Source organism: Puma concolor, chromosome C1 (assembly GCF_028749965.1).
Source record: "Puma concolor isolate L17-30 chromosome C1, mPumCon1.1.hap2, whole genome shotgun sequence".
NCBI classification, from domain to species: domain Eukaryota; kingdom Metazoa; phylum Chordata; class Mammalia; order Carnivora; family Felidae; genus Puma; species Puma concolor.
Genome location: NC_141674.1, coordinates 88,936,745 through 89,225,102, shown reverse-complemented (window position 1 = coordinate 89,225,102; position 288,358 = coordinate 88,936,745). Strand labels below are relative to the sequence as shown.

Here is a 288,358-nt window from a genome sequence, read left to right as displayed (position 1 = left end):
TTTCATGTGCTTAACGTATTCATTTTATATTACCTTTTATGTTAACTGGCAGATGTCACAATAGAGTGTCACCTGAATCTTCTAATTATGCATGCAAATGAAGGGAATATAGCAAGAATATTTTTCATAATATGAGTACTTGATGTCACTTTTTGATTTTTATTAGGCTAATTAATATAATTGCATACAATACCATTTGTGACATAAATTCCAAATACCAAGCTGTCAATCATTTAAATATAATGTGATCATATGTTTTGGTTGATCTTTTCCAAAACCACCATCTTAGGTTTAAGAGCTCCATTTGCCTTTTTTTGAAAACAACAGATTGGTGTTCTTTCAAAGGTAATCATGAACGTCTTCCATGTGAAATATAGCATGATTAAAACAAGTGGGGTAAAAACTGACGGTGATAAATAGTACTTCAACATAAAGAAAGCTGTTCTGAAATCAAATCTTCAACTGCACTTTTCAGGTTAGGTTTTGAAAATTCTGATTTGCTTTCTTTATGCAAACAGAATAAGGGGCAAATTAAACCTAGTCTGTCCTTCTTAGCTGAATGTAGTGAATTAAAAACACAAAACAAAAAAACTGTGTCACAAGCACTTCACAACTTTTCTTTAATACTCATAGTCTAATTTATCTTGGAGTAATTACAGCTCAATGATTAGCTAATTAGGAATAGTCATTATCATTTTCATAGGTTATTTGTAGGGTATTATGTCTGATGATTTAATATACATTGTGTTATGAGCACTCCCCTGCAAGTTATATGCAGATAGAGCCATAGGAAGATGAAAGCAAATATCATTTCATGACCATGAAAATAACTTGATTTTTGACCAGAGTTATGAGTCTAAGTAAACTCACAAGTGGTAGAGTCAAAAGAATAAAAAGCAGCTTTAGACTTCAAAAACATATGAGCTGTATTAATGTAAAATTTTCTGGTTTCCTACATTGTTCTCACTAAATGTGCTTTTGTTTTTTATGAATTTTAGAAACTTTTTACTTGTATTTTAATGCTAACTCAATGAAGAGTAATTACGTGATGAAAGAAAGAATTCTGAGTGTTAGGAAAAAATTGTTTTGAGATTTGGCTTCACTATGTGGCTAGTAGGCAACTTCTGGTAAAATGCTTAACAACTGCACTCATTAACCTCATCTCAAAATGTGCCAAATAGCTTTTCCTCTCTGTCTCAGCATGGGTCATTTTAAAGTTCAAAGAGAAAATATGGATCGATTATGTAAATGTGTCTGTGCACATTATATCATTTGGCCCACAATCTAAAATTCAAGATAGTATCATTATATATAAAAGAATCAATACAGCATTTATCTATCACTATGCTTGGTGTTGTCTTAGATTCCTGAAGAGTACATTTAAAATAGACTCTAGGAGCACCTAGGTGGCTCAGTCAGTTAAGCCTTCAACTCTTGATTTCAGCTCAGGTCATGATCTCATAGTTTGTGAGGTCAAGCCCTACATGAGGGCTGCACTGTCAGTGCAGAGCCTGCTTGGGAGTCTCTTTCTCTCTCTCTCTCTCTCTCTTTCTCTGCCCTCTCCTGCTCATGCTCTCTCTCTCAAAATAAATAAAACTTTAAAACAAAGTAGACTTGGGGCGCCTGGGTGGCTCAGTCGGTTGGGCAACTGACTTCAGCTCAGGTCATGATCTCGCAGTCTGTGAGTTTGAGCCCCGCATCGGGCTCTGTGCTGACAGCTCAGAGCCTGGAGCCTGTTTCAGATTCTGAGTCTCCCTCTCTCTCTGACCCTCCCCCATTCATGCTCTCTCTCTGTCTCAAAAATAAATATTAAAAAAAAAAAGTAGACTTGAAAGTAAATATTACAATGAAAGATTTAGTAAGAATTGGGTGATAGAGAATTAAAATCACATTTGCTTTAATTTTGATCTGAGATTTCAGGGGTGCCTGGGTGGCTCAGTAGTGGTTCAGGTCGTGATCTCATGGTTTGTGAGTTCCAGCCTTGCGTGGGGCTCTGTGCTGACAGCTCAGAGCCTGGAGCCTGCTTCAGATTCTGTGTCTCCCTCTCTCTCTCTGCCCCTCCCCTGCTCATGCTCTGTCTCTCTTTCTCTCAAAAAAAAAAAAAAAAAAAAAATTAAAAAACATTAAAAAAATTTTTGATCTGAGATTTCAAATCTATTTTTTCCAGTGGGTCATGTATTTTTAAAAATAAACATGGACATAAAAAGTCAGACACTGTGACATTTTTCTAACCTGTTTATTTTTGTGACTCAAATAAGAGTAGGTCTCCACAGTCAGTATCTATTTTTAACAGGAGATGAATCTCAGCTTTATCATCAAAATAAAAGATACACATATACACATGTGCATATGGCATTTTAAAAGATTGATGTAAAGTATAGATATTACTGAGGGTTTTGTGATAAATGAGAGAGAAAATTATCAAACGCCAAATATTCAAACATACCGAAATGTTTTTAAAGATACGTAATCAGTCTCCTTACGACTCTCCCCTCCTGCCTACACCACCAATGAAAATTATTATTGAAAATTTCCCTTACCTATGATTTCCCCTTATATGGTGATGTCATCCTCCTCTCCTCCAGTTTAGCTTACTTTCAGCTATGCCAATAGGTGTCTTTCTTCTCAGAATAAAACCATCAAACAAAAGATCTTCTTCGGAAGTACGCACATTGAAAGTCTGAGAGGGGCGCCTGGGTGGTGCAGTCGGTTAAGCGTCCGACTTCAGCCAGGTCACGATCTCGCGCTCCGTGAGTTCGAGCCCCGCGTCAGGCTCTGGGCTGATGGCTCGGAGCCTGGAGCCTGTTTCCGATTCTGTGTCTCCCTCTCTCTCTGCCCCTCCCCCATTCATGCTCTGTCTCTCTCTGTCCCAAAAATAAATAAACGTTGAAAAAAAAATTAAAAAAAAAGAAAGTCTGAGAGAATTATAAATAAAACTTACTAAAGATTTTGAATAGAGATGGAAGACAGAGCATATACAATTTTCTCCTTGCCTAGCACTAATTCACAGAAATGACATTAAGTAAAAGTAGCCAAAACAATATTATTGCCAGACAAAATAAAATTGAAGGTGGAAAGCATAACCAGGAGGGGAAGAACAAATTCCACAAAGAAGTAATCTCTAAGGTAGCATAGTCATGAATCTTTAAGTAGCTAGCAACATAACTTTGAAATATACCAAAAACTTTTAAAAATGAAAGAACAAATTGATAAAGCTACAAACATATTGGAATTTTTTTTTAATTGTTTAATGTTTATTTATTTTTGAGAGAGAGACAGAGTGTGAGCTGGGGAGGGGCAGAGAGAGAAGGAAACAGAATCCGAAGCAGGCTCCAGGCTCTGAGCTGTCAACGGGGTCAAACCCACAAACCATGAGATCATGACCTGAGCTGAAGTCAGACGCTTAACCGACTGAGCCACCCAGGCGCCTCCATAGTGGAATATTTTAACATAACTGTCTCATAAAACCAATAGGTTAAGTAGATAAATAATAAGCACAGTTAAGATTTAATTAAATAATTAACACATTTGACCTAATGTAAATATATAGATTTTTATGCCAAACAAAAGAAAAAAATCACAATAATTACAAATTTACTTGAAAAAAACACTATATAGCTCAAGATATTACTAGAAACAAACATGCACAAATAAATTTCACTAACCAGAATATATTAGAAATGAATTATTGACTTACACTAAGGATAGCAAAACTTAGAGGGGAACAGATATGACTTTTTTTTCCTTCTAGATACATTACCTAATAGTTATCAAACTTTGGGCTTGGAAGGGGTAAAAAGAGACCTGAAAATTACTTGTGAGTAATTTTAAAAATACAGAAATAAGAATGTGCTATGAGAATTTGGGCTGGTAAGGGGAGGTAAATCAACAGAAAAAAAAAAAAGAACTCTGTGTAACCATGTTTTCATTTGTGAGTATTAATTTTTGTTTTTATAGTCTTCTCCTCTGAAAAAGAAGAATGCCCTTGGAGCACTGTAATTTGTGTAAGTTAATTGGATTTTTTCAATATAGTATTCAGAGGACAGTGTCATGAAAATAAATTTTTATTTAGAATAGGTGTCTTCCAAGTGGAAAATTAAAAGTATGTAATTGAGATATAAAACTGTCATGAATAAGTAAACCAAAATACTCACAAGAAAAAAATGTTAATCTTTTTTGTGAAATCCTGTTTTCAAGATAAATGCATGTGACTTTGGTCTGGGTTAGTCAAGTATTTACATGTTTAGTACAAATGTCTATTTTTTTTTTTTTTTTTTACTTTAAAAACCATCATTTTCAGGTGATCCAAAATACACCGAGGAGGTCTTGAGATAACTTCATCAAAGTGTAAAATAATTGACCTCTGTGTTAGATATGTTTAGGGAAGAATTTAACATTAATGGCATAAACTAACTAAAATTAAAGGGAGAGGCTGGCAGTGAACCTAGATTATATAAGGTTACACATCTCATGGAAAGAAGATCTGTTTTCTGGCTTGACTTAAAGTTAGCTTCTCTAGTTTATAAGCTGAAAGGGTGAGTGAGAGTGAGAAAGGGAAAGGTAGGTCTTAAATGTTTGATAAAATTAGTTCCTTAACAGATTACTAATTGTTTTAAGTTTATTTATTTTGAGAGAGAGAGAGAGAGAGAGCGAGCGCAGGGGCAAAGAGAGAGGAAGAGAGAGAGAATCCCAAACAGGCTCCACACTGGTCCCTGACACGGGGCTGAACTCATCAATGGTGAGATCATGACCTGAGCCGAAATCAAGAGTCAGAGGCTTAACTGACTGAACCACCCAGGTGCCCCAAAAGATTACTAATTATAAATTTTTTCATATTTTAAAAACTATTTTGCAAAGAGCTATGAATTTACTTTCAAAGGAGAACATATTTAAAAGATGAAATAGAAGGTAATGAGACAGGAAAAATGAAGGACTCCATAAGTCATTTCCTTCTTTCCTTCTTTCCCTGCTTCTTTTCTTGTTAGGACCTGCACCCCACTTTACACATGCCTCAGAATGCATATAGTGTATGGCATCCTTGTCAGGGACACGAAGTTAATGATTTCTTTAGAACAGAGAACACCTAAGGTAAGACCAGGTGAGAATGACCAGGTGAAGCTATCATGTGTGTATTCCTGACCAGCAGCTTTAGACTTCTCAACGCCAAGGTCTTCTTACTCCAGGTACAAACACCTAGGTCTTTGTCTTTGTTCTAGCTAGCTCCTGGATTCCTGAGAGGACATGTACACTGGACCCACAATCCTCAATAACTCACCCACCAGGCCCTGGACAAAGACAAGACTCATGCTCCTTTTCTTTCCCTATCTCCCAGATGGTCTGTCTGTATCTGCCTTCCCTATGTCTTCAAAAAACCCTTTACTCACTTCCTGTTGCTTTGCATTTTATCCATCCTGCAAGAAGCCAAGGACCATCTTGGCTGGTCCTGTGAAACCCTCTCTGGGTTCTTGGACCTGGCCTCAGTAAATCCACGTGAGAACCACTTTTATCAGGAACTACAGCTGTGCACTGGGAAAGGCACAGTGGCAGACCACAAAACAGGGCTGATGCCTAAACCACAGCAACATAACCTCTGAGCATTGTCCCAAATGAATCACAGTCTGCAAAAGATGGCATAGACTTCTCGTGTATTGGTGATAGGTGGTTTTCTCAGAATTGACAGTATAATAGTCCGGGTATGGAACTATTCAAAATCTGAAGGAAGTGATGTCTCTCATGCTTAAATACAGATGTAAATTATACATGGAAAATTTTAACTTCTAATATTACCATCCCTCAAAAAGATGTATAATTTGAAAGTGTTAGTTTCCTAGAGATCATATGGGCAAAAGCATCTATAACTAACAGGCAATTAAAAATAAATTATCATTCTGCTCTGGCCCAATGTGTAATAACAGAGACAAGATTTTACCTTTCACCTAAAACAAAGAAGAAACCAAAAAAATATATTGAATAATCATTTTCAAGATGCTAGGCATTCCACAACAAAGCACAACAAACCCTGAGAGAAAGGGAAATCATACTGTAAGCCCTCAGATAGCCTCACCGTATGGCCTTAGAGAGTTTTTGGGACTCCATTCAAGGAGAAAGAAGCCAGGCAGAATCCCACAATTTCCAAAGGTGAAATGGGAATCTGGGGAGGACAAAGAAACTAGAATATGCAGGAAAAACACTGGACAAGAGAAAAATGGAAAGAGGATACTGACAGGGAACTGAACAGAATTTCAATTGAAGGTTCAGCTGAGTCTGATCAGTACACATACATGAAGAAACTGCAGGGAAAGGATCACTGGAATGATTAGGGGGAAAGATCTTGGAATTCACACAGGATGATAATAGCCCCTGTTCCCACAAACCACGGTAGAAAATCTCACAATATACAGGGTATTGGGTAGAACACAAAAAATGCTTTTGCATCAGGAATGGGAAAAAAAAAAGCCTCACACTGAAGGCTGGCCTGGCATAACCAAGTAAGTTATAGAATAAAGATCCAAAAGGGTCAGGCATTTCCAAATATTTTTACCACATTCCAGAACAAAGGTCATGAATAGTTATAGTACAAAAAAGTAAAATTCTCAATGATTTATTTCCAATAACAAATTTCCAGGCATTCAAAGAAACTGGAAAATGTAAGTCATAATGAGTAGAAAAATCAATAAATCTAAACTGATCCAGAATTGTCACATTTGACATAATTAATAAATGGGGACATTAATATACCATTATAACTGATTCCATATGTTCAAAAAGCTAGAGAAAAACTGAATATGTTAAGTAGAGACAGGGAAGATATTAAAAATCCTCTAATGAAATGCTAGAGATGAGAAGTATAATATATGAAATAAAAAATAAAACTATGTGGGATTAATGGCAGAATAGACATGGCAGAAGAAAAGATAAATGTACTTGAAATTACAGTGCCAGAAACTATCAAAAATTAAATGCACAGGAAAGTCCCCTGGGGGGGAAAATACATATAACATCAGTGATTTCTAGAAAGACTTTATGAAGCCTGATATACATCTACTTAAAGTAATGTAATATATATATAGTAGAGGGAGAGGGTAACAAAACAAAGTTTGAAGGAATAATGGTACCAAAATGTCCAAAGATGATGAAAACCCACAGAGCCAATTAGTTAAATAAACCCTAAACAAAAGAGGGAAAAAAAATTTAAAACTCTGTAGCAATGCATCTCAATCAAGTTGCCTCAAACCAGTGATAAAGAGAAAAATCTTAAAAACAGCCAGGGGTAAGGGAAGAAAAATGCATTATGCACAGAGGAATAAAGACAAGAATGTCAGCAGATTTTTTTTGTCAGCACAATACAATCCAGCATGCAACGAGCAAGATCTTTAAAGTACTCAAAAGAAAAAACAAACAATCAATTCTATACCCAGTGAAATATCTTGATAACATGAGGGCAACAGAATTTTTCAGCATGGAAACACTGACAGACTTCATCATCAAGAGACCTTCATTAAAATGTACTTATAGATTAAAATAATTATTTTAGGCAAAAGAAAGTGATATAGGAAATAAATCTAGATCTCCATAAAGCATGAGGAATACCAGAAATAGTAATAACATCAATAAAAAAAGTCTCATATTAGTTAATTTATTTGAAAGATAATTGACTAAAGAAAATAATAAAAAATGAATTGTGGAGCTTATTACCTATATGGAAATAAAATAAAATGTGTGACAAAATAGCACAATAGCCAGGAGGGAGGAAATGGAAGTATATTGTTGTATATTTGACTATACAAGAATCACATAATATCACCAGAAGGCAGATTTTGATAAATGAAAGTTACATATTATAAACATGACAGCAACTACTAAATCAACAAAACAAAGCACTCTAATATGCCAACGAAGGAGATTAAATGGAATCGTTAAAAACATAATTTTAGGGGTGCCTAGGTAGCCCAGTTGGTTAAGCATCCAACTCTTGGTTTCAGCTCAGGTCATGATCTCACAGGTTGTGAGTTCAAGCCCTACATTGGGCTCTGTGCTTTCAATATGGAGCCTGCTTGAGATTCTCTCTCTCCCCCACTCTCTCTCTGCCCCTCCCCCACTTGCATGCACACACTCACTCTCTCTCTCTCAAAATAAACAAAAATTTAAAAAAACACATAATTTAAAAGAAAAAGGAAGAAAATGAGGAAATGAGAAAATAGAACATATGGAACAAATAAAAAACAAATAGCAAGATTGGAGGTGTAGATGTAACTCTATCAGTAAACACATTACATGTACATTGTCTAAGCACAATTAAAATAAGATTGTGAGATCAGATTTACAAAAAAGCAAGACTCAACTATATGCTACCTGCAGAAACCTCACTCAATATAAAGATCTAAATAAGGTAAAAATAAAAGGATAGAAAATGTTATGCCATGTTAACACTAATCACACACAAAAAGCCTTTAGTGGCTATATTAATATTAGGGAAAAATGAGGTTTTAGAAGAAAGGCTATTGTCATAAATTAGGAAAGTCATTTCCATAATCATGAAGAATGAATATAATAATCCTAAATGTTTATGTACCTAATAACAGAGATTCAAAACATATCAAGCAAAAAGTGATAACACCAAAGGCCCACAATTATAATCATATATTTCAATACCCTTCTCTCAATAATTAATAGGACAAGTAGAAATTAAGAGTATAAAAGAATTGATCAGCACTATCAACCAGCTTGATTTAGTAGATATTTGTAGAGCATATCATCTAACAATGGCAGAATACCTATTCTTTTCAAGTGCAATAAACCATTTGTCAAGGTAGACCATTTTCTGGCCCATAAAATAAGCCTTCATAAATTGAAAATTATTCAAGTCGTGTAATGTATGTTTTCTGACAACAATAGAACTACATTATGAAAAAAACAAAAAGTGATCTGGAAAATTTATAAATATTTGGAAACAACAAAAATTTTATATAATCCATGAGTCTTAAAATTGCTGAAAAGAGAATTTAAAAATATGAGCTGAATGAAATGGAAACACAGCATATCAAAATTTGAAGTGTGCAGCTAAAATATTACATAAAGAGAAATTTATAGGATTAAATACACGTGTTAAAAAAGAACAATCAGTAACTGCAATGTAACTTTAGAAACTAGAAAAAGAAGAGAAAATGAAACCCAAAGTAATTAGAATGACATAAATAATAAAAAAATAAGAGAGAAAATCAATGCATTACAACATAGAAAACAGTGGAGAAAATCAGTAAAACCAAAATCTGGTTCTTTCAGAAGATCAGCACAATTAATAAAACTCTAGCCATACTAATTCAAAAGTAATATGGGTTGACACAAATAACCAATATCAGGAATGAGAGTCATCACTACAGGTACTACAGATATTAAATGGTCAGTAAAGGAATGGGATGAACAACTTTATGACAATAAATTTGATAATTTAGATAAAAAGGACAAATTGCTTGAAAGATACAAGCTACCAAAGCTTACTGAGGCAGAATAAATTGGTGTTTTCTTATTAAACATGAACAAATTCACAGTTAATCAGACAAGTCCTCTCTGAGACTATGATGGATCAGGACAAAAAGGAATTTAAATCCTTAATTATATCAGAACATAGTAAGAAATGTAAACATTGTTTAAATCACAAAATGATCAAACTTCTCCCTATTGCACTAACTTGTGTTACTACTGCTTCTTTACCTGAATTATAGATACAGATTATCCTGGATAGTAAATAAAAATCTCTAAAACACCTAATCAGAGACTTGTCCTTACTTATTGGGAATTAAAATATAATTATCTTTGGGGCACCTGAGTGGTTCAGTTGGTTAAGCATCTGACTCTTGATTTTGGCTCAGATTATGATCTCAGGGTTTGTGAGTTTGAACCCCACGTCTAACGCTCCACATTGACAGTGCAGAGCCTGCTTGGGATTCTCTGCCTCCCTCTGTTTTTGCCCCTCCTTTGCTTGTGTTCTCTCTCTCTCTCTCTCTCTCTCAAAAATAAATAAATGTTAAAAAAATTATCTTAGTGCCTACAAAAATTAAGTGTTAAGAGAGTTTTATGCAAACATAAAACCTGTATTCGTCCTTCTAATAGTATGAAAATTTTTGGATATTATATGTATTACTTAGGGTAGGCTAAAATATTTAAAGTTTCAGTCATAATAGATACTTATTCCTTGCTTACATACAATCATACAGGTGCATTCAGGATGCTAGGGGCTCTGCCAACATCAAATGGTATCCTTGAAGATCTTAATAGATGTTGTTTCCATTATATCAGCTGAACAAGAAAAAAACATGGAGGACCACATATAGGAAATATTTATGCTCCAAGCCATAGAGTCCTGCATGTCACTTCTACTCACATTCTACTGGCTAGAATGCTGCTTCGCACCCATCCTTAACTGTAAGCAAGTCTAGGAAATGAAGCATAGCTATTAAATCGACAATAAAAGGAAATGTGTTTTGCTTATCAACTCGGCTGCACTAGGCATGCTACTGATTTTTAAAATTTTTTCACTTTTATATTCAGAAAAACACATAAGACATATGTAAGGTTTAAATATAATTTCAAAGGGAATACTCATATATTCATTACCCAAGTTTAAAAAAACAAAGAAAGGTGTCAGATATACCTTCTGTTTACTCCTCGATCGCAACGTTCTCCCTGCTCAAGTAACTATATCTTGGCTCCTGTGATCATGTTTTCTTTGTTTAATTGTTTTTGTTTAAGTGTGTTAATTCCTATGATTGTGTCCCAAAAAGTATAGCTTTGCTCAGTTTTAAACTTTATATAAACATCGCCATTTCCAACCTTTACATAAACATCACAACATAAATATTGTATGCTTATTTTTCTCTACATTATTTTATGAGATTCATGCATGTTTTGGTGAATAGTTGTTGTTTGTTCATCTTCATTGTTGTATTCTATGTCATTTTAAGAATATAGTCCATTTTATTTCATTCTGTTGGTCAGCTAGTAATTGTTTCTGGTTTGGAACACTTACAAACAAAGTGGCTATGAACTTCCTGTACCTGCCTTCTGGTGCATGGTGAAAAAGTTTCCCTACCCAACAAAGGAATTGCTGAACCGTATGGTATATTTACATTCAACTTTACTAAATAATGCCAAACTAGTTTTCTGAAATAGTTGCAATAGTACATGTTCCTATCATGGTATGAGAATTCTCATTTTGCCATATCCTTGACAATAGTATCATTTTTTTTTTAACTTTTGTAGATCTAGTGAGTGTGTAATTATAGCTTATGTGGCTTCAGTGTGGACTTTTCTCATTACCAATGTGTGTTTTCCTGAAGAGCAATGAAGATGAATATCATTTGACATATTTATAGATCATTTGGAGTTCCATTTTATTCAAGTGCTTATAGAAATATTCCACCATTTTTCTGATGAGTTTTCTTCTCCTCATTAATATGTAGGAATCCATCGCATATTGTAAGATTTTTGTCAGTGATATGTGTTGTAAATAGTCTTCCATTCAGTGATTTATTTTGTACTTATCCTTTAATTTTCTTTATAACCTCTTTCGATGAACAGTTTTTATTTTTCTTCAAAAGTAAAATGAGTAATGAGTCAAACTCATTGCTGCTTTGTGGCTGGTGCTTTTCTGAGCTCTACCCCATTGTATTTGATTATACCTTAATTATTTTCAGATTTATAATAATTTTAGCAAACTAGTAAGGCAAACCCAACCAACCGCTTATTACTGGATTTGTTTTAATTCTTAACTGCTAAAGCTCTTACTCTCAACATCACTTTCTGCATTTTTCAGAGGAACTTATCAAAATGTTTCCTTGCACCGTTCTCTGGCACAATTCTCCAACTTATTACCTATGATACCTCTTATGTTCCTCCTTATAGCACTAACCTTTGCTCTAGCAGGTCTCAAATGATGGCAAGGGTCTATTTGACATGATCCATGCACAAACACACAAACACTATCTACATTATTCAGTTTGGCCCATAAAAAAATACAACACTTTTTTCTGCCAAACTCTAGAAGCTCTGTCCTTCCTTCATGTTCTCCTATCAGGGCAGTTCCAACCAGTTCTGAACTTTATACTTTCTAAAGTCAAACATTCTACTCTGAATTCCAGAGAATAGATTTTTATATACTTCAAACCATTCTCTTCAAAGCCCTCTTGCCCTATTTGCTTTGGGATGAAGGCCTCGCTGGAGAACAGGAAAAATGGATGCACACGCCTAAAATCATAGCATTCCAAACAAACTCTCCAAGGAAATTCTCACTACCAATCTTTCTTTCTGATTATTCTTTATCCCTTTATATAACCTGGAGATAGGTTCAGGGCTACAGGTCTCAAAAGCAGTTTAGGGTAACTGGAATCTCAATAGATTATCTGGGACTTCTCTTTGGCATATAAAAATATTTAACCCCCACTTCTCTTTGGAATCGCTATCCAAAACCTCAAGGCATACAAGGTCATATTTAGCAATATACTTTTCCTGTATCATTTGAGATTGTTAGTTAAAAGCGTTAACATATTACTTGAGATATAGTCAGTTGAAATTAATTAAGCCTATAATAGGTCATAAGACAATGTTTAAAATAAACATGTTTAATATAAACCCAAAAACATATCTACTAATGTAGATTTTCACTTGATTTTAATTACAGAAAAAAAATTTTTTTGACACACTTTGGTTAAAAACATAACCAGCTCCTGAGTAACAAGTAATTTGAAACACTTTACAGTCAAAGTGGCTCTTGTACAAATGACCTAAAGTATTAGGTCTTTTTTGTAGCATAGCTGTATTATCCAGTCCAATTAAAATAACTTGAAGCCTCTATTTTCCTTAGTGTTATTACTTGTTTACATATTATTACTTGTTTCCACACACTATCCTGTTTTCCCTCATTTTCCAAAAATATGTCCCTTTCACAACACCATAACTCTGGACATTCCTCTGCCCAAAAGTCTCTTTTACTTCTTGTTTAATACATATTTACACTAAATCAAGCATAGATGTTATGGCTTCTATTTGCCCTCTCTCGACTTACTAAATAAGGATTATTTACATTATTGTTGATGTCACAGCCCTAAATTCATTATCTATTATAGCACATAACAGATTATATTATTAATTATAACAATTTTTTGTTTCTCTTGTTAGACATGGATTACATACTCCCTAGAGCAAAGCTCCTGGGATATAATTAATTCCTAAATGAATATTAAATTAATAAATAAAAGTATCATATCTTCTCCATATGAAGGCTAGATAGAGTTATGGTGACTAATATCAGGTTTTCAGTTCCAGAACAGGCAGCATAAGACACAGCAGCTCAAAGTATTTAAAGGCAGAGAATAGTGAGAAGTCTGTTTTCATTTGTATTTTCTAGGCCACAAGGAAAAAAGATATATTGAGATATTTCTAGTGATAGGGTTTCTTAGTAGATAAAGATACAAATATAAGAAACAAAGACAGTGTCTCGAGTCAAACAGTTCCCCTGAAGAGTCAAAGCCATAAACTGTTGCTATTTTGGATTCAACAGCAATTGTAGTGGTTCAGCAGTAATTTCGCTAACTCAGCTGTGACTCTGGTAACCCAATCCATTTGTCAAGGGGACACCTAGCTCTTACTACTCTAGTGACCCCATGACCCAGCTCCCCTACCTCTGATTTGTTCTAAATCTGTTTCTCTGTGTACTTCTGCTGCTTAAATTCTTCATTCTCCCTAATCGGCTTCTGCATTGCCTGTGCTTTTTTTTAAAACCTAGATTCTAAATTTCTTAAAATAGTATCTTACAGAATTTTTTCCAACAGGTAGAATGCTTATACCAGGTAGCTTATAGCTACTGGACTTCTTGCAACAAGCCTGGAGATGTTTCCCTTTACCACATTATCATTGTTAATCCAATTAGTTTTGATCAATATAGCGAGATTAAAAGACATAAGTAGGCAGAATAAAGAAATAAAATGTTTATGTCTACATATTTAGTTGGGGTTTCTTTTAGTTTTATTTATTTATTTATTTAGAGAGAGGGAGCACGCACAAGTGAGGAAGGGTGAGAGAGAAGCAGAGACAGAATCCCAAGCGGGCTCTGCACCATCAGCACAGAGCCCAATGCAGGGCTCCAACTCACGAACCATGAGATCATGACCTGAGCCAAGATCAACGTAGAACATTATTGAGACAATTGAAGAAAATTGAATATGCATGATAGTAGTAAACTGTTAATTTCTGCATATATGGTAATGAAAGTGTGGTTATATTATATGATGTTCTTATTGTAGAGATATGTGTGCTGAAATATTGAGGGGTGAAAAGTTTAGATATCTGAAACTTTCTAATAAATCAACAAAGATGGATGTGCAGGAGAGAGAATGTTAATAGTTGTCAAATAAGGAGGTAATGTACAGAGGTATACTGTTCTATGCACTTGTTTTCCTGCATGTTTTCATAATAAAGTTGAGAGGGGAAAAAAAGGACAAAGTTAAGGAAAAAGAAATAAAATGGACGCTTTTCATGCCAAGATTTTATGAATTTTTTTTTCTGTTATTTAAGACATGGCATAAGTTTATAAAGACATGGGAAAAATAAAAAAAAAATTGAAGCTATTGTTCTAATTTTATCATCTCTTATATGAGTTTGGATCACTCTATTATTCATTATAAATATTGAACTTTTGCTGTCTGTTCAGGATATTGCAGCATTAATGTGTTAATGTCTCCATAATTTTCTGAACTCTTCAGATTAGAAGTGTTACGCAATTGAAAAGTATTATTGTAATGATGATCATCATTATTAACCTTGCATGGCACTTTATATTTGAAAGTGCTTAGTAACCATTTTTATTAGTCATTATTAACATCTTTTCCAGAGTGCACTTCAGATTGATTAAGCACATTCCTGACCTGACTATTCAATTTATGTTCAAGATGTGCCTCTATGTTCAGTTACAATTTATTGTTTTAAACCTTCCATTTGTTTTTGAAACCCAGAGATTTTCAAAAGTTATCTTTGAGATCAAAGGACTTTTAAGTAATTCCACTTTGTTCTCTAACAGATTTTTGAAGATACATGTATTTTTACTTGAAGCAATAGTCATTTAGAGGTTATACAACTCTATTTGTAAAGAAAACTGCCAAATTGTATTCACATTTTATTCATATCTTTCAAATCCATTGCCTTTTTTGCTATTCCTGAGGTGGCAGATTTAGTTTATTCATTTATTGTTGAGGTTTTGATTATTCCTTTTATAAAAAGTCAAAGACAAAAAGAGCATGTCTTTGGTGTAAGAAAGTTGAGTGCAGTTTCTGAACCCACTGTTACTTGACCATAGACAGATCTGTTAATAAACCTTATCTATGAAAGAGAGAAAATCACTACTTCATAATTTGTTGTGATGATCTAATGAAGTATCTATTATAACTTATTGTTATAGTATCTGATACATGGTAAGCACTTAATATAGTATCTGGCAAACAGAAAGCACAATTTACCATGTTTCCAGTTTCTTCATCAAACTTGTGGTAGGATGATCTTTCCAAATGGCAAATTTGAGAATATTGCTTTTGTTGGTTAAAATTAAGACTAAGTCCTCTTCTCTTTTTAGGGCCTCACAAAAAGCCTCTATGCCCTTATGTGGTCATTATATTCTACCATTCTGACTTGTACTCATTTATTTTCAAAGGATTCTGAACTATATGGAACTAAGTACCTGCAACCCTCCTGAGAGTCATCATAAGAATTGTCCATTTTTTAAATACCAGATATCTTGTAAAAGCTTTGCACATGTTAAATATACAGAACTTCTATAATGTCCTTGGAAAAATCCTGTTTATACAGCAAAATTTAACTCAAATGTCACCCTTCAGCAAAAGCTTAATTTTTCTCCCCATCATGCTCTTATGACAACCTGACCCTCTTAATCCCTTGAATTTCTAGAAATGTCTCTCTTCTCCTTTCTCTCCCTCTTCCCTTGACTATGAGCTCCTCCATGATAAGGTTATGTTATGTAGAACTTCATTTACCAAGAAAACAATTGCAGCATCTGTCAATATGTAATTTCCCTAGTATTTATGTAAAGGGTATAATTTAAATATAATCACTAGTCTCTGATTTTTTTCAAAATATCTGCTGTATCAGCATGAGATGATAATATTTTCTTTTCCGTGTTACCTGAAATTTCTAACAATAACCCCACTGACCCAAAGTGGGGTATTTTCTTATTCAGACCATGCTTAAAAAATGTGCTACATGGTACTGAAAAATCTATTTCATTTCTTACTTTTTTTTCAAATCATAAATTAGTTTATAAGATTAGCCGATTATGACCTTAGAAGATGTAGAGAAATTATCTCTAAATTTAAAATAAGATATATAGCAATTTTTTAATTGGGATAGAAAAGAAATATAAGAGAAAATCAGTGCATATATTTTATGTACAGCAAGTGAAAGGACTTCTTAAGGATGTACGTCAGCATTCATGGAAAGCTCATGTTTTGATATAGTAGAATTTTCATTACATACAGGATAGTGGTTACAGGCATGAGCTTTGGAGTAAACTAACCTATATTATAATTCTATTTTTAATGCTTACTAGACCTATAATTTGAGACAATGTAATTAACCTATACATAGCAATTTTCTCATATACAATATACTTGTAAAAAGATGCCAATCTCGTCTAATTGTTTTTGCGATTTATTTTTTATTTTATGTTTTTAATGTTTTTACTTATTTTTGAGAGAGAGACACACACACAGAGTGCAAGTGGGGAAGGGGCAGAGAGACGGAGACACAGAATCTGAAGCATGCTCCAGGGTCTGAGCTGTTAGCACAGAGCCTAACGCAGGGCTAGAACTCATGGACTACAAGATCATGACCTGAGCCGAAGTTGGACACTTAACCAACTGAACCATCCAGGCTCCCCTGTCATGCAATTTAAATAAGAAAATATGTGTAAAATATTTATCACAGAGGCAAGCACATGATAAGAATTCAATCATGGTAGCTATAAGTAATAATGTGATTATTATTATCTCTTCATTCAAAAATCACAAATCAAGTATTATCCTTCACAGCTAAGGGTATCAAATCTCAAGAAATGTTAATGACTTGCCTAGGATGTAAGTTGATAGCTTTTAATTTTTTTAATGTTTTATGTATTGGTGAGAGAGAGAGAGAGCACATGAAGCAGGGAGAGAAAGAGACAGAGGATCTGAAGTGGGCTCTACACCAAGAGTAGAGAACCCAATGTGGGGCTTGAACTCATGAACTGTAAGATCATGACCTGAAGAGAAGTGAGACACTTAACCAACTGAGCAACCCAGGTGCCCCAAAGCTGATATTAACTGATGGACATAAGATTCAAACTGAAGCTCTCTGATTCTCTTTACAGCACACTTTATAATATCCCATGCTGCTTCTAGCTTGCAAAGGTCTCCGACAAGGAATAAAAGATCATTTGTAGGTGTCCAAAGGCAGGTATCTGATAAGGGGAGGGAGGAAAGCATAGCTAAAACAAAATGCATCTGTTTTCTAGATATGCCTTTTGTGATGTTATCTAAAAACTGATGCTACCTAAAGAATCAGCACTTGTAGGGCACTATGCTAAGTGTGGATGTGGAAGGACAACAACAACAACAAACAATTTATTCTCCAAAAGTTTTTGTCTAAGTTAAGAAATAACAAAGCTCAATTTTTTTATTGTTTTAGAGAGAAGAGGGGGAGAGAAGGGCAGTGGGAGAGAGGGAGAAAATCTTCAGCAGGCTCCATGCTCAGCACAGAGACTTGATGTGGGGCCCAACCCCATGGACCTGGAATCATGACCTGAGCCAAAATCAAGAGTTGGCCACTCAGCCAGTTGAGCGATACACAGGGTCTCCCCGAAACTCAAATATTAATAGAATAAATCCATAACTGCAAAATAAGTATAACCAAAGATGTTCTTATATATTGAATAAAATTATTCCGAGTTGACATATAAAAAAAGATTTTATGGAAAAAATTTTTTGAACTGAGTTTCCAAATTGTTATGGAAAAAGAAAAAGGAGAATATTCTAAGGAGTGTGACTATTCTTCCACTTTACCTTTCACCTTAGGATACTACCCTTTACCTTCCAAACATCAATCTTCATTCATAAACTGTCCATTTTCAGAGGTGCCTCATAAAATTCTAGCAACGTGTCCTATTCATTTTATTTTCTTAGCGATGTAGATAGGTAATAACTTCCTTTTAGAAATGACCAGATAGTTCTTTTCAACAAAAACCAATTACAACAGTCACTTTCAATATACTAGCTAAAGACATTTATTGATACTACAGTGTAATAATAATATTTTGTAGGTGTATGAGTTTCCATTTCAGTTGAGAAAATTCAAGCATTACATAATGAATAGTTCATTAACTTGCAGTGTTTGCCTGTGATGAAAAAGAAGGAAAATCATTGTCTTAAATTTCAGGTTTGGTAATAAAGAGCAGAGATTAAATTACTTGCCCCCAGTCAAAGCATGAATCAGGATAGAACCATTCAGATCTCAAAATATAGTATGCCTACAAAATAGCTTGAACCCTTAGGAGAAAAATATGAATAAACTGAGACAATATATTACTCTATTAAATTATGCTAATTTACAATAATTAGCTACCATCCTATTTTAAAGCAGAATTGTAGCAATTTCATGCAATTTACTAATTTCCTTTTCCATTCTGCACCCCGAGTTTTGTTGAAGGAAGGAAAGATTGTATTGTTAGACTCACAAATGTTGCATTCTTAATTCCATATTTAATATGATGTTGGTGGATACTTTGAGAAATCTTAAATTCAAGTCAGTCTGATTAATTAGTGAGATTATCATGGGTCAATCACTCTGCTAAATCCCGAGGACAAAACATTTAATAATAATAAGACTGGCCTCATTCGATGAGAATTTACAATCTATCGGAGAGTAAAAATACACACATAATTGAAATACAATGTGTTAAGTGTTAGAGTATATTCAAATGCCCTAGTTTAAACCTCATTGTCTCTCACTTGGAAAGCTGGTGTAATGTAATCGTTGTTCTTCCTGCCTTTAGTCTCTGCCCACTAACTATTTAATCTCTTTTACATTACTATCAGAATGACCTATATAATGCAGATCTCATTTTGTTACTCTACATGTAAAAACGTTTGGTGGCTCTTCATTATGTACAGAATACAGTTCATACTCCCTAGCAGGGCCCATGAGGCTTTCCAACTTTTAGTATGTTTCTCTCCAGCCTGGTTATGGATTTAGAAGCATCATACTATTCTACATCCTTCCTATTCCTTCCTTCTGGGATGCCTTCTCCATACTTAACCTAACTCTCTTTATGTTTTCTCTTCTTTCATGATTTAGATAAGGTTTATATCTTCTAAGAAACTTTGAGAAACTAAAGGGCCTTCCTTTGCCTTTTTTTATAACACACTGTGTTGATCTCTATTTTACCACCTTCCATAATATTTCTGGTTATATTTGTCATGGTGTGATATTTTGCATGCAATTCCTACTCACAGAAAATAAGTTAAGTTAGAGTGAGACAAAATGGGAGTCACAGGGGCCAATGTCAATTTCCATATTAATTTTTTTTGTCAACGTCTGATGCAGCACTTCCAGTGTGTCCATACAGATGAGCTGTGTGACCAATAGATTAGTAAAACTTGTTTGGGGCACCTGGATGACTCAGTCAGCTGAGGTGGTTCCAATCAAGTCATGATCCCAGGGTGGTGGGATCCATCCCCCAGTGTGTCTCCATGCTAAGTGTGGAGCCTGCTTGAGATTCTTTCTCTCCCTCTGCCCCTCTCCCCTGCTTATGCTAGCTCTCTTTCTCTCTCTCTCTCTCTCTCTTCCCCTCTCTCTAATAAAATAAAATTAAATTAAATTAAAACAAAAACTTGTTTGGAAAAGTCCATGGGGAATTTGGTGAGACCAAGCAGACAAAACTGGTAACGGAAGACTCTCAGGTGTAACCTTTTACACCCAGCTAAGCAGACCCCTTAAAAGAAGGAGCTGTCTGGGGCAGTGTCCTGCAAGGCTGGTTAACTTCCCACACTGTACCTGTAGAGATTTTGCTCCAGATGGGTGCTGCCAGAGGCTCTGTCTGCGTAAAAGGCGACCTGACTGCAATCCAGACCAATGCTTGTGGCACTACCCACCACCAAACCGGTGCTTTGCTGCTCATGTTGTGACACCTCCTTTCTAGATCCTCTTTGGAGTGCTTTGTTACTTCTCTCTTACAGTTTTGTGATAACATACAATAAACCGAGTGATTCGTGATTTTCATATTGGCACCACGTGGTTATGTGAAACGTTTCAATCCAGTGATTGTTACCTGACATTGGCATTTGTCTCACTTCCATATTACCAGACAAAGTATAAAATTCCCTGTGGTAAATATGGTCCTTTCCCATCCCTTCTAGTATATCTTCCTGCTTTGCAGACTTCAGGCATATTTCTGGATTCAAATTAGACTCTGCCACACTTTAAACTGCACTTTTATGAAATTTGAAGGCAGATGAAGTACAAGTTATCTTTATGCTTCTTTTGCTATTTACTCCTGGCAAGAAAGGAGCTATTATGCAGCAAGGTCCAGTCTTCATTGTTGCAAGTGTTGAAATATAGTTTGGGCAGACACAGAAGTCAGAATTTAAGTTCCTGTGTCCAGGCACCAGCTCCCTAGGATTGAGATGCAGGATTGAAGTTGCCTCCTAATCCCAAATTCCTGATCTCCTGATCATTGGTACCGCTAAGTGTGTTTGAACACACTTCTCACCTCCCTGATCTTAGCAGAATTAATAACTACCTGGCAAGCCAGTTCTGCACTTTTCTAGGACTCATTTCACGAGATCCAGCCTTGAGTCCATTCCTCCATCCTTTCTAATGACTTTGTAAGTGCCCAATTCCCTATATTAAATTTCCTTTTTTTGCATAGAATACTTAGAATTGTTTCAGTCTCCCGTACTGTGCCCTGCCAGAGTTTTTATACCAGGATTGGTTTCAGACAACAACATTTTCTCAAGAAAGGGAATTTTGGATTGGTTATCTGGCTACACTAAATTTTAAGGCAGTGAAAATAACAGTATAACTGCAGAATGGGTATTGGTGGCCCAAAGACGACAGAGAAAGTCAATAACTTATTTGGAAGGAAATGCCTACTAACTATAAGGGGCTATTGTTTCCTGGAGTGACACCTGACTGATATAAATAACCCTTCTATGAGCAGAGACTGTCACTGCCATGTCACAGCTGCAGCCTCTAGCGCAGAGCCTGGCATGTAGTCACATAGCCTGGAACTGAAATGAGTGACGCATTTGGCCCAGGTTATTGTAAGCATCTCCGTGAATGGACTTATATTTGACTTTGATATCAGAGCATTTCAGTTAATACTTCAGACAAAAGAGACAGCATTTCAGAGGAAAAAGGCTCAAAAAGACAAAGCATGAGCGGGTGATAGCAAATAGTTCAGTGTGACTCTTATCAGCAGGCCTTTGAAAGATTCCGTGAGGGATAATGTTGGAAACAAAATTCTGAAGGACATAGTACATCATACACAATCCACTACCATCCTTAACTATTTTCATTATTTTCCCCAGGAATTTCTCCCAGTGTTTTCTAGCAAGCTTTTATAAATCCCCTGCTCTGTTATTGCCAATCCTATACCAAGAATAAAATTGTAATAACATTACTAGACCGGTATTATCCAGTTCAGAACACTATTTTTCTCCTGTTGTCATTAGATTTCAATAAATATAAACCAAAAGAATATTGAAAGTGATGGTGTCTCTTAAAATAAATCTCATTTAGTTGTCATTTATAATTTATTTTTCTTAGGTAAAATACCTGTATCTATTTTTACTCTTGTCCTTTTGAATTATTAAGTCAGAAATGACCGCTTCCTTCTAGGACTTTGATCTTTTCTCACGTGTACCTTCAGTGTGATTATTTTAAAATTCAGACAGGGAATTAACTTTCACACATTTTCTTTCACCTGTTAATCATAACAACCAGCATTGCTACAGACTGAAAGATTGATCTAAATTTAAATAAAATTATTTTTTGCAAAGTAGGATGATTATTTTATAAAAGATCTAGAATTAATATTCTTTTCCTACAAACAAAAATGCAACAAAGCAAATAGAGTGTCCTAAATCCCTAGTTTGTCATATGTAAAGTACTAGATGTGGTAGAAAATGGCACAAGTCTTCATCATCACTTCATCAGATCAATACTATCCACAAAAGGAATCGATCATTTGGCATTTTTAAAAATAATATTTGCTCTTTAAGTACAGAGTTGATGAAATTTTAATGTGTACTCCCTGGAACTGATTTCATCCCACTTTCCTCATTCATTCACTCATTTATTCAATAAATAGCTAGAGAGTGACTTTTATGCACTTGGAAACAAAACAGACAAAGATTCCTGCCACATGAGCTAACATTCTAATGCTTCAGTGTCTCTTCAAGAGAGAAAATACATAAAACACATAATAAAATAAATTGCTACTGAGCTCCTAAACACTGGCTGGAATTAACTGACAGTTTAATGAAAAGTACCTTAGCTCTTAGAGACTAAAATATGCTATCTCCCTAATTTGGACATATAATTTCCCTTAGTATAAATTCAACATATAAATGATATTTATAGCAATGAGCAAAAGGAACAGAATAAAATGGAATGACTCAGAACTAGCAGGAATCTAATAAATTTGATATCTCATCAGTGGTAGTCACCTTTAGAGACAGTACAAGCCAGGTGCTATGTTTGCCACTCAACATGCATTTCATTATTTAATAAAACATTTTGGCCAATATAAATAAGTCCAGCTACTATACCCAATCTATGGAAAAGGAAACTGAGGAACAGAGAAGATTCCCATGTTTCAGAACTTAAGAAGTAGTTTGGATGGGACTAGAACCCAGACTATCTATTCCTAAAGGTGCTAGGTTTGACTGTGGGTAGAATGCAGTCATGTATCTATTTTTCTTTTTAATTTTTTTTCAACGTTTATTTATTTTTGGGACAGAGAGAGACAGAGCATGAACGGGGGAGGGGCAGAGAGAGAGGGAGACACAGAATCGGAAACAGGCTCCAGGCTCTGAGCCATCAGCCCAGAGCCTGACGCGGGGCTCGAACTCAGGGACGACCGCGAGATCGTGACCTGGCTGAAGTCAGACGCTTAACCGACTGCGCCACCCAGGCGCCCCATGTATCTATTAAAAAACAACAACAACAACAATAACTGTGATAGTCAAAAAGAAATACTGGGAGCTTTGAAACATGAAAAAGTGAAGTAACTTTTGCAGTGCACATTTAAATGCTAGGGAAAACCTTAGACAAGGAAATTACAGTTTCATTTACATGACCATTCTAACGTGTGCATGGTGCCTCAGGCTACACTGGTATGATGAGAAATATTTGACTCATCTAATTAACTCTCCTTCCTCTAATGTGTTTGTCAATCCACTTTCTGTTTATTATTTGGAGTTCCAAATTTAACACCGAGTAGGAAGCTACCGCGTCATGTCAATGTGAGGTTTATGATGCATATGACATATATAGTTCCTTTGGGATATGATACATTTGATTCTAGTTTTATTCATCTGTCTCAGGAGCTTGACTAGAAACTAATAGTACTTCATGAAATGTATGATGTACAAACTCTATGCTAAATATCTTATGTGACCTAAATATTTTCCGTTACAAGTGTTTATTAAATGAATCTATCCTCTCAGTTGTTGAAAAAAATAAACTTCTATACTTCAACTTTGTAAAAACCCTACAAGTTAAGAACTATTATTAGGAACCAGACAATAAGCCCATGGACATTTAGGGCTGGAACTTTTACTCAGGTCTACCTGAGTCTGGAACCAAAACGATTGCTTTTCAAACTGTAATACTGTAGCTAGACACTAGTATGGTCATGACAACTTGACAATTCTATTTTACTGAGTGAGCTGAATCCACTTGAAGTATTCCCTTTGCCTTGCCTCTTGTGAAACTGTCAAATAGTCATAAAGCACCAAATCTTTTTCATTAAAAGTACAGTATATGACAAACACTGATGCTCCAGACAAAACACATAGGATTATTGGCAAAATCACTTTCTTAAGCAATATTACTGGTTGTTAAGTAAAAACAATGATTAAAACTGAGGAGGGCAATAACTATAAAAGAGGTGCTACGGCAGGCATTTTTGTATGGCATTTTAAGGAAAGCAGCCAATATAAATAGTATGAATGAATTCTTCACATATTTGTGGTACAAATATGAAACAGAAGTACTCGATCACTTTTTCTTCTCCAATCCCTGAAAACTCACATTAAAAAGGAAAGTGTTTGTTTCCTCTTGTTTCACTTAATGATTAGATTGTTCCTGAGGGATGGAATGGAGCACTTTTGTGTGAGTCACATGAATGGAAGTTGCTTCTCAACTAAAGTAGATTGCACCTGAATGTCAACCCAAAGCAGCTTTATTCACAGAGGGCAGAAAATATTGATTTTGTTGTTGAAAATAACTGAGAGAGGTGTGAGCATCATTAAATCATAACTACTGAGTCTAATTGCAAAGTACTGTTTCAGGGGTCTCACAAGTCCACACTCATTCTCAAGAGGAAGAGGTTTACACGTTTTGAGTTGAAGCCTGTCTGTATTCTTGCAAATACCCTATCCATAATTTCAAGTGGCTTGATAAAGCAGAATACCTCAATATGTTGAATAGATTAAATTATTATTTTAGGTACAAAACAGTCTCATAAGCATTTTTTAGAATATTCTTTTAAGTTGAGAACTTTCATGAATTTTAATTTAGGCAAATAAATCAGAAATCATTAAAGGGCCAATTAGTGGTATAAAGACTCATTGAAAATTGTCTTGATTTTCTCCACTTCCTAGATACTTTTCCAGAGCCAAATGACACCAAAAACTAAGTAACAGATCTATTTGTTTCTATTTCCTCAGCTGAAACACACATTAAAGCTTTTAGTCTGATATACAACCATCACCTTAGCATTTGACACAGATCAAATGCTGCAAAGAACATTCAGTGAGAAGTCTCTAGATTGTGGGTCTATTGTCAGAATTATCTATTAGAATCACAAAGAACTTTCTGACTTACTCAATAATCTGTTCTAGCTCAATGTTCACAAAATAGAAGTGATGTGTTAGGAATGTAAGAAAAGAAACCAACCAGTGACAGGGTCATATATGTCTAAAACTCCACAATATCAAACAAGATTGAAGCATATTATTAATCTACCATATCATCTCTATCATGAATAAGAAACTATCATAATTGTTACAAGTATTTATAATTCTACATTTTTACCCTATTACATGTATATTTAAATAAATTCTTACTTTTATATTTACTTTGAATTGGGGTTTATAAGTGTGCAAAGCTCACTATATAGTCTATTGATGATGACAAAGAAAAATCATGCTATGTCATATTCTAAATCATTTATTGAATGTTTCCTTTATTTATTGCCCTAATTAAAACTTGGGATGCTGCAGATGCCTGGGTGGTTCAGTCAGTCAAGTGTCTGACTCTTGAGTCTGCTTGAGATTCCCTCCACCTCTCTCTCATGCTCACATGCACATTCTCTCTATATATATATTAAAAACAAAAACAAAAACTTGGGATGTCCACTTCATAATATTGCTATTCCTGTAGTACTTGTGATGGAGGCTATTTTTTTCAATCCCATGTACCTCAACATCTGGGTGTTTAGTATGTATCCTTCAAAGCCATTTCCCAAAACTTTATGCTTCCTCTTCAAACCCCATATTTGACTTTATGTCAATAAACTTACCATCTACAAACTCTCATGTTGTTACCTTTATGGATACATTTTCTCATATACTGATGATTTTAGTATTTACCTTAACCTCTCAGATTCCTAATAGCATTTTGACAAACTCAGGATCTACTTATCCAATCAATAATATGATTGCTCATAATCTTAATCTTCTCACTTCCCACTACTGAATATTATTAGCATATCCAACCCTATACCATGGCTTTCCATCTCACTCATAGTAAAAGTCATAATAATGGCCTACAAGAATATGCATGACCTGGCTTCACCCTCTGAACTCTTGTTAGTCCCTTCACCTGGAATAGTCTCCAGATTTCTGTTTGATTTACATCCTCAAATTAACTGCAGTAGTGAGAAGTTCCCTGACCAGCCTTATAAAATAGCAACTATCCTAAGGCATATTTTACCTACATTACCCTGCCTAATTTTTCTGCACGGTACTTATCACGATTGATAATTACTTCTTTGTTTTTGTATGTTTTCCCCCACATTTTGTTTGTTTGTTTAGTACTATATTCCCAGGGCCCCAAAAAATAAATGATGTACTGTTGTATTGACTATTACTGACTATTGTACTGGGTCCACTGCGAGTAGCCAACAGGTCAAGTATCTGAAACTGCATAAATTTAGGGGTATATTTATTACCAAGATCAAGAACACCACTGAGAAGATTCTTGAAAAATAGGCAATTAGCTCTTCTCTCTTGTTGCAGTGGTTGCTACAAGCATCTTGTTTTTTTCAACTTTCACAAATCTTCCTCTAACTGTTATCACTTCTTTCAGTAAAAGGCCAAATTTTAAAGACTTTATTTAAGAATAAACACTTTTAAATACTAACTGACTGTGTTTTGCTAGAATGTAGATTCATGTTATACATTTATTTCCCTGTCAGGTTTTAGTTTCAGAAGAGTCCAGAATAAAAATAAGATCAGTAGATACTGTGACAAAAGAAAAAGATATTTTTAAAAGGTTTATTCTTCTATCAGATAGTTCATTGAGTTTCACTGTGCTTGACAGATTAAAAAAAAAAACTCACTGGCAGATCAACAAAACACTTCAGATGAAAAAATTTACCAGTTGACTAAAAAATACTCGGTAAACAAAATGATTTTGTTAAACACCTTGATGTACTCTGCTTACTAGTTATATTCTGACTCATAAATGAAAGTTTCTGAAAATTTATGTTGTCAGTGACACGCCATTTGGATGGAAATTTTCATTTTGCAAAGCAGCTTACCATACATTTGCTAAAAACTACATTTAGGATGAGCAGTAAAACTAATGTTTGCTCAAAATAAATTTTGCTCTATACTTTTTGTATTAAATTCCTATAAACTGCTGTTACAGATTACTACAAACGGTATCTTAAAACAATAGAGGTTTGTTCTCTCACAGTTCCATAGGCCAGAAGTCTAAAATCTATATCACAAGGCCAAAACCAATATGTCAAATGGGGCCTCACTCCCACTGGGGGCTGTAGGGGAAAGTCCATTCCTTGCCTCTTTCGGCTTCTGGTAGTTGCCAGCCTTCCTTGGTGAATTCTTCAAAAATAAGGTGCTTATGTCAATATGAAAATCATTGTTCTGTTCCAAAGGCATATATGGAGTCCATAGATTTTTTTTTTTAAAGAGAGAGAGAGAGAGAGTGAGAGTGAGTGGGGAAGAAGGGCAGAGGGAGAGAGAGAGAGAGATAATCTTAAGCAGGCTCCATGCTCAGCATGGAGACTGACGGGGGGCTCAATCCTATGAACTGTGAGATCATGACCTGAGCCAAAATCAAGAGTCAGATGCCCAACTGACTGAGCCGCCCAGGCATCCCAGATTTTTCAATACCACTCTAAATTATATCTCAGAATTTATAATATTTGGAGAGAGTTTGAGATATTTATAAATTTAATATAAATTTTGCTGTTATTAATATCCATTTGAATAAAAAATACTGGTAATTCAATGCCTTTTTTGTAAAATGAATATACATGGTCTTAAGACACTTTTTTAAATTTTTATTAATTTATTTCAAGATAGAGAGAAAGCAACCACGAGCAGGGAGGAGCAGAGAGAGAAGGAGAGAATCACAAGCAGGCTCTGAGATGTCAGCCCAGAGCCCAACATGAGGCTCAATCTCACGAACCGTGAGATCACAACCTGAGGTAATATCAAGAATAGAGTGTTTAACTGACTGGGCACCTTTATAAAAGGTGCCCCTTTATAACAGCCATGAAAATACAATGCTTAGCTCTCCTGTTGAGGGTAAACAATTTACTTATGATCTCAGCTACTGCCTCCATGGATGCCACTCTATGTGTAGATCCACACTTTCCAGGGACTGCTCTGGCAGTGACTGAGCAGGATAGGGGTATTAATGTGGATCCATTCCTGTCAAACAGGGAACTTCTCAACTACTTTTCCTCCTCATTGGTCTGGCTGAACTTTGCTGTGAACTTGCTATGGGTTAATTTGTGTTTCCCCAATATTCATATGTTGAAGACCTAACCTCCAGTACCTCAGAATGTAACTGTCTTTGAATATAAGGTCTTGAAAAAGGTAAGTAAGGTAAAATGAAGTCATGTGGAGTCTTAATTCAATATGATTGGCATCCTTATAAGAAGAGGAAGTTAGGACACAAACATAAAGGAAGACCATGTGAAGACACAGGAAAAAAAAAGACTGCTATCTACAAGCCAAGGGAAGCCCTAGAAGAAACCAATCCTGCTTGCCACCTTGATCTTGTATTTGTAGCTTTCAGAACCGTTAAGACATTTCTATTGTTTAAGCCAGTCAGCCTGTGGTACTTTGTTATGGCAGTCCTAGCAAACTAATACAGAACTACACTGCAATTCAATACTCTTTGTCTTCCTGTTGTCTCCTCTTCTATAGGGATCAGACCTGAATCACAGTCTGAATTCTCACCCAACAGCTTCTACTCCGTCTCATTTTATCCTCCACAGATTCCCCGTGCCCCTCCCAACCCCAGAAATGTGTCTTTTGCAGGTATAATTACATTTTGGCTTCTGCTCCTCATTGGTATCAAACTAACACAATTTTCTATATAAAATAGGGTGAAACATTATTTCTAGTTCATGTAACAGAGACATTAACTTTAGATTATCTTGTTCAAAAGTTCTTTTCTTAACTGCAGTTAAATTTTTATTTCTATTTCTTCTAAAAGTTTATGAAAAAAATATTCCTTATAAATCTGATTAAAAACTCTTTTCAGTATATAAATTTATTCTGTAAATATTTTTTCTCTCAAAAGTAAAAACAAAAACCAAGAAACTATTATTTTATTTTATTTCATTTTATTTTAATTTTTAGAGAGAGCATGAGTGGGGGGAGAGGGGCAGAGGGGGAAAGAGAGAGAAAATCTTAAACAGATTCCCTAATGCAGGGCTCAATCCCATGTCCATGGGATCATGACCTGAGCTCAGATCAAGAATCAGCTGTTCAACCACCTGAGCCACCTAGGTGCCCCCAGGAAACTATTCTTATTGTAAACCTGCACTTATTGGCTGGCATTTTGTGATAGCCCCTGTGCTAGTCGTCTTTAGAATAACTGAATCAGATTGATTCATTGAGTATCAATGAAACATAACTGTTCAAGAAACAATTAAAAACCCTAAACATTCCACCAAAAAAAAAAAAACTATTAGAACTGATAAATGAATTCAGTAAAGTCACAGGATACAAAATCAATGTGCAGAAATCTGTTGCATTCCTCTACACAAACAATGAAGCAGCAGAAAGCGAAATTAAGAAAACAATGCCATTTATAATTGCACCCAAAACAATAAAATATCTAGGAATAAATTTACATAAAGAGGTGTAAATAAAAGAGGCTGTACTCTGAAAACTATAAAACACTGATAAAAGAAATTCAAGATGACTCAATGGAAAGACATTCCATGCCTATGCATTGGAAGAACAAATATTGTTAAAACGTCTGTACTACCCAAAGCAATCTACACATTTCATACAATCCTTATCAAAATATCAACATCATTTTTTTTACAGAACTAGAAAAAACAATCCTACCATTGGATTGGGATCCAAAAAATCCTACAAATGGAATTCTACCATTCCATTTTGTATGGAACCACAAAATACCTCAAATAGCTAAAGCAATCTTGAAAAAGAAAAACAAAACTGGAGGTATCACAATTCCAAACTGCAAGTTATATTACAAAGTGGTGGTAATTAAAATAGTATTATACTGACATAAAACAGACACCTCATTCAATGGAATATAATAGAAAATCCAGAAATAAGCCCAAAATTATATGCTCAATTAATCTTCAACAAAGAGGAATGAATATACAATGGAAAAAAGACAGTCTCTTCAGCAAATGGCATTGGGAAAACTGGACAGCCACATGCAAAAGAATGAAACTGGATCACAAAAGTAAACTCAAAATGGATAAAAAACCTAAATGTGAGACCTGAAACCATAAAAATCCTTGAAGAGAGCACAAGTAGTAATCTCTCTGACATCCGCCATAGCAACATTTTTTTAGATAGGTCTCCTGATGCAAGAGAAATAAAAGCAAAAATAAACTATTGAGACAACATCAAAATAAAAAGCTTCCACACAGCAAAGGAAACAATTAACAAAACTAAAAGGCAACCTACAAAATGGGGGAAGATATTTGGAAATAACATGTCTGATAAAGGGTTACTATTCAAAATATATAAAGAACTGATACAACTAAATACCAAAAACAAAACAAAACAAAACAAAACAAAACAAAACACCCAGATAATCCAATTAAAAACTGGGCAGAAGACATAACAGACATTTCTCCAAAGATGATATACAGATGACCAATAGGCACATGAAAAGATGTTCAACATCATTCATCATCAGGGAAATGCATAACAAAACTACAATGAGATATGACCTCATACCTCTCAAAAACAAAACCCCAAGAAACAATGTTTGTGAGGATGTGGAAAAAAAGGAACCTCCGTGCACTGTTGATGGAAAAGCAAACTGTGGCAGCTACTATGGAAAACAGTATAGTTTCCTCAAAAAGTTAAAAACAAAACTACCCTATGATCCAGTAATCATGCTACTGAGTACCCAAAAAATACAAAAACACTAATTCAAAGGAATATATGCACCCCAATGTTTATTGAAAAATTTTTCACAATAGCCAAACAATGGAAGCAGACCAAGTATCCATAGATAAGTGAGTAGATAAAGAAGATGTGGCATATTATATATGTATATATATTTATATTTATACTTATATTTATATATATATAACTTATGTAAGATATATAATTATATTAATAAATTATACTAATTTATATGTGATATATATAATATATCTATCACATTACTCAGCCATAAAAAACAATAAAATCTTCCATTTACAGCAACATGGATGAATCTACAGGGTATTATGCTAAGTGAAATAAGTCAGTTCTGAGAAAGACAAATACTGTATGATTTCACACATATGTGGAATTTAAGACATCAAATGATGGAAAGACTGGTTTTTTTCCATTGTAATTTTCATTCCTCCTTTGTATGAGCAAAGGAAAAAGAGAAAGAAAGAGAGAGAAAGAGACCAAGAAACAGACTCCTAACTATAGAGAACAACTGATGGTTACCAGAGGGGAAGTTGGTGGGAGATGGGGGTGGAAATAAGGGACAGCAATTAAAGAGTACATTTACCATGATGAAGTAAAATAAAATAAAATAAAATAAAATTGGGGCGCCTGGGTGGCGCAGTCGGTTAAGCGTCCGACTTCAGCCAGGTCACGATCTCGCCGTCCGTGAGTTCGAGCCCTGCGTCGGGCTCTGGGCTGATGGCTCAGAGCCTGGAGCCTGTTTCCGATTCTGTGTCTCCCTTTCTTTCTGCCCCTCCCCCGTTCATGCTCTGTCTCTCTCTGTCCCAAAAATAAATAAAAAACGTTGAAAAAAATTAAAAAAATAAAAAATAAAAATAAAATAAAATAAAATAAAATTAAATTAAATTAAATAAATAAAATTAAATAAAATAAAAAATAATATTAAAATAACATCTTCCAAATCTCTCTCTCTCTCTCTCTCTCTCTCTCTCTCTCTCTCTCTCTCTATATATATATATATATATATATATCTGTGCCCAGAAAGCTGTTTGATGGATAACGAGATAACTATCCAATGTAAGATTAATAAGTAGCCTATCAATTATCAAAATCAAAATACTTCTAAAATGGTTAACACTTTACTGTTATTATTTACAGAAAATTACTAATGATTTTAAAATTTAAAATTTCAAGTAGCAGATGTTGATTTAGCTAGATTTTTTTTATTAACCCCTAAAATAATTTCTTAAAAGTTATATAAAATTATATTATACTCCATTACTAGATGTTCAGGGAGATGTCAGTCTTAAAAATTCATTTTAACTGATTTTTTTTATTAAAATATGTTATAAAATGAATGGGAAGTGAGTTAGGAACTGAAACTACAGTATTTTACACAAAAAGTATTTTTTAAAAATTTTTAATGTTTATTTATTTTTGAGAGAGAGACACACACAGAGAACAAGCAGTGGAGGGGCAGAGAGAAAGAGAGAGACACAGAATCTGAAGCAGGCTCCAGGCTCTGAGCTGTCTGCATAGAGCCTGACATGGGACTGGAATTCATAAACCACCAAATCATGACCTGAGCTGAAGCCAGATGTTTAATGAAATGAGGCACCCAGACGCCCCACACAAAAAGTATTTCTTGTAAAACAATTTGAAGCAAAGTTGTCAGTGATGAGTGCTACATAGGAAATATAGCAGGAATGAAATCACTGAACTGAGAAAACATGGAAAACATTTTTATTCATTAAAAAATTTTAAACACCACCTAAAACACCTGCCAGTGTTGTGTTACTAACAGAAAAATTCAATAAAAAAAGATCAAGCCTATAAATACTCTGTTTCCAGGGGAGCCAGGGTGATTCTGTTGGTTGAGCATCTGACTTATGATTTCAGTTCAGGTCATGATCCCAGGGTTATGGCATCTAGCCCTGCATCAGCTCTGCTTTCTCTCTCTCCCTCTGCCCCTGTCCCCAGCTTGTATGCTTTCTCACTCTCTCTCTCTCTCTCTCTCTCAAATAAATAAAAAATAAAAAATAAAAAATAAAAAATAAATAAATAAATAAATAAATAAATAAATAAATAAATAAAAATAAACAGATACATAAATATTCTTCTTCCAGAATATTTTGCTAGAACAAATTAGAAATTTTGCAACATATCTTAACTTTTAAACTCTGGATATTCCTTTTATTCTTTAAATGAGATTAGACTTGATCAGTACATTTTCAAATCTTTGTTTTATTGTAAAAAGTGTCAAAAGATTAAAGTGGACATACCTTCCCCCACATTCACATCCAGTATTTCTCAAACAAGAAGTTTCTTTCTACCACCAAATCACCACACTTAGTGCAGCCACTAACCCCTGCCCCCCAACACCGAGATCCAAAGGATAGATACACCACTTATTTAAATGCTCTTCTCTCATCTATTCTGGGATCTTTACTTTCTTACTACCTAATAGTTTTCAACTACTTCCTTTCTATTCCTCTTGACTCTTTTCTGACATTTTAAAATGTTCAAGTATCTTTCTTTAGAAAAATAAAAAATTAGGGGCACCTGGGTGGTTCAGTATGTTCAGTGTATGACACCTGATTTCGGCTCAGGTCATGATCTTAGGGTTGTGGGATGGAGCCCAGTGTTGGGCTGCACTCTGAGCATGGAGTCTGCTTAAGATTCTCTCTCTCTCTCTCTCTCTCTCTCTCTCTCTCTCTGTCTCCCCACAACCCTCTCCCCTGCTCACATGCTCTCTCCCTTTCTCTCAAATAAAATTAAATTAAAATTAAAAAAAGAAATTACTCTCCCCAATCCTTTCCAAAACCAGCTATCTCCTCTCTTCACAATGTTCCGAACTATTGTCTGTATCAAGGATCATGAATCTTCTCTGCAAAGAGCCAGTATGTAAATATTTTAACCTTTGTGAACTATGTGGTCTATTTCAACTACTGTTTGCCATTGTAGGCAAGAGTACAGACAATAGATAGTTGAAGAGTCACAGATAATAATCAAGTGAGTGTGATTGTGTTCCAATGAAACTTCATTTATGTAATTTTCACATTTCAGAAGATATTCTTTCACTTTTTCAAGCTTTAAATAAATGGTTTCTCTATGCACCAAATTCCTCAAACCAAAACTCTGAGCTAACTCTCTCTCACAAGTCCTCCCACTGATCAATCAGCAAGTCTGTCAAATGTCAAGACTTCCTGAACCCATCTACTTTTCAAGCCACTACATGCATCCTCGTCCAAATCCTCATTGTCTTCTACTTTCGACTGCTCTCTCTTGTCCCATAAACCAATCTCCACTTAGCAGGGTGTTTTTATTTTTTAACATAAATTAGATTACATCATTTCTTGATTTAAAACTCTACAATAGATCCTTATTACATTTAGAATAAAATTAATGTTGTTTACATTGGCTTACAAAGCCCCAGATGATCTGGTCCCTGTTTACCTCTGAATTATTTTAGCTCATCTACCATCATCTCATTGCTGTCTGCCACCATACTGGTTTTCTTTGTTTTTCTTGCTTCCACCTTAAAGTAGTCCAGCTAGCTTTTCCTTCTCTCTTGAATTCTTTCTCTTGATCTTCTTAAGACTAGCTCCAGTGAACAGCTTAGATGGCGTTTCTTCTTTGGGATCTGCACTGGCTAAAACCCATACATCCAATGTGGCTAACTTATACAATGCATAGCAGTTATAACTACCAGCTATTCTTCTTGTGTATACATTTAGTAGTTTCCCAGCATGTAGGTTGGTATCTAGTCTGATAATGTAGTTTATCATCCAAATTGGAATAACTTGGGAATATAAGAGGAAACTATTAAGGATTATGCTAGAACAAGCATGAAACAGGCCTATCCCAAGCAAAGACAATAATTGCTCTACAAAGGCTGGACATAATGTGGTCTGGCAGCAAACATTTTGAATAAACAAGCTCCCTGTCTATCTTCCTTAAGAAACTGTATATTCTGATATTAATGAACTTAAGTTATTCTGGCTATAATATATAGTGAAGCTCCATTTTGTGGGAAATAAACACAATGTGTGTTCTTAGGTTTAAAACCATAATCTTTGTTATAACATTAATCATTATATTATAAAGATAATTAGAAAATAAAGAAATTTTTCTTGGGGCGACTGAGTGACTCAGTCAGTTAAGCCTCTGACCCTTGGTTTCAGCTCAGGTCATAATCTCACGGTTTTGTGGGTTCAAGCCCCACATCAGGCTCTGCTCTGGCAGCATGGAGCCTGCTTGGGATTCTCTCTCTCCCTCTCTCTCTCTCTGCCCCTACCCCACATTCTGTCTCAAAATAAATAAATAAACTTAAAATAAATTTTTAAACATTTTAAGAAATTTTTCAAAGCCACCAACTCTTTGTCTTATAAAGAGACAACAGGCTTTGAAATTGAGATTTTTGACATACAGAAATTAATTTCATTATAAATACATAATATTATAATAACATCATTTATGTGACATAATGATAAACAAGTTTTATATGTTTTAATTTAACACTTTTTCTACTAACCTTCCAATTATCAGTAGATATAATTCAACCATTTTCTTTCACATATAGTTTAAGTGGTCTTTAATAATAATTCAATAAGACTATACAAATTTATCACAAAAATTTTTACTTTCTTGTTTGTAGTCATTTTCCCTTGTCTTCCATATTCTAGAGTTATATTTTGTTTAAAAATGATATAAAAGCTTGTATTCAAGATTAACTTTACAAAATCATTAATGAAACTGAGCAACAAATGAAAAAACAACTCAGAGAGTTTATTTTTCATGGTCTGTTCTTGAATAAGCCTGTTGTTGCTGCTCGATTGTAAAATAGCTCAATTTTTCTATCCCTTTCAGCCACCTGTATATTCATACATTTTTTGTACTTTACAATTGTTTCACTGTTGTAGTTATTAATATTTTAAAACTTAAATGGCAATAGCCAAGGTTTATAATTCATGAGATAGAGTTTTTTTCCCCTTTCCACTAAAAACATGATTCTAAAAAATACAGTATTTTTCCAATTAGTTTTCATTGCTAACATAATTATAACATGAAGTCATATCTATATAATATGTAACAATAGAGATTACATCTTAGAAAAACATTTAATAGTACTCCTAAAACAGATAAAAAATCTTTTGTAGTGTTAAGTTAGCCTGAATCCTCATTAAATGGAGCCTGAGGCATGTGTCCTTTGTGTCATTACTTTATTAGGGAGTCCCACCCAAGGGAAGGATACATTATGTAATTGGAAGATTCTGTAATTGACTTATCCCTCCTGTGGAATCAATAGCCTAAAATATCATATAAACTAAATTGAGCAGCCATCTTCAATAAGAGCAAGAAGGAGACTAGAATGTATATATCCAGTAGTTACCAAATGTGTCCAGTAGTTTTCAAATATTTCTGGTCAGAAGTTTACCTCATGGACATTTAGTTCTTTGCATGCTGGCCTTAGCAGCACCAATAAGCAAACCCTAGTGGGAGGGCATAGGCTCACAGTCACTAGACAATGCGCTGTCCAACTACAGATGTTAGAATTTGGTTAAAGCTCACACTATGGTGGTCAATACAGCCACAATTGGAAAGAGAGACAGGTAAAACCAAGAGGTAACATTTTTTTTTCTTAATGTTTTAAATGTATTCAGCATTTTATTTTGAAAATTAAATTTTGAAAAAGTAAGTAACCAAAGGTACTTGATTTATCTTTCCTTTTGCACAGCTTCTCAAATTTCTTTTCCTATCTGCCAGATGAGAATGCTGCCCAATTCATCAATCATTAAATAAAACCAATGAGATCATTAAAATTTATTCAGTTGAATTTTTTTAACATTATAAAGTTATAAATTAAATACAAGTATACTATTGATACAGGAACTGAACAGAAAGTATAGAAACAGACTCAAGTATTATAATGTTAATTTATATGACAAAGGAATTTTTTCAGGTGCAGGCCAAAGATAGATAATTAAATTAATCATGTGTTTACAACTAGCTAAACTTTCTAAGAAAAAACTAGTTTAAGCCTTTAACTTAACATCAACTGTAGATTTGTAAGTAGGGGAAAAGGAAAGTACACAAGTACTAGAGGAAAAATAGAGTAAATCTTTGTGCCATTGTGTTTTATAATAAGACTTATAAGGGCACCTGGGTGGCTCAGTCGGTTAAGCATCTGACTCTTGATCTTGGCTCAGATAATGATCTCATGGTTCAAGAGTGTGAGCCCTGAGTCAAGCTCTGCACTGACAGAAGAAAACAGAGTCTGCTTGAGATTTTCTCTCTCCCTCTCTCTCTGCCTCTGCCCCGGTTGCATGTGATCTCTCAAAGTAAATAAATAAACTTAATATAAATATATATACACACATATATATAGATATACACATATATATATTTGATATATATTATATATAATATAATATATTTATGTATAATATATATAATATATAACATATATATTTCATATTCATTTCCATTTCTGGCACAGAGCTTCTAAAACTCTTGGTTAAGCATCTGACTTCGGCTCAGGTCATGATCTCACGGTTCTTTGGGTTTGAGCCCTGCATTGGGCTCTGTGCTGACAACTCAGATCCTGGAACCTGCTTTGAATTCTCTCTTCCTCTCTCTCTCTGCCCCTCCCCTGCTCATACTCTGTCTTTCTCTGTCTCTCAAAAACAAATAAGTGTTAAAGAAATTAAAAATAAAATAAAACTCTTGGAATTCCTTAGAGATGAAAACAACAAGGTATCTTTTGTTGTGCTAATGAGGTTACTTTTGAAAAGCACCCAAAGATGGGAAGTGGTTGTCAGGAGAACCAACCACATGACTAGAGGGTTGGAATCTTTATTCCCACCTCCCTGACTTCCAGGGAGGGGAGAGGGCCTGGAGGTTGAATCAATTGCCAATGGCCAATGATTCCATCAATCATACCTATGTAGTGAGGCTTCCGCAAAAATCCAAAAGGACAGGGTTTTGCAGGACTTCTCGGTTGATGAACTCATCTCCATGTAGGGAGACTGATGCTCAGAAATGGCATGGAGCTTACATGCCTTTTCACATACCTTGCCCTATGCACCTGGCTGCTACTGAGTTATAATCTGTCATAACAAACTAGTTATCTAGAAAGTAAATTGGTTTTCTGAGTCTTGTGAGCCACTCTAGCAAACTAATTGAACCCAAGGAGGAGGTGAGTTGTTGGAATCTCTGATCTATAGTCTGGGTCAGTCAGAAACTGAGGTGACAACCTGGACTTGTGACTGGCATCTGAAGTGGGGGCAGTCTTGTAGGAATGAATCCTTAAATTTTGAAATCTGATGTTATCTTCATAGAAATAGAAATGAGTTGAATTGTAGGACACCTAGGTGGTGTCAGAAAATGCTTTTTGGAGGTGTGGGGAAACACCTCCCTCAACATACACACATTGATATTGTGATCAGAACCTAGTAATATTCATATAATTCATATTATGTCTTTATATTATCACATAGTAATGAGATTATTTTGTATTACAAATCTGGAGAAATATTTGGATTAGTTTATATTTACCTCTTTATTATTCCAATGACTAGTACAAAATATGATAAGCTTTTCTAGTAGTGGAGAAAATTTTCCCCAAAACTAGATTCATCATCAAATATAATAGCATTGATACACTTTTTTTTATAAGATCTTACTTAAAAAAAATCAAATAATTTAATTCATTTTCAATTTTCAGGAATGATTTTCTTCATTTTATACAGTGTTTATTTTGTACAGTTATTTTTATTGCTTTTTTTATTTGTAATTTAAATTAGAATGATAATATATTTAACTTTATGGTTTTGAACTTTAAGATTCATTCAACATTATATGTGTTTATACATTTTATATGCAAAGTATACCAAATATTTAGTTTTAATGATTTTTAACATTTTTCTGAATTCTGATGACTTTTAAAATAAACAATGGGTATTAATAGCAAAATATCAATACATTATGAAAAAAATACAAAAATATAAAACTCAAAATAGAGCCATGACCTAAAAGTAAGACCTAAAACTATAAAACATTTGAAGAAAGCAAAGGACAAAAGCTACATGACATTGAATTTGACAATATCTTCTTGGATATGACACCAAAGGCACAAAAGAAAAATTGACAAACTGAACTTCATGAAGAAAATTTAAAAAATACTACCAACAGACACTATCAAAAGACACTATCAACAGAGTAAAAAAAAAAACAGCCCACAGAATGGGAGAAAATATTTACAAATCATAAATCTGTTAAGTGATCAATATCTAAACTACTTGGGAAATTCCTAAAACTCAGTAACAAACAACTCAAAAATGGGTAAAGGGCTTGAAAAAAATTTCTCCAAAGACAATATTCAAATGATCAATAAGTACAAGGAAAGATGATTAACATCGCCAGTCATTAGAGAAATGCAAATCAAGACTACAATGAGATGCTACAGCATGCTCATTAGAATGGCTGCTGTCAAAAAAACAAAACAAAAAACAAACAAACAAACAAATACCAGAATAACAATTGTTAGAGAAGACAAAAAAATTGTAACACTTGTGGCTGGTGAAAATTTAAAATGGTACAGCCACTATAAAAACAATGTGGTGGTTCCAACCCAAAATAAATATAGAATTATCAAATGATCTAACAATTTTACTTCTTAATGTATACTCAAAAGAATTGAGGGTAGGATTTCAAAGAGGTATTTGTACACCCATTTTCATAGCAGCATTATTCACAATAGCTAAAACATGAAATCAACCTATGTGTACATCAGTAGATGAAAGGATAAGCAATATGGTGTTACACACAATGGGAAGAAAATAAAAGAGAAGCAAATTTTGACATATATGACCGCATGGATGTAACTTGAAGACACTGTGCTGAATGAAAACAGCCAGTCAAGAAAGACAAATTCTGTATGATTCCACGTATTGGTGGTACTTAGAAGAGTGAAAATTATAAGAGTCAAAATCATAATGATGGTTATCAGGGGCTGTTAAGAGGGGAAATGGGGAGTAATTGTGTAATGGGTATAGAGTTCCAGTTCTGCAACATGAAATAAGTTTTGAAGCTGGATAGCAATGTTGGTGGTACAACAATATGATTTTGTCAGTAAACTGTGCATTTAAAAAATGGTTAGGATAGTGAGGATCATATTATGTACACTTTACTAAATAAAAAAAAAAAAGTAGAAGAAAAATACCAGGAGGTGATTATAAACAACTTTATAACAACATATTTGAAAACTTAAACAAAATGGAAAAATTCTTTGAAAAATTCAAGTTTATAAAACTAACACAATATAAAGTAGAAAATCATATAGATTATACCTATTAAAGGAAGTATATTCCTTTGTAAAAACTTTTCCATCAAAAGAACTCTAGGTTTAGATTGTTTCACCTGTAAATTCTTTTTTTTTACATTTATTTATTTTTAAGAGACAGAAAGACCGAGCACAAGTGGGAAGAGGCAGAGAGAGGAGACAGAATCTGAAGCAGGCTCCAGGCTCTGAACGTCAGCAAAGAGCCCAGCGCGGGGCCCAAACTCACAAACCACGAGATCATTACCTGAGCCGAAGTCGGAAGCCTAACCGACAGAGCCACCCAGGCACCCCTCGCCTGTAAATCCTTTCACACATGCAAAGAAGAAAATAATGCAAAACGTGCATAAACTTTTTTCAAAATTGTAGAATGAAGAAATACTTTTTATCTGTCTTTTACACCTGTGTAACATGCAAGTCAGACAAAGATATTCAAAATATTTTTTAAAACAGAGTCCCTGATGGGGCACCTGGGTAACTCAGTTGGTTAAGCATACAACTTCAGCTCAGGTCTGATCTCACTGTGAGTTCAAGCCCCACATTGGGCTCTGTGCTATAGGCTCAGAGTCTGGAGCCCACTTCAGATTCTGTGTCTCCCTCCCTCTCCAACCATCCCCCACTCACAATCTGTCTCTCTCTCAAAAATAAATAAACATTAAAACAGAGTCCTTGAATATAGGTGCAAAAATATTTGGCAAAATATTAATAAATCACAGCCAACAAGATGTAAAAAGGATAATGTGCCATAACCATGTAGGGCATTTGCTACTATGCAAAATAGCTTAACATATAAATACCAAACAATGTTATTCTCCACATCAATTAAAAAAAAAGGACAAGATGTTATGATAATTTTTATAGGTGAAGAGAAAAGCATTTAACAAAATTCAATTGCCATTTGATTAAAAATTCTCAGCAAAGTAGGATTAGAAGGGAATTCTGTAACTTAATAAGGACATATATGAAAAACCTACAGCTAGTATAATATTTAACTGTAGAATATTGCTACTTTTCCCCTAAAAAAAGGAAAAAAGCAAATGCCTGCACCCACCACTTCCAATCAATATTGTACTGAAGAGCAATAAGACAAGCAAAAAACTCCAAAGTTTTATACATTAAAGAGGAAGTTAAAACTGTCTACATTTGTAAGCTATATAATTATTGAATATGAAATCCTAAGGAATCAGCAAACTTATTGAGAATTAATGAGTGATTTTAGCAAAGTTGCAAGATATAAGTCTAATCTACAATAATCAATGCATTTCCAGGGGCACCTGGGTGGCTCAGTCAGTTAAGCATCCGACTTCAGCTCAGGTCATGATCTCACAATTCACGGGTTCAAGCCCCACATCAAGCCTTGCATCAGGCTCTGTGATGACAGCTCAGAGCCTGAATCCTGCTCTGGATTCTGTGTCTCCCTCTCTATCTGCTCCTCCCCTGCTTGTGCTGCTTGTACTTCCTCTCTCTCTCTCTCTCTCTCAAAAATAATAAACATTTAAAAAATTTTTAAATCAATGCATTTCCATATATTAGAAAAAAACTTGAAAAGTTGAATTTAAAAATGTAAACTATATATTAACCTTTACAATACAGACAAGAATAAAATTCTTAGGAATAAATATAAGAAAAGATGTAGAAGATAATTTTCTTAAAGATTTCAGGACAACAATGGGATTGAAATATTCAGTATTGTTAAAATGCCACTTTTCACTAACTTGGTTTATAGAATCAGTGCAATATCAACTAAATGTCAATAGATTTTCTGTAGAAATTGAAGTCACTTAAAAATTTATATGGAAATGCAAGTGATATAGAATGACAAAAGCAATTTCAAAAGAGAACAAAACTAAAGGAATCCCAGTACTGGATTTCCAGACTAACTGGAAAGCTACCAAAATCAAGACACTGTCATATGAGTATAAAAACAGACATATATATCAGTGGAGCAAAAAAGGTTTTCAAGGAAATAGAATTAGTGATTGTGTGTTTGCGTGTAGATTTGTATGGTAGGTTGTTTGATTTTTGACAGGTTAAAAATCAATTCAATGTGGACAGAGAAGTTTTCAATAAATGGTGTTGGGACACTGGCTATTCACATGTATAAAAGGGACATCAATCTTCACCTAACTCATGGATAAAAATTAAATCAAAAGTATAAGTCTAAATGTATTAGTTAAGGGGCGCCTGGGTGACTCAGTTGGTAAGCATCCAGCTTTGGCTGAGGTCATGATCTCATGGTTTGTGAGTTCGAGCCCTGCGTCGGGCTCTGTGCTGACAGCTCGGAGCCTGAAGTCAGCTTCTGATTCTGTGTCTCCCTCTCTCTGCTCCTCCCCCACTCACACTCTTTCTCTCAAAAAATAAATAAGCATTAAAAAAATAATAAAATAAATGTATTAGTTAAAAATACAATATTTCTAAGATAAAACAGAAAACATTTCTGCTTAAGGTAGGCAGTGTTTTCTTAGATAAGACAGAAAATCCAAACCATAAAATATTAATAAATTGACTTTATTAATATTAAAAACTTCTCCTTTAGAGAAACTATTAAGAAAATTAAAATACAAGCCACTAGATGGGAGAAATATTCCCCAAACTTTTATCTGGCAAAGGACTTGTACCCAGAATATATAAAGAACTCTTATGTTCAATAATACTAATACTAATACTACTAATAATAATAATAAATAATGAATAATTGGATACCGATTTATAAAATCATTTCATACACACACAGAAAAAATAAACAATTATCCAGTAAGAACATAATGACTCATGAAAGGACAGTGAATTTCAAATTCGGTGGTTTTATCTTCCCCCCTTTCAAATACACACACATACACACTCCCGTCCATTACTGTTTACTGGCCATGTACATGCAGCCTATCCATTATACACTATTACACTAGAATCGCTGAAATTAAAAAAAAAAAAAAAAGACTGACAATAACAAGTGTTAGTGAGGATATGGAGTAAATGGAACTGCTGCTTACTATCTCATTTCAATACCTCCCACTGCTGGTAGAAATTAATAATGATACGACTGGGGAAAGTATCTGGCACTTTCTTAAAAAGTTAGACAAACACCATTCTTACACCCAGCCATTCCACCCAAATATTTATCCAAAAGAAATGAAAATATATGTCCACTTGTAAGGGGATGTTTATAATAAGAATGGAATATTAGTAATATCAAAGAACAGATTATTCTGCATATAGTCATACAGAATGATGGATAAATCTTAATGCTGATGTAAGGAACCCAGGCAAGCTAAAAAATGCACATGACATGATTTCATTTTAGAAAATTCTGGAAAGTACAACACAATCCACAGTTACAGAAAACAAATCAATGGTTGTCTGGAGCCAGGGGCAGAAAAAAGGAATAAAGGGAATGGGATTTGAGAAGTTTTGAAGGTGATGGTAATGTTCTCCATCTCAATTGAGGGAATGCTCAGGTGTACATGACTCTCAAAAGTCATTAAATGGTTGACCTTCATGTATGCAAATTGTATTGCATGCAAATTATATCACAGTACAGTTGGTTAAATAAAAAAATACATACTATAAAACCTAAAAAGTTGAAAGATCATGGCATTAAGATATAGATGAAGGTGTTTAAGAGCCCCAAAATAACTCAAATAAATTGAACAGAACAAAATATTATGTGCTTTCAGTTGGTAAAAGAACTTAAAATGCCCTTGTTTGCCTACTTACTACAAAGGTTTTATGATGAAACACTGATATAGTAAGCCAAAGAACACCAAAATTTTCTGCCTTACTTTAATAGAAGTTTTTTTTTTTTCAATCACATAAACTGGAACAATATAGTACAATGAATAAATTTATGAATTATTTTTTTATTAAGAGGGAGGAATTGTCTGAGACTATAAAGGGTAGAAACTATTGTGCAAGTGACCACAGATGTCTCAGAAATGAATTTTTTTTTTGAAAAAAATTTTTTTCAACGTTTTTTATTTATTTTTGGGACAGAGAGAGACAGAGCATGAACGGGGGAGGGGCAGAGAGAGAGGGAGACACAGAATCGGAAACAGGCTCCAGGCTCCGAGCCATCAGCCCAGAGCCTGACGCGGGGCTTGAACTCACGGACTGCGAGATCGTGACCTGGCTGAAGTCGGACGCTTAACCGACTGCGCCACCCAGGCGCCCCAGAAATGAATTTTTTAAAGCATAGAATCTACTCCCCAAAAAAGACCAAAACAAAAATGTAAAGAAATAAAAAATCAAATTCTGTAATATACCACTGAAACACTTTATATTGTAATTTTACATCAATATGTTTTTACAGTGTCTATAAATTATACAGAATATAAATCTCTGAAACAATAAAATCTTACATTAGAAGACTTAACAATCTTTACAGTATATAAAACTATATCCCAGAGAGAAATTTGCTCATTATTTCATTTTTGCAAAGAGTATTTTTTCTGCCTTTATCTCTATGTTCTTTCCTTTACCATGTATCATTTATTGCTGATATTTGAAAAGTCTGCCCTATGAACAGACTCAACATTAGCAAGAAGTCACTATTGTCTTCTTGCTCTGGAAATTGGTGATCTATTTTTGGGTTCTAAAACCCTGCTAGTTTCTAAGCCATTCAATTGTCAAAGAAATAGTTCTTTGTTCCACTCTGAGATAGAGTACCAATGTCTGGTCATGAATCACTTAAAAGATAACCAAAAAATCTTCATAGGAAACAGAAAATGATAGGTTTTCTCCAATATAAAAAATATATCATTCAGTAAGAACTTAGTTTTTGAAATTTTTGATCTTAGCACTGTTAAAATAAAATGCACATAGTGCAGAATTATACACATTTTGTTAAAGTATACTTAATAGGCATATTTGACATATGTACAGACTATGCTTTACATACTATACACGTGCTTATATATATGTGATATATTTATTATAAATAGTCATAACAATTATGCTTTATATAATATCATAACAACAAAAGAAAAAAGCCTGTAATTTTTAAAGTTTATTTATTTATTTTGAGAGAGAGAGAAAGAGTGGGAGAGGGGAAGAGAGAAGAGAAGAGAGAGAATCCCAAGCAGGCTCTGTGCTGTCAGCTTGGAGTCTGACATGGGGCTCAATCCAAAGAACCATGAGATCATGACCTGAGCTGAAATCAAAAGTCTGGCAGTCAACCGACTGAGCCACCCAGGTGGCCCCGTTAATTTTTAAGTAATTATTTTTAACATTTATGTATGGATAAATGTCCTAATTATAAAAAGTTGTATAGGTAATGGAGATCATTGTAGAATGAATATTATTTTATTTCATAGAAGAACAGACTAATTTAACATGAGCTACAAAAACAACTTGTTCAATTTGAAAGATGGAGAAAATGTAAGCCACCTGAATCTAGGAGGTTCTCTTATAGCAAACATATCTCTACTATAGGCCTGCTAAGTCAGGAAAGGCATAAAGCTCAGTGGTTGAGAATTGGATGTATTGGATGAGTCCATCATTTACCAGCTGTGAGACTCTGAAAAGTATTTTTATTTCCTTGAACCTCAGTTTCCTCAACTGTAGGATAGAGATTATGATAAGTTCCCCATGGAATTTCTGCAAGGATTTAGTATCATCATGTATGGAATCATTTAGTATAGTGACTGCCACATACTAAATGCTGAAGAAATGATGTCTTTTAGTCCAAAAATTATTGTCTCCACAAAATTGGAAATTGGTTCTAATACATACTTCTTTAAAAAAATTTTTTTAATTGTTTTTTCAACATTTTTATTTATTGTTGGGACAGAGAGAGACAGAGCATGAACGGGGGAGGGGCAGAGAGAGAGAGAGACACAGAATCGGAAACAGGCTCCAGGCTCCGAGCCATCAGCCCAGAGCCTGACGCGGGGCTCGAACTCACGGACCGCGAGATCGTGACCTGCCTGAAGTCGGAAGCTTAACCGACTGCGCCACCCAGGCGCCCAAAAATTTTTAAACTCAATCTCAGAAGGAAGACCCTGGAGCAGGTACTTTTACTAATAAATTAAGAACAATTAGGTAGCATTATACAAACTACTCAAGATTAAAAAAATGTTTTGAAAGCAAATATATAATTATGTTCAAAAAAAAGGACCCCGTTTATTTTACATTTGAAAAAGTTTTAAAAAGTTTTGAATAACTTTATTTCAATAATTAGGAACAAAATCAACTTCAGCATGCACCCTACTTCCTTATCTAGCTGTATGTTCAGAATGTCTTTCATGAATTCCATTTAAAGAAAACTACAGTTTGATGCAACAATGTTTCTAAACAAATTGATGAATTCTAACCAAAAGGTTTACACTATTACAACTAAATCTCTTGGAGCACCTAGGTAGCTCAGTCAGTTAAATGGTCTACTCTTGATTTTGGCTCAGGTCATGATCTCACAGTAGTGAGATCAACTAAGTGATGGGCTCTGCGCTGGGTGTGGAGCCTGCTTAAGATTCTCTTTCTCCCTCTTCCTCTGCCTCTCTCCTGTTCTTGCTCACTGTCTCTCAAAAATAAATAAATAAATAATAAATAATAAATAAATAAATAAATATAAATAAATAAATAAAGTCTGTTATTAATGCAGCAAAGGGTAAGTCATTTAAATACTCTGTGCACTGAGGCATACAAGTTTGTAGTTAAAGTAAAATAAACAAAAGTCGGAGCCAGGAAGACATGAGAGAAAAATCTCTAAATTATAGTCTGGTATACCAAAAAAAAAAAAAAAAAAAAAAATAGACAGACAGACAGTACTGGGATGAGAAATTCTTGGAAAAATTTCCTTCATGGGATTGAGAACCGGAAAACCCATGTCATGACTCTTTCTCATGGGAAGCTGAAATGATTAGTAGAATGTGATTATTATCTGTTCGTATTAAACAAGTTATTCTAGGGTCAACACATGCCCCTTCCTAGAGAAAGGATGACTATATATATATGTCAAGGGTAGAAAACTTTAAGTGCCTACAAATTCTCTGGTAAACAAAGCTCTCTTTGATTAAAAAAAACAAAAAACAAAAAAAAACAAACAAAAAATGCATGTTCCTTTATACATATCTATAATATAATATGGATAAAGTATTTCAGGGAATAACATAAGTAAAAATAAAAGATCACTACGAACTCTCCATTTCACCTTTAACAAACACAAAAATAGCATTAATATATCCCACTTCCTCACCCATCACAGCATTTGCTAAGCAATCATCAAATGACAATTAACACCAGTTTGGGGGAACTTGAGAAAATTCCCAAAGAATTCCATCTCCAGGAAAGGAGTGAGAAAATGAAAGTATTTGGCTAACTCTTAGCATTATAATTAAAATAAATGAAGACAATCTAAAGAGCCCATATCTCATTAAATCTTTTAATTACCACTTCATTGTCATCAAAAGAATCAAAGTAGATATCTTATACAGAGGGTAGGCATCCTCAAATTTGATAGATCTAGTCTCCCTTAACTCAAAGAGAAAAAGACTAACAACTTCATTTTAAAATGAGAAGAGATATAAACAGGCAATTTACAAAAAACACACAAATGGTCAATAAACATGGAAAGAGGCTCAGTCTTAATCTATTCAAGGAAATTCAAATTAACATAGCAATAGTATACAATATTTGCCAGTCAACCTAGCAAAAAGGGTTAGAATTAATTATTGACAACATCAAAGAGATTTAAAGACACAGATTAATGGGAAGTCTCTTAGAGCACAACTATAATTGAAGCCTTTTGGGAAACCATTTTTTTAGTATCTATCAAAATGTTAAGTTAGATATATCAAAATTTTGACCCAGTAATTTCATTTTTAAAAACCATCTGCAGATCCACACCTCAGGCCTTGAATGTGGCTTTTCTAAGTGATACAACAGAAAAAAATTGGCCTACTCATCTATTATATAAATGCAATAACCAACCAGGAATGTGTTGGACCCATTTAGCAACAATTACCTGCAACTAGTCTGCAAGCAAGGGCATAGGAAAAAGTTCAGAGTCAGAATGAGACTAGAAAAGTAATTTTTAAAATATAGTCAAGATGGACGTGTGGGAGCAAGGGGTACTTGAGAATATCTCTACCTTGTGCTCAGTTTTGCTGTGAACCTAAAACTGCTCTAAAAAATAAAGTCTAATATAAATTATTTTTAATACAGGAAAGAGGAGTTTCTTACTCCAGAAAAAAAAAAAAATACCCACCCCTTACAATTAATACTATCAATAGTTGTACAGCCCTGTAGATAATTCTTGGAAAATATTTTCATCTGAGAGCATGATGTATTTATGTCACCATCTCTGAAAAGTCTCCTTTCACTGCCATTAACAAAGCATCATTATTTTTGCCCTGTATTTTTAGGATTTTTCCTTAAATTTTAGCATGGGATATTCCATTGCACAATTATATGGGCCCTATTTACCTTGCAATTTGCCCTCTATGGGTATCAATCACATCAGAGACATAAGCATAGCACAATCTCCTGGGTTTGTGTCTGAAGTGAGACTACCCAGTGATGCCAGATCCTATTGGCTAAATTGATTAGAATGAGATATCAGGGGAAAGAAACAATGATGGAATGCTTGGTAAAACAAAATAAAACAAACAAACAAAACCCAAAAAACCTCCTTGCGTAAAATCATGAAATTTTTGTGGATATATCAGGAAAGGATAGGCTTAGTTGCATATATCTACTTATCTGTAGCTCTAGGTGGTTTGAAACATGAAAATGAAGAAATTACATACAATGTGAAGGATCCATATTGGTTAACCCAGTTGGTTCTCTCAGGTATCGTGACAAGAAAATTTGGGAAATGTAAGGAGTCTGTTCTTCCAATTGAAGCATGCCATACTGCTACTGCTTTATATAGCTCAGGGAATAAATACATTTTTTGTTCATTTCATTCAAGAAAGTTATATCTTTTTATTCGTTCTATTGGTATCTTTTTATGAATCATATCACTGTCCTTTTGTGACAAACCTATGCCACTAAATAACATAAAGTTATTAGTTCAAAAATGCCTTCCTGCTTCTTTCTTCTAAAAGCAAAAAAAAAAAAAAAAAAGGAAACTGTTTTACCCTTCAAGAAGGAAGTTTGAATAAATAACATTATGTTTATACTACAGTATTGTATCTAGTCATTAAAGAAGATGAAGTAGAGCTATATTTATTGACATAGTTAAAATTCCAAGATAAATAGTTGGATGAAAATAGTATTTTATAGTATATGAATTTGTATACAGAGGGATAAAGTAGAGAAATATGCAGATAGAGAGAGGGATGATAGATATTTATAAAGATCAACCTATTTTTTGCAGATTTTATAAGAACAGTTCCAAATGCATGAACATCAGAGGTTCAGTGACAGAGTGGATACATTTGGGGAAAAGAAGAAAGGCAGATTCATATACTCTACAGATTTTTTTACCTAATGCTACCTAAAGATGTCTATGAATGCATAGATATTATGCCTTGATGGGAAATCTTGGAATTCATCATTAGAAGCAGTAAGATCATCACACCTTACCTGAAGAATATTTCACCTGGACTCTACCTGTGTGTCTCAAAAATAGAATCTTTAGTATTGTAAAATACACTATCATCAGTGTATTTGTGCTGGTCCTTTAGCCTGAGAAATAATTTCTACACAGATCTGTGGAAATATTGCCACCTGGTTCTAGTGCTTTCCTTCATGCTAAATCTGATTATTTCTCTTACAAATGTAACCAATACTTTCTTTATGCAGGGTATATTTCTAACGCACCCAAGCTTTGAGGCATATTTGGCTTTGCTAGACTTCATCTTTGTTATTATGAAAACTTCAGGTAAATTCTTCAAATGATTCTAGCATTCAGCTGGTAGAAAAAGACCTAATGATTCTGTATTTTTAGTGGGGGATTGCTTGAGCCATCTTTGTCCCTGATACAAATTTTTTCTTTGCACTTTAAGATATGTTTATAAATCTCTATTTCATTCTCTAATCCACCAAGGTACCTGAGAAACTAACTGAATTATTCTTCTCTACATTGTGGTCAGATTCCTCCAAAGATATTTTTTTTTTACATAGGGTTGTGTACTTTATTAATTTTTTCATTGGTCAAAACTGTGACATTGCCAAGCTGACACTCATAATTGTTTGATCTCTGCAACATGTTTTATTGCATCCATTTTCTCTTTTTTTTCCAAGTTTTTAAATTCCAGTTAGTTAACATACAATGTAATATTGATTTTTAGGTGTAGAATTTGGTGACTCAACACTTACATACAACACATGGTGCTTATTACAGCAAGTGCCCTCCTTAATCTCCATCACCTATTTCACCCATCCTCCTACCTATCTCCCCTCTGGTAACCATCAGTTTGTTCTCTATAGTTAAGGGTCTGTTTCTTGGTTTTCCTCTTTTTTTTTCACCCAATGTTCATTTGTTTAGTTTCTTAAATTGCATATATGAGTGAAATTATAGAGTATCTGTCTTTCTCTGACTTATTTTTCCTACCATAATACTTTCTAGCTCCATCCACATTGCTGTAAATGGCAAGATTTCATTGCTTCTTTATGGCTGAGTAATATTATACTGTGTATATATACCACATCTTCTTTATCCATTCATCAATCTCTTACATCCATTTTCTTATCTGGAATTCTCAGGTGTTTGCTTTCAAGCTTGCCTTTGTGTATAGCAAAATACTAAAAAGGAAAGGGCAGCCAGCTTTGCAAATATTTACCCACTTTTAACATAGGTCATCTCATTTTTTGAACATACAATGTAAGTAGAATAAATACTGTTATGGGCTTAATTGTGTTCCCTTCAAATTCATATGTTGAAGTCCTAACCCCCAATACCTCATAAAGTAACTGCATTTGGAAAGGGTATATAAAGAATTGGTTTAATTAAAATAAAGTCATTAGGGTGGGCCCTAGTCCAATATAACTAAGAAGGAAATTTGGACACAGACACATAAAAGAAGGAAGGTAACATGAAGATGTAAAGAGAAGATGGCCATGTGTAAGCCAAGGAGAAAGGCCTAGAGCAGATCCTTCCCTCATGACCTTCAGAAAGAACCAACCCTGAAGACAATTTGACCTTGGACTTCTAGCCACTGGAGCTGTGAGATAACAAACTTATGTAAGTCCCCCAGTCTGTGGTAGACTGTTATGGCAGCCCTAGAAAACTAATGTAGATACTATGTGTTCTTATTTATGTATCTATTTATTTTTGAAGTTTTTTTATTTATTTTGGGAGAGAGTGTGGGTTAGGAGGGGCAGGGGCACAGAGAAAGGGAGAGAGAGAATCCTAAGCAAGTTCTGCACTGCTGGCATGGCTCCATCTCACGAACCATGAGACCATGACCTGAGCTGAAATCAAGAGTAGGACATTTAACCGACTGAGCCAAAGTGCCCCAATACTATGTGTTTTTAGAATAGGAATGCCAGCGAGTATTGAAATCTGAATCAACATTAATTTATAGGCAAGGTTTACCATACTCTTCCAGAATTTTTTTGAAGTAAAATGCTTACTTTAACCATGGAAATATTGTTTGAGTGCTGAAGGCTCTTAAAATTGGGTCTGCTGTTATTATTTGTAATATTTCCTCTTTACTTTTAGACAAACTAAGTTTTTCCCTTATTATCCTTCACTAAAAATTCTTTATGGTGTAGGACTTATGAAGCTACCTAGTCATTTTTACTGTTTTCAATGTATCACAGGAGCAAAGTAATAAGATTTATATTTGAAGTTGGATTAACATTTGTAGTAGGTAGTTTGAGCAGAGGAAGTCTAGTTGATTGACCCATACTTTGAAAATCATTTCCAACAAATGGTGAAGAATTTTAATTTAGTGGGGTCAGCAAGTCACATAACCTAGTAGAAAACAGCTTGTGTCATAACTTTAGTAGTCGTTGATAGCCTGTGAAGAGGGTTCAGCATTTATGTTGCCATAAACTCCCCTCATCTAGTGTATGATGTAAGCACAGGGTTTCTTTAGGACCCAACAGGAAGCTGCTTTGGATTTCGCTGTAAGCTGATAATGACCAAAGGGTAACTGAAGTTTCTCTCTGCAAATCTTTGTAGAATCCTTTCTTTATCTTGATCTCTGCTCCTCAGTGTTAGCCTGAGCTCATGGATTTTCCACAAGCCAGATCTTCTGCATTTTGAATGGGTGAATAGATAAATGGTTAAAACCTTACTATGGAGCCCTGGCAAAGTAGACTTAAGGTCTTTGCAGTCAAATGTTCCACCCCCTGTGCTATACCATCTCTAAACAGAGATTCTTTGAATGGCTGCCAACCCTTGCAGGGAAGGATGCCTTTGTCGTGGTCCCACTTTCACTACACCAATATCCTGGTTTTTAAAAGCTGAAAATTAAATTTTAAAAATAAATTAACTCCGGATAAACACTGCAGTGCAGTTTGGTGCAAACCAAACAAAATATTTTTGTGATTCAGAATCATTTGTGAGCTGCTAGTTTATAATCTCTGATTTAGAGGAAATGACACGTTTTGGGGAGGAAAACCCTTACTTTGGATACTGGCTTTGCCACAGAATTGATAGAAACTTGTCCTGTAAGTGTTCCACAAGATGAGCAAACATTTCTTTTTTTAATTTTTTTTAAATTTTTGTTAATGTTTATTTATTTTTGAAAGAGACAGAGAGAGACAGAGCATGAGCAGGGAATGGCAGAGAGGGAGGGAGACACAGAATCTGAAGCAGGTTCCAGGCTCTGAGCTGTCAGCACAGAGTCTGACACAGGGCTCTAACTCATGAACTGGAAGATCATGACCTGAGCCAAAGTCATACACTTAACTGACTGAGCCACCCAGTGATCAAACATTTCTAAAAAATTTTAACTTGGATAAACAAGAAATGTCTTGCAATACTAATACGTGAAGCCAAGCATCACGTGATCACAACTGAGCCAATGATTCTTGAAATTTGCTTTGATATACAAGTGCTTTGGAATACAAGCATGTTTCTGGAATGAATTATGATCGCAAACCAAGATTTTACCGTATATGCTTGGGGAACTCTACCTCAGTTTTGTCATGTGGTAAATGGGAATCATCTGCTCTATTTATATATTAAGATAAACTGTTTTGATTTTTTTCTTCTTTTGAGAAACAAATAATGACTCTGAGGAGAATGAACACAAGGTAAGAAGTCTTGGAGAGTGGATACATCTGGTCAATGCAAGAACATTAGGAACCAAGGATAACTACACCACCTGCTAAAAGGTGCTCTGATTCTTTTGTAAGGCACACATTGTTTTGTTTGCCTAACCTCCTGATTTTCTAGGAATCATAGTTACTGATGGCCTAACCATTTTGTATAGTGTTATCCTGCTCCCCAAGACACATGCCTGGTTCAAGGATGGGCACAAGAACACACTGAGTTGATGAATCCCTTCACCAGAGTTCTGAAATTGGGAGAGAAAAGAACATCTCCCTTTCAGTAAACATCAGTAGCTGTTAAAAGTTAAGCTTTAGCCTTTAGTCCAGAAAGGACAGAGACCACTAAGCAAAGAAAGTGAGAGAAATGAGAGGAATCCAGTGAAGTAGAGAAGCAAGTGCTGAAGAATAAAAGATCTTTGTCACCTCAATGTCTATCCCAATAACTGGACCTAAGTAGACAAGCAACATATGTATTATAAATCAATGAGTGATATAAATTAGATGATAGATTCAAAATTTCAAGTGCATAATTTTTGTTTTATCTCAGCACAATCTCTCTCTGTTGCTTCCTCCCAAAACAAAACAAACTAAAACAACAACAGAAAAAACCTGAACACCTCCTGTATAGAACCCATTCCATATGTTTAGAGATGGTTGACACTGCCCCTTCACTGCCAGAAAGCACCTGACCTGGGCCAAGTTAATGAGAAGATTCCTTTCACCATAAACAATAATTCTTACTCAGGGAATTCTTACTTCCTGGGTTCAGGAATGGTGCAGAATACAAACTAAGCCAAGCAAAAGTAGAGTATTCACTAATTAATACATGGAAGGAGGGGTGCCTGAGTGGTTCAGTCAGTTGAGTGTCCAACTTCAACTTAGGTCATGATCTCACAGTTTGTGTTCAAGACCCACATCAGGCTCACTGCTGTCAGCACAGAGCCTGGTTTGGATCCTCTGTCCCCCTCTCTCTGCCCCTCCTCTGCTTGAGCTCTCTCTCTCAAAAAATAAACAATTTAAAAAATACATGGATGGAGAGCCATAAGGATATTAGAATGGAGCTACCAGAATTAATCTTTACTGCATGTACAGCCAGTCTGTGAATTAAGCCAATACAGTGTGAAGTTGGACAAAATGATACAGAAAGAAACCTCTTCATTTGAATCCCTGAATTTAGCTGTTTCTAAAAGTAGATTTGTTATCTGGTATGAATCAATGGTTTCACTTTCAACTTAAACTGGTTGAGTTGGGTGCCTGTCATTTGCAATAAATATACAATTTATTTCAAGAAATGTAGAAAGGTCTATGCAAGTGTTGTTTATTATTCAAAACTTATTCCCCTTTGATTCAAAAAACAAAATAAAATAAAACAAAACAAACAAACAAAACCCAGATAAAATTTCCAAAGTATTTAGAATGCTGAAGTATTTAGTCAAATTTTTCATCCATTATTTCCAGGAGAAAAGGGCTGATTCAAGACATTTGAAACATCAGTCCTGTTTCCTCTTGTAGCCACTCCAAACAAGCATGCATTCGAAGAAGAGTTGGACTTGCTAACCTATAGAACAAATATATAGCCCACTCTATCAACCAGATTATCATCTCAAAAGTCTCCTTTTATAAAGAGCCACCTTGTTGAATTCACATGCCAACTTCTCTTATGAAGATTCATTAGTTCGTTCAGCTATGTGCCACATACCATGAGGCTTTGAGGATAAAAGAAGAAAATAAAACCCTGGCCCAGGGAACTTGCAGTAAAATGAAAAAGATAAAGCAAGTTGGAGCACCTAGGTGGCTCAGTCAGTTAAGCCTCCGACTTTGGCTCAGGCCATGATCTCAGTTTGTAGCTCAAGCCCTTCATCAGGCTCTGTGCTGACAGCTCACTGCCTGGGCCTGCGTAGGGAATTCTGTGTCTCCCTCTCTCTCTGTGCCCCTCCCTCACTTGTACTCTGTCTTTTTCTCTCTCTTTGTCTCAAAAATAAATAAATGTTAAAAAAATTTTTTTAAAGATAAAGCAAGTAAATAAACAATTATAATACAGTATGAGAGGGATTTTTATGAAAATCCAGAGGGCACTTCATAGGAAAGTGTTTCACCATCCTGTGGTACTGTGTGTGTGTGTGTGTGTGTGTGTGTGTGTGTGTGTGTGTGTGTTTAAGGAATAAGCCAGTCTTCCCATATACAAGTTGCTTCATGGTTATACATAAAGCATGTCTGGCAATTTTATTTATACTTGATCACTAAATGATTATTTCTTGAGGACCCAGAAGTCCAAAGATAACTAGAGAACATGTGTTTACAAACCTGCTTATTCCCTAGGTTCCTTTTATTGTCTATTTAAGTTAAATTAATTGGCTGAGATTCAATATTATTTTTAGAATTTTAAGTGTAGTAGAACAAAGATATAAGTATTGAGTGGTTATTTCTGTGGAAAATTAAAAATTATAGCTACTATTTTTACCAAATACCACCAGTAGTCTTATTTTTAGAAGTTAAATTTCCCCCTTAGAAGCAATATTTGAAGAAAGAAATATATTTCAAGCACTATTTTTATCTCAACATCAAAACAGAATGGGACAAATCCTAGGAGAATTAAAGAACTATTAGCACATGTCTAACAAAGGGGGCTGGTTGAAGACCTGTGGCCCACTGGAAAGTCTGTGGATTTCCCAATGTAGAAATGTGGTCAATGTCCTGTTCATTGAAATTAGAGGAACATGCACAAAGGAAAACCATCGATGACCTCTTTGTCACATGCAGTTTCTACTTCTCCTGAAAGAGGTAGAAGAGCTTCTTGCATGCAGCAAGAATGCCAGCAAGCATCGGTAAGCCTGACATGAGGCCAAGAAAAGAGGAAACAGCCCCTCCAAGATTCAGTGGTGGGGAAATTTATACCCTGAACATGCCGCCTATTTGATTTCTTCATCTGGCAACTCTATTTTGGCAAATTATGATGTTGGAATATGTTCTCCTTGCTAATAGAATATCAGTGTGCAGAATCTTTAAAACCTGTGAATATACTGTCTGGGGTACATTCTTCCCGCATCTGTCAGAAAGCTCCATCTGTTTCACGCTGCCACAGGCACTGTCCAGTTCCCGCTCAGCTCCCTCCCTACACACCAGTTTCTTCTTGCCTGCCTTTCGGCATTTCGCCACCCCCCACACCACACACACCTAATTAATTCCACGTGGCTCTGATGATTCCTCCACATTGTCTTCATCTGACCGTGTAGCTTCTCTACTTGCTAATCCTAAAATTATCTTTGGAAAATCCCATTTGACTCAGAATAGCCTCATTAAAGAATTTAAGACAATTTTCTAAATGTGTTTTACAGAACGGAATAGGAAGGAATATGCATATTAGCTTTGACAAGTAATGCGTTAGAACTCTCTTACCGCATGCTTCACTAGTGCATAGAGCCCGAAAAGCTATAAGCCAAAACATAAATTGTACATATAACGAAATCTTAATATAAAATAGCATGAAAGCAGGTATTAGCCTGTCTCCCAAAAGCTATGTAAAGCGGATGAACGGTCTATAAATGAAATGACAGAATTATAATCATGAGCAGTTGTCATTATCTGGAGATAAAATACAGAGTTCCATTTTTGGCTTTGCTACTAACAGATCATATACAAGTCAATTAACCTCTGTAAAACATGACTTGCTACCTTTCTATTTCACACCAGGGTTTTGAAAATTTGGATGAATATGAATTAGTATAGCTTTGTTTATTAAGTGGCTAAGAACCAAAAAAAAAAAAAAATGAGAATAGAAAATGTAACAATGTTAGGGTGGCTGAGTGGCTCAGTCGTCCAACTTCAGCTCAGGTCATGATCTTGTGGTTCACGAGTTTGAGCCCCGCATCGGGCTCTGTGCTAACAGCTTGGAGCCTGGAGCCTGTTTCAGATTCTGTGTCTCCTTCTCTCTCTGCCCCTTCCCTGTTCACGCTCTGTCTCTCCCTCTCTCTCAAAAAATAAATAAACATTAAAAAAATTTAAAAATATATAACAATGCATGCCCAGGTGTGATAATCAAACATAAGGGTATTTATTGATTGCAGAATTTCTTTTATTTGTTGTGCTTTTTTGTTTTGTTGTTTTTGTTATTTGTTAGAGCAGCTCTTTTAAAAATAACTGTACCTTTATTAACATATCACATTAAATACTAAAAATGTTGAATTTAAATAAATATAGCAGGAAAATAAATTTTTACCTCAAAGAACAAGCATTGATTTACTTTTGTAGTTAAACCCATCTATTGATATAAATTGCTTAGCAGGAAACATATGTTGTGTTTAAAACTGATCTTACATTTAGAATTTGAGCTGAGCTACCCTGAACCTTTTATCTAGGTTAACTTTTATTCTTCAAAGTTGTAAATGGTTTCTTTCAACATGTACATTCAAGGTTACCGGATACAAAAGTAAAACATCAGTATTATATTTTCTTCCACACTAGAATAAATAGGGTGTTGGGGGAAGGATATTTATTTTAAAATATAAAACTTTAATTAAAGGTGACCATAAAAGCTTTACTTAGAATCATTGGCAGAACATTATTCAATGTTGCCACCTTCAGGACATATTTAAAATAGCAATGAAGAGGGTAGGATTAAAGATATTGTTTCCATGAATAAACAAATATTCGGCCTACAACAACGATGCAAGGTTGACTACTTAGACATTTTAAGGCATCTGAACATCTGACTTTTAAGTTATTCTCATATTCAAATGGCCCAAGATTTCAACTAGAACATACCCTTCTAATAATCACCCACTGACAGATATTTAAGAAACACTGGTTGATTATTACTATGTCTTAGACACTGTGCTAGATGTTAAAGATTAAAAAAAATGACTAAGACATATCAGCTACACTCAAGGAGCCCACATTCTGGAAGGGGAGTCAATATAAAAATTGGATATTCCAATTTGTGGTAAATGTTCTGATGGAATGTAAACAGACTGTTACAGAAAAAGATAAACTAAATGCCTCTCACTCCAGAGGATAAAAAAGAGCCAGTGAGAAAGGCATGGATGGAGGTGATGACTAAGCTTAGTCTGTTATCATAATAACTTTGAAATAATTTAGATTGTTTCCCCTTTTCTTCTTTTTATTAAAACAAAGGGAGAAAGAGAAATGAATCTTTATAAAAAATGTTTGTTTATTTTGAGATAAAGGGAGAGAGAGAGCGGGAGAGAGGCAGAGAGAGAGGGAGAAAGATAATCCCAAGCACAGAGCCTGATATGGGGCTCAGTCACAGGAACTGCAAGATCATGATCTGAGCTGAAATCGAGTCAGACTCTTAACCAACTGAGCCACCTAAGTGCCCCAAAAAGAAAGAATTCTTAAGAACAGAACAAATATCATGTCTACTGGTATATACAGAAAATGGAGATTATGTGCTGAAATGTTATTTCATAAGTCACATAGATATTCTTATTTTTTAATTTCCTTTTTTTACTCTTTAGAAATTTCTGAGTCTTCATGGAGCAATTCTGGGGGGGTAAATATTATGTCATTTCTCCTGCTCATATTCTAGGTGTGAGCAATACAACAGGATTGCAGGTAGTTGTGTTATTGATTGGCAGATACAGTCTTTTTCAAATGCTCCATGAACAGAAAAAAAGAAAAGAAAAGAAAAGAAAAGAAAAGAAAAGAAAAGAAAAGAAAAGAAAAGAAAAGAAAGGAAAACGCAGTATGGTGTCAGTGTTCCTTCCTATCATAAGAAAAACTTTTTTCAATCAGTTTAATATTTCCATTCCTACTGTCCCACTTTTCCACATAAATGTCCTCTGAAACAACTTTTCTTAAATTTATTTTTATTTTTGAGGTGGGTAGGAGGAGAGAGAGAGAGAGAGAGAGAGAGAGAGAGAGAGAGAGAAAGAATTCCAAGTAGGTTCCACACTGTCAGTGCAGAGCCTGATGCTGGGCTCAAACTCACTAACTGAGATCATGACCTGAGCCGATATCAAGAATCAGATACTTAACCAACTGAGCCATCCAGTTGCTCCTGAAACAGCTTTCAGTTTAAGTGTGTTACTGTTGTTATACATATGCATATATGAGATGTGTCTGTAAGGCAGTAAGATTATGAGGCCTATGAAGCCAGTCGGATGTGCTCTACCTGAAAATTTCCTATATCTCCATTACCCAAGGAGGATTTTGGTCTGCTCTTGACTGTAATAATTTCTTAAAAATGCCACTGTAGGATTTTTAAATAAAAATTATCATTATCAGTACTACTATTGGAAATGGGATTATTTCAATCAGAGAAAATGAAATAGCAATGTTGATTGAAGGCATTAATTACATTGACAGATAGGAACTTAAACTCACTATAGAAAACAAAGACCCCAAGTAAAAGCAATTTATACTCAAGTTTAAATTTGAAAGAGAAAGAAAAAACAGGGTACAGTGTTGCATAATGTCTCATTTTTGTAGAATAACAGAAAAAAATCAAAATCTGAATTTAAAAAATATGAATAAAATTGTTCATATCTTTCCTGATAAAAGATCACCCAGGTGTGCTAATGGGAACACAGGAACCGGTTATTTTTAAATAACTTACCAAACTTTATTCGATTTCTAATACTCTCACAAAAAATTTTAGTTGCACATGTCAGCAAACAATACTCCTCCCGAGGTACTTTTTCTCCAGGATATAGTTGTCTTCTATGTAGCCACATCTTTCCTTCCACAAACATTCATCATGGAGATAGGTTGTGCCCCAGTTCTTTATGACAAAAAATGCAAACAATTTAACCTTAAACATCTGGGGGTTTTTTTGAACCAGAAAGTACAAAAACCATCTTCACAATAACGTCTATCACTTTTCTAGTGAGAAATCATAGTTTCAGGATTGAATGGGTGATTGCATATGTGGTTTCAAATGTGAATGTTTTAGTGCGGAAATTTTTTTTTTTTAAAGGCGCTGACAAGAGATTTCCTTCTTTTTATGTTGCCAAAATAATATAATAGATAAGATACATGCAGGGTAGATAGATGATAGATAAACAGATCAATCAGTCAATACTCTGGCCATGATTTTATAAAATGAAGGAATTTTTGACAAATTTTGACAAAAAAGTTGAAAGTATGTGATCTTAAATTAAGAACATTATATGATATTAGATAAAATGATCTTCATTTAAAACTCCCTGCATTTTTTTTATTTTCTACTCGTTTCACCACAGAGCAACAAAAACTTCCTAATAGATAGGCTCTGGTCTGTGTCAAACCCATGAGAACAACAATCTATTTCAACTCTCATTCCTCCCTGGTGAGGGTTCATCTAATATTTCTGTTTACATTACATTTGTACTTATAACCGTTTCCAATTTTAATTCATGGAAAATGCTTAATTTTTAAAAACTGACAGCTTAAAGTTATTTTAATTCTTTTCCAGGTTTGCCCTCAAAAATAGCTTAAGTCTCAAACACTCAATCATATATGTTTAAAATCAGTGAACTTCAGTTTGTCTATTTGAAAAATAGAAATAGGATTCACTCATTCATTCAGAAACAAGATGCAGATGTACATATAGAGTGCAATGACATAATTTCTATCCTCAAGATTATGTGAAGAAAATTATATCTCAGGTATTTAGATGGATGAAATGTGATAAGATTTAAGAAGAATTTTGCATCAATTCTGATTCAAAATTATATAATTAATATTGCACAAAACATATGTAACAATATGGCCAACAACCGTAAAATACTTGCTATATTCTGTGAAGCTTGGTTGCCAGTTAAAGCCAAGGAAAGCAGAAATACATTTCCTGCTCCCTCCTTCTGTCCCTGTTTCTGACATGTATGCAGAAACAAGAGTCTTTAGATTCCAGGACTATCTCCTTTTTCTCCCCTACAGTTACAGTTCACTCTGGTGAGGTGCTGTTGAAGTATCTTATGCACACAAAGTCACCACCCCTGTTGACATCATCTCCTGATACTCACAAGGCTCCTGTTACCATGTCAGCTCACCAGAGCCCCATTGTGTTCTCACAAAATGAGGTGAATCCCACCCCACCCTGATCTACCAGTTACTTGGGCCCCCAAACATGGCTTTCTACTCAGCCAAAGTCTTCAAAACATTAACAAAGCAGCTCATTATAAATTAATATATCATTATATATTATATTACACGTACAGAAAGGTGTACACAGCATATATGAGCAGTTTGAAAATAAAAAGTATATATACCAGTTGCCCACTGGGCTGGTTTCCCAGTTATAGAATCTGTTGGGCCTGCTCTGGCTACTCCCCTCCCCATTAGGAAAGGAGTTCCAGGAACCACGGGAGCACGAGCACATGAAGCCCTAGTGCCCACTTCTCTGAGCACCCAGGACCCCACAATTCCTTGCCCAGATGTCCCTGACCTTGCTTCTGAAGCCTGATCTGACTCTCTCCCAGGTCAGATACTACCAGGATATGTCACTCTAAACCCCAGGAGTGTTCAAGAGACAGATACTTAGGGGAGGTGTGGGCAAAGCTTAACTAGAAGTGTTGTGATACCCTTTGCAATGCACAGACCTTAGGGGGGACCAGAATTGAGTGGGCCACTATTGGGATGAGCCAGAGGCCATGGGTCTACAGTCTAACTTTTTCTACATCATTATGTTAGAGCATAGAATTCCTAAATTCAAACCTTCCTTTTGGATCATGAAGAAGATATATGTTTCAAGTTAGGAATAAGCAGCAATTTTGCTTAATGGTTTGATAATCTTGATACTGTTAGGGAATAAATAGGCATGCACAATTGATGTTTACTAAACATGGATGAGTCTCTTAATAATTAAGCTGGCTGAAAATGCCAGGTAAACAAAATGAATAGATACTGTATGACCCCATTTATTTAAAATTCTAGGCTTTCACTTTTCTTGAGTGAATTCCTAGTAGTGGAATGGCTGGATCATCTGGCATGTATGTGTTAAGTTTTTGAGAAAATGCCATGTTGTTTCCCAAAGTAGTTGTATAATTTCGTGTTCCCACTAGCAGTGTATAAAAGTTCTAATGCCAGTTCTTTCATGTCCTTGACAACATTTGGCATGACTAGTCATTTCATTTTAGTTATTTTACTAGATGTGTAATGGGATGTTGTTGTGGTTTTAATTTGAATTTCTCTAATTACTAATGATGTTGAGTATCTCTGCACATGGAACAACACTGAGAAAAAGTGGTGAATCATTTTGCTTTTATTTAGATTTTTATTATGGTCCAGAATAAAATGTATCTTCTTAAAAAGTTCTGTGTCCACACACAGAAAAAAGTGTGTATTCCGTTGTTGTTATGTAGAGTGTTCTATCATGTCACATTAGGTCAAAATGGCTGATAGTGCCATTCAAATATTCTATATGCCTAGTGATTTTTGTTCTCCTTATCCTACCAATTATTGATAATGGAGTATTGAAATATATCTTTAGAATTGTAGATTTGTGTATTTATTTTTTTAGTCCTGTTAGCTTTTTCTTCATTTTTTTTGAAACCTGTTTTCTTGTTTGTTTTTGTCCATAAAAGTTTAGAATTGTTAAAAACCTCCTGATGAAGTCATCCCTTTATCATTGTTGAATGGCTGTTTTAATCCTTGGTAATACTAATGCTTTGAAATATACTTTTCCCAATATTTAATTTAGCCACTTAAGCTATATATATATATATATATATATATATATATATATATATATATACACACATATATGAAATGTGAGGTATATATAGGTCTTATCCTTTTACTTTTAATGTATTTGGTTTCTTTTTATTTGAAGCATGTAAGTATGTTTCTTATAGCACCTAATTATGCTCTTTAAAAAAAATCCAATCTGGGGTGCCTGGGTGGTTAAGTTGGTTAAGAGTCTGACTTCACTTCAGGTCATGATATCACAGTTCTTGAGTCTGAGCCCCGCATCGGGCTCTGTGCTGACAGCTGGAAGCCTGGAGCCTGCTTCTGATTCTGTGTCTCCCTCTCTCTCTGCCCCTCTCCTGCTCATGCTCTGTCCCTCTCTGTCTCTCAAAAATAAATAAACATTGAAAAAATTAAAAAGAAAAATGTGATCTGACAATCTCTGTCTCCTAGTTGGAATATTTAGACCATTTGGTATATTTGGTATGTTGTTATTGACATGATTAGAGTTAAATCTATCATATTGCTCTTTGTTTTCTATTTGTACTATATATTTTTAATTTACCTTTTCTCTTTTTCTGCCTGCTTTCAGATTAATTAAATATTTGTATTATTGTATTTTATCTGTTAGTTTATAAGTTAGTATCTTTGTTTTGTTAATTTGTGGATGCTTTAAGGTTTATTGCATATATCATTAACTGATCACACTATAGTGATATTATACTACTTGATATATAGCATAAAAAATCTTAAAATTTTATACTTCTTTATCCATTATATTCCTGATGACTGTTGCTCAAATTCTATATGTGGCACATGAAAAATTTTAGAGATAAATTAGGACTCTGAGTGTTAAATTCTTCCAGAGATATTTAGGCTAGGGGAATACCTCCTTAACCCAATCTGAATTTGAGCTGATCAGAAGTTGGTTTGAAGGTACGTTTTGATCTATTTCTGGTTTGCTCTTACTCTTTGAGAACAAACTTTTAGGGGTCTCACTTAAATGCCTGGGAAGCTTATCAAGGCCTTTATTCCTTAGTGAACTCTAACTTATGAATATTGACTCCTTAGCCTGAAGGAACAAGAAAAGCTTTGCTCAGTTTCTTAGTCCCTTGGCTTAAGAATTCACAATTTGTCAGGAGAAAGATGATGGCAAACATCAGAAACATCTCACTGTGCTTGCCTTCTTTTGAGAATCCTGAACCATCAAGTCCTCACTACCTTAATAGTTTGCCAGTGTTTCCAAACTGAAGACATACTTTTGTTATGTTTTGTGATGTATCTAGATTTTCTCTAGATGTTCTAATTGTGCTCAGCCGGAGGATTGGTCTATTCAAAGCTAAATTTCTGTGACCAAAAGCAGATGTCCCCTTTGTTCTGAAATTTCCCAGTGACTTTCATATGTCATCCATTATTCTGAGTACTCAGTAGCCATTTCAGTATGGAAATTCATAGCATTCCATTCTGAAAGTTTTCTTGAATAATTTTTTATAACAAAATCCTCTCCAGTTTCTATGTTTTCTTTTTTTTGAATTACCCATTACTCAGATACTGACATCCTGAGCAGTTCTCATAGTTTTCTTATCTTTTCTGTAGTTTCAATCCCCATCTCATTCCAGAGACCATCTGTTGAAATTTTTTCAGCTAGTAGAGCTTCAGATTTCAGTTGAATATGTAAAGTGGGGGAATGTAGGGATATAATTTCTTTCTTCTTATGTATGCTCGGGGAAATGTCTTTAACTTTCTTTTTTGAGCTCTTCTTTTGCATCATTTTCATTTCTACTATTTTAAAAATTAATATCCAAGGGTTTTTTTTTTCCCTTTGGATTTTTTAAGCCATCTTTATTTGGTCCATCAATGTATTAAATTGTCTTATCTCTCTAAAAATATTGCTAATAGTTGTTCTTTTTCAGTTTTCTTCCCCCTGCTAATTTGATGTGTATGCGTGTATGTGTGTGTGTATGCACATATTTCAATATTCTATGAGAAGCCTTAATTCAGAGATATTATAATACTTGGCTTATAACAAAAAATGAGAGAGTTAAAAGCTGATTGGTGGTTTTGTCATCTGTCAACTTTTGAGCTTTAATAAAGTGTAGATAAGCATGTAAGTCATTGTCTAAACTTTTGAGATTAAGGAGGCACTGTTTATACTATACCAATATTACAAATATAAATTAAGATTGTGCCAGACAAATCAAGATGTATGTTGATCCATTTATTAGAGAACTCTACATCTTTAAGTACCTTTTTCGAGACTGGTGAAATTCCCTACACAACAATCTTTAAAACTTTTTGCCTGTATTCAAAGATAGAGGTAAGAAAAGTGGACTGAGGATTCTCTATATTCCCATTCAGTATGTTTAAAAAAATTAATTTCCCTGTTTTTGAAATGGGACCCACAACCTCAATTCTGTATCATGCCCTAATACTGAGCTCAAATCATGTCTGTTGAATTTTCTCTAGTGAAGCATCAGATTTCTGTTTGGCTGTGTTAAGTGGGAGAATCTATGTATCTAACTTTTCAAGTAGTTTTCACCCCAGTTTTCCATATTTTAACTCATGTCCAATTAATTCCCAGTCCCACAGGACTTGCTGTCTCAGTAGCTGAGGCTTTTGATTATTCTTTAGTGTGAATCAGGGTGATTTTACTTTTCTTTATTGCCATCATGGGATTTGGTTTTATTTGGATGCTAGGTCAATTGACACTCCTCCATCTACATTTTCTAGATTTCAAAATTTTGTCTCTGCCCCTATACTTTTGTACTTGTTACTTTATGTGTTTAAAAAATGTCTTCACTGTAGTTTTAGTGGAGTTTTAAGAGGGAGAAAAATTTTATGTGTATTCAGTCTATGACATTAATTTCAAAATGTTCTTTTTATTTTTGCTGCTGTCTCTACTTCTCAGAATCTGGATATAAATTTGAGAGAGATAGAACAGACGGCAATCTGACTAAGAAACAGAGTAGAATTCCTTATTAAAATATTCATAACCCTTTGACCTTAAGGCATTTCTTTTGGACCCGTTTTGCCCTCCTTTTAAAAGCAGTCCTTTCTCAAGTATTTATCTGACATCTTGATCAAGCCATCCTTTTATAGGTGTACCTCACACATCCTCCAGTCTTGTAAGATTTTAGGATAAACACAGCTTAGACTAGAGAAAAGATCTTTGCTTATTTTAAGAATGCTGTTATATCTATAATCAGGTGATTATCTCAAAGAAAATCACTAATTCAGCAAATATTTACTTAAGGTTTTCTATATGGAAAGCATTGCATTGGGTCTTCATAATTCACAGGGTTATTTCATATATTAGCAAGTGAATGAATTACCATAAAGCTAAGAATTAATTGGAGACAAGTGCATCTAAGCATTAGAGCCAGAGGGACCTCAGGGACTATGTACTCTTCATTCTGTAGGTAAAAAATTGAAACACTGAATGGTTTAATGATTCAAAGAGCTGCACCCTTATTGGGGATTAATGAAGTGTCCTAGGGGATTTCTACTCTGGCCAACCCAAATTGAGAGTCAATGGAGTAATTTGGGAAATTTCTACATTAAACTAGAAAATCAATTGCCTATGGTATATTAGCTAGCATCTTGGGTAAAATATAATCCTTATGTTCAAGTGAGTTATCAAATCAATTTTGAACCCACTCCAAATGCATTGGCCTCTAAGCTCCTGCAGTCAGTACTGTAATAGCACAAGTCCTGCTGTATTAGCCAAAGTGCAAACGCCTGTTTAAAAATTACTCATCCTTAGTGAAAATGGCCAAATGTTGAAAGTTATGCTATACATTACACATGCATAGAATTTTACTGCAATTTGGTCTGATTGAAGATTTAGGTAAGACTATTCTGCTTTTCTCTTGTAATCTTTAAGTCAGTAAGTTTTATACTACATAATATTCATCTGTCTCCTTAAGATCATCTTCTAGTACTTTATACATTGTTGAATGGTCACAGGAACAAAAGTATGTCACCATTCAGAGAGATGCTTCAGTGCCCCAAATAGTAACTTCATTAATGTACGGACAAACACATACTATCAAGGAGGAGTGTTGTACAGGATACACTGACACTGGTGTAGTGAATTGGAATTAGACAGTCCCTAGGTCACTTTCTAATTTGTTAATTTTTCAAATAATGTTATAGTGTAAATAAATATTTTCAAAGCTTAGAAAAAATATAAGAATGTGTTCTTCACTGATGCTTCACTAAGATGTATTTACAGATATATTACTCTAGCATCTACTTATTTTATATTTAAACCATCATAATAAATTTATATTATACCTATATAATGAAATATGTTCTTTATACCTATACAGCATAAATGTACTCATAGTAATGCTACTTTAAGGAAAATATTGCTACAGCACACAAACATATATACTATATATACTCTGATGAAGTTGGATTAATAAATCAATGTGATGATATTTTTGGAGGAAAGAAGTATCTCAGAGAATGTTTATTCACTCCAGGCTACCTAGGCATAGAATGAGGAGGCTTCAATTTGTTTGTAAAAGCAAAACCACTCACTTTAGAGTAAAGACCATTACACACTGAGAAGTGAATCCCTTGAGTGCACTCCACAAAGTCAAGCCCTCATGGCTGACAGGTTGGTAGATTCCAAGTCAGCATGATGCAGGAGCTTAGTGACCTTTAATTCCACAGACACAAAGGACTTCTATCTAGTTTCCTAACTCCATGGCTTTCAGAAATGAATGCTTGAGTACCCTTCTTTGTGCCTCAGCTGCAATCAGAGTCATTTTATGCCCCTAGAATACAGTTTTAGGTTGATTGAACACATAGTAAAAATACCCCAGATGTTTCCATTGTGATAGCTAAGAAACAGTTGACAAGTGCCTTTTAAATTGCTTTTTGCCACACTGAAAGTTTTGAGATATCTGTCTTTATCTTATGATAAAGTATCATAGTTTATGAAACACACAACAATCAATCCATAAATGTTAGTGAATTTGTTAGTTAAATGTCATACACAAATTGTTCAACTAGACTCTGAGCAGGATGAAGTGCCATTTAAGGGATATAGACAAAGGAAAATAGAATTAATATCACAAGGCCTTAAAGGCATTAAGTGGGTGGTAGTTGCTCAGTAAAAGAAGACAGAAAAGAAGCAGTCTAAAATATTGGATGGGATAAAGGACTTGAGTTGTGCTTTCCACAGAGGAAGAATACCATTAACAAGGGAAGCAGACGTGAGAAAATACAAGGGGTTTTTTTGAAGGTCAGAGAATGAAGGAAAGGTAAAGTGAACAGTCAAGAGGGAGAGGACCTGAGCCTCCAAGTGTTGTAACAGTACAAGATAAGAGTAAAAAGGAGCTGTGATCTGTATTGGCATGTTCCGGCCACACACAGAGGTTTGGACATCTTTTGGCAGGTAATGTGACACCATTACAAGGTTTCCAAAGAAAATTTAAGACATGATCATACTATTAGTTCTGTACAGAGAGGAGGTGACAGGAAAGAATAAAAAGAGGAAGTCCATCTAGAAGCCCTTGCAGCAGCCTAGCTCCCCAGGAACAAGGGTCTAAACCAGCAACAGTGAAATCAGGAGCACGGATGAGGCGTGTGTGAAGACACCCAAAGTTGTTGGCTAATGGCATTGTGAGAAACCAGGGAAAATTTAAATTGAAGATGACAATGGGATATTAAATCTTACAAATTTAGAGAAAACATAATTCAAAACAGAAACCCCACAGTGCCTGGGTGGCTCATTGGGTTGAGCGTCAGACTCTTGATTTCAGCTTAGGTTATGATCTCACGGTTCATGAGATCACCCCCACACTGGGCTCTGTGCTGACGACACAGAGCCTGCTTGGAATTCAATCTCTCCCTCTCTCTCTGCTCCTGCCCCTGCTCACAGTCTCTCTCTTCACAAAATAAATAAAATAAACTTAAAAAAGAAAAAAACTTTAGAAAAAGCTATGTAAAATAGTGTTTACAATTGTAAGCACTGGAATGTAAATTATTTGAATTTAAATTGCAGCTCCACTACTGATCAAATTTGTGATCTTAAAGAACAGACATCTCTGTGCTTCAATCTCCCCATCTGTAAGAGAGCTCATTAAGTATCTACTGCAGAGGGATGGCATGAACACAAAATGATATTATGGATGCAAATAAGTGTTGCCTTGCATATGATAAATATAAAACACTATTATTAGTAGTAATGTTACAATATTTCAAGCACAGGGGATTACTTTTATATATGTTGAGTTTGGGGTAATATTAACATCAAATAGGCAATTAGAATAGTGATCAGAACTCTGGTGGGAAGCAGGCAGGTGATATAGGATGTTGTTGTTTAAGCCCATAAATACTTGAAACTCTTAGAGTTAAGAAAAGAATAATAGAAGCCCCATTTTCTAGTCTCTGAGACCAAACCTGGACCTGTTGGGTGAGTCCCTGGTGCCTTGAAATGCCATATAAATTTGTGAATCACCAGGCCACAGATGATATTACATCTAAACCAGGTTTCACCATCAGAGCTTTAAAATAAGAACTCAACATTGTTCTGAGATTGGAGAAATCTTTGAAAATCATGGTCAGTTGTACAAAAGTTCAACAACTAATGATAGACAAACGTACAAATTGTCAAAGAGGAAGAATATTGTAATTTGAGAGCTATAAGCCTATAAATTTGGTGTTTATCCTCAGGAACTTTTACAAAAGTAATTAAATAGAGAATTATTAAACCTATAAAAAGATGTGAACATTAGGAGCCTGGGTAGATTCAGTAAGCAAATCCCAGACTAACATAATTTGAGGTTTTTAGGAAAGTTGTCCAGAAAGTTCACAAAGATTTTATAAATTTGGATATTTGAAAGAACTCACCAGAATACAAAAGGAGTATTCACATAAGGCTTTAATATAAAGGCAAAGGTTTTATGCAGTGCAGACAAGAAAGAGAGTGCAGGCAGGCACTGGAGATCCTTGAGACATCCCATGTGCAAGCTCCTAAAGCTCCTTATTAAGATACCAAGGGGCTTCCTGTCCGGATTGAACCTTCAAGATCTGAGTAATGAATCTTGACCTCAGGAGATCTCAATTTATTAAGAGATAAATTCCCAGTAGATTCTTTTAGGCCTCTCTGGTCACAGAGACAAGCAAGGTGGGCTAACAGATTGTGTCAAATGAAACCAGTCAGTAAACATACTGGTCCTGGAAGTTACCAGAGTAGTTTCAGACTTTAAATCCCACTGCCCTTAACTCAACTAAGAATTAAAATCAGACATCTAGGCATCTCCAAAGATAAGGCTAGAATTTTCCAGCCCAGCTACAAATCAGCTCTATCCTACAAATAGATCAGAGGAGCTCATACACATGAGCTTTTCTAGTTTCAATGAGAAATTTGATGTTGTGTTATCTGGAACAATTATAAGCAAGATGGAGAAAAATAGATGAGATGATTAGGTTGATTTATAGTTGGAAGAGGAACTTACCCCAAAATATCAATTATCAGAGTAAAATCACTATATAAAGAGATTTCGATAATCAGTGTATGAAAACTAGAAAAATAAAAATTTAAATTTCACAAATATTAAGTCTATATTTAGAACACCTTAATTATTATCCTAAATTGTTAGGGATCAAAGCAATGGGCAGTTTATACGTAGGAAAAAAAGCTTAGTGCTTTCAGCAGACCAATAATCTCAATCTAAGTAAACATTATTTTATTTAAATGCACGCACACACACACACACACACACACACACACACGCACTCTTCTTCTAAGCTTAGAACAACTTAGGAAATTATTGGACTTACTCTACCCTGTTGCAGTTTAAATGGCAATTGGTTTTACTTCTGGATATCACAATTACAAGATGACAGCAACATCTTTATTCTGGCCTAACTAGGCTAAACTAGGATTTTTTTTATCAAGGAATCAGATCAGTTCTTTAATAAAATAGGTAACACAAAAGGACTTAAATGTATTACATATATTTTAATAATTTTTTTAAATGTGCAAAATTCGGTAGACATGACAAAAGGCATAATGAAAAGTGTGTCTTCTTAACCAGTGTCCCTTAACACCTACACTTCTCTCCCACCAGTGGCTATAGTTCTAGAGAGATTCCATGCATACACAATCAAATAAATCATTTTAAATCATTTTAAACAAATGATCATATACTATACACAGTGCTCTGAATCCTACTTTCCGTTAACATTTCAGGACATCTGTGATAGTTTTCCATTATCAGTACATAATTGGTCTCATTCTTTTTATGCGTTGCATAATATTGCATTGTACAGATGTACTACACATAACAATACCTATTGATAGATTTTAGGAGGTTTAAAAACAGTAAAGATAATGTTGCAACAAACAACACTATATAAAAATCATTTCACACATGTAATAATTAATTAATTGGAATTAATTAATCAATGCAATAGGAAGTAATATATTGATTTTAGTAGAATTACTGGGCCAGAGGGAATGTGACTTTAGAATTCTGATATATATTTCCAAATTGTTCTTGTCATTGGTTTTACCCTTTTACATGGTCTTGTGCAAAGTACAGAAATATCCACTTTCCTTCATCTTGGCCCATGCAATGTGATGAAAATTTCTCTTTCTCAAAGTAGAAAATTGAATCTTGTTGTAGTTTCAATGCATACTTCCCATATTATGAGTCACATAGATCATATTTTCATATGTGTAAGTCACATTTGTTTCTCTCCTGTGTGACTTCTCTGCATCTTTTGCAGGTCTGGATGAACAATAAGAGGCAGGTGAGTAAAAGGGTAAACTGATCCAGGTGGTGACACAAGCACAAATGAAGGCAAAGTTAGTATGGTGCAAAAATCATAAATAAGATTACAATTTTATAGCAGTAAATGGGGAAAAGAGTAGTGGTGAGAAATGAGGCTGAAGAGGATGACAAGCATCGTATCATGGAGAGGCTAGTGTATCTACTAACTAACCCTTAGATTTAGCTGAGATCTTTAATTATAAGAAACACCTGGGATCCTTTTAAAGTAGCATCTCAGGATGCTTTTCTCAGCATTCTACTTCTTCAGGATTAGGATAAGAACCATGGACCTGGTGCAAACTGTGGTCTATTAATGGATCTGAAAATCAGTCCAGTGGCCCTCACATACCAGTGTTTGAGGTTTTTTGTTTGTTTATTTTTAATTAAATACAAAGTAAGGAGGAAAAAAAAGAGTGTGAGATAAAATGGGGAGAGAATGGAGGGAACAAAAGGAGAGAAGAGAGAAGACAGAAAAGAGAATATAAAAATGCATTGCAAGGTACATGACTTTGATTCCAATAAGTATGTTTATAAATAAATGAGTATGTATTTGTGTAGGCTGGTGTTCTGGGAGGTAATAGGAAGATATAAAATGTATTTTTTTGCTGTGAGCCATGGTTTAAAAGTTTGAAAATCACTGCCTTAGGCTAGGTGGTACCATTGAAGGATTTTTAAGCATATGAATGGCAGGATCAGATTGAATTTCAGATTTATCTGTTAAAAGGCCTACAGGGCAGGAAGCCTCTTCCACAAATTGTTTATAGGCAGATCTATAAGCCTCACTTGAATATATTTAAAGTAAAATCCGGTCATTTGACATGCAAATGAATGTGCATGTTTTTTAAAGTAGAAAAAAAAAAACAAGTTTCCATGAGGATCTTTCTTTATGCAATATTTCATTCATTCATTTACTTAGCTATGTATCCAGTACATACATTATTTTAGGCACATTTGTAGGTGCTGAAAACACAGCAGTGAATGAAAAAAAGTCCCTGCCCTTATTAGGCTTATAGTCTAGTCAAAGTGCACAGGATAGTAAACTATGTAATAATTTGCATTTTAGAAAGATGGCAGCAACAATACCCCCATGTCTTAGGCTCTTCCAACAGTGTTACTCTGTTACTCTGCCTATCAAGTAGTGGGATCTATGTCCATTGCCCTTGAAAATGGGCATGCTTTGTGATTATGTTGGTCAATTAAGTATGCTGGAAAAACTTCTTGAGGTTTTCAAGCACACTGTAAAGGATCAGGCTGCCCTGAAGCACTCATATGTAAGGAATCCCAAATTAGCCCTTGCTGAGAGCTCATGTGGAGACACCATGAAACTACATGGAAAACAGAGAGAGAGAGAGAGAGATACCTGGCCAATTCCAAGTTGTTTCAGCCCCACTCTTAGCTGCATCCACTATGTTCCTGCAACTATATGAGAAACCCAGAGCCAGAATGACCCTGGAAAGCCTTTCTGAAATCCTGACGCATAGACACCATGAGAGTTAATAAAATCATCATCCTTCTTTTGAGCCTCTAGATTTTGGTGTGATTTGTTATGCAGCAATAGACAAAGGGAACAATGACAAACAAATAAATATACAGTTAGTGACAAAGTACTAAGGAAAAACATAAACTAGGGTAGAGCTAAGGGGGTTAGGAATTGTAGGGGAGAAAAGTACTGTATTATGTAAGCTGGTCAGAGGAGGTCTTACTGATGAGTGATGTTTGAGCAGAGGTAAGAAAGTAAAGGAGCAGCCCTGCAGGAAAGTGGAGAAAGCATTGCAGAAATCAGAAACAGTAGAAAGGAAGACTGAAGTAAGTCCGGAATGCTTGGTATGTGTTCAGGACATGAGAACAGAGAGAATGAGAGAGAAGGTGATGGAGAAGAGATCACAGAAAAGAGAGGATGGAGAAGAGGAAAAAGGAACCTAAATAATGTGGACTACTATAGGCTGTTCTAAGAACTTTTATTTTCACTCTGGGTGAGATGGGAAGGTTTAGAATGGTTTCGAAAAGGATTTTTCTTAAAGCATCTTTCTGGCTTCTGCATGAAGATTAGAAGGGGTATAAGGACAGATACAAATTTAAAATAAGAAGCTTAAGACTCTCCCTTGAAAATCAGGGAAGGGAGTCCCCTCATCCCTTTTCTTAGAGCATTTTTCTTAGAAAACTGGTAAGTTCTTTCATTGTCTTTTTGAAATTTATGTGAATCTTTTCAAAAGGTAAATAAACCTCCTTCCAGCTTTATAACCCAGGAATGTCTTTCTCAAGGGCCTGGGAACCATCTCTTTGAAAAGTAATCATCAAGAACGATAGTATCCCTACTCCCAGTCTCTGCCATGGGAGGGGAGGGCGCAGGAGCCTAACTTCAGCAGGCTCCTTGCTCTGAGCTGTTAAACAACCTCTGGAAATAAAGGTATGAGAAGGTTTCCTTAACCCTCTTTGGATAAAGCCAATTAACTAACACAGATGGTCACCCCAACTACCAAGTGAATTTAGGATGAACTATGTGACAAATGGTGCTGTCAAGTCCTCTTGAGAACTCCTTGTTGTTTATCTTGGAAACATGTATGTAATTTGCTTAGCTATATAAAAGGGGAGATTTCTTTCTTTCTTTGCAATCCCTCAGTGAATTGCCTGTTATGTTCATCAAACTCTGGTTTAATGCTTATTCAATAATAAAATTGTTTTCTTTCTCTTCTATCTTTGTGAAGAGACTTTCTAGGTAAAAAAGATGTTTTGTGTTTTAATTAAATATCCCAGACAAGGGCAAGGATAGAATCAAAGAAAATAGTTATGAACTTATTTTGGTATTCTGAGATAGGTGATGATGGCTTACAGAATGTGCAGTAGTGAAGACTAAAATGTAAATCAAAATTATTCATTCTTTCTTTCATTCTTGTATTCATTCAACTAAATGTTCTTTCCTGTCTTCCAGACATAAGCATAGACCCTAACAAGTTAAAATAAACAATACTGATGCTATTTATCAAATTTGAAAGTCTTTTAAAATTTTTCTGATAATTCAAATTACATGTTTCATAATTCTCCTAGGTTTTCAGTTAGTGTAAAAGATGCAAAGCTGATTTATTCACTTTTAAATGATTTGGGGGAGTATTTTTATAGGTTATCAAATCAAAGTCTAAACTTCATCATTATGAATAGCATATTCAATGCTAAAATATATGAAACCATATATGTACATGATAATAAATAATGACAATGATACCAAAATACTAAAAACAAGCTCTAAAATTAAGTTTATTAAAGTTTGTGTCCCCACTATTTATATGGTGCCTTTTGTAGCTTTTTTTTTTTTTTTTTTTTTTTTTATTGAGGGGAGAAGAGGTAAAAAAGAAGAAAAAGTAAAATATCTTGGGTGATTTTTTCCAAGGTAGGAAAAACAGGAATAATTGGTCATTCCCAATCTAAGTCTCAAACTTTCTGTCTAACTTTTCTGATAGGAATCAGGGAGGTTACCTGTGTTAGAGTTTTATAAGGGTACAGAAAGCAGAATCCATGCCCATTATCTGGAATCCAGAAAAGTCCAGGCTTTAGCTGAAAAATGAATACTAATAAGAGTATTGAGCCTCATTGAAACCAATAGCTACTCACGAGCTAAGTGAGCATTTTGTTTAACATAATCGTCACTCCAGACAGTTTGTGTGAACTTACTCTGGTGACAATCCCGTATAACTCCGAACCTCTTGAAACAACACAATTTAGTTTTCTCAGAACAGGGAAATAAAAATATGCAAGCTCTTTCACTGATTTCTGGGCCAGCACTGGGACTAGTTCTTGACAGCCTAATTACGCCATACATGAGGGAGTGATTTTATCTTCCAAATTGGTTTTTATTTTGTTAGCATGAAACATATTCTATTAGGAAACAGGAATTTTAAAGGCAAGCAAAAGTAAACATCTACATAGCTAAACCACAACCTGAAATAATTATGGATGCTATTTTGTCCTATAAAAATCCCCCACTGAGGAAGTTAGTTTGAGTTAGTAAATCATTCAGAAGGGCTGTCTTCACTAGTTGAATCTATTCAATGATTGTTCAACTTCCTGGTTGGTGTTGATAGAGCTAAGACAATCATTTCAGTGAAGGGCAATGCTTTGGAGTAGAAGGAAATTCGTGAAATCAGAATACCTAGGGTCTTCAATTTCTGAGTGTGTAAATTTAGGTAATGAGGTAACATTAAGCTGAGTAGATCCTACTCCGCAAAATAAAAGTACTGATAATAACATTTCCCCCTGTGTAGCACTATTAATATGAGTTGAATGAGAGCATGCAATTACAAGAACCTTGAGAACAGTAAGTTGTTTCTAAATGTAAGGTATATTATTACTTCCACTATTAAAAACATTGATTGTAGAGTATCAAAATAGATTATAAATGTTCAAAGAAAAATTTTTTATTTCTTTTTGTCTGACCTACGGGATGTCACAACAATCTATAAAATCATTTAAAATGTTACAATAACCCAAGTAAAAATTTGTACTCTTTTTTTAAAATTTTTTTGAAAAGAGAACTGGGTAGATGAGAGTCAGGGTTGGTGGGAACAAAGTCTGAATTATGTGTAATATATGCCTAATGCTTACCTCCTAGTATATAATAAACTCGTGGGAGAATTAATAAATGACATATTATATACTTAGACCTTTAGTGATAATGTATTGTTATCTTGTCATACTCTTGCTTAAAAGGATTGGCAAAGAAAAATCTCTGCCTAAAGAGGAAAAGTCCTTTTAAAGAAGGTAGAAGTCATATTCACACGTCTCTCCTCATTTATCAATTCAACAAATTATTTATTGAGTTCCTTTTTATTGCTAGGCATGTGGTAGCCCTGATAGAATGCTCCATATCTGAAAAGTATGAGAAAGTGGAAAAACATAGAAAGCACATTTATATGTATTCATTCAATGAAAATTAATTGTACCCTGGACCATTCTAGGCAAAGGAGACATAGCAATGAATAAGATTAGCATTACATTTGCTATCTCAGGACTTATAAAGTGATCATTAAGTACATGTTTAAAAATATTTTTTTTTTAATCTGACTGTTATGATAGGGAAATGCAGAATAATATGGGAACATAAACCCAAATTTAAGAGTCAGAGAAGGTGAAAAGAAGAACTAATACATAAATTGACACCCGAAGAGTGATTCATTAATGAAATAATGAAAGGTAAGATTGTCCTAAGAAGAGAACATTTCTGGTGTAATTATATGCAGACAAGTTGGAAGGACTCCACCTCCCCCTTCCACATATAACTGAGAGTTTCTTTATTAAACACCACCATAGCACTCTGTACTTCTGTAACACTCCTCATATTTATAATTATATTTTAATGCCTATCTTATCAAACATTTTGGAATCTCCATAAGGGCAGGAAAACTACCCCATTCATCACTGTATTCCATCTCTTCGTACAGAAATGGCTATATAAAAAAGCCCAATAAATAAAGGCTAAATACAATGAGTTAATGAAAGAAATTTAGTGAGTTAGATGTGAAAGCACTAAAAGTATCTTGGAGAGAAATGATATTGGAAATATGGCCAGAGGCCAGATGTTTATTCTAATTTATGGGATAGCTATTGAATTATTTTATGGGAAGCACTAAGATGATTACAATTGGCAGTTTGAGACGAGCACTCTGGCTGGAGAATAAAGAAGAATTTGGAGGACATCTTACCAGAAGGAAAAGACACCAGTTAGAAAACTGTTGCAATAATCTTCATGATGATAATGGTGGCCTAGTCTAAGGTATAGTAGTAAATATGAAAAGTAGAGGATGGATTCTGGAAATATTTGGAATGCTAAATTAAAGAAAAAGGCAAAAAAGACAAATATCCCTACTTTGATTCTGCCTTGGTCAGTCTCTCTATACAATAAAAATATCCTGAATATCTAATTTAAGCTCAGAGGATGTAGAGAAGCTCACAAACATAATAACAAATTATTACAGTACCATAGTCTAAAAGCTATAACAAAGTACAAAAAACACAGAGGCATAAGGAACCTAATTCATTTGTTCATTTGTTCAACAGATATTGATTGAAAGCCATCATTGATACCCATTGAGTAATATGGAAATGTTGGGGTAAAGAGCCAACAGCCAAGAAAGAATTCTTGAGATGTCTTCAGTGCAAAAAGGGTCGTTTTATTAAAGCACAGGGCCAGGACCCATGGGCAGAAAGAGCTGTGCTGGGATTGTGACAGATGACCCATTACATACCTTCAAGTTGGGAGGGGGTCAGGAACAGTACAAACCTCCAAGGTATTTTGGAAACAAGGTTTTCAGGATACTGAGGGAGCTAGCTATTGTTAGGGAAAGGTCATTTACTACTGTTTAGTAAACCCTCCATCATGAGACCCTTCAGATGTATATCAGTGGGCCATATGCTTGGAGGGTGATTGCTAACATATATTTGGGGGGCTAGAGATAAAGGAAGTTTCCAAAAGAATTTTTATATGTTTAAAGTAGATCCACAGGATGTTGTAGGGTCAGCAAAATGTTAAACTGATTGCCTTTTGCTCTTAGCAAAGGGTCAACATCAAGGCAGCTGAGCTCCCAAAGGAAGGTCATTCTGCCTCTTTCAAGGACTTGTCAATGGGCTGTAACCTGTAAGGAATTTTAATTCTTTCTTTTTCCTTTGTTTCATACATCACTAAGTACATGTTTGGATCTGTCTTCAAGACATACAATATCATGGGAAACTCAAATAGGAATAGTGGTTAAATGGTAAAAACAGCTAGCATTTATAAATCAGTCATGGAACTGAATCCATTTCTTGCTTCATCTTATTTAACCCTCTTAACAAGCTTATGATGATAATTATTCTTATTGTCTCCTTTTTTATTTATCTTCTTCTCCCCTACTGCTTAAGTTTAAAATGAGATAAGACTCCATCTTTAGTCCTCTTCTCTTCATCTACATTTATACCCAAGATGATCTTATTCTTTTTAATGACTTTAAATACTTTTACATGCTGTGACTCCAAATGCATATCTGCTTCTCAGACTTCTCACACAAATTCCAAACTTCTATATATTGCTACCTATTGGACATCTCCTATGACCCAAATGAAGTGTTAATATTCTCTGAAACTTGCTTCATTGACAGCTTTTCCCATCTCAATTGATGGTACTCTCCCCTTCCAGTGGTTCAGCATAAAGACTTCGGATCATCTTTGGCTTCTCTCTTAACTCTCATACTCTATGTCCAATGTTGTCATAAAATCCTATTGGTTTAATCTTCAAAAGTTATCCAGAATCTGACTGTTTCTCACCCTCTGCACAGCCACAACCTTGGTCTGAACCATCTTTATTTCTTACCTTGAATATGGTTAATAGCTTCCTAATTGGAAGTTTTTCCTTAACCTACCATTGCTCCCTTATAGTCCATTCTCACCAGAAAAGATATCTTTTTTTATGATTTTGTATTTGTATATATTGTGATGTAATCACCACAATTAGTCTAGTTAACTTCTGCCACCATACATACATACATACATACATTGTAATGAGAACTTTTAAGATTTACTCTCTTAGCAACTTTCCAGTAGATACTATAGCTTTATTAACTATAGTTGCCATGCAATACATTATATCCCCATGACTTATTTATTTTCTAGCTGGAAGTTGGTACCTTTTGATGCCCTTCACCCATTTTGCCCGTACCCATCCTCTACACCTCTGGAAACCCCTAGTCTGTTCTCTGTATCTGTGAAGTTGGTTTTTAGTTTTGTTTTTGTTTTTTAGATTCCACATATAATTAAGATCACATGGTACTTGCTTTTCTCAGTCTGACTTAACTTCACTTAGCATAATGTCTACAAGGCCCTTCCATGTTGTTGCAAATGGCAAATTTTCATTCTGTTTTAATGGCTGAACAATATTCCCTTATGTGTATATATCACATTGTCTTTAACCAATCATCTGTCAATGAACACTTAGGTTGTTTCTATATCTTGGCTATTGCAAATAGTACTGCAATGAACATGGGAGTACAGATTATCTTTTTGAGTTAGTGTTTTGTTTTCTTTGGACAAATACTTAGAAGTGGAATTGCTGGATCGTGTGGTAGTTCTATTTTTAATTTTCTGAAGAAACTTCATAATTTTTTCTATAGTGGCTGCTCCAATTTACTTCCCACAAACAGTGCACAATGTTTTCTTTTTCTCCACATCCTTGCCAACACATATTATTTCTTATCTTTTTTATGATTACCATCTTAACAAATGTGAAGTGATATCTCATTGTGGTTTTGGTTTGCATTTCCGTGATGATAGGTAATGTTGAGCATCTTTTCATGTACCTGTTGGCTTTCTGTATGTCTTCTTTGGAAAATGTTTATTCAGATCCTCTGCCCATTTCTCAATCAGAATGTTTTATTGTTGTGAGGTTTCTATTTGTTTGTTTTTGGTTTTGTTTTGTTTGCTATTGAGTTGTATGAGTTCTTTATATATTTTGGATATTAACACTTTATCAGATATATATGATTCCATTCAGTATATTGTCTTTTGATATGGCCTCCTCTGCTAAGCAGAGACGTCCTTTTAAAAGTCACATCATGTGACTTGTCTGCTCAAAATCCTACTGTAGCTTCACTCTCTTCATTGTAAAAACCCCCAGAGGTCTCTGAATCATGTATGTATTGGATAAAATAGCGTCTTCAAAACAATGTCTATTTGGAACCAAAAAATGTGGCTTATTTGGAAAATGCCTTTGCAGACGAAATCAAGTTAAGATAAGGTTATAGTGGGTTAGATTCAATAATTGTTATCATAAGAATTTGAACACAAAGATACACAGGGAGAACACCATATGACTGTGGAGGCAGAGACTACAGTGACTTAGTTATAAGCCAAAGAATGTCAAGGACTACTAGCAACCACCAGAAGCTAGGAAGAGGCAGAGGAGGATTCTTCCCTACAGCCTTGAGAAAAAGCATGGTTTTTCTGACACCTTGATTTTGCGCTTCCTGCCTCCATAACTGTGAGAGATTAAATTTTGTATTTTAAGCCACCCAGTTGCAGTAATTTGTTACCGCAGCCCTAGAAAACGAATACCTTAGGGGCCCTGTGTAATGTGCACTTCCCATCCCCCCAACCTTATTTCTTGCTGGTTTTTTCTCTTGGCTACTCTGTTCTAGTTATCCAGCCTCTTTACTACTTCTTATATACAACAGGAATGATGGCACCTTAGGCCAATTGTACTGCCTGAAACATCTTCCTGGAAGGCTTTTCTGTTAGGTGTCTGCATAGCTAATTCCCTTGCCTTACCTGTTTCAAGCCAGTGACCAACTAGAAGAGTCTCAATAAAATTGAACAATTATTGCCCTATTTTATTTTTATTTTTATTATTTTTAATTTTTTAATGTTTATTTATTTTGAAGGAGAGAGAGACAGAGCGTGAGTGGGGGAGGGGTAGAGAGAGAGGGAGCCACAGCATCTGAAACTGGCTTCAGGCTCTGAGTTGTCAGCACAGAGCCTTATGTGGGGCTCGAACTCACTAACCACAAGATTATGACATGAGCCAAAGTTGGAGGCTTAACTGACTGAACCACCCAGCTGCCCCCACCCTATTTTAAATTGTAGTTATTCGCAAGTCACAGAAGGCTAATTTATCACATTTTACTGATGACATTGACTTGTCATATTAGTTTAAAAGTAGTAGTTAAACACCTTCCAAAAGATTAACATATAAATGATGACCCCTATCATTAAGGACTATGAGAACCTCTTTCTTGTGGACACTACAGAGTATACACACACAAAAAAATATTCAGAGCTCAAGTAGTAAAACAAATAATGTGTCTTCTCCCGATGAATAAGAATTCATAGAAAGGAAGATCTCAGCAGGAGCAGGACAAAGTCAAAAGATTGTTGGAATTGTGGGACTTTGATGTATTGCTTAAATTCTCCAGATATATAGTCCTATTGAGAATAAAGAGGTGAAACCAGATGATCTCAAAAGTAACCCACCCCTAACAATCTAGTATCAACCATTTACTACTTAAAAAATTTTTTTGCTTGTAGTAAAAACTGTACTTTCTCCACTAGCTCACATTTTGTATTATTATAGTTACATACTCATGTCATAAATCCCTTCTAACTATTCATTTAAGAGTGTAATTTCCCCGTGAATAGACACTGTTCTAAATGTTACCTTCACAATACAACATTAGGAAAACCGCAAAGCTCTTAACTGCTTTAAAAAAAAACCCTCACCATTCTTGACAAAATATGGAAGTTTTTGGCAACATTTTTGTTTTATAATCCCCAATCGAATTATAAAACTACCAAGAAAGAGTCAGTGAGACATGGAGCAGTGAAGAATACAGTATTCCATTGGGAAAAATAAATTATAGTCATTCTGATGGAAGAGAGAAGGCATTGAAGGAATGTTCAAATATTGAATAAAGCAGCTACTAAATATACCAAATATATCAACTAATGTATTTGTTTAAGTGAGAAAACTAGAGAAAGCATGTATCAATAAGACTTAAAAGTGAAAGTTGGAGTAATAGTCTTAAGAAAAAAAGAAGCTATTTGGAAAACCTGGAGTAGCAACAGGAATCTCCACTGAGAAGCAATTTAAAATAAAATTATGTAGTTTGCCTAACTCAGATCCATTTTATCCTTCAATTAATTTCATGCTCTTCAAAATGATAAAATAATGATCTCTGAGTGCCCAAATAATTGAGTGCTCTTGAGTTATGTGGAATAAGATTACATTCTTTGTTCTTTTACCCTCTTCTGAAATTGGTGTAATGCTTGTAAAAAGATATTCACTTGACAGTTCTAAACATGTAAGCCCTCCATTAACCCAGAAAGCAAGCATGGAATGCAAAGGAGATGCCAACAGCCTCATATCAGCTGTGTGCATGCTAAACACTGCTCCTATTGGACCACTTATAAAGTGAGACGCTCACACAGTTCAGAGGCCATTCAGCCCCTCCTTCATGGTTGGTATATTCAGGAATGAAGCTAATTAACCACAGACTTATAAAATTATTTCAGCTCAGAGATAATCTCCAGAGATACATTCCTTAGTATAATGGTGAATTGGCTAAGGAATATTAGCTTGCTTTTTCCAAATTAATAAAATTAATTGACCACTCATCAATCCAATCTTATTTTATCTTAAATGATATATCTCTACTTCCATGATATATGACTTCATTATTCGTCTAGTCTATGCATTATCTAAATATATGGAATGGGTAAAAGAGGCGCTTTAACCTGAAAGCTGTTGTTCAAGTAAATGGCATTTTTTAAGTACATTTTTAAAGGCTTTATACTCAACATCCATGAGCTACCATTGAGACCTACAAAATGCAAATTTGACAAGTAGATCAAACAAAGATACAATATGTCATGGGTAAACCTCATTTTTAAAATGATACTTAATGTGGAAAAAACACACACAGACAATTTTTAAAAACCAAGCACAAAACCCATTAGGCATTAGTATTTCCCAGGCATAATAAATGTTCCCAGATACAAAAACATGTCCTTGAAATATAGTCTACATTGCTCTTAATACTGCACAGACTGAGGGCAATTTCATAAAACTTGGGGATGAAGCTCCACAGATAAGAAAAAGGCTCCATGGTATCAGCATCCATTTGTCACTTAATTCATGCCAGTTTTCCAAAATATATTTTAGTTCCTAGCATATATTAGGCTCTAAGTAACACTATGTGAAATAAATTAATACATCTCTAACAAAGTACAAAATGTCTGCTAATTTATGGCCAATAAACTATTAAATAAATTATCTTATATTCACTTATAATAAAATGATTTCTCATTTTTTTTTAATCAATGCTCTTGGTCAACTCATACAATGAAAAAAATAATGTAAAACAGTATTTAATAATTCAAAAACATTGTTAATCCCTGCCCTTTCTGGGCTTACAGGCTGGTGATAGAGATAAACACTAAACAAATTAATAAGTAAATATGTCATAAATCAATACCAATTAGTAGAAATAAATCTATGAAGAAACATAAAGTAGGATAAGGGATAGAAAGAGAGACTATATGAGTGCTATTTTACATGGGATAGAGGAGACACAGTGGAGCAGACATTTAAGTTAGAGAAAGGACCCATGGACATATCTGGAGAAGAACATGACAGGCAGTCTTGAAGTCAAGAGTAAATAAGTCTGATGTATACCAAACTTCAATTAAATATTCTAGTGGCCTCTTAGAGCCATATGTTAGTTAAATAAAAACAATTTATGATGAATAAAAAAAGTCAGTACAAATCAAAGATTTGGTGTAAAGATCAACCATATATATAGCACATATGCAGTAAATAGTACCAAAACCTGAAATCTGTACACTGTTTTAGAGTATACAAAATGCTTTTACATATAAAGTGATTGCATCACTCACTGGGCATTTTGGTATAATATACAGCCTGTTAAGAGTTTTGAGTCAGACTAATGTGAACTCAAATCCAAGCTTTGTTGTGTGTCTTCTCATAAGAGTAAGTAACCTAATTTAATATGACTTCAGTTTCTTGACCTGTAAGGCAAGGAAAATGATCTTTACCTTTGTTTGTTTGTTTATGCATTCATTCATTCATGCATACATTTATTTAATCATTTCACGCATATGTAGTAATTGCTTCTAGCACAACAAGCATCATCCTGGATCTGGGAATAAGATTACATTCTTTGTTCTTGCCTCTTCATAAATTGGTGTAATGCTTGTAAAAAGATATTCACTTGACAGTTCTAAACATGTAAGGAGAAATGCTGTCATGGACTTTGGAGAAAGATCACCAGAAAATCATTAAAATAAAAATTTGTAATGTGTCAATTGGTAATATGTGCTAAAAAGAAAAAGAAAACAGGATAGGACAAAATATTTGGGGCATTCAACTATTCAAGGTAATGTTGTCAGGGAAGCCTGTCTGACTAGAAGAGAGAAACCTAGAGGTAATGAGAGATCCACTGAAAACTGTTCTAAGCACAAGCAAAGGGCAGGGGGCAAAAGATAAGAACAGATAGTCAACCTGGAGGCAGATGATTCCTAAACATGTAAACCATAATAAGAATTTTGGATATATATTTTAAGTGAAGTTGGAAACCCTTAGAGCAAGTAAGCAGAAAAATGATTTGGTAAGACTTCAGTTGTAACAGGAGCACTTCAGCACTCTAGTGGTGGGTGAAGAACAAACTTAATAGCTGTGGCAAGTTTAGAAGCAGGGGGACTAGTTGGAGGTACTGTTCTAATCCAGATGATAGTGATTTCTACAAGTTTGGGATCAGAAAAGGTGGTAAGTGATAGATAGCTTATGGATATATTTCAAAAGAGGAATTCACAGGATTTTCTGATGAATTTGGATATAAATTGTGAAAGAGAGGAGTCAGGAATGACTCCAAAGCTTATGATCAGCTGTAGGCTGAATGAATGACATCCCAAATATGTCCTAATCCCTGTAGCCTGTGAACTGTTATTTTATAGACCAAAAAGCACTCTGCAGATGACATTAAGTTAATGATCTTGAGATGAGGGAATTACCCTAGATTATCTGGGGAGGCTTAATGTAATCAGAAAGGTTCTTTGAAGAGAGACTCAAGAGAAGTCAAAGAGAGGAAGAAGTACATGTGATGACAGAAGCAGAAGGAGAAAATGCTATATAATGCAGGGTCAGGAACCAAGGAATGAAGAGAGACCTATAAAAAGTGGAAAAGGCAAGGGAATCTCTTACCTCTTAGAGCTTCCAAAGAAAAACCAGTCCTGCCAACACTTTGCAGATTTTAAAATTGTTAAGACTCATTTTCAGATCTAGAATTATAAAAGAATAAATGTGTGCTATTTTAAGCCAAGAAATTCATTGTAATTTGATAGAGTGACAACAGGACACTAATATGTGGCCTAAGGAACTGAAAGTATAGAGATGGTGGAGGAAGACAGGAAGAACCAGGTTTCTACCTGTGTTAGGAAATCAGTGAGTCTGGGTTTGACCATGTTACATCTGAGATGACTTCTAGATATCAAAGTGGAAATGTCAAGTAAGATGTTAGTTAATATATATACAATAGAATGTTCCTTGCTGGAGAAAAAAATTTGGAAGTAATCGGCATATATGTTTGATAATTAATCCATAGGTTTGAGGAAAATCACCCAGGTTATAAGTAGAGTTGGAGAAAAGATATCAAAATACTGAATCCAGAGATTCTTCAAAGTTTACAGAAAGAAAACTCAGGGAAATTCAAAAAAAGCAGTAGCCAAAGAAGTAGGCAGAGGACAAAAGACTAGTGCTCTGAAGGCCAGATGGAGAAAATATTGCAAGGAAAGGGGAGTAATCAGTTGTGTTAAATGTTGCTGATAGGTTAAAGCAAGGACTGAAAATTGACCAATCAATGTAGCAATATGGGGATCAATCATATATTTGATAAGCACTAAAACTGTAATTTTAAGACCTATTTGGGTGAAGGTAAGGAGAAAAGTCAAATTGATTTGGGCTCAGGTAAAAAAATAGGTGGAGAGAAAATGGAGGCACTGGTCAGGACACAATATCCTAAGTATGCAAAATGGAATGGAATCCAGTGTACAAGTCAAAGGATGGACCTTAGGTAAGAATATGGGCAGTCTAAATGTTATTATAAGGATTAAAGATCTAATAAAAATAAAATGCCCACTTGTTTGTACAAAATAGCTACCCAATGAGATGTAGATATTATTATTAACATAAGTACCCTTCCCATAAACAAATGAGTTGTGTTAATGTGGTGTCTAGTTTACAAAAAAGGAAACTGACTTCTATTTTAATTAAATGAATTTCCAACTCACGTAATATTAGATATTGGCAAGGATGTGGAGAAAGAGGAACACTTTTGCACTACTGGTGGGAATGCAACCTGGTGCAGCCACTCTGGAAAACGGTATGGAGGTTCCTCAAAAAATTAAAAATAGGACTACCCTACAACCCAGCAATTGCACTACTAGGTATTTATCCAAAGGATACAAAAATGTTGATTCAACGGGGCATGTGCACTCCAATGTTTATAGCAGCACTATCAACAATAGCCAAAATATGGAAAAAGCCTGAATATCCACTGACTGATGAATGGATAAAGAAGAAGTGATACACACACACACACACACACACACACACACACACACACACACACTGGAATCTTACTCGGTGATCAAAAAGAATGAAGTCTTGCCATTTGGAACAACATGGATGGAACTAGAGTGTATTATGCTAAGCAAAGCAAGTTAGAGAAAGACAAACATATCATTTCACTCATATGTGGAATTTAAGAAACAAAACAGATGAACATACAGGAAGGGAAGCAAAAATAAATAAAAACAGGGAGAGGGACAAACCATAAAAGACTCTTAAATACAGAGAACAAACTGAGGGTTGCTGGTGAGGTGTTGGGCGGGGGTGGTGGGCTAAATGGGGAATGGGAATTAAGGAGGGCACTTGTTGGGATGAGCACTGGGTGTTATATGTAAGTGATGAATCACTAAATTCTATTCCTCAAATCATTATTATACTATATGTTAACTAACTTGGATTTAAATAAAAATTAATTAATTAATTAATTAATTAAATGAATGTCTCAGGTGTATTATACTAAATAAGTTTCCAATATACCTTACAGTGAGGGTAGAGTAGCATAATGGAAAAGTTGCTGCCATGAAAGAGGACTTAGATTTGAGATAACTCTTTGTCAATTACTAACAATGTGGTTTAAAAAAAACTCAGTTATTACTTCAATTCTTCACATATAAAACGGAGCTAATGATATCTCCACTACACAGTGTTGCTAAGGTGATTAAATAAGATCCTGAATATAAATTTTTTTTTTACATTCTACAACAGTTCAAAAAGAATATCAAAAACCTGGTGAAAATCTCTTCCTCAGTTGGAGAAGTATTCTTAAAATTAATGAGCCTGGAGTTTGATTTTTACTAAAGACTGAAAATTGACAGACAGATGAAGAAGTGATTCAAACATAGGAGCCATCACGAAAGCAATTACGTGACACACTAGAGAAAACTATGTATGAGCATCAAAGGTGAAAGGGAAGGGGCGCCTGGGTGGCGCAGTCGGTTAAGCGTCTGACTTCAGCCAGGTCAGGATCTCGCGGTCCGTGAGTTCGAGCCCCGCGTCAGGCCCTGGGCTGATGGCTCCGAGCCTGGAGCCTGTTTCCGATTCTGTGTCTCCCTCTCTCTCTGCCCCTCCCCCGTTCATGCTCTTTCTCTCTCTGTCCCAAAAATAAATAAAAATAAAAAAAAAAAAAAGGTGAAAGGGAAAAGTAATAAAGGCATGGAAAGTCAGACCGAGGTCTTTATTTTGAATATTTGAGAAACGCAGAGATGGAGGAGGAGACACAACAGTTAGGATCCAGATATCATTCCTGGAAAATTAGCTAATAATAGACTGAAGGAATAGAGGTCAATGGTGCATACGTTAGACTAATACGGGTAAAAGGAAGCAATGGCCATATGAAAGAGTAATAAATCAAAAATGATGAGGTAGATTATAGAGATTTAGTCAGCTATCCATCAAGCTGGCAATTCTTTATATTCTCATTAGAAAATACTATTTCTTTTAGTTTCTTAGCATTCTTCCTTTAGAGATCTTACTTCCTACAGAGTTTTCATTCAAGTGAAACACAGTGTGGAGATTTGAAGTAACTTCTCTGTATATCTGAGTCCTAGCAGATACTTTTTGTAAAAAAAAAAACAAAAACAAAAAACAAACAAAAACACAACAAAAACCCAAACAAACAACATCCAAACCCCATCTTACATAAAGTAAATAAAACTTAAGAGTGCCCATAATCACAAAGAAAGTCTCAGTGTCCAGAAAAGTGGAGCCCAGAGCAGTACAGATTAAATTCAGAGGATGGAGGGGACACATGGGTGACTCAGTCAGTTGATCCTCTGACTTCAGCTCAGGTGACATTCTTGTGGTTTGTTTGTGAGTTCGAGCCCCACATCTGGCTTGCTGCTGTCAACCTGTCAGTGCAGAGCCCTCTTCAGACCCTCTGCCCCGCCCATCTCTCTGCACCCCACCCCACCATTTACATGTGCTGTCTCTCAAAAAATAAATAAAACATTAAAAATTTTTTATATAAAAAAGTTCAGGGGATGGAGAAGAGGAAGGAGATTGCCTGAGGCTTTCCATTAGTTTAAGGCATAAATGGAATACAGTAAGAACTCAGGAAACAAAATACAAAAGCTAGCAATTTCTGGAGTTGTCTTTACTGTTAACTTTCAGTATTATGAAATTTAGATCAGACACAGTCGTATGCATTTCAAATAAAAGATTTGAACTGCATGTCTCCTGCTAAAGTTTGCATGATTACTCAAATCAATCACCAAGTGATTACTGTTCATATTCTAAGGTCTCTGCACTGTTTTTCCCTCACAATGATGATTACTCTAGAATTACTAATCTTAAGCGAAACAAAGACTAACATTTAAGGATATATTAACATCAAATGTCAAGAACATTTAGTTAGTAATTTAAATTATCCCCAATGTACAGAGAGAAAAATGAGACATAACAGACCTCTCCCCCCAGAAAATAACATTACCACTGTGCAACAGGAAGGCAATGCTGCTGTTCCAAAGGTCTAAATTAGCGTTTCTATAAATGGCACCCACCATGGGGTTATTGTGAGGATCAAACAGTAAAGGAGATTAGTATAAAATTTTTCTATAGTAAGCACCCAATAAAAGTTGATCATAACGATTCTTATCAAGATATATTGTTTTCCTAAAACAGATTTTTATTTCCCTCAAAAATAATGATAGTTTTGTGCCCAGACATGATTCGTTAATATGAGAAGGAAATTTGATGTCTGTGTATTTCAATATTTTCTAGAGCTGATTATTTTATATTTCCCTTCTTACCACAAATGAGTGTGCATGTGTATCTACATTTTGGTAACATGTTTTTAAAGCTATAATGAGGGGCACCTGGGTGACTCAGTTGGTTGAGTGTCTGACTCTTGATTTCACTTGAGGTCATGATCCCAGGGTCATGGAATTGAGCCCCATGCCGAGCCCTGTGTCAGGCTCCATACTCAGCATGGAGCCTTCTTAAGATTCTTTCTCCCTCTGCCCCTCTCCTCTGCTCACATGCTCTCTTTCTCTAAAATAAAAAAATATATAGAAAAAGCTATAATGATTGCATTGTGCAATAGGATAGGGTGTTCCATAATATTAAGAGTGTTGTATGGGCTATTTAAGGTGAATATATTTCATTAATAGATATTGTGCTAAACTATGAAAGACTTGGATGCAAAAATGAAGTTTTCTTTAAAAGACTTTTAACTGTTCTGATAGCTTATATTAAGTATTTCCCTAGAGAATTACATTAATTTGTATATGGCACTATAAGAGTTTTTTTTTCCCTTGATGTATTAACTGTATCAAATATGTTTTCTAGTTTATTGTAAATAAAGGCCTTTCTTTGCTATGAGGAGGTTGAACAATTCCCTTCATCAGGAAAAAAAAATGTTTAAAACAGGTCAAATGATTAAAAAAAATGTAAGGCATGCTGAAAAATGACTAAAAATCTTACAGCTATTCCAGAAGTATTTACTCAGAAAAAAATTCTTCCTTCAATAGATAAAAAAATTAGTCTGTGATATTCTAGCCTAGAGGTATTCCCATCTCAGTGAAAACACAGTTTTACTTGTTGCAGGTGGTGGATTAATACCAAGGTGGCTAGAAGAACAAGGAGAAATTCAACGGGAATATCTCTTGGAAGCAAGAGAGCCAGAGAAGAACTGAGATGATAAACTCTTCACATATCCTTCACTGGCTGCTAACCTACGAATATGCAAGAGACCCTGGAGTGCTCAATGAAATCTCTATATCGCTGATACTCTGTTCTGCCTCATCCATCCTTGCTGCCACTGCATCCATACATAATTGCAGTTCAGTTATAGCATTTGTAATTTCATTGTGGCCATTTTTTCCTTCCTTTATCTCTGCAGAAAGGGATTCTAATGTATTTTCGACTCCAGCTAGTATTCTTATTATCATGATTCTAAATTCTGAGGATGACCTCTTTTGGAATCATTGACTAATGTCTAAACTAGGAATACACAGGAAGATCACAGGGAAATCAAGCCAAAACAAAAAAAGCCAAAACAAAACAACTCCACCGAGACATCAGGAGCTGCATACCACGTGAAGAATATTTTATGATGTGAGTATAGGTGAGATAATTGACTACTAAAACAAACAGCCTCCAGAGAACAAAAGAGAGTCCAGAATAGCCACAGTGTATTATCTACTATATATAGTTAACAACCAAATTGTTCTTTTAAAACTAGACAAAGAGGGGTGCCTGGGTGGCTCAGTCAGTTAGGCGTCTGACTTCGGCTCAGGTCATGATCCATGGTTTGTGGGTTTGAGCCCCGCATTGGGCTCTGTGCTAACAGCTCAGAGCCAGGAGCCTGTTTCAGATTCTGTGTGTGTCTCTCTCTCTGCCCCTCCCCGGCTCACACTCTGTCTCTCTCTCTCAAAACTAAATACACGTTAAAAAAAAAATTAAGTAAAAATAAAACTAGACAAAAAAATAGGAAACTGTGAGAAATAGTCAGGATTTTAAAATAGCCAATACAGAAACTGACTTAAACTGGGTTCTGATGTTAAAAAAGACTTTGAGGCAAATTTTATATATATATACACAGATATACACACACACATATACACACACACACATATATAATGTATATATAATATATATGTATATATATTATACATACTATTATAAATATAATATGTATATATTTTATATATATATATATATATATATATATATATATATATATATATTTTGAGGTGATTGTTTTATATTTCCCTCCTTACCACAAATCAAAGTTTCATGTGTATCCATCTTTTGGTAACATGATTTTAAAGCCATAATGAGGGGCACCTGGGTGACTCAGTTAGTTGAGCATCTGATTCTTGATATCAGCTCAGGTAATGATCAGGGTCATGGGATTTTATACACACACACACACACACACACACACATATATGTGTGTGTGTGTGTGAATCAAAGAATTAAAAGAATGCATATTCAATTAAATAAGTATTACATTATTTATTTCAAGTAAGTAAAAGAAAATATGCTAAGTATAATCAAAACAATCATACAAATAAGGAATCTCAATAGAGGCCTGGAAATTGTAAAAAAGGGGGAAAACGCTTAATGGAAATTCTAGGACTGAAAAGTATAACAGGTAAAATTAAAATTTCTCTGTTCAATGGAAAATTTGAGATGTCAGAAGAAAAAATTGGTGAACTTTGAGATAAAGCCATAGAACTGTTCAAATCTGAACCATAAAGAGGAAAAAAGATTGAAAATAACAGCTATTTGGAAGTATGTGGGACAATAGCAAGTATTCTAACACATGCGTAATTGGACTTTCAGGAAGAAAATAAAAATATAAAGGGGTAGAAATATATTTGAAGGAATAGTCGCTCCAAACTATCAAAATATGTCAAGAAATACTAATTTCTACATTCAACAATCTTATGAATCTTCAGTTAGTATAAATACAAAGAGAACCACACTTAGATACCCAAGAGTCAAACAGCTGAAAGCCAAAAACAGAGAAGTCTTGAAAGTATGTATCATATATATTAAAATGATATAGTTAAGGTCAGAAGAGCCAAGATGGCGGAACAGCATAGAAGTTTTTTGTGTGTCTCGTGCCCATGAAATACAGCCAGACCATCCTGCACAACCTAGAAACCTAGTAAACCATCCTGCACACCTAGAAAACAGATTGGAAGATTAACACAACAATCTGCACACCCTGAACAACAGAATTCAGCAGGTACGTGGCACAGAGAGATGAACTTGGGGAATGAGAAGCGGCAGCTGGCAGGGAACCACTTGTGCAGGTGGAGAGAGGATGGAGACTGGGGGGTGGGGGAGAATACTGGAAAAGCACCCCTCCCCAAACAGTTGGAGAGAAAGTGAAAAATTGGAAACAGCCGCAGGGACTAAACCTAAAAGGGAGAAAGGAGAAAGGAGAGGGTTTAAATTCCATTAAGACTATAAACAAGGGGAGCACAGTCTGTAGCTCTGCAGCTCAATACCTGGTGGTGCTCTGGTGGGAAGGGCGAATTCCCGGGAACAGAGTGGGGTCCGGGAGGTTCCTGGGCCATATGGGGAAAAGCGGTTCCACTGCTGGAAGGACATTTGGTGGACTGTTGAGGCACCCTGGTCCCAGCAGACCCCAGAGAACAACCACATTCGCTGGTGCTGGAACAAGGTCCTTAAGGATGAAGCCTGGTGCCAGATGTGTGTTGTGGTTTTCCATAATCCCTGAAACTCTGCTGCTACACTATATTGACTATATTTTTCTGGGGTGGGCTGGCACCTGGCCGTAGTCTTGGGGCACTGGCAAGGGTCCAGCAAGCATTCCTGGGTGCAGCCAACATTGGCCATTGTTCAGTGAGACCCTCCCACAGAGGAGTGGAACAGGTCAAAGCTGCAGTCCCTCAGAAGTAAGGGGCCGGGGAGAACAGCCACATCTGAGACAAAACTCAGGGGAGAGGTACTGCCTGGGGCTTGGTCACTGACAGTGATAAAGCGAGGAGTGGATGAAAGCTAAAGAAAGAGGACAGGTGCACAATTGCTGATCAGGGAGAACAGAGTTCTGATACTAGAGACTGGGTAGCTGGGTGATGCCATTTTCACCGCTCCTGCGCATGTGCATACGGACCTACTAACCCCACAACTATCCACCCAATAGGCTAGCAGCGCCATCTAGTGGATAACAGAGCCATTACACTGAGCCCCACCCAACTGAGACAACCTCGCTCTTCAAAAACACAAGTTTCACCACCTGCTGAGTTTGTGGACTATAAAGTGCTTCATAGTCTGACTACTAGGGGAAATCAGTAACTTCAGTCCTAATCAATCTGATAGCAGGCCCATCTATTCAACTTTCTTTCTTTTCTCTTTTTCTTGAATACAGAAAGAAAAAATTCATTTTTATTTTCAATTTTTATTAAATATATTTTTCTTTAATTTTTTACTGTATTTTTTGGTGTAAATTTTTCAAATTCTATTTTACTTCCATCATTTTATTTTAGTCTACTACAATGTATTCACTTTTTCATATTTCAACGATTTCCTTTTTTTTCTTTTTTCTCTTTTTCGTTTCTTTTCTTTTCTTGAATACAGAAAAAAATCATTTTTATTTTTATTAAAAATATTTTTCTTTATTTTTTTCTAGTATATTCTTTATTTTTGTGTAATTTTTTTTATTCTATTTTACTCCCATGATGTCATTGTAGTCACCTTCAGTGTATTCATTTTTTCAAATTCTCAAATTATTTCCTTACACCCCCAACCCAGCTTGTTTTTTTTTCTTATCTGTTAAACCACTTTCACCACCTAGACCAAAACACATGTAGGATCTAGATCTAGCATCATTTATTCAATTTGTGTGTGTGTGTGTTTAATTTTTTAATTTTGTTTAATTTTGATTTTTTTTAATTTTAATTTTTCTACCTCATTAATTCCTTTTCTCCCTTCAAAATGACAAAATGAAGGAATTCACCCCAAGAGAAAGATCACAAAGAAACGACAGCCAGAGATTTAACCAACACAGATACAAGCAAGATGTCTGAACCAGAATTAGAATCACGATAATAAGAGTACTAGCTGGAGTCGAAAATGCATTAGAATCCCTTTCTGCAGAGATAAAAGAAGTAAAAAAAAGGCCACAATGAAATTACAAATGCTATAACTGAACTGCAATTATGTATGGATGCAGTGGCAGCAAGGATGGATGAGGCAGAACAGAGTATCAGCGATATAGAGGAGAATAACGAATAATAAAAAAGGAGAGATTAAGGCAAAAGAGCACAATTTAAGAATTAGAGAAACCAGCGACTCATTAAAAAGGAACATCACAAACATAGGGGCCCCAGAAGAGGAAGAGAGAGAAATAGGGGTAGAAGGGTTATGTGAGCAAATCATAGTGGAAAACTTTCCTAACCTGGGGAAAGACACAGACATCAAAATCCAGGAAGCACAGAGGATCCCCATTAGATTCAACAAAAACCGACCATCAGCAAGGCACATCATAGTCAAATTCACAAAACACTCAGGCAAGGAGAGAATCATGAAAGCAGCAAGGGAAAAAAAGTCCCTACCCTACAAGGGAAGACAGGTCACGTTTGCAGCAGACCTATCCACAGAAACTTGGCAGGCCAGAAAGGAGTGGCAGGATATATTCAGTGTGCTGAATCAGAAAAATATGCAGCCAAGATTTCTTTATCCAGCAAGGCTGTCATTCAAAATAGAAGGAGAGATTAAAAGTTTCCCAGACAAACAAAAATTAAAGGAGTTTGTGACCACTAAACCAGCCCTGCAAGAAATTTTAAGGGGGACTCCCTGAGGGGAGAAAAGATGAATGAATATATATATACCAAAAGCAACAAAGATTAGAAAGGACCAGAGAACACCACCAGAAACTCCAACACTACAAACATCATAATGGCAATAAATTCATAACTTTCACTACTCACTCTAAACGTCAATGGACCCAATGCTCCAATGAAAGACATAGGGTAACAGAATGGATAAGAAAACAAGATCCATCTGTATGCTGTTTACAAGAGACCCACTTTAGACCTAAAGACACCCTCAGATTGAAAATAAGGGGATGGAGAACCATCTATCACGCTAATGGTCAACTAAAGAAAGCTGGAGTAGACATACTTATGTCAGACAATCTAGACTTAAAAATAAAGACTGTATCAAGAGATCCAGATGGGCATTATATCATAATCAAGGGATCCACGAAGAAGACTTAAAAATTGTAAACATTTATGTGCCAAATGTGGCAGCATCCAAATATGTAAATCAACTAATCACAAACATAAATAAAATCATCGCTAGTAATACCATAATAATAGGAGACTTCAACACCCCACTCACAGCAATGGACAGATCATCTAATCAAAAAATCAACAAGGAAACGATGGCTTTGAATGACACACTGGACCAAATGGACTTAACAGATACATTCAGAACATTTCATCCTAAAGCAGCAGAACATACATTCTTCTCCAGTGCACATGGAACGTTCTCCAGAATAGACCATACACTGGGACACAAATCAGCCCTAAGTAAGTAGAAAAAGTTTGAGATCATACCATGCATATTTTCAGACCACAATGCTATGAAATTCGAAATCAACCACAAGAAAAAATTTGGAAAGGTAACAAATACTTGGAGACTGAAGAACATCCTACTAAAAAATGAATGGGCTAACCAAGAAGTTAAAGAGGAAATTAAAAAGTATATGGAAGTCAATGAAAATGATAACACCATAACCCAAAACCTCTGGGATGCAGCAAAGGCGGTCATAAGAGGAAAGTATATAGCAATCCAGGCCTTCCTAAAAAGTAAGAAAAATCTCAGATACACAACCTAACCTTATGCCTTAAGGAGCTGGAAAAAGAACTGCAAATAAAACCCAAAACCAGCAGAAGACAGGAAATAAAGATTAGAGCAGAAATTAATGCTATCAAAACAACAACAACAACAAAAAAAAACAGTAGAACAGATCAATGAAACCAGAGCTGGTTCTTTGAAAGTATTAACAAAATTGATAAACCACTAGCCAGTTTGATCAAAAAGAAAAAGGAAAGGACCGCAATAAATAAAATCCAGAATGAAAGAGGAGAGATCACAACCAACACAGCAGAAATGCAAACAATAATAAGAGACTATTATGAGCAATTATATGCCAATAAAATGGGCAATCTGGAAGAAATGGACAAATTCCTGGAAACATATACACTACCACAACTGAAACAGGAAGAAATAGAAAATTTGAACAGACCCATAACCAGCAAGGAAATCGAATTAGTAATCAAAAATCTGCCTAAAAACAAGAGTCCAGGGCCAGATGGCTTTCCAGGGGAATTCTACCCAACGTTTAAGGAAGAATTAACACCTATTCTCTTGAAACTGTTCCAAAAAATAGAAACGAAAGGAAAACTTCCAAACTCTTTCTATGAAGCCAACATTACCTTGATTCCAAAACCAAACAGAGACCCCACAAAAAAGGAGAACTATAGACCAGTTTCCCTGATGAACATGGATGCAAAAATCCTCAACAAGATAGTAGCCAACCGGAGCCAAGAATACATTAAAAAAATTATTCACCAGGGCCAAGTGGGATTTATACCTGGGATGCAGGGCTGGTTCAATATCCATAAAACAATTAGCATGATTCATCACATCAGTAAAAGATAGGACAAGAACCATATGATCCTCTCAATAGATTCAGAGAAAGCATTTGACAAAATACAGCATCCTTTCTTGATAAAAACTCTCAAGAAAGTAGGGATAGAAGGAGCATACCTCAAGATCATAAAAGCCATATATGAACAACCCAATGCTAATATCATCCTCAATGGGGAAAAACTGAGAGCTTTCCCCCTAAGGTCGGGAACAAGACAGGGATACCCCCTCTCACCACTGTTATTCAACATAGTATTGGAAGTCTTAGCCTCTGCAATCAGACAACACAGAGAAATAAAAGGCATCCAAATCGGCCAGGAGGAGATAAAACTTTCGCCCTTCGCAGATGACATGATACTCTATATGGAAAACCCAAAAGATGCCACCAAAAAACTGCTAGAACTGATTCATGAATTCAGCAAAGTTGCAGGATACAAAATCAACACACAGAAATCAGTTGCATTCCTATACACCAACAATGAAGTGACAGAAAGAGAAATCAAGGAATTGATCCCATTTACAGCTTCACCAAAAACCATAAAACACCTAGGAATAAATCTAACCAAAGAGGTGAAAAATCTATACACTGAAACTATAGAAAGCTTATGAAAGAAATTGAAGAAGACACAAAAATGGAGAAATATTCCATGCTCCTGGATAGGAAGAACAAATATTGTTAAAATGTCAATACTACCCAAAGCAATCTACATATTCAATGCAATCCTTATCAAAATAACACCAGCATTCTTCACAGAGCTAAAACAAATAATCCTAAATTTTGTATGGAACCAGAAAAGACCCTGAATAGCCAAAGCAATCTTGAGAAAGAAAACCAAAGCAGGAGCCATCACAATCCCAGACTTCAAGCTATACTACAAAGCTGTAATCATCAAGACGGTATGGTACCAGCACAAGAACAGACACTCAGATCAACGGAACAGAATACAAAACTCAGAAATGGACCCACAAATGTATGGCCAACTAATCTTTGACAAAGTAGGAAAGAATATCCAATGGAATAAAGACAGTCTCTTCAGCAAGTGGTGCTGGGAAAACTGGACAGCAACATGCAGAAGAATGAACCTGGACCACTTTCTTACACAAAAATAAACTCAAAGTGGATGAAAGACCTCAATGTAAGACAGGAAGGCATCAAAATCCTGAGGAGGAAGCAAAAACCTCTTTGATCATGGCTGCAGCAACTTCTTACTCAACACATCTCCGGAGGCAAGGAGACTCCATTTTGCCTGACTTGTCAAAATGAACTACCGGAACCTCATCAAAATAAAAAGCTTCTGCACAGCAAAGGAAACAATCAGCAAAACTAAAAGGCAACCGATAGAATGGGACAAGATATTTGCAAATGACATATCAGATAAAGGGATAGTATCCAAAATCTATAAAGAACTGGTCAAACTCAACACCCAAAAAACAAAGAATCCAGTGAAGAAATGGGCAAAAGGCATGAATAGACACTTCTCCAAAGAAGACATCCAGATGGCCAACAGGCACATGAAAAATGCTCAACATCACTCATCATCAGGGAAATACAAATCAAAACCACAATGAGATATCACCTTACACTTGTCAGAATGGCTGACATTAACAACTCAGGCAACAACAAATGTTGGCAAGGATGCGGAGAAAGAGGATCTCTTTTGCATTGTTGGTGGGAATGCAAGCTGGTGCAGTCACTCTGGAAAACAGTATGGAGGTTCCTCAAAAAACTTAAAATAGAACTATCCTACGACCCAGCAATGGTACTAGGTACTTAGGCATTTATCCAAGGGATACAGGTGTGCTGTTTCAAAGGGAAACGTGCACCCCATGTGTATAGCAGCACTATCAACAATAGCCAAAGTATGGAAAGAGCCCAAATGTCCATCGATGGATGAATGGATAAAGAAGACGTGGTATAAAAATACAATGGAGTATTACTCAGCAATCAAAAAGAATGAAATCTTGCCATTTGCAACTATGTGGATGGAACTGGAGGGTATTATGCTAAATGAAATTAGTCAGAGAAAGACAATTATCATATGACTTCACTCATATGAGGACTTTAAGAGATAAAACAGATGAACATAAGGGAAGGGAAGCAAAAATAATATAAAAACAGGGAGGGGGACATAACAGAAGAGACTCATAAATGTGCATAACAAACTGAGGGTTACGGGAGGGGTTGTGGGAGGGGGAATGGGCTAAATGGGTAAGGGGCACTAGGGAATCTACTCTTGAAATCATTGATGCACTATATGCTAACTAATTTGCATGTAAAAAAATTAAAATTAAATTAAAACAATAATAAAAAAATGAGATTTGTCAAAAAAATAAAAAATAAATAAAATGATATAATGACTGACTTGTCATCAGGAACAATGGAAGCAGAAAGACCTGAAAAAACATATTTAAAATTTTAGGGGAAAAAACTACCAAATAAGATTCAATATATACTGAAATTATGTTTTAAAAATGGATATAAAATAAAGGTATTTCCAATTAACAAAAATTGAAAAAATCAATAATAAGACAAGTGCACTATAAGAAATATTAAAAGAAGTCCATTAGATTGAAAGAAAATCTTATCAAATTGTAATTAAAATCCAAAGGAAGGGGTGATGAAGGCACTAGAAATATAAGGTAAATATAAGATAAATGAAAGATTTGTGTGTTTTTACTCTTAATTTTGTAATGGCATTTATTGCTAAAGTTATAACACCCTATTGTTATAACACCCTATTGTCAAAAATTATAACACCCTATTGTTGAGTTTGTAACATATGGATATAATGCGTGTGACAAAAATAGCTTAATGGAGTAGGATAGAATACAAAATTTCTATATTTTACAAAGAGCAAGTCAGTACAAGCTTGAAGTGGTATTGATATACACTAAAATAATATTGTAAAGAAATTGATTGTGGTGGTAGTTAGATGACTGCATACATTTGCTAAAACTCAACTAACTGTACACTTTAACAAGGTAGATTGTATTGTATGTAAATTAACTCAGTGAAGCTTACTTAAAAAAAATAAAATCAAAACAAGCTTTCCCAGACGTTTCCACAAAACAGGCAGTCTTATTTAATTAATTTATTATTTATTTAGAGAGAGAGAGAGAATGGGTGGGGGAGAGGGGCAGAGAAAGAGGGACAGAGAATCCCAAGTAGCCTCTGTGCCACCAGTACAGAGCCAGACATGGGGCTCAGTCTCAGTAACTGTGAGATCATGACCTGAGTTGAAATCAAGAGTCTGACACTTAACTGACTGAGACACCCTGGTGCCCAGAAAGTCTTATTTGAATAAAAATAATCATAGGAACAACTAAAAACTTCTTACAGTCTGGAAATTTTTAGAAAGCTGTGAGTTAAACAATTTCAGAGCAGAAAAAAAGAAAATGTCTTCTTTCCATACTGAACTGCATGCATACCAAGAAAGAGCAAGATGAAGAAAGCATTTTTAAAAAAATAATGGGTGGAATTTGATTAATTCAATCTAGGCAAATAAAATCTAACTTTAATTTTAACCAAAATAGCAGAATTCCTATTTATTCCTGAACACATGGTTTATGTGAAATATGATGGCAAAAGATTGTCAAAAGGCATCAAAAAAGTGACAATGTTAACGTTTTGACCTCTGCAATGGCACTAAAGATTTTAATTTGAAACTACAGCTTTCACTTCTAAATCTGAATTTAGCAACAGGACAAATTAAATAATTTAGCAAATGTGATTCTTTTTAAGTCAGCATTTCCCCAAAGCAGCACCCATAGCTTTGTTACAAGGAACCACCAAATGGTAAAAATGTCAAGTACTTTTTCCGTGAGTGCATCTTTCTTCAACCCAGTAGGTATTCATAGCACAGATTTTTTTTTTCCAGAGGTATTTTATTGTTTTTCTACTTTTCATCAGGGTTAGGTTGCCATGGCAATAAAGTAGGCTATCTTGCTAGATTTCACCTTTGCTGTCTTGCTTTATGTGGTTCTCTCTCCTCAGAGCAAACATGGTGGATGCTGCACACATACAGATGTCTGATTTTGTATTTCCTTCTTGAGTGTGCTTGGCAGTTACTCTCCTGAGACAGCTGAAGCAGCACTTCACAAACTGGCATTCATCTTTCTCTCTAATGGCCACCATCATATGTCTCACTTGCTTTGTGATCTCTCTTTTAAGAAGGACACAGCACCTTTTAAAAGATTTTTTTTTTCCCATTGAAAACATTGGACTTTTAACATTTCAATTAACTTGGTTGTCAGACCAACTCTAAATGCATGCCCTGTTTAAAGTTACCTATCATTAAGGTGTAAAAGAAAAAAAATCAAAAGAGCATATAGATTTACAATTATAGGTAAATTGATTTACTTGGTACATAAACACTTTAGCTTACAGTCTCCTCTTACTTATGTGTAGCAGTTATCAATCCTTCCAACTGTCTAAATGTAATTATTCCTGACAAAGGATGGATTAGTTTTTTAACTGAACTTGCCTGCCAAAAACAAATATTTTTTTTCTTTTCATATTACCTATCTATTTATGATTTCTCAAGTTCCATTCTATCATATTTATTTGCATCTTATAGCCAGTGGTGCCCAATAGTATTTGTTCATCAGATTATTTTGGTTTGGAATTCCATTTAAAGGAAATTTGTTAATTCTATTGCTTATAGTTCAAAAAATGACTTTTGCACATAATTTACAATAGATATTCCATGCATTTAAGCAAAGTTTGCAAGGCAAAAGCTTGGCAATATTTTTTAAGATTTAATAATACTATTTTCTGATTATATTTAATTACAAGACTATAGTCAGCATTGTCTAGTTAGTAATTTCTACCACATTATTGCCATAGGTCTCACACATTAAATTTCTGTTTTTAAAAGGGTAGACATTTTCCCCCATCCAGGTGCGTAGAACATACAACATTCTTTTGATATTTATAGATAATCAATATTGTGTATTGTGGGACCACAGGGTTTTTCTCTGCCTTTTATGATTTCCTTACCCTCCTTTATCTAGTTGCTCTGTGGAATCCCTCTATTTCTATTCCTGAAGCATATCTCCATTATGATACCCATTCCCAGCTCTAGGAAGAGTCCTCCAACCCAGGTTGGCCAAAAGTACTATCCCTCTGACCCCAATGATTGCTTCAGGGTTGACCATGTTATCCCTTCAGAGGTAGGAAATTCTTAGGGGGAAAGATCTCTTTCTGCAAAGAGAATATAGATGTGAAGTACATGCAGTCTCAGCTTTCTTGCATGGAGTGCTTGTCTATAGGATGGTGCCAGATAGAGATGAGCTGAACCACAAGAGCTAAAGACATAAAGACAGCTTTATGTATATCTGAAAGCAACGTCATACATGAGTATTTAAGTGACATGTCCTAATATAAGCAATTCTTCTCAAGTTCAGCTCAAATATCAGTTTTGCAGAGAGGACTTACTTTCTCACAGTAACTAAAGTACCATCTTCTTTAACAACCCACCAGTTACTCTTTCACTGCCCACTTTCATAATAAAAATAACAATCTGTATTCTCTCATTTATGGTTTACAGTCTTTTTCTCTCATAATAATATAAGATCCATTACGGCAGAATCTTTTCGTTGTTCACTATAATAGCCCCAGAGCCTGGAACCATGACTGGCTTTCAATAAATAGTTGTTGAGTGGATGAATAAATGAATGAATGAATGAATGAATGAATGAACAAGTGAATGAATGTAGTTTGAGGAGAGTTTCTGTCACTAGACACTGAAAGAACCTGAGTAATACATACATTATTTTTCCACTTTATGGAAATAACATAAAAATCTAGTATTAATGATTCTATTTTCTCAACTTTTTTTATAACTATCTTTTTTTTTTTCACATTATGGTGACTTCTGTCTTATTTTAGTTTCTCAGATGGGTTTTCAAAATAGCCTATGAATAGAATTTCTTGCTCCTTAGCCTAACCCTTTGTTTCAGTCTAATGTCACCAGAGTGATATTGAGGAGAAAAAGATTATATTAAAGTACATTCTCTGAGTGTCAGCAGAGACCATCTAGTGTCAAGATGCCTCAGACAAGACCACCTTTCCCTAGCTTCTGCATATCCATGGGGAGAAATTAAGAGGAATCCAAGAACTCCATGTACTCTAAATAAAACCTTCTTTCCTACAAATTCCACATACCCACTGGCAAGAGTGAACAAGAGACCATGGAACTCTATGATCCTTGCAAGATTCACTCCCTCCCAGCCAATACTCACAGCTTCACTCCCTGCCCACCCCCCCCACCCCCGCTTATTTGAGGACACCATTTCATTTTGTAATTTATCCATTTCAAGTCAAGCATGACAAGATTTCCAGAACTCTTCATTTGTATTTCACTCTCTGGATTCTAAACAACATGATATCTATGTAGGCAGAGGGGCAACTCTCTCATCCCAATTCCACCCTCAACATTCTTGATTTCCTGATTTATTTTACTTAACATCTATATTATATATTCTCTTTCTCTATGAAAATGAATATAAAGTTCTTTTTAATCTCTTCTCAATTTCTGTAATCCTGCTACTACCCTTCTATAGCAGGTATAGACACTGGTCTGAGACTTGACCCCACAAGGTACTTCATCCTTCTTTGCATAAGAGATGGCCATGTGTGGCGTGTAGTATGATGGCCTCCAAAAAATGCCCATTTCCTAATTCCTGGAACCTGTGGATATGTTATATAATGTAGCAAAGGGGAATTAAGGTAGCAGATATAGAGAGATTATCCTGGATTATCCAGGTGAGGCCAATGTAATCACAAGGGTCCTTAAATATGGAAGGAGACATAAGTGTCAGTGATGCAATATGAGTAATACTCAACTAGCCATTACAAGCTTTGAAGATGAATAAAGGGGCCATGAGCCAAGAAATGCAGGTAGCCTCTGGAAGCTGGAAAAGTCAAGGGGATAGATTCTTCCCTAGAGCTTCCAGAAAGGAATGCAGCCCTGCTGACAGAGTAATCCTAGGCCACTACATGAAGAGAATTAAAGTAGCAGATGGAATTCACTTTCCAAGAATCTAATCAATACAAGAAGGCACATCCAAGGGAGAAAGCTCTGGTGGCATTATTTCAATCCTGGACTTTTCAGTTATGTGAGTCAGAGCATTCTTTTTATCTTAAGCTGGTCTGAGTTAGATTTTTGTCACCGTTAGCAGAGAGAATCCTTAATTACCACCTTCCTTGACTGTGCCTTTACCTCCTGAAAAAGGTCTATACATATTTCAAAATTTATTTCAACTCCCCTCACTTGTTAAGCATTCCCTGACTCTCACAAGTAGAATTTTTGCTACTTCTGTGCCTACTATAAAGTTACATTGCTAAACTTAATATATCTTATCATTATTTGACTGACATGGTGAGCTAAGATTTTCCTTATGCCTTCCATGTCCTCACCCTGAGTCAGGAGAGAAGACTTGAAATTATTCTCAATCATAAAAATGTTTTCTAATAGAGAGGATAAATGCTGCTTTAACAATATAAGGCCAAAATAATGGTTCATATAAAGCCAAAGTCACATTAATCAGAGAAATATAAATTTTTTAGGGAAACAAAATGAGATATATGGGAAGGAATTCCATTCATCCTTAATTAGATATGTCTGATTTTTGATGGACCAGAGTGGAAGAAACTTTGATATAAAATCAAATAACTCATCTAGTCTTTTTTGTCCCCTCTACAAATCTTTCCACCCATGACACCATAGCTTAAAGCATGTCCATACACATGTACACACACACACACACACACACACACACACACACACACACACATCACACACATTACTGGATAAGCCAGTAGACTGAAGTAATCCCTCTCTGGAAGAATGTGGAAAAACATTGAGGTATTTCTTCCTTCAAGAGATTCCAGGGGGTGCCTCACTGGCTCAGCTGATAAAGCATGTGACTCTTGATCTCAGGGTCATGAGTTCAAGCCCTACATTGATCATGGAGCCTACCTAAGGAAAAAAGGGGAAAAAATCTCTCAGTATATGACAGAGGGGCATGTGTGCTAAGATGGTAGTGATAGAGAAGGAAAGATTCAGTTTCCTGAGTGGCCTCTATGTCAAGCCTTCTGTTGTCACCAGGGATAAGCGGTGATGCTTTGTGCCTTCTGCATTAAGAGAAAATAGAGAGTCTTGGGTATATGACACTCAATTCCCTACCACCTCTCATATATCCATTCTATATGTCATATATCTCATATATCCATAGTTTTTAAAAAATCATCCAAAATCCTAAATTCCTTTAATAAATAACTACTTAAGCCTTCAAAAATATCAGGAGCATATTAATTTCAGAAAAAAATGAGCTTAAAACAATGTTAAATCAAGAGTGTTAAGTATATTCCCATGGTTATGCAACAGATCTCCAGAATTTTTCATCTTGCAAAACTGAAACCCTATATCCATTGAACAACAATTTCCATTTCCCCCTCCCTCCAGCCCCTGGAAATTACCATTCTACTTTCTGTTTCTCTCAGTCTGAGTACTTTTGATACCTTATATTTACGAATAAAAAATATATAATCTAATTTACATATGGAATCTAAAATAGTCAAACTCATAGAAACATAGAGTAGAATGGTGATTTCCAGGAGTTGGGGGAAAGGGGAAATGGAGAAGTTGGTCAAGGGGTGCAAAGTTTCAGTTATGCAAGATGAATAAGTTATGGAGACCTAATGTACAATAGTATGACTATAATTAGCAATACAATTTGCTGAGAGGGTAAATCTTAAGTATGCACATGCACACACATACCCAAATGAAAAAGGTAATTATGTAAGATGATATATTAATTACCTTGATTGTGATTATTATTTCACGATGTATACATATATCAAATTATCCAGTTGTATACTTACTTATATGGAATTTTATTTTTAATTGTCAATTAAGCCTCAATAAAGCTGGAGGAATAAAGGAGAGTAGTGGAAGAGACCAGAGCTCTTTTTCTCTTCACAATGTGAGGATGCAGCTGTCTATAAGCCAGGAAAAGAGCCATCACCAGGGAACTAAATAGACTGGTGTATTGATATTGAACCTTCAGCCTCTAAGACTATGAGAAATACATGTCTATTATAAATAAATAAACACACAAATAAATTTTAAACACTGAAGTATGTTAGAAGGAGTAGAAGCCCTCGACCCTTGTAAAATCCATGAGTAGCAGCAGTACCACCATCACTGTAGAGTACAGGGTTTCAGCAGTGTCTGTACTTAGCTGACTGGACAAAAAAGATGCAGTGTATCTAACCTACTAGTCAAGCTGGAGAAACATTCAGTTAAATGGGTCTTCCAACTCTTTTCCTCTCTATTCACAAAGAGTATTTATAGATAGATGACAAGTTATGGAAAGGAAGACTCCTAACACCCAGGGACATTGGTTTACATCTATAACTCTCCTAAAGACTATAACCTCCTAGAGAGAGAGAGACAGAGACAAAGACAGAGAGTAAAAAGACTGTGCTTATTTATCTGAGGCTTAAGCATTTAGTACAGAATCATAAAACAATTAAAATTATTAAGTAAATGAATAAAAAACTCATTGATCCTTATTATTCTCTAAAATTTACCAAGCAATTTAGCATACATTATTATCTCATTTCAATCTCCTGCAATCCTGAAAGATAGACGGGAATTATAAAGAGAAATAAGAGAGAAAACTCCAAAGATGTTTAAGGATTCACCTTCCACTCTTCAAGTTAGCAAAGAGCATAGCCAGGACTAGAACTCTAGTTTATAGGTTCTTTGTCATAGCCTTCCACTGTGGATGGCCTCTTTCCAAAATTTCATTTGCAAGTCACTGAAAGATCTTCCTAACTCTTTTATTTACTTTGAATTGAGACTCGAAATTTTAAGTATTCTTATTTCCTTTCACTTTTCTAGTGAACTCATATTTAATCTATGAAAGGTTTTATTCATATATCTGAAGGTAAGCCACATCTCCTATGTTCTTCCTGTGCAATATTTAAATCTCTATTTCATTCTTATAGTTTCTACTTAAGATAATCTGTATATTCTGCAAAATTAATTTAATAAAATTACTAAATCTCTATTTTAAAAATATCGATGCAACATTTATTGTCTAACCTATTTATTGTTTAATTATATTTCAAATTTTATTGCTATTTATTCTATAAATATTCAAAGTAATTTGAATGAATTCATTCTTTTTTTAAAGTTTATTTATTTATTTTGAGAGATAGAGAGCATGAACAGGGGAGGGACAGAAAGAGAGGGAGAGAGAGAATCCCAAGCAGGTTCTATGCTGTCAGTGCAGAGCCCAATGTGGGGCTCAACCTCACAAATTGTGATTCTGACCTGAGCCAAAATCAAGAGTCAGCTGCTTAACTGACTGAGCCACCCAGGTGCCCCTTAATGAATTTATTCTTATCTTAAGAATATTTACCTTACATTTTACTCAACATACCCAAAATTCGTTGCATAATTTTCTACTAAGACACTAAATTTCACTAGGGAAAGGAGTAGTGATTATCTTACTAATCGTGACAAAACACTTGTGTATAGAAAATCTATCTTGATGAAACAAAATATCGATTATCCTTTCTTTAAAAGATACATATATTGAAAATAAACTTAGAAAAACAAATATGGTTTCAGAATAAAAATTACAAGTATTTAGTCAGAAAATAAGATCGTTTCTATAATTAAATAGCTCATCATAAAACACAAATAAATAAGTACAAAAAACAATAAAAATATAAACATATTCCAAAATAATAGAGATTGAATCAAGATGATAGGCTTAGAAAATGCTACAACATCCCCACTCATCCAAGATTTCATGAAAGAAGAGGAAAATATTTTATATGAGATCATATACATGTAATTTTCTAAACCCATATATATATATATATATATATATATATATATATATATATGCATATGCATAATGGAGAATAAACCCAAAGTGGACAAGAACAAAATTAAAAGTGCCATGATAGTCCAGTTTTGTGAGGAATACCTAAAAGATAGAAAGTAAATAACATCAGATCCAAAGGAAAGAACATAAGAGAAAAATTTACTCTAAAATAGATGCAAAAGCACACTGTTGCAAAGGTGAGCACATCTGAGTTTCTAAAGGTTGAAGTAAAATTAATGAAGCATGATAGGTATTAAGGAGGGCACCTCTGATGATCTCTGAGTGTTATATGTAATTGATCAGTCACTAAATCCTCCACATGAAACTAATATTACACTGTATGTTAACTAACTGGAATCTAAACAAAAACGTGAAAAAAAAAAGTGAAACAATCATGAAATCTCAGAACACTAAATGTTATTACCTGAACTGTGTCTCCTCGCCAAAATATTTTATATCTCAAAAGCTTATTCCCCAATACCTCAAAATATAACTATATTTGGATATAGGGCTTTTAAAGCATTAAGTTACAATGGAGTTGTTGGGGATGGGCCCTGATGCATAGGGCTGGTGTCCTTGTAGGAAAGAGACATCAGGACTGCATGTGCAGAGAGGAAAGACCATGTGAACACACAGCAAGAAGGTAACCATCTTCAAGACAAGGAGAGAGGCCTCAGAAGAAACCAGATTTGCTGAGACCTTGATCTTAGACCTCTTTCCTCCAAAACCATGAGAAAAAAAAAAATTCTGTTGTTTAAACCAGTCAATCTGTGGTATATTCTTGTGGCAGTCCTAGCAAATTAACAAACCAAAGATGGAAAAAAAATTATTCTAAAAATTTCTTGTAGGAAAACACAGATCACATAACAAAAGAATAACTGTCAACTTAATATCAGATTTCATTTGAACTTCACTTCTACCTTTATTATGATCACTTAAGGATAATTATTGTAATAGCATCCAGATTTGATTCCCACTTTCCACACTTCTCAACCCCGCTTTTATCAGTTCTTGACTCTGCAGATGAAGTTATCTTTTCCAAAAAAGATGATGTAATGACCCCTGCTCAAAACCTTGATAACATTCAAAATAAAATCCAAAGAATGCATCATGACCTGTAATCTACCGTTTATTTTTCTTTCTTTCCCTGTCATCTTTTATCCACTCTAGCCTCCTTGACTTTCTTTCAACTTCTGGAATACAAGTTCATCGTCATCTGATGCAGTGTTTCTCAACCTTGCTGGGCATTGGAAGCAACTACACGGCTATTAAAATACTGATGCGTGGGTTCTACTCCTTAGAGCTTTGGATGTAATCAGTCAGACATGCAGCATGGGTATCAGGATCTTTCTTTTTTCCCCTTCCTTCCTTCTGTCCTTCCTCTCTCCCTCCCTCCTTCTTTCTTTGTCTTTCTTTCTTTTCTTTCTTCTCCAGGGGATTGTAATGGGCTTAACAAGTTTGAAAAACGCCACTCTACAGAATGTTCCCTTGTCTCAGTTTAGAATCAATTTGCCCACATCTTCACCTGGCTCTCCTCTTCTTTTCATTCAAGGAAGGCCAAATATCTGATGCCCTCTAGTCAAATGTCATCTCCTGAAAGAGTCTTTCTGACCTTCATATATAAACCACCCCATGTCACCCCTCCAGTATATACCTTCACTCAATTGTTAAGAAAGTGGACCTTTGTTTTCTGAGCAAATTTTTTTTTAATGTTTATTCATTTTTGAGAGACAGTGCGAGTGGGAGAGGGGCAGAGAGAGGGGGCACAGAGGATCCAAAGTGGGCTCTGTGCTGACAGCAGATAACACGATGCAGGGCTCAAACTCATGAACTGTGAGATCATGACCTGAGCTGAAGTCTGATATTTAACCAATGAGCCACCTAGGTGCCCCCTGGGCAAAATGTTTTTTAATGTAAAATTCTAAACCAGAAAAATAATATTAACATGGGCAGAGATAATTATACAGACACATCAAAATTACAAAACACGTGAATGATGAAAACATTTAAATCAGAGAGAAAGATGAGGAAGCAGCATGTCTATAGTACTAAAACCTCCTAACATAGCATCAGAAGACTGGGGTTCATATAATGTCTCTGAGCCTTGGTGTCCTCACTGGTACACTGGAGATAATAATAACATTTTAGTATTTTCATGCCCCCTCCTCCCTGGTTACATCAGATCAGTGTAGAGAAAATTTCTGGCACTTGAAGAACCATATAATGCTGTTCTTAAGTAAATGTAAAGTAAGAAATTCATACCAGTCTTCTTGGGCTGCCATAACAAAATACCACAGACTGAGTGGTTTATACAATAAAAATTTTCTCAGTTCTGGAAGCTCGAAGTGCAATATAAAGGTGATAGCAGGTCTGGTGGACCTTACCTCCTGGTTTGCAGAAAGCTACCTTCGCACTGTGTCTTCACAATAACTTTCCTCTGTGCACACATATTCCAGATGTCTCTTGTTATAAGAACACCAGTCCTGTTGGATTAGAGATTCACCTTTATGACCTGACTCAATCTTAATCACATCTTTAAAGGCCCTATTTACAGATAGAGTCATATTAAATGTTAAGGCTTCAACATATAAATTGGGGTGTGGGACATGACACAATTCAGTCCATAGCAAACTTCAATTAAAAGATAAGTTGAGGGGCGCCTGGGTGGCTCAGTCAGTTGAGCGGCCGACTTCAGCTCAGGTCATGATCTTGCGGTCCGTGAGTTCGAGCCCCGCGTAGGGCTCTGTGCTGACAGCTCAGAGCCTGTTTCAGATTCTGTGTCTCCCTCTCTCTGACCCTCCCCCGTTCATGCTCTGTCTCTCTCTGTCTCAAAAATAAATAAACGTTAAAAAAAAAAAAGATAAGTTGAAAGCTTAAAAGCTACCTTTGACTCTGAGGCTTGAACATGGCCAATAATGTCTGTTTTAGGTTGACATTCAACAAATGTCTTTATTTTTTTTATAATACCTAATTTACTTTATTTTATTTTTTTAAACAAAAACATTGTTTTACTTGAAGCATACTTCAGAATACAAGGCTCTAAAAGATATATATATATATATATATATATATAAAACATTCCATCCAAGAAAAATAGAATACACATTTTCCTCAAGTACACAGAAAAATCCCCTTGTTAAATCACATAAAAAGAGACATAACAAATATTACAAATTTAAGAAGACTGATATATCAAGTATATTTTCCAATCACAATATTACAAAACTAAAGATCAACAATAAAACAAAGCTGGAAAATCTACACTATAAATATTTAATATGTAAATGTTAAATAACACAGTACTGTACAAACAATGGACCAAGTAAGAAATCAAATGGTAAATCAAAATATGTCTCAAAGCAAAAGAAAAATAAAACACAATATTCAAAACCCATGAGATGCAGCAAAAGCAGATATTAGAATGAAATTTGTGCTATAAATGCTTGTATTAGGAAAAACTTCAAATAAAAACCTTAAAATTACACGAAAAGAAACTAGAAAAAGAAGAAACTTACCTGAAATTCAGTAAAAGAAATCACAGAGAAAAATTTTAAAATACACAAAATAGATACCATAACAAACAATAACATAACACTGAAAGTAATGGCCAGTTTTCCCCTCAAAAAATAAACAAAATTGACAATGTTTTAATTACATTAACTAGGAAAAAAAAGAGAAAAGACTCAAAAACCAAAATGAGAAATGGCAGAGAAAACAATACAACAGATAAACACAGAAATACATAGGGTGATAACAGATTAATATTAACAATTATATACTAACAAATCAGATAACTTATAGAAAAAAAAAACAGGTAATTCCTACAAACATACAAGTTACCAAGATTGAATCATGAATCTTGAATCTAAGTAATGGGAAATCTTAGACCAAGAATTCTTTAAAAAGAATTAAGGTTGAATTAGGAATCAAAAATCTTCCAGCACTGAAAAGCCTAAGAATACATGGTTTAATTGGTGAATACTATCAAACATTTAAAAACAATATTTAATGAAAATCTTTACCAAAATCTCAAAAATAACACAATAGAAGGAACACACTCAAAATCATTCTATGAGAGGAGCCAAGATGGAGGAACAGCATGGAAGTTATTTGTGTGTCTCGCATCCATGAAATATATCCAGACCAACAGTAAACCATCCTGCACACCTAGAAAACTGACTGGAGGATTAACACAAAGTATGCACAACCTGAACCATAGAATTCAGCAGGTACGCGACGCAGAGAAGTGAACTTGGGGAGCGAGAAGGTGCAGGAAGGGAGGTGCTTTTGTGACCAGAGAGAGGACTGAGACTGAGAGGAGGGGGAGAATACAGGAAAAGCACCCCTCCCCAAAAGCAGCTGGAGAGGAAGTGGAAAACTGGAAACAGCTACAGGAACTAAACTAAAAAGGGAGAAAGGAGAAAGGAGAGGGTTTAAATTCCATTAAGATTGTAAACAAGGGGAGCACAATCTGCAACTCTGCAGCTTGATACCTGGCGGTGCTCTGGTGGGAAGGGCGAATCCCCAGGAACTCAGTGGGGTCCAGAAGGTTCTCGGGCCACACAGGGAAAAGCGGTTCCACTGCTGGAAGGACATTTGGTAGAGACTGTTGAAGCCACCTGGTCCCAGCAGACCCCAGAAAATGGCCACATTCGCTGGTGCTGGAACAAGGTCATCAAGGGTGAAGCCTGGTGCCCGATGCCTGTTGTGATTTTCCATAGTCCCTCAAATGCTGCTGCTACACTATCTCGCGAGCTTTTTCTGGGGCGGGCTGGCAACTGGCTATAGTCTCAGGGCTCCGGCAGCAGCAAGGTCCAGGAAGCGTTCCTGGGTGCAGTCGACATTCAGCCATTGCTCGTTAAGACCCTTCCACAGAGGTGCGAAACAGGTCAAAGCCACAGTCCTTCAGAAGTAAAGGGCTGGGGAAAACAGCTGCATCTGAGACAAAACTCAGGAAATTGGTACTGCCTGGGGCCTGGTCACGGAGAGTGAAAAAGCGGAGAGTGGACGAAAGCTGAAGCACCACTCCAGCGCAGGCACAGACGCATCTACCAGCTCTGCAACGATCCACCCCAGTAGGCTAGTAGAGCCATCTGGTGGAGAATGGAGCCGTTACACTGAGCCCCGCCAAACTAGGCCAACTTCGCTCTCAAAACCACAAGTCTCACCGATAGCTTAGTTTATGGACTATAAAGTGCTACGTAGACTGACTTCTAGGGGAAAACAAAGTAATTTCAGTCCTACTTCAATCTGTTAGCAGGTCCATCTATTCAATTTCCTTTCTTTCTTTTTTTTTTTCTCTTTCACACTTCTTTTTCTTGAATACAAAAAGAGAAAAAACTCATTGTTATTTTCAATTTATATTAAAATATTTTTCTTTTATTTTTACTACAATATTTGTTACTTTTGTGTAATTTGTTTTCAAATTCTATTTTACTTCCATCATTTTATTTGAGTCTACTTGAGTGTATTCACCTTTTCAAATTTTCAAACGAGTTCCTTTTTTTCTTTCTTTTTCTTTTTTCTCTTTTTCATTTATTTTCTTTTTCTTGAATGCAGAAAGATAAAAACTTCATTTTTAATTTCAGTTTCTATTAAAAATATTTTTCTTTAATTTTTTTTACTAACTTTTTGCTTTTATGTAAATTTTTTCAAATTCTATTTACTTCCATTATTTTATTTTAGCCTACTACAGTGTATTCAATTTTTCAAATTTTCTAATGATTTCCTTTTTTTCTCTTTTTTAATTCTTTTTTCTTTTTTTCTTGAATACAGAAAAAGAAAAGAATCATTATTATTTTTAATTTTTATTAATTTTCTTTAATTTTTTTCTACTTTAATATTTACTTTTGTGTATATTTTTTCAAATTCTATTTTACTCCCATCATCTCATTTTAGTCTACTTCAATGTATTCACTTTTTTAAATTCTCAAACGATTTCCCTTTTTTTTCTCCCTTCACCCCTTTTTGTCCCCTCTAATCGGCCAAAACACTTTCAACACCAAGACCAAAACACACCTAGGATCTAGCATCATTGATTGAATTTGTGTGTGTGTGTCTGTGTGTTTAATTTTTTAATTTTAATATTTTTTAATTTTAATTTTTCTACCTCATTAATTCCTTTTCTCCCTTCAAAATGACAAAATGAAGGAATTCACCCCAAGAGAAAGATCACGAAGAAACGACAGCCAGAGATTTAACCAACACAGATACAAGCAAGATGTCTGAACCAGAATTTAGAATCACGATAATAAGAGTACTAGCTGGAGTCGAAAATACATTAGAATCCCTTTCTGCAGAGATGAAAGAAGTAAAAAATAGCCACAATGAAATTAAAACTGCTATAATTGAGCTGCAATCACGGATGGATGCAGCAGCAGCAAAGGTGAATGAGGCAGAACAGAGAATCAGCGATATAGAGGAAAAACTTATAGAGAATAATGAAGCAGAAAAAAAAGGGGGAGATTAAGGCAAAAGAGCACGATTTAAGAATCAGAGAAATCAGTGACTCTTTAAAAAGGAACAACATCAGAATCATAGGGGTCCCAGGAGAGGAAGAGAGAGAAATAGGGGTAAAAGGGTTATGTGAGCAAATCATAGTGGAAAACTTTCCTAACCTGGGGAAAGACACAGACATCAAAATCCAGGAAGCACAGAGGATCCCCATTAGATTCAACAAAAACCGACCATCAGCAAGGCACATCATAGTCAAATTCACAAAACACTCAGGCAAGGAGAGAATCATGAAAGCAGCAAGGGAAAAAAAGTCCCTACCCTACAAGGGAAGACAGGTCACGTTTGCAGCAGACCTATCCACAGAAACTTGGCAGGCCAGAAAGGAGTGGCAGGATATATTCAGTGTGCTGAATCAGAAAAATATGCAGCCAAGATTTCTTTATCCAGCAAGGCTGTCATTCAAAATAGAAGGAGAGATTAAAAGTTTCCCAGACAAACAAAAATTAAAGGAGTTTGTGACCACTAAACCAGCCCTGCAAGAAATTTTAAGGGGGACTCCCTGAGGGGAGAAAAGATGAATGAATATATATATACCAAAAGCAACAAAGATTAGAAAGGACCAGAGAACACCACCAGAAACTCCAACACTACAAACATCATAATGGCAATAAATTCATAACTTTCACTACTCACTCTAAACGTCAATGGACCCAATGCTCCAATGAAAGACATAGGGTAACAGAATGGATAAGAAAACAAGATCCATCTATATGCTGTTTACAAGAGACCCACTTTAGACCTAAAGACACCCTCAGATTGAAAATAAGGGGATGGAGAACCATCTATCACGCTAATGGTCAACTAAAGAAAGCTGGAGTAGACATACTTATGTCAGACAATCTAGACTTAAAAATAAAGACTGTATCAAGAGATCCAGATGGGCATTATATCATAATCAAGGGATCCACGAAGAAGACTTAAAAATTGTAAACATTTATGTGCCAAATGTGGCAGCATCCAAATATGTAAATCAACTAATCACAAACATAAATAAAATCATCGCTAGTAATACCATAATAGTAGGAGACTTCAACACCCCACTCACAGCAATGGACAGATCATCTAATCAAAAAATCAACAAGGAAACGATGGCTTTGAATGACACACTGGACCAAATGGACTTAACAGATACATTCAGAACATTTCATCCTAAAGCAGCAGAACATACATTCTTCTCCAGTGCACATGGAACGTTCTCCAGAATAGACCATATACTGGGACACAAATCAGCCCTAAGTAAGTAGAAAAAGATTGAGATCATACCATGCATATTTTCAGACCACAATGCTATGAAATTCGAAATCAACCACAAGAAAAAATTTGGAAAGGTAACAAATACTTGGAGACTGAAGAACATCCTACTAAAAAATGAATGGGCTAACCAAGAAGTTAAAGAGGAAATTAAAAAGTATATGGAAGTCAATGAAAATGATAACACCATAACCCAAAACCTCTGGGATGCAGCAAAGGCGGTCATAAGAGGAAAGTATATAGCAATCCAGGCCTTCCTAAAAAGTAAGAAAAATCTCAGATACACAACCTAACCTTATGCCTTAAGGAGCTGGAAAAAGAACTGCAAATAAAACCCAAAACCAGCAGAAGACAGGAAATAAAGATTAGAGCAGAAATTAATGCTATCAAAACAACAACAACAACAAAAAAAAACAGTAGAACAGATCAATGAAACCAGAGCTGGTTCTTTGAAAGTATTAACAAAATTGATAAACCACTAGCCAGTTTGATCAAAAAGAAAAAGGAAAGGACCGCAATAAATAAAATCCAGAATGAAAGAGGAGAGATCACAACCAACACAGCAGAAATGCAAACAATAATAAGAGACTATTATGAGCAATTATATGCCAATAAAATGGGCAATCTGGAAGAAATGGACAAATTCCTGGAAACATATACACTACCACAACTGAAACAGGAAGAAATAGAAAATTTGAACAGACCCATAACCAGCAAGGAAATCGAATTAGTAATCAAAAATCTGCCTAAAAACAAGAGTCCAGGGCCAGATGGCTTTCCAGGGGAATTCTACCCAACGTTTAAGGAAGAATTAACACCTATTCTCTTGAAACTGTTCCAAAAAATAGAAACGAAAGGAAAACTTCCAAACTCTTTCTATGAAGCCAACATTACCTTGATTCCAAAACCAAACAGAGACCCCACAAAAAAGGAGAACTATAGACCAGTTTCCCTGATGAACATGGATGCAAAAATCCTCAACAAGATAGTAGCCAACCGGAGCCAAGAATACATTAAAAAAATTATTCACCAGGGCCAAGTGGGATTTATACCTGGGATGCAGGGCTGGTTCAATATCCATAAAACAATTAGCATGATTCATCACATCAGTAAAAGATAGGACAAGAACCATATGATCCTCTCAATAGATTCAGAGAAAGCATTTGACAAAATACAGCATCCTTTCTTGATAAAAACTCTCAAGAAAGTAGGGATAGAAGGAGCATACCTCAAGATCATAAAAGCCATATATGAACAACCCAATGCTAATATCATCCTCAATGGGGAAAAACTGAGAGCTTTCCCCCTAAGGTCGGGAACAAGACAGGGATACCCCCTCTCACCACTGTTATTCAACATAGTATTGGAAGTCTTAGCCTCTGCAATCAGACAACACAGAGAAATAAAAGGCATCCAAATCGGCCAGGAGGAGATAAAACTTTCGCCCTTCGCAGATGACATGATACTCTATATGGAAAACCCAAAAGATGCCACCAAAAAACTGCTAGAACTGATTCATGAATTCAGCAAAGTTGCAGGATACAAAATCAACACACAGAAATCAGTTGCATTCCTATACACCAACAATGAAGTGACAGAAAGAGAAATCAAGGAATTGATCCCATTTACAGCTTCACCAAAAACCATAAAACACCTAGGAATAAATCTAACCAAAGAGGTGAAAAATCTATACACTGAAACTATAGAAAGCTTATGAAAGAAATTGAAGAAGACACAAAAATGGAGAAATATTCCATGCTCCTGGATAGGAAGAACAAATATTGTTAAAATGTCAATACTACCCAAAGCAATCTACATATTCAATGCAATCCTTATCAAAATAACACCAGCATTCTTCACAGAGCTAAAACAAATAATCCTAAATTTTGTATGGAACCAGAAAAGACCCTGAATAGCCAAAGCAATCTTGAGAAAGAAAACCAAAGCAGGAGCCATCACAATCCCAGACTTCAAGCTATACTACAAAGCTGTAATCATCAAGACGGTATGGTACCAGCACAAGAACAGACACTCAGATCAACGGAACAGAATACAAAACTCAGAAATGGACCCACAAATGTATGGCCAACTAATCTTTGACAAAGTAGGAAAGAATATCCAATGGAATAAAGACAGTCTCTTCAGCAAGTGGTGCTGGGAAAACTGGACAGCAACATGCAGAAGAATGAACCTGGACCACTTTCTTACACTATACACAAAAATAAACTTAAACTGGATGAAAGACCTCAATGTAATACAGGAAGCCATCAAAATCCTCGAGGAGAAAGCAGGCAAAAACCTCTTTGATCATGGCTGCAGCAACTTCTTACTCAACACATCTCTGGAGGCAAGGGAAGCAAAAGCAAAAATGAACTATTGGGACCTCATCAAAATAAAAAACAAAAACTTCTGCACAGCAAAGTAAACAATCAGCAAAACTAAAAGGCAACCAACAGAATGGGAGAAGGTATTTGCAAATGACATATCAGATAAAGGGTTAGTATCCAAAATCTACAAAGAATTTATCAATCTCAACACCCAAAAAACAAAGAATCCAGTGAAGAAATGAGGAAAAGACATCAACAGACACTTCTCCAAAGAAGACATCCAGATGGCCAACTGACACATGAAAAATGTTCAGCTTCACTCATCATCAGGGAAATACAAATCAAAACCACAATGAGATATCACCTCACACCTGTCAGAATGGCTAACGTTAACAACTCAGGCAACAACAGATGTTGGTGAGGATGCGGAGAAAGAGGATCTCTTTTGCATTGTTGGTGGGAATGCAAGCTGTTGCAGCCACTCTGGAAAACAGTATGGAGTTTCCTCAAAAAATTAAAAATAGATCTACCCTATGACCCAGCAATAGCACTGCTAGGAATTTACCCAAGGGATACAGGAGTGCTGATGCATAGGGGCACTTGTTCCCCAATGTTTATAGCAGCACTTTCAATAATAGCCAAATTATAGAAAGAGCCTAAATGTCCATCAAGTGATGAATGGATAAAGAAATTGTGGTTTATATACACAATGGAATACTACGTTGCAATGAGAAAGAATGAAATATGGCCTTTTGTAGCAACATGGATGGAACTGGAGAGTGTTATACTAAGTGGAATAAGTCATACAGAGAAAGATAGATACCATAGGTTTTCACTCCTATGTGGATCCTAAGAAACTTAACAGAAGACCATAGGGGAGGGGAAGGAAAAAAAGGTTAGAGAGGGAGGGAGCCAAAACATAAGAGACTCTTAAAAAATGAGAACAAACTGAGGGTTGATGGGGGGTGGGAGGGAGAGAAGGGTGGGTTATGGGCATTGAGGAAGGCACCTATTGGGATGAGCACTGGGTGTTGTATGGAAAGCAATTTGACAATAAATTTCAAATAAATAAATAAATAAATAAATATAAAATTAAAAAAATTAAATTAAAAAAAATCATTCTAGGGGCGCCTGGGTGGCGCAGTCGGTTAAGCGTCCGACTTCAGCCAGGTCACGATCTCGCGGTTCGTGGGTTCGAGCCCTGCGTTGGGCTCTGGGCTTATGGCTCAGAGCATGGAGCCTGTTTCCGATTCTGTGTCTCCCTCTCTCTCTGCCCCTCCCCCGTTCATGCTCTGTCTCTCTCTGTCCCAAAAATAAATAAACGTTGAAAAAAAAAAAATCATTCTATGAGGCCAGTATTACCTAATACCAAAGCAGGATAAAAACAATACAAGAACAAAAATGTCTAGTCTGTCCAATATAAGTATTGTTACTCCAAGTTTCTTTTGATGCCAATTTGCATGATAAATGTTTCTCCCTCCCCTCACTTTCAATCTCCATGTGTCTTTAGGTCTAAAATGAGACTCCTGTAGGCAGTTTATAGATGGAACTAATTTTTTTAATCCATTCTGACACCCTTTCTTTTAATTGGAACATTTAGCCCATTTACTTTCAAAGTAATTATTGATAGATATGTCCTTATTACCATTTTATTACTTGTTTTTCATTGTTTCTAGAGATTTTCTCTGATTCTTCTCTGTTACTTTTGATCTCTCCTTTGCACTTAAAGAGTTCCTGTCAATATTTCTGTCAGGGCTGGTTTAGTGGTAATGAACTCCTTTAGTTTTTGTCTGGGAAACTCTCTCTCTACTACTATTCTGAATGATAGCTCTACTGGAAAGAGTATTATTGGCTACAGATTTTTCCCACCCAATCTGTAGCCAAGAATACTCTATCCAGTAAAACTATTTGATTTGAATATGCCATGCCACTCCCTTGCTAAATTTCTGTTGAGAAATCCCCAGCTAGCCTTACAGCTTTTCCTTTGTTAGTTAAAGACTTCTTTGGATGCTTTTATGATTTTTTCTTTACCACTACATTATGCAAATTTAATTACAATATGTCTTGTCATTGGCCTGCTTTTGTTGATTTTGATGTGAGTTCTCTATGCCTCCTGGATCTGGATGTCTGTATCCTTCCCCAGATTAAGAAAGTTTTCTGCTATTATTTCTTGAAATACATTTCTGCCTCAGTCTCTCTTTCTTCTTCTGGGACTCCTATAATATGAATGTTATTACATTTGATAGAGGCAACTGAGGCACCTTAGTATATTCTTATGTTGCATAATACTCTCTTTCTCTTTTACTCAGCTTCATTCTTTTGCATTATTTTGTTTTCTAGATCACTAATTCATTCCTTTGCTTCTTCCAGCCTGTTATTCATTGTAACAAACCTATTTCCAATCTTGTTTATTGCATTCTTCATCTCTGATTGATTCTTTTTTTAACTCTTTTATCTCTGTGGTAAGGGTATCACTGAGATGGCAGTGGAGTAGAAAAACCTTTGGCCCATCTCATACGATGAACACAACTAGATAACCATAAAATCATCCTAAATAGCCCAGAAATTGACCTGAAGACTGACAGAACAAACTCCACAACTAAAGGGAGAGGGGCGCCTGGGTGGCGCAGTTGGTTAAGCGTCCGACTTCAGCCAGGTCACGATCTCGCCGTCCGTGAGTTCGAGCCCCGCGTCGGGCTCTGGGCTGATGGCTCAGAGCCTGGAGCCTGCTTCCGATTCTGTGTCTCCCTCTCTCTCTGCCCCTCCCCCGTTCATGCTCTGTCTCTCTCTGTCCCAAAAATAAATAAAAACGTTGAAAAAAAAATTAAAAATAAATAAATAAATAAATAAATAAATAAATAAATAAAAACGTTAAAAAAATTAAAAAAAATAATAAATAAAATAAAGGTAGAGAAGAGGCGACATTGAAGAAGGTAGAAGTGTAGAAACATGGTTTAGGGGATAAATGGATCACGGGTGCAGTGGAGGGGAGGGAGCCATGGGCATGGAGTAGGGTGAGAGAGGGAGGAGCACACAGGAAAATTCATAAGAAGAATGTTTCTCCAAAATCATTGGCTTGGAAAATGAAAAAGGCTTGGAAAACATATTTTGTGAATTCTTGCAACCAGTTGGGCTCAAAGCCTGGAGTTTTTAAGGTCATCAGGCTTTGCTGGTATAGAACCTGGCGGGCACTGCCCTGCTCTTAGAGAGAAAGCAGGCAAACAATCTGAGGATAGAAAGTGTGGTAACAGCGATATGAAAAATGCCTGGTGCACACAGGGGAAGATAATTCGGTATTCTAGGAGGGCTTCCCTGAGAGGCAGCATTTATGGAGACACCTCTCCAGCAACAAAGGAGCTGGCTAGACCATTTCCTTCCCTTGCCCCTAGCTATAAACACAGTCACCTGCAAGAAGTTGCCCAGTGCTGACACTGGCTGCCTAACTTGCTTACATCAATCAGCATCCCCCTGTTCTCCAGTGAAACTGCCCTTCTCAGTCCCAGCATGGTGGGAAACTGCCCTTGCCTTAGTCCCAGCATGGTGGTCCTTTCCCAGAAAGCCAGCACAAGCCCCTGCCCACACCACATCTACCAAACAGAGAATTGTACAGGGCCTAAGTTCTACAGGGCCCCTAGTGGAGGTGGTGTCAGGTCTCATTTCACAAGCAGACCGGAGAACACCTAGTTAAAACTCACCATATTCAGGCCAGGGATGAAGCACTTCACAGAGCAGGCAAGGAGAGCATCTTTGGACAACTGGCCAGAAGGATAGAGCTGCCAAAACACAACAGCAGAGCATATACAGTACACACTGGAGACATTTCCTGAAGCACCAGGCTATGGGCACTACATAACTTCTTCATAAGACCATTACTTTTAGGAGCAGGAGACATAACTGGCTTTTCTAACACAAAGAAGAAGGTAGAGACTTAGACAAAAATGCCAAGATAGAGGAATTTATCCCAAATTGAAGAACAAGATAAGGCCATGTCCAGAGAGCTAAGTGAAATAGGTATAAGTAACATGCCTAATGGAAAATTCAAAGCAACAATCATAAGAATACTCACTGGGCTTGAGAAAAGAATAGACAACAAATGTCTTTAAATGCCAAATATTTTCTTGTTCGCTAATTTTTCACTGTAAGTGATATGCTAGCCACTTTTGCTTAAAGCCTGGAAATTAAACTAGAAAATTAGATGTACAAAGAAGATTTTCAAAAACTTAAATGTTTCACAAACAGGACCAGGTGATAGGAATTAGTAAATGTAAGCACACACTAGTACTTTGATGTGTGAAAACACTCAGAAGAAAAGGGGAGATTTTGAGGTTTAGGAAAAGGCAAGTTAAGTACCTTTTTCTGATGAATAGGCAAAGACAACTCTGCTGAGTTCACTTTTTTAATACCAATTGACAAATTATGATAGATTCTTACTCACATATATATCATAGTGGGTGATAATCAAAAAACCCTATGAAGAAAGAATCATAAATAATTGTGTTCTCATCTACAAAAATGACAAGCTATGATCTTGTGAGTAGTTGCTCCGAAAGTTTTTTGTATATCACTTTCTACTAAATTGAAACTAAATTATGTTGATTTATGTTAATCAATATATTCATGTAATGTTATTAATGCAAGATTATATTGTTTACTTAAGTTGCATATTGATAGATACAGACTGAATTTTGCTTGCTAGAATGTAAACACCAAGAGAACAACATTTGTCTGTTTTTATTTTATTTGTTTCATTGCTATAACTATGGCACCTAAATTAGCATCTGACACATTTAAGCTCTTAGTGAATATTTGTTCAATGGAATATTTATTTAATTCATGCATAAATACTATCAGTACTAATATTTTATCATGTTGTAAAGCATCATGCCAAAGGAAAGTAGTTGGACACCAAACAATGGTCGAGTAGGTAATTTGGCAAGTCAATTAAAAAAAAAAAGGATGGGTGGAAAGAAGGAAAGGCAAATGATAATGACAAAATTGAGGGAAAGTGAAAAAATTCTCAGTGGCATTGAATAACAAAATGGAAAATTTCTTGTAAAAATTAAAATGTGTGGAAGGTAAGGAAGAGACAGGGATTAGGAAAATCTGAGGCTGTGACAGATCTCTTTCTAGGATGGGCCTGCTTTAGTTATGTTTCCTTCTTGAAATTTTTATATGATTTTACTCTGCTCTAAAACAAATAGAAAATTAACATGATTCATGTACAGTCATTTTCCTGGTATGTAATGTCCAGAGGGAAAGTAGTAAGAAGTGGCATTGAAGAAATGAGGGAAAAGCCAAGCTTCTTTTGACAAGATTCAACTAAATAGTCAATGCAAGCTACAGGGATACCTCAAAATTGTTGTGGGTTCAGTTCCAGACCATCACAATAAAGCAAATATTGCAATAAAGTGAGTCAAATGAATTCTTTGGTTTCCCAGTGCATATAAAGTTATACTTACATTACACTGTAGTTTATAAGGTACAAAAATAGCATTATATCTAAAAGAATATACGTACCTTTATTAGAAAATACTATATTGCTAAAAAATGCTAACCATCATCTGAACTTTCAGTGAGTTATAGTCACTGATCACAGATCATCATAACAAATATGATAATAATGAAGAAGTTTGCAATATTACCAGAATTACCCAAATGTGACATAGAGACATGAAGTGAGCAAATGCTATTAGAAAAATGGCAGTGACAGATTTGCTTCACAGAGTTGCCCCAAACCTTGAATTTATAAAATTTAAATTTAAATTTAATGTTACAGATACATGTTGCTATTTTACCTTTTATTATCTAGGGCAATAAGCATATTTGTCTAATGCTGGTATTATGATTATTACTAATAATAAAAATATTCCACACTGCCACACTGAAGATAAAGAGCAGACTTACTGTCTAGTAATTCCCAGATTTCTCCATGATTCATCTTGCACCATGCATTATGCCCCATAATAATGTCACCCTGTTTAGCTGCCTGTTGGAACTAGAATATTCCATCAGGTGGTAATCCCGTCTATTTGTCCCCACTAAGAAACCTCCTTCTGAAAAAGTGATTGACACAAATTAGCTTAATAACTATGCAAAAAGGAATTGACTGACCATTTGAGAATTCTGCTTAATGGGCATGCTATAGTGACTGTCAATGGCCAAACCTATCATATCTTTTTGGGGGATATTTGTGAGTCACAGAGACTCAGTGTGTGGTTTAAAGAATGAAAAAAAAAAACATCAGGATATTAGAATATGAAACATGGATGCCATTGTCTTCACAGAAGGACAAAAGCATGAGTTGATGTCAGGTTATTCGAACTACTAATGCATGGTAAGTAGTGTTCTGCTCTTCTTGCGGTGCAGCTACAGAGATAAAAGGGTATCTTACTTCCCTTTGTATTCTGAAATAATTCACCATTTGCTGAGATAATATGAGTGTGCTTCTGGTCCTTATAACTTGAAAGACCCTAACTAGCAATTAAGATTAATAAATATGCATAAAATGTTTTACTCAGTTTATTTTATTATAACGTATTTTATTTGATGCCCTCCTAAGCTATGTGTTTCTGCTCTGGACTTAGATGCTTATGCTGTCAAATATACAACTGATTTATACTGTAATAAAATAGTTCCTGTACTCTTGGCAAACTACGTGTATGTGATTCTTTTGTAACTAATCATAGTGGAGTGCTCCTGATAGGACATGGTAAGATATTAGAAATGCTTTCATATAAACAACATGATAGATTTCTATTGGTGGACTTTAGATATTGAACTTTATTATAATGCCTTTAACCATAAGGATTGTGCTTTAGGATTGACCAATGGATGAGTCATTTTCATCTCAAGATTATTGTTGGTACTCCAGTAACTTACCCAGCTGGTGGCTTGGAGCAGAGGCTTCCTAAATTTTGCAATATAGTAAACAATATAACAGAGAAAATTTTGAGTAATTTCAGACTATGCAGTTCTTTCAGACTGGCTTTTAATTGGCAGTGGCTAACACTTATTAAGTTTATATATGCCACATCTTGACTTCTTAAATAGAATAATAAATTTCAATATAAAAATAACAGCACATTTTCACTAGTTACAGTATATAGTATTAATATCTGCATATCTCATTTTCTCTGCACATGTCCTAAATGGAGTTGTTGTTAGCCCCATTTTACAGACATAGTAATAAATTCTTGGATAATTTATTCTTAGTGATAAACCTGGAATTCAGATGTATCTGACTCCAAATCCTGGTTCTTAATCATTGTTATATACTATCCATCTTAAAGCTTTTAAAAATACTTGAGGGCTCATAAAAAGAAGAGCTCTGATTAAACCCCTTAAAAAGTTATTTCTCGGGCACCTGGGTGGTTCAGTTGGTTGGGCTCTTGATTTTGGCTAAGGTCATCATCTCATGGTTCATGAGTTGGAACCCTGTGTGAGGCTCTGTGCTGGCAACATGGAGCCTGCTTAGGGTTCTCTCTCTCTCTCTCTCTCTCTCCCCCAAATAAATAAACATTAAAAATTGTTAATAAAAAAATAGAAGTAAAATAAAAAAGTATTTCCACTTGGGATTTCTCTATTTGAAGGTTTCATAAAACAGAGATTACTTCCATAGCCATTTAGATGTTAGCTTCTAACTACTTTTTTTCCTAATGTAATAGATTCAGTTTTATATTCTGTAGAGCACTGGATTTTTAAGAATATTCTCAAAAAAAATCTGAAAACTAGAAGTTTGAAAAATATTTTGATAATATACCACTTCTTAAAGATTCACAGTGCACACTAACATTTTTTTTTAATCAAAGGATCCTACACTAAAAACACATTTAATTTTGTTTATCACAGCCCTTCCAATTTTACCTGAGTGTTCATTAAAAACATTTATTAAAACTCTTAGGTAATATTTTCTCACAAAACAATAGTGAATGTATACATTTATTTAAGGATAAAAAGGAAGAGGAAGAAAGGCCCCAAGTAATTTCCCACTTAAAATGTAGTTCTCTAAAACCACATAGTTTTACTTCTAATTAGATACACTGAACAGAAAAAAAAAAGATGTCCTTTAAAATATTTTTTTGTTGAAAAGATCAAAACAGGAAAAATAATAAGAAATGAAACACATACACCAAAACCTCCCACTCAGATTCTATATAAGAGAAATTTCCATTTGTAGGGTCAGCTTTAAGTTTCTTTTAAAAAGTACAGCTACCTATTTTCAAATAGCAACATATATAACTTTTCTATTAAAGTATCATGGGGTGAATGATTTACAGATATATAGTAGTCATTTCTTCCCCTTCTAAAATCATATTTTCTCTGCCTTACCTAAAATGACATTGAAGTGAGGTGGCTACATGAGTTAAATTACCAAAGGCACTAACTATGTACAATAAGTGGAACAGAGTGTTATTAAATCCATGGGATATTTTCCTCTGCAATCTCTTGCCAGCTCTATCATCTCTCTTTGTTGCTCCCCCCCTCAATTTCTCAAATCAATTCATTTCTATGCAAATGCTGGCATCTCTGTAAGGAGGATATGTGGTAAGAAACCAGACTTTTCTATAGACAGGCTGCTTATTGAGTAATTCATCTATCATTTACTCAAAGAGAAAATCTATGACTACCATTATTTATTCATTCACAAGGGTGTTTTCCCATCTGAGGCAAAGACTCTACTTTAATTTTGCTTTACAGTGGTGGACACATCTCTGCTCTGTCACGATCAGCACCCCCACTTTGCACGTTACATTCCTTCGGTGCCTTCTAAATATTCTTCCATCACAGAGTGTCATTCATCTTCCATGTTCTCTGATTAATCCAATCCTAGCCATCTTTTTGAAGATGCTGCCTCCTTGGCTATTGGAGCCCACTTCTATTCTTTTAATTTATAAAATATAACATATAAGCTATCACTTAAAATGTTCACCTTTTTCTTGTAGTCCCTCTGAAACAGAGGCTAAAACATTGAACACAAATACTACTTCCAACGTATATTCTGTTTTCGACCCTGCAATATTCTAACCCATAATATATTCCTATTAAAGATTTGCTGAAATGGAATTGGTGGAATTATTAATAGGGACATATTACAGTGGGGGAGGGTTACTTTAGTGAGAGGAAAGAGCCAAAGTAAAACAGTGAAGACCTGTCAAGTTTATGAAGTTCCATTATCACATAAATGTATGTCTTCAAAGGGTGTCAGAGTTTCTGGTTGCACATTCTATTAGGAGCCTGGAAAGTTGCTAAATAAGACGTTCAGATGAGTTAGCAAGACATGGTACATTGGAAGCACACAATTCTGTGCTTTACACGAACAAACTTGATTTAGGTTTGTTTTGCTTTTGTTACTTTTGTTTTCGTTTTGTATCTCAAATTCCACTATAGTTAATGCTGCTTTCAAATCAACTATTTTTTTTAAATGTTCACAACCTAATTCCTCAAACATCCAAAAGAGAGTATCATATAGTTTTATCATGTGGTTAAATGACATATTTAAAAAATCTTTTCTTTGTTGTGTACCCTCAAGCTCTGTCTATAGAAATAAATGAATTACTTACCAATGCAGTTAAGCAACTGTTATTATTTTTTTCCTTCTACACATATTGAGGTAGGCATTGGGTATGAAGAAGTAAACAGAGATATGGTCGCTTCCTTCTATATACTATAATTCTGTGGAGAATGTGTATGATAAATAACCAAAGAAAAAGAAAAAGAAAAGCAAAAAAAAAAAAAAAAAGAAAGAAAGAAATAAACTGTTTCATACTTATAACAAGAAAAATGAACAAGAAAAAAATAATAACCAATCAACAACATAATTACAAACTGTAATAAATTCAGTGAAAGGAGAGTGAGGTGCTGAGAGATTAAATAGGGGGAGCCTATTTTGGATTATGCTGTTTTTTGAAAATTATTTTAGGAAGTGACTTTTAAGCTGAGACTTAAAAGATGAGAAAGAACCACTATGTGAATGAAAGAACATTCCAAGTAGAAAGGAAAAAGAATGTGAAAGAGAACCTAAGTCAGGAAAGGATTTTTATTATAAAAAGGAAAGGGGAATAACGAAAAAGATGAGGATGGAGAAACTGGCAGGGGCCAAATTATAAGAAGATAATAGGCTAGGATAAATTCAATGGAAGCCATTGAAGACTTTCAAGAATGGAAGGAACAATATGAGTTTTTTAAAAAGATAAGCTCCTACGTGGAAAATACTACAAGGGAACAAGTGTGGAGCATACTTCATTACCTTGAAGGTTGTCTCTACATTATGGGGAAGGTGATCCGTGACAGTCATAAACCTACATACTTCAGATTCCATATTAATAAGTCAAATTTCAGAGAAGAACCAATTAACCGTTTCCAGTTCAACGTCTGCTGCAGCAGACAGTTGATACTTCCATCAATGCCGTATGAATTGGAGCAACAGAGGATTGAACTATTTATGTTCTCCCTTAATTTTATTCTTCATTTATTTTTATATTACCCTTTAGTCAATTCTCTTCATACCTCTATACACCTATTCTTTATCTTCTGAGTGTCCTTTGCTGATACCTTCCTAAAATATTGATGTTCTTCCACTTCAACCCACTCTGTCCTGCTCATTTTTGGTGTCTTTCTCTGAGTATGCACAACTATTCTCACAACATTACATTCTCTTAAATTTAGTCAACAAATGTTCATTGGGTACTACCAAGTACCAGGCACAATTCTAGGCACTATGAAAATAGTTAACAAAACATTCATTTAAATCTATCATCTATCAGTGTGCCTGGGTGGCTTAGTTGGTTAAGTATCTAACTCGATTTCAGCTCAGGTCATGATCTCATGGTTTGTGAGTTGGATCCCCCTGTGATGAGGCTCTATGCTGACAGTGTGGAGCCTGCTTAGGATTATCTCTTTCTCCCTCTCTCTATCTCTGCCCTTCCCCTGCTCATGCTCATTCTCTCTCTCTCAAAATAAAGAAACACTTTTAAAAAGATAAATAAATCTATCATCTATCTATCTATCTATCTATCTATCTATCTATCATCTATCATCTATCTACCTATCTATCATCTTTCTATCTATCTATTATTATCTGTCTTATCTTTTTATCTGTTGGTGCTTCTCAAATCTAGATTTCAAGCCCAAAACTCTCTCATAAGAGGTTCTGTCTACTGGGCTTGAGATTCATATATCCAGCTTCTTGCCATCATCTCTGCCAAGGCATCATGCAGACACTGCTTACTCAAAATAGCCAAACAAAAATTCTCTTTTCTCTTAGCTTGTTCTTCCTCATCATTTTCCACCTCAGCAGTTACTACAACCATCCATTCAGATACTAGGGAGACATTTTTCTTTCCTCCCCCTCTTTCACTTTCCACCTTTCAATGAGTGACTAATATTTGAAATTCAAATTAATTTTTTAGTTAATTCAAGCCCCCATCATCTATTGCTTGACTATTGCTATGAATTCCTGACTTGTATCCCTGATTCTAATTTCCTTTTCTTCAAATCAAACTTCCACACCACTTCAAGAGGGCTCCACCTGAAAGGCAAATCTGATCACCCTATCCCCTCTCTTAAAACCATTATCTCATCATAATAATTCAAGCAACTTAGCATGGCATAGGTCATCTGATCACCATCTTCCCCCTCCTCTCTATCTCTGGCCCCATTTCTTGCCAATTCCTCTCATGTATTTTATGTTCAAACTTTTCTCTTGACATTGCCTGGGTTTGGGATTTCTTAGTTTCCATCACTCCTTCTTTATCTGAAGAACAACTTATTATGCTTTAAGACACATCCTTCCAAGAAGGTTTTTTTTTTTTGGAACTTTGAATTTGGATTAGAGGCTTCCCTCTACGCATTCATTCATTCACTTAAAACATCCTTTGCTTACTCCTCTATCTGCTTGTATTTGCCACGTGCCTATGTATTATTTGTCTTAATAAGATCTGTGAGCCATGATAGGAAAGAAACCTTACTAATTTTCCTCTCTCCAGAACTAATTTAGTGCCTTACACAACAGATGTTTATTGAGTGAGTGAATATTTTTACTTCTTCTCTTTCAAGTCTAAATATTTCAATATATACTATCCATACACAGTCTTTATTATAATGATAATATGTATTTGAATAGCACCTTTAAATTTTTGAAATGCTTTCACATTTTTACCATGTTTGATCCAAATCATTCTTTAAAAGAATATTAATAGGTTTGGGTTTTTTCCATTTTTAGTAATAGGAAAAGTTGAGATTCAGAGATTTATTCAAGGTCAAACAGCTAGTGATAGAACTGTAACTCTGGACATATTTTTTTCATAGACCACACTGCCTACTACTCACTGGAGTGGGGATTCAGCCTCTTTGACCCCCTCTTTCTTAAACATGCTGGACACATCTCCTAACCTAGGAGAGCCTAACCTAGGGCAGCAGACACCTCTGCTCAAGTGAGCCTGATCTTTTCTCGCTGAGTTCCAACCTGTATTTCTAGCAAGCTGCTTAATATATCTCTCCCTGAATGTGCCACACTACTTCAAAAGCAACATATCTAAAATAAAATGTATCTTTGCTCTCCTTCCATGCATCCCCTCTGCCTCCCACCCAAACCAGTTTGTCCTCCAAATTTTATGATTTCTGCTAATGTTATTTTGTCTTGGAATTTTTAGAAATTAATGTTATAGCTGTATCTAGCTATTCATCTCTTGAAAATAAACCTCGTTACTGATAAATCGTCATTATTTATTGAAAACCTGCCAGACTGTCATTCATCCCTTCAGGGCCTTATTGAACAAAGACATTTTAGAGAATTAAATATGGCATACTGAAAATACTACTCCCCCCCTTGCATAATTAGATTCAGGCATTAAAATATTTCAGTAACAACCTAAAGTGATAAAAGGCAAAAATCTCTAACAATGAAGATATTACTTTCATTACTTCAATGAGTTTTGTGAGTGTAATATATGTTATTATTACCTTTCAGTTTATTTCAGTTATTTTTTTTTTACAATGAGGAGTGCGATGATGACATCTGTTTTAATTCTATTTATTTCTGTTTCTGCACCATGCCAGTCATTTAACTGTACTAATGAAATATGGCAAAAGAGATTCCCTTTCAGATTCACCAAGTTTTACAGTGGTAGGGTGAGCTTTTCCTTCATTCTAACAACTTTCTTGTTATTTTAATATCTGCTTGAAACCATTGATTGGATTAAGTGTAATTGTTGAAATAAAATTATTGTTAAAAGACCAGAAAGTTCAAAATAAGTTCAAAATATAAATCGTGTAACCTACTTAGTATACCACACCTAAAATATCTTATTGTATAAGTAAGGCAGAAACTATATTGATCAAATTGCTGTTCTTAATTGGTCTTTGACTTGGACTTTAGAAATGATATCAGAAAAGTACTTCAGTGGCTAAAATTAAAGGGAGAAACCTGAAGATTTCAGGGCTTGGTTTCTCATAACCTGGGTGTGATGGCACTGTAATGTTGTTGCCCCAGCTTCTGGGAGTGCTGTCGTCAACAGGCTTTAGTCATCAGTCATCAGTCTTTTCAGAGATTTCCTCAGCTGCTTCGTGGTCTCATCCACTGCTTCTTGGGCAACTCACATTTAATGACAGATCAATACAGGAAGGCCCAACTGGTGACAAGCTCCTGGGTATGATTGCTCCCCTATGATTGTGATTGCCTAAGGCTGTTTTGGTTCTGTATCAGCTCAGCTTCTCACTCTGCCCAATCTTGCATCCTCATCTTCCTTTCCATAGATATTGCTACCTAACAAATATCCTGCCTGCTAAGGTGTCTTAGAGTTGAGTTCTTCCACCCTAATCCAACCTGGAACACGGGGCTTCAAAGAACCTGTGAATCCTCTAAATTTACTAGCATGTGTTTATCTTATAAGTATACATAAACTTTCCTGGTACAGGTTTTTCCTAGGTGGCCTTTGAATCAAAAACTACAAGTTTCATTGTCCTAGTATGTTGAAGATCATCCCATAACCAAGAAAAGATGAAATGTGGATAATTTTAGCCTTTGAATTAATTGTAACAAATTCTGCACAATGACTAATGCATACATATTAACCATTCAATATCTATCCCATTATGAAAAGGCAAAAATGAAACTAAATAAATGAATGCTTCAAAAGCAAAGAATACCCTGCTAAAGTAAAAAGAGAAATGATAACCCTTAAAAAAAAAGGATGACTATTCTTTATAGCCAAGAGACTATTTCAGGCTATCCTTTTCATTTTTAAAAAAATTTTAAAAAGGACACATGAAAATACACCAAGGTAATGATACCCCTGAAAAATTTTAAAATGATTGTGATGCACTTTTGAAATTGTGTGCATGAGTTCTTGGCTAGAGCCCTGCTGAATCTTTTTTCAAATTCATAAAAAGAGTCCCTCAGGATATTTCTCAGTGTGAGGATACACAGCCTCCTTTCCTGACAGGTCATTATTGCATATCATGCTGGGATTGAGTACAGGACTGGAGAGTGGCTTCTCTCTGCTTCTTCTGTAAATGTATGTGGGACTCAAGCTTTGGAATCTTAAATGTCCATGAGAGCTCAAAGTGTACCTGATGATTGATTTGCACTACAGGACAGGGCTGACACAAGAATTGCAGTTGAGTTCAGCAGGATTGCAATCAGAGTCCTTGGCAAAAGTCACATTGCATGAGGTTGACTATCATGCGGCTATGACCACCTGCTGCAGGATTTTTTCTTTATCAGTGCTAGATAAGGGTTTTTTTTTTTTGTTTCCTTTTTTAAATGTTGTAATTAAAAGCAGTTTCTTCAAAAGGAAAAGTTTAACAGAAAAAGAACATGTCTACCAAGTTCTGACTGAAGAATGGAAAGTAATATAGGGAAGTGAAACCATAAGGAGGCATAAGCTGTGTGTCTAATTAGTCTATGGCCTTCGAAGTTGAGATACATCACAGGAGAGACTGAGCTTGGAGCAAAGTTCCTTACTTTCTTTAAAAATGATATACTTTACAATCATTAAAACATTAAAGTCCTAGAAAATGTTACACCACATGATGTTATACCAATTCATGGCTTTACTTTATATAGTTAAGAAGTCTAGGTGGGAGAGCATATTTAATTTTTTTTTAATGTTTATATTTATTTTTGAGACAGAGAGAGACAGAGCATGAGCGGGGTGGAGGGGAGGGGCGGGGAGCGAGACATGGAATTTGAAGCAGGCTCCAGGCTCTGAACTGTCAGCACAGAGCCAACATAGGGCTCAAACCCACGAACCACAAAATCATGACCTGAGCTGAAGTCTGACGCTCAACTGACTGAGCCACCCAGGTGCCCCAAGGAGGGAAGCATATTTTAAAATTCACATTCTGCTCTAATAATCTTTTCCTCCTATTATGCTCATTGTAAGAAAAATTAAAAATACATAAAAATATTTTTAAAATGAATGAAAATCAGTTAGAACTGTACTACATAAGAGATCATCACCCGGATTCTACTAAAAATGTACCACCAAACCCCCAGAGAGACTAAATCCACTAAAAATATTATAAAATGTCAGAGAAATTTTCAATTGTTGAAAGGTAACAAAATTTAGGTTGACTAATTGTTCAAGTAAATTAACCATTTTTTTTCAAAGTTATTTCAAATTAATTTTGTTTGTTTAATATGCAAAAGCACATGTAAACAGATAGTTGCTTTGGAGAATTGACTTGAACAGAAGTAAAAAGCTAATATTAACCAGGTAACTCAAATGATTAAAGGCTTTGATGTACACATTCAAATTCAAAATCAAACTCTATGATATCTGATCTCCATGGAACATCTTTACCTATTCCAGTAATATTTCTTGCCACATTTTGATTCCTAATATTGGTCTGGACAAGGAGAAATATGAGGACTCTGACCACATGCTCAAAACTCTTAAGTGTTGAAAAGTGACATCCATATCCTCACTCTATTCCAGATGGCTATGTACTTTATTCTTAATATTAAAAGGGGGGTTGTGGGATTTTTGTTTTGTTATTGCTTTTTACCCTCAAGGTGGTTTTTATTTATAGAAATGGGTATTCAGAGGCTTACTTTAATGTTTAAAAAATCAACTAAATTTACAATTATTAAAACTTGGCTCATTCTTAAGCTTTAAGGCTTAAAGTTCACTTTAAGCTCAGTTTACTTATCTTATTCTATTACAGGTCTCGCAGATTCTCAAATTATTTTAAGGAATTTATAGTCCCATTTATAAGCATAGTTATAAATATTTAAACATTATTTTTTCTTTTTAAAAGTTTATTTATTTGTTTTGAGAGAGACACAGATAGCATGAGTCGGGGAGGGGCAGAGAGAGGGAGACAGAGAATCTCAAGCAGGCTCAGCACTGTCAGCATGGAGCCCGATGTGGGGCTCAAACTCATGAAGTAAGATCATGACCTGAGCTGAAACCAGGAACCAGATGCTCAACTGACCCAGCCACCCAGGTGACTATAAAAATTTAAACATTTTAAACCACAATTTTACATTGTTAAAGTTTATTTTCTTATATTTTTCAATTTATGACTACAATTTCCCAACTGCTAAATACTTCTCATAAAGCTATTAAGTCAGATTTATAAAAGAAAACTGGAATTACATTAAATGTTATTTAATAACTAGTTAGATGTCAACAACAAAAAGTATAAGCCTAAAATGGTTGCTCAATTAAGTGTCTTAATTTGGAATTACAGGAATTTAAAAATGGAGTCATATAGTTGACTCCTGTTATACAAGTTGTCCAAATATCTTCAACATTAATGGCACCCATAGTAAATATGCACCCATTCTTTTAAAGAATATTAATGCTATGAATTTTAATCTCTTAAGTAGTTCTATATTCAATTTTCAATCTTTCTGGGATTGAAAAATTATTTGTCTTCCTCTCCTACTAAGGAAGTATTATATTATTCCTCAAATTTAGAGGGTTAACCTTCCAAATCTACCATGTTTACAAATTAGCTATGTTTTATCCATGTCCCTGGATTTATCTACATCTACTCATAGAGGTCTACAGCTCCCACTCAGTTCAATTGGATTTTGTATTTCTTTTGCTTCTGAAGAGTGGCTTGCAGACCTTGGTTTGTGTGGTCATGGGACACTAAAGCTGACCAGCCAGGCCTGTTCCTGGGTCCTCACCAAACCGGAGAAATGAACCTGTGGGCCTATCAGGGTCTTGCCAGATCCAGGATATGGAACCCAGCCTTGCATGTGGTAGGCCAGCTCTTAGCCCTACCCTCTCCACAGTTAACCACTGCTGGGACAACTTCCTGTTGAAATCCCACACAGGGAGGAAAACAAACAAAAAACTTACTTTTGCAGATAAGTAAACACAATTGCGGTCCAAGTGAAAAGATTTTTCTATGTGAATGGAAACTGCATTATTTCATATACTTCCTAAGACTATACAACACTTGGGATATTAAAAGTATATTAGGCTCAGTTTGAAATTTTTGTTTGTACTCTATTAGGCCCAATGTAGAATGCATTTCCTCAGAAACCGCTATTTCCTGTTTCTCTGGTATTGATGCTGTAGGACAAGGATAACAAAAGATGACTATCAGGATAGCCTTGCCTAGAACAGTCCATGCTGTTTCTCTCCAGTTTGAACAGACTAAAAATTCAACTCAGGTAGCTTCTAGTAGAAAGGTGGACTCAAAGAGGATAACAAACATGGCTTTTTAAATTAGGATTTGAGTTTCTCAAAATTTGGGGTGACTAATTTCTGGGAACTTTTTGATCCTGCATGCAATAAATTGTCCTGAGGATTGGATACAGTATTGTCTGCAGCAGCAGCAGCAGGAGCAGTAAGCAAAAATCAGGGCTGTAGGTTGCCTTTCCACTTTGTTGATTGTTTCCTTTGCTGTGCAGGTGTGTTTTTTGTTCATTTGTTTTTGTTTTTGTTTCTTGTTGTTTTTGTTGGTGGTGGTGGTAGTTTGTTTCTATGTTTTTAATGAGAAAGGTACTGAGATTTCTGTATATTCCCTCCCTGCCAAAAAAAATATTCCTTAGGATCAAGTTGGGGAAAGAATGACAGACTGATCTAATTCTAACTCAGCATAGGAGGTCCCTTGTATGGGACTGACAGCAGCTCTGTTTATCAAGGCGCTGTATAATATTTCTCTGACCTTGTCTAAAACAATTAAGAAACCTAGAATCAATGGAGCACCTCTCATTCAGCTTATTATCAGCTCAGTGAGGACTGTGCAGAAGTGTTTTAGTTTGACGTAGTCTCACTGTTCTATTTTTGATTTGTTGTTTGTGCTTATGGTGTCATATTTATGAAGTCATTGTAAAGACCAATGTCATGAAATTTTTGCCTGTGTTTTCTTCTATGAATTTGACAGCTTCAAATTTTACATTTAAATCTTTAACCAATTTTGAGTTAATTTTTCTGTAGAGTGTAAGATAAGGGTCAAATATCATACTTTTGCATGTGAATATCCAATTTTCCCAGTACTATTTTTGCTGAAAATACTATCCTTTACCTACTGTGTATTTTGGCACTCTTGTCAAGATCAGTTGATCTGACACTCATGGATTGATTTCTATTCCACTGGTTTATATGTCTCTCTCTATGCAAGCACCATACTACTTGTTAGTGTAGCTTTTTGATATAGTTTGAAACTAAGAAGTGTGATGCCTCAAGCTTTGTTCTCCTTGTTCAAAATATTTTTGCTATTAAAAGTCTTTTGTGCTTCCATATGAATTTTATTTTATTTTATTTTATTTTTTAATTTTGGAGACAGAGAGAGAGAGAGAGAACATGAGCAGGGGAGGGGCAGAGAGAGAGGGAGAGAGAGAGAATCCCAAGCAGGCTCTTTGCTGACAACGCAAATCCCAATGTGGAGCTCAATCTCATGAAACATGAGACCATGACTTGAGCTGAGGTTGAGAGTAGGAAGCTTATCGGATTAAGCTACCCAGACACCCCTGTGCTTCCATATGAATTTTAGAATTGTATTTCTTTAAAAAAATTTTTTTAATGTTTATTCATTTTGAGGAGAGAGGGAGCAAGTGTGGGAGAGGCAGAAAGAGAGGCAGACACAGAAACCGAAGCTGGCTCCAGGCTCTGAGCTGTCAGCACAGAACCTGATGCAGGGCTCCAACTCACAAACTATGAGATCATGACCAGAGCTGAAGCTGGACGCTCAACTGACTGAGCCACCCAGGCTCCCCTGGAATTGTTTTTTCTATTTCAGTAAAAACAAAATATTCCATTGAGGTTTTGGTAGGGATTGCATTATTATGGACATGTTTAACAATAATAAGTCTTATAATCCACGAATACAGGATGTCTTTCTATTTGCATTTGTCTTCAATTTCTTTCATCAGTGTTTTAGTTTTCACTGTATAAGTCTTTCACCTCTTTAGTTTATTCTAGAGTATTTTATTATTTTTGGTGCTTTATAAATGATATAGTTTTCCTACTTTCATTTTCAGATCATTGATTTGAAATCAGATTATATGTAGAAATACAGCTGATTTTTGTGTGTTAATTTTGTATCCTGCAACTTTACTGAATTAGTTTACTAGTTCTTACAATTTGTTATACAGTCTTTAGGTTTTCTATGCATAAGATTGTGTCATCTGCAGATAGGGACAATTTTATTTCTTCCTTTCCAACTTTGATGCCCCCTATTTCTTTCTCTTGCCTAATTGATCCGGCTAGGACTTCTAGTACTACATTGAAAGGAAGTGTCAAAAGTGGTTATCCTTACCTTGTTCTTGATCTTAGAGGAAAATCTTTCAGTTTTTCACAATTGAGTGTAAAATTAGCTATGGGTTTTTCATATATGGACTTTATTGACAGAACATTTTTAAAGCAGATTTAGGTAATACTTAGAACAAAGAAAAAACTTGAGATTCTACTAAATTACTTTCTGATTATTACTCTTATAAACAACTTCTATACATTTTTTTTTCAACGTTTATTTATTTTTGGGACAGAGAGAGACAGAGCATGAACGGGGGAGGGGCAGAGAGAGAGGCAGACACAGAATCGGAAACAGGCTCCAGGCTCTGAGCCATCAGCCCAGAGCCCGACGCGGGGCTCGAACTCCCGGACCGCGAGATCGTGACCTGGCTGAAGTCGGACGCTTAACCGACTGCACCACCCAGGCGCCCCATATACATTTTTAACGTAAAAATGGACTCAGTCATTTTACTGATTTTTTCCCAAAGTTAAAGCAAGGTTTTAATATGCAGAGAGGAGAGGCTTCAGCCCCAACTTAAGTAGAGATGGAAATGAAAGATGTACCCTGGGAAAGAGCTTAGATTTTAAAGTTAATTACAGGTGAGCAGATATGAGAGCAAGCAGACAGTTTTCTGACATCATTCATTTCAATTCAATACTGTATTAGATAAATATCTCTCTAATTTTAAGTAGCATTTTCTAATTTAAGCATGAATGCCTGTACTAGATTTCCACAGCTGTGTAACAAATTACCGCAGACTTAAAAGCTTTAAGAAAACACACATTTATTATTTTACAGTTACCACAGGCAGGAGTCTGGGCAGAGCTCAAATGGGCCCTCTGCTCAGGCCCCCTAACAAGCTGCAATCTAAGTATTAGTAGGGGCTGCAGTCTCATCAGAGGTTCAACTATAAGTCTTAGTTTTCCAATATACCTACAAAGATTAAATCATATTATTTTTTTATTGGCTCTGGTTTTCAAGAATTTATAAAAAAATTTCATAAATTAAAAATATTACAATTATTATTATTTGTTAATGAGAAAAACGTTAACAAAACTATCATGTTCAAAGTCACCTAGCTCTGAGTTTGTGTTTCTTTATTTTATCATCTTGTTCTTTGGTCATTAAAATAAATTTTTGCCACCACTTTATATTCTCAGTCTGATTTCCTACGCTACTTTGAGATTTGATTAGTAGTGGAAACTTCTTGGGAAGCTATTTGGCACTGTTATCGACCTCACACAGGATTCCCCCCCACCACCCCCTTTATTCTGTCTTTTTTCCCTTTGCTCTGTCTCATCTCATTACTTCTCCATTTCTTCCTGCAATATCACATTGAAGGCTTTCATCTAATTTTCAATACACTGTCACCTGCTCATCTTTTTTTAGTTCTCCTGCTTATCAAGCAGTTCTTTCTTATAGAGTCATTTTGCTTTGGAAACTATGTGCCAGGTATATGATACTAACTTGTAGTGCTGCCAGATGAATCTTGTTTAATTTTCTTTTTAACCTTGCTTTAAATTTATAGAACAGCACATGTTCCAAATGCATTGAACATCAGGAGTAAAAAAAAAAACAAACAAACAAAAAAAACCCCACTTTTTTTTGTAGAAAAAAATGGAAAAGCATGTATATATAGCCTATTTTATCTATATATAAACACAGTGCTGCTCTTCTACTGGTAGTTGTGCACAGGTGATTACCAACAGGAAGCCACTAGAAGGTAGTGGAAATTAGTGCACTCAGCATAGCAGCAAACATTTAGCCTTTTAGATATACTTTAGAAAGAATTTCTCAATGGATGGACTTGCAAAGTGTAACTCTGAAGAGCAAAGCAAAAGCTAGCATTATTGGTATTGAGTCACTGACCCACTTCAGGCATCCAAATGCTCAAATCTAACAGACATAACCTTAGCTCTTAGAATCACAAAATTCCTTTTACAAATTTCTAAAAGTAGGGAAGAAGATCCTCTTGAAGAATGAGAAAGTTTTCTTTGCTTTCATCTGAAACCTATTTTATCCAGTATTAGCCTTACACAATATCATGCGTACACACTCTAAACAATTTTTTTAATTAACTTAATAAATAGCTGATATAATTCCTTTTTTTGTGTACAACTTGAATATTTTTAAAGTTTACAATAATAACAAAAACTAAATCATATCTTATTTGTTATAAAGGCTAGAGTTTAAATATAATGCATTGTGCTAAAAATCAGGTAAAATGTCAAAAATATGTATAGTTCATGTTTTCTTCAGTGCAAGGTACTAATTAAATTTTTTTTAATGTTTATTTATTTTTGAGAGAGAAGGAGACAGATTGTGAGTAGGGGAGGGGCAGAGAGAGAGACACACAGAATCCAAAGCAGGCTTCAGGCTCCCAGCTATCAGCATAGAGCCTGACATGGGGCTCAAACTCACAGACTGTGAGATCATGACCTAAACCAAAGTCAGATGCTTAACCACTTAACCAGGTGCCCCAAGGTACTAATTTTATACTCAAGAACATTATAACCAAATTAACTAAGGATATGTTATAATGAAATGGAATCTAATAAATTTTCACCAAGGAAGTAAATGTTCTCTGTCATGACTTTGGCAAGTTTATTCCAATCTGCTTATATACTTCCAGTAATACAGATTCCCTTATTTCACAAGACTGTTCCCTATAGTGTTGAGTTCTATTTTTATGTCTTATAAAATTTTTACTTTCATAGAAAACAAACCTGCTTCTATAGGACATCCATTCATTGACCTTAGTTTCACCTTGGAACTATCCATTATAAATCTGTTTCTTACACATTACCTTCCTGCAAATGTTTAACAAAAATTTTTTTACCGTAAGACATGTTCGGGTATGTCTAGAGTTTTTTTTTTTCAGTAATTTCCAATATGCTTTCTGCACACAATCTACTTGGCCATTACCATGATTATATGAATGAACTTAAAATTATTCACAGTAGCATAGGCTAAGGCTACAATAGATTTTTTCTTTAATGTTTTCGTTGTTCTTTCAACTAACACTCTATTTTATTTTCTAATATAAAGTTCTCAAGATAGGTCTCTTGAGTTGTGAAATTTATATTTGATGTTTTTTATAACCTTTGTGCTGAATTTGTTTAGTTTTTTGACACATAACTACTAGTGCCAAGTACTACCCCAGGTGCTGGAGATGGATTGCTGAGCACAGTTTGATCACAATGGTCATAGAGTCTTAAAAAAGAATCAGACAGTCAAATAATCACAGCAATAAATATATAATTATAGACTGAGATAATGTTCAAAAGAGAAAACTTCAGTTTATTACATACATTTGTAGTTATTTTAATTTAATTTTCTTTTGTTAGATTTGTCCTATGCATCTATACTCTGGGGGTGTTTTTGAACCTGTATTATTTTAATCAACATGTTAGTTATTCCTTTTAGGTTTGTTGTCATTTGAAATATTAATAAGTGTAAGCATTCCCATATGTTCTTACCCTTTTAAAAATCATTTTCCATATCTAGTTAAATAAAGATAATTACATTGTCCCAGCCTTCAGCATAAGGCTATGATTAGGATAAAATGAGATATTTTACCTGAAAGCTCTGTGAACTATCAAATGCTATACACTGTCAGGCATTATTATTCTTCTGAGTTAATACATCAAAAACCAGAGACTTTTGTGTAATTAAAGCTTTCATTAATACATTAATCAACAATGTTTAGGCATATTTATCTAACAAGTTAAAATGTATGTACTCAATTGTGTACTTGTATTTCACCCACGTTTCTCTATTTTCTTCATAAAGATATTGCAGCAGAGAGTCAAAGTGCTTGCTAATATCAAGTGTCTATATTTTCCTGAATTTTCCATTTTATTATTTTATAATTTACTGAATTATTTGGTAATCAAAACAAATAAACATCATTTTGGTCCTCTTCTTTCTCACTCTCCTCAACAATATCACAACTTGTCAAAGAAATGAAGGGAAATTGCCTGCCAGCTTTTTACTTATGTAATGTTTTTTAATTTGTTATGCAAATGGTGTGCACAGTACATATTTCTCCTTTTCCACTCTTTGAATTTTATTTCCAATTTCAAAGATCACTCTTCTTTTTTCTTTCATTTATTACTGACTGCAGGTGGATTCTTCTTAACAAGAAAGAGGTGTGGTATCACACTGAGAAGATATGAGGATTGAACACAGCTTTCAAATAAACTTTTATCCATCTAGTTTTTTTTTTTTCTTTTGGAAGAGATGAGGTATAAAAGGTGATTTTTATCAATTCTAATAACAATTTATAATTTCTGTTATATCCTGGAGCACATATCACAATAATTAACTCTCAAAAATTTACTTTCTTTGTTAATTACCATCCCTTGAACATATACAAAAGAAAAAGTGACATGTTTCAATAAATGCAAAAGTTCTGCTTTTCATTGTTTCACTCAAAACTAAACCAAAACACAACAGTAATTAGAATGCATGTGCTCTTTTAGCTGGAGGGTACCAAATTGGTCTAGATGGTAGACAAACCAATCAAGACTTTGTAAACTAACAACGAACTCATAATTCTGTATTTTATTGAAATCAATGTTCACTTAATTTTTATTGTAGTGTAGATTATTTAGACACTCTCATAGTTAATGCTTTCAAATGTAATTTTACTGCTAGTTTACTAACATTATTATTATTATTTTAAAGTTTATTTATTTTGAGGGAGAGAGCACTAATGGGGGAGGGGCAGAGAAGGAGGGAGAGAGAATCCCAAGCAGGCTCAGAGCTATCAGCTCAGAGCCAGAGGTGGGGCTCAATCTTATAAACCATGAGATCGTGACCTGAGCCAAAACTAAGAGTCAAACACTTAACCAACTGAGCCACCCAGGTGCCCCAGTTTTGCCACTAGTTTGAAAATTCATTCCTTTACTATCAAGAAACATTTACTGATTGCGTGTGATGCTTCAAGTACTATTTTAGGTACTTGAGATTGGGCACTAAACAAACTAGCAAACAAATAGACAAATCTCCCTGCCCTGATAGAGCTTACCTTTCAGCAGAGACAGATAATTATAAACTGAAATAAATTAGAAAAAATGTATATTAAAAAGTAATAAATGCTATGAAGAAAAATAGAGAAGAATGAATAAGCAGAGAGTGTTTGAGGTGGGAAGGGGTAGGTTATAGTTTTAGTTGTGACAGGATAAGGAAGGTTACAGAGAACCTCATTAAGAAAGTGCCATTTGAACAAAACCTTGAAGGAGGTGAGGAAGTTAGCTATGTGGATGCCAGGAAGAAGAAGCAGCTAAAGCAGAGGTCCTAAGGTGGGAGCATCTTTGGAGGAAGACTAGTGTGACTGGAGCCAAGTGAGGGAAGTGCAGTGTAAGTGGGGTCAGAGACTTGGTGCGGAGCAAGGTCAAAGAAGGGCTTTTGGGATACTGTAAGAATTTTGACTTTTACTCTAAGGGACAAGGGGGGTCAGGGCACAATTATAAGCAAATAGTGGACCCATTTTTACTTCTGTTGCAAAGGATTACTTTGCCCATTGTGTACTTAAGTATACACTAGTAGATACAGGAGCACAACATTATAGGCTGTAGCAATAATCCTAGTAAGAGACAATGATGATTTATATCTGAGAAAAACCAGTAGAAATGGTCAGAAATAATCAAACTCTGGGTGTTTTAAATTATTTTTTATTATTAAAAATTTAAAACATATTACAAAGTAAAAATCATAGTAAAATGACCCCATATACCCATTACTCATAAAGGAGAATTATCAGGATTTTGTCATATTTACCTTCTCCATCTTCATTATGTTCTTTTTTACAAAGTATTTTAAATCAATCCATAAATATCTTGTAATTTCCCCCCAATAGCTTCATTATGAATTCCCAAAGCTATAGTTATCATGACCAATAAAAGAGATGATATTCCATAGTATCCTGTAATATCATAATCAAATTTCTTTCAGTTATTTTAAAATATATTTATACAGTTGCTTTCTTGGAATTGAAATCTAAACAAATGTCTTACATTGATTTTTGTTTCATGGTGTCTCTTAAATCTCTTTATTGTACATTTTTAAATGTTTTATTTTTATTTTTATTTTTGACAGACAGAGACAGAGACAGAGACAGAGACAGAGAGAGTGCAAGCAGGGGAGGGGCTGAGAGAGAGGGAGATACAGATCTGAAGCAGGTTCTGGGCTCTGAGCTGTCAGCACAGAGCCCAATGCAGGGCTCAAACTCATGAACCACAGATCATGGCCTGAGCCAAAGTCAGATGCTTAACCGACTGAGACATCAAGGTGCCCCCTCTTTGTTGTAAAACAGATGCCATTTAACTTCTTTCAAGTGAATCTCTAGTAGACAGCATATAAGTGGATAATTTTTTTAAAGAATCTATTTTGCCAATTTCTGCCTTTGAATTGGAAAATTTAATCCATTTAAACGTAATTGGTGATAAGGAAGAATTTCTGTCATTTTGCTCCTTGCTTTGTGTATGTCTTTGTTGTTCCTTGTGTCCTTCATTACTGCCTTATTTGCAATTATTTGGTTCTTTACAGTGTCCAATTTTTATTCTGTTCTCATTTCGTTTTCTGTATTTCTTTAAATTATTTTCTTAGTGGTTTCCCTGGGGATCACAATTAACCTCTTAAACTTGTAACGATTTATTGGTACAATAAGGTACTAATAACACTTCAACTTCAATAGTATACAAAATCTTTGCTCCTATACAGCTCTGTCCCTCCCTCTTTATACTGTTGTCACAAATTACATCTGTATACAATGTTGCCCATTAACATAGATTTTTAATTAATGTTTTAAGAGTTTGTCTTTTAGATCATACAGGGAAAGAGGTAAGGGTTACAGACCAAAAACACAGTAATACTGACTTTGTATTTACCTATGTAGTTACCTATACAGTGTTTTTTATTCTTCATAGACTTTATGTGATTCTCCAGTGTGCTTTTATTTCAACCTGAAGTACTTCCGTTAGTATGTCCTGTATGCAAGTCTACCAGCTTTTGTTTGCCTGGGAATGTCTTGATTTCTCCTTTATTTTGGAAGAATAAGAATAGTTTGCCAGATATGTAATTTTTGGTTGACATTTTTTTTCTTTCACTACTTTAAATATTTTATTCCATTGCTTTCTGATTTCTATGGTTTCTGTTGATTGTTTATCAATCTTATTGAGGATTCCTTGTATCTAATAAATTGTTTTTCTCTAGCTGCTTCCAAGATTCTCTCTTTGCTTTAGTCTTTCAACAGTTTGATTGTCTTGGTGTGGATCTCCTTGTGTTTATCCTTCTTGGAAAGGTCTTTAGATTCATGTCCTCTATCAAAAATGGTTAGTTTTAGGCCATTATTTTTTCAAATATTCTTTCTTCCTCTTTTTCTCTCTTTTCTCTCTTCCTGGGACTTGCATTATGTACATGTTGGTACATTTGGCAGTGTTTCACAGACCTCTTAAGCTCTGCTAATATTTCTTCATCCTTTTTTCTTTCTGCTTCTTTGAATGTATAATTTCAGCCTTTAAGTTTGCTGACTCTATTCTGTCTGCTCAAATATGCCATTGAAAAACATCCTCAAGTGACTTTCTGGTTTCAGTTATTGGACTTGTTAGCTCTAGAATTTCTGTTTCTTTCTGTTTTATAATTTCTGTCTCCTTATTGATAATCTCTATTTGTTAAGGCATCTTTCTCAGGGTTCCCTTTAATTCTTTGGGCATGGTTCCTTTAGCTCTTTGACTTTATCTAGTAATTTCAGTGTCTCTGCTCCCTCACGGACAGTTTCTGTTAAATTCTCCTGTGATTGAATCATACTTTCTTATTTCTTTGCATGCTTCATAATTTTTTTTGATGAAAACTAAACATTTTGAAATATTATAATGTAATAACTCTAGAAATCATATCTCCTCCTCATGATTTGTTTCTGTTCATTTAATGGGTTACAGCTCTTTGTTTAGTGACTTCTCTATACTACTTTTGTTTTGTAAAGATTATATTCCTTATCAAAGATCAGGCAGAGATGAAAGCTTAAGGTCTTCTCAAGGATTTTTTTGAGCATGATTTCTGCTGTGGGTATGTGCATGGCTTTCTAAATCCCTCCATTTACACAGAAACTTTCAATTCCGTAATTCTCAAAATATATATACATATACATGTATCTTTACAGCTTTCCTTTTTTGCTCCAGATGGAAGCAGGTTAATTTTATTTTCAGTGTTTTTGAGAAATATCATCCGTGTAGCCACTTTTCTGTCATGAGGAAGTTCTGCTGAGGAAAAACAAAGACCAGCATCTTGCAGCAGTTCTTCAGGCAACTCTCAGGTCAGACAGAGAGACACAATTTCTTTGAGAACAGGGTCTGGTATGCTTTTTCTGGAATCAGGAATCAGGGTTCCATGTTGGGAACATGAGCTGTTATCTTTCAAACCACAGTGGAGCTAAAGAGGGACTAAGTGGTGCATGGAGAAGTGTGCATGACTAAAGCTGTCCTACTATTTTTTGGGTTGCTTCTTTCTTGATTTGGTATTTTCTTAGTTGCTGTAGACCTTTGCCTATTTTTCTAGAGTTCTATTAATATTGATTCTTACCATTTTCACTCATATTTCCTTTGTGTGTTTCTGTGGAAGCATATGACTTTTGAGATACCTACTTCACTATCTTCACTCATGTCATCTCATTTGTTTAAATTTTAATGTCTCCTATTATGAATAAAGTTGAACATCTCTTTATATGTCTGAGGGCTATTTTTATACCTTCTATAAATTGTTCATAGTTTTTTACCATTTCTCTATCAGAATGGATATATTTTGAAGAAGCAGGAGAGTGTGGCAAAAAAATACCAGTTGTCCCCAGCAAGTGTCCAATCTTCCCTTCTCTATTATAGTACATGGATCCCCAATATTTATTTATTTTTTTCTCATTTTTTAATTTTATTCTATGAATAGTCACAGATGACTATGAATTGACACAGATAGTCAAAACATACTTTTAATATTTTACTAAAATTTGTTATTTCTCAATTTAACTCTGCCCTTTTTTTTAGAAAGCAAATATGTTAATATAAGCAAAAAGAAGAAAATAAAAATCATCTTACAACCTCACAATCTAGAGGTAACAACTGTCAGCATGCAGGCATATAATACTCTACACTTTTTATTAAATTTTTTTTTCAACGTTTTTATTTTTATTTTTGGGACAGAGAGAGACAGAGCATGAACGGGGGAGGGGCAGAGAGAGAGGGAGACACAGAATCGGAAACAGGCTCCAGGCTCCGAGCCATCAGCCCAGAGCCTGACGCGGGGCTCGAACTCCCGGACCGCGAGATCGTGACCTGGCTGAAGCCGGACGCTTAACCGACTGCGCCACCCAGGCGCCCCTACTCTACACTTTTTAACGTGAAATACCATAAAAGTGACCATACTTGTACAGATTTTTTTTAATATGACCATATAGAAAAATATTTTCATACATATATTTTAATAGAGAGTGATAATTTTTTTAAGTTTATTTATTTATTTTGAGAGAGAGAGAGAATCCCAAGCAGGCTCCACACTGTTAGTGCAGAGCCAGATGTGGGGCTCAATCTCACAAACCTGAGCCAAGATTAAGAGTTGGACGCTCAACCAACTAAGCCCCTCAGGGGCCCTGAGAATGATTTTTTAGAGATTGATATGTTTAATTGAACCAATAAGCTAAAATAAAATCTATACATAAAAACAATATAAGTATTTCAGCAAATGATGCTAGAACAATTAGATAGCCATAAACCAAAAAAATTGCTCTATATATGTCATCATATGAAAAAAATTAACTCAAAATGTATCATAGACTTAAATATAAAACCTAAAATTGTACAATTGCTAGAAGAAAACACAGGTAAAATCTCTGTGACATGGCCTTAGGCAAAGACTTTTCCTAATTCAATTTTTCTACTTTGGCAAAATACAGATAACATGTACTATTGTAATCATTTTTAAGTATACAGTAACTAGACCAATGGCTGACTAGAATAAAGTCTATATCTCCCAGCCTCTCTTCCAGCTAAGTGTAGAGTGATGATTACATCTTGACCAATGAGATGTTTGCAAAAGTAATGTGAGAAACTGTACTTTACTATATAAGGGAAGGGATCTGCATTTCTTGTTCCATTCTTTCCATTCCATTGACTGGAATGTGAGTGTGATGATGATACATTTGGGATCATATAAGATAAAGGCTATTTTCTATTGCAAAGCAACATTATAGTAAATGTTAAATCCCTAGAAAACTTCATGAAGCATACCTGTCAAAGCAGCCTTTAGTCTCTATCTGCATTTAATTACCTGAGAGGGAAAGATGTTTCTGTCTCATTTAGGCCACTGTTATATTTTTTCATTCAATGTATACTATATCCCAACAAACACAAATATTCACCAAGGATGCTTCTAGTTGGCAGCAGCCATTAACACTAGAAGATCAAGGAAGCTTGAGAGCTGAAGAATCCAATAAGGACAACATGAAAATGAATATATAATCACTCGTGCTTTATTTATTTTATTATATTATTTTTTGAGATAGAAAGTACATGCATGCATATGAACATCACTCGTGCTTTATTTATTTTATTATATTATTTTTTGAGATAGAGAGTACATGCATGCACATGAACAGGCGGGGAGGGGTAGAGGGAGAAGGAGAGAGAGAGAATCATAAGCAGGATCCACACCCAGCACAGAGCCTGATGCGGGGCTTCATCTCAAGACCCTGAGATCATGATCTGAGCCAAAATAAAGAGTGAGCTGCTTGACCCATTGAGCCACCCAGGTGCCCCAATCATTCATACTTTAAACAAGCACTTTTATTATCTATTAGAAGTGGAGGGAAAATATTTTTAAAAAAGAAAATCCTTGTAGTAAGGGTAATCTCTTTATTTAAAACACATAGATTTAAAAGATGCTGAGGTGGCATAGTGAATATTAGGATACAGTAGTAAAGAAGAAAAGTTACAGCTAAATTGTTCACTATTATAAAAAAAGAAAAGAGACATATCAATAGCATAGAAGGTTGGAGACAGGAAGGTTTGGAGAGAGATTAGGGAAAAGGTTAAGAAAGGTTAACTAAGAAGATACTCTGGGAAGAGATGGCTAGTGAAGATTTTTGGAGAAAAATTGATACATACTAATATTATGTAACCTCTACTTTCCCACTTAATCTTCAGTAAAATCTGAGTTGTTCACTAGCATTATAGAAATCATAATTTCCATTTAGTAACTCAAAAAACATATTGAATTATGTTTCTATGTTGGTATAGATTCTGTGCAAGAAGATTGATTCTCTCTCAGTTACAAGTACTAGGTATACAAATATAAACAAGATAAAAATCCCCATCCTCCAAGATTTCACAGTCCTTCAAGATTTCATGAAGCAAATGAAGCAACAAGTGACAAAATAATGTAATAAATGTTGGATACTAGGAATATGCAAAGCATGCTAAAAGTGCCAACAGAGGAAGACTAAATCTAGTGGTAGGGTAAGGAAGGAGGAAATACCTTTTGTGGATGCAGACTGGACTTCTTCATGGAGTGAAGGGGCAAGAATCCTAGGTAAAGGGAATAAAACCATGTAAGATGTAAAGAGCTATGAATGAGTCAGTATGCTACCTCGATAGCCTACAAGTTGTTTGGAATTGTGAGTTCAGGATATTTAAGAGGGACTAAAATCAGATGCATTGGGAGAGTTATACACTTTTTCAAGCCATCTTAAGGACTTTTGAATTCTCCCTTCATGTAGTAGAATTAAAACAACAAATTCGCTTATTCACTAAATAACGTTTTTTTAAAAGAAGCATCTAGTGGTGCCAGATACTGTTTTAGACACTAAGATATGGAAGGAGCAACTTTATATCTTGATGGGAGGAGAAAATGTTCTTAAAAATATAAGGCACATATGAAAACTATATTGAAAAACATATATAAGAAATCAAATTCTTTGTTTCTAGGAGGAAAATAATACAGAGAACATACTGTGGGCAGGGAGGAGAGAAAGAGATTTGTTCTGGCTTGAGTGGTCATGGAACTCTTCTCTGAGGAAGCATCATTTGAGACTTGAATAAAGAGACAGAAAGCCATGTAAACATCTGCTGGAAAAAGTTTCAAAGCAGAATCAACAGCCTTGGCATAGTAATGGGAATCAGCTTGAATATTTGAAAGGTAGAAAAAAAGCAATGCCATAGACTGAATGGTTGTGTCCCCCTGCCCCTCCCATTCATGTGTTTAACTCTGATCCCCAATGTGATAGTCTTTGAAGGTGGAGCCTTTGAGAGGTGATTGGTCATGAGGACAGAGCCTTCAAGAAGGGGTTAGTGCTCTTACTAAAGAGATATCAGGGAGCTTCCTTGCCTCTTCTGCCCTGTAAGGACACAGTGAGAAGACAGCCATCTATGAACAAGAAAGTGGTTCCTTATTAGACACCAAATCTGCCAGCACCTTGAACTTGGACTTCTCAACCTCCAGAAGTGTGAGAAATAAATTTCTGAGACTGGGTAGAGCAGCCATCCAGTCTATGGTATTCTGTAATAATAGCATCCCAAACAAATTAAGACAGTCAATATGAAATGAGCATAGTAAATAAAAAGTAAGAATGAGTTTGGAGAGTCAGGTAGGGGCCAAATTATAGAGAAATACATAAACTAGGTAAGTGAAGGTAAGTTTGATCTCAATGGAAATCCACTGGAAGCTTCTATGCATGAAAAGGCATGATCTTATTTACATTTTAGAAAGATACTTCTGGTTTCTATGTAGAGGGAAAATGGTTTTTAAGCAAGAATGAAGTAAAGGATTCTAGTTAAGAGGCTATTTCAGAATCCCAGACAAGAGCATTATGGAAATGCAGTGAGAAGTGGAAATAATGAGAAATGTTTGGATTTGGAATATATTTTGGCAGAAGAGAGGTAACAGGCTATCTAGTAGGAATCAGTGTGAAATATGAGGAATATGACTCATATTTTGGTCTGACCAATAGAGTAGATAACTATGCCAATACTTGGGATAGGGAAAGTTTGGAAAGAGTGAATTTGAGCAAGAACAGATTGAGAAAAGATGAGAATTTTTTGTTCTGTTTTGACTTTGTTAGCTAATATGCGTCCACTAAACCGAGAGTAGAAATGTTGAATGATCAGTGGAACTTAAAAGCCTTGAACTTAGGAGAGGCCTGGTCTAGAAATGTAAACATTAGTGTCCTTAGAATATACTGACATTTAAGTCATAGGACTGGAAAGATCATCTTGGAAGAAAAACTAGAAAAAGAAAAGACTGGGACCAATGTCCCAAAGTGGGAGTCCTTCAGCACTAAAAATCTGTAAAAGGAGGAAAAGTCATAAAGGAGCCATTAGGGAAGCAGAGAGACCGAAAAAAATTAACAACAACAATGACAACAACAGTTAAATGTTATGTCACTGTGGACTTAGAAGAAATGTTTTAAGAATAAAGTCAGTGGTCAATTGTGTCAAATGCTACTGAGAAGTCAAATAAGATAATTGCAGTGAAACACTGGCTCTGGCAAAATGCAGGTCATTATTGACTGTGACAAGAGCCAATTCAGTACAGTGGTAGGTACTAAAAACTTATCGGAGTGGTTTGAGAAAAGAATGTGTTTGGGGGGGGGGGTGGCAGGGAGGTGAGGTAAGAGTGCTTACAAAAACCTGTTTTAAGGGATATTATCATGGAAGGGAGCAGAGGAAGGGTCGGTGAATGGAAAAGTTAAGGGTCAAGTGAGGATTTTACTTTATTTTAATCCAAGCTATACATTCACATAATTTAAAGAGTTAAATAATTCTAAAAAGCTTTTTACAAAATGTAACTATTCTCGGAATATATCACACATGCCCCCCTTTTCTCAATCCTCAGAAATCCTAGAATCAACTATTTTAACTGTTGCTTTTGATTTCCTCTTGCCTTTTGTATCTGCATTTGTTTCCTTTGTCTGTCAGACTTCCCCTCTCTACTACCTTTGTTTCCTCACTCCCTTTGTCTTTCCTTTTCTGTTTCCAACTCTCCTTTAATCCTGTTCTTATTATTTTCCTTTTCCTAACTTAGCTCTACCTTCTTTTCTTTTTTTTCCTTTTCCTTCTCCTCTTCCTCTTCATCCTCCTCCTGTCTCCCTTCTCTCTCTCTCTCAGACATGACTAGCCAGCACACTAAAATGTCATGTACATTGGCATTTCATGAATACATATTTTTAGTCCATGTTCTTAAGTTTGAGCAAAGTTGGACAAAGAATTGTAGTTCCTCCTCTGAGGAGGAAAAACAGGGTTTCTGAATGTCACATTAACTTTATTTTTTTCAGTATCAGCATTATTCAATAGAAATAAGAAATAATACACATAGAATGTATTTCTAATAAGTTCAAAGATTTCTGAGAATTAGAAAGCCTCTTTCACTCAATTGGTATTTCCTTCAGGTCAACTACTTTACTTTATTCCTCTAACCCTAGCTAGCACTTAATACTGTGGCTGTTAGGTAATAGCTGTTCAAAACTTTTATGTAACTATATCAGTAATCCTCCTAATAAGCAGAATGCACTGTTAGCATATTGATAAAATCTGATCATGTCAACATAAACACAATTATATCATGGCTTTGGTATTGGCTATTTTTCACGTCAAACCTTTATCTTTAAATGAAAGATATTTAAGGGAAAACCCATATATACTACCATTAAATTATATGGAGATTTTTTTCATATGCTCCATTGCTTACTTGATACAGCATTCACATTTACTCAATGTGTTCCAGATCTTTATGCTACCCCCAAGGGCTAGAAGGAGTCATTACAAAATAGTGTGATAAATGCTATAATGCTTTAAGACAGTAGTTAGAAACAAAGGAGAAAGTCACTGAATTTCCTTGTGAGTCTGGGTAGGCTTCAGACAGGTAGTAACTTTTGATCTGAGTCTGGAAGTGTGAGTGGTGAGAGCCATTTCAATGCAATCTTTATAACAAACAGTTGCAAGATTCAGTCATAGTTTTAGTGAAAAAGTAATATATATATTTTTAAACACTTCCTACTTTCTTTGAGTATGGAGTGTAAAGAAATATGGACAGCAGGAAACATGCCATCTAGAGACAAGAGCAATTTAAGCTGAGCCCACTCAGTGTGGAAGCATTTAATTCAGAATCTTCACATAATTTCATTTTATTTAAAGCATTATTAAAAAATATCTTCCAGCTTATCACATGTGAATTTGAAGCCTCAGTAGTATTAGGTTTGACACAGACAGAGCACTTCTGGGATTATATTAATTTAGGCAGTAGGACCTGTTAGTAAGCATTTGATTGCCCACAATACAGAAGGATTTAATCATGTTATTGATTTGTTGGCAAATATTGGTTGAAATCCCCTGATACTGCTGGCAGTTATGCATTCCAAAATTTATTGGATTTGTGAGTCATTTTCCTTTGTGTTTAAACTTGTGATATCTTCCTATAAATAGAAAAACCCAGGTGTTAACTGCAAAAGAACATTCACCGTTATGCAGCTGTACCCTACCTAGGCTTGTGCCTCTGATGCTCAGTTATAACAAGTGCTTAGAGTCCTTTTCAACTTTAATTTTGTTTTATCGCTTTTAAACCATTCAATAGAAGAGAAAGTATAAAATGATTATAAATTATCTAAGCAAAGACATTCCCTTCAGCAGGTGTTCTAAAGACCAAAAGCGCTAAATAATATGCTTGGGTATTTTTAGGTAAATTATAAAATTTCCTTTCTAAGTATATTGTCCTAGATTTATCTTTGAAAACAAGGCAACTGGATTAAAACTTACTGTGTATTTAATTTCAAACAAAAATATGTATTGTACATCTTTCACATGCTATAGGATACGTTAGGGCAATTCTACTTCTAGAACCAGCCAAATCCTCATAAAATCTGTTTTGGCAAATGTTATACTATAGATTTTCATAGCCCATTGCTAAGGTATAGCATCTGATATTTCACAGTGGTGACAGAACCTCTATTCAAAAATAAGGGCCCAGGGGCGCCTGGGTGGCACAGTCGGTTAGGCGTCCGACTTCAGCCAGGTCACGATCTCGCGGTCCGGGAGTTCGAGCCCCGCGTCAGGCTCTGGGCTGATGGCTCAGAGCCTGGAGCTTGTTTCCGATTCTGTGTCTCCGTCTCTCTCTGCCCCTCCTCCGTTCATGCTCTGTTTCTCTCTGTCCCAAAAATAAATAAAAAACGTTGAAAAAATAAATAAATAAATAAATAAATAAAAATAAGGGCCCAAGGTTGTCAAAATGTAAGACTGCTAGCGTTTACAATTTGGTAATCATGGTATTAGAAATACAATTTACTTAACCTGTGAAGCCTCCTTGGACATGTAAACTAAGTCCACAGAATTGTCTATCAGCTGGACCTCATGAGAGAACACTGCACTGTCTAGGGTGAAACAGTAACTGGCAAAAGGAAAGAAAAGAAACTATAACAGCACAATAACAAAGAGTAGCTTCTTAGTCTTTCTGAGAGAAAGATGATATAAATTTTTTACATTAGGTTTTATATTAGGTTACAAAGGATTGGAGTAGGGTCGATTTAAACCTAGGGAATCTGGAGTGGCTGGGTGGCTTTTTTAGTTAAGTGACCACCTCTTGATTTAGACTCAGGTCATGATCTCATGGTTCGTGGGATTGAGACCCACGTCAAGCTTGAGTGGAGTTCTCACTGACAGCATGGAGCCCGCTTAGGATTCTCTCTCTCCCTCTCTCTCTCTCTCAAAATAAATAAATAAACTTTAAACCTGGGCAATCTGATTCAATAATTCATAGGTTTTACAGTAAGTTTCTAACAATATGTCTTAATAGCTAATGGTTGTGGTGGTAATTTTTCCCCAGCCCAAATTTCTTTTCCCATCTCATTACTTTTCCCTTAGGCATTAAAAGAAAGCTGGATACTTGGGTGTGAGAGGAGTATCTAGCAAGAGGAGTGACTTCAGAGATCACTTGGACAGTAGAAACTTGAGTATTTGAGATTATGGACTCAGAAAATAAGCACACAATAAGGAAAACCAAGAAATGAGATTTACCATAACTTTACACCTGTGTATATTTTTCAAGTATATTTCTAGATACACATAGAAAAATTTTTCATATTTCAAATGATATATATGCAATTAATTTTTCCCAGATTCTGTTTAAAGTAAAAGAAGGCAATGGATTAAATTCTTATCCCAGTTCTACCACCAAATAGCTGTGTAATTTTTGATAAGTAACTAAACCTCTCTGATCCTCAGGTTACTTAGGTTCAATTCGACTTGGTGAATATGGATTGTTCTCATATTAGCTGCCAGTCCTTATGTTCAATTCTGTGAGCCCAAAAGTAAGAATTACTTCTACTTGAGTTACTGTAATTCCCAATTCCAATCTCACCCCACACAATAACTTCTAAATTGTCCACATTGCTCCAAAGTGATCTCTTTATAATGGAAATATTCTCAAAGGATTTTAAATGCTTCAATAACATGCTGTGGCCCTCATTAAAAAAAAAAATCTTTAATTCCTTAGAAATGTATACCTGACTCTTCATGGTCGGTCCTGCTTCGCCTCTCTTTGTCTATTTTTCACTCCTCTTCACTAAGCCTCATGGTAATCCCCATGCTGTCTCAGCAATACTCTCTGTTTTCTCTTTTGCCCCTTTGTGGTATGTGTACTTCTTTCCGCATAAAACAGCATCCTTTATCACTTCTGCTTATCCCTAACTTGTGCTAATCCTTCGTACTTCAGTACTAAGTCTCTCTTCCAATGTAAGCCTCTTCTGATCCTGCTGAGGTATTGTGGAATTTATCAAGTAATATCCTAAATCTATGAACCAGTTTGCCGCTATATTAGAGATCTCAGAATACTGACTAAAGAGTGTGAATTACTGAATCAGATTGCCTAGGTTTGAGTTTAACTTACTTCAGTACTGTTAAGTGGGCAATTTATTTAACCTCTTCCATCTTCTGTTGCCTTATGTGTGAAATGGGAAGAAATAATTGGCACCTAGCTCTTAAGAATGCTATAAGAATTAGAAAACAAACGAACATAAAACCAAACAAGCCGAAAATGAATATCATATCAATGCATGTAAAATGCTGCACATAGAGCCTGACACATAAGCACTTAATAATGTAATTTATCATTTTATTGTTCCTAAGTATGTCTCATCTCTCTATCTCTAGTACCTTATACATTTCCTGACATAACACATTTACTAATTCATTAAGGGGGTATTTGCTGTGCTGCTCTGTGTCAAATATGTAATTGCAAAACATACAAATATAAAGAGTATATACTTGAAGTGAAATAAGGAATGAATTAAAGAATGAACAAAGACAAGTTCTATCCCTCCTTATCCATAAAGAGAGTTTGCTGTCTAGCAGAGAAAAAGACATGCAAGTGAAGACTATAACAAGTATGTATCAGTTCTGGATTAGTAGAGGAAGCAAAATCTTTCCAAAGTATCTCCAGCAGAAAGTAATTCTAATTCAGGGAATTGTATCTTTGAAAATAGTTGACCAGGTAAGGAATGGAAGTCAGGATCAGCCACTGGATTCCTAAATGTAATGGTCCATCACTAAAGCTGTAATCCAAGGAACATCAGTCTGCCCCTGTTGTCAAAACTGCCTCTCATCCACATAATGCTGGTAGCTAAAGTCTGGGAAACTGAATGTGGGGTTCCCAAAATGCCTTTATGCTCTCTGGTGTCCATGACTTTGCTTGCCATGACACCTAAGTTTCACTGTCCAAATCATATGACAATGCATCACCCTCTTGGGCAGGTCTGTGAAATGCAGTTTTTCACTTCCCAACCTCTCCAGAAACAAAGGGGCCACATAATTTGTAGGAAAATATTTTACTTTTAAAAGTCTCTACTTTAAAATCTATTTTGGGTATTCTCATAAAAAATCCTACCATTCCAAAATCCATAGCAGTTACTTCATGGGCTCAGGTAGAAAAGTATTATTCTAGATCAACCTAGTGAGTGGTACAGTGATATAGTTACATTCTCAGTATTTTAGGAAGCAAGGGTAAGAGCATGTAAACCAGCTCAAGATAGAGGGTGTAGGTTCAGGAGGGCTTCCTGAAAGAAGAGCTCTATGGAGAAGAAAGCAAGGAAGCAGTTAAAATAATAAAAATGTGGGTTTCCATTCAAGAGGTCCCTTACCAGGAGATATTTCCCTGATTTATTATCTGAAAAGGATGTATTTGTGAAATACCATTAACAAAATATCAATTTAAGAAGCTGGATGAAAATATAGAATATTTTAGTCTACTCTTACCCACAAATACTTGGGCGTTCTGATTGGATTTCTATGCATTGAGTCCACTAAACATTTACAAACAGATGGCTGTGTCTGCCACATTCACTGAGAAATGCCTTAAGGAATGATTTGGAATTTTATTAATGCAGCTTTTCTTAAATTATGCTGTTTAAAGTATTCTCAGACAAAACCAGAACTAGAAATGAGAACTTGACAGTATTGTTGTTTTCTTTCATTTCTTATTACAAAATCAAAGCAAATATTCATCATGGGAAAATTAATTTTTCACCAGAGGCAATTTTGGGGAGATAAACCTGATTAAATTCATTTAATTTTTGTAACATATGTTGCTGTTGGTTTTACTAGGAAGGGGGACTATCACTTAAAAATGTTTCTTTCATTTGTATTCCACATAATAATTATTAATTGGCATTCCATAGTCTCCAAAGAACTGAGAAATCAGTTTTAATTTACCATAACTGTAGATCTTTTGTAGTAGAGCTATAGCTTAGATATAGAAAACAGGTAGGTAATTCATTAAAAGCCACTGTACCACAGAAAGCAGCAAATGAATTTTCAAACAAATGCTTAGCATTATATTCTATATAATAAATCTCACGAATAATCTTGGCCTTCTCAACCCTTGAATTTTATTATCTCCTCAGCCTCTTAGATACCTCTAAGATATTACCTCTTAGATATACCTCTTAGATATTAAAAGATCTGAACAATAGTGTTGTCTTGCTCATTGAGAATGGGGTTTTTTGAATTAGCATTCAAACATTTGATATTTATATCACTTTTTAAATTCTTTTTGAGTTGGGGCACCTGGGTGGCTCAGTCAGTTAAGCGTCCAACTTCAACTCAGGTCATCACCCTGATGACCTGAGTCATCACTCCAGGTAGGAGCCTGGAGCCTGATTCGGATTCTGTGTCTCCCTCTCTCTCTGCCCCTCCCCCGCTCACATTCTGTCTCTCAAAAATAAATTAACATTAAAAAAATTTTTAAAAATTCTTTTTGAATCAAAGATTTTTTTGTTTTGTTTTGTTTTGTTTTTGGGTTTGTTTTGTTGCTCCTCTTTGAACTTTAAGATTTACATAGCTGAGAAAAAACTTGTTACCTTACATTTCTTTCTTTTCTAGTTTTAAAAATGTCCCTTACTTATACTTTTAGAGGTAATAGTGTACTAGTGTCCTTTCATTATTTTTTAAAGCAAAGATAAACTATGAAAATAATACTACTTTATACAATACAAATGATAAAGTATCTTCACTTTCATCATAAACTGTCATAAATATCTCTGCCTCCCCATTGTATTCACTTTTATAATCATCTAAAGAAATTTTAGAACTATTTTCTGGATTTAAATAAAATTTTAGCAGACTATTGGATGAAAGTTAAACATACAAGAATTATCTCTAAGTTTTGCATTATTTTTTATACTTTAAAAAGTAGTTCATCTTATCGTATAATAATTGCAGTAATTAGCAATATTATTGCAGACATGTTGGTTGAATAGCACCAGTGCAGTTTAGGAAACTGACTTGAGCTTAAGGGGTGAGCCTGATTGGTTGAACTGCAATAGCATCTGCAATAGCAACTGCCTTGTCAGTAATTCACTGAGCAATCATTATGCGATTAAACTTTGGCTTTGGAACACAAAATAGGATTGTTGGAATCCTTGTTCTTCAGTGAGATGGAATTTCTACCATCCTTGAAAAAGTGTAGAGTCCCTTCTGTTATTGGCAATCATTCTACAGTCATGAGGGATGATGTGAATAGTAGATGACAGAAGAACAGGAAAACATGTGGTTCCTCAATAACATAATTGAGCCAGTGAGTCAATCAACCCAGAAGCCTCGTTTCTTGCTAGCTTTCCTGTTAAAATGAGCTAATAAATTTCTTTATTGCATAAGCAAATATTTGTTCATTTTTTTGTCACTTGTACTTGAAAAGCCTGATGGATAAAAAGCAGAAAGTGAAAGTCTCTACTTCCACTTCCCTAACATACACCCCTAAGGTAATCACTGTTACCTATTGTATATGAAATCTTGTCTCTATTCCTAGAAAAATTGATTTGCCTTTCTCACCACACACACACACACACACACACACACACACACACACACACACACAAACATCTCTCTTGATATTATTATAACAAATGGGATGATAGTGTGCACAATGATATATATCTAGCTTTTTTTTCACTTAATGTAAAGTGGGCAATTTTTATATCACTATACATACTATAAAACCCATTGTTTGTAACAGCTGCATAGTATATCATGGTATGAGTGACTTTTGATTCCCTTTAACAAATGCTCTAATAATAGAAGTTCAAATTGTCTTGAATCTTTTGCTACCATGAACAGCATAGTAAGTACTTCTATACATATGTCTTTCCATAAGTGTAAAAGTATTTCTTAGGATAGAATCATCACAATAAAAATGATGACATTCTCCATTTTGATAGTCTTGTTTATTCTGCTCAAAGTGGTGACTATACTGAAGCACACAGAATTAAATAATTTGCTCTCTATCACAGAGCCAGTAAATGTTAGAGTCAGTAGGTTGCTCAGGCCATTTGACTTTAGAGCAAGAATTCTTATGCATTATATTATGCTATCTCCTCTTTTTGTTTTGGAATTACTCCAGATTTATTAATACATTTGGGAAGATTTATCTCCCTATTTCATATCTTCATTTTGCTTGTTCAGAAAAAAAAAAGTTTTAGTTTTTTTTTTCAATGTAGGCAAGACATTTCTCATTAAAAATAATCCTGGGTATTTTGCATTTTATATTTGACATTTGTAATATAAGGATGTTTGAAAGCAGATGTTTTGACCAGGGCCCCCAAGGGGGAAAAAAAAGGATAAAGAGGGCAATCTTCCTAAAACATCAGTCTAACTTATAGAGTGTAATCTGAAGCATTATTTTATATTAAAACTGAATATTACATAAAGACATAATTCACATGATTTGTTTTCATAAAATATAAGGCAAAGATATTTTTATCCATATATTAGTTCGCTATTGGTACAAAACAAATTAAATCTTGAAACTTAAAGTGACAAGCATTTACTACCTCACACAGTTTCTGAGGGTCAAGATTCTGATGAAGCTTAACAGGAAAGTTCTATCTCAGGCATCTCATAGGCTGTAGTCAAGCTGTTGACCAGTATTGCAGTCATTTAGGGATAAAGGATCTGTTTTCCAGTTTACTCACTCACATAGATGTTTACAGGAGGCTTCAGTTCCCTACCACATAGACCTGTAGTGTGGTGAGAAAGAGAGAGTGAGTATGAGGGTGAGAATGAGGGTGACTGTGGGAGAGGGAAAGGGAGAGAGAGAGAATGTTCAAGAAGGAAGTCATAATGTCTTTTAGAAAATAATCTCAGAAGTAATATTCCATCATTTTCTGATGTATTCTATTGTTTATACAGAACAATGCTGGTATAATAGGGGTAAGAACTACACAAGAGTGTGAGGCAGGGATCACTGGATCTAGGAGATTGGAGGCACAAGCTCTGGGTTCTTGAGCACCCTCCACTACCATATGGATACCAAAAAACAAAAAGGTTGAGAAGCACTAAGCTATGAAATTTTATTTGCATAGAATCTTAAGGTATCTAAGAAACTCTTATTTATAACTAGTTTAATAGTTTTTCAAAGAAATATATCTATCTCTGTATCTATCTAGATAGATAGATACAGAGATAGATATATATATCAGTCCAAACCTCCAGAAAGTAAACTTTAACTCCAATTATTAATTTGACCTAGGATCAAAAACTTATGAGAGAATAAGAAAAGCTTCTAGCCACCTGGGAGGCTCAGTTGGTTAAGCATCTGACTCTTGATTTGGGTTCAAGTCATGATCTCACAGTTCATGAGATGGAGCCTTTGTGTCAGGCTCAGCACTGACAGTGTGGAGCCTGCTTGGGATTCACTCGCTCTCTCTCTACCCCTTCCCTGCGTGTGTGTGCTCCCCCTCTCTCTCTGTCTCTGTCTCAAAGGTAAATAAATAAACTTAAAAAAAAAGAATAACAAAAGTTTCCTTTTCAAAACAATGAATTCTAAAACTGAAGACATCAACCCAGGTAAGTGTATTTGACATCAACCCAGGTAAGTGTATTTGAACTAGATCTTTTCCTTCAAAACTCTCTCTGGTGGCCTTTTGGTATATATAACAATATTGTATATAATATTGATAATTATTTATGTATTTTATGAATTATTTTAATCCTTGATATCTTTCAGTTTTATAAAATTTGCAGTCATGTCAAAATTTTAATTAAATAGGTTTATAAAATTATATAGATATTACTAAAGCTAATATTGTCCTATTCATTCTTACATCTTACATTCTTACATTATCAAGTTTATATATCTTGATATGAATAAATATATAATAAAATGAAATAATAAAAATACATTTTTCCAAGGAATTTCATTAACTAGTTAAATCTATATATTCACTCATGTGATGGATTATTATATTGTCGATCCCCCCTCAGTGAACCACAACTCCCAGTATTTATATACTTCTGTAGTCTCTTCCACCTTGAGCTTAATGAAGATCTTTTAATAAGCTTATGCACATTTCAGCTTGTTCTCTTGGAACACTTCCTGGACTAGACTAATTTGAAGGATAAGACCGTTTTGTTGTGTTAGCCTTAGCCAAGTTCCCACTTACATAACAACCTAAGTGGTATCAGTTATACCACATGAAGCACAACAACCAACCAACTGATCCCAGTCAACGCACAGAATCATAAGAAATAATACTTTCTCTTATAAGCCAAAAGTTTTTTAGGGTGTTTATTTCACAGCACTACATAACTTGAACAGAAAAGGATAATACATGAAAGCGGGGTGCTGTCATCATAAAAACATGAAATATGTGGCATTGGGTTTGGAGCTAAGCAGCAGACAAAGGTCTGGCTAGAAGACTACTGAGAAACTTGCTATTGGAAACTTGACAAGAGTGGACTTGATTTATTGACAAAAATTAATAAGAAGTGTGACCTTGGTAACTTGTAAGATAAAACATGTGCCAATGACTGTGATTCTCACTAAGGAGATTTCCAGACAGGATGCTGAAAGTACCATTTGGCTTCTTATAGTTGCCTAAGATATGGCTTCGCAGAAAAAAAAAAAAAAAAAAGATGGATAAAATAAGGAACTATTTAGTTTTCAAGCAAAGTTAATGAAATTATTTCCAAACCAAACTGGCTGAGCTAGAATATGAGTTCGTTTTCAATTCTCGGCTTCTCGAGTGCATAAAAGTTATCAAATTAAGAAACGGTATCAGATGAAAACAAAATCCAGGGCACTGACAGTAAAATGTGGCTTCAGCATAAATGTCAGATCAAAACTATGATTGCAAGTCTGTTAGGACATAAGAAAGATTCAAGGTGAAAAAGAAAGAAAAAAAGAAAGAAAGAAAGAAAGAAAGAAAGAAAGAAAGAAAGAAAGAAAGAAAGAAAGAAAAAGAAAGACAGACTCAAGGTGTTTCTTCTCACTCTTAGCTAGGCTCCTAAGGATTTTAAGGGTATTGTCACATATTCCAAAACAGAAAGGGATCTGTCCTGAAAATATATGTTCCTATGACTTTTGTCTAATGGAATGGACTATAATCTAATATGTAGAAGGTCCACAAAATTTTAAAGGGAATTTGAATATTAAAACTACTGTCAGCTTAGACTAAAAGAGACAGTTCAAAACTTTTTGGGCCTTCAGCTTTCTACAGCAGGAAATAGGCTAATAAAGCTGCTCAGCTACAAGAAAAGGCAAATATTTTTACTGAAAAAGCAAGCAGAAAGAAGACCCCAGCAAGCTGAGCCAAGGGTCATGGGGAACCACTCTCAAATCAAGAAATGTTCTCTACCCTGGAGCATAGGAACTGGTGACATGAGCCTGAATGGATTTCAGAATTTCTGTGAGTCTCTTCTTCCTCTCCTCCTCTCTGAGTGGGAGTATCTAGCGTGATTATCTTCTTTCTATCTTACCACTGTATGAACTGTGTGTAAAGGGCTGGTAATTTAACTTTTCAGTTTATATGCCTCTATAAACTGAGCCTGGGTGGCTCAGTCAGTTAAGCATCCAACTTTGGCTCTGGTCGTGATCTCACCATCCATGGGTTCAACTCTGTGTCAGGCTCTGTGCTGACAGCTCAGAGCCTGGGGACTTCTTGGGATTCTGTGTCTCCCTCTCTCTCTTCCCCTCCCCCACTCATGATTTCTCTCTCTATCTCTCTCAAAAATAAATAAAAACATTAAAAAAGAAAATTTAAACACTTAAGTTGTACCCAGGGTAAACTTTGGGAAAGTGTGGAAAGAAGATGTTTTGAATAGACAAGAAGCATATAATGGTATACAAACACTCTGAAAAATATTAGAGCCAGTGATTTACTTTCCTTAAGTTCCTGCAATGCCATTAGCTCTCTTCTCTGATCATTTGCAAAGGTGGAAAAAGCTCTTTTAAAACGCTTTTCCCTTGAGCCTAGAAAAGAAAGAGAGGTTCTTCTTTCTAAAAGAAAAGTTTTCCTTTTTGACTGTTCTCAGTCAGCTCAAATAAGAGGGGCTCAAGGAGGAGCCAAGATGGCGGAACAGTGTGGAAGCTTTTTATGTGTCTGGCATCCATGAAATACAGTCAGACCAACACTAAACCATCCTACACACCTAGAAAATTGATTGGAAGATTAACACAACAATCTGCACCACCTGAACCACAGAATTCAGCAGGTACACGACACAAAGAGCTGAACTTGGGGAGCAAGAAGCCCCCAAAGGTAGGGAACCCCTTTTGCAGGCAGAGAGAGGATGGAGACTGGGGGGGGGGAGCATACAGGAAATGCACCCCTCCCCAAAAGCAGCTGGAGAGAAAGTGGAAAATTGGAAACAGCCACAGGAACTAAACTAAAAAGGGAGAAAGGAGAAAGGAGAGGGTTCAAATTCCATTAAGACTGTAAACAAGGGGAGCACAAAGGCTGCAACTCTGCAGCTCAATACCTGGCGGAGCTCTGGTGGGAAAGGTGAATCCCCAGGAACATAGTGGGGTCCAGGAGGTTCTCAGGCCACACGAGGAAAAGCGGTTCCACTGCTGGAAAGACATTTGGTAGAAACTATTGAAGCCACCTGGTCCCAGCAGACCCTGGAAGGCAGCCACATTTGCTGATGCTGGGGCAAGGTTGTTGAGCATGAAGCCTGGTGCCAGATGTGTGTTGTGATTTTCCATGGTCCCTGAAACACTGAGGCTACACTGTCTTGCGATCTTTTTTTGGGGCGGGCTGGCACCTGGCCACAGTCTCGGGGCACCGGCAATAGCAGGGTCCAGCGGGCGTTCCTGGGTGCAGCCGACATTCGGCCATTGCTCATTCAGCCATTACTCGGTGACACCCTCCCACAGAGGAGCGGAGCGGGTCAAGGCCGCAGTCCTTCAGAAGAAAGGGGCCGGGGAAAACAGCCAAATCCGAGACAAAACTTGGGAGAGAGGTACTGCCTGGGGCCTGGTCACGGAGAGTGGAAAAGCGGGGAGTGGACGAGAGCTGAAGACAGAGGACTGGTGTGTGATTGCTGATCCAGGAGAAGACTGTGTGGCTGGGTGGGGCCATTTTCACCGCTCGCTCGCATGCGCATGCGCACCGACAAGCACCGCAACAATCCACCCCCGTAGGCTAGCAGCACCATCTACTGGAGAGTGGAGCTGTTACACCAAGCCCTGACCAACTGGGCCAACTTCGCTCTTCAAGAACACAAACCTCACCGTTGACTTAATTTATGGACTATAAAGAGCTACATGGACTGACCCCTAGGGGAAAATGAGGCAATTTCAGTCCTACTTCAATCTGTTACCAGGATCATCTGTTCAATTATTTTTCTGTTTCTTTTTCCTTCTTCTCTTTTACAATACTTTCTTTTTCCTGAACATAGCAAGAGAAAAATTCATTTTTATTTTCAATTGTTATTAAAAATATCTGCCTTTAGGGGCGCCTGGGTGGCGCAGTCGGTTAAGCGTCCGACTTCAGCCAGGTCACGATCTCACAGTCCGTGAGTTCGAGCCCCGCGTCAGGCGCTGGGCTGATGGCTCAGAGCCTGGAGCCCGTTTCCGATTCTGTGCCTCCCTCTCTCTCTGCCCCTCCCCCGTTCATGCTCTGTCTCTCTGTCCCAAAAATAAATAAACGTTGAAAAAAAAAATTAAAAAAAAAAAAAATATCTGCCTTTAATTTTTATTACTATATTTTTTACTTTTGTGTAAATTTTTTCAAATTCTACTTTACTTCCATCATTTTATTTTAGTCTATTTCAGTGTACTCACATTTTCAAATTTTCAAACAATTTCCTTTTTATCTTTCTTTTTTTCTTTTTCATTTCTTTTTCTTGAATGCGGAAAGATAAAAACTTCATTTTTACTTTCAATTTCTTTTAATTTTTTTTTATTTTTATTACTATATTTTTTGCTATTATGTAATTTTTTTTCAAATTCTATCTTACTCCCATCATTTTATTTCCGTCTACTACAGTGTATTCACTTTTTAAAATTTTCAAACGATTTCTTTTTTTGTCTTTTCTTTTTTTTAATCTTTTTCTCTTTTTTGTTTCTTCTTTCTTAAATACAGAAAATGAAAAAATTCATATTTCTTTTTAGTTTTTATTAAAAATATTTTTCTATAATTTTTCTACTATATTCTCTACTTTTGTATATTTTAGGCTACTTTAGCATATTCATTTTTTCAAATCCTCAAACAATTTCTTTTTTCGTTTCTCTCCCCCCCCCCTTTTTTTGTTTCTCTAATCTGTCAAACTGCTCTCTACACCCAGACCAAAACACACCTAGGATCTAGCATCATCTATTCAATTTTTGTGCGTGTGTTTTTAATTTTTAATTTTAATATTTTTTTCATTTTAATTTTTTTCATTTCAATTTTTTCCACCTCATTAATTCCTTTTCTCCCTTCAAAATGACAACATGAAGGAATTCACCCCAAAAGAAAGAGCACGAAGAAACGACACCTAGGGATTTAACTAACACAGACACAAGCAAGATGTCTGAACCAGAATTTAGAATCACGATAATAAGAATACTAGCTGGAGTCGAAAATAGATTAGAATCCCTTTCTGCAGAGATAAAAGAAGTAAATAAATACCCAGAATGAAATTAAAAATGCAATAACTGAGCTGCAATCACAGATGGATGCAGCGGCGGCAAGGATGGATGAGGTAGAACAGAGAATCAGTGACATAGAGGACAAACTTATAGAGAATAATGAAGCAGAAAAAAAGAGGGAGATTAAGGCAAAAGGGCATGATTTAAGAATTAGAGAAATCAGTGACTCATTAAAAAGGAAAGATATCAGAATCATAGGGGTCTCAGAGGAGGAAGAGAGAGAAATAGGGGTAGAAGGGTTATGTGAGCAAATCATGGCGGAAAAGTTTCCCAACCTGGGAAAAGACACAGATATCAAAATCCAGGAAGCACGGAGGACTCCCATTAGATTCAACAAAAACCAACCATCAACAAAGCTTATCATAGTCCAATTCACAAAATACTCAGGCAAGGAGAGAGTCATGAAAACAGCAAGGGAAAAAAAGTCCCTAACCTACAAGGGAAGACAGATCAGGTTTGCAGCAGACCTATCCACAGAAACTTGGCAGGCCAGAAAGGAGTGGCAGGATATATTCAGTGTGCTGAATCAGAAAAATATGCAGCCAAGAATCCTTTATCCAGGAAGGCTGTCATTCAAAATAGAAGGAGAGACTAAAAGTTTCCCAGACAAACAAAAATTAAAGGAGTTTGTGACCACTAAACCATACCTGCAAGAAATCTTAAGGGGACTCTCTGAAGGGAGAAAAGATGAAAAAATATATATATAAATAAACAAATACCAAAAGCAACAAAGATTAGAAAGGACCAGAGAACACCACCAGAAACTCCAACTCTACAAGCATCATAATGGCAATAAATTTATTGCTTTCAGTACTCATTCTAAACGTCAATGGACTCAATGCTCCAATCAAGACACAGGGTAACAGAATGGATAATAAAACAAGACCCATCTATATGCTGTTTACAAGAGACCCACTTTACCCCTAAAGACACCTACAGATTGAAAATAAGGGGATGGAGAGCCATCTATCATGCTAATGGTCAACTAAAGAAAGCTGGAGTAGACAAACTTATGTCAGAGAATCTAGACTTTAAAATAAAGACTGTATCAAGAGATGCAGAAGGGCATTATATCATAATCAAGAGGTCTATTCACCAAGAAAACCTAACAATTGTAAACATTTATGCGCCAAATGTGGCAGCACCCAAATATATAAATCAATTAATCACAAACATTAAGAAACTCATCGCTAGTAATACCATAATTGTAGAAGACTTCAACTCCACACTCACAGCAATGGACAGATCATCTAATCAAAAAATCAATAAGGAAACAATGGCTTTGAATGACACATTGGACCAGATGGACTTAACAGATATATTCAGAACATTTCATCCTAAAGCAGCAGAATGTACATTCTTTTCCAGTGCACATGGAACATTCTCCAAAATAGACCATATACTGGGACACAAATCAGCCCTAAGTAAGTACAAAAAGATTAAGATCATACCATGCATATTTTCAGACCACAATGCTATGAAACTCAAACAAGCACAGAAAAAATTTGGAAAGGTAACAAATACTTGGAGACTGAAGAACATCCTACTAAAGAATTAATGGGCTAACCAAGCAGTTAAAGAAGAAATTAAAAAGTATATGGAAGTCAATGAAAATGATAGTACCACAACCCAAAACCTCTGGGATGCAGCAAAGGTGGTCATAAGAGGAAAGTATATAGAAATCCAGGCCTTCCTAAAGAAGGAAGAAAGATCTCAGATACACTACCTAACCTTACACCTTAAGGAGCTGGAAAAAGCACTGCAAATAAAACCCAAAACCAGCAGAAGACAGGAAATAACAAAGATTAGAGCAGAAATCAATGCTATTAAAACAACAACAACAACGACAACAAACAGTAGAACAGATCAATGAAACCAGAAGTTGGTTCTTTGAAAGAATTAACAAAATTGATAATTTGCCAGTTTGATCAAGAAGAGAAACGAAAGGACCCAAACTAGTAAAATCAAGAATGAAAGAGGAGAAATCACAACCAACACAACAGAAATAAAAAACAATAATAAGAGACTATTATGAGCAATTATATGCCAATAAAATGGGAAGAAATGTCCATATTCTGGAAGAAATGGACAAATTCCTAGAAGCATATACACTACCAAAACTGAAACAGGAAGAAATGGAATATTTGAACAGCCCCATAACCAGTAAGGAAATCAAATTAGTAATCAAAAATTTGCCTAAAAACAAGAGTCCAGGGTCAGATGGCTTTCCAGAGGAATTTTACCAAACATTTAGGGAAGAGTTAACACCTATTCTCTGGAAGCTGTTCCAAAAATTAGAAACAAAAGGAAAACTTCCAAACTCTTTCTATGAAGCCAGCATTACCATGATTCCAAAACCAGACAGAGACCCCACAAAAAAAGGAGAACTATAGACCAATTTCCCTTATGAACATGGATGCAAAAATCCTCAACAAGATATTAAGCAACCGGCTCCAACAATACATTAAAAAAATTATTCACCACGACCAAGTGGGATTTATACCTGGTCAGGAACAAGACAAGGAAGTCCACTCTTGCCACTGTTATTTAACATAGTATTGGAAGTCTTAGCCTCTGCAATCAGGCAACACAAAGACATAAAAGGCATCCAAATCAGCCAGGAGGTGTTCAAACTTTCACTCTTCGCAGATGACATGATACTCTATATGGAAAACCCAAAAGATTCCACCAAAAAACTGCTAGAATTGATTCATGAATTCAGCAAAGTTGTAGGATATAAAATCAACGCACAGAAATTGGTTGCATTTTTATACACCAACAATGAAGCAACAGAAAGAAAAATCAAGGAATCAATCTCATTTACAGTTGTACCAAAAACCATAAAATACCTAGGAATAACTCTAACCAAAGAGGTGAAAAATCGACACACTGAAATTTATAGAAAGCTTATGAAAGGAATTGAAGAAGACACAAAGAAATGGAAAAAGATCCCATGCTCCTGGATAGGAAGAACAAATATTGTTAAAATGTCAATACTACTCAAAGCAATCTACATATTCAACACAATCCCTATCAAAGTAACACCAGCATTCTTCAGATAGCTAGAACAAATAATCCCAAAATTTGTATGGAACCAGAAAAGACCCTGAATAGCCAAAGCAATCTTGAAAAAGAAAACCAAAGCAGGAGGCATCACAATCCCAGACTTCAAGCTATACTACAAAGCTGTAATCATCAAGACAGTATGGTTCTGGCACAAGAACAGACACTCAGATCAGTGGAACAGAATAGAGAACCCAGAAATGGACCCACAAATGTATGGGCAGCTAATCTTTGACAAAGCAGGAAAGAATATCCAATGGAATAAAGACAGTCTCTTCAGCAAGTGGTGCTGGGAAAACTGGACAGCGACATGCAGAAGCATGAACCTGGACCACTTTCTTACACAAAAATAAACTCAAAGTGGATGAAAGACCTCAATGTAAGACAGGAAGCCATCAAAATCCTCGAGGAGAAAGCAGGCAAAAACCTCTTTGATCTTGCCCACAGCAACTTCTTACTCAACATGTCTCTGGAGGCAAGGGGAACAAAAGCAAAAATGAACTACTGGGACCTCATCAAAATAAAAAGCTTCTCCACAGAGAAGGAAACAATCAGCAAAACTAAAAGGCAACCAACAGAATGGGAGAAGATATTTGCAAATGACATATCAGATAAAGGGTTAGTATCCAAAATCTACAAAGAACTTATCAAACCCAACACCCAAAAAACAAAGAATCAGTGAAGAAATGGGCAAAAGACATGAATAGATATTTCTCCAAAGAAGACATCCATATGGCCAACTGACATATGAAAAAATGCTCAACATCACTCATCATCAGGGAAATACAAATCAAAACTACAATGAGATATCATCTTACACCTGTCAGAATGGCTAACATTAACAGCTCAGGCAACAACAGATGTTGGCGAGGATGAGGAAAAAGAGGATCTCTTTTGCACTGTTGGTGGCGATGCAAGCTGGTACAGCCACTCTGGAAAACAGTATGGTTTCTCAAAAAAACTAAAAATAGAACTACCCTATGACCCAGCAATTGTACTACTAGGCATTCATCCAAGGGATACAGGTGTGCTGTTTCGAAGGGACACATGCACCCCCATGTTTACAGCAGCACTATCAACAATAGCCAAAGTATGGAAAGAGCCCAAATGTCCATCAATGGATGAATGGATAAAGAAAATGTGGTATATATATATATATATATATATATATATATATATATACACACACACACACACACACACACACATACAACGGAGTATTACTGGACAATCAAAGAGAATGAAATCTTGCCATTTGCAACTACGTGGATGGAACTGGAGGGTATTATGCTGAGTGAAATTAGTCAGTTAGAGAAAGACAAAAATCATATGACTTCACTCATATGAGGACTTTAAGAGACAAAACAGATGAACCTAAGGGAAGGGAAACAAAAATAATATAAAAACAGGGAGGTGGACCAAACAAAAGAGACTCATAAATATGGAGAACAAACTGAGGGTTGCTGGAGGGGTTGTGGGAGGAGGGATGGACTAAATGGGTAAGGGGCATTAAGGAATCTAGTATGAAATTATTGCTTCACTATATGCTAACTAATTTGGATGTAATTTTTAAAAAATAAAAAATAAAGTTAAATTACAAAATTAAAAAATAAAATAAGAGGGGCTCAAATAAGTCTTTCCTAAAGTAAATATTGAGCTCCACAGACCTCCTTACTTCCTTAGCATTGTCATCTGTGTTTTGCAGAGCTTCTCCACACTCTTCCTTGCCATTTTTTGAAAGTTTGTAGGCAATGGAATGAATGTGTAAGCGCTCTTGGGAGACTACCTTTTGTTTACTTTTTAGATTTTGCTTCTCTGGAACTATTCCACCTTTTTAAAGCGTCTTTCAGGATAGAATCTATAAACTCTGAACCAAATACCCACTTATTTTAACTTGAACTTCAGAGCAATCCTTCTTTATGATCTCATCACTATAAAATAAAATTTCATCTGAAAACAGAAAATAAACTAATAAGCATAGTAAAATTATCAAGATAATCCCATTAAACCTTTTATAAATTCCCTGTTATTTGAAACCAGTAACAATCTCTGAAAGGCTAATTTATTCTATTGTTATTGTTTTATTCAAAATGTTGCTCAATTAACAGTAGTAAGACATAAGAAATTTATGGATAATTTTCAGATGTACATTACATTCTAATAAGACAACAAAAATATACAAACATGATTCTAAATTGCATAATACAAAGATCTGAGTCTAGAAAAAATTCTAATAGATAATAAAAGTACTGTGTGTGAGGACAGCCTCTGACATTGCCTAACCATATGATGCTAGATAAATCATTTTGCCTTTGAGTTTCAAGCATAAAATGAAGAAGTGAAAACAGATCTAATGCTTTGAATTAGTTGTTCTAATTGTAATTTGAAGAGTCCTAAAACTTGAAAAAGCAATGGTCTAATCTTAATTTATATTTTTAAGTCTTCAAATACTTTAAACGATAAATTTCCAATAGATTTTATAAGCCCTTTTCCTGAGTTTTGCTATTTAAGAAATGACTCATTGTGAAATGCCTTATTTTAGTGACACAAATAGAATTTCATAATATGCTCTTCATATAAAATTAATAGAAAAAATGCAGATGACTTACAGTTCAATTCTGCAGGTACAGTATTCCCAGTGATCTATTTACTAAATAAAAACAGCTCCACTGTTATGCTCTGTACTGCACAGAAGACTATAAACACCCAGAAAAAATGTCCTTCATTTTTAATTCATTTGAATCACCTTTTTTCTCACCTTTATTCAACAGGGAAAAGAAAAATCCAAACCTCTTCAGTAATAAAGTTATTCCTTTTTAGATGCAAAAATAGTTCTGACATTTTTACTCCATCAAGGACAAGAACAAATAAATGTTATAGAATGAAAGGAGATTGCCCATACCATATAGCTTCTCCCTGAGGTAAAACAACAAATCCATCAGGTTTCAGGAAGGAATTTCCTTTTTCTCAAGTGTTTTCTTTTTGTAAATTAAACTGTTATTTTGAGATAATTATAGATTCATACGTAGTTATAGAAATAATAAAAAGAGATCCCGTGCATACTTCTCAAGTTTTGCCAAAGTGTAACCTCTTGCAAAGCTACAATGCAACATCACAACCAGAATATCAACATTCATATGTCAAAATACAGAACATTTCTATCACTATTATCTCTCATAGTGTCCTTTTATAGCCATATTTGCTTCCCTTACTCCTTAATCTTTGTCAACTACTAATCTGTTCTTAGTTCTAATTTTTTCATTTCAAAAATGTCTCATAAATAATGTTCTCACTCAGCATAATTCTCTGTAGGTTTATTCATGTTGTTGCCGGTATCATGGCATGAGGGTATCACAATTCATTCACTACCATCCAGTAAAGAACAATCTCCATTGTTTCTCAGTTGGGGCTATTAGGAATAAAAATGATATAGAGGCACCTGGGTGGCTCAGTCGGTTCAGCGTCCCACTTCAGCTCAGGTCATGATCTCGCAGTTTGTGACTTCAGTTTGTGAGTTCAAGCCCTTTGTTGGGCTCTGTGCTGACAGCTCGGAGCCTGCAGCCTGCTTTGGATACTGTGTCTCCTTCTCTCTCTGCCCCTCCCCTGCTTACACTCTGTCTCTCTCTGTCTCTCAAAAAATAAATAAATGTTAAAAAAAAAAAATTTTAATGATATAAGCATTTGTGTACAGATTTTGTATGAACATGTCTTCATTTCTCTATGTTAAATGCCTAGGAGTGTGTAATTGCTGGATTATATGGTAGTTGCAGTGTTTAATGTTATAAGAAACTATTAAGCTTTTAAAGAATGGCTGTACTATTTTATATTTTCATCATTAATATATGAGCAGTCTGATTTTTCTGTATCATCAGCAGCATTTGGGGTTGTCACCATTTTTTATTTTTGCCATTTTCATATGCATATACTGATCTCTAATTGTGGTTTTAATGTGTATTTCTCTAATAGCTAATGGTATTGAACTCTTCCTCTGCTTATTTGCCCTCTGTGTATCCTTTTTAATGAAATTTCTCTCCATGTCTTTTGCCCATTTTCTAATTGGAGTTAATTTTAACTCTTGAGTTCTTAGTGTTATTTATTTATTCTACATCATAATTCTGTAATGGATATAGGGTTTATAAATATTTTCTCCCACTCTGTAGCTCATCATTTCATTTCCTTAACAAAGTCTTTCCAGAGCAAAATTTTTTAGTTTAAATGAAACCAATTTACCAAATTCTGTTTTCATGGATTGTGTTTTTGATGTTATATCTAAAGACTCTGTGTCCAGCTGTAGAGCCTTAAGATTTGCTCCTGATGTTTTTCTACAAGTTCTGTAGTTTTGCATTTTTACATTCATTCATTGCTCTATATTGAGATAATTCTCTTTTTTTCTTTTTTTTAATCTTTGTTTGTTTTTGCCTATGGATGTTCAAATTTTCCAGCACCATTTGTTGATGACTCTTTTCCATCCAATTGCCTTTTCACCTTCATCAAAAATCAGTTAAGCATGTTTATATAGGTATGTCTGGATTCTCTGTTCTGTTGGACATTAAATGTGTCTACCCTTCCACCAACACCATAGATTCTTGATTAATATAGTATATAAAAAAGTCTTAAAGTTAAATAGATAAGTTTCCCACTTTATTCTTATCAAGATAGTTTTCAGCTATTCTTTGCCTTTGTATATAAATTTTAGAATAATATAATCTATACCTGTGAAACATATTGCTGGAATTTTGATAGGAATTACATTAAGCCTGTTTATTAATTTGAAGAGATTGATATGTTTACCATTTTGAGTCTTGCAACTCCTGAATACAGTATGACTGTCCATTTTTTAAGATTTTTTTCTGTTTATTTTATTATGACTCTCCGTTTTTTAAGATTTTTTTTCTGTTTATTTTATTAGCACTGTGTAGTTTCCAGCATGCATGCTCTGGACATGTTTTGTTAGATTTACATTGTAAAATATGGTATTGTATTTTTAATTTTGTTGCCCACTTTCTCATTGTTAGTATTTAGAAATAGAACTGATTTTTGTGTTTACCTTGTTTTCTATGGCCTTGCTGAACTCATTATTAGTTCTAGAAGTTTTCTGGCATATTCCTTGGCATTTTCTATGTAGAAAATCATGTCATTTGCAAATACAGGCACTTACATTTCTTTCTTTCTGATCTGTACGGCTTCTTGCTTTCTAATCCGTATGGCTTTTCTTTTCTTGCCAGTTTGCACTGGCTAGAATGTTTAGTACCATGTTGGATAAGAGTAGTGAGAGTAGGCATCCTTGGCTTGTATCTGATTTTAAGGGGGGAAACATTCCATCTTTCACCATTAAGTATGTTAGCTGTGAATTTTTGTAGTTGCTTTTTATCAAATTGAAGTTCCACTCTATTCATATTTTCTGAGTTTTTTAAATCATGAATAGGTGCTGAATTTTGTCAAATGGCTTTTCTGCATTGATTCATACATGTTCATGTGATTTTTCTTCTTTTGCCTGTTTAATATAGTATAGTACAGTGATTGATTTTCAAATATTGAACCAGCCCCACAATTTTGGAATAAATCACATTTCGTCATAATGTATAATTATTTTTATGTATTGCTGAATTCTATTATATAAGGGACATAGATCTGTTTTTTTTTTTTTTTATTGTACTCCTTTTGTCTGGTTTTGATATCAGGTTAATATTACTTTAAAAAATGAATTAGAAAGTATTCCCTCCTTTTTTATTTTCTGGAAAAGATTGTGTAGAATCAATGTAAGTTCTTCTTTATACATTTGTATAATTTTCAGTGAAATGACTTTGTCCTGAAGATTTCTTTCTGACTTATAAATTCAATTTTCTTACTAGTTATAGAGTCATTCATGGGGCACCTGGGTAGCTCAGTTGGTTAAGCGTCCGACTTCGGCTCAGGTCATGATCTCACAGTTCATGGGTTTGAGCCCCGCATCAGGCTCTGTGCTGACAGCTCAGAGCCTGGAGCCTGCTTTGCATTCTGTGTCTTCCTCTCTCTCTCCCCACCACCTGCTTGTGCGCTGTCTCTCTCTGTCTCTCAAAAATATATAAATGTAAAAACAAATTTTTAAAAATAGTTATAGAGCCATTCAAGTTATCTATTTCATATTTGGTGAGTTGCAAACTATTTTCAAAAACTAGTCTGTAACTGTCAAAGTTGCTCAACTTGTAAGTGCAGAATTGTTTATTGTATTTTCCTATCCCTTGGATGCCTGCAGGATCTGTTCCATTCTCTATTTCATTCCTGATAATAGTAATTTGTCTTTTTCTCTTTTTTGTCAGTCTTGCTATAGTTTGTCAATTTTATTGATCTTTTCACAGAAGTAGCCCTTTAGTTCATTAATTTTCTCTATTGACATTGATTTCTGCTTTTATATTTATTATTCCCTTCCTTTTGCTGACTTTCCATTTATTTAGTTTCCATTTCTTCTTTTTTCTAGGTACTTGAGATGGGACTTAGATTACTGAATTGAGAATTTTACCTGTCAGCACTGAATTAGCTTTTCCCATGAATTTTGATGCCACTTTATTTTAATTTTCATTTAGTTCCATGTATTTTTTTACACTTCCCTTGAGGTTTTCATTTTTAGACCCATAGATTATTGAGATGTGCTTTGTTTCCAAATGGTTACATATTTTCCTGTTACCTGTTATTAATTTCTAATTTGATACCACTATGTTCAGAGAACACACTCTGTGTGACTTCAATTGTTTTAAATATGTTGAGGTTTATTTTATGGATCTAGATATGGCCCAACTTTCATGGACATTTTGCAAATGTGAATTATTTTATCAGTTGGGTGTTCCACAAATATTGATTAGAACATGTTGTTTGTTGGTGATGCTGAATTTTTCTCTATCCTTCCTGATTTTCTGTTTGTTTTATCAACTCTTGGGGGCATAAAGTCTCCAACTATAGTCACACATTTGTCTATTTATCCTTCAATTATATCAGTTTTTTCTTCATATATTTTGTGGACCTGTTGTTTAGTGCATACACAGTTAGAATTGCTATTTCCTCCTGGTGGACTGACACTATTATTAATGATGTCCCTCTCTGCCTCTGATCATTTTCTTTGCTGAGGTTTACTTTATCTGATATTAAATATAGGCATTCCTGCTTTCCTTTAATTAAGGTTTATGTGGTATATCTTTTATCTATCTTATTTTTAAGACAGTCGGTAATTTTGTATTTGGTTGAGTATACATGTACACACACACATAACACTTCTTTATCCATTCATCAGACAATGGACACTTGGGTTTTTTTTTTATGATTTAGCTACTGTAGATAATACTGCTATAAACATCATCGGGGACATGTATCCATTAAAAATAATATTTTTGTATTCTTTGGGAAAATTCCTAGTAGTGCCATTGCAAGATTGTAAGGCAGTTCTATTTTTAACTTTTTGAGGAACTTCCATACTTTTTCCAAAGTGGCTGTACCAGTTTGCATTCCCAAAGGTGAAAGAGAGTTCCCCTTTCTCCACATCCTCACCAATACCTGTTTTGTTCTTGTGTTATTGATTTTACCCATTCTGACAGGTGTGAAGTAATATGTCATTGTAGTTCTGATTTGTATTTAACTGATGATGAGTGAGGTTGAGCATCTTTTCATGTGTCTAATGGCCATCTGTGTATCTTCTTTGGAAAACTGTCTAGTCATGTCCTCTGTTAATTTTTTAACTGAATTATTTCATTTTTGGGTGTTGACTTTTATGTTCTTTGTATATTTTGGATAGTAACCCCTTCTCAGATGTGTCACTTGCAAATATCTACTCCCATTCCACAGGTTGCCTTTTAGTTTTCTTGTTTCCCCTGCTGTATAGAAGCTTTTTATTTTGATGTCCTTCCAACAGTTTATTTTTACTTTTGTTTCCCTTGCCTCAGGAAACACATCTAGAAAAACTATGCTATGGCTAATGTCAAAGAAGTTCCTGCTGGTGCTTTCTTGTAGAATTTGTATGGTTTCAGGTCTCACATTTAGGTCTATCATCCATTTGAATTTATTTTTGTGTATGATGTAAGAAAGTGGTCCAGTTTCATTCTTTTGCATGTTGCTGTCCACTTTTACTGACATCATTTGTTGAAGAGACTGTCTTTTTCCCATTGGATATTCTTTCCAGCTTTGTCAAAGATTAGTTGGCCATAAAGTTATGGGTTTATTTCTGAATTTTCTATTCTGTTCCATTGATCTATGTGTCTATTTTTGTGCCAGTACCATGCTGCTTTGATTACTACAGCTTTGTAATATATTTAGAAATCTGGGATTCTGATGACTAACTTTTCTTTTTCTTTTTCAAGGTTGCTTTAGGTATTCAGGGTCTTTTGTGGTTCCATACAAATTTTAGGATTGTTTGTTCTAGCTCTGTGAAAAATGCTGCTAGTATTTTGACAAGGATTACATTAAATGTGTAGATTGGTTTTGATAATATAGACATTTTAACAATATTTATTCGTCCAATCAATGAGCATGGAATGTCTTTCCATTTCTTAGTGTCATCTTCAATTTCTTTAATCAGTGCTTTATAGTTTTCAGAGTACAGATCTCTCATCTCTTTGGTTACGTTTATTCCTAAGTATCTTGTTTTTGTGCAATTTTAAATGAGATTGATACCTTACTTTCTCTCTGCTACTTCATAATTGGTGTATATAAATGCAACAGATTTCTGTACATTGATTTTATATCCTATAACTTTACTGAATTAGTTTATCATTTCTAGCATGTTTTTTGGTGGATTCTTTACAGTTTTCTATATAGAGCATCATATAATCTGCAAATAGTGAAAATTTGACTTCTTTCTTGCTGATATGGATGTCCTGTCCCCTTTATTATAATATAGTGCCCCTTTTTGTTTCTTTACAGTCTTTGTTTTATTTATTTATTTTTATTTTTATTTTTTAATGTTTATTTTTGATAGAGAGACAGAGCACAAGCGGGGCAGGGGCAGAGACAGAGGGAGACACAGAATCTGAAGCAGGCTCCAGGCTCTGAGCTGTCAGCACACAGCCCTATATGGGGCTTGAAGTCATGAACTGTGAGATCATGATCTGAGCTAAAGTCAGATGCTTAAGTGACTGAGCCAACCAGGTGCCCCTCTTTTTAGTCTTTGTTTTAAAGTCTAATTTGTTTGATATAAGTACTGCTACTCTGGCTTTCTTCTAACATCCATTTGCATGTTAAATGTTTCTCCATCCCCTCACTTTCAATCTTTTGTGCCATAAGGTCTAAAATGAGTCTCTTAAAGGCAGCATATAGATGGGTCTTTTTTTTTTAATCCATTCTGACTCCCTATGTCTTTGATTGGAACATTTAGTCCACTTACTTTCAAAGTAATTATTGATAGATATGTATCGATTGCCATTTTATTACTTGTTTTGTTATTGTTCCTGGAGATTTTCTCTTATTCTTTCTTGTCTTTGTCACTTTGGTCTCTCCTTTGCACTCAAAGATTCCTCTTTAATATTTCTTGCAGGGTGGGTTTAGTGGTCATGAAATCCTTTAGTTTTTGTTTATCTGGGAAACTCTCTCTCTCTCTCTTCTGAATAATAGTTTACTTGGATAGAGTATTCTTGGCTGCAGATTTTTCCTTTCCAGCACTTTGAATATATCATGCCACTCCCTTCTGGCTTGCCAACTTTCTGTTGAGAAATATCCAGCTAGCCTTATGGGTTTTCACATATTTTATAAATTTAATTACAACATGTCTTCACGTTGACCTGCTTTTGTTGATTTTGATGGGAGTTCTCTGTGCTTCCTGGATCTGGATGTCTGTTTCCTTCCCCAGATCAGGGAAGTTTTCAGCTAAATTTCTTCACATAAATTCTCTTCCCCCCTTCTCTCTGTCTTCTTTTGGAATTTCTATAATACAAATGTTATTATGTTTGATGGAGTCATTGATTTCCCTAAGTATATTCTCATGTTGCATAATTCTTTCTCTCTTTTGTTCAGCTTCATTGTTTTCCATTACTTTGTCTTCAGGTCATGAATTCATTCCTCTGTTTCTTCTAGCCTGCTGTTCATTGCATCAGGCATTTTACCAATTTTGTTTATTACACTCTTCCTCTCTGATATTTTTTAACTCTTTTATCTCTGTGGTAAAGGTCTCCATGATATCTTTTTTTCTCAAGACCAGTGAGTATCCTTATGATTGTTGCTTTAAATTCTCCATCAGGCACATTACTTATATCTGTTTTACTTAGATCTCTGGCCATGGCCTTATCTTGTTCTTTCATTTGTGATAAATCCCTCTGTCTTGGTTTTGTCTAACTCTATGCCTTCTTCTATGTGTTAGAAAAGCCAGTATGTCTCCTGCTCCTGAAAGTAACGGCCTTATGAAGAAGAGGTTGTATAGTGCCCAGGACTTCATGGAGTGTCTCTGGTGTGTGATGCATGTGCTCTGCTGTTGTGTTCTGGCTGCTCTATCCTCAGGCCCATCATTGTGCAGAGGCTCTCTTTGCCTGCTGTGGATAGTGTTTGGTCCCTGGCCTGAATGTGGCAGGTTTTAAGTAGGTGTCCTGGTCTACTTGTGAAATGATAAGTGACACCAACTCCACCAGAAATGGGGCCCTGCAGAACTCTCTGGTTGGGAGACACAGTGTGGGCAGGGGTTTGTGCTGGCCTTCTGGGAAGGAGCCCACTGTCCTGGGACTGAGGCAAGTGTGACTGAAGAGGACGTTTCCACTGGAGTTCAGGGGGTTGGGCTTTGTGTATATATGTTAGGCAGCCATTGTTGACTGCACTGCTTCCAGCATGTAGCTCTGTGTTAAAGCTGAGTGCAGAGGAGGGAAATGGCACTAGCCATCTACTTTGTCCCCAGAGAGGTGTCTCCTTGAATGCCAGCTCTCAGAGATGTGCTCTAAGAAGAGCAAATAATCTCCCCACTGTGTGACCCAGGTGTTCATCAGGTTGCTGTTTACACACTTTCTGCCCCCAGGTTGTTTGCCTGCCTTCTCTCTAGGTTCAGCACAGTGCCTTCTGGGTTCTATCTCAGCCAAGCCTGCTGATCTTTAAAACTCAAGGCTTTAAGCTCTACTGGTTGCAAGAACTCATGAAATTCAGTCCCTCTCATTTTACAGGCCAATGGCTTTCTGAAAACATTTTTGTTCATTTCCATCTGTGCTCCTCTCTCTCACCTTCCTTTCAGACCATAGCTCCCTCCTCTCCACACCTATGATCCATTTCTCCCCTAAACAGAGTTTCCACCCTTCCCATCTTCTAAATGTGGCCTCTTCTCTCCCTTTAGTTCTGGAGTATGTTCTGTCAGTCTTCAGGTCTATTTCTGGGAAATTATATAGGATGATTTGATAGGTATCTAGGTGTGTTTCTCAGACAAGGTGAGCCTAGAGTCTTCCTACTCTGCCACTATCTTCCTCTACCTGTATGTTTGTATTTGAAATGAGTTGCTTGTAGACAAAACAGAGTTGGTTCATGTTTTTAAATCCATTCTGCAAACTCTTTTAATTGATGTATTCAGACTACTTATGCTAAGTATTAATGCATTAGGGTTTAAGTTAGCCATTATATTTCCATTTTCTGTTTTTTCTGTTTCTCATTGTTCTAGTTGTTTCAATTCAGAGACTCCAGAAATTGCCTCATAATTTTCTGCCTTCTTGTGGGTCACATGAACTTTTTAAAATTTCATTTTTATCGTAATTTTTACAAATCCATATCTTTACATAGTTTTTTTAATTGTTGCTGTAGGCATTAAATTTTACTAGTACAGTATTGAAATATTACTTCTTTTAATGTTCCTTTACCCTCCTCCATTTATAATATAATCATTTTAAATATTTTCCCTGTTCATATTTAAAACACATCAGATAAAATTTTTGCTAAAAGCATCAAATATACATTTTAAAATTCAAACGAAGAAGAAAAGCCCAGGGTGTTTATCCTTATTTTTGGTTTACTGTGTTTTTCTTCTTCTGGATTGTCTGACTTTCATTAGTTTATCATTTCCTTTCTGTTTAGAGAACTTCCTTGAGGTATTCTTTTAGGTACATCTTCTGGTGACAAATTCTTTGTTTTCCTTTATCTGAGAATGTCTTCTTTATTTGTGAACGATACTTTTGCTGGATATAGAATTCTGGGTTGTCAATTCATTTTTCAGTACTTAACAATGTTGTGCCACTTCCTTTGATCTCCATGTTTTCTGATAAGAAATCCACTATCATTCTAATTATTTTTCCTTCTATCAGTAAAGTTTCATTTTTCTCTGGCTACTTTCAAGATTTTTTCTATTTTTTTCTTTAGTTTTCAGAAGTTTAATTATATTGTGACTTGGCATGAATTTCTTTGAGTTTATCCTGTTGTGAGAATCAGTCACCTGTTTGAATCTGTAGGTTTACATATCTTGCCAAATTTGGAAGTTTCTAGCAATTGTTTGAGTGTATTTTAGTCTCTTTTTTTTTCTCCTTCAAAAACTACAATGACACAAATGTTAGATTTTTTGCTCCATAGTTTCCTAAGTCTCTGTTCGTATTTTAAAAATGTTTATTTATTTTGAGAGAGAGGGGAGCGATGGAGAGAGTGAGCACAGAGCCAGATTCAAGGCTCAATCCCACAAACAGTGAGATCATGACCTGTGACAAAATCGAGAGTCAGATGCTCAACCAAATGAGCCACCCAGGAGCCCCTTAATTTTTTATTCAGTTCATTTTCTATTATTATTATTTTTAAATAGTTTATTGTCAAGTTAGCTAACATACAGTGTATACAGTGTGCTCTTGGATTCAGGAGTACATTCCCATGATTTATCATGTACATACAACACCCAGTGCTCATCCCAACAAGTGCCTTCCTCAATGTGCATCACCCATTTTCCCCTCCTTCCAGCACCCAATCAACCCTCAGTTTGTTTTTTGTATTTAAGCGTCTCTTATGGTTTGCCTCCCTCTCTGTCTGAAAGTACTTTTTCCCTTTCCCTTCCCCCATAGTCTTCTGTTAAGTTTCTCAAATTCAACACAGGAGTGAAAACATACTTGTTATTAACATTGGGTAATTTCTATTATTAATTTCTCATTTCTTAATTATTTTCCCATTCTGTTTTTGAGCAAATCCACTGAGATTTTTATTTCAGTATTGTATTTTTCATTTCTAAAATTTTCTGTTGTCTTTTTTTAATATATGAAATTTACTGTCAAATTGGTTTCCATACAACACCCAGTGCTCATCCCAAAAGATGCCCTCTTCAATACCCATCACCCACCCTCCTCTCCCTCCCACTCCCCATCAGCCCTCAGTTTGTTCTCAGTTTTTAAGTGTCTCTTATGCTTTGGCTCTCTCCCACTCTAACCTCTTTATTTTTTCCTTCCCCTCACCCTTGGGTTCCTATTAAGTTTCTCAGGATACACATAAGAGTGAAAACATATGGTATCTGTCTTTCTCTGTATGGTTTATTTCACTTACCATAACACTCTCCAGTTCCATCCACGTTGCTACAAAAGGCCATATTTCATTCTTTCTCATTGCCATTTAGTACTCCATTGTGTATCTAAACCATAATTTTTTTATCCATTCATCAGTTGATGGACATTAGGCTCTTTCCATAATTTGGCTATTGTTGAGAGTGCTGCTATAAACATTGGGGTACAAGTGCCCCTATGCATCAGTAATCCTGTATCCTTTGGGTAAACTCTTAGCAGTGGTACTGTTGGGTCATTGGGGAGGTCTGTTTTTAATTTTTTGAGGAACCTCCACACTGTTTTCCAGAGTGGCTGCACCAGTTTGCATTCCCACAAACAGTGCAAGAGGGTTCCTGTTTCTTCACATCCTCTCCAGCATCTATAGTCTCCTGATTTGTTCATTTTGGCCACTCTGACTGGCGTGAGGTGATATTTGAGTGTGGTTTTGATTTGTATTTCCCTGATGAGGAGAGATGTTGAGCATCTCTTCATGTGTCTGCTGGCCATCCAGATGTCTTCTTTAGAGAAGGGTCTATTCATGTTTTCTGCCCATTTCTTCACTGGACTATTTGTTTTTCGGGTGTGGAGTTTGGTGAGCTCTTTATAGATTTTGGATACTAGCCCTTTGTCCGATATGTCATTTGCGAATATCTTTTCCCATTCCGTTGGTTGCCTTTTAGTTTTACTGATCGTTTCCTTTGCTGTGCAGAAGCTTTTTATCTTCATGAGGTCCCAATAGTTCATTTTTGCTTTTAATTCGCTTGCCTTTGGGGATGTGTCAAGTAAGAAATTGCTACGGCTGAGGTCAGAGAGGTCTTTTCTTGTTTTCTCCTCTAGGGTTTTGATGGTTTCCTGTCTCACATTCAGGTCCTTTATCCATTTTGAGTTTATTTTTGTGAATGGTGTGAGAAAGTGGTCTAGTTTCAACCTTCTGCATGTTGCTGTCCAGTTCTCCCAGCACCATTTGTTAAAGAGACTGTCTTTTTTCCATTGGATGTTCTTTCCTGCTTTGTCAAAGATGAGTTGGCCATACGTTTGTGGGTCTAGTTCTGGGGTTTCTATTCTATTCCATTGGTCTATGTGTCTGTTTTTGTGCCAATATCATGCTGTCTTGATGATTACAGCTTTGTAGTAGAGGCTAAAGTCTGGGATTGTGATGCCTACTGCTTTGGTCTTCTTCTTCAAAATTACTTTGGCTATTCGGGGCCTTTTGTGGTTCCATATGAATTTTAGGATTGCTTGTTCTAGCTTTGAGAAGAATGCTGGTGCAACTTTGATTGGGATTGCATTGAATGTGTAGATAGCTTTGAGTAGTATTGACATTTTGACAATATTTATTCTTCCAAACCATGAGCATGGAATGTTTTTCCATTTCTTTATATCTTCTTCAATTTCCTTCATAAGCTTTCTATAGTTTTCAGCATACAGAAATTTTACATCTTTGGTTAGATTTATTCCTAGGTATTTTATGCTTCTTGGTGCAATTGTGAATGGGATCAGTCTCTTTATTTGTCTTTCTGTTGCTTCATTGTTAGTGTAAAAGAATGCAACTGATTTCTGTACATTGATTTTGTATCCTGCAACTTTGCTGAATTCATGTATCAGTTCTAGCAGACTTTTGGTGGAGTCTATCGGATTTTCCATGTATAATACCATGTCATCTGCAAAAAAGTGAAAGCTTGACTTCATCTTTGCCAATTTTGATGCCTTTGATTTCCTTTTGTTGTCTGATTGCTGATTCTAGAACTTCCAACACTATGTTAAACAACAGTGGTGAGAGTGGACATCCCTGTCGTGTTCCTGATCTCAGGGCAAAAGCTCTCAGTTTTTCCCCATTGAGGATGATGTTAGCTGTGGGCTTTTCATAAATGGCTTTTATGATGTTTAAGTATGTTCCTTCTATCCCAACTTTCTCGAGGGTTTTTATTAAGAAAGGATGCTGAATTTTGTCAAATGCTTTTTCTGCATTGATCGACAGGATCATATGGTTCTTATCTTTTCTTTTATTAATGTGATGTATCACGTTGATTGATTTGCGAATGTTGAACCAGCCCTGCATCCCAGGAATGAATCCCACTTGATCATGGTGAATAATTCTTTTTATATGCTGTTGAATTCTATTTGCTAGTATCTTATTGAGAATTTTTGCATCCATATTCATCAGGGATATTGGCCTGTTGTTCTCTTTTTTTACTGGGTCTCTGTCTGGTTTAGGAAGCAAAGTAATACTGGCTTCATAGAATGAGTCTGGAAGTTTCCCTTCCCTTTATATTTTTTGGAATAGCTTGAGAAGGATAGGTATTATCTCTGCTTTAAACGTCTGGTAGAACTCCCCTGGGAAGCCATCTGGTCCTGGACTCTTATTTGTTGGGAGGTTTTTGATAACTGATTCAATTTCTTCGCTGGTTATGGGTCTGTTCAAGCTTTCTATTTCCTCCAGTTTGAGTTTTGGAAGAGTGTGGGTGTTTAAGAATTTGTCCATTTCTTCCAGGTTGTCCAGTTTGTTGGCATATAATTTTTCATTGTATTCCCTGATATTTGCTTGTATTTCTGAGGGAATGGTTATAATAATTCCATTTTCATTCATGATTTTATCTATTTGGGTCATCTCCCTTTTCTTTTTGAGAAGTCTGGCTAGAGGTTTATCAATTTTGTTTATTTTTTCAAAAAATCAACTCTTGGTTTCAATGAAACTCATTGGTTTCATTCTGCTCTACAGTTTTTTTTAGATTCTATATTGTTTATTTCTGCTCTAATCTTTATTATTTCTCTTCTTCTGCTGGGTTTAGGGTGTCTTTGCTGTTCTGCTTCTATTTCCTTTAGGTGTGCTGTTAGATTTTGCATTTGGGATTTTTCTTGTTTCTTGAGATAGGCCTGGATTGCAATGTATATTCCTCTCAGGACTGCCTTTGCTGCATCCCAAAGCGTTTGGATTGTATTTTCCAAGCGTTTGGATTGTATTTTCATTTTCATTTTTTTCCATATATTTTTTAATTTCTTCTCTAATTGCCTGGTTGACCCATTCATTCTTTAGTAGGGTGTCCTTAACCTCCATGTTTTTGAAGGTTTTCCAGACTTTTTCCTGTGGTTGATTTCAAGCTTCATAGCATTGTGATCTGAAAGTATGCATGGTATGGTCTCAATTCTTGTATACTTATGAAGAGCTGTTTTGTGACCCAGTATGTGATCTATCTTGGAGAATGTTCCATGTGCACTTGAGAAGAAAGTATATTCTGTTGTATGGGATGCAGAGTTCTAAATAGACCTGTCAAGTCCATCTGATCCAATGTATCATTCAGGGCCCTTGTTTCTTTATTAACCGTGTGTCTAAATGATCTATCCATTGCTGTGAGTGGGATGTTAAAGTCCCCTGCAATTACCACATTCTTGTCAATAAGGTGGCTTATGTTTGTGAGTAATTGTTTTATATATCTGGGGGCTCCCGTATTCGGCACATAGACATTTATAATTGTTAGCTCTTTCTGATGGATAGACCTTGTAATTATTATATAATGCCCTTCTTCATCTCTTCTTACAGCCTTTATTTTAAAGTCTATTTCATCTGATATAAGTATGGCTACTCCAGCTCTCCTTTGACTTCCAGTAGCATGATAAATAATTCTCCATCCCCTCACTTTCAATCTGAAGGTGTCCTCAGGTCTAAAATGAGTCTCTTGTAGACAGCAAATAGATGGGTCTTGTTTTTTATCCATTCTGATACCCTATGTCTTTTGGTTGGTGCATTTAGTCCATTTACATTCAGTGTTATTATAGAAAGATATGGGTTTAGAGTCACTGTGATGTCTGTAGGTTTCATGCTTGTAGCGATGTCTCTGGTACTTTGTCTCACAGGATCCCCCTTAGGATCTCTTGTAGGGCTGGTTCAGTGGTGATGAATTCCTTCAGTTTTGTTTGTTTGGGAAGACCTTTATCTCTCCTTCTATTCTAAATGACAGATTTGCTGGATAAAGGATTCTCGACTGCATATTTTTTTCTGTTCATCACATTGAAGATTTCCTGCCATTCCTTTCTGGCCTGCCAAGTTTCAGTAGAGAGATCCGTCACGACTCTTATCAGTCTCTCTTTATATGTTAGCGCACGTTTATCCCTAGCTGCTTTCAGAATTTTCTCTTTATCCTTGTATTTTGCCAGTTTCACTATGATATGCCATGCAGAAGATCAATTCGAGTTACGTCTGAAGGGAGTTCTCTGTGCCTCTTGGATTTCAATGCCTTTTTCCTTCCCCAGATCAGGGAAGTTCTCAGCTATTATTTCTTCAAGTACACCTTCAGCACCTTTCCCTCTCTCTTCCTCCTCTGTAATACCAATTATGAGTAGTTTATTTCTCTTTAGTGCATCACTTAGTTCTCTAATTTTCCCCTCACACTCCTGGATTTTTTTATCTCTCTTTTTCTCAGCTTCCTCTTTTTCCATAATTTTATCTTCTAGTTCACCTATTCTCTCCTCTGCCTCTTCAATCCAAGCCGTGGTCATCTCCATTTTATTTTGCAGCTCACTTATAGCATTTTTTAGCTCCTCCTGGCTGTTCCTTAATCCCTTGATCTCTGTAGCAATAGATTCTCTGCTGTCGTCTATACTGTTTTCAAGCCCAGCGATTAATTTTATGACTATTATTCTAAATTCACTTTCTGTCTTATTGTTTAAATCCTTTTTGATCAGTTCATTAGCTGTCATTATTTCCTGGAGGTTTTTTTGAGGGGAATTCTTCCGTTTTGTCATTTTGGATCATCCCTGGAGTGGTGAGGAACTGCAGGGTACTTCCCCTGTGCTGTCTTGAATACCGTGCATTGGTGGGCGGGGCCACAGTCAGACCTGATGTCTGCCCACAGCCCACTGTTGGGGCCACCATCAGACTGGTGTGTACCTTCTCTTCCCCTCTCCTAAGAGCGGGATTCACTGTGCGGAGGTGTGGCCCGTCTGGGCTACTTGCATACTGCCAGGCTTGTGTTGCTGGGGATCCTGTGTATTAGCTGGGGTGGATGGGCAAGGTGCACAGGGGTGGGAGGGGCAGGCTCAGCTCGCTTTTCCTTTGGTGATCTGCTTCGGGAGGGGCCCTGCAGCCCCAGGAGGGATGGATTGGAAGAAGCACAGCATTGGGTGTTTGCGTGGTGCAAGCAAGTTCCCTGGCAGGAACTGGTTCGCTTTGGGATTTTGGCTGCGGGATGGGCGAGGGAGATGGCGCTGGTGAGCGCCTTGTTCCCCGCCAAGCTGAGCTCTGTCATCCGGGGCTCAACAACTCTCCCTCCCATTGTCCTCCAGCCTTCCCGCTCTCGGAGCAGAGCTGTTAGCTTATAACCTTCCAGATGTTAAGTCCTGCTTGCTGTCCGAACACACTCTGTCCAGCCCCTCAGCTTTTGCCAGCCAGACTCGCGGGCTCTGCTTGGCTGGCAGGCTGCCCCTCTGCCCTGGATCCCTCCCACCAGTTCGCGTAGTGTGCACCGCCTCGCCACCCTTCCTTCCCTCTTCCGTGGGCATGTAGTCTACGCATGGCTCCGAAGAATACATTCTGCTAGTCTTCTGGTGGTTTTCTGGGTTATTTAGGCAGGTGTGGGTGGAATCTAAGTGATCAGCAGGACGCGGTGAGCCCAGCATCCTCCTACACCATCTTTCCCCTCTTGTCTTTTTTTGTATAACTTCTCATTCTTTGGTGAGCTGTTCTCTTTGTTGTTGTTGTTGTTGTTTTAAGACTTTTTTTTTTTTTTGAGAAGTGTTAGATTTGCAGCAAATCTTGGCAGAATTTTTTCACATACCTACTGATCCCACACATGTGTAGCATTTTCATTAAAATTCCCACCAGAATGGAATGAATCTATACAGACACATCATAATCATTTAAAGACCATAGTTTGCATTACAGTTCACTGTTGGTGTTGTATATTCAATGGGTGTGGACAAATGTATAATGATATGTGTCCATCATTATAGATGGATTTTCACTGCCTCAACATTTATCTGTGCTCCATCTATTCCCTGCCCCCACCAAACCCTGGCAATCATTAATATTTTTCAAGATTTTTTTAATAGCAGTTTTAGATTTGCAACAAAATTGAGAGGAAAATATAGAAATCTCCCATATACCCTTTCTCTTACACATGTATAGCCTCCCCATTTTCAAAATCACTCACAAGAATGGTATTTTTTATTAAAGGATGAAACTATATTGGCACATCACAATCACCAAAAGTCCACGGTTTACCTAATGGTTCTCTCTTGACATTGTATATTTAATGGGTTTAGACAATTTATAATGGACATATTTTTATCACTATAAAAACATACAAAGTATTTTCACTGCCCTAAAAATTATCTGCCCTGCCTATTCATCTCTCTCCACCTCAAACCCAAGCAACCACTGCATTGTCTCCATAGTTTTGCATTTTCCAGAATGCCATGTAATTGTAATCACACAATATGTAGTTTTATCAGATTGGTTTATTTCACTTAGTAATGTACATTTAAGGTTTCTCCATGTCTCTTCATGCACAATAGTTCACTTCTTTTTAGTGCTGCATAGTATTCCATTGCCTGGATATATTTTGGTTTATCCATTCACCTATTGAAGGACCTGTTGGTTGTTTCCAAGTTTTGACAATCATGGATAAAGTTGCTGTAAACATCCATGTGCAGTACAGGTTTTGGGGTAGAAATAACTTTTCAAATTCTTTGGGTAAATACCAAGGAGCATAATCACTGGTTTAATAATATTTAGTTTTGTAAGAAACCAGCAAATTGGCTGCACCAGTTTTCTTTATAACAATGATAAATAAGAGTTCTTGTTCCATATCCCCAGCACTTTCTGATATCATCAGTGTTCTGGATTTTGACTATTCTAGTAAATGGTATCTACTATTTTAATTTGCAATCCATGGTGACTTATGTTATAGAACATCTTATCATAAGCTTACTTTCCATCTGTATATGTTCTTTGATGAAGTATCTGTTAAGGTCTTTAGCCCATTTTTTAATGATGTTTTTCATTTTCTTGTTGAGTTTTAAGAGTTCTTTGTGTATTTTGAATAATAATTCTTTATCAGTGTGTAATTTACAGATATATTCTCTAGTCTGTGGCTTGTCTTATTCTCTTGACATTGTCTTTTCCAGAGCAGAAGTTAAAAATTTTTTTCATAATGCAGTTAACAAGGAAATCCAGTTATTTCTATGACATATAACATTTCAATTATTAGAATCTCAAGTGATGACTTTATATCAGGACATGCTAAACCTTCAGAGATTTCATATGATTTCTAGAACAATTATAGCATTGACTCATACAACATAACCTAAATGGTTTATTATCCTTTGTTTAGTATTGCTTCCCATGTAACACCATACCAAACATACACGCCTAATTAGTCATAAAGACTTCATTTAAGATTTGAATTTTTGGAAAGTCTGTTTAAAAAACAACAACACCCCAGAATGTTTAAAGTACATGCCTAAATGGGACCACAGATTACTATAAAACTTAAAACTTGGCTATCTATTTAACCAAAGTGGCAATAAGAGATTCTAAAGGCAAATACAGAAGGTTTTATAGTTGCTAGAAAAATTTAGCTCTTTAATATTGAGGAAACTTAACATTATTAAGTAATCTGAGAGCTGATAAAGACAAAGCATGGAAATTTTGTTTTCTGGGAATTTGTTTACAATTTTTTACCAAGAGCAGACCTACTACTCAAGAAAGTTTTGTCTTTTTGACAGAGAGAAAAAGCCAGATTTCATTCTTATACCACTGTATTTTTATTTTTTAATTTTTTTAAATTCCAGTTACCTAACATACAGTGTTATATTAGTTTCAGGTGTACAGTACAGTAATTCAACACTTCCATACATCACCCTGTGCTCATTACAAGTGCACTCCTTAATCCCCATCACCTATTTACCCATCCCCTCATGCACCTCCCCTCCCCATAAATTTGTTCTCTATAATTAAGAGTCTGTTTCTTCATTTCTCTATCTTATTTTTTTTCTTTGCTTGTTTGTTTTGTTTCTTAAATTCTATGTATGATTGAAATCATATGGTATTTGTTTTTCTTTGACTGACTTATTTCACATAGTATTATACTCCAGCTCCATCCATGTCATTGCAAATGGTAAGATTTGATTCGTTTTGTGGCTGAATAATATTCCATATTATATATTATTATTATATTATATATTATTATCCTGTATTATATATTCCATACACACACATACACACACACACATCATATCTTCTTTATCCATTCATCAATCGATGGACCCTGGGTTGCTTCCATATCTTGGCTATTGTAATAATGCTGCTATTAACATAGGGGTGCATGTATCTCTTTGAATTAGTGTTCTTGTATTCTTTGGGTAAATACTCAGTAGTGCTATTTTTAACTTTCTGAGGAGCCTCCATACTGTTTTCCACAGTGGCTACACCAATGTTACAGGAATCTTTTTTTTCTTCACATCCCAGAAGTTTTTAATTTTAATGAGCTTATCAATTATTTAATCCCTTGGGATCCTTCCTTTGATATGGTATCTAAAAAGGCATTGCCATGCCTAAGGTCATCTAGGTTTTCTACTATGTTTTTTTCTAAGAGTTTTATAGTTTTGTGTTTTACACTTAGATCTATGATTCTTTTTAAGTTTACTTTTGTGAAGTGTCTAAGATCTGTGTCTACATTCATTTTTTTGCATACGGATGTCCAGCTGTTCCAGCACCATTTGTTAAGGAGACAATCTTTATTCTATTATATTGTTGCCTTTGATCTTTTGTCAAAGATGAGCTGAGCACATGAGTGGGGGTCTATTCCTGGGCTTTCTATTTTGCTTCTCTTGATCTATTTGTCTATTCTTTACCCAATACCACCTGTTCCTGAATACTATAGCTTTATATTAAGTCTTGAACTCAGATAGTGTCATTCCTCCAATTTTGTTCTTCTCCTTCAATATTGTATCCTACTGGATACTCTGGGTATTTTGCACCTCTATATAAACTTTAGACTCAATTTGTCAATATCTAGAAGCCAACTTTCTGGAATTTTGTTTGAGATTGCATTGAACTGATAGATCAAGTTCAGAAAAATAGACATCTTGATAATATTGAGTCATCATATCCATGAACATGGAACATATCCCATTTAGTTCTTTTATCTTGTTAATCAGTTTTAAGGTTTTCCTTTTATGAACCTTGTGCATATTTTATAGAATTTATGCCTAAATATTGCATTTCAGGGATGCTAATGTAAATTGTACTGTGTTTTTACTTTCAAATTCCAACTGCTCATTGTTGTATAAAGAAAAGTTATTCACTTTTATATATTAACATTGTATCCTACAACCTTGTTATAATCATTTATTAGTTCCAGGAGTGTTTTGTTGTTGTTGATTCTACTGAACTTTCTATATAGATAGTCATGTTATATGCAAGCAAAGATAGCTTTGTTTCTTCTTTTCTAATCTGTATACATTTTATTTCCTTATCTTCTTATATTAGATAGGATTTTTGGAACAGTGTTGAAAAGGTGTGGTGAAAGGGAACATCCTTGCCTTGTTCTGGGAAAACTATTAGTTTCTTATTGTTCAGTATGATATTAATGGTAGGTTTGTTCTAGATATTCTTTATCATATTGAAGAAATTCTCCTTTATTGCTAATTTTCCATGAGTTTTTATAAAGAATGAGTGTTCATTTTTTTCACTTTTTCTGCATTTATTAATATAATAATTAATATATAATAATATATTTATTAATATTAATATAAATACAATTTATTATTTATATAATTGATATAATTATAATTTATGAATACAATCTATATTAATAACTGTGTTATATTACAAATCCATTTGTGTAATGGATTACATTAATTAGTTTTTTATGTTGAATCAGCCTTGCATGCCAGGGATAAATCCCATTTGGTCATGGTGTATAATTCTTTTCATACATTGTTGGATTTAATTTGCTAATATTTTGTTTAGAATTTTTGCATCTGTGTTCATGAGAGATACAGGTCTGCAGTTTTCTACTCTTTAAATTCTTTAAGATATGTCTTGTAACCCAAAAAGTCATCTATCTTGGTGAATGCTCTATATGAGCTTGATAAAAATGTGTATTCTGTTGTTGGATGAAGTAGTCTATAAATGTTAATTATACCCAACTGACTGGTGGTGGTGTTGAGCTCAACTATGTCCTTACTGATTTTCTGTCTGCTGGATCTGTCCATTTCTGATAGAGGGATACTGAAGATTCCAACAATGATAGTGGATTCATCTATTTTTCCTTGCAGTTTTATCAGTTTGGGCATTCATATAGTTTGGGCATTCTTTTTTTTTTTTTTTTTTAATTTGGTTTAAGTGTGTTTTTAGTTGCTTGTTTAAGCATTTTTATCATGGCTACCTTAAGATTTTGTCAGATAATTCTGCCATCTTTGTCATTTCATTGTTGACATTTATTGACATCTTTTTCTAAAACTTAGATCTTTCTCATTCTTGGTACAAACAATGATTTTCTATTGAAATCTGGACATCTTTGTATTATGTTATCAGACTCTGAATTTTATTTGAACTTTCTGTTGTTACTGGCTTTCCCTGATACCATTTTGACAGGAGAAATGGGATGTTTGTATTGTTTCTAGCAGATTAAAAGAGTTTGGGTTATCACTGAAGCTGGGTGATGGCATATAAGAGCTCATTATATTAATTTCTCCACTCTTGTGTTAGTTTGAAATTTCCATACTAAATTTAAAGAAATAAAGGTAAATACTATATAAATTGAAGATGTATTTTGTCTATCAGAGCCTAACATATTCAATGGACACTCAATACATAGTAACTGAATAAAGTAACATAAAATGTCTGAAGCAAAAAAAAAAAAAAAATCATATTGGGGCTTCACTGTGAAAACATAATAAATTTTTAAGCTATGTATGAGCATTAAAAATATAAAAGTTTAGGTAAGTTTAAAAATAACCAAACCTGAGACTTCAAAATATGAAAAAAAAAAACTAGCAATGAGAACAAACTCTTGTTTTTTTACATAAAAATTATCTCATTCTTTAATTTACTTTGCCATAATTTCTATGGGTGGGGAATGTCAGTATGACAGAACAGTTCAGATATATTTAGTGCAAAATGAAATTATCTGCTTTTGGTTTCTTCTCTTATTAAATTTTCACATTAATAGCCTGTCACATTAAACTATATGCTTTAAAATGTCACAATGTAGTCCTGAAGTTTAGATAAACTCATATTACTAGACATTTTATTATTTATTTATAGTGTCTCCTGCCTTTCCAAAGTAACAAACTTCCTACAGATACTTTTAGGGACTTTGGAAGAGATATATATTTGGAACTAGATGGTACCTCAGCAATCATGTAATGCAAAGATTTCATTTACAGACAAAATCATTTAGTCCCCATAGAGAATGTGTATGTGATTGTTTGCACAACATCTTTTCTCTCAGCTTTCCTGAGAACTACATGTCACCTATTCTACCCACATGACTTCTGTTTCTATATTCTTAAATCATTTCATTTTACCCCTGGCCACAGTTGATTGTTTCAGAAGCTGGTATCTTTATGAAGAGTGTTAGATTTTGATAAACTCCAAGTTATAAACCCGTTAACATCATGTTTTCTATCATATAAGAAAAAACTTGGCAACAAGAGAGAATGGTGAGACCAATAAAGAGGAACAAAGACAGAACTCCATCAAGACTCAAGTCTCTGACTACTGAACTTCTGTCCAGTGCTTGTTTATTTCCTTCAATACCCCAACATCCTTCAAATAAATTTCTTCTTTTGTTTTGGTGAATCTTAGTATAGGTCACTGCCACACAAAGAACCCTAAAACACAGTGCTATGAAGGTTAAGTAACTTACCCAAACCTTCAAAACCAGTTTAAAAGTTGTTTTGGAAGCCACATAATCTCCCAGCCCTGTAATAGGCACTAATAAATTTTTGTGAAGTCAAATATATTATAATATGTTATGTTTTATATAATAGAATACTATAAAATGTAAAATGTTATAGAAATATTTTGTTGCATTTCATATATATTTATGACTTATCTTGCACTGTCTTCAGTAGAAGTTTGTCTCAAGTAATAAAAAAAAAATATACTATATTTATAACTTTTAATACAATTGGGTAGTTTTTTGAGTAAAAATAACATTATATCTAGAATTTGCTTTAAAATACTTCAGCACAGGGGCACCTGGGTAGCTCAGTCAGTTAAGCATCAACTCTTAATTATTGCTCAGGTCATGATCTCACAGTTCATGAGTTTGAGCCCCACATGAGGCTCTGTGCTCACAAGTGTGGAGCTTGCTTGGGATTCTTTCTCTGCCCCTCCATTGCTCACTCTCTCTCCCTCTCTCTCTCACTCAAAATAAATAAATAACATTAAAAAAAAATACTTCAGCACAAAAAGGTAAGGAGGCAGCAATACCTAAAACAAGATTAGTAAAATAATAATTGATAAAGCTGGGATATGGGTTAATTGGAGTTCATTATACTGTTCACCCTTCTCTTGTAGAGGTTGGAAATTTTTTATTACAAAAATATTTTAAAAGTGTATGATGATATATGACATATGATAGATTCTCATTAAATACTGTCTATCTCTACCCCATAGCCCAATTTTGGGGAAAAAATAGAAAAAAAATAAGAGGAGCTAAATGAGCTAAAGGCCATAATTACTAGCCTTGAGAACACTTGCTTTCTGAATTGTGAGTGTTAGAAGGAATATTAAGGTTCAGATTTCTTAATAGCTAGTCCCAAATTCTAGACAGTTTTCTCTTTCATTATTTGACCATTTCACCATCTGACAATTTCTGTGATACATTTTTATTGCATTTTATTGCAATTTCACTTTTTGACTCACACTTTTACAGGCATAGGAAATGAAAACATTTCATTTATAAAAATAGGATTTTTATCACTTGTACTTTGGTACATTTTAAGTACATGGGTTTTTCCCCTCAAGCTTCTTTGTTGTAGCTAAATTTAAATGAAACTGAAGATTTTCAATCTGTATTCACTGGGGAATATATGTACAAATGCATACATATACAGTATTTTTTTTCTTCAGTGTTTTGCTTTAAAAAAAAACTGAAGAAAAAAACCAATGCTAACAGTAGATAACAATCAAGGATACCAAATTATATAATTCAAGGAGCTTCCATTCAGACTGTGTGACTAGATTGTACAACTATGCTGATTTCTATTTATTTCTATATTCTTTTCTATACCATACAGATGTTCTTAATTAAATAGGTATTGCTTTTATAGTCAGAAAAAATGTATAAAATTTTAAGTAAAAACTTCTGCAATGTATTTCTTAAATACATTTTACAGTCTGGACAGCAAGATCATTCTGGTTGGGATACAAAATAATCCAAGAAGATCAAGGATCATGGGATCCAGTCCTGCATGGGGCTCCGTACTGAGCATGGAGTCTGCTTAAGATTCTCTCTCTCCCTCTGTCCCTCTCCCTGACTCACTCTCTCTCTCTAAAATAAAAGAAGAGGAGAGAAGAGAAGAGAAGAGAAGAGAAGAGAAGAGAAGAGAAGAGAAGAGAAAATATTAAAAGAAAAAAACAAAAAACCTGTTTGGAAAGTCCGTGGCAAATTCCATGAGACTGAGCAGACTAAGATGATAAGGCAAAGACTTGCTATTCTTATAATAACAACCAAATACTACTATTACTACTACTACTAGTACTACTACTACTAAACAACAAAGTGGTTTTTGTCTTTTCACCAAAAAAAGAGCAGTTAAGATACTGATAGAGTATTTTACATTCAATGGAGAAAATACTAAATAATTCCTAGCAAGCAAGACTAAAATATTAATATTTCTAAAGAAAATAAATTGCCATTTAACAAGGTCAGATTTGTAATTGAAATGGAAAACAATGGGGCAAGGAGACTTCAATGTTCATTTAAGCATTTTCCAGGAATATTCTGGTTCAAACTCTTGGTGTATCTATCATAGTAATATGCATACCTCTATGAGGAGATGGATTTTGCAAATACACTTAATTTTTCTCTTCATGCCTCTTTTATTCCCCTTTACTTGCCTCTCTCCACTTGAATCCTACTTATCTAGGAAGCTTTTCACAATAAAATTTCTGCTAATTCAGACTGCATACTCCCTCCCCTCAATTTTCATACCAGCCTGTGTGCAACTCCATCATTGCAGTTATCGCATTGTAATTTGTTTATTAGTCTCCCAAATTTGTCTTGCTTATCTTTTTCCCAAGCACATGATACAGTACTATGCACATAAAAGGGGACTGAATACATAAATGGATGAATGATGGCTTAAGCCATATTTATCAAGCTGCATACTCTATTACAAGCTGTATATCAGTGTTATATGAAGCCACAGGAGAGACCCGCAATCCAGAGCATCACCTTTTGACAGTAAGAAGGTCAGAAAATTATTTTTATTACAAAAGAAACATATATGTTATGAAGTAAATTATATAATCATATTTTATTATAGTCTTAGAATTCAAGGTAAATTATTTCAAGCTATAATCCCCAACTTCTGTCCACAGATGCATACAGAGGAGATGTTTGGAAGCCACACTTAGGCTTAGGCATAGTCTGAAGCACTCTGTTTCACTCTATCTAAACCCTTCTGCACTCACCGCCATGGGATTACTTTGGCTGTAGCACTCAGTTAGCTCTCCCCAGGGGCAAGTATGCCCATTTGAGAAGTTTCTGTAGGCTAAATTATTCTGAAAATAATACAATCTTCAGTAAGAAGATTGAATAACATGATCGATTGTACAAGCCTGAAATCAGACCTAAAATATGCTAAAGTTACCAAGTTAATGCCCCTTGGTGAGTCCCCTTCATGGCCACAGCCCAGATATCTTGATTCCTCAAACTTCTATATATGTCCTCTATGTTCTATGTTATAGATTAGAGAAAAAAAAAAAAAAACACTGAGCATCCAAAAAGTTTTGGTCCTGTAAAGCCAGATTTTAGGCATTGTCTAATAACAGTACCCCCCCCAATTCATGTTTAGTAAATATCTACTATAAATTGCTTATTATTATTTTAAAAATCATATCTCTATGTACATAAAAATTCACTTACTAAACAAACATTCATCAAGATACCTATTATGTCCTGAATGATTGAGATGCTGAGGATGCAGCAGTGAACAAAACATTATTTCTACTCCCACATAGGGTATAGTCTAGTGAGAGAGAAAGGCAAAATACAAGTCCATATCTGCCGTGTCAGGGCACTGGGGTAAAGAGTGAGTAGTCAAGGAAGGGGTTCTCTGATAAGTAACATTACTGCTGTAATCGCCAATCTGAGGGGTTTGCCTTTTCATGTAGAATTATACAGTGTCTCCTTTTCTTTCTCTTCTTCCTTCTTACTTCCAAGAAACTAATAAAAAGAATTTTCAGAGGACTGGCTCATCTCAGGTTAACTACAGAAGTTATACCTACAAGAATGGCATCTTGTCCACAAATGCTAGCATGACTGAATCATGTGTTAAATCCAAATTCAAGAACACAAGCTATTTATAAACGGCAAGCAGGTTCACTCAGAGTTTGAGATATAACTTAATTATTCCTTGAGAACATACAATGTGCTAAACTTAAAAGCTGTTGTGCTATCCTTTCTAAAACTGTATTTTTGAACTAATTCTAGGTCTCTTGGTAACTTCAGGCGGGAAGGTTGTTTGGGTATTGTTCTTTTCTCTTTAACACTTGCGAAGGTGACTATTTGCCTTTAGCAAACTTTTATCCTTATTCTCTTTCCAGCCTGCTTAATGAGCATCACCTCTCACCTTTTGGCTTCTGTAGCTCAAATACTTTATTCAGAGAGTACTGTTTTCATGTAAAAAATAATACATTGTAATTAAAGCTACAGCTATAGAAACCATGACCATATATTCAGTGAAAATAAGCCTAAATGAGTGTTTCCCAGAGAATATAACAACATTTGATGCTATTCTACTCAGTTTCATTTCAACTTTGTGCATATGAGATGTACTTTGATAGTAAGACACTTCTTTTTTACCAAAATACCAATTCAGAACCTTAAATATTCTTTTTCCTAAAATTAATAATAATTACTAACCTGATGGATAAAAGCTGACTATCATGTCCTAATAATGACATTTAGTAAAATGGAATCAATTATTTTCTTAACAAGTCAATAAAAAAATGAAAGTAAAAAATGAAGTGTTATGGTCTGGAATGCCCATCTGCTCATTTTTTTCCCTAAGGACATTAGATTGCATTAGTATATCTAAACTTAATCAAAGCTGGATGTTTGAAACTAGGAACTTCAACAGGCCTTCGTCGAAAAAACAAAAAACAAAACAAAACAAAATGCAAAAAATTGTAGCCAGTAGGCTACATTAATTGTGAATATTTCTCTTTAAAAGTTTATCTGAGATCTAAAATCCTTAAAGTAGTATGAAGTATTTTTAAAATATTTTAAACATTTAAAAGATCATCCAATAAAAGAAAAGTGCTAGATATAGCCTCATATTTGAAATAGCAGTGCCACCTTGTGACAAGATATTTCAGTATAATTCTATTCCATATTTCCTTATACTTAACCATTCTCTTGACCTATATAATATATAAAGACATGATGAGAAAAAGTACTTTGATTCCTTTAGGACACTTTAAAATCATTTATTAAAGAAAAAGAGTCAACTTTTCTTTATTTATTAACCATTAAAGTAACAGTCATCAACACTTTTAAGCAGCCATTATATTCAAAACATTTTCCCAGGCTTTACAAAATTTTGTAAAAGAAATAGTAATTGGTTCTAATTATTGCTCATAGAAGGAAATAGAAAGGCTGACAAAATAAGCTCAAGAAAAAAAATGGTGAATATATTAAATAGCAAAACAGCATTTATCAGAGTGTTTCAAACAAGAAAGATATCTTGGAGAGGACAGAAAAATTCTATTATCTCACAATCCTTTGTTTAGAATGGAACAAATATTTTAATAGAGCCTGGTTGGGAAGGGCATTTCATTTACCTTATCTTAATGTTTTTGTTTTGCTCCATATTTCTATTCCATTTTTCCAGCAATAAAAGATGCAAGATATTTTGAAAATTTAAATTTCTATATAAAAAAAAAGCCAGGAACCCAATACAGTGGGATTTTGTGTGTTTATGTCTGTGTATGTGTATGTGCTGGAGGCTTAAACTAATGGACACCCTAATAACTTTTTAATATTTTCCAATAATTTTTTTCTCCCAGCATGTATTTGTTATATTCGAAAGGAGATATTTAAAAAATATACAGAATAGTTAAATTATATAATATATCATAAAGTGATCTGGAAACTACAGTGAGGTTTTGTGCATATAATTCAATCCAAATCAACAATTAGATTGAACATTTACTAGACAATAAAAGGAATAACAAGTACATTTATCTTCCTGTTGTGCAAGTTACTTTGACAAAATTCTAGCTAATAGCCAGGGAAATTGCTCATTCCTCTGCCTTAAGTTCCAACTCTATTTTTCTCCCTATCTGGGGGGCCAGACTAGACTATTAGCTGTGATGAGGGAGCATGAGACAGGCTGAGGTGTAAAGTAAAGCTAGCACCCCCCCACTTCAGGTGGGATCTGTGTGATATTCCTTGGACACGCCTGGCTACAAGAACAAAGGAAAGGGGTTTAAGTGCTTGCCATAGTGATGGGGAAACTAAGGTAAATGAAAAATTAAATTCCCTTACTGCCTACAGCCCATTGACAAGTCCTTGAAACTAGCAGAGTGATTTCCTTCTGGGAGCTCAGCTCAATGATGACACTTTGCTAGGGGCAAAAGAGAACCTTCACTGAACATTACCCCAACCTCAAGGATCCTGTAAATCAACTCCCTTTATCTCAACTTCCCCAAGATATATGCTGGCAATCATACTCCAAGCTCATGGCCCCCTGATACACATCTGAAAGGTCTCATGAGTGAGGTTTTATTAAATGGTAATAAATTGCATTTCCCTAGCAATAGCTAGCCCCTCAACGTCCTGGAAACCTTGCTTCCATAATTCCTTAAAGACTTACTCTATCCTTGATCCCCTCCCAACCTGAGGGTATGTAAGGAGTTACCCATCATGACCCAATGCAGCTCTTCCTGCCCACGCGTCCAGTCCCCATGCTTTAATAAAATCTCCTTTTTGCACTAAAAATATCTTCAAGAATTTTTTCTTGGTCATCAGCTCCAGACCCTACGAACCCCACCATCACCTCAAAACTTCATCAGCTTGACCAGAGAGCCCTAATTTTGGAACACTACAGGGAGAGGAAAAGGAAACAATACCAATGAATACTATGTCTATTTCTCTTCTTCATCCCAGTCAATAGTATTATAATTTAATTTTTTTTTCTACAATATCTAAGTTGGCAACCAAAATAGCAATCAACAAGAGTAAAAGGGTAGGTAAATTGGGCAAAAGCTGTTCCCTTCTTTAAATTTTAAGCTTCTTAAAAACAGCATCATGGTCTCTGTGACCCAGTGTAGGTTTGAACAATAATAAATATTCATTAAATTAAAATTTTTAATTGCTTCATCAATGCTGTTAACACAGTATATTTCAAAATTTTTGGAGTTGTTTTATTATGCTGGTGATAAGATATTTAGCTATCATTAGCCTTAAAAATAGTCCTATCCTCCAAATAATTTTTTATAGCACATAGGTATTTTTCACACACTGAGTTGCTTATAATTCATGTCCAATCATTATTTAAAAATAATCTAAAAGTGGGTTGTCTGTGTGGCTCAGTCAGTCAAGTGTCCGACTTTGGCTCAGGTCATGATCTCACAGTTTGTGGGTTCAAGATCCCTGTCAAACTCTGTACTGACAGCTCAGAACCTGGAGCCTGCTTCAGATTCTATGTCTCCCTCTCTCTCTCTCTGCCCCTTCCCTGCTCACTCTCTCTTTCTCTCTCAAAAAATAAATAAACATTAAAAAAATTTTTTTAATAATCTAAGAGGATCTTTGCCTCCTAAAGACTGCTAAATATAAATCCCTTCCTAAATCCACTGATATTTTAATACAGAAAATTAAAGAGAAGTATGTTTTTCCCCTAGGCTAGATTAAGTGGAAATGAGAGAGATTAAAGAAGAAATTCCTCATTACATAGGTTGTGAGAAAATAGAACATTTTCCCTTGGAAATTTGTACATTGATGAGCCACTTTTCCTCTTGACAGTAAAAGACATTTATAAGCCAGATGCAAGACAAAAAAAGAAACAGTATACAAACTAAGACAAAGAACGAATCTAGAAGGTGAAGATTTAGGGCTGGTTCTAATTATTTCAATTTGGATTGCCTCTAAATTTGTTTCTTTTTATTAGTATTCACTTATACCAAAAAACATATTTATTTAATATCTAGTTCTATATCTGTCAAAATAAAAATTCAAATGCAGGGGCACCTGGGTGGATCAGTCAGTTACATGTCAAACTCTTGATTTTGGCTCAGGTTATGATCTCACAGTTTGAGAGAACAAGCCTCATGCCCTGGCTCCATGCCAGGTGTGGAGCCTGCTTGGGATTCTCTCCCTCCCTCTCCTTCTGCCCCTCCCCTACTTATGTGCAAGCACGTGCACGTGTGTGCGTGTGCATTTGTGTACACTCTCTCTCTCTCAAAAAAAAAAATTAAAAATTCAAATAAAAAAAGACAATATATAAAAATTTAAAATTTTTATATTAAAGTTAATATTAAACTAGAGCTTATTTTTCATATACCTTAAGGAAAAAAAAGTGGAGAAATATTTATTTAGTAGTTCAAAATTAACAAGATTTTAGATTTCTATTTCAAAATTTAGCCGTGAGCAATCAGCTGTGTCACAAGTAACGCTTATTCATATTTTTAGGATTAAAATAGTAACAAATTTAGCAACAAAGAAAAAATTGAACAAAAACAATACAACAGTGTTTTGAGTTTTGAACTTTTTTCTTATGTGGCTACTTACAAACATAAAAGAATAATGTGTTATATATATGTCACATATGATTCGGTTATATAAATATATCCAGTGTAAGATTAAAATTAAAATTAATAATTCTGGACATATTTATGATGTCAAAAATATTAATATAAAAGTAGTATATAATAATGACTATAGCATCAATAATTTTTATTATTAAATTGGTTATTTTTCTATGAAATACATTATTATACAACATGGAATGGGATGTTTTGAAATTGGCAGAGTTAAATGAAATTGAGTCTCGTATATGTCTGAACTATATACATGCTGGAATCTATCTGGTTAATTCAGTGCTCTATTTACACATTGCTGACCATCTGCTCTGTCACCTGAAGTGATATTGTTATGAAAATGAAGTCAAAAGATATCTCCTGCTCCTTGTTATTTCTGAATGTCAACATAACTTTAACGAGCCGAAAAAGATAAATGTTCACTACCAGCTTAACCTCCTGTATATGTTAATGGAATTATATTTTAGAATCATGGAAGCATATTAAATACCTTTTATAATTAAAAGTAGTCATTCATAAATTTTTTACATCTTCTGCCAGAAAATGAAAGCTACTTCTTGTGTAACATAGTAAAAATGCTGTTAAATAACAGTTAATAACTATATATTTATAATGTTCAGGTAGAAACGGTGAGGGTAAATTATTCAGAGAAAATATCTTTTGCAGTAGAGATGACATGTGCAAGAAGGTGTGACAAACCAAAGGAAGAGAATAAATCAACCCTCTATGCAAGAATCAGTATTTTTCGATATGGACAAAAAGTCTGTGCAACTTTTCACTAAATTTGTCAATTTTAGGAAATAACAAATTTTAACTTACATTTTCAGAAATTAAGCAATGATTTTTAACCTAAATATTGAACCTTATTGTATTAGTCACATTGATATTATAATGACAAAACCTGGCATCAACCATTTTATGACAATATACCTTCTTATATGAATAGCCCAAATCTTACTTTTACTTAACATATTTAAAATATGTTAAGTTTAGTGTTAATAGGTGAGAAGAGGACCAAGAAAATTTGCTAAAATTTTACTTCCTCTTATATCACACTTCGGAACACTCTTTTCAACTTTTCATTTATTTAGTTATTCCTTCAATTTGCAAATAATTACAAAGCACTTATGACTTATGAGACAAGGTGTCTAGGTTTGAATGGTGCTTCCAACTGACTGGGAAGGCAAAACCAAACAACTAATTATGTAAGCATTTACTACTGTCAAGAGAGGAGAGAAGCAGGAATGGACTGGATGGAAGGGCATGTGAAGAACAAGCTTTGCAGAGGGAGAAGCAAGTATAAAGGTCCTGAACTGGAAAAAAATATATGATTTTTTTTAAGTAAATACATTAAAGCCAATGAGACTGAAACATAAAAATTGACAGTGTGTCATGGAATGAAATTTGTGAGGTAATCTGGTCAAGATTATAAACAGCTGAACAGTTGTGCTATAAATTTGCCTCTTTATCCTCATAGCCAGGAGAAACTGTTAAAGACTTTCAAGCAATGAATGATATGAGAGATTTGCATTTTTGAAACACATTAATCCAGTGTTAATAAAGTTAACAGTCATCCACCACTTAATCATTACACGGAGAATAGTCATGTCAATGTCTGAATGTATGAGGCACCAATTTGACGTCTCTACCAGACATTAATTCCAGATAATAGTTAAAACTGTGTAACTACAGGTTGTATGCATTAATTTTAAAATTATTAAAAATAAACCATAAGAATATAATTAAAAATGAGGTTTCTGGGGCATGTGGGTGGCTCAGTCAGTCATGTGTCCAACTCTTGGTTTTGGCTCAGGTCATGATCTCACAGTTAGCGAGTTCGAGCCCCATGTTAGGCTCTGTGCTGACAGTGCAGAGCCTGCTTGGGATTTGTCTCTCCCTCAACCTCTCTGCCCCTTCCTGGCTCGTTCGCTTGCTCTCTTTCAAAACAAAAACATTTTTTTAATTTCTGTTTCCCACTTTCATATTGTCCATTTTTATTAAGAGCATACTAAATCACTTAAAACCAGAGGAGGAAGAAATGCCTTTCATTTTGCCTGCCCTCCTTCACCCAAGCAGTGAGTGTCTGGAAGTATGGTTCTCAGTGTTCCCTGAGGCAACAGGATGCTCTTGTGGTTCCCAAAGGTCTACAAAAAGTTTGTTCTTGGCAGCTTTCATGTTTCTAAAAGCAGCCTCCAACAAGTCTATTCTTCACTGCAGGGTGGGAAGGGGATGGGAAGGCACATCATCTCCTCAGAGGAATGAATCTCAGCTTTGGTGGGGCAGGGGTGGGGGAGGGGAGGTGAAGGTCTCCCTAAATTCTGAGTTTATTTACAGTTCATATTTCCCTCAATCCTAGCGGTGGCAGCAGCCTTCTGCATTTGCTAACCCATTACACTTAGAGCTCCCTTTTACTTCTTTCAGTAGTTAACTATTTTTCACTTGGTTAACTATTCTTTATAGTATATACATCTTGTTGAAATTATTTGTGTGACTGAAACCTAAATGCTACAAGTACAAAGCATAATAAAAGAAATAAATGGTCGCTGTTTGAAAGAAGTTAAAACACACAAAACACAGCAAAATGGAAAACACAGCAAAATTAAGTGGAATAATAGCAGGTTATTAACTTTTCATTTTTTCTTTTTCTGTATCATCTTATAAACACATATATATTATATCAAACTATATTGTTTACATTATATCATATACATATTTAAACTTCTATTTCCAGCTTATTATCTTTTTCCAAAGTCATTATACATTATTTGAATCCATGCTTTTTAATGACTGCATAATGGGCCACTTATAAAAGTAGATTTTAATTTATTTAATCCATTTTCTCTTATTCTTTGATATTTAGACTGCTTTTAATTCTCTTAGAATTTAAGGTGACACTTTAAGGGGCACTTGGATGGCTCAGTCGGTTAAGCATCCGACTTCGGCTCAGGTCATGATCTCGAAATTTGTGAGTTCGAGCCCCACATCAGGCTCTGTGCTGACAGCTCAGAGCCTGGAGCCTGTTCGGATTCTGTCTCCCTCTCTCTCTCTGCCCCTCCCCTCACTTGCACTCTGTCTCTCTCTCTCTATCTTTCAAAAATAAATAAAATTTAAAAAATAAAGCGATACTTTAAGAAACAACATAAATATTGTTACTCTTGAATAATTATTCTTCCTCTCTCTCACCCCTACTCTTTCCCCTAACCCCATGCATTTATCTATCTCTTAATCTGGCAACAAATCTTTTAGTGATTAACGTGAAAATTTATGAACTCATAAATTGTGACATCTATTTTTAGTAAGGAAAAATACCAAATACATTTTTCTTAATTATACAACCTGGAATGTTTAAAATCTTATAAAATCTGGTGGTTCTGGAATAAGAATTGGCATTCATCAAACTAGTACCTAATATGGTATCTTGTAGCTAATAGAGTTACCTTCTGTTACAGCTTTGCAATTTTTTCACGGTATTTGAGCTTTGTCTTTGCTTTCATTTCCTATCCCAACTCTCCTTATGGCTTATCAACTACATCCTGTAGTTACCCAATGGTGGGAAGCCAATACCTATTTGTTCCACATCTACTGCAGTGCTCTATTTAGACCCTCCTTCCCAGGCTCTTTGTTTCTCTTTAACTTTTTCAAGCTATAATTTCTTCACCTTGGGAGTTTGGGGCTAACAAGACAACAGTCAACATGTCTGCCTGATACAATATTACATGATCCTAGATTCTGGCCTCCCAAGTAATCAATTTCTTACCAAAATTAAAAATGAAATCATCTGAAATTCAATAGATAATATTGAGAACTCTAATTGACCTCCCTGCCACTTAATAAAAGTATCTGACTCTGAAATAAAAAATCTAATCCTAAAAACTCAACTCTTTCTTTTTAATTAAGTTTTGTCTGTAATAAATAGTTGCTGTAATTTTTCCTTTTTTTGTGCAGAAGGTTATTTGCATATATCAAATCTTCAAATCTATATTAGCTTCCTATATCTAGGCAAACCACTTCCTCTACACTAACTTGTCCAGGTAATAGCAAAAAGTAATTTTGAAAGTCATATTTGTATAATTGGATGTATTCATAGCACAGCTGCAAATCTCTTAAAGTTGTTATAAACCATGCAACACCACTTCTTTGTGACAGTTTGTTGAGCATTTAAATGGAAATCAGAGAACCTAAGCTATCTATTTCAATTCAGCTAGCAATTCTGCAAAGCTTAAAAATCTAAATGCCACAGTACTGTGAAAACACAAACTATCAAAAATTTATACAATTAAATTATCTTCTATAAAAATAACTTTGTTTTCAAGCATTTGCTAATCTCCTTATAAACATACATTTCTTTTACAAAATCATTTAAGCTCCATAATGCCCATATTATGCATATTGTTTTCAAATTACTCTTTTGTTCTGACTGAATTTAAGCTTAAATTTCTAAACATGGTTATTTGAAATTGTTTCTCTTCCCCATTAGATTCTTAGTTAGGAGGCGTCCAGTTGCACCACCCCACACTCCCCAGGTCACCAGTGGCAAGGTAACCAGTTGTCTATTCAACCTTTCTGCTCCTATACCTCTTATTACTCTTTTTCCTTATTTTAGCTCCTTTGTTTTTATTACACAAATAAGCCCTAATTCTGACCTCCAAACCCATTTATCTCCTTTATAAAGTCCTTTTTCTAATCTTTCACTATTTCCATTCCCATATTTTCCACTTCCTTTTCTTGTCTTCCTTCCCCTTTTCTCCTCTTTTTACTCTCTATAAATATAAGTAAAACTCTACATAAGGCCTCAATTACTTTTATATATTGAAAACTCTGAAAGGCATATAGCAAGGATTTTTTTCATTAAGCCTTAACCTATATGTCCAGCTGTTCTCTGAACATCACTGTCTGGAAACTCATGTGTTCAAAGCTGAATTAATTATTATCTTTATCCCATTTCATTCACCTCCAATTCTTCATCCTTTATTCAATTCTTTATCGACCACCAATTTTCCATTCATATTCATTATGTTTCCCATTTTAGTGATGGCACCATTTATCTCCTAAGCTAAATCAGAAATTTACAGATTATCCTTAAAGCATTCTTCTTCACCATCCATATTCCATTCCATTCTCTTAATTCCACTTCCTGAATACTTCTAAGATCGTTTCCTTAATTTATATCCTCCTAACACTATCTATATTTAGGTTCTCCCCATTCTTCACTAGCAACATCCTGACTAGTTTCCCAGCTTCATCAAAATCATCATCCTCACTAATGATAACACTAACAATACATTTTTTTTCTTTCTCTTCTTTTTTTATAATAGTTCCTGGTTATCTCCTTTATCAAATCATAGGCATATTAAATATACAGAAAACATAGTAGTCTATGGAGAACTAACACAAATAAAATGGGTCTTCTCTTTTCCTACTCATGTGTTGCCAAACATTTGACAGTGAATCTTCATACTACCTAATCAGAGGTCATGCAATTGGTGACAGAAGCACAAACACTGGTTTCTCTGGAAACATGCCTGATTTGTAATGCTGGGTCATATCAATCTTCTATGTTTATCCTTCACTTGCCATACTTCTCTCAGCATTCCACTTCTACACCATTTTGGTGGCATTTTTAAAAATATCTTGTTACTTGCTGCATGTATTCTGTCTTAGATTTTCAATGCTCAACTATATCATAGCTACAGAATATGGATAGAACATGATGGGGATTTTAAGTCATCAAACAAATCTGTTATGGACCACCTTTAAGCAAATCTCCAACCCTTTAAGAAAGCATGTATTACACATGAACTTTAGGATTGTCTTTCCATCTCTGTGAAAAATGCCATTGGAATTTTGATAGTGATAACACTGAAGTCTATAAATTGCTTCAAGGAGATGGACATTTTAACAATATTAATTCTTCCAATCCATGAACATGGGGTATCTTTCCATTTATTTATGTTTTCATTTCTTTCATCAATGTCCTGTAGTTCTCAATATACAGGTCTTTCATTTGCTTGGTTAAATTTATTCCTAAGTATTTTATTGGTTTTCATGCTATTATAAATGGGATTGCTTTCTTAACTTCTCTTGCAGATAGTTCATGTTAGTGTGTAGAAAATGCAACTGGTTCTTGTATACTGATTTTGTATATTGGAACTTTACTGAATTAGTTTATTAGTTCTAACAGTTTTCTGGTGGAACCACTATGATTTTCTATATATAAGATCCTGTTATCAGCAAAAAGAGACAATATTACTTCCTCCTTTCCAGTTTGGATGCCCTGTATTTCTTTGTCATGCCTAATTATCCTGGCCAGGACTTTCAGTACTGTGTTGAAAAGAAGTGGCAAGAGCAGGCATCATTGTCTTCTCCTGGTCTTAGAGGAAAAGCTCACAGCTTTTCACCTTTGAATATGATGTTAGCTATTGGCTTGGCATATGTAGCATTTATTAGGTTGAGGTACTTTCTGTATTTAATGTGTTGTGATGTATTACCATAAAAGTATATTGAGTTTTGCCCAATGTATTCTTTTAATTTATTGAGATGATAATTTGTTTTTTACCCTTTGTTGTGTTAATGTAATATGTCACATTTATTGATTTAGTATACTGAACCATCTCTGCATCACGGATGTAAATCCCACTTGATCAGAGTGAATGATCTAAAAGGGTGTACTGTTAAATTCTGTTTGCTAGTATTTTGTTGAGTATTTTTGCATCTGTGTCATCAGGGATAGTGGCCTGTAATTTTCACTTTTTGTGTAGTGTTATTGTCTGGCTTTGGTATCAGAGTAATGCTGGCCTCATAAAATGAGTCTGAAAGTGCTCCTTCCTGTTAGGTTTTCTTGGAAGAGCTTGATAGGGATTGATAGTAATTCTTTCTAAATATTAGTAGAATTCACCTGTAAAGTTATGTGCTCCTGAGCTTATCTGTGTTAGGAGATTTTTGATTACTGATTCAATCTCCTTACCTACAACTGGTCTCTTCAGATTTTCTATTTCTTCATGACCAAGTCTTGACAGGTTGTATGTGCCAAGGAATTTTTAAATTTCTTCTAGATTTTTTTTTCCAACGTTTATTTATTTTTGGGACAGAGAGAGACAGAGCATGAACGGGGGAGGGGCAGAGAGAGAGGGAGACACAGAATCCGAAACAGGCTCCAGGCTCTGAGCCATCAGCCCAGAGCCTGATGCGGGGCTCAAACTCACAGACCGCGAGATCATGACCTGGTTGAAGTCGGACGCTTAACCGACTGCGCCACCCAGGCGCCCCTCTTCTAGATTTTTAAATGTCTCCTAATTTGTTGGTATATAATTGTTAATAGTAGTGCTTTAATATCCTTTGTATTTTGTGGTATCAGTTATAATGTTTTCTGTTTCATTTCTGTTTTATTATCTCTTTTCTTAGTTACTCTAGTTAAGTTTGTCAATTTTGTTTATCTTTAAAAAAAAAAAAAAAGCTCTAATTTTCATTGATTTTTTTTTGTATTGTTCTTCCAGTCTTTGTTTCACTTATTTTTGCTCTGATCTTTGTTATTTTCTTCCTTCTTCTTACTTTGGGCTTACTTTGTTCCTCTTTTTCTTTTTTTTAAAAATGTTTTTAATGTTTATTTATTTTTGAGACAGAGAGAGACAGAGCATGAATAGGGGAGGGTCAGAGAGAGAGGGAGACACAGAATCCAAAACGGGCTCCAGGCTCTGAGCTGTCAGCACAGAGCCCGACGCGGGGCTTGAACTCACGGACCGTGAGATCATGACCTGAGCCGAAGTCGGACGCTTAACCGACCGAGCCACCCAGGCGCCCCTGTTCCTCTTTTTCTAGTTCCTTAAAATGTAAAGTTAGATTGGTAATTTGAGATATTTTCCTTGTTCTTAAAGGAGGCAATTATTGATAATCTTTCCCCCCAGAATTGCTTTTGCTGCATCCTATAAGTTTTAGTATGTTGTATGTCCATTTTCATTTGTTTCAATATATTTTTTATATCCTTGTTGATTTCTTCCTTGACTCATTGGTATGGTATGGAACCACAAAGACCCTAAATAGCCAAACCAAACTTGAGAAAGACAAAACTGGAGGCATCACATTTTCTGATTTCAAACTATATTACAAAGCTACAGTAAATCAAAACAGTATGGTAGTGGTACAAAAACAGGCATATAGACCAATGAAATAGAATACAGAGCCCAGAAACAAACTCACACATGTGTGGTCAACCAATTTTTGACAAAATTGCCAAGAACATACAATGGAAAAAGGATAGTCTTCTCAATAAACTGCCTGAAAAACAATATCCACGTGCAAAAGAATGTAACTGGATCCCTATCTTACAGCACTCACAAAAATTAAGTGGAAATGAATTAAAGACTTAAGTGTAGAACCTGAAACCATAAAACACCTAAAAGAAATAATAAGGAAGAAACTTCATGACATTGGTTTTGGCAATGGTCATGGATATGACACCAAAACACAAGTACAGAAAGCAAAAATAAACAAGTAAAATTACATCAAATTAAACAGCTTCTGCATAGCAGTCAATAAAATGAAAAGGCAACCTACAGAATGTGAGAAAATATTTGCAAACTATATATCTGATAAAAGGTTACTATCCAAAACATATAAGGACCTCTTCTAACACAATGACCAAAACAAAACACAAGTAACCTAATAGAAATGGCAAAAAATCTTTATAGACATTTTTCCAAAAAAGATATATAAATGGCCAACAGGTACGTGAAAAAGTGCTCAACAATACTAATCATCAGCAAAATTTAAATCAAAACCATAATGAGATATTACCTCACATCTGTAGGAATGTCTATTTTCAAAATGAGATAACAAATGTTGGAGAGAGTATGAAGAAAAAGGAACCATTATACATTTTTGTTGGAAATGCAAATTGGTACAGCCACTATGGGAAACAGTATGGAAATGGGGGTTCCTCAAAAAATTATAAATAAAATTACCGTGTTATTCAGCAATTCTACTCCTGGGTATCTATCCCAAAGAAACAAACTCAGTATCATGAATTGATACAAGCTCTCATTTGATTGCCGCATTACTCACAGAAACCAAGATATGGAAACAACCTAAGCTTCCATTAATGGATGAATGGATTAAAAAATATTTATTGTCAAAAATATTTATTGTCATAAAAAAGAAAGAAATACTGCTATTTGTGATGATATGAATAAAACTGGAGGACATTATGGTAATTGAAATAAGCCAGAGAGAGAGAAATACTCAATGATTTTTCATATGTGGAATCTTAAAAAAATTAAACTCATAAGAAACTCGTAATAGAGTAGAATGGTGGTTGTCAAGGACTGGGAAAATGGGGAGGTGTCATTCATAGGGCACACACTTCAGACATAAAATGAGTAAGTTCTGGGGATCTATGTTCAGCATGGTGTCTATAGTTAATACAGTATTTAAGTATTGTATGCTTGAAATTTGCTGAAAGTAAATCTTAAGCATTCTCATCTGACCAAAAAAAAACAAACTATATTAGGTTGATAAGTGTATTAATTAAGTTAATTATTCCATTTTTAAAGATCAGCTCAAATCTTTTACTTTGTTCCATGTGTCCAACAATTTATTACTGCTGACTTAGTTTAAGAGTAGTGATTTAATTCAAAGCCTTAGTTTCCATGATCCTGGATAAGCTCCCAAAATGTGGTCTAGATGTCAGTTAGGGTTTGCCTGCCCCTTGAGAGCTATATAAGCCTTGATAAAACTCTCAACCCATCTTTGGAAATCCAAAGCCATCAGGATTTCTGTTAAAGGATAATAGGGAGGGAATGAGTTCATGTCCTCATGGTCCCTAATTTTATTTCTTTTCATAGGAAAACAATCCCCTCCTTTATAGCACAGACTAGAAAACCACATTTACTCTGAGGTCTTGTCTCAGAATCTCACTCACTATCTGCCAGTGGCTTTTCAAGATATCTTCATAAAGAGGAGCATTTTATCTATGAGAGAATTGAGATGCCAGATGCTAAAATAACACATTTCCAACTTCTCATAACTGCCTTGTTACTCAGGTTCTATAATTAGGGAAGTTATTTTTTAGCTGTAAAGTAGGCTCTATGGAAAGTGGGCCCTATCAAGTATCATCTTGCCCAACATCCTGAGACCTATAGAGGAAATTGTCTTTCCCAAGATCCTGCTATTAATATCAGAGTCATACTGCATCTCGAGCCCCTGGATTGTCATTCCAGTGTTCTTTCTATTACTTCATACTGCACTGATACTCAAAATAAATGAAATCATTATTTAGGCAACTCACTGAAATAATTTTCTTTTACTTAATCAAATGATAAAAATTCAAAGTACTTGGGTGCCTGGGTGGCTCAGTCACCAGTTAAGTGTCTGACTTCGGCTCAGGTCATGATCTCACGGTAAGTCAGTGCAAGCTCTGCATTGGGCTCTGCTCTGACAGTGCAGAGCCTGCTTCAGATCCTCTGTCTCACTCTCTCTCTGCCCCTCCCCCACTCTTGCTCTCAAAAATAAACATTTTTAAAAATTCAAAATACTTAATAAGATTTAAACTTATATTTTCCTTTGAATACTTAAATTAATAGTAACCACTCATGGACCAGATGTTCTTTGTGAGTTTATATTTAAAAAGTGATTATGGGGGCGCCTGGGTGGCGCAGTCGGTTAAGCGTCCGACTTCAGCCAGGTCACGATCTCGCGGTCCGTGAGTTCGAGCCCCGCATCGGGCTCTGGGCTGACAGCTCAGAGCCTGGAGCCTGTTTCGGATTCTGTGTCTCCCTCTCTCTCTGCCCCTCCCCCATTCATGCTCTGTCTCTCTCTGTCCCAAAAATAAATAAATGTTGAAAAAAAAAATTAAAAAAAAAAAAAGTGATTATGTATGCCTATAATTTATTACTCTTTCAAATCATAGCTCAAAATTCCACAGACTAATACAATTGCTAAATTAAATTTATCAGTGCTGTGAAGTCAACTTTTATTTGTTTACATTTTTAGTTCACTATGTGTAAATTCAATTTAAAAACAATTTAAAAACAAGCTTAAGGGAAGAGAATCCATTGAAGTAATTAAATTGGTTAGTATCTACTCAATTTATCAAATGTTTATTTTTTATTTTTGAGAGAGAGACAGAGAGAGCAAGTGAGGGAGGAGCAGAGAGAGAGGGGGACGGAGGATCCAAAGTGAGGTCTGCACTGACAGCAGAGAGCCCAATGTGGGGCTTGAAATTATGATTCAAAAGATCACAACCCGAGCTCAAGTCAGACGTTCAACCAACTGAGCCACCCAAATGCCCCAGTACTACTCAATTTATATACATTATTTATTTATTCTTTCTAATCAAAATAAGAAAGTTTTATTACAATAATAACTATAATTTGTTGCACATTCATTGAGGCAGGCACTGTGGCCTATGTATTATCTGATTCTCTGTAAGTTAGGTATATTTTAGAATAATTAACTAAGAACACTAAGATGCAGAAAGGTTATAGGAAATGCCCACAGCCACACAATAAAGTGGCAGGTATTAAATTCAAACCCAATCCATTTTACCCAAAACCCACACTTTTACAAATGTGAAAATTGATTCTTTATTTATGATTATCAATATCCTTGTACTATCTATTTATATCTATTTGCATGTAGGTCATTTTTTAGAGGTCGCATGTGATGTGATAAAGATTTAGTATATCCGTAGATGTTAATAAATATTTGAGTAATTATAAAGATTTGTTCTCTTTATAACATTTTATGAGCTATTCTCAAATTATAAATTTCTTAAAATAGATAACTTGAAATACTTAATGCAATAATAAATTTTGAAAATCTTTTTCTAAGCTTTCTGATCTATTTTTCCCCTTATAAACCTTGCCAGTTCCTCATTTAAATTTTTTTGTCCAAAATTTCTGGAATAATGAGAATGCAGTTATGCCTGACCTATACATGGACCCAGTCTCCTAATTATACTGAACCTATTTTCTTAGATTTTTTGACTGTCCCCTAACATATAGGTTCATCCTTGCACAGTATTAATCTTTAAGCAATACAATCTGGGACGGGGTGACAGGAAGACTACCTAATTGGCAATATGTCAGCATTTTTCTGGATGACATGTGATGATGGACTTGGCAGCAATAAGATCATGGGCATACCTGACCTAGCAACATGTAAAGCACTCATGGAACACAGATGATTTAACTATATGAACAGCCAATATTCCCAGAATAAATTTTTCCCTCAAAATAAAGCAGCCATTTCTTAAAGACTTAAATCCATGTATTAAAATACAGATTTGACTATAATCATCTACCAAGGATGGGCTAAATTATATAAATTTGTTCCAAAATCTAATATGACTTCAACTAATTTGATGGGAGATAGAAGGTCAAGAGCAGGAAAAATCTTCTTGGACCTACCTGAATTTGTGCCAAAAATAGGAAATTTCAGAGAAACCTTTGTTTTTGAGAATTGTCTAGGACCAACACCAGGGCCTCCATATTAGTTTGTGCACATCAAATACAAAATGATATGAGGTATTATCTGAGATGTGAGAAAAAGAATACAAAATCCTTATAAGGATAATTCTAATATACTTCCAAATATCAGTGTCACCATTTTATGGTATATACAGAAAAAGAACAGTTGTCTCACATATAACCTTGGATGGTGCACCATACAAATACTTATCCTTACTGCCTCAAACTTTCTTGTAGGCCACTATTCATGTCCCTGTTTATCTTTTCAGAATCCTTTTGAAGAATGCCACCCCATACGCTCAAATGGCAAAAGTAGGGACTGGCCACACTTGCTTTTTACTGTCGTGAACTTTTATCCTCTCCTGTATAATTCAATCATTACTGAAGATTGGGAGAAAATAGACCAAACACTGGAAAGGAGGATTTCAAGACAGTAAATTTTATTTTCCCCATAGTTCAAAGAAAAGGCACAGAACCAGATAAACACAGAATTTCTTCTCAGAAACAGCTCATTCTTAAAGACTAAGCCATTCATCAAGTTGACTCTTCACTAGGAGTGCCTATTTCTTTAAAGTGCCATTTTACAGTTCTATAACACTCATTAATAAAATCCAACTGTCTACCATGTTGGCCATACTGTAGAATACATGTTTTTTCCAAATCCCCAGAATGCAGTGGGACAAAGACAGGATTTTCTGAAGTCTAACACTCAGGATATTACAGCAGGACTGCCTACATTTTAACCTGAGATTGATCATGCAATGGATAAATTAGTCTGTGCTTGTGGCTTTGGAAAAGCTGAAATAGGAAAAACATGCATAGTTTGGAAAAATTTATATATATATATATATATATATATATATATATATATATATATATATGTATTTTTTTTTTGGTTTATTTATTTATTTTGAGAGAGACAGAGCAGGGGAGGGGCAGAGAGAGAGAAAGGGAGAGAGAGAATCCCAAGCAGGTTCTGTGCTGACAGCACAGAGCCTGATGCGGGGCTCAAACCCAGAAGCCATGAGATCATGACCTGAGCCAAAACCAAGAGTCAGACATCTAACTTACTGCACCACACAGGCTCCCTTATATTTATATTTTTAAAAACAAAAAACATTGAAATATAATAAAAAAATCAAAAATTTGTCCTTGTATTTATAAGCAATTTAGCATTTCATTTGTTTCTTTTTTAAAAAAATTATTATTACAAAGGAATGTGGGTCCAATATGGTTTCGGTAGTTAGTGACTCTAAAAGTTTGAATCTGCAAAATGATAATAATAATAATAATAATAATAATAATAATCCAGTGAAGAAATGGGCAAAGAACATGAACACTTTCACAAAGAAGACATCCAGATGGCTAACAGACACGTGAAAAGATGCTCAACTTCAGGGAAACATCACTCATAATCAGGGAAATACAAATCAAAACCACAATGAGATACCACCTCACCCCTGTCAGAATGGCTAAAGTGAACAACAACTCAGGAAACAACAGATGTTGGCCAGGATGAGGAGAAAGGGGAACCTTCTTGTACTGCTGGTGGGAACGAAAACTGGTACACCCATACCAGAAAACAGTATGGAATTCCCTTAAAAAATTAAAAATAGAACTTTATGACCCAGAAATTGCACTACTTGATATTTATACAAAGGATACAAAGATACTGATTCAAAGGGGCACATGCACACCAGTGTTTATAGCAGCACTATTGACAATACCCAAATATGGAAAGAGCCCAAATGTCCACCAATTGATGAATTTATAAAAAAGATGTGAGGTACACACACACACACACACACACACACACACACACACACACACACACAATGGAATATTACTTGGCAATCAAAAAGAATGAAATCTTGCCATTTGCAACAACATGGATGGAACTAGAGTGTATTATGCTAAGTGAAATAAGTTAGAGAAAGACAAATATCATATGATTTCACTCATATGTGGAATTTAAGAAACAAAACAGATGGACATAGAGGAAGAAAAGCAAAAATAAGATAAAAACAGAGAGGGAGATAAATGATAAGAAACTCTTAAATATAGAGAACAAACTGAGGGTTGCTGGAGGTGTGTTGGGTAGGGGGATGGACTAAATGGGTGATGGGCATTGGGAAGGGCATTTGTTGGGATGAGCACTAGGTGTTGTATGTGGGTGATGCAACACTAAATCTCCTCCTGAAATCATTATTTTTTTTTTAATTTTTTTTTTTAACGTTTATTTATTTTTGAGACAGAGATAGACAGAGCATGAACGGGGGAGGGGCAGAGAGAGAAGGAGACACAGAATCGGAAGCAGGCTCCAGGCTCTGAGCCATCAGCCCAGAGCCCGGCGCGGGGCTCGAACTCACAGACCACGAGATCGTGACCTGAGCCGAAGTCGGACGCTTCACCGACTGAGCCACCCAGGCGCCCCACTGAAATCATTATTATGCTATATGTTAACTAACTTGGATTTCAATAAAATTAGAAAAATTATAAAATAAAATAATAAAAGAAAATAAAATAATAAATGAATAAATAAATAAGAAAAAAAAAGTTTGACTCTAGCACTGGCTTTGGCATTCTAATTCAGGTGACCTTTGATATTTAGAAATAAATGTGAAGCGAAAATAAGGATTCTCCATTTTTTTCTAGGGTATACCTATCATGAAAATGTCTTTTGGGGCATCTGCATGGCTCAGTAGGTTAAGTGTCTGACTCTTGGTTTCTTCTCAGGTCCGATCTCATGGTTTTGTGTTTGAGCCCTGCATCAGGCTCTGTGCTGACAGTGCAGAGCCGGCTTGGTATTCTTTCTCTCTCTCTCTCTCTCTCTGCTCCTCCCCAACTCATGCTGTCTCTATCTCTTTAAAAATAAATAAACTTAACAACAAAGAAAGAAAACGGTTATCTGGTCTCTCTTTCCCTTTCTATCTGTCTCTGTCTCTGTTGTGGATATTATGTATTGATTTCCAAATTTAAAAGACTATAATTTAGTGTTATAATATATCCCTCATACATGCACATTTTCTGGTTCCCATCCTCCCAATTTGGTTTTATTAGTTAAATCCAAATACTGCCTTCAACATTATGTCTATGTAAACATCTTTTATTCTGAGCCAAGAATTTCAATATCTTTTTTAGACAAGAGTTTTTACCTTTCCAAGTTAATTTTTAAATTTACTTTTACTTGCTTGACATTTTTCAAAATCTACTAAACTTTTCTCCAAACTCCAACACTTCTCTCTAATGCTTTTTACTCAAATTATTCACATGGCCAAAACTGTCAGATAATGTATTAACTTTATTTTCCTAAAAAGACCTTTCTCGGGGCGCCTGGGTGGCGCAGTCGGTTAAGCGTCCGACTTCAGCCAGGTCACGATCTCGCGGTCCGTGAGTTCGAGCCCCGCGTCAGGCCCTGGGCTGATGGCTCAGAGCCTGGAGCCTGTTTCCGATTCTGTGTCTCCCTCTCTCTCTGCCCCTCCCCCGTTCATGCTCTGTCTCTCTCTGTCCCACAAATAAATTAAAAAAAAAAAAAAAAAAAAAAAAAGACCTTTCTCACAAATCCCACTAATGTCCCAATCTAGTATTTACTGGTTTACTTCTAGCCTGGTGGAACCCTACTGTTCTGGGACTTTTTGTCATTATATTGAACATTCCCTTAGTTTCTTTTTGGTATTTAATTCTATCTCAAAACCTTATTTTCCTCTTTCTGGGTTGACTACCTTATTTTGGTAAAAAAAAGGTACATGGGAGTTATAATATTTCAGGTTTTCATATGTGAGAAATATCTATTCTCTGCCACAAATCATGACTTGTAGTTTGGCTAGCTACAAAATTCTAAGTTAGAAATCATCCTCCTGAAGATTTTAAAGATATTATTCTACTGTGCTCAAGCTTCCAGTGTTGCTATAAGTTTTCTAATAATAGCTAACACTAATTTAGCACTTCCTATGCACCAAGTTTTATACTAGCCTACTTATTTCTTATAACAAACTTAAGAAAAAGTAGTATCCTTAATGACAGAGAAAGAAATTAAGATCCAAAGAAATTAAGTAGCTTGTCTCCTTCCCCCCCCCTCAGTTTTCTGAATTATTACAATATGCACTGCTCTCAATATTTCAATTTTTAATCTATATACAGTACTTGTATGCTTGAACTCACAATTGCCTTTTTCCTGTTTTCCCTATAGTCTCTTCAAAAATCACTACAATTAAATGTTGAGATTCCTAGAATAATCCTCTAATATTCTTATCTATTCTATTTTCTATCTCTTGTCTTTTTCCTCTATGCCCTATTTCCTTAATTTTACATTCCAAATTTTCTATTGAATTTTTATTTTAGTTAGCACATTTTTAATTTCAGAAATCCCATTCATATGTATAAATATATTACTGTTTCTTTTTGTGTGTCTTAAACATTCTAAAATTTTCTTTATAGTATCACTTTCTTTTTTTGTTACATTTATTCTTATGTTCCTTATGGTTTTGTTTTTATTGTAAATTATATGTTTTTAAATTATCTTTTCCAAATTTGTTGGTGATTTTTAAGAATACCATTGATTTTGTACTGCTATCTTCTGTTTATCTTCCTTTCCTTCTTTTATAATTACTTAACATGGGCCATTTGTCATTTAGTATTTTTTTAGGTTTATTTATTTATTTTGAGAAAAAGAGAGAGACAGAGTAAGAGGGGAGGGGCAGAGAGAAGGAAAGAGAGAGAATCCCAAGCAGGCTCTGCAACATCAGTGCATAGCCTGATGCCAGGCTTGAACTCTTGAACCGTGAGATCATGCCCTAAGCCAAAATCAACAGCCAGACACTTAACCGACTCAGCCACCCAGGCGCCCCTGTCATTTAGTTTTTGATTATTAACAATTTTTATTATGACTAGGTCTCAATTCAGCTAAAGCTCTGTATTTGTATGTTTGGGTTTAGGGGGCCCATGTGAGCTGGGACAGCATCATTTTGTATATATTGTCTCAGGACACTTTTTTATCAAACCTTCTGTGTAAGCTCAAAGATCATTTATTTTCCTCATAGTACTTTTGCCTGTGTCTAAATATGTTTTTAAAATGAACAGAAAATCTGTATAGCTCATTATGAAGCTTTTTATTTTATAGGATTCCTTTGTGGCATTAGTGCATTTTGTTCCCCCAGGTTAACATGTAGAACTGGATTATCAAATCTGAGATCTTATTTTAGCATCAAGCTTTACTAATAATTTCAAAGATAGAGTTAATTAGGAGGTTTAGACAAAACAGAGAAAAGCCTAAGATATCAACAACAGCTCTTCAGGTCCCACTTCCTGCACTGCACATGAATATCTGGCTCAGAAAAATAGATTGTGTCTCTAAATAAGGATTATAGAGTTATCTCACACATAGAAGATTTTAAGATATAAAACATCTCCATTTTAAATCTAAGAGAGTTGCATAACTTATAAAATATCACCATGCTTCATAGATTCTAGATTCTAGTTCTTATAGGTAACACTTAGCCAGGGACCCTCTACAAAGGGCATTTCAGAGATAAGGTTTCTTCCTCCCGACCAAATATCAGTAGAAAATTTCCCCAGAAATCCAGGTGACAGGAAAATTAGACCAGGTCACCTACCTCCTATTTTTCCTCCCGGGACATCTGACAGTCAAGAGAGTTAAGAGATTTCAAGTCAACTGCTTTAATTACTTCCAGATAGCCCTAAATGACTTTATACAATTATCTGGCTGATCATCAAACATATTCCTTGCTACTACTTCCAACTCTTATTAACTTCTGTGGAAAAAATAATTTTTCTTTGTGGCTTTTCTATTCTCACACTATGGAATAGGATTTGTGTATAGTTCCAAATCCCTGGTAGCTCACTGTTCAAAGAAAGAAATCTTTGATTAGATTTTTAAGGTCAGAGACCACCATATTTCTAAGAAGTTTGTGCCATGTACAAAATCTGTTGGTACTATTTCCTCTATAGATTATTCCAAATTCCACTTGATTGGCATTTCTATTCAGGTTCTTGTTTATTATTTGCTCTGGAAATCTCACAGTTTTATTAGAGATGAATGGAATTATAGTTTTGCTCTTTTTATTTTCTGTTTTCACCAAAGAGGGTGGTTGGAGTAGAAATATCTTTGTAATCTCCCAACATAAGAAAATGAAACATTGTTTTAAAGGCTTTCTACTGCTATAACTAAAATTTCTGTGATTTAAAGAAGTTTTGAAAAACAAGATTTTGCTTCAAACTCATGTATTTGATATTTTTGTAAATAAGCTTTTAAAAATTTGGAATTAACAAAGGCCCTATGTAAACTTCAAAAATATGCAAAAAGCTTTTGAAAAGCAAATGTTTATATTTTTAAATAATTTTTGGATGCTATCTGTAAATAATTTATGGACAAATATAAGAGTGAATGAAGGACAAATAGGACTAAACTTTAGATTCACTTTTAACTATTTTAAATTAGTATCTACAGTGTGAAATTTTATATGCAGCAATAAGGAATTTAATTCATTTCAAAGATATAGTGAAAAATAACTGTATTTTACTATAAGCTCTTTTTTTACTATATACATATATAAGGTCTTTTTTACTGTATATTGAATTAACACATGTATATGTTATAACATATATATATAACATACATATATATATAAATAACTGTATTTCACTATAAGATCTTTTTTTTTACTATATATGTATATAAGGTCTTTTTTACTGTATATTGAATTAACCTTTATATATATGTAAAATAGTTATTTTTCATATATATATATAAAGGTTAATTCAACTGTATAATCAACTATATGTATAATCAACAATATATTGAATTGTTAATATTAACAATTGAAGGTTAATTCAATATATAGTTGATTACATATATATATATGTATATATATGTAAAGGTTAGTTCAATATACAGTAATAAAGACTTACATATACATAGTAAAAAAAGACCTTATAGTAAAATCGTTATTTTTCATGTATATATATAAAGGTTAATTACATATATATATACACATAGATATACATATATATGTATATACACATATATGAAGGTTAATTCAATATATAGTATGTGTGTGTGTGTGTGTGTGTGTGTGTGTGTGTGTGTATATATATATATATATATATATATATATATATATATATATATATATATTTGGGTTAACCAGGGAATAAGATGCAAAATTCTCTGATCTTCAGGTAAATGCTGGCCAGATTTCAGTAAATGACAGGCTCTTCAGAGCAAAGGCCACAAGTTCTTTATGTTTTTACCTTTCATACCTAGCATTTTATCTTGCTGGTAGTAGTCACTCTTCCAATATGTGTGCCTGGTACTGCTGTCAAAAATGTGCTAGATATAGTTAAACAATATCTTTTTATTATCATTTTTCTAATAATTAGTATATTTTAATTATAATATTGGTACTTTGTCATATGTACCATCTCATTAATCTCTATGGACTCCAAATGTTGTTTTCAATGAGTTAAAAGAAAATGATTTTTTCTTGGAAGGGGAATAGAAAATCTTCAGCAAAATAACACTTGTCAAAAAGGAGAGAAAGAGAAAAGGAAATATCCCACATTAAATTACAGAAAGGACTGGCATTGATAGATTACAAGTGCTTAAGATAGAATAGTGCAGAATTCCTAAAGTAACACCCAATTCTTATAAAATGTACCACTTGGAAACAGAGGTTCTATTTTACATCTCATTGCATCTGAAAAAGCAATCTTTTAGCACAGTCCCAACATCCTTTTTCAATTTCAATATGACATTTTATTCTGAGGTTAATAGATATTAATAATACGTACAACCACAGAATATCAGCTACAGCAAGACACTAAATATAGAGAAGGTAATTCTGTGGCTTCTCTTCCATTATGACACTATCACAGGGCCAAAATCTGACCAGATGTAAGATGTTTATACTTTAACTTATTCAGTCCACAACTGCACCATAGAGCATCTGAGAAAGCCCCCCAGGGACAGTATTTTACTGTCACATCTTTCCTGACTTAGTTTCCTCTCTCACAGAATTTCATAGGAACAAAAGTTTGGAAACTATTGGTGTATCATTGCAAAAGACTTAAATAAGATAAATTATTAAGTGTTAATAATTATCACAGTACTGAGTTAAAGTATATTTCAAAATATAAGGATTTATGCATTTAAATATTGTAACAACAGTACTGCTAACCCATAAATACATTAAAGTAAATAAGTGAAACAAGAAGTCAATTCCCAGAATTATTTATATGTATGTGCTCAAGGGTAGGGGCTTGAAGCAGAGTTAGGTGCTTAAGTGAGTCCAAAATAACCATCCCAGATAGTCAAAAAAGGAACCAAAGAATAAGTCTGATGATTTAAATAATTTTAATAGCTCTCTAATTTCTAACAGAGAATGATGGATCCACTGAGACTTCTGAAGTGTTCCTGCTTGCCTAAAGATATACCCTCATTCTATTTTAGTGTTAAGCTTCTGTAGTGTTAACCTGCATTGATCTAATCGTTTGTTGTTCTGAGGATAAGATGAGATAATGAAGCTGTATCTTAGAAGTTAGTTTATAAGTTTAATGCCTATAAGAATTCATGAACCCAATGTATCCAATCTTAAATGTTTTATTTTTTTGTGGTGGGATTCCCAACATGATCAGAAGCTGTAATAATGTAGAATTCCACCAATGAAGGACTGCAAGGGACAAGTCTCCTCTCCCTCCCAAGAAATCAAGAAACCTTGAGGCAAGTAGTCATAGAAAGAAAGGCAAAACCTGATCGAAGGTTTAAGGGATCAGAGTAATTCTGAGTACCATAATATTGCCTCCATCTTTCAAATTTTTTTTCACAAGTTCCCATAGATTAAACTATGCATATAAATTGATAATCATTGTGATATATCTGAATTAAAAGGCAACACTGATTTGAGACTCAAGCAACATGTCATTGTTGGAGGAAAGGAATTCAAAATAAGGCTTTGGCATATCAAGAGCTTCCATCCATCAGTAAGTACATAAGCTCTATTAGTGGTTTTGGCATAGAAGTATGGCTTCAATATATCATGGCCTTTTTACACAGAGGCTTCGCATCAGCAAGGAAGGGGTTGGCAATCTATATTGGTCAAAAGACAATTTAACATTGTAGCTTAACAGGTACTGACGAAGCCATAAATACAAAGGAGAAAAATGGCAGGTGTCACATGGTTTACAAGAATACATTCATCCATGAGATATGGCATTTGTTCTTCCAGACAGAGAATTTAGTATACTTTGAAGGGAAGTCTTCCTTCCTTTGAAGGAAACGAATGGCACAGTAATAGGTATAGTCAGAGTCTTAAGACATACGATGAAATATATAAAACTTGGGACACATTTTCACTGAGATCTGGGGGTTAATATGAATGCTTAAATGAGAAAACAAAAATGCTGGTTAAATAGCAACTTAATTCAGCAACTCTGCTCTTTCAGGAAAAATAACAAATGAATTATGCATCTAGGATATAGTGAAAAATTAAGATTATAAGAAAGTAGAGGATCCTTGAAAAATGTGGGGACATGTGTGTGCAAGCAAGGTGATATAAGTGAGTCCAGAAATGGGGCATTTTGGAGAAGGACTGCAGAAGAAAAGCCCGCAACTGGTGTTAGTATGAATGGTATAGATTTCAAGTGACAAACACAATCAAAATGACTCAAGCACAATGAAAATGTGTTAGTTTTGTAACTGGGAAGTACACATACACAGATGACTTCAGACTGGAATTAGGAGCTCAAACATTATCTCTGTCCATCTCTTGGCTCCGCCTTCTTATGTCTTGGCTATATTCTCAGGCAGGCTTTTCTCATGCAGTAGCAAAGCTGTTCAAACACACTGTCAAGCTTACATTCTACCAGGTCTGCAAACTCAGAGAAAAAAGTAAGCACTTTTTTCCTAACAGTTTAAGCCAAAGACCCAAGGATGAGTCTTAATTGATTTGGCTTCATTTGTAAGCCTTATCAGAACCCAAACATTGTGACAGGGGAATGGAATGTGATAACAATCAGCATAGATCACATTCTTACCCCTGGAGATGAGATATGAGGTCAGCTGTGTCTTCACAGAATGGGTGAAACATGGCCTCCAGGTGGTTTCTTAATAGGAAGGTGATGCACAGTTACCAAAAAAGGAGGAAAAGATGCTTGACAGCTATATACAATAAATATTCATCACATGCACATGTTGAAGATTTCTAGGTCAGGTGACCCCAGATTGTACTATCACTAAGAGTTACTACTAAGTAAAATAATTAATTATAAAAGGAAATTATAAAATCTTAGAATTGCTGTAGAGGAAAGTATGCATGTGTATGTAATGTCTAATATGTTGCTGATTCAGAATATCATATTTGTCCTGAAGTGTCCATGATAAAATTCACGTTTAGTTTTTTTATTTTATTTGTCTTTGATATTTTTCATTTGGATTGTTACTCCAAACTCTTTAGCTGTTAATGTTAAAGAAATAAACACCCATGTCTTTTGCCATATGACTTTGCAATTCCTATTATAATATAGAGTACATTTTCCCACTCAGCCAATGGATATTGAGCTTGACCATGTGTCTTGTTTTGACCAGTGGAATGCTTGCATATTGAGGCAAGCAAAGGTTTTAGATGTCCTTTCAAAGACTTGTTCCCTTGTATTTCTGCCTTGCACCATGAAAAGAACATACCTTGAGTAGCCACTGATTGAAGAAAGTGGATCAGATGTGACTTCACCCCCACAGCCAGGAGTCAAGCTCAGGTAAACCACAGCATGAAGGAGAGGCTAACCCAAATAACCTGCAGACTTGGGAGCAAAAACCATAATCATTTGTTACTTTAAATTACTGAGATTTTGAAATTGTTGATTATGTGGCATTACTATAGCAGAAAACTAAATATTAAAGTATTTACACTACTTGTGGGTTATATTCCACTTATTTTCAATATTGTATATTTTATAAAAATGGTGCTATTAAAGAATGGTGCTGTTAAAAATAGTAAGAAAATGTTGACATGTAACAGTGGAAAATGAAATAGTAGGTAGTTACTGACAGTTAGTGGTTGGAAGACTTACCGAGAGCCTACTTACATATCTTCCCCATTATGATGTCAATAACTCACACCTCTGAGTTAAGACACCATATCTCCATATTTTTAAATAATTATTTAAATTCTTTTCATTAAAAAATTAATTCAGTTAATAAAAACTATATTAAGCCATTAACATCTACTAAATCTTTGGGGCAGTGAAAAGAGATAAATTCAATTTTCTTTGAAAACTCATTTCCTTTTCTCTTTTGGTTGCATACCAAGAAGCTGACACCACAGGTCTCACTGACCTCAATGGGAGAAGAGCAGTATTAGAAGCTGGACTAGAAGGCATCTTTTCCTTTCTTTTTTGTTTTATTTATTTTTTGAGTGAGAGATGGACAAACAGAGAGAGACAGATCCTGAGTGGGGGAGGGGCAGAGAGAGAAACACAGAATCTGAAGTAGGCTCCAGACTCTGAGTTGTCAGTACAGAGCCCGATGCGGGGTTTGAACTCATGAACTGCGATATCATGACCTGAGACCAAGTCGGATACTTAACTGACTGAGCCACCCAGGCACCCCTAGAAGCCATCTTTTCTAACAAAGTCACTTCCTATTCCCTCTCCATATTTATGTGACATTGTGGGAGTGGGGGCCGCTCCCTTTTTACTGTAGTACTTTCTGTGGCCACCCAGTCCAGATGTGCTAGTCAAAGCATAACTGCCTGTGGAATAATGAAATGTCTACAATATGTGTTTATAACATTCCTCAGTAAGCCTTTTTTTTTTTTTTAATATTTACTGTAGTGAAATTAGAATCTCCTTTGAATGACAAACAGGTTATTTTTTAAGATTAGTTAACAGCAACAAAAAGTTTTAATGGAAGAATTGTGGACCCTAAAATTGTAAAATTGCAGAATGCTCTTCTTAATGCATAATGGTAGGAGGAAAAGAAGACCAAAAATAATCATTAGGCAGGCAAAGGAATTCCAAAGAAAGCTAACCACTATAGAAAGTTCTGAAATTCTATTAAAATGTCACTAGCAAAGAATAATGAAAATATATAGATAGAAACTGTAATTAAGAAGCTATGTTTTCATATTCTTTTCCTTTTTTCTTTTTTCCTTTAAACTTGTTGATTTTAATACAAAATACTTATTCCCCTTCTAAAATACCAAAAAGCATGCAGATGGTTTTTCTCTACTTGTTTCTTTTCCTGAGGAATAGCTACATTTACAGAACACTTTGGTTTCACATTTACAGAATACTACCACTTCACTCACTAGAGAAAGTGGATAACATCTTCTTGATGTTTAGACAGAAATATTGGACACACTCCTCTTTCCCTTGTGAATGATTTACATGCTGATAAAATATTCTGTTTGTTTGTTTGTTTGTTTGTTTTCCTAGAGAGGCTTTGCTCCTCTCTAGGGGTGAGCCCTGCCCCATTTCAGGCTGTTGAGTGGGAATGCCTATCTAATTCTTCGGTTCACCATTAGAAATGCCACTTGCCCGTTGATACAAATTGTGTTCTCCTGTATCAGCTTTTTACTAGAGGCGATGTTTTTGGTTTTTATCTTCCTTATTCTTGTTTGCTTTTTCAATTAGTTTGACTCCAAGACCCAGAAAAATGTACTACACATTGGGAAGCATCTAAGCCTGCATACAGTACCTCTAAAATATGTCCATATAGTATATCCAAAATTAAATCTCTATAAAATAAAACTGTATTTTTTGAGTGGAGTTAAGATGGTGGAGAAGTAGGGGAACTGGAATTCCCCTTGTCCCCACAGCTGTATTGAGGTCAGAACGCTTGGAATACCCAGGCATAGAGGCTGCAGAGTGACAAAAAAATTTCCACAGGTGGAAAGAGACAACTTGGCAGGACAAGTTGCGTGTTTGTGAATTGGGAGAGATAGAAAGAGCAGCATAGTCATGGAGTGGGGGAACGATGTTGGTGGAGAAATAAAAGGAAGAGAAGGGAGGCTGTAGAAGTGTGGTATTGTATTTGGGTAAGAGAAAAACCTCTCTGGACCACAGACTGGGGAATGAAAAATTCAAAGATACCAAGAAAGCCAGTTTCTACTTTGCAAACAGCCTTAGGAGCTACAGATTAGAGTTATCAGAGTTGCGTGGCTTTCTTCACACTGGAGCCGACCATGTGCGAGTGCCTGCAGAGGAGAGGAGTCAGCCCAGGGACGTCTTCACCAAATGCCACCCCTCCATGCTGGTAACTGCTTATCTACTGGAGTGAGATGGACACTGATGGAATCATACGGCCTCTTCTCCAGACGAGCACAGCCACCGGTTCCAGGCACCAACAGACAACTGTCCAGTTATTTTGTATGTTAGTCTGTTGTTGTTGTTGTTTTCTCTTTTCTTTTCTTTCCATCTCTTCTCTCTTCCCTTTTTTTTCCTACCCGCCCCCTCTTTTTTTCTTTCATTTGGAATCAAGCTCATAGTTTATGATTTGATTTTTGGTCATTTCCTATTATTATATATCCTTTTTGTTCCCTTTCTCTGTCCTGGTTGTTTCTTTAAAATCATTTTTATTCTATTCTTTTTACACATTTTCTGTATCTCCTTCTTCTTTATTTTCCTCTCTCTCACTCTCTGGATTAAGACTTATAGTTTCCCTGATTCCCTGTCTTGTTTTTGTTTTTTCTTCCCCCCCTCTCCTTTCATTTTTCTCTTTGTACTAGATAAGTCTTCCCCTCCAACATACACTTTTTTCCCTTTTTTCCAGGGTTACTGCAATGAAAAAATCAAAGCACACCTGGTGAAAGGTCCAAACAATCCCCCACTGTGAGCAGTGGGATAGAATAGCCAAAGACACAACAGAGTGCATGCAACACACTCCAAAGACACTTCTTAAAGTGCTAGGCCCTGGAGAGAGGATGACCCCTTTTTAATATAGTAGTACTCACAGGTGTGGGACACATAACAAGCTATTAAAACACATAAAAGACAGAAATTGGAACACAGGGAGATTTGGGGAGAATGGAGTATCTCTGGATAGAAAGGAAGCTCCACATTCCTTCCCTATACCACATCCTATGCATCTCTTCTATCTGGATGTCCTTATCATATCCTTTAATGAACTGGTGAACAGAAATAGTCTTGGAATATGAAAAAGAACACAACAACTGAGAAACTTTTAGCATGACAAAAAGCGGTCATTGGACCATCAAGAACCCAAGTATTTTACCCATTTGAACCACTTTTGCTTTTGGAGCAACGGGACACTGAGGTAACTAAGACACAGTCTATCATAAATACAGTTGTGTCTGATTCCTCCTAAGCCATCCAAAGCAATGTCAGAGTAAAGAACCTCCTTTTGGAGGAGAGGCCAAGATGGCGGCACAGCATGGAAGCTTTTTTTGTGTCTCTCAACCCTGAAACACAGCCAGATCAACAATGAACCATCTGGCACACCTAGAAAACTGATCTGAGGATTAACACAGCAATCTGTACAACCTGAACCACAGAACTTGGCAGGTACACGGCACGGAGAGGTGAACCAGCAGGGAGAGAAGCCACAGAGGGCAGGGAGCTGGTTTTGCTTGTGGAGAGAGGTTGGAGACAGGGGAGGTGAGAGTATGGGAAAAGCACCCTCCCCCCAAAAGTATCTGGAGAGAAAGTGGAAAAGTGGAAACAGCCACAGGGACTCAACAAAAAAGGGATAAAGGAGAAAGGAGAAGGTTTAAATTTCATTAAGACTATACACAGGGAGCGCAGAGTCTGAAACTCCACAGGTTGATACCTGGCGGTGCTCTAGTGGAAAGGGCAAATCCCTAGGAGCAGAGAGCAAGCTCCAAGGGGTCCATGGGCCACTGGGGAGTGGTACTTCCCCTGCAGGGAGGACATTTGGTAGAGGCTGTGAGGCCACCCCACAGGCAAAGGTCCCAGCAGACACCAGAGAACAATCACATTCACTGGTGTTGGAATAAGGAGGTTAATGAAGAAGCCTGGCACTAGATAGTGTTGTGATTTTCCATAACGCCTGAAATGCTGCTGTTACAAAATCACACGAACTTTTTCTGGGGTGGGCTGGCACCCAGTCGCAGTCTCTGGGTACCAGCAGCAGCGCAGTCTCACCAATGTTCCTGGGGGCAGGCTGGCACCTGGTCATTGCTCAGTTAGACCCTCCCCCAGAGGATCTGAGCAGCAGTTCCTCAGAAGTGAGGGGTTGAAGGAAGGGGCCAACATGGAGGAGAAGTAGGGGGATCCAAAGTTCCCATGTCTCTCAAACAAAGCCATGTTGATACCAAAGAATTTTGAAACCCAAGAGTCTGGGAGGAAAAGAGGTAGATTGTTTCCAGGGACCCACCTGGACAACCTAATGGGCCACAGGTGGGGAACCTCCAGGGAACGACAGCAGGCCCACAATAGAGGCAGGACCCGCCTACAACAAACCACGTCCCTCTGCACCTGGTAACTGTGTATCTACGAGAGTGGGATTGACACCGATGAACCAGACAGCCCCTCCTCCAGAACAGCATGGTTGCATTGTCTGGTTTAATTCTCAGACAATTCTTATTATATAGATATATTCTTCCTTCCTTTTCTTCTTATCTCTTCCCTCCTCTAGTCTGGTTTCTCTGGTTGTTGTTTGTTTAAGCAGACATATTTAATCTATTCTCTTGATACATTCTACATATCCATATTTATTTTCCTTTCTCTCTCTCTGGATTAAGCCATATGGTTTCTCTACCTGGTCAATTTTTATTTTTTCTTTTTCCTGTCCCTGTCATTTCTCTCTTTGTATGGGATAAGGCCTCTTCCATCAGCACCACTTCCACCCTGTTTGTACTTGTAGCTGGTGTTTCTGGTTTTTTGTTTTGGGGGTTTTTTGAGTGTTTGCATGTGTGTTTGTTTGGTTTTATTTTTTGTTTGTTTTTTTTGTTGTTGTTTTTGGTTTTTTTGTTTGCCTGTTTTCCTTTCCAGGGCTACTTCAACGAACAAATCAAAGCACACCTGGTGGAGGGTCTAAAACATCACTACAAGTAGAGAGATAAAGTAACCCAAGTCACAACAGTAGACAGCAAATAACTCACTCCAAAAAACACCTCCTGAAGGGCCAGGCCCTGAACACTGCATGACCCCTCTTTAATATAGTAGTGCTCGCAGGTGCAGGACACATAACAAGGTTTTAAAATGAATAAGGAACAGAGAACTAGCCAAAGTGATGAAACAGAAGATTTCTCCTCAAAAGAAAGTCCAGGAAGAAATGACAGCTAAATAATTGATCAAAACAGATATAAACAATGTAACTGTTGAACAGGAATTTAGAATAATAGTCTTAAGATTAATTGCTGGGCTTGAAAAAAGCATGGAAGACAGCAGAGAATCTATTGCTGCAGAGATCAAGTAACTAAAAAAATAGTCATGATTAATTAAAAATGCTATAAATGAGATACAAAATAAATTAGAGGCGGTGACAGAGAGGATTGAAGAGGCAGAGGGGAGAATAGGTGAAATAGAAGATAAAATAATGGAAAAAGATGAAGCTGAGAAAAAGAGAGATAAAAATATTCTGCATCATGAGAGGAGAATTAGAGAACTAAGTGATTCAATGAAATGGAACAATATCTGTATCATAGGAGTTCCAAAAGAAGAAGAAAAAGAAGAGAGAGAGAGAAAGGGGCTGAAGGTGTACTTGAATAAATCATAGCTGAGAACTTCCCCAATCTGGGGAAGGAAACAGACATTGAAATTCAGGAGGCACAGACAACTCCCTTCAGATGTAACTTGAATCGATTTCTGCATGACATATGATAGTGAAACTGGCAAAATACAAAGATAAAGAGAGAATTCTGAAAGCAGCTAGGGATAAACAGGTCTTAACCTACAAGGGTAGACACATAAGGGTAGCAGCAGACATATCTACTGAAATTTGGCAGACCAGAAAGGAGTGGCAGGAAATTTTCAATGTGATAAAAAGGAAAAATATGCAGCCAAGAATCCTTTATCCAGCAAGCTTGTCATTCAGAATGGAAGGTGAGATTAAGGTTTTCCCAAACAAACAAAAACTGAAGGAATTCATCACCACTAAACCAGCCCTACAAAAGATCCTAAGGGGGACTCTGTGAGTGAAATGTTGCAAGGACCACAAAGTACCAGAGACATCACTACAAGCATGAAAGCTACAGATAACATAATGACTCTAAACTCATATCTTCAAATAATAACACTGAATGTAAATGGACTAAATGCTCCAATCAAAAGACACAGGGTATCAGAATGGATTAAAAAAGAAAAAAAACCAAGACCCATCTACTTGCTGTCTACAAGAGAACCATTTTAGACCTGAGGACACCTTCAAATTGAAAGTGAGGGGATGGAGAACTATCTATCATGCTACTGGAAGTCAAAAGAAAGCTGGAGTAGCCATACTTATATCAGACAAACTAGACTTTAAATTAAAGGCTGTAACAAGAGATGAAGAAGGGCATTATATAATAATTACAGGGTCTATCCATCAGGAAGAGCTAACAATTATAAATGTCTAAGCACCAAATTCGGTAGCACCCAAATATATGACAATTAATCACAAACATAAGCAATCTTATTGGTAAGACTGTTGTAATTACAGGGGACTTTAATACTCCATTTATAGCAATCGACAGATCATATAGACAGAAAATCAATAAAGAAACAATGGCCCTGATTGATACACTGGACCAGATGGACTTGACAGATCTATTTAGAACTTTTCATCCTAAAGCAGCAGAATACATATTCTTCTCGAGTGCACATGAACATTCTCCAAGATAGATCACATACTGGGTCACAAAACAGACCTCAATAAATATAAAAGAATTGACATCATATCACACACACTTTAAGATCACAATGCTATGAAACTTGAAATCAACCACAGGAAAAAGTCAGAAAACCTCCAAAAGCATGGAGGTTAAAGAATATCCTACTAAAGAATGAATGGGTCAACCAGGCAATCAGAGAAGAAATTTAAAAATATATGGAAACAAATGAAACTGAAAATACAACAATCCAAACCCTTTGGGATGCAGCAAAGGCAGTCCTAAGAGTAAAATACATTACAATCCAAGCCTATCTCAAGAAACAAGAAAAGTCCCCAATACAAAATCTAACAGCACACCTAAAGGAACTAGAAGCAGAACGGCAAAGACACCCCAAACCCAGTAGAAGAAGAGAAATAATAAAGATCAGAGCAAAAATAAACAATATAGAATCCAAAAACAAAAAACAAAAACAAAAACAAAAAACAGTAGAACAGATCAATGAAATCAAGAGTTGGTTATAAAAAAAAAATAAACATAATTGATAAACCTGTAGCCAGGCTTCTCAAAAAGAAAAGAGAGGACCCAAGTAGATAAAATCATGAATGAAAATGGATTTATTACAACCAATCCCTCAGAAATACAAGCAATTATCAGGGAATACTATGAAAAATTATATGCCAACAAACTGGACAACCTGAAAGAAATAGACAAATTCCTAAACACCCACACACTACCAAAACTCAAATGGGAAGAAATAGAAAATTTGAACAGATCCATAACTAGTGAAGAAATTGAATCAGTTATCAAAAATCTCCCAACAAATAAGAGTCCTGGACCAGATGGCTTCCCTGGGTAATTCTACCAGATTTTTAAAGGGTTAACTCTTTAATACTTATCCTTTTCAAGCTGTTCCAAAAAATAGAAATGGAAGGAAAACTTCCAGACTCATTCTATGAAGCCAGCATTACCTTGATTCCCAAACCAGACAGAGACCACACAAAAAAGAAGAATTACAGGCCAATGCCCCTGATGAACATGGATGCAAAAATTCTCAACAAGATACTAGCAAATCGAATTCAACAGCACATAAAAAGAATTATTCACCACGATCAAGTGGGATTCATTCCTGGACTATAGGGCTGGTTCAATATTCACAAATCAATCAATGTGATACATCACATTAATAAAAGAAAGGATAAGAAACATATAATCCTGTCAATAGATGCAGAAAAAGTATTTGGCAAAATAAAGCATCCTTTATTAATAAAAACCCTCAAGAAAGTTGGGATAGAAGGAACGTACCTTAACATCATAACAGCCATATATGAAAGGCCCACAGCTAATATCATCCTCAATGGAGAAAAACAGAGCTTTCCCACTGAGATCAGGGGAGCTTTCCACCTGAGAGGAATTTCCACTCTCACCACTGTTGTTTAAGATAGTGTTGGAAATCCTAGCTTCAGCAATAAGACAACAAAACGAAATAAAAGGCATCCAAATTGGCAAAAAAGAAGTCAAAATTTCACTTTTTGCAGATGACATGATACTCTACATGGAAAACATGAAAGACTCCTCAACCCAAAAACTTCTAGATCTGATACAGGAATTCAGCAAAGTCGCAGGATATAAATCAATATATAGAAACCAGTTGCATTTTTAGACACTAATAATGAAACAACACAAAGAGATATCAAGGAATTGATTCAATTTACAATTGCACAAGAACCGTAAAATACTAGGAATAAACCTAATCAAAGATGTAAAAGACCCTATGCTGAAAACTATAGAAAGCTTATGAAAGAAACTAAAGAAGACACAAAGAAATGGAAAAACATTCCATGCTCATGGATTAGAACAACATTGTTAAAATGTCAATACTGCCCAAAGCAATTTACACATTCAATGCAGTCCCAATCAAAATAGCACCAGCATTCTTCACAGAGCTAGAACGCACAATCCTAAATTGTGTATGGAACCACAATAGAGCCCAAATAGCCAAAGTAATGTTGAAAAAGAAAACCAAAGCTGGAGGCATAAAAATCCTGGACTTTAGACTGTATTACAAATCTGTAAGCATGAAGACAGTATGATACTGGCACAAAAGCAGACACATACATCAATCGAATAGAATAAAGAACCCAGAATTGGACCCACAAACATATGGCCAACCAATCTTTGACAAAGCAGGAAAGAATATCCAATGGGAAAAAGACAGTAACTTTAGCAAATTGTTCTGGGAAAACTGGACAGCAATAAGCAGAAGAATGAAACTAGACCACTTTCTTACACCATTCACAAAAATAAATTCAAAATGGATGAAAGATCTAAATGTGAGACAGGAAACCATCAAAACCCTAGAGGAGAAAGCAGGAAAAGACCTCTCTGACCTCAGCCATAGCAATTTCTTACTTGACACATCTCCAAAGGCAAGGGAAATAAAAACAAAAATGAACTATTGGGACCTCATCAAGATAAAAAGCGTCTGCACAGGAAAGGAAACAATCAACAAAACTAAAAGGCAACCAACAGAATGGGAGAAGATATTTGCAAATGACATGTCAGATAGAGTTAATGTCAAAAATCTGTAAAGAACTTACCAAATAAACTCAACACCCAAAAACAAATTCAGTGAAGAAATGGGCAGAAGACATGAATAGACACTTTTCCAAAGAAGAATCAAGATGGCAAACAGACATGTAAAAAGATGCTCAACATCACCCATCATCAGGGAAATACAAATCAAAACCATACTGAGATACTACCTCACACCTGTCAAGTGGAACAACTTAGGAAATGACAGATGTTGGCGAGGATGTGGAGAAAGGGGAACTCTTTTGCACTGTTGGTGGGAATGCAAACTGGTGCAGCAGCTCTGGAAAACAGTGAGGAGGTTACTCAAAAAAGAATTATGCTATGACACAGCAATAACACTAGTAGGAATTTATCCAAAGGATACAGGAGTGCTGGTTTGTAGAGGCACATGTACCCCAGTGTTTATATCAGTGCTATCAACAAAAGCTAAATTATGGAAACAGCCTAAATGTCCATCAACTGATAAATGGATAAAGAAGTGGTATATGTATACACAGTGGAATACTACTCAGCAATGAAAAAGAATGAAATCTTGCCATTTGCAACAACATGAATGGAACTGGAGGGTATTTTGCTAAGTGAAATAGGTCAGTCAGAGAAAGACATACCATATGTTTTCACTCATAGGTGGAATTTGAGAAACTTAACAGAAGACCATAAGGGAAAGGAAGGAAAAATAAGTTACAGAGAGAGAGGCAAACCATTAAGAGACCCTAAATAGAGAACATACTGAGGGTTGATAGGGGTGGGGAAAATAGGTGATGGGCATTGAGGTGCTGTACATGTGATCAATCATAGGAGTCTTCTCCTGAAGCCCAGACTACACTATATGTTAGCTAGCTTGAAAATAAATTATTAAAAAAACATTAAAAATATTTAAAAAACAAACAAAACAAAAAATACTGTGTTTTTCTGAAACATTCTCTTTCTAAGAAAAAATACTGAAATATTAGTCCTTTTTCCCACCCTTTCTAGGCCTTTTTGTTAAATGCATACACATTTCTTTATTGGTTTTTTTACTTTTAGAACAAAAAGCAGAAAATATAGCAATTGCTTTTGTTCTCAAATGAAAATTATAGAAGTTTATTTTCATTGAAGTGGGATTTTACTGGATAGAATTCCATTTTTTAATTTTAAAACATATTAATACTCATGACATAGGGAAACATTTTTTTTTATGAACTTTCTTCTACTAAGCTAGCAGTATTGTAAAAATCATGAGTTCCTGATTGAGGGGCTTTGTGTAGTTTTATAGTATGCTTGAGGTGTCACTTGATTGACAGTTAAATCAAGGGATAGTTCTATTATTTCTATCCCCAATGACATAAAAATAGTAAGCAGGAAGCAGGTTGTCATTCAAAACCAATTATTTCAACATATGACAATAGAAGTCTGGAGTGACGACTGACAAATACAGGTTCATGAAAATCTTAAACCATTCAAAGACTGGCAGACCTATATGAAAGTGGACTGAAGAATTCAGTTTTGTTTAAACTGCATAGCTGGGAGCTGGTGTGAGGAGGGAAGCAAGCCAAAAAGGTAACATACAGTAAAACTTAATAAACTAATTCTGTATTAATATAAGGAATGATAGTTTCTACAATTTCATTATCTTGCATAGATAGTGATATCCTTTATATTCACAAATATCATTGCTGGTGTCAATATATCAAATCTAACAGGAAAATCTTGACAGAAAATGCATTCTGTTGTTAGTCTTACTCTACCTTTCCAACCTATTTTCCATTAGTATCCCATGAATCCCCCGCTCTCCAGCACTAATCAACTGATATATTCACTGCCATACAGTCTTCAGTCCCTTGTGCTTCTGCCATACCTTTTTTATTCTTGATATATCCCTCCCTCTTTTCTCTTTCTTACAAATCCTCTTTTTCTATATGAAGACCTTCCTTTTCCATCAAGCTTTCTCAGACCATTTCAGCACATGCGTTATCGCCCTCCTTTGAAATCAAACAACCTACTATCCACAATTTATTATGCATAACTTTAACTATTTTTCTCTAGTTTCTTTAATGTATCATATAGTTATATTTTTTTCCCAATGATACTATATACTTAAACATGGATAATATATTTCAAAGTACCTAAAAGAGTGCTATGCACTTAACTAATATGTTACATTGATTGACGTGCATTTTGTTTATTACATAGAGATTTGTTGAATCTTTATTTGTAGCTCTTATAGCACATGTGAGATTATAATACACAAAGCTGAGGCTGAAGTTTCTCATAGAAGAATTCCTACAGAGAGAACCCAGAACTGAATTAGAAACACTATAGTCAAGATAAGAATTTTCTGTCAACTTTCAGCCAACGGCATATAGGTTGAACCTGGCAAAATTTCACATTAGTATAGATGTTACTTTCTGCTCCAATTCCAATGTTTTGTGGGTTCCCCCCCTGTTTGAGTTAGATTTTAGGCAAATATCAAGTTGCCAGCCCTCAGCATTAAGAGACATATCTTTACTGAAGAGACAAAGAAATGTGTATTTAACCAGAAATAGTGGTTAATATATTATATGTAATTTCTCATTCAATACACCAAACAAAAAAGCAGATACTAGATTCATTTTACAGGTGAGGAAACTTGAGTTTCAGAGAGGTGTTTTTAAAATATCCCTTGAATTGATTATGAAAATATAATGATTTCATGACTCCAAACAGATCCTTAAAAATATCAAAGAAAAAATAATGAGTTGGATTTGACAAATTTACAATTATAGAGAAATAATAAGTATCACCTTTTATTCTAGTGTAAGTGGTGCTGTATGAACCTAAACCCTTTCAACACACCTATTTTTACCTAAGTAGGTTATGTGAGTGGCTCTAAGCCACACTTTCCCCCCCCCCCCCCCCCGAGAGTTTAAATTCAGTTCAAGGACAAAAAAAAAAAAAAAAAAAAAAACAAGCAGACTGTGTATTTGCTCATCTGTTCCATTTCTTGGGAAAGACCTTTAAAAGTCTTTTAATATATCACTTACCCTTCTGTTTTTGTTAAGCACTGTTTTTATTGGAGTTCTTAGATGATTTCTTCTAAAACCTTAGGATTTTCTGCAACAAACTATAAGCTACATCTGATATATCTAGATTTTTCTGCTTTATATTTACTTTTTTTTAGAAACTTATAAAAAAAAACAGAAAAATTGAGATTCACTCAATAAAACTAGCCCTGAGTTAAACCCCTGAAATTTTTTTCCACTCACTTCCAAATTGGAAGAAAGAATTTATTTTAACATATCCATAAGAATAAAATACAAATCCTCAAAAACTTTGATTTAAATACTTAGATATTTTACTATCATTTGCAAAACCTGTCTCATTTATCTCTTACATCACAGAAAGTGATCTCTTTAGAGATCTGGTTTATTGAATGTAAGTGTCTTTTTGGAAGCTCTTATCATGTATTGGTCTAGCATCTAGATATACTTTATTTGGAACTTTAATGATAATAATAATGATACTAATAATAATAATGTTGACATTACTCTGGAAAGTCACTTATCTTTTCTCAATCATTCTTTGTAATCATATTCTGTGATGATGTTTAGTGGTTCACTTTTAACATGGAAGTGAAAGGCTAAACGTGAAAAATAATTTTTCAACATAGTTATTTTCCCTTCCATGAAAAGAGAAATAACTCAATGTTCACATGAATAATTGCCTCAATACATAAAATGAAACATCTAAAGGAAGAAACTGTTAACAAGTTTCTTGGTATGAGAAATCACTAAGTACATAACATAAGTGGATTTCAAATGTATTATATCCTGATCAGTGTGGCATCATTTTCCCCGTGTCAAGAATATTAGGTTGGAGACTTCTGGTCGCCTCAGTAGATTAAGCGTCTGACTCTTGATTTTGGCTGAGGTCATGATCTCACAGCTTTTGAGTTCAAGCCCTGTATTAGGCTCTGCACTAACAGTACAGAGCCTGCTTGGGATTCTCTCTCTCACCCTCTCTTTCTGCCCTTCCTCTGCTCTCACTTGCTCTCTCTCTCTCAAAATAAATAAATAAATTTTAAATAAAACTTTAAAAAGGAATACTAGGTTGATATAACAGGGGCATAGCTAACAAAAAAATTGACTGCTCTTATAACTTAAAGATCTTGAAAACATATGAATTTTAGGGTTTTTTTTCTATTTCTTGAAAAAATGCCATTGGAATTTTGATGGGAATCTTATTGAATCAATTGACCACTTTGAGTAGTATGAACATTTTTTTAGACATTCATTTATTTATGTTGAGAGAACAAGAGTGCAAGCAAGGGAGAAGCAGAGAGACACAGAGAGAATACCAAGCAGGCTCCACACTATCAGCACAAAGCCTGATGCAGAGCTCAATCTCACAAACTGTGAGAGCCAAAATCAAGAGACGACACTTAAGCAACTAAACCATCCAGGTGCCCGGGTAGTATGGACATTTAACACTAATTTTTCCAAACCAAGAACACAGGATATCTTTCCATTTATCTGTGTCTTCTTCAATTTCTTTCTTTAATGTCTTATAGTTTTCAGCATATAGAATTCTTCCACCTACTTGGTTAAGTTTATTCCTAAGGATGTCATTGTTTTCCAGGCTATTACAAATGAGATTGCTTTCTTAATTTTTCTTTTTGAAAGTTCATGTTAGTGTATTGAAGTACAACTGATATTTGCATGCCTAATTTGTATCTTGCAACTTATTAAATTTATTAGTTCTAAGAGTTTTTTTGGTGAAGTCTTCAGGAGTTTCCATATATAAGATTATGTCATTTGCAAACAGAGACAATTTACTTATTTTCTGATTTGGAAGCCTTTTATTTTTCTGTCTTGCCTTATTTCTCTGGCTAGTACTTCTAGTAGTATGTTGAATAGAAGTGGTAAGAATGGGCATCCTTGTGGGGAATAAGCTTAGAAATTCCCTGGGCTTACATCAATGGGTTAACAAGGCATAAAGAAATAAAAAGCCATAGGATGCTCACACCTGAATTTGGGTAAACAAGATTGGCACCCCAGGAATAAGGAGGCTAAAGGCACCAAAAATAGGGAGGTGCAAAGGCATGCCAGAATAGAGACAGGGTGCAGAGCACCCAGAATAGAGAAGGAGGGGCAAGGGCCCCAGAGGCGTGCAAAGACACCTAATACAAAGGTATATGAGGTAAGCAAGATTAGATGTTCAGGGAAGAAGAGCCCCTCAATTTAGTACTATAGCAAAAAGCTGCTTTCACAGGAGGAAAGGACCAAGTTAGGTAAACAGGTAAGTTGCCCTATAGACTGCTGTGCTGCAGGGGAAGCAGCCCAGAGCAGAAATGATTAACAAAAGAAAAGGTGCCTTGTTAACTCTGAGGTTATTCCCCCTATCTTTCTTATCCCCTAGGCTAGCTACAATAAACAGACATGGGGCCTCCTGCCTGCTGTTAACAACTGCCCATCTGCCCATCTGCCTGGCGCCAGGATTTTGTTTTATATTGACCCAAATCCTAAACACCGTATACCTTCAAAACCCCCCTTTTCCCTCACATCCCCAAGTTAATGTTCCCAGTTTTTTTGTCTTTTTGTGCATGACCATCATGTTTGTAAGCCTTCTGATCTTAGTAAATACAGGGCAAGGACCCTTATTCGGGGCTGTTGTCTTTTCCCAGATATTAGCCATCTCTCGCTTTTCATTCTCTTGTCTTGCTAGACAAGAAAGAACTTTAGACCCATAGTCTATGACACATCCTTTTCTTGTTCCAGATTTTAGAGGAAAAGCTTTCAGCTTTTCATGATTGAGCATGATGTTTGCTGTAGGCTTGTCATATATGGCTTTTATAATGCTGTGGTGCATTCCTTCTATACCTAATTATTGAGAGATTTTATCATAAAAAGATGTTGAATTTTGTCACATACTTTTCTGCTTCTATTGAAATTCAATGACATTTATGACCTAACAAATCAGGGTTAACCAGGAATTAATTTAATTTGGGAAGAACTGGGGAGGGAGTCATTGATTTGTTAGTTGGAAGACATGTAATCTGAGGGGAGTAATCTAAGCAGAAAGGGAAATATTACTAAATCAGAAGAGAAAGAATAATGAAAGAAAGAAATTTCCCCACAAGATAAAAAAGGAAATGGTATTATTAACACAAGTGAGAAGAATGGCCTTTGGTAGAATGAAGTACACTTTCTTCATTATGACAGGCAGGAAGAAGAAAATAACAGGGGCAAGTACAGATAAATTTACAGGTAAAAAGAAGAGACAGATTCACAATTATGGTTTTATTTTATCACTCAAGCATAAGGAAAACAACTGAGAGTTATAAGACCCAGATGAGATCCTTACCAAATTACACATTTAAAGTCAAGGTGAAGGAAAATGAATAGCTAGAGGATCAGGAAAAACATCCAGAGCATATGGTGTAATGAAAGTCCTAAATAAATAAATAAACTCATACTGGGGGTTAGGAGATGAAAGAAAACACACACACAAAAACATCAAGTTAAAGACATTACAAAGATAAAGAGAAAAAAATACAGAAAGAATATTCCTGGGAGCTCCATACAATTAAGAATGATACCTTGCATAATTTAAGTTTTTAACTTATTAACTGTAAAAGGGCTTTCATACTGTTAAAACCACTCAAGTGTTCTAACTCTGTATGGGAATCATCATTAAATCAACTATCCCTAACTAATTCTTAGAAATACTTGATGGAAGACATACAGAAATACATACTGGGCAAATGGTGTTAATGGCAACAAACATATTTATCAAGATGCCTCTCTGAATTCTTAGAAATTCTTTTGACAAATAAGTCATCATAAGTCTTCTAAAATATAACATGATGTTGATTGTGGCTACCTTATAATTATGTATGATTTGTATGCTTTTCTGAGTTTTTCAAGTTGGTTACTTATAGCTTTTACCAAAAATTAATGAATTATAAGAATACAAACACACACACACACACACACACACACACACACACACACACAAAGAAATACACTTGGTTTTTTCTCTGATTATGTGTATTTGCTTCAAATTTTATAATTTAGATTCAGCATGAATTGCAATAAATGGATCTTCAGCAGAGTTACTAACAGAAAAATGAGCATTGCCATCCCCAGAAACATAAATTTTAATTCCTGTACAATTGCCATCAATTTTATCTCCAGAAATAACATCACAATATGTGCCAGCAGGAAGACCAGTTTGCAAAGTTAAAGATAATGGCCTGCAAAATAAAATTTAAGATTTAACTTGAATTCAACAGAATGAAAAGCAAGAATTCAGACTATCTCTAAAAGGTTAACTTTGTGCTGTAGAACTCTAAGCAAAGTCTCAGTGAGAAGAAAATCCAAATACAAAAACCTCTCCAGTAGATGTGAACAGTTTTCCAGGACTAAAAGTAATCTTACAAAAGATTTACTAATTCCCTAGTCAATAGTGAATATTACCACAAAATTAAAGTTGAGGAATATCAGTGAAGATTTGAGTGAATTATCACCCTTCGATAAAAGCAATTCTTGTGGTTAACACAAATCTTTTAAATTTGTTCTCATCTAAACTTAAGAAAATAATAATTACTTTCAAAAATTTAAATTTGATTATTTCTTCAAAAATATTTTTCACGAGAGGCTAAAATGAATTTGGGCTGGAGATAAAAATAATCTTGGATTTTGTGAAGTATATGGTTTTAAATATAACGCTGTCTCATAAATTTATGGGGCACCTGAGTGGCTTAGTCAGTTAAGTGAATCTTGATTTTGGCTTAGGTCATAAAAGATTCTTGACTTTAGCTCAGGTCGTGATGTCACTGTTTCTAAGATGAAGCCACAAGTCCAGCTCCTCACTGACAGAGTGGAGCCTATTTGGCTGTCTTCTCTCTCTTTGTCCTTCATCCCATTCACATGTGCGCTCGCTCTCTCTCTCTCTCAAAAATAGACAAACATTAAAAAAAAGAGGTCTCATAAATTTATTTTGCTTCTCTCATCCAGAAAAGATAGAAATGAAAGGACTAGCCATGGCTTCTTTTGGTAAGAAAGAGATATATTCAATTTATTTTTTTGTCAGCAAAATATAATTTAAGCTAGAATGAGTTAAGCATGAGTGAAAGTTGGCCTTGGACTGAGACATTTCAATTGCTTAAAAGACGTCTTCTAAGCTATAGTTCTATATATTAGGGAATCAATATACTAGAGGCAGAGGATATAAGTATGACCAATGAAAGCCAATAAGAAGTCTCAGAGTTAAAACTCAAAAATCTCCTGAGGCGGGTCACTGATGGACCATAAGATACATGCCCTTTATACATATGCTTTAAAAAACATATTATTTGTCAGAGAGAGACAAGGAAATGAAAAAAGAAGACCAAAAATTAGATAAAAGAGTACTTGAAAAAAAGAGCTAAAAAAAGATACTGAAGCAATATTTTTCCATTATTTAAAAAAGGGGAGGAAAGAGGAAAGGGGCTATGACATGTTCTTCTAGTGATTTCACAACCTTTATATCAACTACTCTGTGTATTTTGTGTGGGGTATATGTGTGGAAACATACATGTGCAGAATATCTGCACATGATATGCAAGGGTGCACATAGAATAACTCCACTTAGAACAGAAAGTCCTAATAAGGAAGAGATCAGAAGAATAAGAGCCATCATTTTTCTTCTGGTTCTTTTCAGATTCCTGTGTTTTCTTAATCTGCTGACTAAAGAATTTTTTCAGATATAAAAAAAGTGTGTAATAAGAGAAAGTAGTAAACCAAGAACATACTAGTATAAATGTTATTTAAAATGTTACTTCTAATTGATATCTACTTACCAGTCATCATTGTTAAAAACAATAAATCCTCTGTTTCCTCTTCCAAAAGCTACTTGATTGCTACCATTATCCCACCAGTTTCTAAAAGGTTGGCCATCAACTACATTACGGAACATAACCATGTTCCTAAAGATAAAATACCACATAAAATGCTGATGAATACATTTAACAGTTTAAAATAAAATTTTAAGAATGTTTAATATTAGAGGTCATCTCTAAATAAGAATTCCTACCTTATTTGACGCCACCGATGTTCACAGACCCAATCATTGCCACAAGTGGTGTCTGGATTAATAGTAACTTCTTTAATTACTCCATTATTATTTGGTGGCCCAATCCAATCATTAACATCCTTAATTAAAGGAAAAAAAGCTTAGATTTTTAACATTTCATGTATTTGTTTCTTTCTTCTTCATTACACAAAACCCAATCTGTCTTACTTGTGTCTATAGCATCTTCATTTAGTAATACTAACTCCTTCAGTATTTTTATAGCCCTTTACCAGGTCCTCACCATTTTCTTCCCAATTGCTAATTCTCTTAGTGCCATATATTAAAGGTCAGATTTTTTTTTTTTTTTTTTTTTTTTTACCTCTTCACTTTCTTTCCAAGGAATTGTTATGGCTAAGCTCTGGGAAAAAAGTGAATGACATTGAAATGACAAGAACTGTAGTGTCAGAGACAGCAGAATGAAAACATAGATTCTATTACTATTAGATAAAAAATCTTAGATAACATTGGGGTGACTGGGTGTCTCAGTCAGTGGAGCACTATACTCTTGATTTTGGCTCAAGTCATTATCTCGTGGTTTGTGAGTTCAAGCCCATCTGGCTCTGTGCTGGACAGTGCAGAGCCAGCTTGGGATTCTGTCTCCCTCTTTCTCTGCCCCGCCCCTGCTCATACTCTCTTTCTCTCAAAATAAGTAAATAAACATTAAAAAAAAAAAAAGAAAACTTAGTTAACATACATAACTTCTCTGTGCCTAATTAAATAATTATGTGAAAAATGCCTTGAATATGATAATTGGTGAATAAATATTCATTTCTTTCATTCTTCCTTTTGGATAAATGTGCTAGTAAATACATCACAATATTCTTTACTAAATTGATCAAATTTTTAATCTTGTGATTTTCAGATTGGTAATTTTAAAGATAGAGAAAAAAATGGAAGAAATCAGTCTGGTTTGAAGTGAAAAAGATTTTTTCTTTTTTTTTTTTTTTTTTTTTTAAATTTTTTTTTTTCAACGTTTACTTTATTTTTGGGACAGAGAGAGACAGAGCATGAACGGGGGAGGGGCAGAGAGAGAGGGAGACACAGAATCGGAAACAGGCTCCAGGCTCTGAGCCATCAGCCCAGAGCCCGACGCGGGGCTCGAACTCACGGAGCGCGAGATCGTGACCTGGCTGAAGTCGGACGCTCAACCGACTGCGCCACCCAGGCGCCCCGAAAAAGATTTTTAGTTTAGGTATGAAGTTGCTGTACAATGCTGCATCTGAAATCTTCAGTTTTAAAAAAAATTCCAATAACTTTCCCAATACATTCATAATTTTATTTCTCAGTTCGTTTTTCAAATTGCTACTCAATACCCCATATATTACCCCAAATATTTTTCTCATCTTTACCTTTTCCAAAATAGTCTGTAAATTTCCCTTCTTTAATACATATATTTTCCTTCCACTTATAAGATATTTTCCCTATTTAACAAAAGTTCAACTGAACAACTTCTTTGCATTCCATACAACTTTTTAAAAAAAAAAAGTATTTAACAAATATTTATATTGATCATACTATGGGCAGGTACTGTTTTAAGTTCTTTACAAGTGTTAACTTGTAATCCTCATATCAACTCTATGAAGTAGGTACGTATGAGAAGTACATATTTTACTTACTATATCCTTATTTTAAAGTGTTTCTTTGGGGAGGGGATGTTTGTCATACTTCTGATATAGCCTACAATAATCTTTGACAACAGAGACCATAATATGAATTGAATTGCTAAAAGCATCCTGCATCAGGTTTATACTTAAATACTTGATAAATAGTAAAAATAATAGTGCCATGTACAATTACAACAAAACTGCCTTTCCTTTCTTGAGAAAAATATATATTGGACAGCACAAAAACTTACTTTTCCATTTTCAAAATGTCTTGGCCAACGGAAGCTTGACATTACTCGTGTAAATCCATACGGATGAGCAAGCATAAATCCAACTGCCATTTTGTACAGTCTGAAGGTTATAAAATGATATCGTCATAGAAGAAAACAATACTTTTAATGTCATTAAAACAAATGTAAAAAAATAGGGAGGGTGGTGGATTTTATTTCCTACCTGGAGTCCCAGAATGTTAGAATAGATGCTCCTCCAGCTCCATGTCCTCGCTGATTGTCATGATTGTCCACAAAGACAAGTGCTCTGTCAGAACGCATGAAACCCCATCCTTCTCCCCAGTTCCTATTAAAACACATATACACAAAAATACATGTATTCTTTTCCAATAGTTTTAGGGTAACCTAAATGTGTATTTCTTTTGGTATAGCATCCCCAAATGAAATTCTGTCTCTAATTAAATGATTATTGTATAGGAGTGTTTTTAAAATAAAAAAATAAATATATATAGAGATAGATAAATAGATATACTATATATATAGATATACTATACATTCAATGTATGTATATATGTATGGATTACTTGTATTATATTCATGTTACAGGTATAAGATTTTTGTTATAAAAAGTCCTTTTAGAGGTTTCAGTATAATTTAGATGAGACTTCAGAAGGATCAACATCCATATCACATCATACAGAATGGGAAACTGGGTTAAAATCAGGTTTCAATATTATATTGTTATAATATAAACATTCTAATATTTGAAATTAATTAATTGATAAAATATATGTAAACTCCATAATGTAGCCACATTTTAGGTACTTTATAAATGATACAATCATTTTAATAATAGCATGGCCTTCACATATTGTATACAAACACTAGTCAAATATAGTAGAGTTATATAAGACATAGATTAAAGTCTCTAGGTTATGTTTGAGGTTTTGAGATATCCTCATGATTGACATTCTAAATAATAAAGATGATACATTGGAATTTGGGAAACTATAACCCTTATTATTAGTAATTGAATCTTTAAAAATTCTGAATAAGTTCCAAAGAAGATAACTCAGATTGGAATAATAAGACTAATACATCTGTGTAATAATTTAAAAGACAAATCGTATTTCATTTACTTTAAGTAAGCCATCTTCTCTCCATCCCACTTGCGCAGAACTGTGCCTAATTTTGCACCATACTTGAATTCTGTCACACAGCCATTTCCAAAGTACTCATTGCTTTTAATTGGCTCACCACCCAGATCAATTACCTAGTAGAAATACAAGAAAAATATTACTTTAATAAGAACTTTAAAGAATTTTAACCAAAAGGTTAACATTATGTAGAAAATGACTTGAAACTATTTATGTTATTTGAAATACCCAAAATGGTTTTCTTTATATCAAGATTCTTCCTTTTTGGCTAAATTATATGCTACAATATTAAAAATAACATGATACAAGGTGACCTGTTGTCCTGTGAGAATGTTGACCTAATTTAGTATTGTACATAAATGATAACAATAGGTCATACTTATATAGCACTTGATATCTGGATGAAAACATTTCTAAGTGGTTGATAAATATTAACTCATTTAACTGTTGGACAAAGACAAAGACATAACTATTATCACTATCCCTTTTCTTCACTTGAAAATAAAATGTTGCATACAGAGGTTAATCAACTTGCCTAAGTGAACACAGCTACTAGTGCTATAGCCAAGATTTAAACTCAGACTGGCTCAAGATAGCAACTATGTTATTATCTGTCTTTTCTAATGGTCTCTGGGGAGACGGTAAATGACACAGATGTTTGCAGCCTAAATGAATTCTCGGCACTTCCATAAAACCTCTTGTGATAAAGAGTTAGATGTTAGATGCTGTTCCAATGAAAGAAGGTTAAAGAACACTCTTCTATACAAATGATACAGCGATTAAACTACAGAAATTGTATCTTTAACTAAATCTACCATTTATTTTCTAATTAATTAAATTATATTTTTTCATATACCTATGAAATACATATACATATATGTACTGATGTACCTCCTGGTAAATGAAGGGTTTACTTCCTTCGGGGAACCAGTTTGTATTCAGATTATGCAGTTTATCCAAAATTGCCTTCATGTCTCCAGGCCACATGTGCTTAGAAGCATCAATTCTGAACCCTGCTACACCAATGTCAATGAGGCGGTTCAGATATTCAGCAATCTTAGAACGCACATAATCTTTCTCCAGTGCAAGATCAAGAAGACCGACCAGACGACAATCTCTGACCTATTGAGGTAAAAATTTTGTGATTGATACACAAAACACCACCTTAACCTGACAATCCATTTGATTATTCATTCATTTATTCATTAACAGGTGTTTCTATAGTGTCTTTTTTGCATTGGGAACTGAACATACTGACATTCTAGTATGGACATACCTTTGATGTATTAGAAAAAATGGAGTATGTAGGAAATAAAGTAGATGAGGTTTTTTTTTTTTTTTCTTATTGGGACAAATTTAATTGGGAAAAATATTTTAAATACTGATTTGAGTTTCTAATTTTTAAAGAGTCAGACTTGGAATCCTTATTTTCATAAGGAATCTAAACCAGTATTTAAAATGAAGATCAATAAGCTTCATGTGGATAATAAAAGGCACGGATAGCTCTTTATTCCAATCACTGTGGTTTTTTTCTTTAATTACCTGATAAGGATCATTATAGTTCTCAATGTCTCCACTTCCAGTTCTACATTTACCATCATTAAAATCCCAATGAGAGAATGGGACTGCTGGAAAATCTCTATTTCCAGGGTTGAAGTAACTTCCACAAGTACTGCTTGTTCCTGCACCCACACCATTCCCACTCATATGATTAATTACAGCATCCACATAAATATGGACCTGAAAAACAAAGTTTCTATTTCAGTTTGTCTTTAGAGAAGTAGAAATCTATAGTATTATCGACTAAAGTTTACAGCATGTTAATCACACTCCAAAACTGGTATTTGTTATTTTTTAACTTACCTTCCTAGTAAACCAAAAGTTAAGTGTGAAGGGAAATCCATGTGAACTGAATACCTATCTGCATTTTACCCTCTTGGTAAACGACAAACTGGTAACTAAAACTACCATAACTATGAAAAAATGCAAATAGCCTTTTGGGGGGACAGATCAGAATCATAGAAGACAGGAGAGAACATTGGTTTTTGAAATTTCCATGCATCATCCTAAGAAAGAAGCAGCTAGCCTCTATTATCTACTTAGCATCTAAAGAGAGGAAGGTAAATCTCTCATAATATAACTATTTACCATCAAAAAACCTATGGGGAAGAAGACCCAGAAATTATAGGTGCATATACAAGCCACATAAAAATTATAACAAATATTGCAACTGGAATTTCCAATTCCTAACTAGAAAGTATTCCCCAGAAATGTGTACAGTTATATTTGCTTTATAAATAATTTTGGCTTTAAACTTTGATTGAAATTTTCTTTAGTAGACAAATGGTACATATACAAAGATTTACAAAAGCTAAACATAGGTAACAATTAAGTTCTAGTTATAGCTTAAGTGTAAAGTAAAATAAAATAAAATAAAAAACTATGGAAAATATTCTGCTCATAAGGAACAGGAGACAAGAGAGAGAATTTTCCTAAATAATGTTTTTAAAGGAAATTTTAATTCACTTACACCAACGTTGTTACATCTAGTCACCATGTCTTTGAATTCATTTTCATTTCCTGATCTTGTGCATAACTTGTAGCTAACTGGTTGGTATCTTTCCCACCAAGGTCTTAAAGGGCTATTAATCACAACATTTTCATTGGGTGGAGAGATCTACAAATAAACAATAAGTATCATATTATGGGTTACTTTATATCATCAGATACTCTATAACATAATCAATGATCTAAACTTATTTCTGAATCTTTGCATATACAGCTACATTTTTAACTACCACATTGGAAATGTCCTCCTGAAGAAGGTTTATATCAGAAACAAAACATAAAGTTGTCAATAATACTAAATTTTTTTCTTCCTCAGTAAACCGTTTTAGAGTACCTATTTGTGCAGTAAAATCTTCCAGCTTCACAGATACAGATCATAATACCATTTACTATAAGCACAGCAAACTTTGCAGTTTATACTAAGAATAATACCCACCTGAACCCCTCCAAATCCTTTGGGAGCTAAATATCGCTCACATTCAAGAGCAATGTCAGCCCAGCGCCACTCAAACAGATGGACAATAGATGTCCGTCCAGGCTTGGTATTTGGGTTATACTGAGCCCAGCAGAACCCAATGACTGAAAGCAACAGAAAGAACTTCATTTTGCTTTGAAGTTGTCAGTGTTCTTTGCAGCAACTATTTATCTTCCTGTAAGAAAAATATTTTACTAGGTAAATATTAACATGAATAATTACATAGAGCATAAAGTGTTTAATCATGATCTGAAAAGAATTATCAACAATGATAATATTAACAGGTGAAGAATATCTGTAAACAATATACCAGGCAAACAATCTAAATGACCTTTTAGAACTTATTGCTTTGTTTACTGAGGGAATATTAACCTTTTTCAACATCTGGAATTTTATATAGAGAGAATCTTCAATCATGGATTAATCAGAATTAGATTTTCTTTCTGAAGTCCTTCACAAATAGAAGGAAAATCACAATCAAAGCCAGTTGAATTTATAATCAAAACATTGCCTTAACTATCTATTTGCAAACATTATAATGTTTCAATTTCAAAAAGAAACAGGATATTTAATTCAGTTCTTTTCTTATACCACCAACCCTAATTTTTAGTTATTTAACTTTCTACATTAAGATTTAAGAAACTATTTGGAAGTTGAAATAAAGATAGAGACACTTTTCCCCACTCCATCAAATCATATGCTTAAGGCAGTGGCTGTAGCAGCAGAGCGTTTTGTTTTTTTCCCCTTATAGCCAAATATTTCATACCTGATAGGACACTAAATTAATAAATTCACACCTCATATTCTTCTTAACGTAAGTAAAAACCTATGAAAGAGAATAATAGTACAGGTGGAAAACACTTAATCCTTTAATCCAACAAGCATTAACTGAATATTGTTTTTTGTTTAAGCATGTGGATGATATTTGGGATACAGTAATAAATAAGATAGATAGGATTCTTATTCTTGTTACATTCTAGTGTGGAAAGAAAATATATGAGTAAATGATGATACATTGAAGATATCAATAAGAACTAGTATGAATTAATAGTAATAAAATAGAAAGTGACTTTGCCATTAAGGTATTTTAAACTAAATATTCAGGAAAGATTTCTTTGTGGAAATGATTTTCAGCTAGTATTTGAAAGATTAGAAGCATCCAGTGATTTAAAGATCAGAGAAAGAGCAATCTAGAGGAAAGTACAACAGAAAAAACCCAAGGAAAGAAAAACTTCAAGCAATATTAAATAAATAAATAAATAAATAAATAAATAAATAAATAAATAAATAAATAAAAAAAAGTCAGTGTAGCTAAACAATATGTAATAAAGGGAAGGGCAAAATGATATGAGGTCTGAGAATTAGGCCAGATCATGTAGGATCTTGTAGAATATAATGAAAGAGAGAGGCATTGTGTCTGTAAGAAAGGGAGCTAAGAAACTCTGGTGTACTTTAAAAGAAAATCACTCTTGTTACTCTGAAGAAATTGGATTATAGGAAAACAAGAGTAGGGGTAAGGAGATCTGTTAGACTCTTTTAGTGGTTTAAGGAAGAGGTGAGTGGCTTAGACTAAGGGCATTGACAGGATATATTTCATAGGCAGAGAGGTAATAGGTTTATGGATAGATTAGAGCTGAAGAATGAGGGAAAGAGAGGGGCGCCTGAGTGGCTCTGTAGGTTAAACGGCCGACTTTGGCTCAGGTCATGATCTCTCAGTTCATGAGTTTGGCTCAGGTCATGGTCTCTCAGTTCATGAGTTTGAGCCCCACGTTGGGCTCTGTGCCAACAGCTCAGAGCCTGGAGCCTGCTTAGGATTCTGTGTCTCTCTCTGTCTCTGCCCCTCCCCTGCTTGCACTCTGTCTCTGTCTCTCAAAAATAAATAAGCATTAAAAAAATTTTTTTTTTTTTTAAAGAATGAGGGAAAGAGAAAAACTAAAGAACTAGGTATCTGGTAATGATACCATTCATTAAGATAAGGAAAAATAAGGAAGTACCAGCTTTGGGGAAGGGTTACATAGAGCACTATGGTCCATAATTATTTTTCTAGCAACCTTAATGCTCTCCTTTGGTCCTTCTTCCAACTCACCATGTAAACACTATGTGTCCTACTTTCTTAGTCAGTTCAAGTTACTATAACAAGATTATCACAGACTGGGTGATAATCAACAAATATTTATTTCTCATAGTTCTGGAGGCTAGGAAGCCTGAAATCAAAATGTCAGTAGGTTCAGTGTCTGGTGAGAGCCCCCTTCCAGGTTCATAGATGGCCATCTTCTCCCTGTATCTTTACATGATGGAGAACAGAGTAGAGCTCTAGTCTCTTTTCTTACAAGGACACTAATGCCATCATGGGGCTCACTCTCATGACTTCATCTAAACCTAAATACTTCCCAAAGACCCCACAACCTTATACCACCCATGGGGAGCTAGGGTTTCAATATGTAAAGTTGGTGGGGGGAGACATAAACGTTTAGTCCCTAATGCTTACCCATTGCAAAACTAAAATTTCCTCATATTTCACAAGTAATTTCATTGCTCCGTAATTTTTGAAGTGTTTTCCTTTCTATAATCACCTTCCATCATCCTTGTATACTTCATAAGCAACATCTTTTAAAGCCTTTCCTGTTATTCCCAGGCATAGTTAATAACTGATCTATATGATAGCTTTTTAACATATATCACAATATTAAGCTGTATTTGATTTATATTGTAAATATATTATAAATAATTAAGTACTTATGTGTCCATCATTCTGGACAACACTTCTTAAAGGTAGACTTCCTATCTAATATTCCTAGAAACTAGCAAAACAAATAGCTAGTAATGGCTTATGTAATCAACAAATTGTAACATAAGATTCTAAATTCTAGGCACTGTGCAAGGCATTGGCATAACTTGGGTTATGTCTTCAATGATTTTTAAAAATAAACAAACACTGTCAGAAATTATGTGATACAATTTAATCTTTGCAAAAACTTTTTACACATAAAGGAACTATAGCCCAGATAAACAGTAAATTGTCCAGGCTCAGACAGTATATAACAAGCCAGAATTTGATAATAGGTCCTACCACAAATCAACATTCTCTGTATTATACCAATATTCCTCATAGTATTCTAGAGGTGTGATATCCAACATGGTGGCTACAACATTTGGCTACTGATAACTTAAAATATTAGTCTGTACAGAAATGTGCTATAAGTGTAAAATATACTCCACATTTTGAAGAAATAGTGTGAAAAATTAATGTAAAAAATTAATAATTTTATGTCACTTATATGTTGAAATGATATTTTGTGATGCATTAGGTTAAATAAAATTTATTATTAACCTTAATTTCCCCAGTTTCTTTTGGCATCTTTTAATATTTGGCTATCAAAAAATTTTAAATTATATATGTAGTTTTCATTAAATTTCTAATGGGCAGTACCATTCTAGAGATAATGTTAAATCAGAGAAAGGACACAACTGTACACAAACATAAGTAACAATAATAAAATAAAGAATATGATTACTACTTTAAGAAAGATACAAGTAAAGTGTTTCATGATTTCATTGATAGAAAAAATAATTTGTGCTGGATGAGAACAGAGGAAGATACAGTCAATTCAAAGAACAGGTTTGACTTTAACCTTTAAATAAAACAGAGAAGGTGAAATAGCTCTGACTAAAAAAAAAATAAATAAAAACAAAAACAAAAATGAAAACAAATTTAGGAAATGAGAAAGAAGAATATCAAGAAACCAATATAGTTTTGTAGAACACTAAGTAAGGTGCAGGGGAGCCATAGGAATTAAGGTAGGAGAGTCATATTGAGATCTCTTAAAGTCAAGGAGGAGAAAGTAGAATTTCTTCCTAAAGTTATAAGAAGCTATATAGAAGGGTGTTGTTCATTTGTTTTTTTTAAAAAAATTTTTTTTTCAACGTTTATTTATTTTTGGGACAGTGAGAGACAGAGCATGAACGGGGGAGGGGCAGAGAGAGAGGGAGACACAGAATCGGAAACAGGCTCCAGGCTCTGAGCCATCAGCCCAGAGCCTGACGCGGGGCTCGAACTCCCGGACCGCGAGATCGTGACCTGGCTGAAGTCGGACGCTTAACCGACTGCGCCACCCAGGCGCCCCAGTGTTGTTCATTTGTTTGTTTGTTTGTTCTGAAAAAGAACAGTAACATGATTAGAGCTTTTAAAGTATATCAGATGGACTGGGAAGCAAAGAGAACTGAGATAGAAACAATTGAAAATAGCAGTAGGAGTGAAATTGAGTGTATAATAAATTGTTACAATCACTGTCACCCAGTGAGTGACACTTGCTTGTATCCAATTTGGGGTCTCTTCCTTCATAGGCTATGGAATTGGCTTATAAGTCGTTTTGCCCAGTGGGATGTCAGCAAATAAGACACAAACAAAAGTTTGACTAGCATTTACCCAATGGATCTTGATCTCTTGAAAAATCTAAGACCATTGTGTTGTTTGGATAACTAGGATAAATTACCACATGAAAAGATCTAATTGTTTCTACCCATTCCAACCATCTGAGTTGATCTAGTTCCAGGGCAAAAGCAGCAGAAGAACCACCTAGCCACCCATAAAATTGTGAGGCATAATACATTATTATTGTTATTCGGCAATAATTCACTAATACAGAAAGGAAAGATAAAATAGATTTGGTGGAGACCAAGTCTACATGAAATGGTAAGTAACTGGATGTAGGAAAATAAAGAAAAGGAAGAGTCAAAGGGGACTCTGATTTAAAGGTTAATGAATCAAAGAATGACAATGCAATTACCATTCTTGAGCAATCTAGAAGCAGACTTGGTTAGGGAAACTGAAGAACTAATACTGGGATATACTGAGATTGAAGTATGAAAAAGTATTAGATATGAAGAAAGAAGCACATAGATTTGGGAACTTTCAACAAAGCAATGATAGTTTCAGAAATGGCATACAAAATATTTAACAACTGGATTTGGTCACAGACACTGACCAATCAGAATAGATACCATCTATAAACAACTAGTATATATAAGTCAATGAACATGGATGAATTATCAGGCCTGGAGAGCTGGACCCTTGAGAGTAGAAAAAGAGAGTTGACAAGACAGCTGTTGAGTCCAAATTTACAACTTTGTTTGGGTAAAGCCCAGCAGTGTATATGATAAGGGAGATTGGAGGGAGCATATAAAGAGGTGCCTTCATAATAGGGAAAGGACTTTTATTACCAGAGAAAGGCTTTCAAAAACAAATAGGAAGGAAAATTTGCAAGGAGGACAAGAGACCAACTGGATGTAGATGAGTATTAGAATAAGAATAGGAGAGAAGACTGATGAGACTGTGGATGATATAGGGCTGATGGTGCTAAAGAGGCGGGAATTAGATAAGAGCAGCATGGTTTGAACTTTATACATGACTTAAGGTTCCAAATGTTAAAATGTAATGGTTAAGAACATGACCTTAGGAGTTAGACAAACTACAGTTTAAATTCTGACCCTGTCATTTATCATCTGTGTGACCGTGGAAAATAATCTCTTTATCTATGAACTAGAAAAAGCAATATGTACCTCATAAAGCTGTCACGATGATTAAGTGAATTAACACCAATAAAGCTGTTATCCTGGTGTATGAATACAATAAAAACTCAATATATTTGGCTGCTGTAATGTTATTATTGTTTTGTTATTTTTACTGCTGGTACTGTTCAAACTGCTCTAAACTCATGCTCTCTTTCTACTTCTACTTATTATCACTTGGACATTCTCTCTTTCCATTCCACTCTTGCCAAATTCTAATAATACTTTCTATTTCTCAGAACTATTTGCACACCCCCCCCCCACACACACACACACAAACACACGGAAGAATAGATAGTGATAAGAAGGAACTGGCAATGTTTTCTACCTATTTTTTCCACTCTTCTTTTTCTCTCTTTTAGTTTTAACCGCTTTAGAACTTCTAGCAGACACACATTGATTTTGAGATAACTTCTCATCACTGCCTCATTAGTTAACTCTGAACTGTTCTTTTAGTAATAAGTGTTTTTCACATGTATGTTAAGATGTTATTAAAATAAGGGATAACATATTAAAATTATGCAGACATAATTCGGGAAATTTTACCAGCACCCCAGCATAGGTGGATATATACAATCATACAATAATCTTTATCAAGGGTCAGTCACTGTCCTATATTTTCTCATTTAATCTTAATTTTCCTCTCAATCTAAAGAGCTATAAACTCCATAAGCATTAAAACAACTAAAGCATATTTTTGTATCTTGTGAAGTAAAATCTGCAAACAAATCCTTGACATCTTTGACATCAATAACAAATTAAAAAAATAAGAACCTGAGATAGTTATTATGGCTACTTCTCATTATAGATTTCCTAAAATTGTTCCCTTCAGAGAAGCTATTCACAGTTATTAATACTAATATCAATGCTCTGCTGCCCACATCTCATATTTCTTCTTTAAAAGAAGAAATTTCCTTTTCAAGTTTTAAGGGTTACTATAATAAGTCATATGAGATGTCTTGGGAGTTCCTTAAAAATATGAGCTAGAACATTTGATAATATCCTACCGATTACCGATAAAGCAATACTCCTTAAGAAGTATTTATATTTGAAGTGCCAATAAAACATATCCGATGTTAAAAAGAAAAAAAAATTCTATTAACTCAGACTCCCCCATAAGTTTTCTAGTTTCTGATGTTCTCAAGTATTTTTTTTCTCAATCAGTATTATATAAAAGATACTTGTTATTTTATTTAATGTCTACAATATAAATGACATCATAAGGGAAAGGCTCTAGAAAAAATTCAGGACTTCTCTTAACACATGAAATACCATAAATTTGGACATTTAGCTTAAGTCTACCTAAATCATACCATGGCTTAAATAGCATAAAGGAGCTCTATTAAAATGTTAAGCAAAAAGTAATAGTCAAAAAACCAGTATCTATTTCTATAGCTTCCTTTCTACCTATATAAATGTCAGTTACCTATATAAGTATTAGTTATTTATAAAGTTCTTTTCCCCTTTCCAAAACAACCTCTCATCTCAGGCATATACTAATATATTTTTTAACATGTAGATAAATTAACATTAACCTAAAATAAACAAGTTATCTACTCTTGTCATTTGTAGTTATTAGCCTAGATACTTCATATCTATATAAATATCTTTAGAGTAAGTTGTTTAAAGTATTATTAAAAATTTTAACAGAAATACCTTAAATGTCACATCTATGCTTGTTATTTTGTCACTTTTATTTATCTCCAAATGTTTTCTTTTTCTATTTTTCTAGTTTTCAATATTCTAGAACTTTAATTAGTATTATCAATACAGTAGTTGTTCAAGTTAGTGGTTTCTCTTACTGAAAAAAAGTCTTAATTCCTCTAAATTTTACACTGAATCATGTACAATTTTCTCAAAACAGTATCCTGTCTCCTATGAGCTACCTACCTCCATAAAACAAAAAGAAAAACAAAAACAAAAAACTTAAAGGAAAAACAGGAAAATGAACCCTGAGCTCAGGATAATAAATCACCTGTGAAGTTAGAGAAAAGAAGGCAAATATAATCAAGTTTACCTACCAGATTCTTTAAATGAGAGAAACGTTTTGAGCCAAGACTCAGACACACTTCAAACAGAAACAGTACATTTTGTGCTGCTGGAAACTGAAACTTGAGTTGTCAACAAACCTAAAATAGCTTGTAAAACTTTGACCCATATCAAATCATATGACAGAAACCACTTATTTCAAGACAAAAAACGGGGGGTAGGGACTACAATACTCACAAAACATTAAGATAACTTTGACCACATCAACTTCTTTACATCAGCAAACTCTCAAATTGACAGGTCAGTCTTTTCAATCATACAATAACAAAAATCATATAGTTCTTGTTTTGCTTTCTCTTCAATGAGGAAAAAAATGCTGAATTTAAAGCTTTATAGATTTTCTATAATCCTCTTCTTCTCCATAGGTGCTCTTACAATGCTGTTCCAACTCTCCAAACCAAATCTGTGAAAAAAAGTGTAATGTGAGCTCCACAGTGATACTTGATTAGCTACTATCACTCCCAATTCCCAGGAAAACCAACTGTCTTCCCTCGGCTCAGTTTGCCTCCCTGACACTTCTAATTACACTGTACCTTTTCAGTTGTTTGCTTTCTCTTTTGGTCTTCCTTTCTCTTTCTCAGTATTATCTCCCAATCTCAATTAGTCTTTTTATTTCCTAAATCATTTATATCAATCTATGAATTTTTTTTTATAAAATAACCTTTAAAGACACAGATTAAAATGATTGTGTTACATTATATAAAAAAGTGTGAGTAGGATGTAAACAAAGTCTCTAAACCAAAATCTAATTTTGCATCTGAGCTTTGCGACCTACTATGTGAACCTTAGGGAAAAGAGAAGCCTATAGATTGCATTTAGATCTTAGTTGGAAAATGGGGATAATAGTATTGTTGATAAATATGATAAAAATACAAAAATAAGTAAAACCAACTAACAATATGCATTGAATGTTACTATTACCACTTTGATTCCTTACACAAACATAAATGCAAGCTAGAACTATGATTATACCCAGTTTTAAAAAAGGAAACTGAAGCACTAATATTAAGTAAGACAACTATTCCATGGTCAAATTTCCGTAAACACTGCAACTGAAATTCAAAACCAAGCAGTTTAACTCCATAGTGAGCTCTTAGCCATTACTCAGTCTTATCAGTCCCCATCACTGAGTCAAGTGATAAAAGTCAAGTAAAATACTTTATGTGAAGATATTTTAGAATCTGGAAATTTCTGTTTAGCTAACATTAATAAGTTTATAAAATTGCAAAAGTAGTAAGGGTTATTAGTCTCATATTTCCTGTTTTTCAAATTTTCACACTGAACAAAATTAATCTTTCTCTGTTACAGTTTTTATACCTGATTTCATACCCACAGAAGGTATTACTATTCATAAATATTCAGTGCTCCTCCCTGCAGGTTACATATACCTTGTCCTGTTGAATTTGGGAATTTTCATGTCATTTGCTTTGGCAATAAAATACAAGCAGAAGTAATATGTTTTGTTCTGGGGCCTCTGTATTAAAATAAAGTTTCAGTGGCAGATTGTAAAGTGACTAATATGAAGAGTCCCCTTGTTGATCTAAGATAAACACAAGAAATAAATTTGGCTACATAAGCTACTGAGTATTCAGCTTTTTGTTACTGCAGCATAACCTAGTCTATCCTGATTGACACAACCATTAAGTTCCTGTAAGCTCTTTGATTCCTAAGACATTCTATATGCCATTTCAGTTTTCTTGGGATGTAGGAAGAAAAAATAAATAAGATCAGAGAATATTTATATTGAAAGAGACTACTGGAATAGTCCAATGGTTTCTAGATTTTGAGCTCTAAATAATAGAATTTTAAAAGAAATTGTATAAAAAATATATTTTCAGACAAAAGTCATGAAATTCAGTTTTACAAAAATATCTACCATTAATATATTGTTCTTATCTTTCTCTTCTTAAATTTGAAACCACTTATTTAAATCTAATATTATTTTATTGATATAAAAAACAAGACCTAGGATTAAGACAAGTAGCATTTATATTAAACCAATAACAATTTTAAAAAATTGACATGTGATGTCAGCATCATGGTGGTATGAGTCATTCCTCTTTCAACTCCTCTTTGATTACAATTAATTAGTCACCTATACATGAATAAAAGTACCTCTGTACATTACAACAGGACACCTGTGAAATTTCTATCTACTTGTGCACCCGAGAGAAAGTGGATAGATCTCAGAGTGAACTGTGGATTCAGCGGAATTGGTGAACCTGCTCCACCCACATTGCCATGATTAGATAAGGGGAAGCTGGAGGGTATACCACTGGACAGATACACATGGAAGCATCAGCCTGATAGGAGAGCCTGGCACACCATCAGACTGGTACAGAGGTGAGTTTGGGGGCAGAGGTAAGAGAGGAACCCACTGAGGCAGGCTCCCTCTCCAGGACATCAGTGCAACACTCTGGGCTTTTGGCAACAGAAGGAGTTACCTCTCTGGCAGAGGATGTGAAAAGCACAAGAAGTGACAGACTGCCCAGCTGCACGTGGGCTGCAGCTGGAGAGCTTGTTTCTCTCCTGCAGCACCAGAGTTCTAAGGAATGACCTCCCTGACTTGGAGGAGGGAAGGGAAATGGAAGGAGGCAGACAAGGAATATCAAATGGCGTTTAAGGAACTCATTTCCTTCTGTATGCTTCAGGGTTTCAGCTGTAGATTCACTCATGGACCTTTTGAAGTTCCCTACACTAAGATTCACCTAATGGGCTGTAGGCACGCCCAAAGTCCCAGGTGCTAAACCCACATCTCTCCCAAATCTGCTGCCAGCTCTTTTTGCACACTTCATCCTAACAGCCATCTCCCACAGGAAAAACCAAAAACTTGAGGTATAGTGCCATCTTCTGGACTACAAAAGAAAATTTTCTAACTGCTAACCTGTTGAACTGTAACAATCCAAATTACAGAAATCCTTAAGTAGGAAAAGTGTTTGCTGCTTCAAATGTAAAATCAGAGGCATATATTGTTAAACACAATGAAAATCAAGATAATATTATATAATTGAAATAAGATAATTCTCCATATACTGAACTCAAAGGCACAAAATATTGAGACACAACTGTTAAAGAATTCAAAATAAATTTTATGAAGAAATTCAGTGAGCTACAAGAAAACTGAGAAAGGCAATTCAATGAACCTGGGAATAAAATTAATGAACAGAAGGAGTTCCCTACCAAAGAGACTGAAATTTTTAAAAAAGAACCAAACAAGCACCTGGGTGGCTCAGTCAGTAGACTCTTGCTTTCTGCTCAGGTCATTATCCCAGGGTCACAGAATCGAGCCCTGCATCAGGCTCCATGCAGAACACACAGCCTGCTTAAGATTCTCTTTCTCTCTCCCTCTGCCCCTCTCCCTAGCTTGTGCTCTCTCTCTCTCTAAAATAAATAAAGTGAAAAAAGTAAAAATAAACAAATTCTAGAGCTGAAGACGTAAAACAATGAAATGAAGAATGCATTAAAAAACTTAACAGAAGACCATGGGGGAGGGGAAGGAAAAAAACAGAGAGGGAGGGAGCCAAACCATAAGAGACTCTTGAAAACTGAGAATAAACTGAGGGTTGATGAGGGGTGGGAGGGAGGGGAGGTGGGTGATGGGCATTGAGGAGGGCACCTGTTGGGATAAGCATTGGGTGTTGTATGGAAACTAATTTGACAATAAATTTCATACTTAAAAAAAAGCACAGATAACAGGGCAGAAAGAATGGAAGAAAGGATAAGTGACTTGAAGGACAGGAATTTAGAAATGAATCAGTGAGAAGGGAGAGAAAATTAAGATTTTATATTAAAAGCAAAGAGGGGTGCCTGGGTGGCTCGGTCGGTTAAGCATCCGACTTCAGCTCAGATCATGATCTCATGGTTTACAAGCTGGAGCCCCATGTCAGACTCTGTGCTGACAGATAAGAGCCTGGAGCCTGCTTTGGATTCTGTGTCTCCCTCTCTCTCTGCCATCCCCTCCTTGCACTGTGTCTCTTGCTCTCTCAAAATAAATGAACATTTAAACAGTGAAAAAACCCTATGAGTACTATAAGATTCTATCAGAAAAGCAAATAGAATAATTAATTTACCAGAAAAAGAGAAAGGGAAGGGGCAAAGAGTTATTTAAAAATACAATAGGGGCACCTGGGTGGCTCAGCTGGTTAAGCTTCTGACTTCAGTTCAGGTAATGATCTCATGGTTCATGAATTCAAGCCCTGCATTGGGCTCTGCGCTGAAAGTGTGGAGCCTGCTTGGGGTTCATTCTCTCTACCTCACTCTCTGCAAACCACCCCCCCCGCCGACTCATGCTTTATCTCTCTCTCTCTCAAAAATAAATAAATAAAACTTTATCTCTCTCTCTCAAAAATAAATATATACATTTATTTATCATATATATAATATATATAATATATATTGTATATATTATATATAATATACATTGTATATATAATATACATTGTATATATATAATATACATTGTATAATATATATGTGAATATATATATACATATAATATATGTAAATATATATACATTTATTTATTTATTATATATATATTTCTATATATAATATATAATATATTATATATATATAATATCTATATTATATATAGATATATATAGATATATATAAAAATAGATAATATATATAATAATATAATATATATAATAATATAAAATACATATATATTATATATAATTATATATATAATATAATATACATATATATTATGTATATAATATAATATACATATATATTATACATATATATAATATACATATATACATATATATTACATATATATGTATATATAATATACATATATATTATATATAATTATATATATAATATAAATAATATATATTATATTATTATATATTATATTATATATATAATATAAATAATACATATATATTATATATAAATATATATAATAAATAAATAAATGTATATATTTTATATATAATATATATATATAAAATAGCTGAGAACTGCCCAAACCTGAGGAAGAAACCGAATGTACAAGTCCACAAAGCTAGAATACTCTATTATTTCAATGGAAAAAGACCATGTCCAAGACACTTTATCAAAAGCTGTTAAAAATCAGTTATAAAGAATCTTAAAGGCAGCCAGGGATATCAAAGAAAGCAATCTACAAAAATACTCCCATTAAACTATCTGTGGACTTTTAACCTGAAACTCTATAGGGCAGGTGAGAATGTAATGAAATATTCAAAACGTTAAAAGATAAAAACTGACATCATTTGTTTAATGAAAAAACAATCTAATTTAAAAATGGGCATAACTAAATAGATATTTTCCCAAAGAAGACATCCAAAATGTCAACAGGCACATGAAAAGATGGTCAAAATCACGAACCAACATGGAAATATAAATCAAAACCACAATGAGATGTTACCTCACAATTGTTAGAATAGTTATCATCAAGAAGGCAAAAGATACTAAGTGTTGGCAAAAATGTGCAGAAAAGGGTACCCTTGATTCAACCACTGTGGAAAACAATATGGAGCTTTCTCAAAGTTAAAAATAGATCTACAATATGACCCATCAATTCCATTTCTGGGTATATACCCAAAGGAAATAAAACCAGGATTTCCAAGATACATATCTGTACTCCCATGTTTACTGTAAGCATTATTCACAATAGCCAAAATATGGAAATGAGCTAAGAGTCCCTCAATGAATGAATGGAGAAGGTGTTGTATAAATGTTATGGAGTATTAGTCAGCCAAAATGTCTTTGTTTTATCTTTATTCCTCAAAACTACTTTCTCTGGGTAAAATTATAGAAGCTATTTTCTTTCACTACTTTGAGTATATTCTACAGACATCTGGCTTCCTTTGATGCTATAGAGAAGTCAGATGTCAGTCTAATTGATATTCCATGGAGGAAATCCTTTTTTTCTCCTTCTTAAAAATTTTTCTGCTTTAAAAATATTGTCTCTGTGTTATGTCTAAATATGGGTTTCAAAAAATTTATCCTGTATTCTTGGAAGTGTGTGTGTGTGTGTGTGTGTGTGTGTGTGTATCTTACCAGATCTAGAAAATTCTAAGGGCATACTTTATATAGCCATGCTCTCCACAATCCATTTATTTATTTTGCTTCTTTTGGACTACAAGTGAATATATGATAGTTTTCACTCTATCCATTCTGGCTCTTAGTCTCCTATATTGTTCATATCTTATAATTAGCAGCCCCCCAAAATGAAATACTTAGGTAAAAATCTAACAAGATATATGCAATATCTATATGAAGAAAATTACAAAACTCTGATGAACAAAATCAAGGAAGAACTACATAAATGAAGAGATATTCCATATCCATAGGTAAAAAGACTCAATATTGTCAAGATACTAGTTCTTCCCAATTTGATTATAGATTCAATACAATCCCACTAAAAATACTAACAAGTTATTTTGTGGATATCTACAGATTCTAACATTTATATGGAGATTAAAGAGACAGAAAAACACAATATTTGAGAACAACAGTCAGAAGATTGACATTACCTGACTTTAAGACACTATAAATCTATAGTATTCAGGAGAACGGTATTGGCAAAAAAAAAAAAAAAAAAAAAAAAAAAGACAAATCAATGGAACAGAATAAAGATCCTAAAAATAGAGCCACAGCTATAGTCAACTGATCTTTAACAAAATAGGAAAGGCAATACAATGGACAAAAGACCATCTTTTCAACAATAAAGGGGGCAGGGGCGGGTTTCTGGACACAGACTTTACATACTTCTACAAAAATTAACTCAAAATTAACTATAGACATACATTTAAAATGCATACTATAAAACTTCCAAAAGATAAGATAGGAGAAAATCTAGATAGTCTTGGATTTGATGATCACTTTTTAGATACAACACCAAAGGCACAATGCATGGATGAAATAATTGATAAGCTTGATTTCATTAAAATTTAAAACTTCTATGTCAAGAGGATCAGAAGAAAAGCCACAGACTGGGAGAAAATATATACATGAGACATATCTGATGAGGATTATTACACAAAATATACAAAGAACTTTCAAAAATCAACAAAAAATGAACAATGCAATTAAAGAATGAGCAAAATATCTAAACAAACACCAAAGAAGATATACAGATGGCAGGCAAGCATATGAAAAGATGGTCAATATCATATGTCATTAGGGAATTGCATATTAAAACAATAAGATATCATTACACACTGATTAGAGTGACAAAAATCCAGAACACCTACAACAACAAATGTGAAGGAGGATGTGCAGCAACAGGAATTCTCATTCATTGCTGGAGCAAATGCAAAATGGTACAAACACCTTGGGAGGCAATTTGGCAGTTTCTAACAAAACTAAACACACTCTCACCATATAATCCAGCACTCATGCTCCTTGGTATTTACCCAAATGAGTGGAAAACTTATATCCACAAAAAACATACATACAGATGCTTATAGCAGCTTTATTTATAATTGCCAAAACTTCAAAGCAACAACATGTCCTTCAGTAGGTGAGTGGATAAATAAACCATGTTACATCCAGACAAGGCAAATTTATTCTGTGCTAAAAAGAAATGAGCTATCAAGCCATGAAAAGATATGGAGGAGCCTGTATGCATATCACAAAGTGAAAAAAAAAACAATATGAAAAAACTACATTTGACAAATATAACTTGACATTCTGGAAAAGGCAACAGTTTGGAAACAGTAAAAAGATTAGTAGTTGTCAGAAGTTAGGGGGAAGGAAGAATAAATAGGTGGAACTCAGAGAATTTTCAGAGCAGTGGATTTATTCTGTATAATGGCGGATATATATTATGCATTTGTAAAACCACATAAAATGTACAATGCCAAGAATAACCCTTAATGTAAACTTTGAGTGATAATAATGTGTCAATGTAGGTACATTAATTATAATTAATGTACCATTCTAATGCAGGATGTTGATAGTAGGGGAAGTTTTACATGTGTGAGGGCAGGGATTATATGTGAACTCTAGTTTCTCTCAATTTTGCTTTGAAGCTAAAACTGCTTTTAAAAAAATAAAGAGGGGCGCCTGGGTGGCGCAGTCGGTTAAGCGTCCGACTTCAGCCAGGTCACGATCTCGCGGTCCGTGAGTTCGAGCCCCGCGTCAGGCTCTGGGCTGATGGCTCGGAGCCTGGAGCCTGTTTCCGATTCTGTGTCTCCCTCTCTCTCTGCCCCTCCCCCGTTCATGCTCTGTCTCTCTCTGTCCCAAAAATAAATAAAAAACGTTGAAAAAAAAATTAAAAAAAAAAATAAAGACTATTAAAACTTTTTAAATAAATAAACACTTTTTAAAAAAGGTACCAGGCCCTATTCCCTAGAACCTATAAATGTTTCCTTGTTTGGAAAAAGTCTTTGCAGATGTAATTAAGTTAAGGATCTTGAGATGAATAGAGTAACTTGAATTATCCCAGTGGGTTCTGAAAACCATATGTATCTTATAAGAAAGAGGAAGAAAGAGAGTCAATACTCTGGAGGCATAGATTGGAGTGATGCAGTCACAAGTCAGGGAATGCTGGCAGCCACCAAAGCTGAAAGAAAGAAGGCTCGCTTTTTCCTTAGAGCCTCTAGAGGTTGCATGGCCCTGCCAACACCTTGATCAGTGAAAAGATTGTGGATTTCTGGCCTCCAGAACTGTAAAAGTGTAAATTTCTGTTGTTTTAAGCCATGAAGATTATGGTAATTTGTTATAATAGCCATAGGAAATGAATACAAGTATGTGCTCTTTTGTGTATCAGTAGTTGTTTATATCATATTATTGTAGATTTGGTATAGTGAGGTCCGACTCAGATCAAGAGAGAGAAACCAGGAGGTTTTACAGTTTGTTATGCTTACAGTACCCCGAGGAGAAACAGGACATCACACAGGGCCACTCAGGGGAAGCACCAGAGTTGGTCACCAAGCAGAAGAAGGAAAGGAAACTATGAGCAAGTTCCTTTTTTATGGTTTCTACAGGAAGAAATGGGTGAAGGAGGGTAGGCAAGCTTAGGATGTCTACTTTAATAATTTCAGTGGGTTCCAGAGGAGAAAGATACTCCTGGTTGTCTAGTACCTGGCCCTTGGGTGATTAGGGAATGTATACAGTGACGTGACCCAGAGTGTGAAAGTCTGATAAGGGAAGTTGTTTGGGATGTGGACTTAATCAGATGCCCAAGAAAGTCTGATTGACCTGTAGTCAGGGCCTCAAAATTGGATCAGACAGCATTTATAAAAAATATATTACAGTAGTCTGTTTCTTTATATTGCTGGGTGTTAGTCTATTATATACATGTACCATCATTTGTTTATCTAATGTGTTGATGGCCATTTAGATTTACATGTTTTGGCAATGATGTATAAAGCTGCTGTGAACAAGGATAAACAAGACTTTTTATTATTTTCATATCACATGGATTAATACCTAGATGTAAAAGTGTTCATTCTTATTATAAGTATATGTAAAGTGGGGGCACCTGGGTGGCTCAGTCAGTTGAGCATCCGGCTTCAGTTCAGGTCATGATCTCACAGTTTGTGGGTTCGAGCCCCACATTGGGCTCTGTGCTGACAGCTCAGAGCCTGGAGCCTGCTTCGAATTCTGTGTCTCCCTCTCTCCCTGCTCCTCCCCCACTCATGCTCTGTCTCTCTCTCTCTCTCTCCTTCAAAAATAAAAACATCTAAAAAAATTTAAAAACTAAGTATATGTAAAGTTTATAAAGATAGTCAAATTATTCCAAAATGATTGTATCACTTTATACTCCCACTAGCAACCTATAAGTAATCCAGTAAAGTTCTTTTTTTTCTAATGTATAAATCTGAGTTTTAATAAATGTGTACATATACCCATCTCAACCACAATATGCAATATTCCATCATACCCCAAAATACCTTCATCCCTTTGTAGTCAATTCATCCACCCACACCTAGCCTCTGGCTCATCAGGTCTCTGTACTATAGTTTTATCTTTATATGATTTCATGAAAATGGAGCCACGCACTGTGTGACTTTCTGAGTCTGGCTTCTTTTACTGAACATGATGCACTTGAGATATATCCATACCATCACATGTATCAGTCATTAGTATTTCATATAGAGGTACGATACCTGAAGAACATTTTGGGTTGTTTTCACTTTGGAGAATGATGAATAAGGCCACTCTAAATGTTCACATACAGGTTATTTTTTTTTTATTAAAATTTTTATATTGTGGTAAAATACATATAAAAAGTTTACCATCTTAATTTTTGTTAAATGTACAGTTCAGTGTAGTATATTCACAATGTTGTGCAACCATCGCCACCATCAATCTCTATAGTTCTTTTCATTTTGAAGAACTGAAACCCTTTACCCATTAAACAGAAACTTGAGGGGCACTTGGGTGGCTCAGGCTGTTAAGGGTCCACCTCTTGATTTTAGCTCAGGTCATGATCTCATGCTTTGTGAGATCAAGCCCTGCATTGTCAGTGCAGAGCCTGCTTGGGATTCTCTTTCTCTGACCCTCCTTGGCTCATGCTCTCTCAAAATAAATAAACACTTGAAACACACAAACAAATAAACAAACAAGCTGCTAGAAACTCTCCATTGCTCCTTCTCTCCGGCCCCTGGCAACTTCTATTCAGCTTTCTCTCTGTGATTTTGACTACTCCAAGTACCCCATATTGTGAAATCATACAACATTTGTCTTTTTGTGAGTGGCTTAGTTTATTTATTATAATTTCACCAAAGTTTATCTCCACTATAGCATATGGCAAAATTTCATTCTTATTAAAGACTGAATAATATTCCCTTGTATGGATAGACCACATGCAACTTATCCATTCATCTACTGATGTACTCTTGTGTTGCTTACACCTTTTTGGCTATTATAAATAATGCTGTTATGAACATGGGTGCACAAATATCACTTTGAGAACTTGCTTTCAATTCTCTTGGGTATATATTCCAGAAGTGGAACGGCTGAATCATATGGTAATTCTATTTTAAATTTACTAAAAACTGCCACACCATTTTCCACAGCAGCTATACCATTTTACATTCCCACCAACAATGCACAGGGTTCAATTTTGCCACATCCTCATAAACATTTGTTTCCTGTTTTTGCTTTGATAGACATCCTGAATGTGAGGTGGTACCTATGTGCATATTAAACATTTATACATATTCTTTGGAGAAAACTCTATTCAAATTATTTGTCCATTTTTAAAATAATTTTTTAAATGTGTTTATTTAATTTTTGAGAGAGAGACAGAGCATGAGTAGGGGAAGAACACAGAGAAAGGGAGACACAGAATCTGAAGTAGGCTCCAGGCTCTGAGCTGTCAGCAGAGCCTGACGTGGGGCTCTAAGTCATGAACCACAAGATCATGACCTGAGCTGTAGTCAGATGCTTAACCGACTGAGCCACCCAGGCACCCCAAATTCTTTGCCCATTTAAAAATTAGGTTGACTTTTTTGTTGTTGAATTTTAGGTGTTCTCTATGTTTTCTGGATATGAATCCTATATCAGATTTATGATTTGCAAATATTTTCTCTCATTCTGTGTACATATTTTGATATACACATTTTTAAAAATTTTGTGAAGTCCAATTTGTCTATTTTTTCTTGTTACCTATGCCTTTGGCATTGTATCTAATGCATCACTGTCAAATCAAATGTTGTGAGCTTTTGCTTTATTTTAGGAGGTTTTTTAGTTCTTAAATTTATGTATTTTGATCCATTTTGATTTAATTTTTATATACAGTCTTAGGTAAAGGTCCATATTCAATCTTTCGCATGTGGGTACCCAGTTCTCTCACCACCATTTGTTGAAAAGACAGACCTTTCCCACTGAATGGTCTTGGCATCACCCTTGTCAAGACCATTTGAACATGTATGTAAGGATACATTTCTGGATTTTATTCTATTCCATGGGTTTATATGTCTGCCTTTATGCCAGTACCACAATGTTTTGATTACTATAGGCTTGTAGTAGCTTTTTAAAAAATGTTTATTTATTTTGAGAGAGAGAGAGCATGAACACACAAGTGAGGAGGCACAGAGAGACAGACAGAATCCCAAGGAGGCCCCGTGCTGTCAGCACAGAGCCTGATGTGGGCTCAATCCCATGAACTGTAAGATCATGACCTGAGCCGAAATCAAGAGTTGGAAACTTAACTGACTGAGCCACTCAGGTACTCCTTGTTGTAGGTTTTGAAACCAGAAGTGAATCCTCCAGTTTTGTTCTACTTTCTCAAGATTGTTTTGGCTACTCAGGGTCCCTTAAGATATGAATTTTAGGATAGGATTTTCTATGAAAAATGAAAAGCCAGTGGGATTTTTATAGAGATTGTATTGAATCTGTAGATCACATTTGGGTGTATTGACATTTTAATACTATTAAGTATTCCATTCCATGAAAATAGGAAGTGTTTCAATTTATGTCTTCTTTAACTTTTTTCAGCAATGTTTTATAGTTTCCATCATATGAGTTTTCACCTCTTTGGTTAATTCCTAAGTATTTTATTCTTTTTCATGCTATTACAAATGTAATTTTTTCCATAATTTCCTTTTCAGATTGTTCATTAGTATACAGAAATGCAACTGATTTTTTTTTAAGTTTAGTTGTTTATTTGCCTATTTATTTGTTTACCTATTATTTATTTATTTATTTATTTATTTATTTAGAGAACATGTGGGAGGGATGGCGGGGGGTGGGGGGGCGGGAGAGAGAAAAAATCCCAAGCAGGGCTTGGATTGGGCTTGGAAAAAATCCCAATACAGGGCTCAAACTAATGAACTGTGGGATCATGACATGAGTTAAAATTAAGAGTCAGATGTTTGACTGAGCCATCCAGGCACCCCAAAATGCAACTGATTTTTGCATGTTGATTTTGTATCCTACTACTTTACTGGATTTATTAATTCTGACAAGTTTTGTAATGGAATCGTTATGATTTTCTAATATAAGATATTTACAACTTGATAAAACTCAATAAAACAAAAAGTGGAAATAGGGCCTAAATAGACATTTTTCCAAAAAAGACATATAAAAAGGAAACTGGTACATGAAAAGATGCTCAACATCATTAATCATCAGGAAAATGCAAATCAAAACCACAGAGAACTAATACCTCACACCTGTTAGAATGATTATCGTAAAAAAGATAAGAGATAATAAATACTGGCAAGGATGTGAAAAAAAGAGAACCCCTCTACATTGTAGATGACAGTGTAAAGGAGTACAACCACTATGGAAAACAGTGTGGAGGTTCCTCAAAAAACTAAAAATAGAATTACTATATGATCCACCAATCCCAGTAATTTGTGACAACATGGATGAACGTGAAGGGCATTATGCTAAGTGAAATAAGCCAGACACAGAAAGAAAAATACGGCACAGTATCACTTGTAAGTGGAATCTAAAAAAAAGGGAAAAAAAAAAGTCAAAACTATAGTCAGAGTGTAGAAAAGTGGTTAACAGGAACTGGAGGATGGCAGAAATACAAAAATGGTTGGTAGAGTATAAACTTGCAGTTATAAAATGAATAAATAAAGTCTGAGGACCTAATGTATAACATGGTGACTATACTTGGTAACACACTCTGTAATTGAAATTTGTGGACAGAACTTAAAGGTAATTATGTCAGATGATGGATGTATTAATTAACTCAATTGGGGGGGGCAGATTCTTTCCACAATGTATATGTATATTAAATCATCACACTGTACACTTTATCTTAAAAATTTATTTCTCAATTATAACTCAATCATGCTGAAGACCATATCATCTGTGAACAGAGATAATTTCACTTCTTCCTTTTCAATTTGAATGCTTTCCCCGCCTCCATCCCCACACCCCTGGCTAGAATTTCCAGCACTATGTTGAAGAGAAATTGTGAAAGTGAGAATCCTTAACTTGTTCCTGATTGTAGAGGAAAATTTTTCCCTGCTTTTCAGCATGGAGTATGATGTTCACTGTGGGTTTTTCATATATGGCTTTCATTATGCTGAGGCAGTTTCCTTCTATTCCCAGTTTGTTGAATGTTTTTATCATGAGAAAGTATTAAAGTTTGTGAAATGCTTTTTCTATATAATTTGAGATGACCATGTGGTTTCTGTCCTTTATTGATTGATTGATTGATTGATTGATTGGGAGAGTACACACATGCCTGCAAGCAGGGGAGGGGCAGAAAGAAAGGGTGAGAGAGAATCCCAAAAAGGCTCCACCCTGACTGCATGGAGCCTGACGTGGGGCTTGAACTTATGAACTACGAGATCATGGCTTGAGCAGAAATCAAGAGTTAAATGCTTAGACTAGCGAACCACTCAGGCACCCTAGTCCTTCATTTTTTTAATGAGCTGTATTTAATGAACATGGATACATTTTCATATGTGGAACCATCCTTGCACTCCAGAAATAGATCCCACTTGGTCATGATGTGTAATTCTTTTAATATGCTGCTGAATTTAGTTTGCTAGTATTTTGATGAAAAAAAAATTTTTTTTCACATCAATGTACATAAGGGATAGTGGTTTGTGTTTTTTCTCTTGTAGTGAGTAAGCTTTGCTATTAGGGTAATTTAGTCTCATAGCATGAGGCAAGAAGTGTTCTCTCCTCTTCAATTTTTGGGAAAAGGTCAGGAAGGACTGGCATTCTCTCTCCTTCATGTTTGCTAGAACTCAAAAGTAAAGCCATCAGTTCCACAGTGTTCCATTGTCAGATTTTGGTTACCAGTGCGATCTCCTTACTAGCTATAGGTCTATTTTTGTGCATAATTTAGTCTTAGTAAGTTTTGTATTTCTAGGAGTTTGTCAATTTTGTCTAGTTATCCAGTTTGAGTAGAATTGTTCATCATACTCTTATAATCCTTTTTATTTTTGTAGAATCTGGAGTAATGTACCCACTTTCATTTCTGATTTTAGTAAGTCTTTATTAGTCTACCCATTGTAAGTGTGTCAAGTTTGTTGATGTTTTTCAACAATTAACTTTTGGTTTCATTGATTTCTATTACTTTTTTATCCTCTATTTCATTTATCTCTATTATTTCCTTCCTTCTACTAGCTTTGGATTTTTTTTCTAGTTCCTTAAGTTGTAAAGTTAGCTTGTTGATTTGAGATATTTCTTTTTTAGTGTGATTTATAACAATAAATTCTTCCTTTAGCACCACTTTTGCTGCATCTCCTAGTTTTGGTACATTATTTGGGTTTTCAATTGTCTCAACTAGTTTCTAATTTCCCATGTGACTTCTTCTTTGACCCACTGGTTGTTCAAGAATTTCATTTAATGTCAGTGGTAAAGTGAATTTTCCAACTTTTCTTCCATTATTGATTTCTAACTTAATCCTGCTGTAGTCAGACAACATACTTTGTACGTCTCTTTTTATAAATCTATTGAAACTTAATTTGTAGCTTGATACATGGTCTACCCTAGAAAATGTCCCATGTGCATTTGAGAAGAATGTGTATGCTGTTGTTGTTAGGTAGAGTGTTCCGTATGTTAGTTCTAGTTAGTTTATTGTGTGAGTCCTCTATATCCTTATCTTCTGTCACATTCTATCCATTGTCATAAGGGGAGTACTAAAGTTTTGAACTATCAGTGTAAAATTGAATATTTTACCCTTCAATTCTGTCAGTTTTACTTCATATATTTTTTGATTGTCATTAGGTGCATAAAAGTTTACAGTTGCTATATCCTTTTGCTCTTTTATTAAAATTTAATGTTCTTGTCTCTTGCAATCTTTCTGATTTAAAGTCTATCTTGTCTGATATTAGTAAAGCCAGCCCTGCTGTTTTGATTACTATTTGCATGCAGTATCTTTTCCCATCCTTTCATTTTAAATATTTTTGTGTCTTTGGATCTAAAGTGTGTCTCTTGTAGACATAATATAGTTGAATTGTGTTTTCATATATTCTTGCAACTGTTGAGTTTTGAAGAGTTGAATTCATTTATACTTAAGGTACTTACTAAAAAGAGGGACTTCTGTCATTTTGCCTATTTTCTATACGTGCTATGGCTTTTTTGGTGTCATTTCCTGCCTTATCAATGTCTTACGTTGACTTTTTGTAGTGACATGCTTACTTTCTTATTTCCTTTTGAGTTTATTCTGTAGATTTTGTAATTACCATGGAGTTTACATTTAACACTCTAAAGTTTTAATACTTACTAAATTCAATAACATACAAAACCTCTGCCTTTACAGTTCTGTCGTCACTTTTCATTGTTGAAGTCCTCCATTTTCATACATGTGTACCCCAAAACATAATTATTTTAAATATCATTTGTTTCAAAGTATGTAGAAAACAAACTGTGGTTACTAACCACAGTTACAATGCTGGTTTATAAATTAATAATTGTTTAAAAAATGTATTCGTCTCTTAAATTATGTAGAAAACAGGTGTAGTTATAGACCACTAATATTGGCTTTTATAATTGCCCATATATTTTCCTTTATTGAGATCTGTATTTCTCCAAACAGCTTTGAATTACTGTCTAGTGTCTTTTAAGTTGACTCTGCAAGACTCCCTTGAGTATTTCTTGCAGGACAGGTCCAATGGTAACAAATTCTCTCAACTTTGTTTATTTGGGATTGTCTTAATTTCTTTTTTTCAAATTTGTTAAACATGTATTTATTCTTGAGAGACAGAGCATGAGTAAAGAGGAGTGGCAGAGAGAGACAGACACAGAATCCATAGCAGGTTCTGAGCTGTCAGCATGGACATGAACCACAAACCACAAGATCATGCATGATCTGAGCTGAAGTTGGGATGCTTAACCAACCGAGCAACCCAGGAGCCCTCTCCCTCACTTCTGAAGAATGGTGTTGCTAGATATAGGATATCTGGTTGAGAGGTATTTTTTTTCTTTTCTTTTTTTAGCACTTTGTATCTATCAGCCTATTGCCTTCTGTTTTCCAAAGTTTCTGAGAGAAAAAAATCTGCTGATAATCTCATTGAGGATCCCCTGCATTTAACAATTCACTTCTTTCTGGCTGTTTTCAACACTCTGTCTTTGTCTTGAAAGTCTGATTATGGTGTGTCTTGATATGGGTCTCTGAGTTCATCTTACTGGAAATTTGTTGAGCTCTTGGATCTCTATATTCATAATTTTCATCGGATTTAGGAAGTTTTCAGCCATTATTTTTCACACTTGATCTTAGCCAAAAGGCCGAGAAGCGATCGGCCATTATTTTTCAAATATTCTGTCATTTTCTCTCCTTTTCTGGGACTCCCATAGTGTATATACATCTGTTTGCTGCTGTTCCACAGATCCCTTATGCTCCGTTCATTTTTCTTCAATCTTTTTTGCTTCTGTTCTTCAGACTTAATCATTGTGCTCTCATCTGGGTTGTTGATTCTTCCTTCTGCCTACTCACATCTTCCTTGGAATTCCTCTAGAGACTTTTTCATTTATTGTCCTTTTCAGTCAGGTTTGTTTGTTTTTTTCCTAGCTTTCTGTGCACCTTCCTTTAATCTTTTGAGCATTGTTATAGGTTGTTTTAAAGTCTTTCTCTTGTAAATGCCATCAGGTCTACTTCAGGGACAGTTTCTGTTTTTTGTTTCCCTTTTGAATAGGTCATACTTTCCTGATTTTTATTCTGTCTTCTGGTTTTCTGTTGAAAATGACATTTTAACCTAACAATATCTTAATTCTGAAAATCAGATTCTTTTCTTTCCCTAGGATTTACTGAGGGGTTTTTTGGTTGTTGTTGTTGTTGTTGTTACTGTTTTAGTTTTTTATTGTTTTTTGCTGTCTCTGTGCTAAGGATCAGCCTGAGGTATAAAACCTAAGGTCTTCTCAGATCTTGTTTGAGTCTTCCCTTGGGTATTTGTGGTCAATTTCTAATTTTTCCCATATATGCATTTTTTTCTTAATTTTTTTTAACATTTATTCATTTTTGAGAGACAGAGACAGAGTGTCAGCAGGGGAGGGGCAGAGAGAGAGGGAGACACAGAATCCAAAGCAGGCTCCAGGCTCTGAGCTGTTAGCACAGAGCCTGAGGCGGGCTCAAACTCACAAACCACAAGATCATGACCTGAAGTCAGACACTTAACCAACTGAGCCATTCAGGTGCCCCGATATATGCGGTTTTTGAATATCTAGTCTTTAATGTCTAGCTCTCTAAAGGGAAAAAAAAAAGACAAACAGAAAGAAAAAGAAAAAAGAAAGGAAAAGAAACAGAAACAGAAAGGAAAACAAAGAAAAACAGGGGGAATATAGGAGGATCAGTCCTTTTATACCCTTGGAAGTCACTTCGTAAGGGGTTTGGGGGGTTGCTTACAATGGAAAGAGGTAGAACAAACATGGTTTCTCAATTCTTTACCTCCATGATCAAAAACAGAAATCAGCCATCAGCACTGATACCCAATATTTGGAGGTGAAGGTTCTTTTTGTCTACTCTGGCTCCCACTAGCTGTGCACAAGCTGCTCCAGGAATACTTGCAGAGCTGCCGGCTGTATGGCTGGGGTTGGTTAATAGGTAACTGCTACTCTGTTAAGAGCTAAATTTGAATGAAATTAACTTGTTATTTACTGTGAGAGCTTTCCCTTGTTAAGTTGCAAGGCTTCAATAGACTCGAGTTCCAAAATAGTTACATCAAATAAATACTACCAGTGCAATTGTCATCTAGTTGGGGAGATGGATTCCTGGTGCTTCCTACTCTACCATGTTTCCAGAATCCTTTCACATACAAGTTTTTTGTGTGAGAACGCAGTTTTTTGTTCCTTTTAAATACTCTGAAGTGTGAAAGCTAGATCACATATAAGTGTACATTTAACTTTATAACAAACTTCTTCAAACTGTGGCAAAGCAGCTGTACCATCTTGTACTTCCATCAGCAATGTATGAAAGCTATAGTGCTCCATTCTTGGCAATTGTTGCTACTGTTGGAATTCGTTTTAAGCCATTCTAATAGGTGTACAGTGCTATATTACTGCGGCTGTTTTACATTTATCTAAGGACTAATGATGTGCATCTTTTCACGTGCTTATTTGCCATCTATCTTTGGTAAAGGATCTTCAGATTTATTATCCTTTGGGGGGAGGCTATTTTTTTCTTAGTTTTGAAAGTCCTTTATATATTCTGGATAAAACTCAAATATATGTTTTGCAAAACTTTTTCAGTCTGTGGCTTGCCTTTTCATTTTCTTAGCAGTGTCTTCTGAAAAATACAAGATTTTTATTTAACAAAAACCAATTCTTTCTTCCTTTCCTTCCTTCCTTCTTAGCGTGTTGTACTTAAGAACTTGTCTAAGCAAGGTCATACAGACTTCATCCTATTGTTTTCCCCCTAGGAGTTCTATAGTTTTACATTTTATGTTTAGGGCTATGATTCATTTTTGAAGAGATTTTTGGGTAAAGTGAAAGCAACGTACAGAGGTTTTTATTTTTTAGCTTATGGATGTGCAATTATTCTAGCATCATGTTGAAATGACCATACTTTCTCCACTGAATTGTTTTCTCACCTTTGTAAAAAATTACTGTACATGTGAGTCTATTTCTGGACTTTTCTGTTCCAATGATATGTGTGCCCATCTTTTTGCCAATACCACACTAATTTGTTTGTAATAAGTCTTAGAATTAGGTAGTCTAAGTTATGCAATTTAAAAGATTTTTTTGTTTTTTTCAAAATTGCACTGGCTATTCTAGTTCTATTCCTTTTCTAAAGAAATTTAAATCAGGTTGGAAATATCACAAAATATACTGCTAGGATTTTTGAGTAGTAATGAATCAACTGGGGAAGAGTTGATAATCTTAAGAATCATGAGTCTTTTCACTCATATACACAGTATCTATCTCTCCCCATTTATTTAGATAGTCACTTTTCAATATCAAAGTTGGTGAAGGGTTGTAGGTTTAGTACATATTATGTAGACTGATTATTTGATACTATTGCAAATGGTATTTTTAGAAAAAAAATTCAATATCCAGTTGCTCGTTGACTTTTAACCTTGCAACCTTGCTTACCTCACTTATTAGTTGTAGGCTTTTTAAGTCTTTGGGATTTTCTACAATCAAGTCATCTCTGAATGGGGACTTTATATATTTCCAATTTGTATGGTTTTTGTTTTATGCACTGGCTATCAGTAGATATTGAAGTGGGGAGATTAGTGTGCACTTTCTCATTTTGCTCTCAATCTTGGGGGGAAAAATTAGTTTTTAACTACCATCAGGACATCTGTAGGTTTTGTAAACACTATTTACCAGATTTAGGAAGCTCTTTTCTAATCCTATTATTACTGAGATTTTATTAAGAATGAATGTCTATCAAATGCTTTCCTTTCATTTATTAAGATAATCATGTTTTGTTTTTTTTTCCCCCTTAGCCTCTTGATATGGATTACTTTTACTGATTTTCAAAGGTTGGGCTAGCCTGTATTTCCCAAGAAAAACTGCATTTGGTCATGATTTATAAAACTCTTTACACATTGCTTGATTCAACTTAATATTTTCCATCTACACTCATGTGAAATATTGATATGTAGTTTTCTTGTATCCTGTCTTGTTTTAGCATCAGGGTAATACAGGACTCATAAAACGAATTTGGAAGTATTCTCTTGTATAGAATTGTTGGTTTCCTCATTAATATTTAGCAAATTTCACCAGTGAAGCTACCTATCTAGGCCTTTAGTTTTCTTTGCAGAAAGATTTTTAACTACAAAGTAAATTTATTAAGTAGCTATAGGATTGTTCAGGTTACCAACTTCTTGAACAAGCTTCGATATTTTGTCACTTTTATGACATTGGCCTATTTCATCAAAGTTGTAAATTTATGGAAACACATTTTCAAAATATTCTAAATATTTTCTTACAACTTTGGGGGTATTTTTTCTTTGCAATTTGGCTAGAACTTTCTCAGTGTTATTGATCTTTTAGGCATTAGTTTTGTTTACAATACTTTCCACTGTTCTGCTTACAATTTCACTGATTTATTATTTCCTCTTTCTGATTGTTCTGGGTTTTACTTGCTCTTCTTTTTCTAGTTACTTAAGGTGGAAAACTGAATCATAAATCTGATTTTTCTTCTTTTCTAATATAAGCAAATTCTCACTGAACACTCTTTTGGTATATTCCACAAATTTTTTATGAATTTTCACTTTCATTCAGTTCAAATAGTTTTTAATTTCCATCAAGAATTGTCTTGATCCACGTTATTTAGAAATATTAATATCCAGAAATTTGAACATTTTTCACATTTTTTCTGTTACTGATACCTAATTTAGTTCAACTAAGGTCAGACAATATACTTTATATGATCTGTTAAGGTTTTGAACTTATTGTTTTATCAGTACCAAATCATGTGTCTTCCAAATGAATCACTGTTGTTTAGTTCTTGGGATGGAAAGGAAGAAAAATCTTACTATTTATCCATAACAGATAAACATACAGTTCAAAAACAAAAAGTATACTGTGATATTAAAATTTCATGTAGAGTGATTAGTGAAAAAAATTCTAAAAATGTTCCTTTGGGGAGGGCATATGAAAACATAGCTGCAAAACACTGGATTAGAGGTATTCCACTATTTTATTTTAAGTTGTGATATAGGTCATACAGAAAGATGCAAAACAACAACAACAAAAAATTACAGACCCCATGTCCCAAGACCCAGATTTAACAGATGTTAATATTTTACCAAAATATTCTTCAAATAACTTTTTAAAAGAAATGTACAATATATAGAGCTATCCAAACCTCAATCTTTCCTTCCACCCTTTTCTCCCACAGCAAGATATTAAATGCCTCCATAAATATTATTTAATGGTATTTTATGCATCTTTTTCTAAGCTCTGAAGTTTCATACAATAAATTACCTCTTGCTCAGACTTGCTTCTTGAATTCTTAAGATTTTCAAATATCCTAGTGTATCAGTACTATATCATAATTTAAAAAAATTAACATTTCTTGTATAGTCAAATACCCCTTTTCTCATTTTCAGTTGATGTAGTTTCTAATAGATGTAACCCCTTTTAATCACAGATGTTCTAACATGTTGATTCATCTCCTAATTTCACCCCAAGGCATTAAAGCTTATGCTTGTTGCATACAGGTTCTCCCTTTCCCAGTATTTTTTCAATATTTAGTGAGTTTGAGCCGTTTACTTTAGATTTCTTACTGGCCTTTATGTGAATCCAATACCTCTATAACAGCTTCCTTTCAGAAAATGTCAGAGTAGGATATATAGTAACTTCAGTTCTTGGAAAGAACTGAATAGAGTGAGAACACTATTCCTCCTGAGATCATCAGTTCTCTTATGTACCTAACATATGTGGTTGGCTATCACCTCTCCTGAGCAATCATACTGAGGTCAATATTCTTTGTTTTATATGTATTAGTGAGGTATAAATAAAACAAATATCTTATTAACTTACAGCTAAAGTTTATTAAAAACAAAAAACAAAAAACTCCTCCATTGCTCACAATGGGAAATGTTCTCTTCTTATAGGGTGATGAAGATCAAATAATTACTGTAAGTACAGGTGCTTAATAAATATTATTTTCCCTTACTTCTTTTAAAAGCCTTGATATATCTTGATATTGATTTTAAAGGAGTCTTATTTGTATAGCATATACTTTCCAAATCATCTAAAGCAGAAACCTGAATGCTACTGCCTTTTGATTTACCTAATCAGGATTATGCTGATTCCATTTATGTTACTATAGTAGGAGGCAGAGCCATGCTAGGTTGGGATGAGGAGCACCTGCATTATTCTGTGCCTGACTACTTAAGTTTTATACCCTATAGGTCTCACTTCCCTCATACTAATCCCAGCCTTTGTAGAAGGCATAAATGGAAAATTACATGGAAATAAAAGTATATATTGTATATTGTAGTAAAACATTTGATTTTGGCTGTCAAGTACCTACTTTCTTAACTTCACAGCACTGTGCTTTTCCTCTGAAGAACAAACCCTTTCTAACTCTCACTTTATGTGGTTTATATGGAACTTCACTTCTTATGCTTTAAGGGTAACATATATGACCCATAGTCAGCCCATAAGGGTGCCAAATCCCTCCAGCAAAAGGAAAAAGTACTTATTTAAAGTTTGCTTTGTTTATAGTAACTAAAAAATTCAATGACAGACTAGCTGTTAGGGTTTTTAGTACAGGCTTAAATTATTAGTACTTCTCCATGATGATTTTTTTTAAAAACTCACTGATAACAAACAATTATCACAATTACCAGGATAATGCTTAGCAGCTCCAGGTATAGCTCTATCCAGTTGAAAGAAAAGAAAGAAAAGAAAGAAAAGAAAGAAAAGAAAAGAAAGAAAAGAAAAGAAAGAAAAGAAAAGAAAGAAAAGGAAGGAAGGAAGGAAGGAAGGAAGGAAGGAAGGAAGGAAGGAAAGAAAGAAAGAAAGAAAAGAAAAAAAGAAAGAAAAGAAAGAAAGAAAAGAAAGAAAGAAAAAGATAGCAAGCAAGCAAGAAGGAAAGAAAGAAAGAAAAGAAAGAAGGAAAGGAAGGAAGGAAGGAAGGAAGGAAAGAAGGAAGGAAGGAAGATCTGTACAAGCCCTGGAAATCCTTCTAATTGGACCTATTCGGGTCATATGCTTAATTTATGAAATAGACACAGTGGTGGGATGGTTGTGCATTATCCATAAACAGGTTAATAATTCCTGGACACCAAAGTTCTTAAACTTGCCAAGAAGTCTCATCGTCCAAGTGTGGCAAGGAAGTGTGAAGGCCAAGGACAGGCTGTCCCCAAAATGTGCCACCCTGGCATACTAATTATTAAGAATGCTCTCCCCCTCCCCACCTTGTCTCCAGAAAGCAGGAAATAAATGAAAGGCACTCTCCCTGAGGTATCTTTATCACCAGAGATAGGAAATTCAGAGCTATGAAGGTTGTGTGAACATGTCTTGTTAGTTTTAGTAATTTACAACCATAGCCTAAATTCTGTTTAGAATCCTTCACTATTTGAAGCTCCCAAATTAAGTTTTCTTTATCTTGTCAATTCCTCATTGATTTATGTCTGTGTTGGAGTAAGCAGTTAGGTTCTAACAGGATACCTGGAGGCCAGCAGCAAGGAAGTCATGGCCAGCTATCAGAAACGTCAGAGAGAGGCCTGTCCTGGTAGCAGTCCACAAGAATCTGGATCAAACCAGACAGGCCCAAGATGGCAGATGCCATGACAGGAAACCCCTGACCAAATTAGTAAGAAAAAGTATGAAAGCCTGCTTCCTGCCCCAAGTAATAAATATTCCACCCCCTAGTTAACAACTGTCAATAAAAGTTAGAAACCCAACCCCTAAGGCACACAGCTCTCTCTTGAGCTCACTTGCTCTCATATCTCCAGAGTATACTTTTCAGTTTAATAAACTTTCCTGCTTATGTCGCTCATCCACTGTGTTGTGTGCCTGTCCTTGAGTTTTTTCAAGACAAGACAGAGAGCTCTTGACAACTCCTTCAGCTAGGTTGAGGCCCCCTGGCCTGGAATCTCCCTGGGTCTCCCCAGTTCACCTGGCAACATCTGCATAAAATGTACAGAAGCATATAACTTGAATATTTAAGACTTCATGTTATTATTGGGCCTCCATTAATTAAAATTTGTTTTTTTCCTACTATGAATTTGTTTCATGTCAGCTTAATTCTTAGACCAGTTAGAAGAATCTTGAAGGAAATTTTTTCCTCCCCAACAGTTGGCTAGTTGGCAGGATAAACTTTAACTGGCTAAATATTGCTCACCCTGAGATTGTTGTAGTTGAGCAATCCTGGCACATCTGAGACAGCTGGCAAAAGGTAAGATTTCTTACCATGTCAACCTCCTGCAATCTGTCTGCAAGGTCCGGTGGAACAAGCAGCATGAGTCCTTTTTCTTTCTAAATTCAGAGGAGCGAGAGAAAATATTTTTGGAAATAGTTGCTTGGGCTTAGCAATTCGAATTAATTTGGTAGAGAGTACTCTTGATTTTTACTGACTGATTTCCTCCCAGAGATCGTCGCTCCATTGTTATAAAAAGGAATTACTACAGGTTAAGAATATCAGCAAAGGCCCTTACAAGTCTGCTGTTCAAACTAGTATTACAGACTTCTGAGTTCACAATTCTCATCAGACTGGCATATGTTTTGACAAACTTTGCTGTGTGGGTCTCCCACGTAAAAACTGGATGAGGTTTTTCCTTTTGTCTTGCTTTATGTCTTGAGAACTTGGATTTGTGATCTGTGAATATATTCTCTCTGGTCTCCACCACTCTGGAGGGTGTTCTTACTGGGGTGCACCTTGGTAGCCACAGAGAGTGGGGTTGTGAGATACGAAGTTGAAAGCAGCACTCTCTTTGTCCAGCCAAGCCAGCTCTCAGAAAGGTAAGTCATAAAAGGTCCCAGTCCAGAAGGGACTTTTGTGGTTTGCTGATTACTGCCGAAAAGTCCCATTCCAGTAGCATCTGCCTGGTATCACAGATTAGTGGGTCTATGACTGGAAGTATCTCAGGTTTCTGTGTGCTATCAAAGACACTGTTTTCACTAAACTCATCCACACTGCCTATGTAACAACGGTTTTTGCTTCCTTAGACTATTTCTGGGAGTTAACTTTGGGATCATGAGAACTGTATCTATCATCTATGCCCTCTAGATATGCCTCTCACATTCATGGCCTAAGCCTAGAAAGTCACCTAGGAGTCTTTCCATAAAAAGGCTTATCGGTTTGAGTTGCTATTAAAATCAGTAAGATCTTGGGGTGCCTGGGTGGCTCAGCGGTTATGCATCCGACTTTGGCTCAGGTCATCATTTTGCAGTTCATGAGTTCGAGTCCTGCATTGGGCTCAGTGCCGACAGTTTGGAGCCTGGAGCTTGCTTCAGATTCTACGTCTCCTGCCCTTTCTGCCCCTCACCCACTCATGCTCTGTCTCTATCTCTCTCAAAAAATAAACATTAAAAAATAAGTTTTTTTAAATAAATAAATAAAATTAATAAAATCTTACTCATCAATGGTGAGACAATAAATCCTTCACATTGGCTGTTTAAAAAAAATTTCTTTATATAGAGCTCTCAATTGTCTTAATAGTATAATAATTGCGAGCCTTAGGGATTCCCTTGACAAAATGAAAGAGAAATTAGACCTAAGACAAATACTGATGTCTACATTCAAAGTAAATTCCCCTTCTTAAAATCTGGCCCCATCTGCCTATTTTAACTTCCCTTTCCCTACAAAAAGTACTCCAGCCTAAACTCTAGATTCAAAGTATATAGGTTACTTATGTCAATGTTAAATAAAACCCATGAAGTGGAATTTAACAAAAGCACTGAAGCAAGTGATACAGCTCACTTTCCTGTTTCATAACAACTCCTACTTTCCAGAGCTCTGTAATCAGGCTCTGCCAGCTGTAGGCATTCCTATGCAATATCATTTGTAGATATATCCTGAACCACCCCACCCAGGGGGAAAAAATTTCATGTCCCTAGGAGAGCAGTAAATCTTAAAAATTACAAAGCCCGTTTTTACCTCCACTTTCAGAAGATCCCACCAAATTTAGAAAGAAATTAGAAGATTAGTAGCCACTCACAACCTCCCCACTACAGAATAAACAGATGACCATAATTTCTTCTGGCCTTCCTACAAATGAACAGCAGAAGGCTGATATTCAGGGGCTAACAGAAGCCAACATTGAATTGTGAAGGCTTCTGTTAAAATAATTTTTACAGAATTTTTTACAAAGATATAAATCTTCTGATTCCCACTTTAGTTGAAATCTCCCTGATCTAAAGAGGCAAGTTTTAGATGGCTGATCAATCCTGATATTCTAGCTGTAATTCAGTTCTTTGTGGGAATTAGAAACAAGTTTGCCTGCCAAATTTCTACAAAACGAAAAATGCAACTCTAGAAGCAAATCAACCTCCCCCCCCACCGCCCCGCCGCAGTCTCTACCAATTCCAAAACCTCACCTATTCCTCTTGACACGTTTATGGATACTATAAAGATCAGGATATCGAAGCAAAATTGTGCTGTATTTTAAAAAAGGTAAATTCTAAACAGCAATTATCCTGTAACTCCTAGAAAACACACACACACACACAATTTACATTCTTTTTCCATCCCTTAAAGTCATAAATCTTGTATCTCTGAAGTGTAAATACAGCCCACAACTACCAAGGCAAAGGAAAAAAAGAAGGAAGCAGGTCTTTTTTTTTTTTTTTTTAATTCTTATTTATTTTCGAGAGAGAAACAGAGCACAAGTTGGGGAGATGCAGAGAGGGAGACAAAGAATCCAAAGCAGGCTCCAGGCTCTGAGCTGTCAGTACAGAGCCCTATGTGGAACTCTAACTCATGAATCAGGAGATCATGAAAGTTGGACGCTTAACCAAATGAGCCACCTGGGCACCCCCTGAAAGCAGCTCTTTTTAAAAAGTACACTGCAAAAGGGCTCTCTTGCCCCTTTTTCTCTTCAAATATTGCTAACTGTAAGGCTTCTGCCTTTGTCAGTATATGTATCTATTGTAGAAATATGGCTTTTTCTACCTCCAGTTGGTATTGCTAAAATTAATTTGTAAAAGACCTCTGTTTAATTTGCTTAAAGAAAATTAAGCACATAATAATTTTGAATTCCTAAAATTTCTCAAAATAAAAAAGAAAATCCAAATGAATTTCAACTTCATGTGATCTGGGAAAGTATTTGGTATTAAAACTAACTGAAGGTTTTGGTTTAATTAAAATAGACATGTCTTTAGAGTTATCAGCATTAAAATAATACTTTTATTCCACCTGGGTTTACTGAAAGTCAAATAAGTTCATGTAATCTCTACTGCAAAACTTGTCAGCCCAAAACAATATAAACTGAGAATAATGTCAGATTCTGCAGACAGAGTTGATTTGTGGGCAACCTACACATAATTGTTAAGATCAAGTAAGTTAGACAGATATAGGTAAGATAAAAAGATTTTAGGTAAACTTTTAAAATATTGTCCCCAAATCTTTTTGGTAATCTGAAACCTAAAAGTTTTGCTAACTGAGGAGTTAAGGTAAATTTAAGGAATATCTAATAAATCATTTCCAAATATGATAAAATAATGAAACAATTACTGAACATAGATTTATTTACTTTTGGCTTCCTTATTACAGAGAAACTAAAGATAAGCTTGAGTCTGATACTGAACATTTTCTTATGTTTTACTGAAAGATTATATTTTGAAGAAGCACATTTCTTGAAATTATGAATTATGTCTCATGTCAATTTAATTCTTAGATCAGCTAGAAGAAACTTGAATAATAGAGGAAATTTTCCTGCTGAACAGAGGCAATAGAAGTTCTGGTCATCACAGTGGAGAAATGACTGTCTGTCTAAGATCTCAGAATGTTTATGTCACCTTTGGAATCGGTGTGAGTTGAGAACCACCACAACTACTACTACAAGAGTTAATATTTATGGAGAATTTGAATATTATATAGATAGACATATATCAGACTCGTTCAGTATTTTATATTCATCACACATCTTTACAACAACTCTAAGTATTATGATTATGCCCAGGGAAACTGATAGAGAAGGTAATAACTTGACCAAGGCCATAAAGCAATTAAGCCTTAGAAACAAGATGTGATGTTAGAATATGCATCTATAAAACCACTGCAGTATACCACTTTTCAGTAAATTAACCTGAACTTCCTGTCACTGTAGAAAAGTTTTATGATTAATTTTTAAAAACTGTTTTTTGCATACCTAATACAATTACATGTTCTAAGGAATAATTTTATTTAGCTCTTAGCTCACTGCTCCTGTCATAAATCTTAATAATCTCAAAATCCACTTAGATATTTCTTTTAATACCCAAGTTTCTCAATATCTTTTTTTTTTTAATTTTTTTTTTTCAACGTTTATTTATTTTTCGGACAGAGAGAGACAGAGCATGAACGGGGGAGGGGCAGAGAGAGAGGGAGACACAGAATCGGAAACAGGTTCCAGGCTCTGAGCCATCAGCCCAGAGCCTGACACGAGGCTCGAACTCCCGGACCGCGAGATCGTGACCTGGCTGAAGTCGGACGCTTAACCGACTGTGACACCCAGGCGCCCCATTTTTTTTTTTTTTTTTAATTTTTTTTTTCAACGTTTATTTGTTTTTCGGACAGAGAGAGACAGAGCATGAACGGGGGAGGGGCAGAGAGAGAGGGAGATCAATATCTTTAATTAATCTCTTTCCATGACTCTGCTTTCACTCAACTACCATGTCCACATCCTGGAACTTGCAGTCACTAATAACCGTATTCTCTCTACTATTGTCAATTGCCGTCACCTTATTCTCTTATTTCAACCTCCCAAATTTGTACTTCTTACTCTAGTATATAACTCCAACATATCTTTAATCATACTGCAATCTGTAATTGATCATACCATTTCTCCATTGTGTCTTAACCTTCATTTTCTCACTTTGCTCTTTACCCAGATCTCTTTCTACACCACCTCTTTATACTCATTCCCTTGAGTGTATCAACACTTTTTCATTTCTCCCACTTGGCTGTATTCACCTAGTAATATTTCAATTCTAATTAAATTCAATTCTGTCTACTTAGTGATAGCACCAATTCTAGAATACTTGGAAATGAACACAGAACTATTTGACTAGTGTCACTTAAATTAACAACAGACTTCAAAACACCACTTAAGTACCTTCTAGCCATCCTTCTAAGTCTATTCACTCTGCCATTCAAGTGTCTATTTTACACCTTCCTTTTTGCCCCTGGATCCAACACTCTTTTCCTCTTCATGATCTTGCTTCCTTCCTATTTCACTGAAAAAAATAGAACACAACTTCTACATGCTCCTACTACGTATCTACCAAACTATAACCATTTAGATTTACACAATCTGTCCCTTCTGTTGCTATTAATGAGATGTTTCATGCCCATCTTTAAAACTAACTCTTCTATTTGTACACCATATCTGTACCTCCAGCAATATCCCTTTCCCTCCTATATCATACTTGGTTTTGCTTTTTCCTCTACTGGATTAGTCTATACAAACATGCTATATCCTCTATCTTTATAAAACAAAACAAAATCAAAAACCTTTTTAATCCTGTATCTCCCTAGATTAAGAGTACATTTTTCTATTCCCCTTGAGAGCAAGACTC

The 288,358-nt window shown here is 35.1% G+C and overlaps 1 protein-coding gene and 2 long non-coding RNA genes across 4 annotated transcripts; all 3 read right to left on the bottom strand.

Annotated features, from left to right (window-relative positions):
- Nucleotides 1–59,979: 59,979 nt before the first annotated feature.
- LOC147578210 (uncharacterized) lies at nt 59,980–63,040 on the bottom strand. The gene is made up of 2 exons (XR_015254938.1): nt 61,141–63,040; nt 59,980–60,163 (listed from the first exon to the last, which is right to left on the bottom strand). It is a non-coding gene; the product is annotated as an uncharacterized LOC147578210 (long non-coding RNA).
- Nucleotides 63,041–159,883: 96,843 nt separating this feature from the next.
- On the bottom strand, nt 159,884–226,586 carry LOC147578209 (uncharacterized). The gene is made up of 2 exons (XR_015254935.1): nt 225,912–226,586; nt 159,884–160,368 (listed from the first exon to the last, which is right to left on the bottom strand). It is a non-coding gene; the product is annotated as an uncharacterized LOC147578209 (long non-coding RNA).
- A 16,005-nt stretch (nt 226,587–242,591) lies between these two features.
- LOC112868188 (amylase alpha 2B) lies at nt 242,592–258,679 on the bottom strand. 2 transcript variants are annotated; one of them, XM_086717711.1, is made up of 11 exons: nt 258,534–258,679; nt 250,679–250,892; nt 250,205–250,351; nt 249,217–249,414; nt 248,566–248,796; nt 247,657–247,790; nt 246,741–246,863; nt 246,539–246,638; nt 244,645–244,763; nt 244,412–244,537; nt 242,592–242,824 (listed from the first exon to the last, which is right to left on the bottom strand). In XM_086717711.1, exons 2-11 carry the CDS (start codon nt 250,844–250,846, stop codon nt 242,635–242,637), a joined length of 1,536 nt encoding a protein of 511 aa, XP_086573837.1. In that variant the 5' UTR covers nt 250,847–250,892; nt 258,534–258,679; the 3' UTR covers nt 242,592–242,634. The 2 variants fall into 2 exon arrangements, with proteins under 2 accessions (XP_086573837.1, XP_025786929.1); XM_025931144.2 differs by lacking the exon at nt 258,534–258,679 and adding an exon at nt 258,307–258,447.
- Between the last annotated feature and the right edge of the window lie 29,679 nt (nt 258,680–288,358).

Excerpts from the sequence above, each read along its gene's own strand:
- LOC112868188 (XM_086717711.1), bottom strand. The coding sequence starts at position 250,846 with ATGAAGTTCTTTCTGTTGCTTTCAGTCATTGGGTTCTGCTGGGCTCAG. Across the intron at positions 248,797-249,216 it reads ACTATAATGATCCTTATCAG|GTCAGAGATTGTCGTCTGGT; the intron begins GTAATTAAAGAA and ends TTACCTCAATAG. Across the intron at positions 246,864-247,656 it reads GAGAAGATGGCTTACTTAAA|GAACTGGGGAGAAGGATGGG; the intron begins GTAAATGAAATA and ends GTGTTTTAATAG.